Source organism: Kogia breviceps, chromosome 19 (genome assembly GCF_026419965.1).
Source record: "Kogia breviceps isolate mKogBre1 chromosome 19, mKogBre1 haplotype 1, whole genome shotgun sequence".
NCBI classification, from domain to species: Eukaryota; Metazoa; Chordata; class Mammalia; order Artiodactyla; family Physeteridae; genus Kogia; species Kogia breviceps.
The window spans coordinates 41,784,189-42,013,513 of record NC_081328.1 but is presented as its reverse complement, the minus strand read 5'-3'; the positions used below and the strand labels follow the sequence as shown (position 1 = coordinate 42,013,513).

The 229,325-nt window shown below is 51.5% G+C and overlaps 3 protein-coding genes and 1 long non-coding RNA gene across 31 annotated transcripts; 1 reads left to right on the top strand and 3 right to left on the bottom strand.

The window, feature by feature from the left end:
• Positions 1–1,141: 1,141 nt before the first annotated feature.
• Positions 1,142–102,138, bottom strand: MAPT (microtubule associated protein tau). 25 transcript variants are annotated; one of them, XM_067020926.1, is made up of 15 exons: positions 101,809–102,014; positions 45,852–45,971; positions 41,659–41,745; positions 39,041–39,127; positions 35,136–35,201; positions 30,657–31,028; positions 29,916–30,221; positions 27,248–27,303; positions 25,761–25,958; positions 24,556–24,688; positions 21,572–21,837; positions 11,710–11,802; positions 8,211–8,292; positions 6,184–6,296; positions 1,142–1,609 (listed from the first exon to the last, which is right to left on the bottom strand). In XM_067020926.1, the coding sequence occupies exons 2-15, from the start codon at positions 45,952–45,954 to the stop codon at positions 1,394–1,396; spliced, it is 2,178 nt and encodes a 725-aa protein (XP_066877027.1). In that variant the 5' UTR covers positions 45,955–45,971; positions 101,809–102,014; the 3' UTR covers positions 1,142–1,393. The 25 variants fall into 25 exon arrangements, with proteins under 25 accessions (XP_066877027.1, XP_058904715.1, XP_058904721.1 ...); XM_059048732.2 differs by having other exon boundaries at positions 29,916–31,028; positions 101,809–102,138; XM_059048738.2 differs by lacking the exon at positions 30,657–31,028 and having other exon boundaries at positions 101,809–102,022.
• LOC136793180 (uncharacterized) lies at positions 90,131–99,849 on the top strand. Its single transcript, XR_010838125.1, has 3 exons — positions 90,131–90,235; positions 92,412–92,575; positions 98,670–99,849. It is a non-coding gene; the product is annotated as an uncharacterized lncRNA (long non-coding RNA).
• A 20,371-nt stretch (positions 102,139–122,509) lies between the features above and the next one.
• SPPL2C (signal peptide peptidase like 2C) lies at positions 122,510–128,697 on the bottom strand. The gene is given in 4 exon segments (XM_059048989.2): positions 122,510–124,018; positions 124,020–124,120; positions 127,105–127,172; positions 128,679–128,697. Coding segments are annotated over 4 exon segments (1,320 nt in total). The 3' UTR covers positions 122,510–122,886.
• A 181-nt stretch (positions 128,698–128,878) lies between these two features.
• CRHR1 (corticotropin releasing hormone receptor 1) lies at positions 128,879–181,425 on the bottom strand. Of its 4 annotated transcripts, none has more exons than XM_059048775.2 (13): positions 181,135–181,425; positions 157,934–158,021; positions 147,766–147,885; positions 142,656–142,741; positions 135,418–135,524; positions 134,534–134,654; positions 134,157–134,310; positions 133,803–133,863; positions 131,603–131,675; positions 131,253–131,338; positions 130,878–131,013; positions 130,649–130,690; positions 128,879–130,176 (listed from the first exon to the last, which is right to left on the bottom strand). In XM_059048775.2, exons 1-13 carry the CDS (start codon positions 181,165–181,167, stop codon positions 130,036–130,038), a joined length of 1,248 nt encoding a protein of 415 aa, XP_058904758.1. In that variant the 5' UTR covers positions 181,168–181,425; the 3' UTR covers positions 128,879–130,035. The 4 variants fall into 4 exon arrangements, with proteins under 4 accessions (XP_058904758.1, XP_066877124.1, XP_066877125.1 ...); XM_067021023.1 differs by having other exon boundaries at positions 135,418–135,521; positions 181,135–181,324; XM_067021024.1 differs by lacking the exon at positions 157,934–158,021 and having other exon boundaries at positions 181,135–181,420.
• Positions 181,426–229,325: the final 47,900 nt, after the last annotated feature.

Below are 229,325 nucleotides of genomic sequence, written 5' to 3'. Positions count from 1 at the left end.
GCAAACCCCACCCTGGCTCCCATCTGGGATGGGGGCACGGGCAGGGAACCGAGTAAGGTCATCAGGTTCACTGTGAGGGACATGCCAGCTGGATGAGTCCAACTTAGACTGAGAGGCTGAGGTCTGCGCCCGTGTCGTGTCCGGACTTCACCCTCCTTGACTTTCCCCCTTGGTTTAGAGGAGGTGCCTCCCCATCTAAACAATGTCCCTTACTGAGAAAGGGGGGTGGGGTGAGGCTGGGAACTCGGCACAGCGTGATGTGATGAGGGGTACAGGCAGTGACTGGGCCCCGCACGGCAGACACAGGCATGGTGGGGCAGACAGGTGGCTGCGGTGGCCGTGGGAGGGATGAGAGGTGCAGGAGCCACCCCCAGGTCCCCGTACACCCCAGAGATGCCAGAGGCCCAGGCTTGGGAACAGGCGATGTCCCCCAAGAGGCACAAGTCCTTACAAAGAACCGGTTAGCCCTAAAGTCCCAGGTCTGTGAGGTGCCAAAATCGTGGCTGCAGTTCCGACCTTCAGAACTCAGTAAAACAGTGTTTCCGCGGGGCGGAGGGAAGCCCCTCAGCTCGGGCCCCCCACCCTGCGGGGAGGGAGAGAGAGGCCGGCGCTCGGTCTTCTCCGAGGAAGTAACCCACAGGATGCCGCTCCCGCGACCTTCCCTCTCCTCCCGCCCCCGCCCCTTCGCGCTGGAAGCCCTCCTCGCTCCGGAGGGTGGCACGCCGGCCCGCAGCAGACCCCGGCCACCCAGAACCGGAGGCCCCTTGGTCCGAGCTTGCTGTGGCTGCGCCTCAGGCCGTCCTCAGCATCTCCTCCCTGAGCTCCTCCTCCGGCATCCTCACGCCCCACACCCCCCTCTCACCTCGCCCTCCCCCCTGCCCAGCCCCCCGCCCCCCGCCCCACCCCCGTCCTGCTCCAAAGGTGGCCCTACGCCTGTGGTTCCACCAGCGCACCAAGTGTCGAGTCCCTTGTTGCCGCTGCTGCCTCTGTGACACCCCCGGAGTGGGGCGCCCCCCCCCCAGGCCCTTGAGAGTCCCCAGAAGCAGCTTTCAGAGCCTCTCCTCCTCCCTCTTGCACTCAGAGGGGGGAAAAAAAAAGAATCGAAAGGAACTGCCCAAGGAAATTCTGGGTAGGGCCATCCTTTTAAAGGTTTTTAAAAATATTTTATTATGATTGGCCCGCCCATCAATTTGGAAAGATGAACTTGGCTCTCGTTCCCGTGACCGATTTGGAAGTCCCGAGCCAGAGGTGAGCGACAAGCAGGTTACGTGATTCACCGATCTGGGAGGAGCAGCTGGGGGAGGGCAGAGGACGAAGGGCCAGATCACTATTCTTTTTTTTTCCACACTCTCTCACTCTCGTCTCCACGATTACTGCCCGCCCGGGGGCCTGATCACAAACCCTGCTTGGCCAGGGAGGCGGACACCTCGTCGGCGAGCGTGGCCAGCTGCGGTGAGTCCACCATGTCGATGCTGCCGGTGGAGGAGACGTTGCTGAGGTGCCGTGGGGACGTGTCCCCCGACACCACGGGCGACTTGTACACAATCTCCGCCCCGTGGTCGGTCTTGGCTTTGGCGTTCTCGCGGAAGGTCAGCTTGTGGGTTTCGATCTGCAAGAGAGGAGAGGGCAGGGTGAGGCGGAGAGGCCCTGCCAACTGCTGGCCTTGGGTGGGAGGGAGGCGTGGTGGGGACCACAGTTTCATCGTTTCCCAACGGCTAAGCTTCTGCAGGGTCCTGGTCACCTGCCAGCCAGCCAGCCTCCCAGGCCCCCTCTCCAGAGGCAGCGACCACTGAGTTTCTTGCGTACCCTTCCAGAGACAGGCCACCACACACACAAACAAACATGTGTATGTGTGAGTAGAGAAAAAAAAATACCATACATAAGGCAACGATATCCACAAGCTTCGCACTTCGGTGTTTAGACTTAATACCTTGCATTGTCATCAGTACGTAGCTCCCTCACTGCTCGCTGAGGGCTGTGTGGTTTCCCGTCACAGCAGATGGACCAAAATGTATCCACGCCCCTGTGGGTGGATATTTAGGTTGTTCCAGTGTTTTGCTCTCACAGACAATGCTGTGTTTGAATAGCCTCGCAGGCATATCCTTTCACACGTGTACTGTAAGTGTATCCCCGAAGTGGAATGGCTAGTAGGTCAAAAGGCGTGCGCATTTTATTTTGACACACACACATTGCCAAATTGCAAATGAAAGTGTGGAAGGAGAGGCTGGAGGAGATTCAGGGATGGGGCCGCAGCCCCTGCCGTCCAGCTGTGAGCCACACACGTGCCTCCCCTTTGCCAGTGACTGATGAGGATGCTGGAGGTGGCAGCAGCTGTGGGCAGCACTGGCAGGTATTCTAGAAAACACGATGCAACAAAGCCCTTCTGAAAGTAGGGCGTCGTTCCAAAACATACAAACGGCTCATACAACTCCATCAGAAAAACAACCCAATAAAAAATAGCCAGAAGACGTAAATAGACATCTCTCCAAAGACGACGTACAGATGGCCAACAGGCACATGAAAAAATGATCACGCTGATTATTAGAGAAATGCAAGTCGAAACCGCACGAGGTAACACTCACTCCAGTCAGAACAGCCATCATCAGAAAGTCTACAAGTAAAATAGAGTTGCCATATGATCCAGCAATCCCACTCCTGGGCACATACCCAGACAAAACTGTAATTCAAAAAGATGCACGCACCCCTGTGTCCACAGCCGCACTATTCACAGTAGCCAAGACGTGGAAACGACCTAAATGTCCATCGACAGACGACTGGATAAAAAGGATGTGGTATATATATATATATATATATATATATATACACAATGGAATACTATTCAGCCATAAAAAACAAAATAATGCCATTGTGCAGCAACATGGATGCAACTGGAGATGATCATACTAAGTGAAGTAAGTCAGAAAGAGAAAGACAAATACCATATGATATCACTTATGTGTGATAAGTGGAATCTAGAATACGGCACACATGAACCTATCTACAAAACAGAAACAGACTCACAGACATAGAAAACAGACTTGTGGTTGCCAAGGGGGAGGGCGGTCGGGGAGGGAAGGACTGGGAGTCTGGGATCAGCAGATGTAAACTATTATCTATAGGATGGATAAACAACAAGGTCCTACTGTACAGCACAGGGAACTATATTCAATATCCTGTGATAAACCATCATGGAAAAGAATATAAAGAAAGAGTGTCTACATGTGTATAACTGAGTCACTGCTATACGGCAGAGATTGGCACAATGCTGAAAATCAACTATACTTCAATTTAAAAAATTAAATTAAAGAAAAGCATACAAATGAACTTATTTCAAAAACAGAAAGAGACTCCTCACAGACATAGATAACAAACTTATGGTTACCAAAGGGGAAAGGGGAGGAGAGGATAAATTAGGAGGTTGGGAATAACATGTACAAACTACTATATATAAAATAGATAACCATCAAGGACCTATTATATAGAACAGGGAACTATACTCAATATTTTACAATAACCTGTAATAGAAAATAATCTGAGGAACAATATATATATGTATGTATGTATAACTGAATCATTGTACGGTACACCTGAAACTAACACAACATTGTAAATCAACTATACTTCAGTTTAAAAATAAAAAATAAAGTACAGCATCCTTGACCCAGAAGTCTCAGCTCCAAAGGATACCTGGGAAGCTCAGAAGCAGAAAGCATTAGCTGGAGATGCCAGTAGTACATAATAATTCTCTCCTGATGAGTCCTGAAGTGGTGAACACAGTAATTCTCAGCCTTTTTTGGGTCCTAAGACCTCCTTGAGCATCTGGTGAGACCAGGAAAATGTGTACACACGCATGTCTGCTCTCATACACACATGACGACTTCTCCCTACAATTTCAGGAGTCCCTGGACCTCAGGTAAAGAGGGCCTATTGGGCTTCCCTGGTGGTGCAGTGGTTGAGAGTCCGCCTGCCGATGCAGGGGACGCGGGTTCGTGCCCCGGTCCGGGAAGATCCCACGTGCCGCGGAGCGGCTGGGCCCGTGAGCCATGGCTGCTGAGCCTGCGCGTCCGGAGCCTGTGCTCCGCAACGGGAGAGGCCACAGCGGTGAGAGGCCCGCGTACCGCAAAAAAAAAAAAAAAAAAAAGAGGGCCTATTGCAGGGGAATTTGAGTGCAGAGAAAAACCAGGCTCCCATTTAAGCCATATGCTTGTTTTGTTCACGTTGGGTTACTACTTTGAAAAAAGGACTCTTCCTTATTACTACAACTGAAAGGCCATTTTGACATAAGATTTGATAAGAACACTTATGTTCTTAAGAAAAATGGGACAGCATCCTGAGAATGTCTCCAAATACCCCAAACTGAAAGGAACTCAGGTGGCGGGGCTCCTATGCTCCACTGCTTGTCAGCAGTTTTGCTCATCACAGAGAGAAATAGGGGACTGAACACAAGAGGACCCTCTGGGACCAGGTCAGTGACTCCTGGGCAGTGGGCAGGGCAGGGCCCACCCTTTCTGAGGCATCACAGAGATGAGTTAAAACAGGAGAAGTTCTGACTCGGATTTGGCTCTAACTCATGTTCTTTGGTGACTACAGAGCCCCAGGAATCCTCCTGAACATCGCCTCATCCGGGTCCCTCGACCACCCTGGGACGGGAATGTCTCCATCCGCTTTGCTGAAGGCGAACCTGACGCTGAGATGGCTTGCACATCTTGCCTGGGTCACGCCTCCAAACAGAGTCAAGCCCAGAGCTTTTCCCAGGACACAGAAGCTTCCAGAGTCAGGGGTAGAGGCCTTCCTTCAACTGGGAATCACCAATGCCCAGGCCTACCCAGACTCATTCCATATACAATATATTCAGTCAGACTCTCTGGGGGTGGGACGTGGTCTCTTTAAAGCTCCCCGGGGCAGGGAGGCCCTGCATTAAACAGGCTGGGGGCGGCGATGGAAACAAGCTGGCCTTTTGCAGAAAACGTTCTCATTTCCCTGGGTCTCACTTTTAATAGAGACCCAGGCAGCGCTGAGACGTATTCCTGCACCTGGAGAAGCCCAGTATGTGGAAGCCTGATGGTCAGGGAGCACTGTGGGGAGCCAGGACCCCTTCCTCCACCCCCACCCCCCGCCTTCCGGTGCCTCCATCACGGGTCAGGTCGTTTTGCGACCTGATTTAAGAACACGCCAGCAAAGGCTTCTCCAAAACTATGCTGTCAGGCTTTCACCGCAAAGGTGGGGTGGGCGTGTCTGTTCAGAACCAGAGGAGGAGGTGGTGAGCGGGATGGGGGGAGGGGTGGTGACTGCTCTGGGGACCCTGGCGGCCTCCAAGCGAGGCCCGGCTGCCACTTCTGACCAGCGGGGCCCCCTTGGGCTGCACCGCTGCTCACTGCTGCATTGGGTCCCACACCCATTCTGGAACATCCCTTCTCCCTTCACCACTCCTCAGTCAGCTGCTGGGAGGAACTGAAGACTTGAAAGTGAGCCACTTGCAGAACTTCAGGGCCAGCGTGGGCAGGAAACCCCAGAGGGCACTTCGCTGTATTTATGCAGAAGAGAAAAAGTGCGGCCACAAGACGGCATTCTGCAATGGGCCCAGAGGGAGACGCTGGTGTCCCCCAGCCCCCACTGCACACAGACACCCAGAGCCAGACCCAGGGCCTCTAGAAACTGCAGGGAATAATGAGGTCCTTGGTCTAGCAGCCTCCCCGTGGACACTTACAGAAGAGGCTTTGCTGAAATCTGGATTCCAGCATCACTGTTTTGCTCTAAACTGCCTAGTGACCCATTTAGAAAGTTAGGTTACATTCCCGTGACTGGCTCTTGGTGACTAGGGCTGGCTTTGGTGATGGCTACTTCCTTTTGGGGATGCTTGCCCACCACAGGGCCTAGGGCAGTGGCTCTCACCTTTAACTGCACTAAAGAGTCACCTGGGGGCTTTCAAAGCTCCACTCCAGGTGCCCAGATGGCACCTGAGACCAATTAGTCAGGATCTCCAGGGTGGGGCCTGGCATCAAGTGTGTTAAAGCTCCCAGGGGACATCAAAGGGCAGCCCAGGTAGAGCCCCGCAGGCCTGGCGGTAGCTGAGAATCCACGTCAAGCCAGTCAATACAGGACCCTCAGCTCTCCTGCCGTGGGAAACTGGACCAGCCTTGTCCGCCTGACTGTTACAGCCTCCTCCCCGCCCTGCCCCTTTACCTTTTTATGCCCTCCACCAGGGACGTGGGTGATGTTATCCAGGGACCCGATCTTGGACTGGACTCTCTCCTTGAAGTCCAGCTTCTCAGACTTTACTTCCACCTGGCCACCTCCTGGAACACAATACACACAGGGCACCAAGCCTTGAGTGAGGGCTAAGCAAGTGAGTGATTCCATGCAGACACCAACCTTGAGGGGAAGCTAAGACCAGCTTTTATTTAGAGCATGGTTTGGAGCAAGTAGGTCCTTCCAAAGGGCTTGAAAACAGTTTGCTTTCTCTCTCTAATCAGGGTGCACATCAAATATTTACTCAGCAAACTCTTCCTCCTTAGATGATGCAAAGGTAGATGACAGCTCAGTTCATGAGAAATTATTCTAAATTAGTTGGCTTCCAAAGAGTCAAGTCTTTCTATGCCAACATATAACCTACAGCCCTATAAGACCTCAGAATTAAACTAAATGGCAAAATGCACCCTTAATAAGGAAGGGCCCTGACCCTTTCTCCCCTCTCAGACACTTGATGCCATGCCCAAGTGTGGGAGATATGGCCTGAGGAAGAGATGAACTACATTACTTTCTTTAGAAGGATAAAGCCACTTAAGAAAGCGCCTCCCTTGGAACTTCCCTGGTGGCACAGAAGTTAAGAATCTGCCTGCCAAGGCAGGGGACATGGGTTCTAGCCCTGGTCCAGGAAGATCCCACATGCCGTGGAGCAACTAAGCCCGTGTGCCACAACTGCTGAATGAAGCCTGCTCACCTAGAGCCCGTGCTCTGCAACAAGAGAAGCCACCGCAATGAGAAGCCCGCGCACCACAACGAAGAGTAGCCCCTGCTCACCGCAACTAGAGAAAGCCCGTGTGCAGCAACGAAGACCCAACACAGCCAAAAATAAATAAATAAACAAATAAATAATTTCTAAAAAGATATCCATACTTTATTTTTTTTAAAAAAGAAAGTTGCTCCCAGTGTGGTAGGATGGTGGCCTCAGGAGAGGCATAGTTCTCACTGGAAGAGACTGAACTCCCACAAAATGTCCAAGGGAGGCAGGAAGGAATGACACACCTTCTAGACTACGTTTCTGAGAACCTTCTCTTCCTGCAGTCACGGTTCAAGTAAAGACCTCAGCCCTGAACAGGGCCTAAAGCAGAAGGCCCTGCTCTGGCCTTCCAGGTGGAAGTTTGCTCCCCAAGATGGTAGCCACTAGCCACCTGTAGCTACTTAAATTGTATTTATTTATTTTTAAATTTTAATTGAATCTTATCTTTTTGGCCACACCGTGTGGCTTGTGGGATCTTAGTTCCCTGACCAGGCATCCAACCCAGGCCCGGCAGTGAACATGCCGAGGCCTAACCACTGGACTGACAGGGAATTCCCCAAATTTAATTAAATAACCTTCGTTCAGTTCCTCAACTGCACCAGCCACATTTCAAATGCTCAATAGTCGCATGTCATTAGTGGCTACCATACTGAACAGCACAGGTATAGAACATTTCCACTGTCTCAGAAAGATCTATAGATAGCACTGATTTCTATACGGCATGAGATGAAGAAGGAAAGGGTTATAGCATGGGGAGTTCCAACAGTATCATTTTCTGTTGAAATGAAGTGACAGTGGGAACATGGCAACAGCCCAGGGTCCCATGTTGTAGCTGGGGCAGTTGGTGAAATTCCCCTCATGCTGGCTGAGGACCAAACTGGGACATCCACATTAGCCAGGCTTTGGCGGCCAGATCAGGCCCTTTCCCAGCTCTACATACCCCGTGTGCAGCCTGCCCGGAGAACTGCAGGTTAGGATTTAGACCAGCATCTGCGCTCCCTCCTTATCTTGTCTTGGCCAGCCTGGCCCTGCTCGGTAACAACACGCGGAGCCACACCTCCCAGGCTGCAGGAAGTTCCACCCTTAACTCTCTCCCTGATGGCCCACCCCATCAGTCCTTCCCAACCACTTCCGGAGAAGGCACCACCCCATCCTGTCCCACCCCTCAGGCCTCCCCGCCCCGCCCCTGCCTTCTACAAGGGCTGGCTACCTGGCTTATGATGGATGTTGCCTAATGAGCCACACTTGGAGGTCACCTTGCTCAGATCCACTGGTTTGTAGACTATTTGCACCTGGAGGAGAGAATGAGAGGGACAGTAAAATAGGATTATTTTCTTGGGGTGGAACGCAATGAAAAGCAGCTGTGTTAAGTCCAGGCCCTGCTCAGAGAGTGTTTTCCTGTCTGCCACGAGGAAAACACCCTATAGTCATGGTGGGAAAACGTGTTGGAATTCTGCCAACCTTGCCCCAGGGGAGCTGGGTCTTCACAAAGCAAATGGAGTGCCTTCAATTCCACAGGACAAGGACCCTCAGGGAAAAACAGGGCTACTTCCCCATTGTGCAGGGCCTACAATTTAGCAAACACTTAAGCTCGAAAAAGTTATTCTCTTTCCTGACATGAAATCGACAGATCACGTTCAGTGACAACAGAAGGAAAGACGGGATCAATATGATTTGTTTGCGCAGCATTTGAAAAATCTTGGAAAAGCAAGAGAGCCGTATCTGCTGCGCCTCTGAGAGCAGAGGGCCGTGTGGGGTTGTTAGGAGCTTTCCTCCCAGGAGAAGCTTCACAAACCCCCGCAGCCCACGACAGAGCAGTGATGGCCAACGAGAGGGCCCCAGAGCAGTCCCACAACCCAGTAAGAGTTAAGCACCAGCTGCCCCCGCCACCCACCCGGGGCACACGGTGTCCTGGACATTTTGGTTCTTTACAGAAAGGAGCAAAGCAACACCAGCAGGATGGGCCGGCGGCACAGCAGAAATCACAGGTTTAGTGTCTCCGGGAGGTTCAGCAGACACACGTAGGGGAGGCCTAAGGGCCTCAGGGCTCAGAGTCAGCCTGAGGGTCCAGCATGTGGCCAGGCCACACAGCCACCACCCCAGCCCCTGCCTGCTGATCTCAGCCCCCCGGGGGAGAACCCCACGGGGACCCAGCATTAGCAGAGGGGTCTCCTAGAGGAAGTCTCTACAAAGCCATGGCTGTGAGGGGTCCCCGATGGTCACTGGGTGACACTTCCCTCGTGTGGGGTCACCTGAGGATACAGGAGGCCTATCACCATGGAGGGGAGAGAGACGGCCTCGTGCCTGAGAATGGGGTTAATCCACAAGGACATCAGAAGAAAAAGGAGTTTTTACTTAGGTCTAAATCACCTGGAACAATCCCAAATTACGTTAGTTAACCAAAATCGTACTGGCATCTGCCGATTACGGATGGAGTTGATTCAGGCTGACAGGTGGACATGGCCTGTGTGCGTGGGTGCGCGGAGGGAGGTGTGGAGAGCCCGCACCTGTGGGCGTCGTGAGTTAACGACAGATTCTGAGCGGGGCACGGCTATGGGAACACCCCCCTCCTTCCCTTTACAAGCGAGATGAAAGGGAAGGCGGGTGTGTACAGACTTCCTTGTCTTCCCTTCAGCCTGGATGCGGTAACCAGTGGGGGAGAAGGGAGGGTGGAGCTGTGAAGACGGGAGAGCCTGGATTGGCAGGGAGGGGGAGGAATGGGGGAGGGGGAGGAATGGGGGAGGGGAAAGGAATGGGGGAGGGGGAGGAATGGGGGAGGGGGAGGAATGAGGGAGGGGTGTCAGGCAGACTGGAGGCCGGGGAGGGGAGGGAGCCTGCCAGGAGGCAGGGAGAATCCCTAGGAGAAGGAACAGAGCCTGCCTGTTGGGGAGTCACCTCCCAGCCGAGGAGAAGAGGGCCAGGGAGCACACAGAGGCAGAGCCCAGGCCGAAGGTACACTGTCCCCAAAATGCCTGAGGCCGACACTGAGCTGGGGCTCGTCAGCCCCCAGCCACCTTTCACCAGAAGAGCTCTCTGTGGCGGCTCGTACTGCAGTGGCCACGGGCCAAGGACAGCGCTCGGGGCCAGCCCGGGACATCCTGTGGCACTCTGCCGGGCTCACAGGCTAGCCCACCAGCTGGCAGAGAGTGCAGGGGGGAGGGGAGGTGCCCCTGAGGAAGTCCCTTGATGTCCTGGGCACCGCCAGCCGCAGAGGGAATGTACCCCCTGCCCCTACCTTCCGCCTGAAGGAGCGGGGCGCTGACTGCAGCCACTGGACCCCACCCCTCGGCCCCAGCAGCACAAGCTCCCACCAGCTGACCAGACGCACCAGACGCGAGTTAAACCGGAAAGCACGTGTCTTTCCTTCTCTGGCCAGAGCCTGCCATCTGCAGGGAAGCCAGAGAGCCGGAGTCAAAGCTAAAACAGCTATGTCACCTGGAGCCCACGATCACAGCCTGGGGTGGTCCCCACCCCTCCTCTTGGCGGAAGACGAGGTGGCAGTGGGACAGGAGAGCAGGGACCAGGGGCACAGCGGAGATACTGAGCAGACACTGGTGAGGAAGCGTGAGTGAAGCGCCATGCAGCAGCCTCGTCAGTGGCAGAGCCAGGCCCCGGGCGCTCGGGGCAGGAGGCAGCAGCGCATTGCAAGAATAAACCCCCAGGTCTGGACGCAGATGATATGTGGGCCCAGACTGGGCACTTTCTGGAGAGAGAGCCCCGCCGGGGGGTTCCCACTGTCACCCCTGCACTGCCAGCCAGAGGCCAGATGCCTGCTCTCAGAAACCATCCTCCTCCCCAGGCGTGGGCCTCAAAGGGTCTCGAACCTCCTGCTCCCAACGTGTTTAAACGTTTGCCTACAGCTGAGCAAGAAGGCTGGGGGAGCGAGGGAGGCTGCGGAGAAGGGGGGGCCGAGCCTCAGGATGCGAGTTTGCACCCATTTGTCTGTGAACTTGGAGGATAACAGCAGAGCCGGTCAAGTGGGCAGGCGAGAATGAGGATGCCAGCCCCAAATCTCGGGGACACATCCACTGGGGACGCAGGGAGTCCGCAGGGGCCGCTGGAGGAGGCCAAATTTAGAGGGGCTCAAAGCAGCGTTTCTGTCCGCCCTCGGTTGCGGGCAGGTCCCTGGTGCATTTTTGTTGGGCTCTTTCGCATCTGGAGCTTCTGCCGGCGGGTGGAGCTGTTTTCAAACATGAGCCGAGAGGCTTCAGAATCAGCTCATCCCTTGCAAATGCAGAAGTCAAAGGCGAGCGGAGCGGCATGGCCTCTGCTTGCTCTGAGGTAGGGTGGTAAAGACCTTTGCGTCAGAGCAAGCGGGCCAGCTGTCCCCAGTGGAGCCCCTTACAGCGAACCTGCTCAGGTGACGGAGGAGTCTTAGGTGCTGCCGCCTTCAGCCCAAACTCAAACGGGCTGTGGGGCTCCCAGTGAGCGGGGGCGAAGATGGGGCTTATGCTGTGAGGACCCAGCCGCCAGGAACAGGTTGCAGAGAGGACCAGTCACCTTCCCCGTTCCGCCCATGCAGCTCTGGGGCGCCCCTCCTGGGACGGTAGGCACGGGTGTGGGGAGCCTGAGCTGCATTTACCTGGGGACCCGGATAGACCCCGAGCCTGAGAACGGTTTATTCTATGCAATACGCAAGTACAAACGCTCATGCCGCTTTTCAAACCGGGCACCGCAGCTCGGCGCAGGGATAGCGTGACAGTACTCACACTGCCGCCTCCGGGCACGTGTTTGATATTATCCTTTGAGCCACACTTGGACTGGACGTTGCTAAGATCCAGCTTCTTATTAATTATCTGCACCTTTGATAGCCAGAAAAAAGGATGAGTGACATACCACACGCAGATGCATCTGCCCCGCACAAACGCGTCCGGCTGCGGGCCAGGGAGAGCAGGGCAGGGCTCAGTCACGCCTCCCCGGGAAGCACTCCAGGACTGTGAGTGGCTGGAGGCGGACCCCACCTTACAGCACTGGGTTTACAAAACGGATCCATCAGGAGGCAGTTCTTCCCTTTACAAGAGGATCGCGTTATGGAGGCCCCCTCAGAGAGCACCTCGGAGGCCAAAACATCGGAGGCGAGTGACCACCAGGTTGGGATGGAGCAAAACGTGCTCAGTTACATTATTAAATGAATAAATACAAGTCCCAACTGTAGCCTCATCCATACACCTACCAGACCCCTCTGAACATCCACCGAGACCTTTAGGTGGCTGTTCTCGAGTCCGTTATGAGTCTGTTAAGTCTGTTATATCTGCAGGAATCACCTGCAGATATATTTTTAAAATCCCAGACCTCACTCCTGACCTTAGAATCTCAGTCTTTGTGCTTATGAAAAGCACCCCTGGTGCTTGATTCAAGATGCATGGCTAGGTTAAAGAATCACAGACTTCATGGGGAGGACACAGGTGGTTTTATGGAGAAGATAAATCTGGACTCCCTTCTTCCATGGGAGGCCTTGGCCTCCTGGAAGGCAGGGTAAGTGCCTGCCCTTCACCATTGGCTCCGCCTCATCCACAAACCACCAGGCGCTCAGAGGGAACGGGGCGATGTTCCCAGGTGACCTTCCCTAAGTTTCCCCGGGAAGGTGTGGTCCAGGTGGTAGAGATCCCATTGTATTTCTGAGAGGCTCCTCCTTCTTCTCCAGGCACCAGGGAAAGGGTGTGGGGCTATCAACCTTACAGGGAGGAATGATTTTTACCCAATTTGTCTGTGTATTTCACAGACAAACAACCATGGTGCAGAGAAGAGGAGCTGAAAAACTCTGCCTTTTGTCTGCTAGAGCAGGGATCACATCCTCAGCAGGTGTCCTCCAACAGGAGTGCTGTATTGGGAACCAGTGGGCCTTAGTTTCTATTAATCACAGGTATAAATAACTGCCAACTGAAGTTTCCAATGAAGAACCAGCACTGTCCTCTGAAATTTTGGAAATGGCCCCAAGATCTCAGTTGCTGCCAGGTGGGGGCCACTGCCCCTGAGGCCCAGGGGTGGCTTTTAGGGCAGCTGTGGCTGGAGGGTCAGAGCCGGGGCCTGGTTCATCTAGGGTGAAGGGCCCCAAATCTGACCCAAGAGCCAGAGGCGGCCATCAAGGGGTCCACAGGTCCTCAGCCAAAGGAGGAAATAAGGACATGATAGCAAAATTTGTCCGTCCTACTTTTTGGTTTGAAAAATGGCCTTTCCTCCAATAAAATTTTAAAAAATAAAAATGAAAATAAAATGGCCTTTCCTTTATTACATTATTAATTATTAAATTACATTGATAGGAGATATTATTTTTAGATGTCCTTAACCTGGCAAAATTAAAATACAGTCATCTTCTCTTGGACCCCCTTCCCTGTTTTCTTCCTTAATTTCACTGCTCTGAATGGAAAAACCTGGGGAGAACACATCTAACCCATTGCTTTGTTTTCTTTTATGTTCCTTTAAAGTAAAAAAGCTATGCCTTTTTTCATCATAAAATAGTAACAGGACATTACGATTTTGAAAAACAGAGGTTCCAGAAAGAGGAGAAAATGTTTTCTTGCTAACCCAGCACAGCCCCTCTTGCATTTTCTTGAATTCTCTTCAATTCTCCTATATAAAAATAAAACTACCATCTCAGACATATAAATGGTAGTAATTATTGTGTACATACTATTTTATATCTTCCTTTACCAAATGTTTGCCACGTTCTACAGTCATCAGAAGCATTAATTTAAAAATTATGTCATATTCCATTTCATGTTATCTGTGCTATCAGATATTTATACTGATTCCATTTTAAAGAATACAATCTCACCGTGAACATCGTTCTGCAAGGAGTTTTTCCCATTTTGTGGATTATTTTCATAGCACAGAGCGCCAGAAGTACAATTTCTGGGCCAAAGTTACAAACACTCTAAAAACTCTCCCCATAACTCTCCAAATGGCTTTCTAAAAGGGTCAGATTAATTTCTCCTGTGAGCACTGTTGAGAAGGTCAGTTTTACCGTGTTGCTGCCAGCATTGTGCATTAAAAGAAATTGTTTTTCTTATTTCTTTGATTAAAATAAGTAGATCTGCGTTGTTGGCTTATTATGCATTTCTTTGATTATTACTAAAATTGTTCCTTTGTCCTTTTTTATTTTTGCTAGTAGTTTTTTTTTTTCTAACATACAAACGTTGACATTTTTATATACTTCCTTTGTAACATTTCTTCCTTTGTAACTTCCCTGGTTTTTAAATGTAAAAACCATCCCTCATTTAGAGGCTGGATAAATACCTAATTCCACGTCACCCTTCTCACCTGCCATCCCCCGCGGCCCCGCCCCCAACCTTCCTGATGAAGAGGCCATTTAAAGCCCCGAGAAGTTCAGTGACTTTCTCAAGTCAGTGGCAGAATCCACACAGGAATCTAGATCTGGGCGTTCTGCGGCCACGGCTACCTACGTAACAACAAAAACAGCCTGAGCTGTTCTCAAGCCTGTCATCTCATAAACCAAATAAAAACAACACTCTCTCAAGGTGAACGGTGACGTCTGTCCTGCCATATAGGAGACAGCATGGCAACGCCTCAGCCCAGGCTTGAGATGGGACAAAGAGGTAGAACAGGTTTTCTCACCCTGCTTTGTAGGCAGTTGCTGTCAACCTCTGCACAATGTCCTTGAATCATTTCATCCCACCCTCAAATTTTAAGGAGTCCCACATGAACTCCTGCTTTGGGGGTCATTTTTTATTGATAACTTTCCATTGGATAAGTCCCAGAAGCAGACTCTCCAGCTTTCATAAGAGAATCGGAGCAGTTTAGAATTAGAAAATACACACCAACACACAAAATAATAAAACAAGAAGATTGAAAAGACAATGGTAAAAGAACGGGAGGTCATCAGGACTGACAATTATAAGACTGATCATTACATTTAACTCTGAGCTTCCTGGAAGCCAAGGCAAAAAGTGAAAACATGTTGGGTCACGTAACTCTCTTATCTGACAAAGAAAACTTACCCGTTTTTCAAGGAGGATTGTCTTATTTTCTGTATTAATCCTTACAAGAACATTATCAAAAAACTCAAGAGCCATTAAGCAATAACAAGATGTGCAACATACACAGAAATGTTTTCTCTGTGAAGCGTTTTCTTGTTCCAATCCCACAAAAAAGGCAACGAGCTTTTGTGGGATTTGGCAGGGACATAAGGATATTTACAAAGCAGACCTGAATCACTGTTAGTTGTCAAATTAAGTCAACACCCTTTTCAGAATGGTAGATTTACAGAAAGGAGAGAAAAGGGCAATGGTTTGTATTATGAAATTGGAATCCTGAAACTTAATTTCTCAACCAGATTAAATGTATGATATTGAGCCTCAGCTTTGGGCAGACACTGAAAATAGCCAAAGGAAAAGAACAATGTTTTGGAAGCTCCAGATTTTGATCCCGGGGACTCCTAGTCAAGGGATAAATTCCTGTGGTCAGGGTTCAACCCCGGAGGAGAGGCTGGGGTGGTGTGAGCCTGGGATCGGGTCCACTTTGGTTTAATCCATTTCCTGGAGAACCCAAAATGGTTCCAAACCCTCATCAGACCTTGTTCTGGTTCTGTTTGGGCTCAGCTTTCTTGAGGTGCTCCAGATCACCCAGCCCTCGCCACTCCTACCCCAGCAGCTTCCAGGCAGGCCCAGCGTCCTTGGGTCACCCCTGCTGAGGCCTGTCTCGAGCACTGCCTGGCACTGGGCCCGGCTTGGCCTCACTAGGGTCAACAGGCCCAGTGCTGAGGACTGGCGGCTGGGATGCTCTGGTGGGAATTTAACCTGGGGTGGGCACTGGACGCCCACAGCAAGCCTTCTCTTCAAGTCCAAGGTGGTCAGCCTGAGAACTGACACAGGAGATCAAGTAATAGGGGAGTCACCTTTAGAACTATTTATACTGTTCCTTTAAACAGTGACTGTCCCAAGATTCTTTATAATGATGGGATTTACACAAGATGTTTTTCCAGAAACACAGATGCTGTGTATAGGGAGATGCCCAGAGGGGGCTCCCAACCTGGCTCTGCACAGCCTGACACTTCAGCGCAAGTGCAGCTGAGTGCCTGGCCCTGACCCAGGACAAGCAAACTATCCTCGGTACAGACTCACTTTATTTACTCCACATAAATGTTCTACACGTGTACTTTTAAAAATGAGACAAAGTTTCAACAGATGCAACCAATTTTTTTTTTTTTTTTTTTTGCGGTACGCGGGCCTCTCACTGCTGAGGTCTCTCCCGTTGCGGCGCACAGGCTCCAGACGCGCAGGCTCGGCGGCCATGGCTCACTGGCCCAGCCGCTCCGCGTCATGTGGGATCCTCCCGGACCGGGGCACGAACCCGTGTCCCCTGCATCGGCAGGCGGACTCTCAACCACTGCGTCACCAGGGAAGTCCACAACCAGTTTTTGAAACACTTCAGTTCCCCAGAATGGAGACAGACACAGCGTGCTATCGCCATCTCGTGGCCACCTGGAATATTGCAGCCCAAGGCTCCCCAAGCCCGGCAGCTTTGCTAGGTTTCTGTCCTGCCTGGGGCCTTCGCATCCCAGCTACTGCCTTGGGCGTCCCGGAGGAAGTGACTTTAGCTCCGTCTGCTCAAAGCCAGCCAGACCACCCCCCATGCTCTGGTCATGACTCTGCATGTCCCTTCTCACCTCGGTAGCCACAGGGATGCCCCCAGTTCTCCTTACCTGGCAGCCTCAGCCCCATAAGAGCTCCTTCTGTCTCACGATGGAAGGTACCTGGGACCTCTGTGCTCTCCGCCGACCACACAGAGACGCTGCTGAGGTTGGTGCTGCCTTCACCTGGGCTGCGCCCAGACCTGCCCCCTTATTCACCTCCCCCTCCGTGACTCCCTGACAGTCAAGGCAGAGGCTCCGCGGCGGCGGGTGCTCTCCACTACCCTCTTTCTTCTCCATCCTATCCTGCCCTGTCGGGGCAAACACAGAGCTGGTTCACAGCCGACCCAGCAGGGACCTCCCTCTATCAGCTGTTAACTCTCCAAAGCTCTCGCGTAAACGAACAAAACTCCACCCTAACCCACGCCCTTCGGCTACCCCAGCTGTTGCCAGTTTTAGCTTTATTTTGCTTTTGCTCTGAGTATCTCCAGGTGCAGTTTCCCACTATTCTCTCTTCTGTGTGTCCAGCACTCTATGTGGGGGACTGTCCTTTCAAAGACCCAATGACGGTCCCAAACAAGGGTCTGTCCTATCTTCTCTGACTTGGTAACAACTGATATTGTGGGTGACACTCCACAACACACGTGACTCTCAGTACGGTGACCCTTGATGGGGCAGGCTGCTCCCTCCTGCGTATGCTTCCCTGGCCAACCTCTCCTCTTGCCCTTTTTTATCTGCTCATGTGTCTCTCTCTCCTGCCTGGGCCTGGGGGCAGAAACTCTCACAGCACAGGGCCTGGCACTCAGAGGCGCCCCAGGAATGCTGGATCAATGAAGAAAGGAAAGAGAGAAGGAATCAGCTTTTGGTGCTATTGTATGTTCTGTTTTCTAATTTATTTCTGCTCTTATCTTTGTTTCTGTATTCTTATTCTTTTTTCCCTCCAATAAGAACATAATTTATATGCTGCAGTCATTAATTTTTTAAAATAATAAAAGCATTTAAAATTATGAATTCCTTCTAAGTACAATTTGGGGGCATCACCACATAATTTATGGCAGTTGTTTTCAAGGCACTTGAAAGTCATTTTCTTTTTTTAAAATTTTTAATTAATTAATTAATTTATTTTTGGCTGTGTTGGGTCTTCGTTTCTGTGCGAGGGCTTTCTCTAGTTGTGGCGAGTGGGGGCCACTCTTCATTGCGGTGTGCGGGGCTCTCACTATCGCGGCCTCTCTTGTTGCAGAGCACAAGCTCCACACGCGCAGGCTCAGCAGTTGTGGCTCACGGGCCTAGTTGCTCCACGGCATGTGGGATCTTCCCAGACCAGGGCTCGAACCCGTGTCCCCTGCGTTGGCAGGCAGATGCTCAACCACTGCGCCACCAGGGAAGCCCCGGAAAAGTCATTTTCATTTCCAAACTGAATGAGCAGTGACAAAGGAAAAGTTTTAAATTCCCAGGCATTTGTGGTCATATTGGTGATATGCACACAATGAAGTTCCGGTGTATTACACTGAGGTTAGAGATTAGAAGCAATTTCCGCTTCTCTATATTTATAGGTATTTTTCTTTATGGACTAAATAGATTACTGACATAATATCTGAACTCTTAACAACAGATAAACCCTTTGCCCTACAGTTTAATTCCTGATATTTGTTAATTTTCCCCTTTCAATTACATGGACTTTCTTTGTCCTTTTATCTTTTACTTTACTAATATCTACTGTGACACCTCCAGTCACAACTGTATTTCTATCCATTTTTTTCTTTTTTAAAATATTGATTGATTGATGTGGACCATTTTTAAAGTCTTTAAGGATTTGTTACAATTTTTATGCTTTGGCCGTGAGGCACGTGGGATCTTAGCTCCCCATGGGGTCTCAGCCTGGACTGCACACTGGGAACCCCTAGGGAGGCCCTCTCAAGATTCTCACCGGCCAGGGAGAGGCTCTGGCACTAGGATTTTTAAAAGTATCTGCCCCCTTCCCTGACCCAGGTGATTCTCCTCTGTAGTCACAGGAGAACTGCTACTCCTTCCTTCCCTCCCCACCTTTGGTGGATCCAGCTGGTTCTGTTAAAGTGGCCAAGTGATCACCTGAATTTTCCTTTAAAAGTAATTTCGTTTTGGACTCTTCACGCAATATATGTTCACTGTAGCAAATCATGAAAACAGAGAAATGTACGAAGCAGAAAACAGATGTTTTACATTTTTTTCCAACCAGTGATCTGCTGCCGTTTTCAGTCTCTGCAGGTTTACAAACATGACCGTCTTCCTGCTCCTCCTCCTTCAGCGTGTGGTCTGTTCAGGGAGCTGAGTTATCCTTCACGCTTGGAGCCTTTGTTGTCCCTTTTGTAGCCGAATAAACAGTGATTGAACACTTACTGTATGGCATGTTGGGCTGAACGAGAGGCCTCAGGGACCCAAAGATCTCACGGGGACCTTGAGGGACCTTCAGTCTAGTCATTTTATTTTATTGTTTATTTATTTATTTCGTTGCACTGAGTCTTAGTTGCAGCAGGCAGGCTCCTTAGTTGCAGCCTGTGGGCTCCTTAGTTGTGGCTTGCCAGATCCTTAGTTGCAGCACGTGGGCTCCTTAGTTGTGGCATGCGAACTCAGTTGCGGCATGCGTGTCAGATCTAGTTCCCTGACCAGGGATCGAACCCGGGCCCCCTGCATTGGGAGCGTGGAGTCTTATCCACTGTGCCACCAGGGAAGTCCCAGTCTAGTCATTTTAAAAGACCTTCTGTGTGGATCCCAGGTGCCTTCTTTTTTCCTTTCCTTGTCGTTTTTCCTGGAGATTAATGTGTTGAACTTTGTTATGGGTCACGTTTTCTTCGTTTCACACAATTTTCTAGGTTTTCAATGGAATTTAAGGGGAAGCTGTTACTTCCCCTCTGCCACACCTCCTCCCCCAAAAGCCCCAAGGAAAGTCACTTTTCTTCTTTAACCTTCAGTTGCCATGGACACACGTCTGCACCCAGCGTGGAGCGGCCATAACCTGGGGGCACCATCCCCATTTCCGCCCCGAGCATCAAGTCACCGGCCCTCGGGGCCGGCCGGGCAGCTCAGGTGCGAGGGGTGGGTTCCTCCCTGTCAGCCTGTCACTGCTGCTCTCAGCAGAGTTACGAGAACGGGGCCAAATGGGCTGGGGCAGCCGGCGGGTGTTTGCGGGTGTGTGACAGAGCCCCGCAGGCTGGGAGACACTGATGGTCATGGCTTCCCTCTCGCCGTGATGAACACACACCGGTCACAGCCCCACAATCTTCTCAATGGTGCAGGATTGGCCGTGTGGGGCTTTGTTTTTCATTTTTTAAAACAGAGGCAAATGCTCTATGCTATGAAAACGGCACACACAGGGCATCCACAGCGTTGAGGGAGGGGTGCGAACGCCAGTGGGAAACATCCCATCACCTTGGAAACCCTCTCCCTGGGGGTCCCTCTCCCCCCAGAGCCTCGCAGAGGTGTCAACTTCAAGCCAGCGCCCCAGCTAGCTGCGCCAGAGCCCCCTCTGGAAGGAGACGGGCATCTTTACGAAGCACAGCAAACACTGCAGGAAGGTAATAAACACGGCTCAGGCCCAGCACTGTGGCCCAAAGACAAGTGCGATGAGACCCCGAGAGGCACCCAGACCTCCCCACTGGGCAGGACGGTTCGGGTCCCAAGGATGGGAGAGGCCAGCAGGGGTCCCTGAGGCTCCACGGGAAGCAAAGCGCAGGGTTGCAGGCAATGGCACCAACGTGGACCAAAGGTGCTCCGAGACACCCTCCCTCCGCGGTGACCCAGGCCCCAGACAAGAGTGATCAATAAAATCAAGAGCGCGGAGGCCCCAGCTGGGGGTCGCGACCGAAAGGGAAACTTTGGCCCCTGCCCACCAGCAGGCTCGCTGCCCCCAAACAGCCCAGCCTGGAAGGCCCAACACAAGAGCTGGGTCTTGGTCCTCCAATCCCTTTCCTGCCTGCCTACTTCCTTCTCTGCTCCCCACCCTGGTGCTGGTGGGGGAGGACTGCTATTGTCTGAATTGTGTCCCCCCAAATCCACATGCTGAAGTCCTAACTCCCAGCACCTCCGAATGGGGCTGTATTTGGAACAGGGTCTCTAAAGAGCTCATTAAGTTCAAATGAGCTCATTAGGGTGGGCCCTAATCCAATATGACTGGTGTCCTTATAGGAGGGGGAGACTGGGACATAGCAACACCCAGAGAAGGACCACGTGAGGACATGAGGAGAAGGCGGCACCTACAAGCCAAGGAGAGAGGCCCCAGAAGACACCAACCCTGCCGACACCTTGATCTTGGACTTCTGGCCTCCAGAACCCTGAGGCATTATTACATTTCTGTTGGATAAGCCGCCCCGTGGTATTTTGTATGTCAACCCTAGGAAACTCATACAACGGGGGATGGGGTCAAGAAGAGGAGGAAGAGAGTCCAGGCCGTCCCCATTTCTCTCCACCTCTGGTCCTTGGAAGCTCATTTTCTCCAACTTTGGGAGACCCAGAAATGTCATAAGCACCCATTTATCCCTGGAAGAATCAGTTGTTCAAAACAGAATCACGAATTTCCCCAGAATTGGGACCTAAACAAATGTCCAACCAACACCAGAGACACACCCAACTATGGACTGGTGGTCTCATTTTCGAAACACAAGGCAGCCAGGGAACCCCTGTGGCGCCCACTTTGAGAACCGCCAGGTCATGGAGCTACAAGCCTGTCACCTCAGATCCGTCCAATCAGCAAGGGCTGAAGTGAGGAAGGCAAGAACCGGTACTTTCTCTCCCCTGAGCAGAGCACTCATGGCCCGGTGGTGACCCCAATAAAGAACTGAACAGTAACCTACTGTCTTTCCTTGAAGAGGCCGGGGAGGTGCTTGTGCTATGGGGGGCAGGAGGGCACCCAGGCTGGTGGTGGGAGGAGAGCCACTCGCCCGCCTCCAGCCCAGCTGCGGGGGACCCACCCGCCTGCTCCTGCACAGCCGGCCTCTGCACGCCCTTACCTTCCCGCCTCCTGGCTGGTGCTTCAGGTTTTCCGTGGAGCCGATCTTGGACTTGACGTTCTTCAGGTCTGGCATGGGCCCCGGGGCGGCCTGCAGGCGGCTCTTAGCTGCAGACGGCGACTTGGGTGGAGTGCGGACCACTGCCACCTTCTTGGGCTCCCGGGTGGGTGGGGTCGGCAGGGAAGGGGTGCGGGAGCGGCTGCCCGGAGTGCCTGGGGACCCGGGGCTGCTGTAGCCACTGCGGTCCCCAGATTTCCCAGATTCGCCTGGAAAGGAAGGACGGCATGAGGCCGGTTAGCAAAGGGCTATCTGTCCTGGGGTCCATTCCCAGACTCAGGGCTGGATCAGGCACGTGGGAACAAGGTCAGAAGCTCAGTCAAACCAGCAGGAGGCTGCCCTTGGTCCCATTTCTAGAGAAACGTCTCCACTTCCCAGCCTTGCTGCTTTGCGACAGAGATATCCTGCTTCCTAGAGAAGCAAAAGAGTGGTCGCCAAGGACCACCCAGTACCCCCTAGAGGGGGACCAACTCTGCCCTGTGGCCCTGGGGTCAGGAGAGGCTCCAGCTAGCTGTGTGGTCTCAGACAAGTCATCTACCCACTCTGAGCTCAGAGGAAAAAACTGTAATGCCTGCAGTGAGTGAGGCCGGGCAGGGATGCATGGCCTGTGCCCTGAATAAGGGCAATGCAATGGTGGGCCAGGGGCCCATCTGGATCCACTGGACTCTTTAACCACAGGGTGAATTTTAAGCTGTTCGCCAAGTTCAAGGCCCCTTTTCCGTCAGACCCCATCCAAACTCCCAGCTCCTCTGTGGTACCTGGGCTCCACAATGGTATACCTGCTTCGTGTCCATCTGTCCCTGGCTCTCCAAACAAGCCATGCTGCTTCCTGCCGCCCTGCCCTCCCGAGAACCCCCTCCCCACCAAAGCTATGTGCAGCAAATAGCAGTGCACTTTTCCGGGCACAATGCGGGCGCCAGGCCCTCCAGGAAAGCTGCTGGGCCCGTCCCTCTCCCGGCAGAACCGCCCTGGGCTCCCTAACATGCGTCTCTTCCTGCACTTCTCATCCCCCATCACACTTTAATAGCTGGCTATTCCGTCTGCCTCTTGGACTCGTGTTTCACCAAGTGTGGCCCAGGCAGACCTGCATCAGAATCTCCAGAGCCACCACGGAGGAGTGGGACCTGTAAGATGCAGATTTCCAGGCCCCATCTAGACCTGATAGGGCAGAATCTCTAGGGGTGGGGCCTGCAAAATTGGTGCCCCCCACCTCTGCCCCCAGGCACGCAGGCTGGCTGGTGGACCTGGTGGTGGCTTCAATTTCTTTCTGCACCACTGAATTGCAGAGTGACCTTAGGTAAGTCACTCGACCTCCCCAGGACCAGCACAGTGACCGTCACCCACGGGACGCCAGCGCGATCTCACATGCAACCTGCTTAGGGCCAGTGCAGACCTCCCGCCCCCGTATCAGCTCGAGGCACGTCCTCCCCTGGGCCCACCACAGCCCTCGGCTGAAGTGAGAGCACGCGGGATTAGAAAGGCCCGTCGGACAGACATATCTGCACAAACCACACGAAGAAAGAATCAGGAATTCGGACCGTTCCAACTTCAGGATCAACGTGGGAAACCTATGTTTCAGAAGCACGTCCTCCCGGCTCTAAAAACCTAAGCCAACCGAGAGCCACATGCGCAAAAGGCATGAGCCCACTGGGCGAGGCAGGCTCAGAATTACCTCTCTCAGACTTTGCCCCTCCAGGGGGTGGTTTTTTCTGCACTTGCTTGGTAGCTTAAAAATAAAAATCCACAGAAAGCCTCGTTATCATCCAGCTTAAAGAGGCCTTAATGAGTGTTTTCTTACAGGCGCCCAGTCACGCCCAGTGAGGCCATCCGCAGAGGCGAGAAAGGCGGGGAACGGGGTCAGGGAGCAGGGGCCCCATCTGGCAGGAAACAAGGCCAACTTGGGGGAGATCTGTCCACCCAAGAGCAGGTCAGATCCAAAGAGAAACACACGTTCTTGTTTCCAGTTATGACTCTAGCTGCGTGAATCAACTGGCATAATGTCCAGTGCAAAATAGCAGGGTCAAAATCATGTAAAAATTCCAGTCACAAGTCTGTAAATTACCCCGTATCATATGTATTGTATACATGAGGAAAAACCCTGTGGGAGAAAACCAACGTACGGGCGTCAACGAGCGGGTGTCCATGCAGGCCCCACTCTACGGCCACCTCGAGAAACATCACGGCCAAGACACACAGCAGACAAGGGCTCTGAGTGGCCACCCCGGGGCCAAGGAGCAGCCCAGGCCCCGTGCACAGCCCACATAAGATCCACAGGGCCCCTGAGCCAGCGCAGGCCAGACGGCCCCCGAGTCATGCACAATCTAAACCCAGTTTCCTGGGACAGTCCCCAGGGCAGTGAGACAGGGGCACTCAGCCTGGCTGTCCCCAGTGGAAGCAAAATGGCTCAACTGAAGCCTTGCCTGGTACTCAAAACCAAGTGGGTTTTACTCACAGGAGCCCAGGGGAACGGCCCAGCGTGTGACTGCATAGCTAAGATTCTTAGGTTCTGTCAGAGGGTCCCTAACATCCCAGCAAGTTAGCAGGGGCTGTGCCCTGTGTGAGGTCACCTATAGTGACCTAACCCTCATTTGGGGACTGAAAAACACCTCCCAGGGGCCCTGGATGTGGGCTCCAAGGATCTCAGAGAAGCCCCTTTTCCATCAGTTATTAGTCTTACGGCTGCATTTTCCTCGTGCTTAAAAGTCTGGTTAGACTTAGTCGAGCCTCGATTTCTTCATGGTAAAAAGTGGGGATTCAATATCTAGCTCAGAAAATTAAAAGAATTAGAAAATGAACATTCGGTGTTTAGTAGGCTGCAGGCGTAGACCAGCTACCAGAGCTTAACTGTCAGGGCCTCCACAGCGAGCTTTCCCCCCACCGCCCCCGCCACCCCCCGCCACTTGGATTCCAGAGAATCTCCCTCTTACCAGTGCCTGGCGGGGTCTTCGGGCTGGGCGTGGTTTTCGCTGGAATCCGGGTGGCGTTGGCCAGGCCCTTCTGGCCTGGAGGGGCCGCTCCCCGGGGTGTGGCAATCTTCGTTCCAGGTTTACCGTCTGCCCCCTGTAAACCGAAGCATGGTAGAGTGGTTTTTACGACTGGGAAAGGTTCCTGCCACCCGGTGTCAATGCCAGCCCCATTCAACCACCGTGACTCCAAATGAGGCTAAGGTCGGGGTGACACTTTGCCAGCCAGATACAACAAATGTCCTCTACAATGACGAGGGTTTGCTGGGCACACAAATCCACAGCCCCTCCCAAATGCCTACCTTTTCCTCCTGGAGGGACATTTTTCATGAGTTATCTGCAACAGCTGAGCTAATGTATTTAATAAAAAGTCAGCAGAGCTTATAGCAATGATCGAGTTCGTCATCCAACCAGTGTCGGCAGGCAGGACATCTGTAGACTCTTCCTACGTGGACACCATTCTCTGACTCCCTTAGGGATTTATCTGACTGGTGGTGGTTAGTTTCAGAGGGACGCCGAGACAGTTTGTTGAAACGGACCGAGAGTGCTAACAGAGCTCGGCCCTATCCTCCTGTTCTCTCCCAAACAAGCTTCAGGCCTCAGTACCACCTCAGGTGTGCTGAGAGCCCTCGGCGGGAGAACACCAGCATCAGTTAGCAAACTGGCCACTGGTGGAGCACAGGTGCCCAAGCACAGTCAGCTGACTGGGGACAGTGACTGGGTCTGGGGACCCAGTTGATGACCTTGACATATAACACAAACTCAAAGAAGAAACTGACGTGTACTGAGGACCACGGGCTGCTTCAGGAGGGAGTAAACTGGTGGGACAGGCATGGCTGCAGAGTGATGCTGTCCGACCCCAAATGAGGGCGACCTGGAAGCACCCCCGGTTACCCAAGTCAGAAATGGACAAAGGAAGCCAAACAGAGTGGTGCTTTCCAAGCCAGGGTCTCCTCCGGTGCCTTAGGGGCTGCTGCCACGAGAGCTGAAAGGGCGCCAAGAAGGATGGCGCTGTGCCTCCCTTTCCTTGTTTCAACCAGAATTTTAACTGTTCTACGTGGCGCTTCTAGGTAAGAGCTTATCCAAAGAAAGGTCTTTGCAGCTAGAAAAGCATACGCTTGAAAACCACAGGAGAGCAGCCTGATTCTTTCCAAAGGTGGTTTCCTTACCTTGACTTTCATCTCCTTTGCTCCAGAACTGCCAGTTCGGGGTGTGACAGAAGAGACGTGTTTAGGAGAGGAAGATGGCTCTGGGCACACGGCGGGGCTGGAGGGTTTGATCAAAGGGTCTGAGCTACCAGGAGTGGGGCGTTTGGAGCTAAGGCAAGGCCTACTGCTCAGGGTTTTAGCAGAGGAAGGTGTGGATGTCTTAAACATAAACATGAATAAAATCAAAATAAAAGTCAGCACATGGGAGAAATGAACAAACTGAAAAAAGGACAGTGACTACAGATAAATATGACAGGAAATGGTTTAAAGCCCTGATCTCCAAACTGTTTGGATCACGTACCCTTATCAGTCCTTCTTATCAGGAAGAACAGAAAGTGACCATGCATCCCAGGTACTTCTAGTTATGCATCAGCTAATACATATACTACGATGCTAACATATGATGAACATTATGAAACTTTCATATGGCAGAACTTGGAAAATGGATAGACTTTCTGGTACGTTCTTTCTCCAGCCCATTGGATCTACTTCAGCTCTGCCCTTTGGATACCACTGGTTTAAAGGTGTCTTGCACCCAAAGAGTTGACGGAGGTCGCCAAAAGTATGTGACTCTTAGGATGTTTCTCAAGAAAACATCTCCAGTGTGTCGGGGGTCAGAAGTGCCCCAGGTTCTGCTTAATTCCAGGTGGTTTTCTGGTCCTCGGGGGGTTTCTGAAGACCGGCTGGCAGGATTTCAGGACGGCGTCCACGGCATCATGGCCCACGTGTCCACTCAGCACGGAGGGTGTGTGTCAGGCTTCCCCCCTCCAGCTTGTGTCAGCCCCACTCTGAGCTCGGCAGCAACCTAGACGATCTGCTCAGAGCTCCCAAAACAGTCTCCTCCTGCCCCCGGGCCTTTGCTTGTGCTGGTCCTACCCCTTAGAATGCCTCTTCTCACTGCTACGTCACCAGCCCCATTCATATTTCCTTCTCGGCCCGCCTCACAGGTCCTCTCTTCTAGGGCTTTTCCAGGACCCTGCGCCTCAGGCTGGAGATCCGTTTCTTGCTCAGTACTCCCTCAGCCCCCTAAGTAAATGGTATTTTCTAGATATATCTTAACTATATCTGTGTGCGTGTATGTATATAGATACATATCTGCTGAGCCTAGACCTGTAGCCGGAAGTGTAAAATGTGCAAAATTCAAACTTCGTTGCAAAAAATTCAAACACACCTTCATTTACTGTGAACGTCTTAATTCAAACTGTGCTGATGCAACTACAATTAGTTGATCCATAACCTGCTGCCTGCCCTTCCCTGGCCCAAGCGTCCATGGATAAATGCCAGAAGTTTAAGAGTTTGCATAAAAACACAAAGCACTTTGAGTGACAGTTTGTACTTCAGGGACAAACGCTCTCCACATGTTATATATAAAGATAATTCAGATACAAAGCATGGCTTCTTGATCAACTCGATGGCAGCAGAGAGGTTTCATGGTTTTGTCAGCTTACCTTGGTTTTTTTGTCATCGGCTCCAGCCCCATCTTTGCCTTTACTGCCCATGCGAGCTGATAAAATATAAAATGAGAATGTATGTTACACCCATTAGCACAGCCCACAAAGAGCCCGATGCAGTGGAGCTGATTTCTCGGGATCCATACAACATGTCTTGTTCAGTTGGGCCAGTGGAAATCCAGTTGATTTTCTTTCCCCTTGAATCTGTTAGGTTCTCGTTGTTAGTATCAACACAGCACACCGGAGTCATTGCTTGTAGCACCCTGACAAGAGGAGGCAGCAGGCTGGCCGAGGGCAGGGACATGCAGAGGAGAAACTGTTCGGGCATATGTTGGCACAGGGCAACCAGGGAAGGTAGACAGTGCAGGACCACTTCTCACAGGCTCCCTCCCCGTCTCTGTCAGGGTCAGCCTCCCCCAGCTGGGGCCAACCCCACTCCAAGGAGGGGCATTTGGAAAACCCAGGGCCACGGATGGGGCAGCTCAGCCAGGCTCCGGTCCCTGCAGGACCCTCTGCTCATTCAAGGGCCGAGGGGCGTAGGCTGTTTTCCCAGAGCCTGCCCCTCACTAATGGGGGCTTCGGTGACCAGCCCCAGCTGGCTCTCTGAGAAGCCCATCCCACCCTTGACCCAACCCTGGAGGGTCTTCTCACCACTTGCAGGCTCTCCCAAGAGGACTAATGCTTGCATTTCTCCAAGTTGGCAACAATCTAGCTACCGTCAAACATCCTATAGATAACCTCTTTTAGGACCAAACCGTTGACGGCTTTTGTGTTTGGGAAGCCACACCCCTTGATGAAACCAATCCACTTGTCTACCAGTGTCACCTCTAACTCACTCCTGCTACTGGCGTTCATTATTGAAAACTAATTATAGGTTTCTGTCTTCGGCTTTGATATTGTATTTCCCCTGCTCCAAGGACAATGGGCCTGCTTGGAGCATCTCACTGGTTACTGGAGACCAGATTTCTAGAGTGACCAGCACTGATGACCTAGCCCAGAGGTTTTCAAACTTTACTATGCAGCAGAACCCCATTGGGAGAGATTCCTAAAATACAGAATCCCGGGCTCACTCTGAGACAGTAAGCCTAAGGTGGGACCCAGGAATCTGCATTTTAATAAGAGCCCCAGGTGGACCTGGTCCACGTCTTTTGCCCCAGTGACCATCATCACCTATGTCACAACAAAAGCATCTGCTAGATCAGCATTTCCCAGTGCTGGCTGGAGAATTGGGGAAATGCATGCCATGTATCCTTCTCAGAGGGTCATAATGTACATTAGAATATGAAAGGCTCCGACAAGTCCTGCTGCAGCAAACCCTGTTTAACTTTGTTTTACCTGTTTTTTTTTTCACAAACTAATTGGACCATGGAACTCTTTTTTCCCTGGACACACCTATCAACATCCAGTGGACCAGTATTCAATAAAATGCCACTTCAGGAAACAGCTGTAATCTGTCAAGTCACAGTATTTTGTCCCATACTATTTTGGAGTTTAGGATATTTTAAAGGAGGACTCTTTCTCTGACTTAAATTTTAAATACAGGTTCCTTTATCTATAACATTTCAAAGTTTTCACGACGAGTAGACTCTAATCCACATTTAACAGATGTCTGCAACGGACAGCTGAAGTAGCCTCAATTTCTGGGCCCCGCAAATAATTCTAAAATGCTACAGGACCTAAATATATGAATGCACCCGACTTGTGGCCACGAGGCCCCCTCTGGAGTATAAACTGTCCTCTCACTGACAGGACACAGACCCTGACCCTTGGGAACCTCCCCTCCCATCTCTCCGGCTCCTGAAGGGCTGCTGCAGAGACGCCTCCCAGAGCTCAAGACTGGGCCAGGGCTGAGACCCCTGCGATCCCAGCACAGGGACTGCCTGGGCTCTGCTGAGGGAGGAGGAGGTGTTTTCTTCCACAGGGAGTTTTTGTTTCTGCTCACTGTCTATCCTGCAGGGTGGGGTGGAGTGGGGGTGGGGACTCTGGGCCACCTCCAAATGCTGGTGTGTGTCGCCCGCTACACGTGATGTGTTGTCCACTGACAGAGCCGAAGAAGACAGGCATGTGCCCTCTGAGTCTCCGGGCTAGGAGGACACACTTCAGGACCTTCTGGAAGGCACTGTGGTATATAGGGAAGGAAAGGCCTTTCGGAGCAGACGTACCTGGATTCCGAACCTAATACTCAATGACCTTCAGCAAAAGGTACTTTACCTCTCCGAGCTTCAGTTTCCTCATCTGCAAAGTGGGGCTAATTATGCCCACTTGGGAGGGTTGGGAGGGTTCTAGACAATGAATTTGAAACACATAACAAGCCCCCCAAAGTGGGAGGAGCTGCTGTGCTCTCTGTGGAGTGCGGCCCACCAGCCTCCATTGGGCCGATGGAACCTTGTGGATAAATCAAGTGGCCAGAGAAGCGAACGGGGCAGAAAGCACGGCGCGGGGGCTGTTGGTGACATGCAAGACGGCGGGCAAGCGTGAGAGGAGCCTGAGGGCAGGAGGAGGCGGGAGGGTGAGCTGAGGCCCAGGTGGCCGGTTTGGTGGCTGTCCCCCAGGGGCCTTGGAAGCGGCAGGAGCCAAGGAGGGGCCGGAAGCTCAGTGGCAGTGCCCGCAGCCTGGGTGGCACACAAGGTCGCCGGGCAGGAGCGAAGGAGCTCAAGACACAGACCTTTGAGTTGAGGAACCCGGCTGACGGGCTTCCCTGGCAGACCAGCTGCAGGCTGCTTTTCAGATGGTTCTGGAAGGTCAGTCTTTTTTGTGTCCTTGCCCTCAGAGGGGCCCCAGGGCTCTTGCTCTGCTCCAGAGGCCCCAGGAAGTGCAGCCCCTTCCAAATCCACCTCCGAAGGTCCCTGTTCCTTCTGCACATCGGTTTTGATTTCCACGTGGAACATGAACTCCGGGGGCCCGTCGTGCCCTTCCACTGGGGGCCCCTCCCCGGGCCCATCGGGCTCTGAGACCCGGGTCTCTGCAGAAGCTTTAGAGAGGAAATCGACAGGGAGGGGGATGGCACCCTTGGCTGGGAAACCAGGGATCGCAGGGGCCTCTCCGGAAACTGCCTCGGGGGTTGGCCCGCCTCGGGTGGTGGGGCTCTGCAGATGTGGGGAGACCTGGGAGGGAAAGGAGTCCTGGGGAGAGGACTCATCAGTGTCCCGGTCTTCATCCACCTCCTCGCCCCCCAGCCTCTCTTTGCCCTGCTCCCTCTTCAGAGGCGGCCCCTCCTGGGTCAGGTCTCCCAGAAGCTGGCGCTCCGGCAGCTCAGAGCCGCAGCGGCTGCCGTCTGCATCCTCAGGTCCTGGCCCCGAATGCTGGTGTGTGGCCTCTCCGGGGCCTTCGGGCAGGATGGGAGCCCCAGGCATGTCAGACACATGCTGGCAGGTCAGAGCTGGGGTCCCGGGGTCCATGGCCTCACCTCCACAGTGCCCTGGTTCCCTGAGGAAGCTTTCCTGGACAACCTTGACACTCCCAGGCTCCGTCTGGAGACATCCAGGGTAGGTGGGCTTCGGAAGGGCCAGCCCCTCCTCGGCCTGCTCCCCTCGCTTTGGTCCCCACTCCTGGTGGGGCTCCTGAGGGCCTCCTGGTGGAAGAGGTGGCTGGCAGACAGGAGGATGCTGGGAAAAGTGAGAGATTGCCAGGACGGGAGCTTCTGGCTGTTTCTCCCCCAGATGCAGCTCGGAGACCCCAGAAGCTTCTTGGCCGTGTGCAGGCTGGACCTGAGAGCTAAGCCCATTAGCAGGGGGCCTCTCAGACACTTCCCTCTGCTGGCCCGGAACTCTCCTCTCCTCTGGGTTTGAAGAGCCGGAGGTGGCAAAAGGTTAGCAAGAGCACATTAAGTGTTTAAGAGAGGGGACACACTTTTGAAAGAAGAAAAGGACATTTAAACGGCATCTCAAGCCCACCTAACCAAGAAAAAGGAGCCCACGCTCTGGGCTCACCCTCGTTGCTTTTCTTTGCTCAGAATGAAAGGTCTCTCGGTCTGTCTGCCGCCCACTTGCTGGGTGAGCACCTCCCCTCTCTGGGCCTCAGTTTTCTCATCTTTGGACCAAAGCCCCATCTCATGCCAGCATCATCTCCTCTGCCCCTTGTGGGTTTGGTTGGGCTCCGAGCATCCTGTCATTCACTGGGGCTGCCTCGCGCTAACTCCACCAGCCACGAAGCTTGTCCTCCTCTCCAGGGACAGCTAGCCTCCCGAAGACTCTGGCCCCTAGCTGGGACCTGGCTGGGGCGCAGTAAGGATCTCTTTTCCTCTCCTCTCTCTGTTCCCCCTTTTCGCTGAATGAAACCAGCAGATGCCTACAAACCCACCCTGACAGATCTGAAAAACCCCAAACGTATCACCATCAGGGCTCAAGTCTTTACTAAGGGACCTGCCATGAGACCCCAGGAGACAGAAACACAGTTCAGGTGTATCCAGATCGTGGATTATGGACAGCCTTCTGCAAGAGGTGAGGCGACCACCGTGGCAGTAAAGGTGGTCTGCACGGCAAAGACATGCGCGGCCCACGGGGACCACTGCTTCACCCCTATCACACCACTTGCCATGCGCCAACCCAGTGGATGGAGGGCACACTTCCCTTTTTTCTGCTTCATTCGTGCGACATTCACGTGAATCCCTCCTTAAAGTATCTGTGTATTGGGGCGTCCCCGGTGGCGCAGTGGTTAAGAATCCACCTGCCAATGCAGGGGACACGGGTTTGATCCCTGCTCTGGGAAGATCCCACAGGCAGCGGAGCAGCTAAGCCCATGCGCTACAAGTACTGAGCCTGTGCTCGAGAGCCCGTGAGTCACAACTACTGAGCCTGTGTGCCACAACTACTGAAGCCCACGTGCCTAGAGTCCGTGCTCCGCAGCAAGAGAAGCCACCGCAGTGAGAAGCCCACGCACCGCAACGAAGACCCAACACAGCCAAAATAAATTTTAAAAAAATGTATCTGTGTACTAAGGACAGGAGACGTATGCTCATTGGTTCTCCTAATAAACATCCTGTATTTGTTTTAACTCCCAACTCTTCAAGCATCCTACCTAGTTCCAGAACAACTTCACGGCTCTCCTCTAAACAAAATCTGGAACCCCAAAGGATTGGGGGTCTTGGAAGAGAAAGAGATTGGATGAGGGGAGGGGAAGGAGGTGGGAGAACACAGGTGTCCACACACATGGGTGACACGTCCCTCTCGCCCCAACCCAGTCGGAGTCCTTGCAGCTGCCCACTGGACCCTTATCAAGAGGCCCGACTCACCCTTACCTCCCACCGCTACACCGGGGCCTTGAGCTCACCATCTCATTCATCTCGTGTTCCTAGCATCGCCACAGAGCCTGCCACAAGGCCAGGGATCAGTACATGAAGGCGTGTCAGGAAAATGTGCTGATTTCCGCCTTCCGCGGGGTCTACAGGCACCTCGCGGGGGCCCTTGGTCAGTCGCGGGGAAGAACCGCCCGAACGACAGAGACGGAGGAAACGAGCTGGGCAGCGGGCAGCCTGAGCAGCTGCCTCGGTGCCTCTTCTTCCCAACCCACCGCTCGACAGACCGGAAGCGGCAGCAGCCGCCGGTCCTTACACCCACTGACGGGCCAGGTCTCCAGCGCCTTCTGGAAAAAGCTTTCCTCCAGAGCTTCCTAGAAATTGCTCGTGATGTGGATGTTACTGTACTCTGACATGCTGCAGGACTTTAAAAGCCCCTCATTAAATAGAAACAAGGGCACCAAACATACAGAGTAAACACAGCCTGAAAAGTTACCAATAGATGATAGTACAGCATATGTGTGCATGTGTGCGTGTGCATGTGTGTGTAAGGAACCTTAGCTCATGCCATTGCACTCCTGGAGGAAGGAGTCAGGCTGGGAGAACATTCTATTCAGCTCCCAGAAGACTGTAAAGTGCTCAGTAAATATTAAAAGTAGCAATCAGGGCTTCCCTGGTGGCGCAGTGGTTGGGAGTCCGCCTGCCGATGCAGGGGACGCGGGTTCGTGCCCCGATCCGGGAGGATCCCACATGCCGTGGAGCGGCCGGGCCCGTGAGCCATGGCCGCTGAGCCTGTGCGTCCGGAGCCTGTGCTCCGCGACGGGAGAGGCCACAACAGTGAGAGGCCCGCGTATTGCAAAATAAATAAATAAATAAATAAATAAAATAAAATAAAAGTAGCAATCACAGGTGGTGGGTCCAAGGTGAAAAATATTTGGGAAAACACAGTTTGATGTGATAAATTTGTGTCCCCACACTCCCTTGGGAGATCTGGTCCTGGAGACACTCACAGAAGAAAGGTCTACCCTGGTGTGAGCAGGGGTGAGATGGGTAGGGTCTCCCCACAACTAATACTCAGCCAATTGCAGCTCCATCCTGAAACATCTTTTCTGTCTTAGTACTTCATGAACACAGGCTGCCAGAGGTTTTCCTTCTGCAGCAGGAAAGTAAGAAAGAGATAATAGCTGTGCTTTTGTATACATGGCTCTCCCTAAATCTGCCTGTTTTTGTACAAAACAGACTGCAGGCCTGTGTCAAATAAAATGTTTGTGGATCACCAGTGTGCCTGAATTTCACAAGGTTCCACTAGAGGGAGCTTGGGCTTGGCCATCTGGATCAGCAGCTCCAGTCAAGACATTAAATATTGGCCTTGGGAGTAGAGGTAGAAACCTCCACGCGTTCACAGATTTGGTGCCAATTTTCCACTGCAGATGTTACCTGGTGTTCATCTTTATATCTATATGACTCTAGGCAAGTGCTGGGAAAGTCAAAAATTCAGTTAGCACAAAAGTAAAGTTTCCAGGAAAGCTGATGGCCTGAACTTTTTGTTGCATGGAATATGTTTTAGGGGCATGGAGACATAGCCTGCAGTAAAACTTGGTAGAAAAAACTCATTCATTTCTTTTTATGGAAATAGATCATCATTTCCAGAGGTTATAAAAACCTCTAATTTTACCTAAGAGCTGCAAATCGTAACCTAAAAGAAACAGGAGGCAGGATTCTAGTTATTTAACGCATAGACTGAGGTTTCCCCTCTTAATGATTATCCCTTCCAATATTTTCTGAAGCTCTTTGTAAGCCTAAGAATGAAAACATGCCTTTCCGTGACATGTGAGAGGAGAAACCCTAGCCCACTAGGGCAGGGACCCCTGGGGAGCAGAAATGTGTAGTTAGGCTTCAAAACACCTTCAAGGAGACATTTCTTCAGGGCTCAGAGTCTTCCTAAAGTCGGATGGCCCCAGTGGTGGCGCTATACAAATCCCAAATCACTTTCTGGAGAAAAGAACAGTGTTTTCCCTGCTTTCTTACAATCTAGAAGCCTCCACATTACACAGTAGACTGTCAAATTCATTCATGCAGCAAATGACGGAAAACAAACCCAGCTAGGTTGTATTGGCGGTCTCCGTTTCCTAAGATCAGGCATCTCTAGGATTTAAAAAATTGAGTTCTTAAAACATTTACGCTCAGTGATAATACAAAGTTGCTTTTCTTAAGCACAGCAGTTTTGGTCCCTGAGAAGAAAATCATAATAAGGTTTGAAGGCTGCACAGAAGCAAGTTGAAAGGAAATAGCTCAGTGGTGATTTGGTTGAAGCTTTGCTCCCGGGACGGGCCAGAGGGCCGCCTACAGGGGAAATCACTCATCGTACATATCTGTGTTTCTGCTGGTCATTGATTCTCGACTCTCCATACTGGGCAGGGCCAGCTTCTTTCAGAACACTAAACACCTCAGGAAAGACTCAGAAATGGCTAGAAAGAGCCAGAGCTCTTTCTCTATCTGAATAGCCCACCTGCGATAAAAAACCAACTCCTAAAGATCAGGCATTAAGGCCCAGGTCCAAATTCTCTTTTCAGGGTAGGGTCCATCTGTGTCGCCGTCCCCCTCTTCCCAACCCCCCACGTCATGCGTGGCAGGCAATTCTAGCCCACTGACCTTGGGTCACATGTCCAGCAGCTTGGTCTTCCAGGTTGGGGGTGTCTCCAATGCCTGCTTCTTCAGCTGGTTTGTGTGTCAGCAAATGAAGAAGATAAAAGCAAAGACGGTTACTGTTTGCTAGAGACAGAGCTCCCCGCCTCTTCCGCTATGTTTCTGAAAGCATTCAGGAAAGGCACACCTCAGCAGCCCCAAGGCGCTGCATCTCTGGCTCTTTGCAAATGTGACTGCCGGGGACGTGGATGAAAACAGTTCACTAAACAAAACCCACACAACCACGCACCTTATGGGCGACACAGTCCGGTAGGAAAGACCTTCTCCACAATGGACCCAGGGTCCTCAGTACTCCACTCAATAAAGACACAGGACAGGGGAGGTCAGAGAAGCAATTTGCTGCTTGGCCACTGCTGTGGGAGCTGTGTCCGGGCGGAGGCTGCCCTCCCAGCCCCAGCCAGCGCTCCCGGGGCGGCGGGTGGCAAAGGTGCAGGAAGGACTAGGCGCGGGCTGCGGAGTCCGGCTGGGGTTCAAACCCAGGTGCCACCGTTACTCAGCCTCTCTGGGCCTCTGTCTCCAACTCTAGAATAGCCAGGTGATGACACTCGCTCACCTTGCAGGAGAGTGGTGAGGATTTATACAAAATGGTGTGAATGTATTTAGCAAAGTGCCTGGGACACAGCAGGGGCCCCCCGGCGGTTCAGTTTCTTTCCTCCAAACGACTGGGCAAGCCCTTTCACCTCATGCTCAGAATAGGGGCTACCTGGCCAGCAGTGTCAGTGAGCAGCTTTGGGGGTGTCTTGGGCTCCTGCTTAGGGAGCCGCAGTCCATCCCAAACAAAAAAAGACTGAGAAAAGCTACTGACCATCAGTGGTACCCAAATCAATAAGCTTTCACACAACACCAATTTCTGCGCCGTGAAAAACACTGGGCTGCTGCGGCAGGACGATGGGTGCGACTGTCCAGAAGAAAGAGCCCCTAAAAGGCAAGTTGATCACGCCGCACCCCCATGATCCCAGGAGAGCCAACATGCCCTGATGGACAGTGACAGAGAGGCCACCGCCCTGAGACATGCCCACCAGTTGCTGGCTGGGCCACCAGTCTTCTCTGCCAGACCTGCAATGACTCAGTCTCTACACCTAAACCAGAAATGCCAGGTTACCACCACCTGCCATACGGGTCCACCACAGAGAACACGGCGGAGGCAGAAGAGCCCCTGGGTCGCTGGACAGACGCCTGATGGCCTTATAAACAGCCAGCCCGCTGGCTGGCCCAGGGCAGCCGTGGCGAGGGGCAGGGGGCCAGCAGTGGGCTCGGGCAGCTCCCCCACGGGCAGTTCCTAGGCAGGAACACCTCTGGGTCCCCTGCACGCTGACACCGTACGGCCTGTGAGGTCTAACGGTGACAGCTCCGCGTCACTTGACGACAGCCGACTGTCTTGGAAGCACAGCTCCGAGCATAGGTTTGATCTGAGTTTCTGACAAGGTGATGGAAGAGAGGCTCAGAGGGACAGCAAGTCGAGCTAAATGGCACGGAGTCCTGGAGACGGACGACACGAGGAGGCATGCAGATGACATCACCGCCGTGGCACCAGGAAGCCCACCGCTTTTGCTTACCCACGCGGTGTCTTGATATCCTGGTCCTGATGCAAATCAGAAACTGCGGGCTGCTGCTCACATCTCTGACATCCCCTGATCCCAGCAAGGGAGATGCTCAGAGAAGCCAAAGAGAGGGAGGGTGTGTGACAGTGGCTGGACCGTCACATCCCTGTATGGCTTCTCCATATCCCTGGAGCCCCAAGAGGGCTCCATGCTCACCCTGCAAGGCAGGGATTCCTGCAAAGGGATGGCCACACTGTACCCCCAAATGGACCTCAAATGCGAAGTTTCATAGGAGAACCAAGATACAGCACAGGGGACATGCCCAAGTGAGGTGCTAAATTAAGGTACATATTGTTAAAGCCACCAGCTGAGAAAATGTCCCCCCAACTCTAAAACCTCCCGCTTCATTGAGGATGTAAAGGGTGGTGGGGGAGAGAATTTTTGAGGAGGATTTCTTTAGAGACAGCAGCTTGGGGGGTGGGGGGTGGCTGCCTGGTGACCTCCCATCTCATCCCATCGAGAGGGTTTCAAGGCACCAGGGGGAGACACGTGGTGTGAGTTCTCTATGGTTAGGGACAAGGTGGACGGCTGTCAGAAGCCCACCGGGGAAAACCAGAGGAGGAGAGACACGCTGGCCCTGCCTTGGTGGCAGAGCAAAGCCTACGGGCAGTCTGCATAGCCACAGTCTGTTGGGGCAGAGAACACCCACGTTCCCCATGGACCTGTTGTGGGCACAGGGCAGCTATAGTGGAGGGGGCACCTCGGGCCACATGCAGCAGGGCCGCTGATGTGAACAAGCCGACCTCAGCGGGCGAGAGGCTGGAGGTGGTTCTTTAGACCCCAAGGGGCCGAAGAGAGAAGAAATGTCTGCTGGCATCAAATGCAGAGGGAGGGATGATGGGGATGGCGGGGTGTCTGGAAGAATCCCAGAAAGGTCCCCACAGAGGAAGAGTCAGCTTTAAACACCTGCAGACCTCATGCAGCTGGCTCACAGCAGCGCCAACGCACTAAGAACCTTCCTGCCCCTGCCCCGTCCTCGGCCCCTCCCTAGTCCCAGAGAGGAAGGGCTGCAGCTTTGGCTGTTATGCAGGACTGGACATTCTAATCAGCATTTGCAGACTGGGTTTTGTGATTGTGGAAACTTAAAACACTTTCGATAACTCAGAAGTGATCAAAAGTCAAGAGGTGGCTCGAGTTTTCACCCCAGGCAGGGCAAGAGCTTCGCCCACTGACACAATTGTAAAGGGACAACGGGAGACAAAAGCCAAGTTACCATGAGTCGTTCGTTCCACGGCCTTCAAACGACCTTCACTGTCAGGGACGAGGCCTGCCAGCTTCCAGAACATCCCCCTCCACCCATCTTAGAAGACCAACTTGCAAACAGAAACTACTTGGAGGGAGCCGTGGTGCTGCTTGGCCCCTGCCCGGTGTTCCCAGCACACAGGCCCGGGAGAGGGCTGCAGGCTTCCTAAACGGCTGCCTGAGCCCTGTCTTCAGGAAGGAAAGAAAACTCCTGCCGGGGGACATTTCCCCCGCTGTCCATCGCTGGTGACATACGGTCCAGAACTCTTCTGCATTTCGTGCTGAGCACCCTCCAAATCACCAAGCCGACGGCTGGAGTCGTGCGTAAGCCCAGGGAAGGGGATGTGAAGGAAGTGACAGCCAGGGCTCTGGGCTGTGCTCACTGTTCCCTAAGGGCCTGGGCAGCTCACAGGTGACTCTGGCGGCCCCGAATCCAGTGGCATTTCTGGTCAGTGCCCTGTCTGGGCTACTCCCCATCATCTGTGTTGACAGGACAGTCTCGTCATGTCTGTTCGACACTGATGCTCTTGAAAAGATAGTCCTAAAACTGGATGCTAGATTACGTCGCTGAGTTCCTTGGGGACTGTCCAATTACAGCCCTCCCAAGGTGTGGGTGGACCATCTTGATGCTGCTGTACACTCAGCTGCCCCCCAGGGAGCCGTTTACCTCCGAGGAAGTAACCCTGCTGCTGGCAGAGTCGCAGCAGGAGGGTGGACTGACCTTGGGGGTGAAGGCAGGATCTGCCGCCAGCCTGTCTCAGAGAACCCTCTGGAGCTAAGACAAGGAGGGGAGGAGCTAGAAGGAATCCAGAAGGTCCTCTATTCTCTGGGAGGCAGGCAGGCAGGCAGCCAGCCATGGAAGGAAAAGGGCATCAGGCTCAACAACCAGAGATTCCCAGAGGCTGGTGTCCACCCACATTCCTGCTGCACTTGGAGACAGGCATAACCCCACGTGCACCCATCCTCCAGCAGGGGAGCTGGGCACCCCGACCTGGGAGTCACCCTCACCTGTGGTTCCTTCTGGGATCTCCGTGGGGGGCTGAGCGGCCGCCTGCTCACCGGGGGCTCCCTCATCCACTAAGGGTGCTGTCACGTCTGGAAACCACGGAGAGTCACCTTAGGGGGCCGGGCTGAGCTGTGCCACACCCCTCACCTTTGCTCTTTGGGGATGCAAAGATGCAGGGATGGCGATGGGGAGGGGACTCAGCCACATGCAAAAAAAGCAGCCCCGCAGAGCAGGGCCCAGAGCCGTGCTCCAGCTTGACATTTCTCCAGGGAGCACTTCAATACTCTGTCTGAGTGGCACCCATGCATGAGACACCCAGGCCCTCTGCCAGGAAAGCCAGGACAGCCCCCCTGTAAACACTGCAGTGAGAGGGACGGCTGGGGACGGTCGCAAGTGTTTTTAAGGAAGAAGTGTTGAAAATCAGATGACTGGTCACAGGTGTTTGATCCTTAGGGCAGTGCAGAACAGGAGAATGGGATTGGGACCAAGGCAGTGCAGGAACCCTGCAGTCAGGGCTGGAGTCTATGGCTCTGCTGGGAGGCAGGCTTTGGGCAAGTCCTTTGTCCTCTTAGGGTCTCAGTTTCCTCATCTGCAAAATGGGAGTATCACTACCACGTGACCTCCGAGGTCTCTTCCAGTTCTAATCCCCCTGTCTCCCGGAGCCCATGACCCATGGTTTAAAACCACAGACTCCCCTGGGTGGCAGTGAACAGGCCGGCCCTGTCTGGAGTCAGGTGCTTGACAACAGGCCCACAGACGGATCCACCTTCAGAGCAGAGGCTGGAGGAGAAGATCCACTGCCAGGAGTTGCTGTTGGGTCTCTCACCGAGGTGAACACTTCCAAATCGGCATTCTTCCCTGAGCAATGCCCTGGCATACTCCCAGGCCATTCTGGGCAAACATAAGGAGTTGTCAGCTTTGAAAGCTTCCCAAGAGCCTGACTCAGGTTCATCAAAAGGAGTCCATTTTGTTATGTTTGTCTGGGGAGCAGCCTGGCAGAGTCCAGGCCCAGCAGGCTCCCCCATTCCCTGCGGGGCCAGAGCTCAAGCTCTTGGGATGCACACATGGACAGGGTCCAGAATGCAGCAAGACTTGGTTGGTAGATTCTTCCAGAATAAAGCCGATTTGGAAGGCTGGCATAAAATCTGGCATTAGTGTTTCAGGACCTTCTCAGGGCGGTGGGCAACTTGCAAAACTGTCCTAACAAGATCAGCAGGCTATGTCTTAACATCACTGGCTCTAAGAAGAAGAGCAAACAGCATTTGGTCTGGTATTCTCTTCACTAGGCTGAGAACCTCAGAGGTGAGGGGGTGGCAAAGGCGGGGAAGGGCCACATCCACTATAACCTCCACGGATGCACCATCAATTGGCAGGCACTTGACAGCCACTTTCTGAATTCATCCAAAGGTGGACGCTTGGGGAGATGCTGGGGCCAGGTTCTCATCAATGTCATGGGCAGGGCCCAGGGAAGTGCTGAGAATAGAACCTTGGAGAGGATGGAGAGATGGAGGGGCAGATACTACCGACTGGTTACTCAAAAGCCATTCTCAATGCCCTTATCCCTTGATTTTTCCTGTTAAAGAGCCTGGAAGGCAAAATGCTCAATGTCCCAGCCTCCCTTATAGCCAGGGGTGGCTGTGAGACCCAGTTCTGGCCAATGATACATAAACAGAAGTTGGTTAGGTGGGGCCTGCAGAAAAACTGTTGCTTTCCTAATAAAAAGGGAACACATTTGGTTTCAGGGTTCTTTTGGCTTTGCCACTTTCTTTCTACTTTGAAGGCAGATGTGATGCCTGGAGGTACAGCAGCCATTCTGTAACCATAAGGCAACAATCCAGCCATTAATGATGGCAGAAGAGTTGACACTGAGAAGCTGCTGCCCAAGCCCAGACATTTTATTACGTGAGACAAATAAACCTCTTCATATGTATGTCACAGTTAGTTGGGTTTTCCATTACCTGCGATCAACACAGTCTTGACTGATATAGATGGGAAGCAAGAGAAGATGGTCAAAATCAGGACCAAGGAACACTTCAGGAAATACATTAGCAGCTTTGTAATAACTTAGACACCAAATGTCTACAGAGGACAGGTTAGAAGATGGGCTGGAACTAACACCATGGCCAAGGTCCAGACACCCAGGTCAAGCTCAAGAAAGGAAGGATACTAAACCAAGACCAGTCCCAAAGTGTGAGCTTGGAGATGTGCACTGACCTGCCCTTTGCTCAGCCAAATAGCTGCTTTAGGACCTGGTGGCTCATGAAAGAAGTTTGGGGAGGACAATGGGTGAGGAGCAGGGGTTTTGTGGAGCTGAGGTCAGGCCCTGCTTTGCCACAGATCCCAGCCTGTTCAAGTGTGGATGCCTCAAAACTCACACACGATGAAGCTGCCCATACCTGACCCTAGCGAGCAAGGCATCAAAACAGCGTGGTTCCCACAACATCCGGGGCCTGAGCCCCGTCCTGCAAAGCACTGAGCGAGCTATCTCTCAGCCAGAGGGAGAGGCAGCAGCAAATGCAGCCAGGAAGGGTGGCACGTATGAGCTCAAAGCGTGGCTAAGCGCAGGCTGGAGCATGGAAGGAGCTGCTTGAATAAAGCCATGAGAAGAGGGAGGCCCCACCTTCCGCCGTTGGAGTGCTCTTAGCATCAGAGGTTTCAGAGCCTGGTTCCTCAGATCCATCATCGGCCGGGGTCTGCAGGGGAGATTCTGGAACATATACAATGAGCCCCTCAGAATGGCTGCCTCTCTCCACCCCTGCTTTCGACCTCAGAGGACCTTGGGGACAGTGTCTTTTGGAGCTGAAATCACCCAGCATGGAACCCAGATGGATGGACTGTGGCCACATGATAAAACCACAAAGGGGACCAATCCCACCCCCACCCCAAAACAGCTGGGCCCCCAAACCAGGGTCACCAGGCAAAGAGGCACACAATGTTTACCTGTTCTGGGACGAGAGGAGAAATTGTCTTTTAATTAGCTTGTGGTTCCAATTGAGACAAAGGCTCTTATATTGACAAACGGGCAGCAGACACCAGAAAGCTAAGCCACAAGTAAACTTGGGGCTTTGTGTTTCCCTACTGAAGAGATTCATGGGAGATCACTGCCATGAATTAATGACAATTAATGACCTGGGAAAACACTCAGAGATCCAACTCCTTCCTCTGCAAAGGAATTAGCTCAGGGCAGACACAGTACCTACTTCTAACTGTACACTTGGCTGTGTCTCCAAGTACCGCCCAACAAGCCTTGCGTTACACCTGAAATGTCAGCCATCACTACTTATGAGAAAACTGTCCTTTCAGAATCCAAAGCCAAGGGACCTCGGATGGACTCTGCAAAAGCCACTCCACCTGGGGTGGGGGCGGCCTTGGAGATAGAGGACAGGGAGCTGGTTCTGCATGAAGCAGACTCACGAGACGAAAAAAGGCAAGCGGTGTTCTAGTACACTTCGAGATCAGACAAGTCGCACCCTCTGCTAGAACACCACCCCTGGACACTCAGCCCTGGCTGCACCCATCCAGCCAAAGAAGGGCTGATTCTAAAGAAGCTTCCGGTCCTGGAGCTTGCAAAAACCTGCCAACTCCCTCAAGTAGGCTCTGGACACATGGTGAGGGAGCATCACACAGACTGTCTGCCGGGTCTTATTACAGACCAGCCTCGACTGTCGGAGCACAGAAGCCTATGGGCCTGACGGTGTCTCAAACACTTGTCCCCCAAACACCCCTCCCCCAATCCAGCCCCAGCCTGTCATCATCTGCTTTATCCTTGTTAAATTTCTTGGAGGGAAGGAAGGAAGGAGGAAGAAGCCTCTTCTGAGGGTCTTCTGGAAGGTCTAACAAGTTAACTCACTAACACTTTTTAATTCATGTGGGTGCATTATTTTATCAGTTAACCAGCTTTTACCCACTTTGCTGCTCCCTTTGGCTCTATCTAATCCTATTCCAACTTTTAGCATCAATGCAGATGCTCTTTGTTTAGTATTTTACATGTGGTTTCTTGTCATTATTCAAAAAAGTCTGTCACTTATCTAAAATGTTGCTTGTAAAGTGACACCTTCTGTCAAGTCACACTGTTCACTCCCATAGAAAAATAACTCATTCTAAACCCTTAGTAGCAAGAACACATTTGATGAGAACTATGAAAATCTCTTAGGTATCAACTTGCTTTCCTGGCAAGTACATTCTTTGGGTAAGTTTGTTTAAACTGTCTTCAAACACTTTCAAAGCAGCGACAAAAAGGTTATTAGCATCAGAAAATTTGCATATATATATTATACATATTCATACATACATCTGTTTCAGGATAGAACTTCCAATCACGTTTTATGTTAAAAGAATTGAGGAGTTTCAGTCAACATACTTTAAGCACCTCTGAGACACAAAATAACTTGGTAAATTTGTTCATACTTTACAAACTGAATTTAGTTTCTCTTTCAAAAAATAAAAGTGGTAAAACCCACTTTTTTCCCCGGACTTTAAAAAAATGAACTTTTTATTTGAGAACAGTTTTAGACTTACAGAAAAACTGCAAAGATAGACCAGAGAGGATACCCCACGCCCAGTTTCCCAAATTGTTAACATCCTAAATTATTATGGTACATTTGTGACAACACAATATATATATTTTAACTTCATTTTTAAACCTGGCTACCCTAAACAGAGCATCATTTTTCTTTTTTCTTTTGGCTGGTGGGATCTTAGTTCCCCGACCAGGGATCGAACCTGGGCCACAGCAATGAAAGCGCCGAGTCCTAAGCACTGGACTGCCAGAGAATTCCCAAGAGCATCATTTTTTCATTGGCACAATTCATCTCGGGCAGAGTTCAGCATGTTGGGTTTCTAAGTTGGATTCCACCCACAAGAGTTTAATAACTGGAGCTTCAGGGAGACTTGGCTAAGGGTGACCAGAGGCAAAAACAGCTCACATGGAGCTAAAGGCTATACTAGCCCCATAATCTCAGACACGAAACTCTGTCATCTGTAAACTGGGGAAGGCAACCTCCGCCTTCACCGGTTATTGAGAGCGCTACCTGAGATGTCGGTTGCCAAAGCCCTTTGCCAACTTTTGTAGAGTTCTACAAAAATGTCTGAATTATCTTTTTTTTTTTAAGATTTCTTTTGATGTGGACCATTTTCACAGTCTTTATTGAATTTGTTACAATATTACTTCTGTTGTTTTTATGTTTTGTTTTTCTGGCCACATGGCACGTGGGATCTTAGCCCCCCAAGCAGGGATCAAACCCACACCCCCTGCATTGGAAGGCAAAGTCTCAACCACTGGACCACCAGGGAAGTCACCTGAAACATCATTTTAAGGAAGTCCCATTATAAGTAGGGTAGCCATATACTTTATCACCCACATAGGGACACTTGAAAGTGAGAGCAGCGTTACTGATAATGAGGCAGGACACTCAAGTGGAGGGATGGTGGGCTCAGGTCCTCAGATGAGGGAGCTCTCAGCGTCCAGCTGCCCTTCCAACCCCTTGAGGAGTTGAAAATTAGCAGCTCTGGCTGGAGCCAGGCTGTGGCCTGGGAGAGGTCAGAATGCCCGTTTCTTGCCACCATTGGTGCCTGACACCAGGAAGGGAGGGTTGAGCCGGATGGGAGCAGGCATTTCCCCTCACCCAAAGCTACGGGCTGGGTGAGCTCCCAAGAAGGCCAGAGGGTGGCCTCTGAGCTCCGGGGACAGCCCATTTCTTCCCTCACCTCCCCCAACTTGGAGCCCACTTGTCTGATTCCCAAGCTCCGCCCCCTGATGTGTTCTCTGCTTAAACAGGTCCAGAGAAGTCAGCCCTTGAAACAAGGCCCCCCAACGAGTCCTGAAGCGTCTCCAAGGTAGGGATGTTTTCTCCATGTGCTTCCCCAACCCAGGGCTCCTTCTGGTAACCCCGTCTCTTCCGGGGAACCTTCCCAGATAGATGTACCCAGAAGAGTTCCCTTCCCACCTTGGAGCTCTACCACTGCCATCGACACCACACACCCCAGGCTTGTTATTTTTAGCATTAAAAGAGAAAAGTAGACTGCCATTTCATCTCCTTAGAAATGGGTCTAGAAGACAGGGACCCAGTCTTTCTTATCCCGGGGCTGCACGGTGGGCTGCTCCCTGGCCACCAGTGACACTGTGGGGAGAGGGTTCCTTATAGTACAACCCAGTGCCCTACGGGTCATCTTGGCGCTCCTGTCAGCGATGCAGAGACTAGCGTTCAGAGCCAGAGAGAGGGTTCTGTGTGCTCCACGGGGCTCCCCGATCTCGGTCAGACAGTGCAGTGAAGGAGAGAGAGGAGGCCAAGCCAACTGGGCCAAAAGACTGTACTACAGAACATTTAGAGGTTGATGTGGTTTATTAAGGTATAATAGGGACAGTAAGAAACGCAGAGCTAACCAACTCTGGCCAGATAGGGGCCAGACAGGCCTATTAAGGAAGAGAAAAAAAATAATGTATAAAGTCATGTATTTTGCATGCTCATAAATCCTGCTGATTTACAGGTTAATGGGTATGGTTAAAGACTCCACAGAGCACCCTTGTATTAATTAGACCAACAAGCCTCCAGCAATCTTTATCATACTGTATCCACGTATGTGGCAAACTGTCCCTTGCAAAAGGCAGATTGTCAAACAGCCTCACATTGTGAGTTCTGTTGGCTCACTCAAATTAACGAAGTTTCAAGTCTATCGACAATCTAACACAATAAAGTATTGAAAACTCCTTTAAAACTCAGGATGCGAACCTTGCCTGCCAGCCCTTTCCAGAGCAATCGGGTTGGCCGGGGTCCCCGCAGCGCCTGGGCCCGTTACGCGGGGCTGTGCACTAACCTTTCAGGCCGTGCTCCACGTCGCCCTCGTGGTCTTGCAGCAGGGTGTAGTCCCCCTGAGCATGATCTTCCATCACGTTGAACTCCTGGCGGGGTTCAGCCATCCTGGTTCAAAGCCCACCTGGGGAATGAAGATGGGAGGTGAGGCCTGGGATGCTGTGTGGAGGCTAAGTGCTTGGGGGTGGGGTAGGGGCAGGGAGAGAGAGGTGCCACCTCCCCAGTTCGCAGCAGGCAGATCTGCACCTCCCCTCTCTCCTCGCCAACAACCAGATGCCCAACCTCACCCACGGGGTGTGTCGCTGCCAAAGTGTTATTTACTCGTATGTGCACTTTTCATTCACCAGCATCACATCAGCTCATGTCCAAAACCATCAGGTGGGCAGGTTCAGGAGGCCTGACTCGTTACTATGCTCACTGCTCTTTCCACTTCATTAAAAAGTAAATGCTGCTGACTGGTAGTTTGATGGGTCTAAAATTTTTTTTTTATTTTATAAATTTATTTATTTTTATTTTTGGCTGCATTGGGTCTTCGTTGCTGCTCACGGGCTTTCTCTCGTTGCGGCGAGCGGGGGCTACTCTTTGCTGCAGTGCCCGGGCTTCTCGTTGCGGTAGCCTCTCCCGTTACGGAGCACGGGCTCTAGGCGCGTGGGCTTCAGTGGCTGTGGCACTTGGGCTCAGTAGTTGTGGCTCGCGGGCTCTAGAGAGCAGGCTCAGTAGTTGTGGCACACGGGCTTCGTTGCTCCGCGGCATGTGGGATCTTCCCAGACCAGGGCTCAAACCCATGTCCCCTGCATTGGCAGACAGACTCTTAACCTCTGTGCCAACAGGGAAGTCCCTGATGGTTTTTTTTTTTTTTTTTTAACTGAGAGGGAAGGCATCAGCTGGGCACTGCTGGTGAGGAAAAGGAGGCACAGAGAAGCAACGTGATCGTTCAGTCACACGCTGCTGTGCCATGGAGCCAACTTGACCTGGGTGTCCCGACTCCCCAGCTCTGAGTCGGGTGGCCCCCCGGGGTCAGGGACGGGCTTTCACTCACCTCACTGGTTCCTGCCAGGACCCTCGGGTGTGCATTCTGAGGGCCAGGCTAAGTCCTTAACAGGGCACAGTGCGGGGGCATGAATTTGGGGCTGAAGAGCAGCATGCACTCCCCTCCCCCAGAAGCCCCCAGCTGAGAGGTGGCTTCAGCTCAACAAAGCCCACTAGAAACGATCATTTAATCATACTCTGCTCTCTTCCTTACTGAGAATATTTAATTCTTTATCTTAAAAATAACTCATACCTTTGAATTTCTGAACTTTTGAGTATGTCATTTTGCTGTGGTTCATTCATGTTACTTTGGATTATTCCATGTTTTACATTTTTATCTCTGTAATTTGAGTCTCTTGTATTTTACTTTGATATCTTCCTCTTAAATGATCTAGTTATCTCATATTATTTATTTTCTACTTTATATTTTTTCTTATCTTTGAAACTCCCCTATTCTAGCTGCTTCTACTTCCTCCCTTTAAACTTTTATAATTTTTGATCTTGGTTTTTATTTCTTACCCTTTTAAAATCTCAGTTATGTTCTGATTTATTTTACCTATATTTATTTGATTTATTACATATATTTATATAAAGATATGTAATAAATACATATATATTGCTATATATGTAATAAAACATATCTAAGTAAACATATTTATTTACAATATTTATTGGTTTATTTTACATATATCCTTATTTTTTCATTATTTTTACTTTGAATTTTCACTCCAGATTCATGTTAGCATTTCACTTAATATTTTAAATTTTTTGAGATAATTTTAGACTTACAGAAAGATTGTAAAATTTGCCCAGAGGGTCATTAACCTTTTGAAATCCCTTTAAAATATATTTACCTGTTATCTTCTATCTTTCTAAACTTTTAGGTTGCTTTTTCTTTTAATCTCTCTTTTTTATAATTGTAACTTTTATCATTTTTTATAATTCTGACATAAATTTAGTCTTCATTTTTAGAATTTGGGCGGCCATTACCCTTTCTTTACCACCTTTCATTTATGTTCTTACTATTCTAATTTTGTTTGCTTTCTTTATTTTTTTTATTTTTTATTTTTTCTTTACTTTAAATCTCTTGTTTTCCTTTATAATTTGTTAATAGTTATCCTCTTATGTTTCTGTTCTCATTTCACAAGCTGTTTTTCAGTAGCTGTAGGCGAGTTGTCAGGGGAAGAACTGGTAACACAAACTGGAGAGGACAGGCCTTTCTCCTCCAAGCTTCCACTGTGCTAGCTCTCTGGCTTCTGTGATCAATGAGTAATGTCTGCCACGGGCCAGGTGTGGAGGGCGTACCTGATGCCATGCATTGTCAAAATGCATATGAGTTGCCAAATGTTCTAAAATCCATAGTCTTACCTCTGACAGGTATTGGGCAAGTCCTATAAATGGTGGGCTACAGGGTGGGAGGGTCCACCGGGGGCAGACACTCCATCTAATACTTCCCAGACTGACATAGGTGTGGGGAGACAGCCAGCCTCTGGCACTGTGTTTATACCAGCTGGCCACTGGCATACTCAGGTCCAGCTCCATCTCTCTCCTTTCTAGGCAGGACACGCTGGTGTGGGTGTCTGAGTTCTCTTCTCCACCCATGATGTAGGGTAAGAAGCTGGGAGGGCTTAGGATGGTTCTAAGAATGAGGTCAGTGAGACCTCCTCTTGGTGAGGCAGAGGGTGGGTAGTCTGGCCCCTCCTAGGCAGCTACTTTCCATTCTGACCGAGGCCCTTGTCTCTCAGAGAGCTCTAGGGAGGGGCATCTGAGGCTGAACATCTCCAAACCTTTGATATCTCCCCAAGGATGAGCAGGACTTTATCCTGGGAAGATCAAAGCCCCATTCATCCTTTAAGACTTAGGATTTGGTGGTGATATTCTCTACCCTGAGATATACTGAGGATTTGGTGGTGATATTCTCTACGGTGATATTCTCTACCCTGAGATATACTGATGGTCTGTTTCCCTTAGAAAGCCCCAAAACAAGAACCCCTGTGCTAAGAGGAACAAGTTTCATTATCAAAGGAGTCAACCACTGCTCCCCACCCAACTCTAGGAAGTAACGCCTCCCTCGCTGATTCCTGGTGAAACCTCTCTCAGGACGTCCCTGGTCACTGCCCAGATGCTTGTACCAGGGAATGGTCCACGAGTCACCTCACCTGCTGACTCACCAGGAGCCCCACTCGGGAGCGGTGGACTCCGCCCAGAAGCCTCAAGGCCTCCCAAACTGGCTGGAGACACTACACCTGGCCCAGGTGAGCCAGGTCAGCCAAATCAGGTCGTCCTGTTCAACCTGCAGCTAAGGTTTTAGTGAACGCTAAGAAGTGTAATGAGCCCCGTGGTTTTGTTTTGTAGATTTGATCAATTCCTTTCAAGGACTAAGTTTTCCCATTTGGAACATGGTGGATGGAAGTGTAAAAGTAAAAATCTGATGCACTGGCTTCTTTTATAAAATTCCCACCTACATCCTTTGCTTCTCTGTCATGCCTCAGTGATCACTATAATGATTTGAATGCGTTCTTAATCTATGAGTGACATGAACCCTTTATCATATTTGTGGCTAATAGCTTCTCCTTTTACTTTGGTTCCTTTCTTTTTTTTTTTTTTTCTTTTGGCCACACTGCACAGCTTGTGGGATCTCAGTTCCCCAGCCAGGGATTGAACCTGGGCTATGGCAGGGAAAGCCCGAACCCTAACCGCTAGACCACCAGGGAACTCCTTATTTTGGTTTCTGATGGCTTCTACCGACGGGTTTTACTTTTCATACAGTCAAGTCTATTTTTCTTTGTGACTTATTCCATTGCTCTATAGTACGTAAAGATCATAAATATTTTCTACTTTTTTTTTAGTGATCTAATTCTTTGTATTAAATTTATTAATTCATCTAGAATTTATTTAAGTGTATGATATGAGGTGGGAATCTAAGAAATTTTCTCCCAAATACAATAGCTAAACCAATGGGCCCAGCCCCATTCACAGAACAGTCTGCCCTCTTTCCCCAGGTGAGTGCACCATCTATTCTTTTCCATTCACCTGTCAGTTCTGGTGCTAGAGCCTCCCGATTTAATCGTTGGATCTCCAGTCTTATTCTCTAAGTGGGCTTAGACACTCTCATCTTCTTTCTTCAAAATTGTTTGACCCTCTTGCACATTTTCTCCACCAGGTGCTCTTTAGAACATTTTTTCCTCAAATTCTCAAAATTCCATTGGGATTTTGGCTAGAACTGCATGACGAGCCAAAACAATAAAAGTTGCTATCTTCACAATATTTAGTGTCCCCACCCAAGAGCAAGGTATGTTTTCCCATTTATTCTTTTTTTTTTTTTTTTTTTTTTTTTTGCGTTACTCGGGCCTCTCACTGCTGTGGCCTCTCCCGTTGCGGAGCACAGGCTCCGGACGTGCAGGTTCAGCGGCCACGGCTCACGGGCCCAGCCGCTCCGCGGCACGTGGGATCTTCCCGGACCGGGGCACGAACCCGCGTCCCCTGCATCGGCAGGCGGACTCTCAACCACTGCGCCACCAGGGAAGCCCATCCCATCCCATTTATTCTTGTTTCTAAATCTCTTGCAGTGGAAGGAAGGATGTAGTCCTGCATCTTGCTGAGGCCACTCTTTTTTTCTTTTTAATTTTTATTTGTTTGATTTTTTTGGTCTCTTTTTTTTCTTATCTTTTCTAATCTTGCTGCAGGCACTCTTGATGTCTCCTCATCCTTGGCGTTGCCTTTGTGAGTGGGACCCTCCCCTTCATCGCGTTGATGATATAATAATAAGGGCTCTGGGTTTCCACAATTGAGATGATTATGGCTGGAGCTCTAACACTGGTACTGGCACAGTGGCAACAGGTTTCCCTCAAGGTCTCTGGGGAATGAATGGGAGAACCATTTTCTAGCCTTCTGTTTATCAGAGATGAGATCCCTTAGCAGAAAATCTCTCACTCAGTGACTTGTGAGGACCCAGGTTCTATCCCTGGTCAGGGAACTAGATCCCACATGCATGCGGCAACTAAAGATCCCGCGTGGCACAACTAAAAATATACCGCATGCCCTGGTCTCTTCCCGGCCCATCTGCATGGCCACCATGTTGGGGGTGGATGGGGTGAACCACGTGACACGGTGGCTGCTTCTCACTCAAAGTCTGGAGGTGGGCAAGGTGGCCAGTTTGGACTTTGCTCACAGGCATGAGCAGGGCGGCATCAAAGAAGTGTTCTAAGGTCACTTTAGCGGCAGTCGGCAATTGGATGGGTAAGAAAGGACTGCTGGTAGGGAGGTGACTGCACCGATCCAGGCATACAGCAAAAAAGCCGGAGCCAGAGCGGGGGCAGAGGCCACGGAAAGGAAGGGACAGATCTAAGAAGTGTACTTTAGATAACATTAGACTGGGCTTTAAAACGGGGCTGGGGTCAGAGAGAGACATCAGAATCCAGAATTACACTAGAGGTGAGGGCTTGGAAGGCTGGGAAAATGGGAGGGGGTAGCACAGTCAAAGGGAACAGCATCAGGGTCCTAGGCAGCTGGTCAACAAGGGTGGGTTCTGTCTTTAAAAGATCCCTGCTCGGGCTTCCCTGGTGGCGCAGTGGTTGAGAGTCCACCTGCCGATGCAGGGTACGTGGGTTCGTGCCCCGGTCTGGGAAGATCCCACATGCCATGGAGCTGCTGGGCCCGTGAGCCATGGACACTGAGCCTGTGCGTCCGGAGCCTGTGCTCCGCAACGGGAGAGGCCACAACAGTGAGAGGCCCGCGTAGCACACACACACACACACAAAAGATCCCTGCTCAAAAGAAGAATCTCCCCCACTGCATTTTACCAACTGGTGATTGATTTGACTTAGTAAGTTCTAGGAAATAGATTCTGCTATCCCTCTTGATCTCCATTACAATTTTAAATTTTTCATGAATCTTTTTTTAAAAACAGATCTACGATGAAACAGTGTTCCACTTTAATTTCAGGTCAAGGGTCAGCAATTTGTTTCTGTAAAGGGCCAGATAGTAAATATTATAGGCTCTGGGGGCTGTACCTTCTGTTACAACTACACACCTCTGCTGCTGCAGCAGGGAAGCAAGCATTGATGATAGATCCGTAAATGAATGAGTACGGCTGGGTCCCAGTTAAACTTTATTTACAGACACTGAAATTTGAGTTGCATATAATCTTATGTGTCATGAAATATTTTTCTTTTGTTTTTTTCCACCATTTGAAAATGTAAAAACCATTCTGAGCTAACACCAGATTTGGCCCATGGGCCATAGTTTACAGACTCCTCCTTTTGGCTTTTCCAGTATTTCTTCTCCTCTCTCAATAGTGAAAAAAAAAAAAAAAAGAATCTGTAATTAAGTCTTAGCAAGAATCATTGTACATTTTGGTCTCCTTCCAGAAGTTTCCAGAAGTTTCAAGTCAGGAGCAGGAGAACTAAGGGTCATTCTGGGGCTTGGGGCAGTGCCACACTGTTCTAGGGACTGGAGACAGCAACCGTGGCATAAGCCCTTCGGCTGCCAGGCCGCCTCGCTCAGCGCAACAGAGCAAAACACAAGGCAAAGGGTCTCACTGTCCCAGATTCTAATGATCCCCCCACTTCCCTACCACCAGCACCACCCCTGCATGGCTGGAGAAAGTCAGAAGCACTAATAAGAAGCTGAACAAATTACAGGGGCCTCTGGAGAAATTAAATCATCCTTTAAAACATAGGCTACTATTCACTGTGCAAAATGAATAAACCGTGTGCATCTCAGGTGCCACTATTTTCCTTTAGGGTAAAAAGAGGAATGCATGGGAAGAACTCTCTAAACAGGGAGGCACCCCCCCGCCCCTCCCACTGACCCAGCAAATGGCCTTAGGTTCATGGACCTCCTGATTCAATGAGGCCACCAGTGCTGTCTCTCCAACTCATCTGGGTTGGGCCACTTGCCCCGTGCTAATGTTTTGGTACCTACAGGTCATCTCTGGAGCATCTCTGAGAGGCTACTCGACATAAGCAGAAAATAGAAGCCAGAGGAGGATGCCCTCAGAGAGTAAAATGAAGTAGTTTTTCTTCTCAGTCTTAGGACAAATACTGAGGACGAGAATGCAAGTCCCGTCGGGTTGGACCTGTCTGGGTCACTTACGGGCAGATGAGGAATCTGGGAGGTACTCTGCCCAGGTCACATAGCCAGGAAGAGGCGATGCCAGGATGCAAAGCTTGTGTCCTCACGGAGCACTCAGCTGCCCTGACGGTTCTTCCATCCAGGACCATCAACTGTTCCCCAATTTTCCACTGGGGCACAGATCTGGGGTGTGGAAGCAGCAGTGTCCAGGACTCACACCCCAAAGCTGTGACCAAGTCACTTCTCTCAACCTCCTTCATGTCACCCAGTGATCCCTGAGCTCCCTTTCTGCTCCAACGTTTTACTTTAAGCGGATCGATTAGGCCTGTGTCCTCCAGCTCGGAGCCCTGGGAAGACTGGTCACAAGGCAGAAGGAGTCTCTAGCCCAGGCCTGGCTGAGAGGCAGGGGGCCCTGGCATCCCAGCCAAGGGTCTGAATGCTCAGCCCTGCCTCCTTCTTTTTCCACCGTCTCTGACCCCTGTGGTCTTCCTCTATAAGAGCCAAGGGCAGGATGATTTCTCTGGAAGAACTGGACAAAGAACATGTAAAGCAACTGACAAATGACACAGCCGTTATGTCCCAGCCCTAGGACTTTCATGCAAAGACAGCAGACTGAAAACACAAAAATAAGCGTAGCCCTGAGGTGGGTACACAGTCCAGACTAGACGTGCTTATATCACCCCACGGATCCCTGTAGCCTAAGAGAGACGCACAGACAGGAAAATAAACACGCCAGGAGCTATTGTCCTAAGGCCATGCTTTGCCTCCTTGTTCTTCTAAATCAACCAATCTCTTTTTCAATCTCTCTGATTTCCTACCTCCCATTTTCCCAGGCAGTGACCTACAGGCAGTGGGGTGTGAGGTAAGGAAGAAATTTCAGGAGCAGCACAAAAGTTGAGTTAAACCTGCAAACGAAAACGGGTCGCTTTTTAGGGACCCTTGGAAAAGCACTGCCTCCTGACAAGAGAAAATGAGAACCAGAGGGTCCTGGAGTCTGTCCTTGTCATTTGGTGGCTGGTAAATTGAGGGGAAGGGGCTTGTTCAGTTGCTCACAGTGCCTGGTCCTACAAGATCACACTCCCAGACCCAATGCTGCCTTGCCAATGGCTTTGTGGGGGGGCAAGCCAGGAAAAGGGAGAAAAGTGTCTGCAGGGCTGAGAGGTAGAGACAGAGGAAAAAAGAGGACCGTGCAGGTGATGAGAGGATAAAAGAGAAGGCAGGAGAGGGGAAGGGGGTGAAGGCACAGGGAGGGAGGAACCCCCTGAATCAAACCGTGGCTTCTGCAACCCAGTCTTTTCTATTTACTTTCCTGATTGAGGTAAAATCCACACAACACACAAGTGACCATTTTAAAGTGAAGAACCATCACCTCTGTCTAGTTCCAAAACATTTTCATCACCCCAGAAAGAAACCCTGTGCCCATGAAGCAGTTTCTCCCCATCCTCCTCCCCCCGTGCCCTGCCAACCACTAATCTACTTTCTGTCTCTATGGATTTACCAATTTCAGAGATTTCAAATAAATGGAATTATCTAACACTGGGCTTTTGTGTCTTGCCTCTTTCGCTTAGTGTAATGTTTTCAAGATTAACCCACGTTGTAGCACGTGTCAGGACTTCACTCCTGGAATGATATACACCACATTTTGTTTATCCGTGTATCCATTGATGATTACCCACAGTCTTTTAAGTTTGGAAACAAGATAGTATGGAATTTTTTACTGTGATGCTTGTCTGATAATGCTGAAATCGGGGTGGAGGGGGAGGAAAGGTGAGGGCAGGAAGGGGTAAGATGATGGAAGAGAAGAACGGCAGAGGGACCCTCAGACAACCTTCAACTTCTTCCTCATTTTGCCAAGGCTGGGCGTCCCGGCCCCTCCAGACCCTTAGGAGCAGAGGGATGTGCAAGTGAGACCCCGGGTCCCTTTTGCTCCCAAAGAAGAGGGTCTTCCCAGGCTGCAAGGTGGATAAATTTTCTGCCTAGTAGAGTTCACATGCTCTGTGTGTCTTACTTGAAGAGGCAGCTTTGTTTCTGATCATCTCAGGCTGCCCTCTGAGGCATCCAGAGGTGAATGAGGGAAGCCCAGGTACCTAGCCCAGCTCAGAGGTGACTTCTGGAGCATGATCAGGGAACCCTGCTCGCTATTTGAAGCACATCTGCCATTTTCCTGGACACTTTCCCATGACAGAACATGTAGGCTCACCACAAACCTATGACGTGGGCAGGATGCAAATCCCAGCCAGGTAAAGGGCTCCAAGAGCCTAAATGACTTGCCCAAGGCCAGCAAGGCAGCCTGGGACCTGACTCCCCTCTGAGGCCTCTGTCTGCTTCCCCACCCAGGCTTTTTGCTCCTGCCCAGTTCTCCAGGGTGTCTGCAGGTTTCAGCTGACCTGGGGCAGTCTCTACCTGAAGGAGATGAAGACCAAATAGGCTTCCTACACCTACTGTCATCCTTCCTGTTCCTTTTAATTTTCTACAGCAATGCGTTTTGATTCTAGAAAGCTCCTCGGGTAAGCCAGGACAACAGTGGACACCATTTTTGGCAGTTTTGGAATATTAACATCATCTGTTTATTTGAGTCGTGACTATTAGCCAGTTTCAGGGGCTTCAGAGAGAGAAAGCGAATCTCTGTAATACAACAGCCCCAAGAGAGGAATTAGCCTCACTTTCTAGATGAGGAAACAGGCTCAGAGAGGTTCAGGAACCTGCTGAGGGTCACACAGCTAGTAAGAGGCAGAGCAGGATGTGAACTCTGATCTTTTGATGCTAAAACCCATCTTTCGGATATTGTATCATATCAGTGCCTTCCCAACAGAGAGTTTAAAAACATAGCCAGCCCTTTTCTCCCCTCCAGGAACCAGAGAAATGACCCTGTCCCTGCTGGATGGAATTAGAGTCGAGGAGGTAAGAAGAAAGCCCGTGTCAGGGGCTGGTCCCGCACCCTGGCTCACCAGGCTCCAAGCAGGACGTGCTGCCTGTGCAGTCCAATCCCGGGAGGAGCTTTTTGTATTCTAGAGCCCCCTCCCTGAAGGCGCCGGGTGGGCTGTTTCGGGCGGAGCTGCAGCACTCGCTAGGGGGCAGCACATGCCGGGGCGCAGTGCCCGCTCGCTGCAGCCCAGCCACCGGCCAGCTTCTCCCACAGGCAGCACTGCTGGCTCCCGGGCCGCTGCCGTGACTCAGCGGAATAACCGCCACCAGAACAGGTGGCTCCATCCAAAAAAAGGACGCTGGCCCTTAAAACGCCCTCAGGTTAAAAACCCAACTGGAATTAGAGAGTGGTGATATTGCACAACTTTGTGACTATACTTAAGTCACTGAATTGTACACTTCAAAGGGTGGATTTTATGGCATGTGACATATCTCAATAAAGCTGTTATTAAAAAAAAAAACAACACCCTAAACGGATCTCTCAGATAGTTGAAGATCAAGTAGAGAGAAATCTAAAAATAACCTTAAAATGAACTTTGACCTCCAAGGTTATTTTTGGCTCCCGCATCCCATCTTTCCTTTGCTCTGGTCCTTTTTCTGCACCATCATGAATTTGCCAGTGCGTTCAGGTGGAAAACAGGATTCCTCATGACAGGAGCCATGTTTCAAGCATTTCCAGGTATTGACTCATTTAATCAACACAACTGCCCCTATTATTATGTCTACTTCTACAGAGTGGGAAACCGAAGCACAGAGAGGTTGAGTAACTTGCCCAAGGTCACACAGTAAACATGTAATGGAGTCAGGGCTCAAAGCCCAAGCAGCCTGGCACCAGAATCTGACCTTGTGAGGCCGACTGACACAGTGATTAAATCAAGCGGTGACTGAGATCACCCATTTCAGGAACATAAGGACCCACTCAACTGAGTGAAAGCTTTCGTTTCCTCTGAAAACTTTCTCTTTGTATTTACCGTCTATTCTTTAATGCTTACGGTTCAACTGTTTTACTTTAAGATATAAAGATTAGTGAAAGGGCAGGCATAGTAGTCTCCTTGGCGGAGATGAAGTCTGGGCCCAAGATCATTAGGAAATCCCTATACTTATGAAGTGGGGAGCCAACTGCACCTAAAGAAAGAGAAAGAGCCTCCAGGTTTCAGGAAAACACTGGGCTGGCTTGTGGCAACTCTGCTGCTTCAGATGCTCTTCCCTCACAGCTAGTCCCAACTGGGAGCTGCATCTCCTTTTGTGTCGCCCCTCTTCTCTCCCGCCCCCGACAGGCAGGTGGCACCCAGCACCCAGGCACCACGGGGAAGTTCTCAGGAAGACCTGCTGGAGGGAAGACGGCCTGGCAAACCTCAGAGGAACTCTAAAGTGTGAGCTTGTGCTCACATCCTATCACAGGGTACCAGAGAACGTTCTAGAACCAAATCTGAACAATAATAATGATAATACCCGGATTTCAAGCAGAACTGCCAAATTAAGTGCAGAGAAGATAAAGGAGCCCACAGAGAGGAAAGACTTAGGTTGGTGAGAAGAAACTGGAATAATCCCGGGCCTCAATCCAAAGAGAACAATCAACAGTTGTATGAAAGCATGAATGAAGGCCGCTTTCTGGGGGGAGGTGGTGTTGCTGTGCACACACCATGTGTCATGGCTGATGTCAGCCGGCTGACGTCCACCACTAAGAAAATCCACAGACTGTGTCGGAGAGGACAATTCTGGTTTTAAGCTCAAGGATTCTGTTTTATGTTTTTTACCTCCTTTGTAACTGCTGGTATAGTCAAACAGTGCTGTAGCATCTGTTAGGATGATATGGCGTGCTTGGGTGGCCTTTGTTTTCAGAACCGCAGTAGTTTTCCCTCCACCCCCCTGTCTGATCAATTAGCCTTCAACGAGGACAGCACTGCCATGTGACACCCCTACGGGGGGTGGTGGCAGGCTGCTGAGCCTCTGTCCCGTTCAGAGACTGCCAATGGCCCTGGTCACCACTTAACTGTATCTGAGATGAATCCCCTGAACTCAGAGCACCAAATGGATAAAAAGCAGTCTCTTGTGATGTCAAAGCTGGGAAAACCACAGCAAAAAAGTGCTTTTTTTTTCTAGGGCAAGCCACTCTTAATCCTGAGAGAGAGAGAGAGAGAGAATTTATTGTTTTATAAAAGTGATTCATAGTCATTATTAAAAAGTTAAATACAAAAATGTGAAAAGAGGAAAGCAAAATAACCACTGTTAACATTCTAGGGAACTTCTTTGCAAACACCTCGCCTATGCACACATATAATTTTCCCCAAATGAGACCATATCATACCAGTTGTTCTGTAGCCTACTTTATTTGTGTAATAAATATACTGATATTAATAAGCTTTATATTAATTTCTGGTTGATCATTGATGGCTACAATTTCTAGATTTGCTGTTATATCTCTGCCCTCTAGCTCTAACAGGCAGCAAATAGTTCACAACCCAACACAAGATTGCACTTAAAAAGTTCTGGAGGGGGACTTTTAAAGTCCCCCCCCCGCCCCCTTTTTTTTTAGCCATCCATGATCTTCCCTGGATAAATATTTCTGTAGCCAGGCACTATTTACACATTTCTTCTCATTTAGTCCTCACAACGACCTATGTGAAGGAGGAAATGTTATTACCTCATTATCCCCATTTTTGCATTTATGCTCAGTAGCCCCGGCTGAGGGAGGACGCACGCATGTCTTTGAATCTGCAGTCCTAGCCTCCAGCTGGACACAGGGTGGGTCTTTGGAGACCTTCACCGACAAATCATGAAGCCCCACTCTGAAGCCCTGATATAGGAGGAGCCATTCCAACTGCACCTCTGTGAGATGCACGGGTCATCTTAGTTCCATTTTGCAGCTGGGGAGACTGAGGCACAGAGAGGCTCCAGTGGACCTAGAGACGGTGCCAGAGCTGGGGGCAGAGTGTGGTGTGTAGTGATTTCCTGGAAAGCTCAGCTTAGGGCTAGGACGTCGCTGGGAGTGAACGCGGGGCGGAATGATGTCAGGGGTGCGAGGACGCGGCTGTACCCGATGTTGAATGGGGCCCCCACAGTCAGGGTCTTGCCTCAGCAGCAAGTCAGGTGCTGGGAGGCCTCTCAGAGGCACCTAGGGCCATTTGCCAAAGACCATTATGGGTTCCAGGGAGCACCTGCTCCTCCATTAGCCATTCCTGGGACTGATGAATAGCACTTAGGCTGCCCCCTCTCAAGGCCCTCTGAGAACACCGCACGGCTTCCCCCTCACAGCAGGGGCTGGGGAGGCGCCCTCCATCCTGCCCCCAAAGGTGAGCCTGGAGGGTCCCTTGCTTCGCTTCCCCTTGGACCTGGGTCTCTCCCATGAAGCAGGGAGGGTCTCATGATCCAGAGATGCCACGTTTGCATCTACCCTGAGAGGCCACTCAGCCCTAACGCCTCTCGTGGAATGCACCAAGTCCAGCCTTGTTAGTTGCGTGAATGGCTGGACTCCTTGTGCCCTTGGTTTCCGAGGTGGAGGCACTGGCTCCAAATCTTCCTGAGGACCTATTGCCGGTTCAGACCTCTCCATGGATTTGGGTAGAAAGGACACGTGGTGTGAAGTCCAGAACCCTGGGTTCTAGGCTTAGGAGGGACCACTCACTGGCTGGTCGACGCTGGGCCAGTTACTTGCCCTCTCTGAATCACAGACTCTTCATTTGTAACACGGGCACGAGGACACCTGTGTCACAGGGTGGCTGTGAGGATGACTGGAAAAATGCGTGTGAGAGAGAGTGCTTCAGTGAACTGTGATGTTCTAGACTGATGCTCGGTACTGCTGTTATGACACGTGGGTTCTGGGCAAGGAGAAGATATCTGAGGATGGGGAAGAGGAGGCCTAACCTGAAGGGTTAAAGTCAGGGGCCAGTGCCCTGAAGGAGGGGGTGTTAGAGCATGAAGGCGTGAGAGGCAGCTCTGGGTCGGCCCAGGGAGAGGAGGAGAAACGAGGGGTCCTTCCAGGAAGGTCTCGGAAGTGACAGGGCCAAGGTAAGCATCGGGGAAGAACTGGGGTGTCTCTGCTCCCCACCCCTCCCAGCACTGGCACCCGGCGCACAGAGGAGACAGGGGAGGTGGGAAGAGACGAATCGTCCACACCAGTCTTGGCAGTGAAGGAGGCGGGGGTCTGAGAGGCCACATGCAATGACCAGAAATTGGCTCTTTTTGCCACAACATTTCATTAGATGGAACAACAAGGAAGAAGTGGAGGGGAGAGGAAACGAGGAAGGGAAGGTGGTAGTTTTGAGGATGCTTTCATTTCTATTTTTTGAGTCTGAGGACACACCCTGAGGGACACGGGGCACAGGAGGACGGCGTCGTCTGTCTCTAATCAGCAATGTCCCTCGGTAATGAGCAACCTGAGCTCAGCACGGCTGGAAGGACGGGAAACAAATAGTGTCCTTTGAACCCACGGGAGAAATGCCACCCAGGTCAAGCACACCGTGCCTGAATTACCCCCTTGACAGAGGTGCCCACACAGCATCAGGGGCGGAGTTGACAGTGCATTTCGGGGGCGTGGAGCACACACTGGGGTCAGGCTGTCTGGGTTCCACTCCAGATCCGCCACTTACTAGCTGGGTGACCTTGAGTAAGTCACTCAACCTCTCAGAGCCTCCGTCCCCTCGTCTGTAAGGTGTGGGCATTAAACGAGTTAACATGGTAAATGCTGTGGTTGTTATCATGACCACCTTATCACCCGTTATTTGAGCCAAACCTTTCCGTATGCTGTTTGTATTTTCAGACTAAACAGCTTCTCAGGGCCCAGAGCCCCACCCCACATTGGATCCAACGACCCATGGTGCCCCCTTGGCCCTCCCGATGCAGCCTCTGTCCAGGCAGGGCAGATGGTGTACCCGGTGAGGTCATCCCCTGGTCCCGTGACTCCTGGAGACGGGGCCAAAACCGTGTCCCGGCGCATGCTGTGTGAAGCTGACCCCTTTGTGTAGGAGGACAGGGGAGAAGTGAACACACTGGCATGGAGAGAGCTCCATCCTGTATCACCAAGGGAAAAAAGCAGTTTTAGAAATGTGCATGCACAGAACGTTTATAAACAAGACAGTAGCATATGTATGCATATGTGCAGAGAAGAAATCGCAAAGGGGGCTTCCCTGGTGGCACAGCGGTTGGGAATCTGCCTGCCGATGCAGGGCACACAGGTTTGAGCCCTGGTCCGGGAAGATCCCACATGCCGCAGAGCAACTAAGCCCATGCGCCAAAGCTACTGAGCCTGCGCTCTACAATCCACGAGCTACAACTACTGAAGCCCGCACGCCTAGAGCCCGTGCTCCGCAACAAGAGAAGCCACCGCAATGAGAAGCCCGCGCACCGCAACGAAGAGCAGCCCCTGCTCGCCAAAACTAGAGAAAGCGCACACGCAGCAACGAAGACCCAACACAGCCAAAAATAAATAAATTAAAAAAAAAAAAAAAAAAGGATATGTGATCTGGGAAGGGAAGTGGAATTAGGGAGACTTTCTCTTGTTGTGTACATTTTTGTTTTATTATACTGTTTTCTAAACATGTGTTTATAATCTGACAAAAAGTAATAAACACATTCCGCTTTTGGCAAAACAAAGCACCCTGTGACAAAGTCAAGGATTTGTCCCACAGTGTGAGGCCCCTTTTATTCACAAATCACGGACTGCCTGAAGGCACCGGCATGGCTGACGGGTCAAGGTGACCAAGAGGCTTAATACTGATTCTAGGCGTCAGTGTGATGTGTTCAGCTACATCTGTGATCAACCATGAAGACAGAGGCCGCTTCGGGGGGACGATGTGTGCGGGGTGTTCTTAACCTGGGGCCGGAGGAACACCACCAGAGGTGCCTGATGGGGGCAGCAGGGGAAGCCCTATGGAGCCAGTGATGGCTCCTGGATGGGGAAGCTTCACACACTGGGAGGAGTCATGACGCAAAGAGATGGGGTTCACTAACAGCTGACATGCAGCCTTTCAGGTACACATTTAATGCAGAGAGCCAGGGACACCTGGACATAGCCCTCTGATGTCACAAACCCTTGCCGATCACAAGTGTGATTCTCTAAGATCCAGTGAAATGTCTAAACACATCGGGGGGCTGTAATTGTTTATGTATTTATATCTACCTTGTTCCGAAAAAGGATTTAGAGAGAAGCAGGGAGGTGAGGAGCCCCACCAGAGCTGAAGACACAGCCTTACGAGCCCTAGAAAAGGTAACTTCCCAATGCAATGTGCGCAGTAAGGGTCCATGGCCATGTCACAGTATACAAATACAGGTTCTTGGGCTTCCCTGGTGGCGCCGTGGTTGGGAGTCCGCCTGCCGATGCCGGGGACGCGGGTTCGTGTCCCGGTCCGGGAGGATCCCACATGCCGCGGAGCGGCCGGGCCCGTGAGCCATGGCCGCTGAGCCTGTGCGTCCGGAGCCTGTGCTCCGCAACGGGAGAGGCCACAACAGTGAGAGGCCCGCGTACAGCAAATACAGGTTCTTTTTATTTAGATAAAGGGGAAACCAGACAATTTTTTTTTAAAAAAAAAGGTTGTATGCGTTTTTGTTTTTTTAAGAAGATGTTGGGGGTAGGAATTAATTAATTAATTTTTGCTGTGTTGGGTCTTCGTTTCTGTGCGAGGGCTTTCTCTAGTTGCGGCGAGCGGGGGCCACTCTTCATCGCGGTGCGCGGGCCTCTCATTGTCGTGGCCTCTCTTGTTGCGGAGCACAGGCTCCAGACGCGCAGGCTCAGTAGTTGTGGCTCACGGGCCTGGTTGCTCTGCGGCACGTGGGATCCTCCCAGACCAGGGCTCGAACCCGTGTCCCCTGCATTAGCAGGCAGATTCTCAACCACTGCTCCACCAGGGAAGCCCCCAAACCAGGCAATTTTGCTGCATCTATTGAGGTTGGGAAAGTAGTTTCAATATTTATCAATAAAACTTCTCATTAAAATTAAAATAAGAAAATGCAAATATTATCCAGCATGGGACCCTGGGTCATGCTCCCTTATTTGGATAAACTAATTATGCTTGGCAAAGTGGAGTACAGTGGAAAACAGAAAATTTATGGAGTGAGGAAATGATCTTGAAAGAAAGAATTTCAACACAGCTTTGGAATGAGATCCAATCCAGGCGTACAAATATCTGGATCAATTAAAACGGACACAGCAGAAATTCAGATCAGGGAGAAACAGGAAGTCAAAGCCAGGGGCGTATGTTTAGGCTATGGGCCCCCAAGTATGTATTTCAGAAAAAGCCCAGGCAGCCTCTGTTGGTTGCAAAATATTCATTATCCAGCAGAAAGGCCTGGACATTACGTTCAGAAACAGAAATTACAGTCAAGGAGGGAAGGAAGACAGAATGAGCAGATGAGAGAGAAAAAGCTGGCGAGAAAGAAGTACAAAGAACTTAGAAACATGATAGGAAATGAAATTCTTTTTGGAAAAGGAGAAAACACTACACCTGGAGTCACGCGTCCGGAGAACAGAGAGGAGCCACTGCCTCGGGGCCGTCGCCCTGCCCCCATCTGAGCTGCTTCTGGGTCTTCCTAGTGTCTTAGGAATTACCATCGAAGTTGAAATTGTACAGGAATACTAAAACACACTGAATTGTAACTTTAAAGGGATGGTTTTTATGGTACATGAACCATAATCTCAATAAAGATATTTTTAAACATTGCAAAAGAGGCTCAAAGTCAAATTTATGTTCTTTTGCTAAATCTAAAAATACAGATGCCCTCCAACCTTCCTGTGGGGAGGTGGAGCCCTCTGCCCGGGCGGGTAGAAAGCGGTTCTCTCTGAGGAACAGCGGAGATGAAGCAGCTTGTACACAAACCTTCTCTCTGCTGGGCCATCCAGCTTTGGCTCAAATCTAACCCCTGGGGGAGTCTGTGACAAACAAACCACGAAGGTGGCTTTGCATTGTTTGTATGATCTGAGCTTTTCCTTCAGGTAGGCAACGACCCCACCCCATTCAACAGTCCTGGCCTTTGTTGAACAGGGGGTTGTGGCCCACCAGGGTGCAGAGGGGCACCAGGAGAAGCGCTGGGCCGAAGGGCACCTTCCCAGGTGGACCGGGCTGTCGGGGGTGGGGGGGGTGGCAGGTCAAAACATCTTTGCAGGGGAGGTGCAGCGTCCTCCCTGTTAAAACCAGGAGTTGGATAAGCACAGCAAAAAGAGGGAAAATGAACAAATGAACTGCTTGCTTGGGAAGGCTGCTGTACTGCAGAGATGGAGTATGGGTGTCTTAGCGGCCCCTCCAGGCCAATGAGCCCAGGCAGCATTCACCATCCTGTCCCCACATAGCTCAGGGCAGGCAGAGGCTGAGAGAGGCAGGGCTTGCTGGGGAGGTGCCTTGGGGAAACAGAAACATCACAACTCCCTCACTTCCAAAGAATTCACCACATCTCCCTGACTCTACTTCCAGGATGAGGCTGGAAACTCATGTATTCCCGAGACATGGGTAAGAATCTATTTCCTCCCTGGCCTCCTTCCACTCAACACTTGGGCTGGTCTTTCCTGTTGCACCTGTCACATCATACTCTAATTGTACCCATGAGTCCCTCCATTAGAATGCAAGCTCCTCGAGGGTGGAGACTCTCCTGTACTTGTTTTTTTTAAACCACTGTAAACAACTCAGTACTTAGTGCAGTGCTCGGTAGGGGGTCTGTGCTCAGGATGAAAGAAAGAATGACTGTGAACTGAAAGTCGCCTCTCACACTTCTTCGACCCTAACTTCTACACCTGCGCAGTCGCGCGACCTTAACTGCTATACTTGTGCAGTTGTGCGATGCTAACTGCTACACTTTCTCCACCCCAGGCCTTTGCCAGGGCTGGTCTCCCTGCCAGGGAAGCCCTCTCCTCCACATCCCCTCCCCTTTGTCTGGCTAACTCCTACTCAAGCTTCAGGCTCTATCAAAGCAGTCACTGCTTCTAGAAGCCCTTCCTGACTGCCAAACTCCCTCGACTGTGCCCCTCACAAACACTTGCCGGGTGCTGTAATCCTCTGGGACGCTGACGCCCTGAGGATGGGAGGGCCACAGCCACCTCCTTCACCATCATGTCTTCAGCACCTGGTCCCTCACCTGGCAGGAGGAAGGCCCCAATAATGCTGCTGAACCAAGGAGTTGGGGGGCAGGGAGATGGGTTCCCGTGGGATGGCAGAGGAGAGGTGGCAACATTAATCGATGACACTTTCCAAGCTCATTGTCAGTTGCAAATCTGACAGCAGACCTGTTCTCTTGTGTGGGCTACCCCAGCTCCCTGGATAACTACCTCTCACACCCCATTGGAGAGAATATTCCTCCGTGGTAGGGGAGGGAACTCAAATTGTCTCCCCACTTTGCAAACCTCAAGTGACCAAAATAAATGAGATATAACTGCTGAGTCATCTGGGCTTTGGGTTAACCAGGGATGACCTTGAATTTGTCATCAAGGTCTCTCCCACTGTGGTTCCTTCTCCTCCCCCCAAAACAGACTTGTTGTCCAGGCATCTGTCTGGGTGCCCCAGCTTGACTAGGTCAGAATCATAGAATCCTGGGTTCTAAGCTTAGAATGGACCTTAAAGAAAGAGGCCCTCGACAGCACAGAGAGGTGAAGTAACTCGCCCAAAGTCACACAGCTAGTCGACAGTGAAGCCAGGATTCAAACCTAAGTCAGGAGCACATTTCACTGAACACACCCCAAGTAAAGCAGAAACCATTGTTTTCTAAGCATCAGATCCATTTGACCTTGATACTGAAGGTCAAATGCAGTTCTGTTTACTTAGAAAATACCACAGTGTTTTTGCCATAAAATTAGAAACTTGTAGTATAGAGACCGTCATTGCCCCTTTTCATAGATTTTACTACTCTCTGTTCTCTTAGAGTCTCCACCACAATCTTAGGACATTGCATCTCTGCTTCCTGTCAAGGAGAAGGAAAACATCTGATTCCTTAAGGTTACACAAACAATGAACAAAAATACGAGAAAGTGAGTTCATTGAGAACAGAGTAAAGATCACTGAATGCCTCTTTCCACTGAAGGAAAAAAAGGACATCAGAATCTGAAACATACTCTGAGGGAACCCTCGCCAATGCAGGCCCTGCAGGAACTCCAGGGTCCTTCTCAGATGTGGTCCCAGGGACATTTTGGGAGTGGGTATGCCTGCTTTGTGACTGGGTCCTCGGAGGCTCAGGATGAAGCCACATCGTATGATTCTCTGTCACCCACACTTCAATGCCTCAGCTCAAGAGAAAGAGCAAAGTAATTAGAAACCTCCTTGTAAAAGACCATTTGCAATTAAAGAGCACTGTCCTTTCCTTTGCATCCTGGGGCTTATTGTTTAGAAAGTATTTTCCAGGGAGCCATGAAATATTGATTTATAAGCAATATCCAAGGGACAAAGAATGTCTAAACACCTTAAGCCTGTGATTTAAAGGCTTGTTCTATGTGAAAGAATGCAAGATGAGATAAGATACTGCAAAAGGGCTGCAAAGAAGCTGATTTTATTTAGTAAAATCTGGTTAAAAATGTGCAATGAAACTAAGGATATTACAAATATGATTCAGATTACTTGCATCTTAATTTACACATTTATACCACCTCTTCCAGATCTTGTTGGAAAAGATTAGTTATTAAATCTTCTTTGATTAAGTAAAAATATGTATTTGCATTTAGTTAATGTGGTAGACAGAAGAACAGCATCTTAAAGATATCCATGTCCTAATCCTCAGAACCTATGAATACTTTGTTACTTTATGTGACAAAGGAGGGTTAAGGCTGCAGATGCAATTAAGGTTGCTAGTCAGCTGACTTTAAGATTATTCTGGATTATCCAGGTGGGCCCAGTGTAATCACAAGGGTCCTTACACGTGGAAGATGGTGGCAGGGGAGTCAGTGTCCAGAGTGACGTGATTTGAGAAAGACTCAACCAGTCAAACTGGCTTTGAAGATGGAAGGGTCCATGAGCCGAGGAAGCTGGAAAAGGCAAGAAAACAGATTCTCCCCCAGACCCTCCAGAAAGGAATGCAGCCCTGCCATCACCTTGATTTTAGCCCAGTGAGACCTGTATTGGACTGCTGCTACCTCCACAACTGTCAGATAAAACAGTTGTGCTGGTTTAAGCCACTACATTTGTGGTAGTTTGTTACAGAAGCAAATAGAAAACGACCAGTTAATTTCTGTAAGTCTGCTCATTAAGGTGGACCAGCACATTAATAATGACAACTCGATTTTGGGAAAAGAAAGGAAAGAAATGGACGTGGACGGTGCACCTGCCATGTGGCAGGCATTGTGTGAGGCCTCGTAGTACAGACCACACAGTCTCCTCCACCCTCTGGCCAGGTAGGCATTGACAGCACCGGTGTGCAGCCGACAGCTCTGAATCTCCAAGAGGTCAAGGTGCTAACGCTTCGGCTGGTACAGTGGCCGAGCCAGGGTGTGAATCAGGTTTGTTTGCCTCCAGAGTGCTTTCTATTTGACGGTGTCGCCTTCCTTTCCACTCAAGCTAAATGGTACAAAAAGCCCACAGGGCCTGGTCTGTCTCCCTGTGCACATGGACAGCCCCAGAGTGGTGGCTACACCCTCTCCACATGCCCTGCTGGACCCCCCTCCTCCCTTCTTCCCCGTGTCAGCACCCACCGGCTTCCCGGAGGGAATGGGGCTGGAGACCAGGGCAGTGGCTGGAGGGGGCTTCTCCCCACAGTTCTGGCCCTTCCACAGTCCCACCTTCTGCACTGTCCACTGGAGGGGCACAAAGACAGAAGCACAACGCACCTGAGCCTGTGCAGGAAAGAGAAAGTGACGTGGGGGTGGGGGGTTGGGTGTCTGACCCATGACTCACGCTTAAGGACAGCTGACTGACATGCTCTCATACCACATTATGTATTTGCAGACCAGGAGTGGGCATGTGCGGCTCAGGGAAGACTCCTTTTCCACTTTGAATGGTGAACTGGATGGAAGAAAGCTCCTCTCCCAGGTGGGGAGAGATGGGATGGGAGTCATCTCTCTGGGCGTCTCACGCTGCTAGACAGCCCCAGGCTGCTAGACAGCCCCAGGCATGCACACCCTGTGTATCTAGGTGGTTCTCGATGCCTCCCGAGAGTTCGGGGAACACACCTGAGATTTGCTCTGAGCGCTGTCCAGATGTCGGTAGTTAATGATGCGATGAGGAGAGCGCCTTTTCCAACCAATGGACAAAATCCAGTTAATTAAGAAGAGCAATGTTTTGTGCTTAAAAGGCACAAATTCAGACCCATCCATTAGTCTCTTCAGTTTAAGACCACTTTTAAGTCAAAGCTGTCACGCTGAGGCTGTAAGAAGCATCTATTATTAACAAACAGAGAGAAAAGTGGGCTCCTAAGTAACGGGCTCACCAATCACCACACGCTTGGTGGTGGATTTGGGAGCTAATTCAGACATGTCAGTTGTGTAATAAATAACGTTTACAGCAGCTTTCAGTGTATAAAATGCATTACTAACGCTGAGCTTAGGGGCTGTGTCTATGTGCACCGTGCCCATGCATGTGCATATATGCCCTCCAGTCTCAAAGGCATACCTTTGGGCAGGAGGGTAAGTCAGGCAGGGAGAGATGATATAAACAGGACAGAGCAAACCCACTGGCCCAGCCCTTGCTGAGCAGCTGGGGAGACCTCAGGGACCAGGGCAGTGAGCTGACTATGAGAAAGTCATGTACCAGCCCCCAGCGGGAGCAGATGTGGCCCCTGCCCTTGGATATAGTCAGTCTGGACGGGGAGATTCATATGCAAATACTGAACGACACAGGGATAATTTCAGGGCAACCCCATGGTCAATTCCATTTTCGGAATGCTGCCTCCCATGGGTGGGGGTCTCCAGGCTGGACAAAGGGATGGAAGACTTCTTGGGATCTGGCTTGGGACAGGAGACAAAGAGATAAATACAGTTCAAGGCCACAGGTCAGAAGAGAGAAGGCAGATTGGCTTGTGCCCCAAGAGTCTGTGATTCTGTGAGCTAAGTGTGGAATAGGTGCTAGAGACAAAGGTGTAGCAGCCGGAAAGAGATGGGGGTCAAGAAGGCTGGAGAAGGCTCTAGAAGGAAGATGAGCTTGAGCTAAGACTTGAAGGGAAGGCAGGCCTGGAGGGACAAACTCCTTCCTCTGGGCTGGAGAGGGGGTAAAGACAGGGTCATTATCAGGCAAGGGAGGGGGGGTGTCATCACCGGACGAAGGGACAGCATTGGTCAAAGGGGTGATGGTTGAGAGACTAGGCATTTTGGTGGAACCCAGTTCTGAGAGACTTAAGGCCAAGCGCCAGCTAGGAGCCCTGAGCCAACATCAGGGGAACAGCTCTCAATAGGCTTCTATGTGACAGTCCTGTTTGCTGGAATTTAACAAAGAACAAAGAGCATGCACCTCACACTTTTGGCTCTGGGGCTGGTGTTGGAGCTGTTAATTCCTGCAGAGCCCAAATTCCTGCACCGCCTCCAAGTTCAAAGGAGGTGCGGACGGTAAATAAACTGGCCCTGGCTGTGTGCTCACCTCTGACACCCTTTTCAGGGTGCTCCCTGGACCACGTGATCAAGCTGCAGAGAGGCCCTGGCCAGAACCTCCTCATTAGAAAAGGCCGCAGCAGCATAAAGGCTTGTGAGAAAGTTGAGGGCGTTGGGGAGGGAAGGAGAGGGAACAGTTGGGGCGGGGGGTTGAGGGAGGAGATAGCATCACGGTGCCTAGGAAGGGATGCCCAGAGACTCCTGACCGAGTGGAAAGGCCTCTTTGGAGGGACACTTCTCAGCACACTATTAGCTGTCAAGGTCAGCAGACCCCACGACCGTCAATTTTCAAATTCTGGTGACGGGCTCTGGGCACAGCAACCTTCCCCAGAGAGGTCCGCCCCGGAAGGCTGCAACTGCACGCGGTTACCTCCCCAGTCACGCTTACATCTTTCCAACCAGAAAAGGACAAAAGCATGATTATCTAAATAGAAATGTTACCTTTGCTTTTCCCAATTATTAACTTGTGGTTGTTAAATAGCTGATAGGATCAAAGGTCCTTCTAAGAGGGGGAAATTACACAGCCTCAGGTTCAGGGTCCACCTTCTGTCTGGTAAGGAGATGACTCCACTTTGCAGAGAAGGTAACAGAGGAGCTAAGCAAGTTGCCCAAAGTCACCCAGCTAGTCAACAGCCAAGCAAGGCAAGAAATTAGCTTCTGCCTCTGACACTGCTTTAATTTAATAGAGCGCTCCTTTGGCTGTACCACAGGCTCAGAAAACTGGTATCCATTTTTCAGAGGACTGTTGACTTTACATCAGCGTTGTTTTGTGCTCCAGCCCATGCCTGTTCACGTGCGGTCTCTAGACAGTGGCCGTCAGAAAGCAAAACGCTAGGAGGCGCCTGCAGAACACACATTCTCAACCGTATGGCTGATAATATCATTTGGGCAATTGTCCAAGAAAAGGTTAGTATTTTTTTAAATTTATTTACTTATTTTTGGCTGCATTGGGTCTTCGTTGCTGCACGTGGGCTTTCTCTAGTTGCGGTGAGCGGGGGCTACTCATCGTTGCGGTGCGCAGGCTTCTCATTGCAGTGGCTTCTCTTGTTGCGGAGCACGGGCTCTAGGTGCGTGGGCCTCAGTAGTTGTGGCTTGTGGGCTGTAGAGCGCAGGTTCAGTAGTTGTGGCGCACGGGCTTAGTTGCTCCGCGACCTGTGGGATCTTCCCAGACCGGGGCTCGAACCTATGTCCCCCGCATTGGCAGGCAGATTCTTAACCACTGCACCACCAGGGAAGCCCTATTATTTTTAAGTTAAATTAAAACCCACAATATAAACTACTCTGCCAAAAAGAACAAATGTATGCATCGTTTAGATCCAACACACTGCACTGAAATATCCTAAGGACTAAGGATCATAATTTAAAGAAACACACCAATAACACAAAGTATAAGCAACGAATGAAGCCTCTTTCTGAATTCAGAATAAATCTACTGCGAGTGGCTGGAGATGATATTATTCCTAAGAGAAACCTGCTAGAATTTACTGCAAGCTCACTTTCTAGCTCAACTGCTCACATCAACCTTCTCAAACCTAACATTTAATTGCTTGTCTGTTTTCTTTTATAAAGGAAGTCAATATAACAGAGCAAAAGTTCCATCGGAAACCATGTTAAGATGCAGAGATTCTTGGGTGCACGGGGAGAGCTGGTCCTGTCCAGGAAGAAGGTCAAGGGACCTGGGATCTAGCAAGTTGCCTCGGTTTCCTCAGTCCTAGGCGGATTGCCAGAGATCTTTTTTTTTCTTCTTCTTCTTTTTCTGGCTGCACTACATGGCTTGTGGGATCTTAGTTCCCCAACCGGGAATCGAATCTGGGCCCTTGGCAGTGAAAACATGGAGTCCTAACCACTTGACCACCAGGGAATTCCCGCCAGAGATGTTCTACCATCTCCCTTCACTACCAGGACCCAGGGCTGGATATAATACTGGGACCAAGTGAAGGGTAGAGGAAGGGCTGCACATGGCAAGCTAGCAAAGGGTGGACTGTCTGTAGAGAATCCAAAAACAGTAACAAACGGACGAAAAGTCCGCCTGATTTTTATGAGCGTCACGTGTTGGAAATCCTCAACAACGCCAGTGATAACATTCTCCTCCCTGAAAAACGTCTTTTTGGTCCAAGTTACAAACAATCGGTACTGATGTTGTTGACTGTCAATAATACATATTTAAGTTTCAATTCGCACGTGTAAAAACGAGTTCTTTACTAAACCTTGTCTTCTCCATGGGAGTCATTTGGGGAACTCCTAGTTACACAGTTGGCCCCAACATATGCAGAGTCGGCTACACACAGCTGTTTGGAGAGAAATCCTCAACTGTTCAGAATTTCAAGCCTGCTTCAGGTGACCTTTGCATTTCCAACCTCTGTGAGACCACATACTCCTGCATTTAAGCAGTAGATTCTAAGCTTGAACAGTGGTAGTGCCGTGATCGCAAAGAAGCTGAATTACTTCAATTCTGGCATTCCACATGGCTACTTGGAGATTTTATTTGTTTTTAAAATTGAAAACAGTGACACCGGATGTGAACTGCAAAGTCTATTACTTTTGCTCGGTAAGTACAATGTTTACTCCATACGTGACATATTTTACTGAGTTTGAATAGTATTTTTTTAAACGGAAATCTGTTCTTTAAAATTGTGAGTTTTAGCTTTTAAAACTAAAAATTAAGCAAGAAAGAGTACATCAGCGGTACGATTTAGTAGTTGCTAAATTATAGGCAACTTTTGTAGATGTCTCACTTTTATTAAAGTTCACCTAGTAGTAACAAATAATAATTTATGTAATCATTATATAAGGCTGCAACCAAAGGATCAAAACTCAGTAAAGAAAAAAAATTTTTAATAGTTGTGCTTTTTTTCCTTTTTTGTACTAATAATATTTACTTTTATTTTAAAAATCCTGGCATAATTACATGTACAGAGTTCAATAAGAGAAATATTATCTGTGTTTCTTTTCTGGCAATTATTATTATTGTTTCATTTCATGATTATTTCTTTTTTTTTAATAACTTTATTTATTTATTATTTATTTTTGGCTGCATTTTTGGGTCTTCGTTGCTGCACACGGGCTTTCTCTAGTTGCAGTGAGCGGGGGCTACTCTTCGTTGCAGTGCGCGGGCTTCTCATTGCAGTGGCTTCTCTTGTTGCGGAGCACGGGCTCTAGGCGCGCGGGCTTCAGTAGTTGTGGTGCCAGGGCTCAGCAGTTGTGGCGCACGGGCTTAGTCACTCTGCAGCATGTGGGATCTTCCCCGACCACGGCTTGAACCTGTGTTCCCTGCATCGGCAGGCAGATTCTTAACCACTGCGCACCAGGGAAGCCCTTCACGATTATTTCTGAAGATAATTTTGTCACATAAAGGAGGGGACAGTTAAATGGCTGGGTGTCAAGTGGCTCGGTACCTCTGTTCTGTAAAGTGGCATGTGATATGGCAGGGCAAACCCCTTCAACAATCAGTGAGTCTCAATCACCCACAGATCTACAACAGAATGAAGATTATTTTTTTTCCCCAGACCATCAATTTCCCTGTTAATCCCCTGTGTTCCTTTCTCTAAACACCACCTCACACAGCAGCCACAGTGACAGTGAATTCTACAATGTAAACTTCCATGATGTGAAGGTTTGTGATGACTTCACAGGGTCAGGGATGAGAAATCCAAGCAGGGCCCTCAGAGGGTGATGCTCCCAGCAAAGTCTGGCCCCTGCCCAGCCCTGAAACCAGAGGTTGGCCCTCTCAGCAGCCACAATGTGTGGTCCCTGCAGCTATGACCTACTTCCCAGTTACCGGCAGGGAACTGGGCAGCCGTGACGAAGCAAAATTAAGCGGATCTGAAGTGAGCTCATGCTAGAAGAAGTTTGAGCAGTGCGCAACTTTTTCTGGGGATGGGAGGCAGGCAACATGGATAGAGGAAGAGTTCAATCTTGGAAATTAAAAAATTAATCAGGGGGTCGTAGAAAGAACAGACTTTGGAGCCGAAAGATCTGGGCTCAAATTCTGGTTCTGCAATTTACTGTCTGTGTGATCTCGAGCAAGTGACAATCGTTCTGAGCCTCAGCTTCCTTATTTGTAATGTAGGGATATAACCCCACCTCTAGAGGCTGTCCTGAGATGAAGGAGAACTGTGTCTGTTCTCTGAGTAACTGGCAGTCGGTATCTTAGTTCTCTCTCTTTTAGTTTTCAACAATGACACAAAATATTCTACAGGGACAGAACCAAAGCCTGGTAGGGCCTAGGCAACCCATCTCAGGGCTGCATTGGTGGTCAGGCAGAGAAACACCTCTAAGAATGATGAGTATACCAAACTTTATCCAGGTAGGAACTTTGTTTGCCAAAAGGTGGATAGCTTGCCAGCAGGGGCTGGGTACCTATTACCAATTCCCCTTGGAGCCTGGCCTTCAGAGATCTGTTAGCTTTTTAAAAAAATATTTATTTATCTTGGCTGCGCTGGGTCTTACTTGCGGCATGTGGACTTCTTAGCTGCGACATGCATGTGGGATCTAGTTCCCCGACCATGGATCATAACCGGACCCCCTGCATTGGGAGCGCAGAGTCTTACCCACTGGACTACCAGGGAAGTCCCATAATGAAGGGTTTGTTTTTGTTCTGTGGTAGAACATTTATCGAGATCTTTCTATATATCCCTACTAAATAAGACACAAGTCTAGAGGTATGGGTGGCCATTTTTACCATCGCCTGGGGAAGACTATCTGAATAGTAGAAAGTAGAGCCAAGAGAGGGTGCATTCCAGATTCTTGGTGACATCATTTGGGTGACTGGATCCAGCTGTACCTGAACTGAGATCTATTCCTGAATTTTTAAAATCTGGAAACCAATAAATTATCTTTTGTGTTTATGCCAGTTTCTTTGGGCTTCTGTCAGTTGCAATTGAAAAACAAATACACCCTGGCTGAACCTTGAAATCCTGTATTCCCTATATGTGCCTCCCTCACCTAAAGTAACTTCTCCTTGTCTGTACAGTGGGTATAAATTATACCCTTCCCAGTCATTGGGCCTGCCCCATGTAAGGTGCATAATAAAGCTTGGTTGAAATTAAATATGAAATTTCACAAAATATGAAATTAACATATTATTACCTAAGCTGAATATCCTTAGCCTCCTGTCTTTTGGAGAGGTTTGGGGAGATTAAATTTTCAGAGATTGATTTATTCATTCAAGAAAAGTTGAGTGTTAAGCACAATACAGGTCACTGGTTCTCAAGCTTGTGCATTAAAATTCCCTACAGTGGGAATTCCCTGACTGTCCAGTGGTTAGGACTCAGTGCTTTCACTGCTGGGGCCTGGGTTCAATCCCTGGTTGGGGAACTAAGATCCTGCGAGCCGTGCGGCGTGGCCAAAAATAAAATAAAATTCCCTACAGTGCTTTAAAAAGATACCTATTGCTAGCTGGGCCCACCTCAAATTAGAATTCATTTGGCCTGGGATGGGCCTGGATATGATGAGTTTTAAAGGCTCCTCTGGTGGTTCTAATGTGTAGTTAAGGTTGGCAACCAGGGTGCAGCGGCTGGGACCACAGCAGTGACACAGACATGTCCTTGCCCTTGTGAAGGCACCTCATGAGGAAGATAGTCGACAATCAAGTGAGACAAGTTTCACAAGGAAAGGACAGCAGGTCATTGGAGTCTAAGATGGACACTTGCTAGTCTTGGGGGGTTGGAGAAAACGTCCCTTAAAAAGTGATGCTTAGGGCTTCCCTGGTGGCACAGTGGTTGAGAGTCCGCCTGCCGATGCAGGGGACACGGGTTCGTGCCCCGGTCTGGAAAGATCCCACATGCCGCGGAGCGGCTGGGCCCGTGAGCCATGGCCGCTGGGCCTGTGCGAGCGGCGCCTGTGCTCCGCAACGGGAGAGGCCGCACAGTGAGAGGCCCGCATACCGCAAAAAAAAAAAAAAAAAAAAAAAAAGTGATGCTTATACTGAGACCTGAAGGATGAGTACAAGTGAGCAAGGTGAAGGGAGAGGGTAGGAAGGAACATTCCACGCAGAGGGAACAGTGCATGCAAAGGCCCTGAGTCAGGAAACTGCAGAGAGTTTTCAAGGAACTAAAAGATGACCCATGAGGCTGGAAGATGAGGAAAGTGGTGGTGCCAGAGGTGTGAAGCCACTGGAATTCAGGACTTGTTTATTACTGCAGCATAAACCTGGCCTCGTTGACTAATACAAGTGGTTTTAGTAGAAAGATAGGGGGTGGAGTCCAGCTTGGATTCAGCTGAGGAGGGCAGGCATGTGGGGAGAAAATGGAGTTTGCAGAAGTGTTGATGATGCTTTAAAAAGAAATCTGGGGCTTCCGTGGTGGCACAGTGGTTGAGAGTCCTCCTGCCGATGCAGGGGACACGGGTTCGTGCCCCGATCCGGGAAGATCCCACATGCCACGGAGCCGCTGAGCCTGAGTGTCCAGAGCCTGTGCTCCGCAATGGGAGAGGCCACAACAGTGAGAGAGGTCCGCGTACCAAAAAAAAAAAAAAAAAAAAAAAATCTGTCTGGGAAGAGGAGGACAGAGCTAGTGTGGGGACTGAATGGGGGCATTTGTTTTGTTTTAAAGAAAAACAGCAAGGAGTCAGGAGAGAAGGAGAGAACAGAAACAGGAGAAGGTGGGAAATAAAAGCTAAGCAAGCTTCCTGAATGGTGGAAGAGGTGGAGGGATGGAATCCAGGGCATGGGGTGGGGGAGGGTCTGGCTTTAGCAGTCACCCAAGAGCTGCTGGAGAGGTACACACAGCGAACTCTGGCCAAGTACAGAACAGTGCTGAATTAGCATGTGAGGTGCTCTGGGCCGCCCACATAGGTCAACCCTGCAAAACACCTTGATCCCTGGGGGTACTTCCTAAGACTACCAAATCCCAGTATCCCCACAACATTTAAGGACCATTTGCCCACACAGAAAACAAATTAAATTGTCAAATCACACTGGTTGGGCTCCCCTGGTGGCGCAATGGTTAAGAATCTGCCTGCCAATGCAGGGGACACGGGTTCGAGAGCTGGTCTGGGAAGATCCCACATGCTGTGGAGCAACTAAGATCATGTTCCACAACTACTGAGCCTGCGCTGTAAAGCCTGCGAGCCACAACTACTGAAGCCCGTGAGCCTAGAGCCCGTGCTCCACAACAAGAGAAGCCACCGCAATGAGAAGCCTGTGCACTGCAACAAAGAGTAGCCCCCACTTGCCGCAACTAGAGGAAGCCCGCGCACAGCAACAAAGATCCAATGCAGCCAAAAATACATAAAATAAAATAAATAAATTTTTTAAAAAATAAATAAAGACTATGTGGTTAAAAAAAGAAAAAAATCACATTGTTTATGTTTCCAGCATTCCAAAAGAGAGCTCAGGGGTAGCCTGGTCCTCTCCCCTCCCCCAATCTTTTACTTTGAAATTTTCAAACTTATAGAAAAGTTACACAAATAATACAACCAGCACCTCTATATCCCTCTCCTAGACTCACCAACTGTTAATATTTGCAACATTTGCTTTCTCTCTGTCAGTCTCTGCATGTGTATGTATAATTATATACAAAACTTAATTTTAAACAATATTTTTCTTACTATAAAAGCAACACATGGGGACTTCCCTGGTTAGGGGAAGTCCAGTGGTTAGGACTCCGTGCACTGGCAAAGTATAAAGAAGTATGTACCTATAATCCTACCACAAGAAACATCATTATCATATATTTTTTGGGGTTTTTCCCATGCATTTTCTTTTTTCTTTCTTCTTTTTTTTTTTGGCTGCACCATGCAGCATATGGGATAGCCACAGGGATCGACCAGAGATCAACTCCCAACACCCCCTGCATTGGAAGCACAGAGTCTTAACCACTGGGCTGCCAGGGAAGCCCTCCCATGCATTTTCAAACACAGTCAAGATTATTTTGAGTATGCAATTTGTACCATACTCTTTTTTTTTTTTTTTACCATACTCTTTTATTATGTCAAGTATTTTCTCGATAATTTAAAATTCCATAGACATCATTTTCTAATGGCTACCTATATTCTACATAACCACTTCCCAGAGATTGGACATGTAGCTAGCTGGCTTTTGAAATTTCCTACTGTAAACACTGATGAACATCTTAGTATTTTCATCCTTTTCATGTTTCTAATTATTTCTTTAGGACAGATTCCTAGAAGCGAAATTCCAGGTCAAAGGGCAGCAAACATTTTAAAGCCTCTGTTTACATCCTGCCAAAGTGCTTCTTGGTAAGTGGTCCAAATTTTACTCCCACTAGCATTGTACGGGAGCAGACTTGAGTAAATGCTATTGTTGAATCGGGGAAGGACTGAGGGGCACAGATGGAGACAGGGGGTGACCCCCAAGGGGAGAACGCGTCACAAATCACATTCCACAGTGGAAACCAGGAGGGGGGGCCTGGAGAAACCCCAACCTCCCAAGGCCTCCCATTATTCCTGGCCCACTGCAGACACTCGAGACACGGTTCCTCCATGAATAAACAAATCCACAAACATGAATTTCTGCATTCCCATCACATGTCCTACACAAGATACAAAGAAAAGAAAATAGCGAGGGTTCATGGGGTGAACCGTGCCAGTGGGCACACAGGAGTCAAAACAAAATCCACCCCACGGGCAACACGGCAGGTTTTCTTAGGAAAGTCTGGCCTCTGCTTAGGCTGATCATTTACAGACTTTCCACCCCCACAAGACAAGCCCCGATCTAATTCAGCTCCCAAATCCAAGCAGCTACGAAGAGGCAGGAGGGAAGAGTCAGGGGTGAATTAAGTGCTACTCCCCCAGCATCGCCCAGGAAAGGGCAGTGACATTACCTAAGGAAACAGCGGGGGGTCTCTCTCGCAGCTGCTTCTCTGCCAGGAGCCGGTTGACAAAGAGTGGCTACAGGGACGCAAGGCAGTTTCCCGGTGCAGAGGTTTGCCGCGGACGTGCTGTCGCTCCATTGGGACGGTTTTCCATAAGCGACTCCTGGTTGTCTACGTGTGCAGGAGCAACCCCTACTGGGTGAGATGGGCTGAGCAGGGCCTGCAGGGAGGCTATGGGCACACACAGGCGCACACGTGTGATGGAATTGACGCGTTGTGCCCCCAGGGGCTGCATGGTCAGGGAGGGCGGACATGGCATCACAGTCACCCTGGGAGAAAAGCCAGGTCTGTGACGTCATGGAGTTCTGGGGCCTTTCTCCTCCTACTTTGCACACTGTTTTTTGGCCAAAGAGGAAGTGATGGAAGAACAGGCAAAGAAGAGTGGTGTGGAGGAGGCTGGGAAGCCAGCCCATCGCTCTCCAGTAAGCACCCCTCTACTCCCTAGGCCCTGATAATGGTGATGCACTGAGCGAAGGAGGCTTCAGAGGCCCAGGTGACTTGCACTCATGAGCTCTACACCTGCATCTGAAGTGGGCTTTGGAGAGTCCAGACTTTGAGCCCCTGATGGAGTGGTGAGGACGCTATATCCTGGTTTCACCATCTTGGACGAGGGGCTGCTTTCTCTCCTCTTTGTGTAGACCTGCCAGGCCTGTCTCACAGCTCTGAAGCAGAACTAGGGCTGGATCCCAAGGGAGAGCGGGCTTGGGTGTGAAGTGCAAAATAAAGGGCTTGTGAAATCCACAGAGAGTGTACTTAAGGATCTTTTAAATCTAAACCCTTAGCTAGTACTTGCTACATGCAAGGCTCTTTTCTATGCACTTTACAAATCTTAATTCATTTAATTCTCTTCCCAGCGCTATGAGGTAGGTACTGTCATTATTCCAATTTTATATGTGAGGAAACTGAGGCAGAGAGGCTGAATGACCTGGCCAAGTTCACACCACTAGGACACAGCAGGGCTGGGATTTGAGTCCAGGACACCTGGCTCCACAGTGTGTGCCTAGATCAGGGTCTCATGCAACATGATACTGGCTGAGTCAATGACGGCTGCAGTCCCATCATGTGCTGCGGAGTGAGGAAGACTCTGATGAGAAAGACTTTGGTTACCTTCTATGGGAGCAACTCAGAACCACACAGAACCTAAAACGAAGGCTGGCTGGCTCTGGGCATTCACCCAAGTGCCCACAAGTAAACCCAGGATGGCCAGACCATGTCCAGGCTGCCCTTTCCCGGGCATGTCTTGTGCTCTTGAATCAGGAGTAAACCCTATGGGGCTTCTGAGCTAAACCAGCCGTGGAAGGGCTGCTGTTTCCTGATGGTTCCGGGGATCTGCCCTAACCTGGCCTGACTTCCTGGTGGGGACCCAGTCCCAACGTCAGCCCCATCTTTGGACCACATTCCGACCACATTCCGATCCCACCTGAATCATGATAGAAGGCAACCAATGCTGGAAGAAGGCTGGATGGCACCAGAATACCCCAAAGACACACCATACCCCCTTTTCCCCAAGGTCTCAAAATCCCACCCCAGGAAGTGCTGTCTGGCTTGAATTCCTCCAGATAGAGTTTAAACCAGACCAACAGCCCAGGAATATATTACAGAGTTTAAAGCTGCTAAATTAGTAAGCCACACTTGAAAATAGGGATATTTGATTGAAGGACAACTTCTGATGTATCTTGAAAAGCTGGAATGATCTGGCTACGATGGGCCCGCAAGACACTATCATTGTGTGGAGGCCTCCCCAGGCACCCCCAGCGTTGGCATTTGGTGACAGACAGGATGCTTGTCTGGGTTCTTTGCTCTTTGTCCCTTGGTAACACGTGATTCATTGTCACCCATTTAACTAAGCAACGCATGAACCCCCTCAGCTTTTCCTCCACGCCTGGCGACCCCAGGCCGGGCACCAAGCTTCCTCCAGGGCAAGTTGTCCTGATGGGGTCGTTAAGGCAGAGAGGGGCTGCGGCATCCTGGGCTGAGAGGTGCTCTGACCCACGTTGTCTTGCAGGACACACCCCCAAGATGGCTGCCAGGCCACGGGATCTGGGTCTGGAGAAGAGAATTCTTCTGCAAGGGATGTCGACTGCCCATTTCAGAAAACTTCCCACAGCCTGCTCTGCAACGGCCCTCACCAGTGAGAAACACTCCAAATTTCTGCCCGCATCTACACGGAGAAGCACGTAAAGGTTTTAGTCCCAATTCTCTTCATGATAAATCCTACTACAAGAACAACTGAAGAGCAATTATCCCAAAACTTTCATTTAAAAGTCTGGGGAGGGGAGGAAAGAGTACAAATCTTGGCGATCAGATTTTTCCCACATTCATTTTTATTCCTGATGAACTGTTAATGGCCTGTTCATCGTGCTGTAAAACAATTGTGCGAAGATGCATACATTTACCACATGCTGGCCTTTCTGAGTTTATTCTGAATTTAATTATCATTAAGTACCCGGGGTGTGCCAGGTGCTAAATGCCAGATGAGGGGCGGGATGTGATGCAGGCCCTGAGTCGCCAGTCAGCTGTTGATAGAACTGCTCAGCTCTGCCGCTAGCGCTCCTGCAGAGCCACCCCCCGCTGCCTCGGAGACTTCAGACGTGTGTGTCTGTGGGGTTCCCAGGCACTGGGCAGCCACGCCCTGCTTTGCCAGGGTGCTGCAGTCTGGTATCCCTGGGGGACAGGGGCGGGTCCAGGGCCAGATCTGAGCCACTGAAAGAGGGCAGGATGATGGAGCCGCCAGGCAGGCAGGAGGTCCACAGCTTGGGGAGAGGAGGCCCCTTGGGGAAGCAATGCTCGGGCTGGAGGGTCCTCCAGGCTGTGCTGCTGAGTGTGGCCCCTGAGAGCTGAGGGACCGTGTGGGAAGGTTACCTAGCCGCTCTGAGCCTCGGTTTCCCCAGGTGAAAAAATGGAGGTAGAATCTGAAAACTCAACAGGCGATAGAGTGATGAAAGATGAAGCAGGAGCACTCCAGCCATCACTGTTCTGTTCCCATGGTCACTGCCAATTCTGGCCAGGCAGCTGGTCAACAGCTTCAAGTACCAGACAGGTGACAGGGGAGCAGAGAAAAGCCAAATCCATCCCTCCATATTAAAAAAAAAAAAAAAAAAAAAAAAGGAACGCGAGGCCTAGGATCTGTACAAAGCAAGTGTGGCGCCCAGAGCATCACAGGTGCACACGGAGCCCAGGAAAACATTCCTGGCTCCTGTGTTCTCTGCCTACAGCTCATCTGGAAGGTTCTTCCGTCTAAGGCAACCAGGTGCCCAGGCCAGCCCACCAAAGCCTAGTAACACAGCGTGTGTCTGAGATAGACCTTAGGGGCTCTGAGCTGCCGGGCCCATCTTGAGCCCCTTCGAACTCCTCTGAGCTTTAAGCCCCACCTGCCTCCAGTTGAGCCCAGCCGTGGTGGAAGGTGGGGAGGGGGAGGAAAGAAGTGTGAACCAGGCAGAGTAATGAGAGCCAGCTCCGGGGACGAGCCCACTGGTCCCACAAGGTCGTTTGTGGGTGCAGCCACGGGAACTAACTGTAAGCAGAGCTCTCTGCACCGGGTCTGAGGAAAGCTCAGGATCCTTCACAGGTAGTGGCAGGTGAGGGGCTGGGATGAGCCTTCTGGCCTCGGCAGGGGTGAGGGTGCCCTGGGAGGAGGGCACCCTTTCCTTCCTCCTGTTCTGTGAGTCCTGGCATACTGGATGTAAGAGGAGACACAATCTACCTGGGAAGAAACATCTCCTGGGGAGGCACCCCCGGGCCGGGTGGAAGGAGGAGTAAAGACTTATAACATCACAAGGGTTGAAAGTGGAGTTGATGAGATGAATTTTCTCCAAACGTTATTTGTTTCTTTTTTCCTGATTATAAAAGTAATTCATGGTACTTCTCTGGTGGTCCAGTGGGTAAGACTTCACGCTCCCAATGCAGGGGGCCCAGGTTCGATCCCTGGTCAGGGAACTCGATCCCACATGCACGCTGCAACTAAGAAGTCCGCATGCCGCAACTGAAGATCCCGTGTGCTGCAACTAAGACCCGGCACAGCCAAAATAAATAAATATTTTTTTTTAAGAAAATAAATAAAATTCATGCTGCTGTCTGAACTTCTGATGAGAATCTATTCACGTATTACTTACGTAATATTTTAAAAATTCCATGCACACACACAAAAGAAATACAGACCTACCAAATTTAAGAAAAAGTGCAAGTGCGGAAAGTAGAAAGTGAGAGACTTCTGTAACCCCCATTCAGTTCTACAACTGCCTTCTAAAAGCTTATCAAAGCAGGGGCATGGGGCTTCCCTGGTGGCGCAGTGGTTGAGAATCCGCCTGCCGATGCAGGGGACACGGGTTCGTGCCCCGGTCCGGGAAGATCCCACATGCCACAGAACGGCTGGGCTCGTGAGCCACGGCCATTGAGCCTGCGCGTCCGGAGCCTGTGCTCCGCAACGGGAGAGGCCACAACAGTGAGAGGCCCGCGTACCACAAAAAAAAAAAAAAAAAAAAGCAGGGGCATGTTTCCAGGTCGCGACCTACGGGTCCACCGTGATGACTGGTTACCATGGTGGGTGTTCAGTAGTGTAACTAAGGGCCAGTCACTCACTGTGCTCTGTGCTTTACAGACATCCCCACCACTCCTTACAGCAGCCCTGAAACAGAGGTGCTACTATTCCCATTTTTCAGATGAGGAACCGGGCTCAGAGAGGTCAAGCTACTTACCCAAGGTCACACAGCTAGGAGGGGCAGCCAAGAGTCAACCCCTGTCAGCCCTCCTCCAAGGCCTGGGCCCTTCCCACTATATCTCATCCACAATCCAGGATGGCAGGGAGAGGTGGGTAAATTGCATCTCATGTCCATTACTTAAGTATGACATGGTAACAATATAATGATTAAAACAACACTTGGGGAAAATTGTTTGAGTGGCTAAGAATAGGCCAGGCAGGTGCAGGGAGAGATGACCATTGAGGAGCCCCCTTAGCAGCTTTTGTGCTAATAGTGGGATGGGCTGACTTCGGAAAGAAAGATGGTTCCAGGAGACAGCAAGGGGGGAAATAACCAAAGGGGACAGAAAAATGAAGGGCTTTGGGGCTCACCCCGTGGGTGGGCCAAATGGCTTGGCAGTTCTGCCCTTCCTTCCCATACAGCGTGTCCATTGTGGGGAACTGCTTCATTTCTCTGGGCAAGAAAAACCTCATTAACCTAATTGATATTTTCCAGCAACAAATGTTGCATCTGTTATTTAAGCAGCCAGAGGGGAAGGCTATTCCACTAGGGACACCCATGCATCCTCCAGGAATGGTGGATGTTCTCTAGGAAAATCAGCCTTTCTTTTTAAGCAGGGTGTATCCTTGTCCTTTCGAAAGGAGTGAAGACAATTCAGCCGGGCTGCTTTAGTGAAAGGTCTCAGAGCCAATCTTTGAGAGATGTCTTTTCGTTGTTGTTTTTGTTTTGTTTTATTTTTCTCCTTGAGGGCACATCCAGGCATAATACCCACTCCAGCTCCCGCTCCTCTGAGGGGTGACTACTTGTCTTCGGAGCTGATTACTCAACACAGGCTCATGTGATCCCTCTGAGGCAGGTCTCACACTTGCTGTGAAGTGAAATGATTTGTCAAAATCAGTGAAACAAGGGATCCTTGGGAGGAGACCAGCAGGACACTGCAAGAGAAGAGGTCTTTTCAGTATGGAAGAAAGTGGGAATGTTCTGGAAAGCTGCTGCCCAAGGGACGCATCCATAAATCAGATCGTTTGTCCCAAAGACTGGCCTCCATCATCTGAGAGGCTTCACCTTCACTTGCTGGGATCTCAGATATTGGTGCTTCCTGGTCAGGCCTCCACCATGGGTCGGCTCCACTGGCCAGGTGGGCCTGAGGGTCCCTCTCTGGGGAAGGAGGCGAGACGGGGCATCGGAAGGCATCTGTGTGGGGAGGAAGGAGACCTGGGCTAGCCCAGCTTTGCCATGAACTCACTGTGTGACTCTGGGGAGGTCACTTTACCTCTCTGGGCTGTGTCCTCATTTCTCAAGTGGCTCTGGCATCTGTTAAAATGCCAAATTTGTGGTCCTTATCACCTTGTGCTGGCACCTCTGTGGATTTTTCTCAGTATAACTTTAGAAAGCGGGGAGGCGTGGGGGAAGGGAGGTCCCGAGAGGAGAAGAAAGAGTTGAAGGGAAGGTGGTGATTCATTCTAAGGATGTCACCTGTTTGGGGGCTGCTCTCAACACTTTTATCTTCCTCTCTGGCCCCTTCCTTCTCCTCCCTCCCAGCCCCCTTGTCAGGCCGTGAGCTGACGTCACAGGGAAGCTGGGGTGACTCTGTCAGGAAGGCAGAGGAGGAGGTCTGCAGGGCGGCTGGGAGGTGGGACTGGGTGGGCTCTGGGGGCTCCTCCCCCTCCATGGTACTGGGAGGTCTGGGTCCCACAGGCCAGGCAGAGTGACCCTTCACTAACAAACAGTAGGAGATGCTCAGGCCTTGGGCTCAGGAAACTTACATTCTAGCCGTGGCCATGCCCGTCGGCCTCTCTGGAGAGAGCCGATGGGACAACATGACAATTTAAACTGAAACGAGGCCCTCAGAGGATTGGCTGGAATGTCCCTGAGGACTGCAGCTCTGTGTCTGAAAGTGAAGACCAGCAGTGCATTTTTGCTTCTCTGGGCGTGGCAGGCATCACCAAATAGCAGGGCCTGTGGCCTACATCCTTTAGGGAATGAGGAGGTTCTGGGGGGACTCTGGAACCTGCACCACGGAAGTTACTCCAGAAGAGACAGTCTCCTGCCCCACAGCAGGGCTGGGACCAGGAACCCCTCACCCTGTCCCATTGCTGAGGTTCTGAGATGGCAGCTTCCGTTACTTCCCTTTCCCAACAGGAAGTGCCACCAGCCTGGAGTGGTGGGGGGGATGAAATGAGATCATCTGTATGAAGCACTAAGAGAAAAAATAACAGTGAGGTTGTTTTTTGATACGAAAGGATTGGGCATTAACATTTTAAAGGGGCACATCATGCAGCCTGGCCTCGGAACTCGTCCACAGGGGTCTCACTTGCAACACAGGTCACCAGGCACTCTGGGGACCAGGGTGGCTCATGGGGCTCGTCTGGGTTGTCACAAACCACGACAAGGATTAGACACTTACGTAACTCAGTAGCCCACCTTCCCCTGTTTTCCTCTACTCCCAAGGGAGCATTCTAGGAGGTGCTCTCTTGTGTTCCATTACACATTTTATATACACTGCACACACATGCTGTGCATGTGCTCCTGCTAAGTCCTACTCCTCCAGCTTATCTGGAAGGCGCCCCTGTCTGAGGCATGCAGTGCTCAGGCTAGCAGGCCAGGTAACAGAGCTTCTGCCCCTCTGGGAAATGAGGGTGAGGCCAGATCAGAGCTTCTCCACCAGGGGTTGTCATGCAACACCTGGGGAGGCTCTCAAAGAACCTTCTTCCAGATATGCTTATCCTTTTGAAGTGAGCTAGGGCCTGAGTGTATATATAAAGTTACCTTTAAAAAAGGTAATATGGGGGCTTTCCTGGTGGCACAGTGGTTAAGAATCCGCCTGCCAATGCAGGGGACACAGGTTCGAGCCCTGGTCCGGGAAGATCCCACGTGCCGCGGAGCAGCTAAGCCTGTGCGCCACAACTGTTGAGCCCACGTGCCACAACTACTGAAGCCCGCGTGCCTAGAGCCCGTGCTCCGCAACAAGAGAAGCCACCGCGATGAGAAGCCTGTGCGCCACAACGAAGAGTAGCCCCTGCTCGCCGCAACTAGAGAAAGCCCGCGCACAGCAATGAAGACACAACGCAGCCAAAAAAATAAAAATAAATAAACTTAGTTTTTTTAAAAAAGGTAATATGTACACAAGATAAAAGAGTACAGAGTGAAAATGGTGTCTCCTGCCCCCACCCACAATTTCTCCCCCCAGAGGCTGCCACCAAAACCTGATTTTCGCCTTTCCTTCCAGTATCAGGCTCCATATGCGTGACTCATTCACATGTACTCTCCCGCCTTTTACACAGATGGTAACACATGATGCCTTCCTTGCTCCCCACTTAACAAGGTATCTGAGGGAGCAGCCAGAGCCGCGACTATGGACCTAGTGCATTTCTCCAGGGATCACAGTTTATTTAACCAGTTCCATACCGACTCTTTCCAGACTTTTGCATAACAGATAATTCCCCAATGAACCCCCATATATAAGCCTTTGCTCGCACAGAAACAGCAAATTATCAGAAGCAGTGATGCTCTGCCAAAGGGCATGTGGTCAATCTTCTCTCCAGAAGTGGTGGTTTTCCACTCCCACTGACAGCACACCCCGGCCAGCCAAGGGTTACCACCCCTCCAGATCTTGGCCATCTCATCCATGTAACAGTGGCATCTTACTGTGGTTTTATCAGCAGTCCCTTAATTGTGGACCAGGTCAAGCATCTTTTTCATGTTTAGTACACCCCCCACTTTTTTTTTCTCCTGTAAACTACTTGCTTTTCTCTTTTCCGAGGCATGGTAAAGCATCTGGGGGCAATTCTGGGGTGTCCTAGGACCCCCTGCCAGTTCTGGATGACCCAAGGTCCCTTGAAGCTCTAACACCGTGAATTCTGGGAGCATCATTAAAAGCCCGAGGGTCCGGGGACTGTCCAGGTTTCAGAGAGCCCAATGGTAAGCGAGAGAAGCCCTCAGTAGCCCAGCAGGGAAAGTTGTGACTTTCAGCCCCGCCTTGAGCCTGAGTCTGAGCTTCTGAAGATAGATGTCCCGGCCTGGGCGTGGCAGCCCTCTCTGCATGGGAGAACGGGCCAATTTGTCTTTAACTCATGTTAGGGTGTGATGTCACTAGACACAATGGAGACATTTTGCATCTACTTCCATTGAGAGCTCCTCCTGGGAATCCAGAGCTAGCTCAATCCTGCAACATCTGCCCCCTCCCTCCATTTCATGTCTGCCATGAAGTCCTCTCCTTCAGCAACTGGGATTTACCCAGCTGTTCTGCTTGGGCCCCACCATCCAACAGTGAAAGGGTACAAGATTCCCAGGGGCAGCTCAAGTATCAGCAATGCACTGCGGCATCACTCAGGCTCTGCTAATGGCCATTTTTCATGTGATGTAGCTGGAATGGTTTGTAACTTAGCCTAGATGTACCGGATTAATGGCTAACTCCTCCAACCCTTACACAGAGCTTCTGTTTTATGGGAAGTGCTCAAATGACTGCTGAAAAAATAAATCATTAACACCTGTCTAATTGTCCCCCTCTTTTGTCCAGAGGGTAGTTAGTAAAGTTCAAATTGGTTCAGTTGGACTGCGTTTACAAAGACCTCTAGCATAAGGAGGTACATTTCCTGACAGGCTCAATCAGCTTTCTTGCAAATTCAAAAGCCCCTTTCTTTGGTCCTGGGAATTAGGATTGCCACATCAAATACAGGATGCCTAGTTCACTTTTAATTTCAGATAAGCAACAAATAATTTTTTAAGTGTGTGTCCCAAATATTGCATGAGATGTATTTAATTGTATTGGTTTCCCATGGCTACTGTTAACAAATTATCACGAACTGAGTGGCTTAAAATAACAGATATTTATTCACTCGTAGGTCTGGAGGTCAGAAGTCCAAACTCAGTGTCACCGGGCTGAAAGCAAGGTGTTGGCAGGGCCATGCTCCCTCCAGAAGCTCTAGGAGGAAATCCTTTGCTTGCTTCTTGTAGCTTCTGGCAGCTGCAGGCATACATATCGCTCTCATCTCCGCCTCCATCATTACATCATCTTCTCTCCCATGTTTCTCATCTCTCTCTGTCTGGCTCTTATAAGACACATGTGGTTGCATTTAGGACCCAGATAATACAGGAATCTCATTTCAAGATCCTTAACTTAACCATATCTGCAAAGATCCTTTTCCCAAATAAGGTCATATTCACAGGTTCTGGAGACTACGATCTGATATCTCAGGGTGGGGGGGAGCATTATGTAGCCTACTACACTTAAAAAAAAATTATTGTTTATCTGAAATCCAAATTTAACTAGGCATCCTGTGTATTAATTTGCTAATTCTGACAGCCCTTCCTGGGCCTGAGTCACTCCTGAAATGGCTGGGATTTAAATGGTTTGCCTGAAAAGAATCTAAAAAAAGAGTGGATATATGCATATGTATAACTGATTCACTTTGCTGAACACCTGCAACTAACACAACATTGTAAATCAACTATACTTCAATAAAATTAAAAAAAAAATTTTTTCTTTGTCCCTGTCGGGGCGGGGGGAGGGAAGCAGTGTACAGCAAAGTGATTCAGTTATGCATACACATATATATCTATTCTTCTTCAGATTCTTTTCCATTATAGGTTATTACAAAGTATTGAGTAGAGTTCCCTGTGCTGTACAGTAGGTCCTTGTTGGTTACCTATTTTATACATAGCAGTGTGTATATGTCAACCCCAAACTCCCAATTTACCCCTCCCCCTCCTAACTTTGCATCCAGGTCTGTGTGCAAAGGGGCCCACACCCCTCAGCTCCCGCCCAGAACCACGTAGCTAACCAGGTCTGTGCCCAGCGCCAAGTACCACCAGGCACTCCAACTTTCTGTTTGCGGTGCTTTCAAGAATTTTCTTGAAGAAACACTTACTACTCACCCTGAAGGCAATTTATAGACTGAAATGATTGCTGTGCCTGCCCCCGCCATAAAACACAAAAAACAAAAAACCCCAACAGATCAGAAACTAGGTAAGGATCTCACAGGTGGTATCTTGGCTTTATAGCCAGTGATTTTTTTTTTTTTTTTTTAATTTGTGGGAGAAAGTAGGAGGCAAAAACAGAACTGAGACCAGACTCTTGTTTTAGTTAGATGAAAGGGCGGCTATGGGAAGTGTATTTCAACATCAAAATGCCTGGTGACGTTGCGGCTTTAAGTAACGCAGTACGTGCAACCTCAGCCTCATGGCTGTCTGTCCCTCCCTTCCCTGATCCCCGTCACTTTTCCTGGTCCTAGAGCATGAACTGCAGTGGTGTAGACCTGCGGGATATAAAGTGGACTGCTGGGTAAGGGGGATGGGGCAGTACCCAGGGGGCTTGGTGCTGCAGGTTTGGCCCCACCCCCTCCCCCCCTCCCCTCCCACTGTAACCTGTTTTCCTAATGGCTGGTCGGCCGCCCAGGGAAACCACTCACGTTGAATTAAATTTCTCCCTGCAGACATTGCCTGGGAACCTGAATGTCATCTTCTCTGAGTCTACACCCCAGGGCCACATTTTCCAGCCTTTTGGTCCCATGTACCCCTCCATGGAAGTGCGGCAGCATTTTTCACGCTGGCAGAAAAATGAGCTTCACTATTTGGTAAGTGTAGACCTTCCCACAACACTAAATTTGGTTCTGCCGTCACCGGTGATATGAAGCAGCAGCCCAGTTTAGAGGCTAGCTTTCAGTTTAAAATATTTTCTCCCGTCTCATATTACATATGACCCGATCACCGAGGCCGGAGGGCACGGCTTCTCCAGTCATTAGCACTAAAGACATGTCCCTTGACATGAAGGGTGAGACCATGGTGGGGGGGGGCTCTGAGGGCATGGAGGTGGCAAGACAAGGTCCTGGACTGAGGCACCATCTGGCTCCCTCCCCAGCTGTGAAACCTCTGAACCTCCGTTTGCTCCTCTGCAAAATGAGGGTGATAATCCCTGCCTCGCAGGGGCGTGAGGGTTAAATGCAGCAATGTTTTTAGGAAAATAAAAGCAACCTGTTACTACCATTATTATCAGCATCTTCATATAGCAAAACTAATAAGGACTAACTGTCAAGTTGGTCTGATGTAAGGCAAAGCAACAATTACAGAAGCTATTAAAGGAAATGTGACTTTTGTTATTTTAAGTATATAGAACAATAGAACCATGTACTAGGAGGTGGAGAATGTACTCTATTTAAAAGGATAAAACTCTTTTGACATCAGCCTGTTTGATTTATTAGTATCCAGCTTCATGATTCAAGAGTAATTATTTTGAGCTATGTATGTGCTCAGCTCTGTGACCCAGGGGAGCAGGAAAGCCACACAAGCCCTCAGAGAACATATAACCTGTGAGAAGATGAGACGGGCACACACAGAAAGACAAGAGGTAAAACAATTAAGCCTTAACCACTGCAGTGCTGATGACTGCTGAGAGATGAAATGAGTAGATCTATGGATCTTGTTGAGTGCAGTAGCTGGAGAAGGCTTTCAAAAAATATAGAGATTAGGGAAGGTTGGGAGAGGGGAAGGAGGAGGGGACATTCTCAGCAAAGGTACCATGGGTGATCTGGGGTAGAAAGAGCATGATGTTTATGAAGGAGCCAAGAGGCAGGCTGGCCAGCAGTGGGACCGGACCCATAGGACTAGAAAGGGAGGCCAGGCCGAGGCATGTGGACTTGGGCAGGCAGCGAGAGGTGGGACATGACTTAGCAAGGGACAGAAAAGGCAATCTTGGACTCATGCTTGGATAGGACAGGGCTACTCTGGGAAGAAGCGTTTGGCAATGGTCTGCAAAATGGATTGGATGTCAATTTCAGAACCGAACTTGGGAACAATCCATTATTGTTTCCACAATGATCCGAGGGTGAAGAGATAAGACCTACATTCCTTTTAGTGCTGGTGAGGAAGCACTGGAAAGGGAAGGGCAGGTCCAGGTGACATCTGGGAGGAAGAAAATGATGGTTAAGTCTGTTCCAGGAAAAGGGGGGGTGGGCTGGGGAGAAGCATGTAAGACTCCAAGGTTTGCCACATGGGGACTTGAGGATGGCAGGTTCCAATGACCAAAGCGGACAGGACCATGGCGTAACAAGGACAGCTTTGGGGAGAGCAGGGTAAACAAAGGTTGATGATGTGGGGACACCAGGTACCCAGGACTGATGCTCAAGGCCAGCCACTCAGTAGAACAGCTGGGCTGTTGTCAGGGCGGGATGACACACAGCCCCTGAAATACTCCCATTGTCCACTTGCATGAGAAACCCTCCATTCCCAGGGCAAAGGCAAATAGACTGCAGCCCAGCCCCAGCTCAATTCAAATTCCAAGTGCAAGTGTTCAATTAATGAGCCTTCACTAGGCCTCTTGCTGCCAAACAGCCATCAGAATATTATACCATCAAAGTCAACTCCAGACTTTAATCGCTCTTGACCTAATTGATTCCTGGCACATGCTAAACACAGTGGAGGGAAGAGGCTGCCTCTGGGCATAATTAGAATATGAGATTCTGCACCAAGTCCCTGTTTGATTAGGAGGAAACTGAAACCCCCTGAGAAAACAGAAAGGCTCCCAGGAAATTAATTCCCTCTGAGGGTCACAGCATGAGCCAAGGAAGTCCCACTGGCAGGATGGGATATCATCTGAGGTCATGCTAAAGGCACCCCACCCACTGTCCTGCACCTGGCTATCGGCTTCCCCTCCAAAGAAGGGGCAGATAAGACCAGTACAGGCTGGACTGCGGCCATCTGTCTATCCATCCAGGGCTCAGGCCCAGCTGACTGGGTGCGCACTCCTGGGAAGCAGTGTGCACCGTCTGGCTGGTGCTAAAGGAGAGAGGTAGCAGCAGCGGCTATACTATTCCAGGCTCAGCCCAGAGAGACTTCAGATCAGGTGCATGACTGTGGCTCCCAGGAGGCAGCCCCCACCCCTGTGGCACTTGTTTTCTGAAAAGCCCAAAGGAATTCTCCTAGATTGTTTCATTTCAGTTCTGTGATTACCCAGTGAGAAGAAAGACCACGTTACTGTCCATTTTGAGAAGGAAGATTGAATAATTCCCATTTTACAGATGGAAAAATGAAGGTTCAGGAAATCTTTTTTTTTTTTTTTTTTGGCCGAACCTCATGGCTTGTGGGACCTTGGTTCTCCAACCAGGGACTGAACCTGGGCCCTTGGCAGTGAAAGCTCGGAGTCCTAAACACTGGTCCGCAAGGGAATTCCAGGAAATCTTAATTATTGCCGCAACTGGTAGGTAAACAGGAAGATTGCAATTAAATTCAGGGCTGGGTAAGCCCAAGCAGTGAGTGATAACAGAGGTCCCACAAAATAAGAGGATGGCTAACTTCAGGAATTCATTCCTGCTGGCAAGATTTATTGTTCAGATCAGGAGATGTTTTAAAAAGATTTTCACTTGGCCCAGATTGTCAACTTATAACATGAATCCTGTCGGTTAAAAAAATTTTTTTCCTGCATTTCCCCTGAGACATCAAACACTGGTTCATAATTATTTATAGCACGTTAGTGACACTGAAAGGGATTTATTTCAATGTATTCAGTCTGTATTAATACTCTGCAGGGAACAGAGTGCAGCCATCACTCACTGCACAGGCTGCTAAGAAAGGAGGGACTTCAGAACTAAAGGGGGAAGAAATGCACCCAGTGGAGAGACAGCCAGGAGGCACATTATCCCCACAAGATTAACCCCGGGGAAAAGATTAAACAGGTTTAAAGAAAGTTCAGGTGAGTCTCTGAATGATCAGTCCTTTATTCAAGCAGGTTTAGGGATGTTCTGCAAAATCCTTCGTTTCTAAGGCGGTCTCGTGGCTACAGCAGAGGCAGAAGCTGAACTGCTGTGCCATGGAGTGGGGTCAGTGTAGAATTTCCCTGTTCTTAGGAAAAACACAAGGCAGAAAATGGATGGCAGAAGAGTTAGTGACTCTTCCAAACAGCTATTCCCAATGATTCTTGGCAAGTGGCAACTTTGAAAGGGACAGGTTTCATATGAATCAAACCATTATTACCAAGTAATACCAATAACCAAACGATTATTACCTTGCCCCAAAGTAGCAGGTTACGTACAACTATTTTATTTGTACTTAGAACTTTTGCTTGGCTTATCAACATAAATTGATTTAAATTCTGATGCATTACCAATACCAAAGTTGAAAGCTGTTCCCGTTTTCAGCAAACCCAATATAAAAAGCCCAGACATAAAATAAATAAGGTAGTGAATATTCATATTCAAATATTAAACCAAAGAGACTCTGTAAATTGTAACCTTCTTTTGGGCACTTAAGCCTTTATTTTTTATCTATTTTTTAATTTTTAAAATTTTCATGAGCTCCAATTTGTCTATGTTTTCTTTTGTTGCCTGTGCCTTTGGTATCATATTTAAGAAATCACTGCCAAATGTAATGTTTTGAAGCTTTTATCCTACATTTTCTAAGAGTTTTATAGTGGTTTTTTTTTTTTTTTTTTTTTTTTGGTTGTGCTACATGGCATGCAGAACTTCCCTGAACAGGAATCAAACGCGTGCCCCCTATGCTAGAAGTGCAGAGTCTTAACCACTGGACCACTAGGGGAGTCCTTAAGCCTTTAGATTATTAATTATCCAATAAGCCTCTTTTTGAGATCATGGGAGAGGGAATGAGGGAAGACAGTGGTTTGATATCACTGTCCAATCAAGAACAACTGAAAATAAGCACCTCTGAAATGATCTGTAAATCAATGGCAGAACTGGATTTGATCCAGGACAATTCTGTTGACACATAATTTAGATTTCTGGTTCTACTTCTGGAGGAAGGGCTGTCCTTTATCCTGGGTGAGGGGCACAGTTCTAGGATTCCATGAATTGGTCCTTTCTGCCACTTCCTTATTGGTATTAGGCTGTGGATCGCATCAGGCTGTGGATCGCATCACAGGCGATTATGGATCCAGGGGTCTTCTAATATCCTTAATGTCCTGAAGAGGAGGACACAAGGATGAAAGTGCCTCCTGAGGTTTTTTGTAGACCTACAAGCTTAGGTCCCAAGACAACATCACCCAGCCTTCCCGGGAAACCAGAAAACTGGGCGATAGGCTAGAAGGAAAACCAGCAGCTGGGACCAGAGATAACTGATGTCCCTCTTCTCCCTGATGCCTGACTTAGCAGTGACGCAGACAGGACCAAAGCGGGGCCCACAAATGAAACATCATTATCAATGGCTTCAGATTTAATTCTAACTTGCTGATTTAAAAATAGCTTTTTAATTGTTGGATCTTGACCTAAAACTCCTTCACGAAGGGGCGTTAACATGGTAAAGAGAATTTAAATTTATGTTGAGTTTTATGGGGAGAATTTTGCAATGCCCCCTTTAGTTGGGGTTCTGTGTGAATGAATTCCAAGTGCCGCGCTAGAGTCCTGGAAGACAGGCAAGCGATGCGGGGAAGATGATGCCTATGATTTACTTAACACAAAAGTCTCCACAGCAGGCCCTCTCCTGCCTGACACCACGTAAGAGGCAGAAATGAAGGAGTGTAAATATTCAAGGCTGGTTCCACAAGGCCTGGTGTCCACAGCCAGGGCCTCCTCCTACCACCGCCAACCTTCTAGGTCCATCATATTTGTTACAATAGTCACACAACTTAAATACAGTGCAAGCTGATGACATGCAAGTGTTAAATGTAAGATGAATTCTGAAAATCATTCACTGACTCTAAGAAAATCAAGTTGAATACTTGGAGAGACTTCATAAAGGTGAGTAAATTTTTAACCGTCAAATAGGATGTTAAAGATGGTGAAAAAAATAGTAAAACTCTAGAGAGACTCTGTATTCAGATTATACACAGGGTAAGCCCTTGTTCCAAACAGCTGGAAATCCTAGACAATGCATTATGGGTGTTGCTTAGGCCAAAAAGACAAGGAATTCCAACCAGCTGACCCAAACACCAAAAGAAGGCCTGGACCCTACAGCAAAAGATGGAGGAATAAAGGCACAACTATCTGGTTAATTTAAATGTTTAAAATATATATATGTATCATTTTTCTATGATTTTCTTTTAAAAAATATTTTTTTTATTTATTTATTTTTTGCTGCATTGGGTCTTAGTTGCAGCAGGCGGGCTTCTCTCCAGTTGTGGAGCACAGGCTCCAGCATGTGGGCTCTGTAGTTGTGGCGCATGGGCTCAGTTGCCCCGTGGCATGTGGGATCTTAGTTCCCCAACCAGGGATCGAACCTGTGTCCCCTGCATTGGAAGGTGGATTCTTAACTGCTGGACCACCAGGGAAGTTCCTTTGATTTTCTGATTTAATGACTTTTTTAAAGAAGCATGTATTATGACTCAGTATTCACTCCATGGATAAGAAAGCTTCTTCAACCGGATTTATTAATTCAGATATAACTATGGTTATCGAATGCTTGGCGTTCCCTGGATTCAGAGCATGTTGAGTTTGCTTTATTTAACATTTTTTCTTCTTGACTCTCAGCTGCCACCATGAAGCCTACTTCTGAGTTTACCAAGTTCAGCACTGCTTCATTATTTCATTTGTAGAATCTCTCCTCCGTCGTCTTCCATTAGTTCTGTTACTTTCTCAGTCTCATCAGCGTTCCTTTTTTATTCAATCAGTAAACTAGTAAGATCTCGGAACCGACCTGCTAAGCCAGGTCACCAGTCCCAGGCTGATGGGAGGGAGGGTGGTTCAGCTCAGGCTGGCGTGGACAGTACACAGGCTATTCCTGGCATGCAGCAGATTTCAGGAAGGAAGAGGGCAGAAGCAGGGGCAACAAATGACAAGTCACTCTGCTTGCCTGTGGCAAGAGTTCTGTTGTGTGTATTTAAACATGGGTGTGTGTGATTTTCGGGGGCTCCACTACCACCCAGACAACAGCGCCTGCTTCCAGGAAGAACTGCCTACTTCTATCTTGATCCCTACTCAGTGTAACAATGTATCTGTTCCAACTAACTCCATCACCACGGTCAGTAGTTTGCACATTCATCCAATCACAAGGGTCTGCTCACAGGCTGCTGCCCACGAAGCCATTTAATGAGCAATTATTACGTGCTGAGCCCTGGGCTAAGCACTACCCCATTTAAACCCCAAAGCAACTGTGAGATAGGTACCCCAAGTTACAAACAATAAAAAAAAACTCTCCAAGAGGCTAAACACCACAGCTTAGGCCCTGCAGTGAGTGGGGGAGCTGAGATTTGCACCCAGGAGTTCTGATCCAAGGCCCCACCCTTAACCATTAGGCCAAACCTACGGTGTCTACATGCAGGACACTGCCCTGCACTGGGGAACCTGTCCAGGGAAAACCAGCATCTGCCCTCCAGGCATTCACAAACTTTCCTTGAATAGTTGAGGCACAAAATGCATTTCTTGGAGGTTAATTCTTAGTCTTCCTGATCGGGGCAAACACAGAAATATCGACAGAGAAAACACAATTTCAGATAATCCACCTGGAGGTCATTCAAGCTAGCATTTTGTGGAAGCCGATTCCTACACCTACAGAAAGTTTCCTAATCAAAGAACCCCCAAAGCTGAAAAACCACCCTGAGCTGGCCTCAAGCTCCCTCCCCACACTCAGGTGGGGGCCATCTGTGCAAGAAAGGAACCTGGCAGAGATGGCAGCAGCATGGCACCTGAGGCAGGGAAAGAGGTCTTGGACAGCAACCCCTTTGGCAAGGGAACAGAAGTGAGTCTGGTGTGTGTGGTGTGTGTCCAATCGCCCATACAGGCGCTTGTGGGAAGCAGCAGAATCGTAGCTGGGTGGAGTGGCAGTGAGTCCTGTGGGTGGAGGATTCCAGGCTGTCCCTCTACACCACAGTCTAACGGAATATTTACTGCAGAACCCGGGCCCCAGGAAGTGAGAAAAGCTCCCAGGCCCACCTTTGCCAAGGGAGACTGAGATTCTGGCTTGAGGTCCTTCCTATGCCCGCCCAACTCCTCTCACACCCACAGGCTCCGAGCTGGGTCCCAGTGGCAGTTGCCAAAGCTTCAGCCTCTGAGGTGCAGAACCTAAGATGGAGATCTAATGTCCCTAAAACTTCAGTGATTTGATTTTGACCATAGCTGAGTCTATGTCATGATCCCCCGATCTTGATTTCCAGCCTTCTTTAAGCCAGTCAGACCTGGCTGCTCCTGAAATCCTGGATTGGGGGGAAGAGGTTTAAGGTCCCCAGGATATCTTCCCTGTTTTTTGTTTTTTTTTGCCGCGCGTGGGCCTCTTACTGTCGTGGCCTCTCCCGTTGCGGAGCACAGGCTCTGGACGCGCAGGCTCAGCGGCCATGGCTCACGGGCCCAGCCGCTCCGCGGCATGTGGGATCTTCCCAGACCGGGGCACGAACCCGTGTCCCCTGCATCGGCAGGCGGATTCGCCACCACTGCGCCACCAGGGAAGCCCTCTTCCCTGTTTTATAAACAGAGGCACAGAGGTTGAGTAAAATCTCTTGTTCCATGTGTCAAGGCCGAAATTCCGAGCTTTAGGCTGTGCTCCAATTACAGACTCTTAAAAAAGTTCACATGCGAGTCACTGGTTTTGGAATTAGTATATTCTACTGGGTCAATGTTATAGATCGCGCTTTGGTTCCTGCTAGTCCACAAAGGCCTATTAAGCCCACGTGTAGCTGAGAAGGGGCAGGGGCTCCTGTCAGACACCCAGCTCCACCACTCACTGGCTGTGTGACCTTTAGTGAGTTACTAAACCTCTCTGTACTTCAGTTTCCCCATATGTAATATGGAAATAATACAAACTGCTACTTAAAGGGGTTGTTGTGAGGATTGAATGAGATAATCTCTGGGGAACACTTAGAACAGTGCCTCCAAGAAGATACTCAATGAACATAAGATTCCACTAAGATGATGGTTCCGGGGTAACAATGTTTCTACAGCAGGGCTTCTCAACCCTGGCACTAGTGACATTTGGGGCCAGATCATTTAGGCACCGTGGGCCTTGTAGGATGTTTAGCAGCATCCCTGGCCTCTCTCCACTAGATGCCAGTAGCACCCCTGCCCAGTTGTGAAAACAAAACAAAAAATGTCTCTAGACATTAAAGTGGCCCCAGGGCTTGAGAACCACTGTTTTACAGGAAAACAGCTGAGAGTCCCAGCTGGAACATCAAAGTCCTCTCCCTACTGTAGCCCAGTTGGTGAGGCTGGGGTTTTCTCTTCCTCTCACTTGCTGAGGTGGCCCTCCCATGCCGGCTCCAAGTCACTAGTGGAAGCATCTAGGCTGGCAAGTTAGGAATGGTCGGGCAGGTGGGTGTTTCTGGGGATGTGGAGGGGTTGAGGGGGTCCTCTAAGATCTTCCCGGACGGGGGCACGAACCCACGTCCCCTGCATCGGCAGGCGGACTCTCAACCACTGCGCCACCAGGGAAGCCCAATCTGACCCTTCTTGAATCAAACTGATTGTAAGTTTTCTTCTTGTAATTTGTGGGAATAATCCTTTTCTTTTGTTCCTGTTGGGGAATCTGTGCCTGATGTTAGAAACCACTCAAAGAGGGGCGTGTGCAGAGGAGGTCGGACAGTCACAGACTGTCATTCATCCAAAACCAGCATAACCAACAAATACCTCCCCCAAATTGTCCAACGTTGAACGCCAAGAGTCAAGCCAGGTTACTGCAGTAAACACAACCTGTTACAGAAGCAAAGGTTGGTCAAGAAATTGATTCGCTTCAAGAGCCACTCTGAAGCGGGCTCCGGGAGAAGCGTGCTATTGATGTATTTAGGGGAAGGTTTGGAGAGGGAGGAATGGATAAGCAATTCTTATGTGGTAAACATAAGCCACGTCATAAAACACAAGAAATACCTTAATTAATTATGGTGGGAAAGGCATTCATTTCTCTTTCTGTCGTAGGATCGGTCAGTTGGAGGGACGGGGATCAGATAAAACTCAGAGCTGTCCTGTTGAGCCTGAGCGCGCGGTGGCCCAGAGGAGCAGGCTGGCATTCGCTGTCCCAGGTCCCACCAGCCATCCCAACCCGGACCAGCTGGAGACTCGCGCATGGAGTTACGGGGTCCGGACCGCCTGACGCCAAGCGGGGTCTCCCGAGACTTAAAACAGCCCCCACCTGCTGGAGATTCGGGGACAGGAGACGATGGCCCTCGAATCGGTGCCCGGGAAACCCAGGCGCGGCGGCTGGTCCCAGCTTCAGCGTCGGAGCGTGGGTGCAAACGGGGCACCTCTCGCGTTCCCGGGTAGGAAGCCGTTGAGTTAAGCGCGCCCAGAGCCAGGGATGGAATTTCCCGATACGCGTACGAAGGACCGTCCCCCGGCCCCCGGGATTCCTCCGTTAACAGCCCCCCAACCCCAGCCTTGCCGACCAGACAGCCCTACCAAACCGCCAACACATTTTCAGAGAGTAAAATCGCGGATGCCCGTACTGCGCTTTGTTCCCGGCACTGAGCTAAACGCATTCGCCTCTGCCGCGCTCCTTTTCCCCCAACCAACAGATGACCTCTCTGCCCCCGGTCCATCCCGAGCAGCGGTGGCCGCGGATTCCCCGTTCCCAGGGCCGCTCTGAGACCCTCGCTCTCTCTGGTACCAGAATCTCCTGTCCAGCTGTATTGGGGGGAGGGGCGGGGAAGATGCTCGAATTGATCTTTGAACCTCTCCAACCCACCCGTGCCGAGCCCAGCTCTGCAGGGAGGCTCTGGTCCTGAAGCCACGAGAAGGTTCGGCTTGGCCCCGGGCAGCCTCTAGACGCCCCCGCCGAGTCATTCCCGAATATTCAGCTCAATCTGCGCGGCTCGAGAGGACGATGTGGCCCCTAAAATGCTCATCCTTTTCAGAACTGCGCCCCCGCACCAGTTTCCAGCGATAGAATTAACCAGAAAGCCGGCCAGGCTCCGGCTAATGGAAGGAGGGCGAGGCTCGGATTTGTTCGCCGGGGTCCGTACCCGCCTCTCTATCCCTCCCTCCCCACCCGCGCCTCCCGGTTTCAAGGCGGCGGCGAACTCGGGATCTTAAGTGAAAATCCCGCACAGTTCTAAAATAATATTCGGCTATAATAATAAAAACACATGAGAGATGCCTATCCGGGTGGTTGTGGTCGCCGGAGTCCAATTAGGAACAGGAGCTGGTTCAGGGTTGGGGGTGCGGGTCTCCCTCCAGCGTCCTCCAGGAGCCAGAAGGGGCGGCCCTGCTTGTCCCAGGGCTCTCCATCTCTGCTGGGAAGGGGCGGGGCACGTGTGGTCTCCATGACAACCTTCCCTCGGCGCCCCCCATCCCAGTCCTCCCGATAAAAATGGGTGTGGTCCGCAGCTCCGGAGGAAACCTCACGGCCCCTCCTCACAATCTCCTGCCTGGCGAAGCAACAGGACTTGAAGCGAAGCGGGGCCCCGCCTGCGAGCTCCCACCGGGAGTCACTAGTACTCCTTGCTGGGCAGCCTGGTGGGGCATGGCCACCGGGACGTTCCGGGTGTGGGGAGGGGCATCGTACCTTCGCGGCGACCCGCAAGGCGCGCGGAGGCCTCGAACCCCACCCCTTCAGCCCCGCGGATGCTTTCTGGCTCGTGGCCCGGCTCTGGGAGGGGGCTGCGCGGGGCGACGCCCTTTCCATGCGTGCCCCGAGGCTAACTCGAGTTCCTCGACCCCGGCGAGCTCTGAGAGCTAACAAAGGGCTCGGAAATGAGGGGCAAAAAGCGGGAGGAGGGCTGGGAACCTTGGTTAAACACCGTCGTAGAATAAAAGCCAAAAACCAGTGCTGGCAATGCAGATCACGTAAGCCCTACAAACAAAGCATCGGGCCCCCGAGGAAGATTGCGGGTGAACGCCCCCGGTGCTCAAGACCGCAGCAGCAAAACGCCAAGATTTCAGCGCTAATTGCGCTCCCCCCTTTAATGACAGTCCCCGCCCTGTCCTCCTAAGCCCAGCCACCCGGCTTGGCATGGTACTGTCAAGACGTGACACACCGCAAAAAGATGGCACCTCGCGTTCGGAGGGGAAAAAAGCAGGGGTGGAAGTGGGAGGAGGCAAAGCCTTCCCTCCCCCTCCTCGCCCACCCGGGTCCACACCCACTGCCGCAGTGAGGGGCGAGCCCTGCACGCCAGCCCCTCGCCTCCGGCAGGGAGCGCACAAGCCGGACGCCCGGCGCGGAGCGCAGAGAATGGGGCCCGCCCCGAAATGCACCTGCAGCCCTTGAGCGGGTCAGTGCCGGGCTGCGGCTGTGCGCGCCCTCGAGCCAGGATCGGCAGCTAACGAATCTTTCCACACAGCAAGGACAGGTGACCCCTGCCTTTTCGAGCCTCCACCTTGGGATCTGCGCGCTGTCTTCTCTCGGGCACGGCGCTGCTTGCGTCTCGCTGCCAGGCGCGCGCAGGGGGAAGGGCGACTAAAGTGACAGCGCCGGGACCCCCCCCCATTTCTCCGATTCCATTCCCAGCCCTCAAATGTCCCCTGCGGGTTTCTGAAGGAGGAAATCGAGGAGAGGGTGGGCCACCGCCTTAAACCAAAGGCAGCGAAAGCCCCACTGGAATCGCTGCCGGGGAGGGGCAGGCAGGGAGTCATCTTTTCTAGAACCCGATCAATACCTTCCTTAGAGCTGACGGCAAAACGAGGCAGAGAAATTGGATTACAGGTTCGGTTTCGGGGGTCGTCACCAGACTCCCCTCCACCCCCCCACACACAGTCATACGCCCATTGCGGCAAAAGGCGGTGTTCGAGAGTGCATAACAGCCCCCTCCCCCAGATCACCGCCATCCGCGCCCCACCCTGTGGGAACAACATCTGACGGGTCAGCGAGAAGCGGGTCGTGTAGACAACCCCCCACCCCAGGACACACACACACACGAGCGCGAGCGCGCGCATCCCTTGCATGGGTCCCTTTCCAAGTCGCCCCAGTCCAGGCGCCAGAGCGCTGAGGGAGTAAGGAGGGGCCGCTGCCTTTGCCCCCGACCAATGCCCACCTCACGAAACCCATCTCTGAGGCGAGGGGAGGCGGCATGGGGGTGCAGGAGGGAGGACGGTGAGGCAGATTTCGGAGCCTCGCACTTACCTGATAGTCGACAGAGGGCGAGGACAGTAGAGGGAAGCAGAGGAGAAGGTGGCTGTGGTGTCGGTGGCAGAAGGTGGGCGGCGGCGGCGGCGGCGCTGCTGCTGGTGCCTGAGCTGGTGGGTGGTGGAGACTGCGAGCGCGCGCACGAGCGAAGAGGGCGCACGCACGAGACCGGCGGGCAGCGCAGGCGCGAGCAGCGGGAGCGCGAGACTCCCGAGGGGAGGAGCGGGCCGTGAGGCCTCCGCGGGCGTGTTCTCCTCCGGCCACCAGTAGGCGCGCGAGAGAGCTCCAAGGATCGGCCCATCCTTGCCTCTCGGCTCTCTCCTCTCTGAGCTTCGCTTCCCGGGTCTCGCCTCCCTCCCACGCCTTGGGCCGCGGCGCTGACCGCAACGCGCACGCGCACTCTGGCCCTCCTCCTGATAGGGGCGCCTTTGTCTTGTCTGAGGGGTCTCCTACCTTGGGAGGGAGGCTTGGATGCTCTCTGGGTCGAGAAGAGGCTGGGTGCGCCCCCAGGTCCGCTGCCCCTTTTTCTTCCTGTCGTCCTGGGGTGATGTCCTGTCTGGGAAAGGTTCTAGGCAGGTTTCCACATGGCCAGCCCTCCAGTCCGTCCACCCTGGACCTCAAACCTCCCTCGGGCTTGCCTCCTTATCGCTGGCACCCTGACCCTCTCCTGAATTTCCCGAAATGATTCATTCCCCTTGTTGGAGATCAGTTCCCCGGATCTGCTTCCTTTCAATCTGTTCACCTTTTTTTGTTACTGATCAAGGTGAATTCTTTCCTTAGCAGATATGCTGAAAACAGGCTAACTCAATTGTAATACGGTAGTGCAAGGTTTTGGGGGGTTTTGGTTTTTTGTTTTAACAAGGAGCATTCGAATCTATTATTCATCTATGACCCAAGAATAAAATCTTAAATTAGATGAAGATTCAAATGGTACTTATGACACAGAGCATTTTCACGTATACAGTTATTTTTACCTTGTTTGTGAAACACTGTTAAACTGTAAACAGCTTGAGATCTGAATTTCTAAATGCCTGCTGGAGATTCTCACCTGGATAACACTGCCTCAGACTGAAACTGACCAGAGGCTTTCATGCTCTCAGTCAGCCAGCATCTAGGTTTTGTCCTTAGCTTGGTCTCCCCAACATCTAATTTAAGCCCTGGCAGTGGGAGGGTTTAAGTGTATGAGGGCTTGGAAACAGCCATCTTGTCCTGAGATGGGAATTTGTCTTAAAGGTTTAATTTGCATAGCTCATATATTTTTTTTCATAGCAGTATTGTATGTTACAGATTAATACAAAAAGCAGGTAATTAAAGATGCTTTATTCACAGGGGTTTAATTAATGTATTATTGGGAGCACTCAGTGGATGATGGAGATGGGGGCCAATTTCTTAAGCTCTGAGTCTCTAGAATTGACCTGTTTGTTGTTCCAACTGCCACCATCCTAGAGACCCTTATCCTGGTTCTCGATATGTAGTGACCTTACTGGTGTCCCTTCTCTGTTTCTTTCTATATCAGCTCATCCTGCCTAAAGGCTTCTAACTTCTCCCTAAGTGAAATTAAACTCCTTAGCCTTAAACTTCTCTTCATCTGCACCTCCCCCTACTCTGGGGTTTTCCTTTGCCTACAAAGTCCTTGCTCTTTCTTCACCAATATCCTACCTAACTTTCGAAACCTAGCTCAAATTTTACCAAAGCCTCCCCTAATCATTCCAACTGGAAGGCATATTTACAACCTGGCAGAGTATTTGGACAGCCTGAAGTGTATTTGTTCTGCCTAATTGTCTGCTAGGCAAGGTGCTTTGATGAGACACCTACAGTCCTCTCTCAAAGCCAACATAGGGGAATATCAATATAATACAGCTAGGGGGCTTCCCTGGTGGCGCAGTGGTTGAGAGTCCGCCTGCCGATGCAGGGGACACGGGTTCGTGCCCCAGTCCGGGAAGATCCCACATGCCACAGAGCGGCTGGGCCCGTGAGCCATGGCCGCTGAGCCTGCGCGTCCGGAGCCTGTGCTCCACAACGGGAGAGGCCACAGCAGTGAGAGGCCCGCATACCGAAAAAAAAAAAAAAAAATTATATATATATATATATATATATAATACAGCTAGATTAGAAAGTGAGTATTAACATTACAGACAAATGCTTTACTATGCAAGAGGAACCATATCCGGATTCCCCTAAATGTCAGTTCTCCTGATGCGTTTGAAATGTAAGTTGATTTACAGGCAAATTTGTAAACACCTCAATTATATAAAAGGAGGCAGATCCTTGCCTTAGTTTCTCTGGACTTACCTCTTGCTAATTATCGCTTAGGCCCAAATTTTCCTTTCTGTCTTTATATTTCCTGAATGCCTCTTACCCACCTCTCCTTCCCTCCATTATCCTGCTGAGAACATTGCCCCTTGTCTAGGTTTTCAGGATTCCAGCAAGAAGCAGGACGAACTGAGGGTTTCAGTTACACATGACTCAGCAGTGTAGCTCTATTGTCAAAAAAGCAAAGATCATCCTGGGGCCCAGAAATAGGGACAAGGCATAACAGATCCATGAGATCAGCCTCTCCTTATATTTGGCTTTGCTCAGACACTCTGGATCTGCCTGCCTAGGGGAGTGTCAGGTAATTTGGGGAGTTCTCAAAGGGGAGCCCCAAATACAGAACTTGAAATCAAGTTAAATATTAACTTTCACTTAAACTATACCATCACTGGCAAAATCCCACTCTATGGAAGATGTAGTCAGAATTCTAAAAGTGGGATGTAATGTACAACACGATGAATAAATCCTAAAAGTTCTCATTACAAGGAAAAGAATTTTTTGTAACTATATGAGGTGATGGATGTTAACTGAACTTATTGTTGCAGCTATTTCACAATATATATCTGTCAAGCCATTATGCTGTACACCTTAAACTTATACAGTGCTGTATGTCAATTATATCTTAATAAAACTGAAAAAAGTAAGAATTCTAAAAGTTACCAAAATATTGAGACCTGAGTCACATCTCATGAGCTATAGTCTGGCGTTTGTACTTTATTTTTTACAAGCTGTTCTTTTTTTTTTAAAGCATTTTTTAAAATTTTATTTTATTTATTTATTTGTGGCTGAGTTGGGTCTTTATTGCTGCACACAAACTTCGGCGAGCAGGGCTTCTCCTGTTGCGGAGCGCAGGCTCTAGGTGCACGGGCTCAGTAGTGTGGCTCCCGGGCTTAGTTGCTCCACAGCATATGGAATCTTCCTGGACTAGGGCTTGAACCCATGTCCCCTGCATTGGCAGGCGAATTCTTAACCACTACACCACCACAAGCTGGGAAGGCCAGGGAAGGCCACAAACTGTTCTTTATTCAGAGTAAATATCATTATCATTTCTTTTTCTAAGTAATACCAAGTTCTAAGTACTATTACTGACTGTTATTAGTGTCCTGATTTTTTTTTTTTTTTTTTTTTTTTTTTTTTGTGATATGCGGGCCTCTCACTGTTGCGGCCTCTCCCGTTGCGGAGCACAGGCTCCGGACGCGCAGGCTCAGCGGCCATGGCTCACGGGCCCAGCCGCTCCGCGGCATGTGGGATCTTCCCGGACCGGGGCATGAACCCGCGTCCCCTGCACCGGCAGGCGGATTCTCAACCACTGCGCCACCAGGGAAGCCCCTGATTTTTTTTAATCAGAGAAGAAGGTTGTTTATCCTTTCAACAAACTGTGTGGGGTGAAAACAATGATAACCAAGGCTGTAAGTTGCTCTCAGTATAGTGATTTGCACTTATTGATTAATAAGTGATTTACTTACTAATTGATATTGATCTTACACATTCAGGGTTAGCTAATCTGGAAAGGATACATATGATCCCACTATATGACATTCTGGAAAAGGCAAAATGATGGAGACAGTAAAAAGGTCAGTAGTTGTTCAGGGGTTAAGGGGGAAGAGGTGGAGCGATTTTTAGGGCAAAATTATTCTGTATGATGCTATAATGGTAGACACACGTCATACGTTTGTCAAAACTCAGAATGCACAGCAGCAAGAGTAAACTCTAAACTGTGGACTTTGGGTGCTAATGATGTGTCAGTGTAGGTTCATGGATTGTAACAAAGTCACCACTCTGATGCAGGATGTGGATCCTGGGTGAGGCTGTGCCTGGGAGCGGGCAAGAGGTGTGTGGAAACTGTATCTGTATTTTCTACTCAGTTTTGCTTGAGCCTAAAACTACTCTAAAAATAAAATCCACCTTTTACAAATTCAAACAAAATTGGGGAAATGCAAAAAAAAAAAACAACAAAAAACCAAAACTCTGGCGTTAGGTACCACCCAGGCAGTTTGTGGCACGCATTCTTTAAAAATAAAATTCTAAGCATTATAGTGATACTTTTTTCAAGGAAAGTCCCGATGAAGTCAGTGGGACAGCTACGAGATGAGACTCTGAGGGAACTGTGTTGTATAACTTTATTTTTTTCCTATATAAGAGACTACCTATACTTTTAAATATTAAATAAAACCTCTCAGTCCCATGTCTAGCATTTCAAATAAATAATTGCCCCAGAGGGTCCCTGGGATTTAGCAGCTTAAGGAACTTATTTATCACTGTTCTGGAAAATTCTGAAGCACTGACTACCGAGGCTGTTCTCGTAACACGTTGTTGGGCAAAGCCTGCTGCATTTCTGTCAGCAAGTGGCAGCTCAAGACCCATGATTTCTTGACGCTCCTGCACAGGCGAATACAGACAGTGTGGATGTTGACAGCTGACAGAACAGAGAGCCCTCTGGGGCTCTGAGGCACTTTGCTTTGCTCCAGTCGGAAATGAGTCTGCTAGTTCAGTAGTCTGGCTTCCCTAGCATCAGGGCATGAGCTGTAAGTCACCCTCTGACAGGCTGTCTTTCTAGAATGATGCAGGATGGTCTGTTTTAAACACTGCTTCAGTGTAAGGTAGCTTTCCATGAGTCCCAGATCTTTAATCTTCTTTCAAAAATTGAAATCTAGTTGATGTACAATATTATGTTAATTTCAGGTGTACCACATAGTGATTTGATATTTGCATATGTTATGAAATAATCACCATGATAAGACCAAAGTCTTATAACACTCTGTCCCCATACAGATCATTACAATACTATAGACCATATTCCTTATGCTGTATATTACATCCTCATGGCTTATTTACTTTATAACTGGAGGTTTGTACCTCTTAATCCCCTTCACCTATTTCACCAACCTCACTCCCCTCCCCTATGACAATCACCCACTTTTTCTCTGTATCTGAATCTGGTTTTGGTTTATGTTTGTTTGTTTTGTTTTTGAGATTCCACATACAAGTGAGATCATACAGTATTTGTCTTTCTCTGTCTGACTTATTTCATTCAGCTTAATACCCTCTAGATTCATGTATGTTGTCGCATATAGCAAGATATTCTTTAAATTTTTATGGATGAGTAATATTCCTATATATATATATTACAGCTTCTTTATCCATTCATCTATCAATGGACACTTAGGTTGCTTCCATATCTTGGCTATTGTAAATAATGCTGCAGTGAACATTGGTGTGCATATATCTTTTCAAATTAGCGTTTTTGTTTTCTTCTGGTAAATACGCAGAAGTGAAATTGTCAAATCATATGGCAGTTCTATTTTTAATTTTTCAAGGAACCTCCATACTGTTTTGCATAGTGGCTGCACCAATTTACATCCCCACCAACAGTACACAAATGTCCCCAGATCTTTAGTCTTAAATTCCTAGATACCTCTAAACTCACTCATGACTTTCTCTTGGATTCTAGGAGAAATAAAAATATTTTACTGAATACAGTGGTCATTGGCAGTACCGAGAATTTAGGGGTTCACATTTATGTGTTTGAAATACGATGATACTCATTGTTCGCGACTCCATATCTGTGAATTTGCCCGCTCCCTAAATGTATTTGTACCCCCCCAAATCAATACTTGTGGCACTTTTGTGGTCATTCGTGGATATGTGCAGGGGGCAAAAAATGTGATTGGTCCAACTTCGCATGTTCCCAGCCTAGGTCTAGCAAGGCATTACTCTCTTCTGCTTTCAGCTCTCACCCTGTAAGCAAGTGTCCTTTCCTCCATCTATTTAGCACCACGCTTTGCCATGCTTTCTGTAGTTTCGTGGGTTTTGCTGGTGATTTCGCTTTTATCTTTTATTGTTGAAAAATCTATCATTTATTTAATTTATTTATTTGGCCATACCACATGGCTTACACGATCTTATTTCCCCCACCAGAGATTGAACCTGTGCCCTCGGCAGTGAAAGCGTGGGGTCCTAACCACTGGGCCGCCAGTGAATTCCCTGATTTTGCTGTTTAAAATGGCTCTAATGTTTCTAAGCACAAGAAGGCTGTGATGTACCTCATGGAGAAAATATGTACATTAGGGAAGCATCATGCAGGCATGAGTTATGGGGCTGTTGGCTGTGAGCTCAATGTTAATAAGCCAACACCATATATTCAATAAGGTGGTTTGAAATAGACACGCACTGCCTTGGCTTGGCAAATGCAGCCTGGGTCCTCGCTGAACACTACTATCCAATCACATTGTATTCTTTACAGGTCATTGAATCACCAAATTCTCTCTTGCTTTCAAACCTTTCATAAGCCTAGACATTCTCTCATCTCTGCCTGAACAGCTCCTATTTGTCCTTTAAGACTTAGCTCCGATACCCCCTCCTCAGAAGGCCTCCCCTGAGACCTGCCTTTTAGGGCCGGGTGTCACTTCCAGGCTGGAGCATTTGCTTGCTTGAGTGAGTCCCTCCGGAGTTCTCTCCGTCCACTGCGGTGAGTGTAAAGCACAGGTAAGATGGAGCCTCCTTCAGGTAGGGCCCCTGAGTGATTACCATAAACTGCAAGCTCCCTCCTGATCCTCATGGGACCGTGTAACGTGAGAGGAAAGCAAACTTCTGTCAAACCACTGAGATTCGGGTATCCTTTGTTACTGCACCATAATCTAGCTTATCCTGACTGTTACAAGGGCATACACAGAAATCAACCCATATTCAAAGAAACTGTCCCATTCAAACCAGCCAGTGAGTGGAGTCCATTCAAACGCCAAGATGATCTGGGGTTAAAAAAAAAAAAGTTCATGAAGTTAATTAACAAACATTTTATTGAGTTAAAAACACCAGCAAGCTAAAAAAAAGAAACGGCTTGTTTGTGTTATGTTTCAGTTGTTTACAAATTCAAGAGGGTGAAACAGAGCATGAGCACAGTGCGTGCCCTTTTTCTTGCTTGGTGTGATGTGGGGGACCGGCTATTACAAAGCCACAGAGGGGCTTTTGTGTCCAGCAACAGGATCTCAGAGCCCATGTGCTTTGCATATTCATCCACAATAACTACTTTCTTCTTGTAAGTTCAGGCCAATGACTTTGGGTTTGGGATGTGGAATCAAAATTATGAACAGGCTAGAGAAGAAAAATTGTACCAAACATGATCACGATAGGGGTGCATGTCTCTTTAAGGAAGACAAATGTGAATATTCAAACTAGATAAACCAGGAAGAGTGACCAATGACTAAAGCAACTCTTTTACAAAGAAGTCTTCTGTCCTAATTCCCTTGGTGCCCTGAAGTGTTTGCTTCTAGATCCCGAGATTCCAGAGGTGGAGGTAAACAGCAAAGAAATGTGCAGCTAAGATTCACTACCATTTGACAAAAAAGGTAAAACATTTTGTAGATAAATGCACAAAAGAGAAAAATTCAATTTAATATTCATGTATTTTTAAAAAAACCCTAGGGCTTCCCTGGTGGCGCAGTGGTTGAGAATCCGCCTGCCGATGCAGGGGACACGGGTTCGTGCCCCGGTCCGGGAAGATCCCACATGCCGCGGAGCGGCTGGGCCCGTGAGCCATGGCCGCTGATCCTGCGCGTCCGGAGCCTGTGCTCCGCAACGGGAGAGGCCACAGCAGTGAGAGGCCCGCGTACCGCAAAAAAAAAAAAAAAAAAGAAAAAAGAGAAATTCAGAGCTGGAAGCAACCTCGGAGGGGCCCTAACTCAACCTCTTCAATTTATTTATTATTTTTATGTATTTATATTTTAATTGAAGTATAGTTGATTTACAATATTATTTTAGTTTCAGGTGTACAGCGTAGTGATTCAGTATTTTTACAGATTATACTCCATTAAAAGTTATTATAAGATAATGGCTATAATTCCCTGTGCTATACAATATATCTGTTGTTTTTCTATTTTATACATACATAATTGACATATAACATTGTATTACTAACTACTCTTTTATTTTAAAGACCAGGAAACTGCAGGTCAGAGAAGGTTAAATTACTTGTGCAGGTTTTAAAAATAATTATTTTAAAGACCTGCAGAAGTAATACATGAGTTTTCATGTTAAAAATTCAGAGAGGGCTTCCCTGGTGGCGCAGTGGTTGAGAATCCGCCTGCCGATGCAGGGGACACGGGTTTGTGCCCCGGTCCGGGAAGATCCCACATGCCGCGGAGCGGCTGGGCCTGTGAGCCATGGCCGCTGGGCCTGTGCGTCCGGAGCCTGTGCTCCGCAACGGGAGAGGCCACAACAGTGAGAGGCCCGCGTACCGGAAAAAAAAAAAAAAAAAAAAAAAAAAAAAAAAAAATTCAGAGAATACAGAAAAAGAAAAAGCCCCCTTTGACACAGCCCCACGCACCCGTGCCTGTCCCTATCTCTGCCCCACCGTCCTCTCCAGAGGGAACTTTGACCAGTCAAGAGGGTGCTGTTCCTGACTTTTGGGTCGGCCTATACCTTTGTATATGTAAGTTTAGAAATGTACGGCTTTATTTGGGCTTTTCCTTCACATCGGTGGAATTACACTTTCTGGCTTTGGAAACCTTTTCACTTTTGTTCACGTGGCCGGATTGCGTTCTTTTTACCCGCTGCATAGTATTTCATGGTTAGATGCACTATATCATTTAACCTTTCCTCTCTTGGGCATTTGGGTTGCCCCTGGTTATTAGAAACAGGGCTGTGGCGAATACCATTGGACATGCCTCTTTGAACACAAGTGCAAGGATTTGGGTAAATACCAAGCCGTGGAATTCCCAGGTCGAGGGGTACTCATAATGAAGTTGTAATCAATGCTGCCAAAGTGCTCTCCAAAAAGGATGTATCAAATCTCCTTCCCACCAACGGTATGTATGACAGCCTGCTTCTCAGCACCACCCCCTCCAATGCTGGGTCTTATTAATCTTTATAATTCTTGCCTCTGTGTTGGGAAGACAGTGATACCTCTCTTACTGTTTTATAGTAGTTGTTATTTACCTTTTTATTTTGAAATACGTTTAGGATAACAGAAAAGTTCTGACAATACAGAATTCTTATAGTCCCTTCCCCCAACTTCTCCTCATGTCAGCATCTCACATAACCTCATATAGTGATCAAAACTAAGACATTAATTAACATTGGTACAAAGCTATTTAATAAACAGCAGACTTTACTCAGATATCACCAATTCTCTCACTTGTGTTCTGGTTGTTTTAAGTTTTGTTTCCCTGATTACCAGAAAGATCGAACATCTTTTCGTATTTGTTTTTTTTTTTTTTTGGCCATCTGTGTTTCTTCTGTACAATGCCAGTTCAAAATTCTTTGCCCATTTTTTCCCTTCTTGGATTGATGGTCTTTTTATAATGATTTGCAGAGGCTCTTTATTTAAGAACTCTTCTGGGCTTCCCTGGTGGCGCAGTGGTTGAGAATCCGCCTGCCAATGCAGGAGACACGGGTTCGTGCCCTGGTCCGGGAAGATCCCACATGCCGCGGAGCAACTAAGCCCGTGAGCCATGGCCGCTGAGCCTGTGCGTCCGGAGCCTGTGCTCCGCAACGGGAGAGGCCACAACAGTGAGAGGCCCGCATACCGAAAAAAAAAAAAAAAAAAAAAAAGAACTCTTCTAAGCTCACACAGCTAATTAGTGAAATGAAAGCCCAGGTCTATTGATTGCCTATTTCCACTACAAACACCCTGTCCTCAGTTCTCCTGCCTCTCAATTGCTTCCGTTCTCTCCGGGTCCACGCTCTGTGGTCCCCAGCTGGGAGACCATGTTCTTATCAGCATCCCTCAGAGAATCAAGTGGGGCCAGGGCTGCTCGTTTGTACCTCATTTCACTCATCATTGCCGGGCTCATGACATTAGAGGCCATCTGGGATGGGCCTTCTCTGGACACCAGCTCGCTTTCTGGAAATTCTCATCTCCCTCTGAGGCAGACTGCAGAGAACGCTGGCTGCCGAGGCCCAAGGATGTGCCATTGGCTGATTGTCCCTTCTTTAATTGCCGTCCTGGCAATCATAAAACCTCCTGCCCTGGCAGAATGGAAACTGCAGAAGGAAGGAGTGTGCGTCTTGGTATCTCTGGGGCCCCTGCAATTCCCAGAACACCACCCAGGGCGCTCCGAGCCCCCTCCAGGCCACTCTCTCATCCTCCAGCCACAGCTCCGGACATTGACAGGAGATGGCAGGCCCGGGTGGGCACTGCCGTGGGCTGGGGTGCAAAGGTGGCGCCCTTCTGGGCTGCTCTGCTTCCACCCAACCATCAGTTCCTTGAGGAGAGGGGCTGTGTCTCGATACTCTTCTCCCTCTGGCTCTAAAATGGGGGCTAAACAGAAATCTTGTCACTTGTAGTTACTCTAGATAAGGAAGGAGGTGGGGTGGGGACACACTTTGTCTCCCAGTCTGGTCCCAAATGTTTGGCGGGGACAGTGGTGTAGTGTGTTGAACGGTGCCCCCCTCCCCAAATATATGTCCACCCAGAATGTGTGATTGTGGCCTAATTAGGAAAAAGGGTCTTTGAGGATGCAATTTTTAAAAAACTTTTCATTTTATATTGGAGTATAGTTGATTAACGATGTTGTGATAGTTTCAGGTGTACAGCAAAGTGATTCAGTGATACATATACATGTATCTAGTCTTTTGCAAATTCTTTTCCCGTTTAGGTTTCTGAGGATGTAATTATTAAGAACCTCAAGAAGAGGTCACCCTGGGTTACCAAGGTGGTCCCTAAATCCAATGACACATATTGTCATGCGATAAAGACAGAGGGAGGTTGGAGACACACAGAGAAGAGGAGAAGGCCGTGTGGGCGTGGAGGCAGAGACTGGAGTTGTTTAGCCGCAAGCCAAGGAACGCCTGGGGTCACCAGAAGCTGGAAGAAGGAAAGAAGTCTTCTCCCTTAGAACCTTCTGAGGGCGCGTGGCCCTGCTGACGCCTGAAGTGCAGACTTCCATCCTCCAGACTGTGAGAAAATAAACTTCTGTTGTTTTAAGCCACTTGGTTTGTGGTAATTTGTTATAACAGCCACAGGAAACTAATATAGGTGGGAACCAACCAGGCCATTAAAAGCCATAATCCTTGAAGGGACTACAGAAATCTTGCATTGTTGCCTTAGTAGGAAAATGAGGACAACAGGGAGAGATGCCCTGCCTCTGACCAGCATAAGCAAACATCAGCATGTTTCACTTAATACACAATAGCCTGTGTGGGAGTATCTCTTTGTCAGCCCCACAGGGGACAGGTGGAGAGCAAGGCACTGGCTCTTCACCATGGAAGGAAGGTTGGAATTTCCTCTGTGGAAAACAGAGGGCGGGGGTGGTGCTTGTTTTGAGAACCTGTGGGAAGCACCCAGCTGCTTCCCAAACCCCCTTCAGGCCCTGGGGAGGGACCTGAGCATTTGCATTTCTTTTGGTTGTTTCTTTGTTTGGTTAAGAAGACATTGGATGATTCTTTTTTAACTGAAATATAGTTGATTTACGGAATTTGCTTTTTTTTTTGCGGTACGCGGGCCTCTCACTGTTGTGGCCTCTCCCATTGCAGAGCACAGGCTCCGGACGCGCAGGCTCAGCGGCCATGGCTCACGGGCCCAGCCGCTCCGCGGCACGTGGGATCCTCCCGGACCGGGGCACGAACCCGCATCCCCCGCATCGGCAGGCGGACTCTCAACCACTGCGGCACCAGGGAAGCCCCAGAATTTGCATTTTTGACAAGTTCCCAGGCAAGCCTGCTGCTGCTGGATCAGGGATCACTCTTTGAGAACCCTTGCTCTAAAGCAGTGCTTCTTAGACCTTAATAAGCAGAGGCTTCACCTTGGGATCGTGTTATAATTCAGATTCTGACAACCCTTTGTACTATCTGACCCTGCTCTTCTCGCTGTCCTTTTGCAGCCGCAGCTGACTGGACCAGGAGTAGATGTTGAATCAAGGGCCCACGGGCTCACCAACAACCAATGGAAGACCCTGACCACATAGAGTAAATCTAAGCCCAGCCGAGTCCCTCTCTTGAGAATCAGAATGGTGTCTGAATAGAGACCATTGCCCAGCGGTGGTGGTCCCTGGGCAGAGACCACGATGCAGAGTTGGGACCAGTGCCACGATGAGCCAAGAGCAAAATGAGCATGCAGAGGCAGCTGGCTCGGGGGCGGAAGAGAGGAAGTGGATGCACAGAGACTGTACAGCCTGGAGAGGCAGAGGATGCCTTTGCTTTCTGACAGCTCTGTCATCCCCAATTCCCATGAGCCCCAACTGGGCTGTTTGCCCTGGTGCTCTGAGAAACGCCGTGTCCTTCCAATAAGCTCCTCTTTCTGCTTGAGATACTTTGAATGGGGTCCTGCTCCTTGAAGCCAAAGGGCCTGAATTAATCAGAATGTACGAATCTATGCCCTCTTCCACCCGCTCCTGACGGTGAAACCCTCTGAGGCAGGAACTACATCCCGGGTAATGTTTGTGTCCAGGACCTTGGACAGGGCCCTGCACAGGGGTGCTGGAGAGTGTGGCGTGAATCTCTGGAGACAACGTGCATAGGTATCAGGGGAAGGTGCAAGGGCACATTCCAGGTGAGCGGAAGGCGAGCAGAGGCACGGAGCTGGGCGAGCATGTGTGGAGGGCTGCACACACAGGGTGGCTGGGGGATAGAGCGGGCAAGCTTGGCTGTAGGGAAGGCTGATCACGGACTGCCTTAAACACCAAGCCGAGGAGCTGGGCTTGGTTTGACAGGCAGTAGGGAGGCATCCAAGGTCTTTCAGCCAGAAGGACACGACCAAGAATAGTTGTGCTATTTTTTCTCTTCAAGGATCCTAATGACCTCTCATCCCCAGGTGAGAGATGACATCTTGAAATAAGCCTGTAAAATTGGGAAGGAGAAAATAGATCCCAGAGGTTTTCCTAGCGTAGAATCAACCGGAAATTGCGACTGGTTAGACACCGTGCTAAGCCCGGGAATGGAGAGTATTCTGTTAATAAACCAGAGTGTGGAAATAAAAGTCCAACCTCACTGTTAAGTAGAGACATGCAAATTGAAAGTGATATTGTTTTTCATCATAGCAAATTAGAAAAGATCCTGGTGAAAGTGTGGTAAAATGGTTACTTCCATGTTTTACAGCACACGCAGAGGATAAATTGACACACACACACACAATTTGGAAAGTAATTTAGCAAAATGCATTACCATCTTTAAAGATTTTCATACCCCTAGTTTCCCAGAAGTAAAATTACGAGATCTATCTTACAGAAGTCTCCTAAAACATGTAAAAGTAATTTACTGCCAAAGATATTCCTCACGGTGCTGTAGGAAACAGATCAAACATCCAATAAAGAGAATGTGAAGTCTATGCAGTTATATCTGCTATGGAATACTACATAGCCCGTCCCAAATAAAGGTTCAAAGGGTACATAGAATATTCATAGCAGAATACCAATGTATATATCCATTTTGATAATAACTATGAAACACACAAATAAAAACTTATCAATGGGAAAAAAATGACTGCATGGAAATATACCGAAGTTTAACAGGAATTGTGCTTTTTTTCTACTTTTCTGTGCTCTCCACTTTTTCTCCAAAGCACAATAAAATCACAATAAAAAGAAATCCCCCTGGGCTTCCCTGGTGGCGCAGTGGTTGAGAGCCCGCCTGCCGATGCAGGGGACACGGGTTCGTGCCCCAGTCCGGGAAGATCCCACATGCCGCCGAGCAGCTGGGCCCGTGAGCCATGACCGTTGAGCCTGCGCATCTGAAACCTGTGCTCCGCAACGGGAGAGGCCACGACAGTGAGAGGCCCGCGTACCGCAAAAAAAAAAAAAAAAAAAAAAAGAAATCCCTGGAGCCTGATAAATCAGCTGGAACTAGGAAACACTCACTGGCTATTGCAACGGAGACCCCCAACTCCTGTCTCTCCTTCACTGACTCCGGGTGCCCGGCTCTCCCCAGCGGGAAGGACTAGGAGTGTGACTGTGGGGCTGTGTCTTTGTCTCGTCTGCTCTGTGAGACATTTAATTCTCAAGCACAGGGCTGGGCACTCAGGCAGTTTGTGTCAGGGTTACCAGCTGAGCAGTGTGCTAGTTTCCTGTGGCAGCTGTAGCAAATTACCACAATCTTGGTGGATTAAAACAACAGACATTCATGCTCTCACAGTTCTGGAGGCCAAAAGTCTGAAATCAGGACCACTGACCTGAAATCAAGAGGTCAGCAGGCCAGTGCTCCTTCTGGAGGCTCCCATGGAGAATCTGTGCTTTGCCCCTTCCAGTTCCTGGGGGCTGCCGGCAATCCTTGGCTGGTGGCCACATCACTCTCAGCTCTGCTTCCATCTTCACATTGCCTTCTCCTCCTCTGTGTGTGTAATCCTCCTCTTCTAAGAACCCTTGTGATTACATTTAGGACCTACTTGGATAATACAAGATAGATTCCCTACCTCAAGATCCTTAACTTGGGCTTCCCTGGTGGCGCAGTGGTTGAGAATCCGCCTGCCGATGCAGGAGACACGGGTTCGTGCCCCGGTCCGGGAAGATCCCACGTGCCGCGGAACGACTGGGCCCGTGAGCTATGGCCGCTGAGCCTGCGCGTCCGGAGCCTGCGCTCCGCAACGGGAGAGCCCACAGCAGTGAGAGGCCCGCGTACCACACACACACAAAAAAAGATCCTTAACTTAATGACCCCTGCCAAGTCGTCTTTTTTTTCTTCCATATAAGGTAACATTCACAGGTTCCAGGGATTAGGACATGACTATCCCTGCCAAGTCGTCTTTTTTTTCTTCCATATAAGGTAACATTCACAGGTTCCAGGGATTAGGACATGACTATCTTTTGGAGGGAACGCTTTTCAGTTTATCTCAAGCAGCTTTAAGAGTTAAGTGATGTGGGTTGAGACCAGACCCACCCTTGGCTCACACTCCTGGGACTATAGCAGGGGATGGCCCGGAAGACAATCTGGGCTGTGATGGGTGAGGGTCCGCAGGAGGGCTGCCTCTCTTGCCCAGGTTCACTTCATTGTCTGGGTCAGAACTGCAGGCAGTGGCCAGGCTTTGCCCAGGATGATTTATGAGGGGCTGAGGATTTTGCCCAGAGAGGTTCTCTGCTCTCTGGATCCAAGAGCCTCCTGCTTTAAGAAAACCAAGAATGTGGTGGGAAATTGGGACCTTGTGAAACAATCCCTGAAAGGCAAGCAGTTGCATTCTGGAAAGAGTTTCCTGTTTGTGAAGGGTTCTTGGGTTAGTTTCCAGGTTCTTAGTTACCTTCGCCTTGTCAGTGGCTTGCTGAGTGACCTCGGGCAGGCAGCTCTCGCTCTCTGTCCTCGTTCTGAAAGGTCCCTGGAGGCTCTGCCAACACCCTCACTCAGACCTCAGACACCGTCCTCCCCTTAGTCTTTTGCACCGTTCAAGTCCTTAAGAGGCTGGGGAAGCCACTTAAAGGCATTTCTCAGAGCTACTCCTCCCAGTGTCAGCAGCCCAGGGTTCTCTCAGTGGAGCCTCAGTTTCCCTTTCCAGCTTCCCCTTCCTGGGGTCTCTCTGAGACTGTGTTCCATAATTCTAGGTGGGCTCAGGGGTGAGATGTGAGACCTGGACTCAGACTTATGTGGCTGGAAGAACTCTAGCCAAGAGTCCTAGAGGCTGAAGAGTAGGTATTCCCAAAGATAAAACTAAGCATCTGGAAAGTAAACCAGTGATGGGCTGGGACGTGCTGGCAAACACAATGGATAATCGCTGTGCTGTGTGCGGGAAGGGGCACCTGTGGGCCTACACGAACAAGTACTGGGGAGACCGGAGGACAAAATGGGGAGTCCCCCTCACCTAGCAATGGTCCACGTCCTGGGGGTCTTGAAACACAGAATGCGTTATTCACAATAAGGTCACTTATTCAAGGTGACCTGATTCTGTGTGGGGTGGGGTGAGCACCAGGGCATGGACCCTTCAGGCGTTAAGGATGTTTAGCGATGCTGCATTGGGGCTACTTCATTTCATAAAATATCAAAATACTCTCAGGCCCTTCTCCAGGACACCTCCGCTTCCTCACAGACAGCTTCTAAAGAGCTAACCTTGGGCCCAGAAGGGATTCCAGAACTTTGCCGATGGGTAGTTTATTATATATTTTTTGAATATCACCCCTGACTATAATTATTCCAAAGTACCCTGATGGAACGCCCCAGGCCCTAGGAGGGTGAGCCCGCCTGCTCTTACATTACTGACCAGGAGATGGCAGGACAGGAGCGCACAAAGTTCAGCGTAGCAGGAAAAAAGGCACAAAACCTTCCGCGTTTCAGTCTAACTGAGGAGGGATTCCTCTTCTGGTTATGTGGTGGTGCCCTTGTTCACCGCCAGGCACCCACCCTCACACCGCACCTCACTGGGCATGGCCGGACATCCTAACCCTTGGAAGGGAAGAGGATGACACCCCCTCTGGGAGCTCAACCAGGAAAAATTGTAGGCTGATTTGGGAAAGACAGCATTTGGAGGTGTGACAAGTGCTGTCCTGGAAATTCTGCTCTGAAACCTGGGCATCAGGTAATGAGATAACGTGTATCTAGCCTATCATTGGTGCTTAGCATGTGTTAGCTGTGTGAACGCATACCTCACCTCATTTAATCCTTTCGACAAACCCACGGTGTAAACCTTTGCGGCCCATTTTACAGGTGAGGATATCAAGACACAGAGGGGTGGCTTCAGTTGTCCAGCAGCACACGGCAAGTGAATAGCAATACTGGACTTTGAATCCAAGTCCCAGTGACTCAGAGTGCAGCTGTGTCCTCCTGTGCTAGCTGAAGAGATGCTTGATGGTGAATCACAAACCTTCCCCACACAATTACTTCTCAAAGAGAATAGAGGGCTGAAACTCCAGAGGGGCACAAGGCAAAGGAATGGGTAGACCCTGGGTTGTCCTGGAGGAGGCATATTTTGCAGATCGGGGTGTGCAGAGAGGAGCGGTGTTGAGGATAGGAACTGACCCCAGCTGCTGGGCTGGGAGGCAGAAGACCAGAGCTGTGTTCTGCTTATGCTGTCCCGTTGCTGTGTGACGTTGGGGCAGCTCGTGACACTCTCTGGGCTTTCCTTTCCTCATCTGCGGGATAGAGCATCTCTTGGGTCCTTGCTGGTTCTCACTGTCACGGGAAGCCAAAAGCTCTGGTACCAAACTTCTCGTCAACTAGAAAAAAACTAGGCTGTGACTATTCAGCCCATGGGGTTCTTGCTGGGATTAAATGAGGCCACAGAGAAAAATGCCAGGCTGCCTGAACACAGCACAGCCCCGGAGCTGGGACTGGGCCACCTGGCGCCCTGGGCATGGCTCAGGAGTTCATTCCTGCCCTGGTCCCATCTTAGGTATTTTTTTTGGGGGGAGGGGGGTTTGGCCACGCTGCACAGCTTGTGGGATCTTAGGTCCCTGACCAGGGATTCCAGTGGACTGCCAGGGAATTCCCCACCTCCCCATCTTAGGTTTCACCTGTCACAGGTTGGGCTCTGCAGATGTTGAGATGGGGTTCAAAGAGCAAAAGCAGCAGAGGAGGGAACAGGTGAGGGCAGGGGAGCCATCAGACCAGGGTGCAGGCTTGCCCAGGGGGAGATGGTCAGGCCCTGGTCCTGCTGTCCTGCTCTGTCATTAGCTACCGGAGGGTGCAGTACGGATGTGTGTGCATGTCTACTTGCACGTACCCGTGTGTGTGTGTGTGTGTGTGTGTGTGTGTGTGTGTGTGTGTGTGTACATGCACGTGTGCAGTACTCTGTGTCCCTTTGGCACTCAGATGGGGGTTGCCAACTCCGGGCACCTCTGACAGGTGACAGCCACCTGGATTCGGCCCAATCCCTGGGAAGCAGACTGGCAAAGGGGAGCACAGCCCGCAGCTAGGAGAGGATCCTGGCTCTGGAGTCAGGGCAGGAGCAGGGGATGCTGGGCCATCAGAGAAGAGCAGCTACAGCAGCGCTAGCAGACGGCGGGAGCCCAGGCTCGGCTCCTTACCCGGGTGGTTTAATACGTGCCAGAACCCCCGAGGTAGCCAGTATCATTCCCCCCATTTTATAGACAGAATAGTCTCTGAATGTTCACCCCTGTTGGGTAGAAGAGTGAGGACAGAGTTGGATTCATTCTCCCCTGAATCTGTTTGGAGATGGCGGGGCGTGGGATGGGGAGGGGTTCCCTCCTCAGAGCGTCCCCCCTGAGCATCTTCTCCTTGGAGGCAGGCATCGCCCTGCCCAGGGGGCTCCAGTGCAGCATCCTCAGAGCCACACCAACTGCAAGTTCCTGGGAGAGCAGAGCTCCCTTGCCCCCCAGTCTAGGCAGTGAGGGGGACCGAGAGGCCTCAGCTCTGTTCAGCCCTCCCCCTTGGGCCTGGCAGAGGGGTATAGCCCACCCTTGGCGGGCCCAGTGACGCAGGTCAGCAGTGGGGAGGCCGCCCCGGCTGGAGGTGAGCCAGAGCCTGTGGAGGCCCCTCTGTCCAGGCCAGATGGTCGCTGGCTCCAGCAGAAGGGGCTGCCAACCCCTCCGCTCAGTGTCCTGGCCCGGGTCCCTTGCTCTGCCCTTGTCCAGATCCGGCCTTCAGATGCCGTTTGCCGAGGGGGCTGCGCTTCGTCCCCAGCGAGTGGGACTTTCTTTGAGATGTCTTTTACCTGGCGCCCTTCCTCCCCACCCCCAGGGACCAGCCAGAACCCTCAGAGTCTCATCTCCACACTGACCAAGGCCCTGCAGTTCCCCAGGGAGGCGGCCTGGGGTGTTCCCTCATGGTGTTCAGGCTGGAGCAACTCATTCATTACAACCAGCTTTAAGAATTAAGTGAGGTGGGTCGAGACCAGACCTCCCCTTGGCTCACACTCTTGTGGCTGTGGCAGGGGATGTTCTGGAAGGCTGTGGTGGGTGAGGATTCCCAGGAGGGCTGCCTCTCTTGCCCAGGTTCACTTCATTGTCTGGGTCAGAACTCCAGGCAGTGGCCAGGCTTTGCCCAGAATGCACTGATTCATTCATTCCATTCATTGATTCATTGATTCATTCATTCCTCCAACAAATATAACTCAAGCACCTGCTACATACCAGGCCCTGTTCTACACAGATGAACAAGACAGAGGGTTCCCTGCCCTCACCAAGCTGTCGTGACTGGGGGAGACGAGAAAACTAACGAACCGGGTATAGGGTGATGTGATTGAGGCCAGGGGCTGCTTTAGGAAGGGTCATCAAGGTAGGCTTCCATGAGGAGGGGGCATTTGAGCTGGGGCCGGGCGGACAAGAAACTGGCCGGACCCGATTCTGGGGGCAGGAGGAGTGGAAAGTTGCAGGTAGAGGGCCCAGCACGTGGGAAGGTCCTGGGGGGCAGTGGGAAAGATGTGTGTGATGGGGACTGGTGTGTGCTCGCTGCTGGTGGTAAGCGCAGGAATGCTGGGTGTGGAGGCGGGGAGGGGAGGAAGTTGGGGCCAGAACCCAAAGGCTTGTAGGAGTTGGATTTGATTCTTTCAGCTCCTTTCACAGAGGGGAGCAATATACACAGAGCTAACATTCATATCGATTTCCCTACATGCATTGCGTCAGTCCTTGAATATAAGCCAATGCGGTCAAACCTCCCCCAAACCCCCACAGTAGGTCCTATTATTATCCCATTCTACAGGTGAGAAAACCGAGGCACTAAGAGGTTAAACCACTTGCTCAGTGACTCAGGACGGGTCAGTGGTGGAGCTGGAATTTCCAGTAGGCTGCTGGTTCCACACTGCCCCTCCCACATAGCCTCCTCCGGAAAACTTCCCTCAGCCCAGAGTTCGTTTGCTCTGCTTAAGCAACACATAAACACACCATAAAACTAAAGAAACTGTGGGGTCCTCAAGAGGCCATTTTGTCCATGCCCCTGCCTCCAGGCGGACATGGCATAAGTCCCATTTTGAAGATGAGACTCCTGAACCTCGAAGGGTTAAGAGATTGGTCCATCATCCAGGGTCAGGGAAGGAAGCACGGGAACTAGAGCCGTGGTCTCCTAAATTCTTCCACTCCGGCTCCAACCTCTCCATCCCCGTTTTGAGATGATTCTCAAGTTGTTTCTTGTCTGTTCTCCATCCCCCACCCTTCCCCCAGCTGGACAGCAGTCTCCCTCTGTGCCCACCACAGGGTGGTGTACACAGTAGGCGCATACTTGATGTCTGTGGATGCAGCAGGTGGATGACAGCAGGCACATGCTGGGCGTGGGGTTGCTGTCCAGGAGGCCTAGACCAGGGATGCTCAGCAGGAAGGGTGGTAGTGAGCTGACACTTGAAGTCTGCTTAGAAATGCAGGGCTTCCCTGGTGGCGCAGTGGTTGAGAATCCGCCTGCCGATGCAGGAGACACGGGTTCGTGCCCTGGTCTGGGAAGATCCCACATGCCGCGGAGCAACTAAGCCCGTGAGCCATGGCCACTAGGCCTACGCGTCCGGAGCCTGTGCTCCGCAACGGGAGAGGCCACAACAGTGAGAGGCCCGCATACCACAAAAAAAAAAAAAAAAAAAAAAAGAAATGCTCTGATGAGTGAGGGAGCTGGGCTGTGGTATATCTGTCTGGGATGGGAAGGGTATCTCAGCCGGAGAGAAAAGCACGTGCAAAGAGAGAGCGAGAGAACGTGGTGTGATCAGGGAAGAGTAATTGTTCAACTGGACCTGAGCGTGATAAGAAGATGGGCATTGAGTCCGGGGCTGGGCTGCAGGGGGAGACAGGCCCCCTGTCCTAAGGACCCTCCAGTCTCTGCATGGACTTATTCCGTGGTTGCTGCTTTCTCACGGTCCTAACAAACCAAGTGGCTCCACTGGGTAGATATGGAATATCTTTAATGCCCCGATTTCTTTTTGCCACACATGGCTTTGCTCTGCAATAGTCTAGAGGCACGAGTCCCAGGGCCCCCGGTTCACAAGGGAGCCTGGGTCGACATGCTCCTCTTTACCTTCAGGCCCCTCTTCTTGTGGAGCCCCGTCCAGGGCAGGCCAGCATCGTGGGCCTGGGCTTGGGCGTGGGTGCGGCCCAGCTCCGAGGGCGGCGGCATCCGTGGTGTCAGCTCCTCTGAGGCCCCAGGGTAGGTACCGGGCAGCTCATCAGCCTCCAGGTTGGCGTCACTCCAGCCCTCAGAGCTGTCACCGTGGCCTTCAGGACTGGTAGCTTCATCCTCAGATATGGTGACAGTCTGAGCCGTGTCCTTCCCAAGCTCGCTGTCTAAGTCCCCTGCCAGGCGCTCAGTGGCCCCCTCGAGCTTGCTGGCTCTGTGGACATCTGTCGCGTGCCCCCGCTTCCGCCCAGAGCCAACTGAAGGGGCACTGCAGAGCCCTGGCACAGCCCGGGCGGGGGTCTTGGCTCTGCCCTGGCCTGTCCAGAAGAGGGTGAGCTCTTGGCGGCAGGCAGCCACGGCCAGGCTGGTGAGCAGGGTGCTGGACACCAGGTAGAGCAGGGTGGGCCGGCCCTTCTGCGTGAGCGCCACGGCAGCAAAGGTGACCAGCAGGCCCACAGCATAGGCCACGGTGCAGGCCACGAAGTAGACCTGCCGCGAGCGGATGTGCACGTCAAAGCGGTGACAGTAGGCCACCAAGAAGCCGGGGACCATGATGTCACCCAAGCCAAGGATGGAGAAGGACTGGCCACACAGGGTCAAGGCCGAGAAGCTCAGCCGGGTCACCCTGAGAGCCACGGGCAGCCTCTCGCGGCTCAAAGCGTCTGCCGGGCCCGAGGCTACCTCCACCCTGACGCTCTCGCCGGTCCTGGTGAGCAGGGGTGTGACAAAGCCGAAGACGACATCAAAGGCCACCAGCGCCAGCAGGAAGGAGGCACAGCTCCTGAGGGTGGGCAGGCGCACATGCCGCAGGGCGAAAAGGCAGTAGGCCACACCCAGCATGTCCTGCGGGAGCCACGCCCAGCGGTCCTCGTTGCGGTAGGCGACCCAGAGGACCAGGCACAGGCCGGCCAGCAGCAGCAGGGGCAGCTGCAGACAGGCCCGGCGGCCGGGCAGGAGCCACCGGTATCGCTGCAGGGGCGGGTGGTGCACCACGGGCGCCCAGGCCGAAGATGGCGACCATGACCCAGACAAAGCAGTCGTAGAAGAAGTAGAGCGACGGCGTGACGGAGGGGGACACGGAATGAAGTTCTGATGTACACTACAGTGTGGATGAACCTTGAAAACATTAAGCAACGGAAAGAAGCCAGACACAAAAGGACAAATATCACATGACTCTACGTTTGTGAAATATCCAGAATAGGCAAATCATAGAGACAGAAAGCAGGTTGGTGGTGGCTGGAGGCTGGGGGAAGGGGGGATGGGGAGTGATGAAAAAGTTCTGGAACTGGATAGAGGTGATGGGTGGCACAACATTGTGAGTGTATTTAATATGTTGAATCGGTTGAAATGGTAAGTTTTATATTGTGTGTATTTTTACCACGATTTTAAAAAGAACAAAACAAGGAGCAGCTCCGGTTCCCTCCAGGGGCACTGTGCCCAGGATAGGCCTCATTGTAATTCTTCTGGACCCAATCAGACCAGCATATGCCCCCATTTGGGGTTCAAAAACACGCGCCCCCCCCCGAGCCTGCTCCTGCCTCTCCCCCACCCCGATCTACCCTTAGGCTCCTGGTGACCTGGGCTCAACGAATTCTCTGGAGGCTCATTTCCTTTGAGGCTCTTCCTGGGACCCAGCTCACAGGAGGCTTTTGGGTGTCTGTCCAATTGCTGTTTCCCCAGATCCCCCCATCCTATCTGCCAGCACCAGCCCCCAGCCTCCAGCCATGGAATTGCTCCTCTCTGTGGCTGCTTGGTGCCCTGACTACGCCCTGCAGGATGCCCTGGTGGGCTCAGTCACACAAGTGGCCCATGCCCACTCCCCAGGCTGTGTTTCTGCTCTAAGACTCTGCATCACCCACTGTCCCCTATGCTCTCCCCAGATTCCACCCCTTTCCTTGAGGGCATCCCCCTGATCTCCAGCTTCTGTTCCTTCCCCACTGCCCCCCTTAGCTATGGCCTGTGCTCTCAGGGTCGCTGCCCAGGGCAGGCCAGGGGCAGTGTCTCTGCCTTCTGTTTGGGGATGTAGGTGGCACCTGGAACACTTACCTTTATCCACTCAGGGCAGAGAGGGCAGCAGGTCCCAGGCAATGGGTCTCAGCCTAGTGGGGTTGCTCAGGAAGTATGGGATGGTGCCCAGCTCACCGGGCCCATGCACTGCCCTTGTTTCCTGGCCCAGATCTGTCCTAGCTGCATGTTCTAGGGATGGTACCGACGCCGAGAAGGGACCAGATCACCATCTTCTCCTTCCCCCGGGACCCCAGTAATGAAAGCAAGAGAGGCAGGAGCACGCTGCTTCTGACCCCACCTGCCTTGGACCAGTGGGCAATGAGGCCGGGCAGCAGGCATCTGTCCTGGACCCCTTGGAGGGGCAGAGGGGGTGGGTGGCAGCCTGGTGGCCAAAAGTGGTCTCTGGAGTTATTTCCAAATGATGATCTCATTGGTGTTTTCAACACACTGAGAGCTTTGAAAACTATACTTGCTCCAGGCCTCTCTTGACCCAAGCCTGCCCAGCAGGATCTGCAGGGGTAGTGGGGCCGTGGAAGGTAGGAAAGAAGAGGTGATGTTCTGAAATGGAGCAGGGACAGGGCTGGGGATGCCGGGAGGCAGGCAGCCTGGGATTGGCCTGGAGGCTGGGCTGGCTGGTTAGGCAGTGAGCCCACCTGAGGCCACGCTTGGCGGGCACGGACTCCTGCGTCTAGCTTCGTCTCTGAACACCTTTCGTCCACAAAATTGGAGAAACTGAAGAATTTCCGTAGGAAGAGGATTGGAGGGAACAGTGGGTCAGGGAGGAGAACTCTACAAAGAAGTCCCACTGCACAGGGGTTAAACACCGTGGGGGCCAAGTGAGGCCAGACTGGGTTCACATCCAGCCATGCCACTGCTGGGCATGTCTCAACCTCCCAGGGCATCACTTTCCCCATATGTTAAATGGGGATAACAGCTCCTTCCTCGTAGGGTGGTATGAAGAGTAGATGAGATCAGTATGTAAGGGGCGTAGCAAGGGGGCTCCCGGTGAGTGCTCAGTGATAGTATTGCTGAAACGTAGGAAGCACCCCCTCTGTTTGAACCAAGGGTGGGCAGGTCAGTTTGAAGTCAGGGGGCTGGATGAGATGAGCCTGAGAGACCCCTGAGCTGGAGGCCAATGACATCCTCACATGGGCTGAGCAGGGAGACTCACAGAAGCTTCCGGTGACCTGGGCTGTACTGTTTGCAGTTAAGCATCATTTTAAGGCCTGGAGGGGTGCAGGATGTTGGGAAGGTGGGGAACGGGTTGCTGGATGTACAGAACCCTCATCGCTCCCACCCAGCTGGGCTCAGCAGCCAGACGCTGGCCAGGCCGTCTTTGGGCCGATTCCATCTTTGCCTGGGACGCGTCCCCGATCTGAAACCCCAAGGCCTCCTCTCGCTGTCTCCTCCCCCCAGAGCTGCTTTATCAGTCCTGGCCTCCCCGAACCCAAGCCCAGTGACTTCAGTCAACTGATGGGTAGAAAGAGGCCTGGATCTGGAGCCAGAGACCTTTGAGCTCAGGGGAGTCGCTTGGCCTCAGTTTTCTTGGCTGTAAAATGGGCGGGTTCTGTTCCCTACTTCCGTGAATGTTATAAAGGATTTTGTGGATTGCAAAGCAATCTACAAATGTCCTCATTTAATTGTTATCTGGATTCCAAAACCTCCCTCCCTCCTTGATCTGCACCCTCTGCTCTGGCTTCAGGTCCCAGGGTGTCTGTCAGGGTCCCAGTCTGGGTCCCATCAGCAGCAGGGGGACTGAGGACACCTTGCGGGGGAAGCCGAGGACCCCAAAGCAGAGGCTATACCTTCACACTCAGGGAGGGGGGAGCCAGAACTGGAAAACCCAAACCCCACAGGGTGGTTTTTCCTGTACTGGTGATCTGTGCCCGTGAGGGAGGGACCCAAGGAGAAAAGGGCTCAGGTGGGGGAACTTTCAGGGAACTGCAGCCTCTGAGTGTGGCATGGAGAAAAATTCTTCCCAGCTTGAGAGAGGGGCCTGTCTCACAGTGGGGTGACATGTGTGTCTGTTGGCCCATCACACAGCCCCATCCCCAAGGGACCTCCCTTCCCACCCACCCAGAAGTCGAAGCTCAGGGCAGAACGACCCTTAGAAATCCCATCGGGGGCCTGCCGTGACTCCAGCCCTGCAGCCCATGGAAGGGCTAAACTCAGCACACCTGCCCCTGGCAGGTGGGGCTGCAGTTCTTTGCAGCCCAGTTATTTCCAGCTGCGCTTCAGCAGTCCCTCTACCCTTACAGTCTCTGGACCAGAGGGATCCTGAGGTTCATCTGAAACAGCACCCATGGCCCAGGGACCCCTTGCAGCTTCTGTGATGACCACCAACCCCGCCTTGGATGTCCTCCCACGACCTTCCAGAGCCAGCAGCTCTGAGCTTTGCAGCCTGTTGCTGGCGTACGTCCTGGGCGTGCTGCTTGCCTCCCCCCGCCCACAGAGCTGAGCGCACAGTAGGTGTGCAAAGGGTGCCCGTCAGCTAAAACAGCCCGGAGGCACAAGCAGGAAAAGGGGCACCGCCCCAGCTCGGCCCCTTCAAGACCCCTTGCCTATAAAACCCCCAGCCCCTCTCAGACTCCTCTGTCCTTGCGATGTCCCCAGCCCCCCACATCCCAACATTGTCTGTGAAATGCCTTGCTTTCTCACTTCTCCTTCATTGGGTGGAAGGCAACCTTGAGAAAGGTGCCTCACTTGTGGCCATTTGAGACTCAAGTCACTTCTGGTCCCTCTTGTCAGCTAGGACCCTTTCTGCGGCTGTCCCACCCCAGCTGCTCTGGAAGCTGTCAGCATGTCTCCGTCTTGGTGCCCCTGGTCCTCTTCTCATGGCTTCCTCTGCTCAGCTGGTCCCCCCATCTCCCACCTTAAGGGGACAGCGCTTGGGGAGTTAGCAGAGCAGGGTACCCCACATGGCCTTCAGGGACACCCCCAGCTCCTCCCTCGGGGAGCTGCCAGATCCTCACCCACTGGACCTCTCCTCCCCCAGCAGAAGCTTCGGGGCTCCCGGCACCACGGTCATCCGTCTGTCCTGGTGTCCTGATAGCACACGCACCCATGTGCACACATGTGCGCATGCACTCGTGCATACACACACACCCCTGTGTGGCCCTCTTTCCGGGTCAGAGACTCAGAGGCAAGGCCCTGGCCTGAGTGTGCTGGGTGGAGCTTCTGTGTCCCAACCACCTCCTGGCCCGAGGACGTGGTCTATGCTGTGCCCGGCACTCTCCCGGCCTCCGCAGGAGGTGCAGGGAATTACCGTCCCCCAGGAGCTGGTGGACACACATCCCTCGCCCCTCGGGTGGGACGACGCAGGTGTGGGTCCCACCCGGCTCTCCCAGCTTCCAAAGCAGGACTGGCTGCAGCTGCCCACGGTGGTGGGCGGGTGCACCCCTACCCTGGAGTTGGTTCTCGAAGCTTTGTCTCTTGGTATGCTTCTGGGGTTTCCATGCTAAGACAGCATTCAAGCCTGTTCGGCCTCCCCTGCTTCCTAATTCCTTCCTGTTCCCAGCGTATCTCCTCCCCTGGGGCTGGGACACGCTTTGGCCTGGTCTCACTGACTCACTTGTGCTCAAGCTGTGCCCGGCCCGTGGTGTCCTCTACCTTCTCCCTACAACTCGCCCCCTTACAAAAGCTGCCCTTACCTGGTCCCCGCAGACCCATGCCCTTCTCCTACGTCCTCTCCTGGACCTCAGGGGCTCCCCTAGCGCCCCATCATTGGCGTGTGTCTGAGTGCCATTGGTTCCCCAACCACACGGTGGCCCTAAAGGCTGAAAGTGGCCTCCATTTCTTGTGGTGCCCTCCCTACCCAGCCCTAGCACATACCAGGCTTCACAAGTGCTGGTTGAAAGATAAATATTATTATTTACACTAGCCACCCCACTCTCCCAAAGCCCTGCTCTGGCTGTCCAGTATCTCTGGATGTGGCTGGGTACTTACCAGGGGTGTAAGCGGTCAGCTGGCTGGTTGCCACAAGAGCCACTTGTCCTGCTCTGGGGAACTTGAGGCAGAGGGGGGCTGAGTGCCCCACCCTCTTCTATCTTTGCTTAGCTAACGATGCTGCCCAATGAGGTCATCCAAGGGCCACAGGGTCCCTTTGACCAGTACAGGGGTTGCCCCAGAGGCCAGGTCACTGAAAACAGCAGGCTGGCGGCCCCAAGTATTCTCTGCCCCTCAAAGGGAGGCTGGCTTTGGCTGGGGCACACACTGGCTTTTGCTCAAGGACACTGTCACCCTCCCACCTCCCCATCATCTCACGAAGGGGGAGACACCCGGGGCAGGAGGTTAAGGAGGGGGAACCCATGTGGGCTGTGGGGTAGTAAAGGTCCAAGGGTGCAAGGCAGCAAGGCAGGGCATTTCTGGTGGCAGTGCCACAGGGTCACATGAATTTCTGGTGGCTGGGGAGGACTTCGGTGACGTGGCCTGATGTCTGATGACGCCACCTGATTTCTAACAATGTCTGCAGGGCTTCTGACAACATGGCCTTGGTTCCCAGTGGTGTTGGAAAGCATTGCTAAGGCCTGGAGGCATCATCACGGTGGCTTGAATGCTATCACAAGAGTTTCCCATGATGCTCCTGGAGGAGTGGATGGCCCCCTACAGTCGCTGAGGACATCCCAGGGTCTCCAATGGGCTGCCATCTTGTGCTTTGGAAAAAAACACCTCTTGGAGGGACCCACATGTTGCTTTGGATTCCTTGCTTTCCATCTCCACTCCATTTCTGTTCCATTCTTGGGGCAAAGGGGAGCCAGAGGCGCCGGGTCCAGCACAGGCGTGTAGGTTATCTTCCATTCATCCCGTGGCCCAGACTGCTCTCAGAGGCCTGGAACTCCTGCTCAGCTGGGGGTGTGGGAGGGGCCTCCCGGGCTCTCAGTGCCGGCTACTGGTGGGGGTACAGGGTGTGGGAGAGAGCTGGTCCCCTCCACAGACAGGGAAGCCAGCTGAGCCTGGCGATCATCTCCCCAGCCATGGATCCTGGGGGCCACTCCACGGCCCTCCAGCTCAGACTGCTGTGGACTGTTTGATGCTGTGAAAGCTGACACGGGTGGGGGAGGTGGGGATGGACATGGCGCGGGCCACGCGGGCACGGATCGAGTGCTTGTCCTGCCATCGGCGCCACCTCTTCCGGATGGCAGAGCGGACCTGTGGGCACAGAGCAGAGCATAAGGTCTGAGCCCGGGTTTCAGGACCCGCCTCCCCCCTCCCCCAGGGCTTCCACAAGCAGCTCTGCAGGGGAGCCGTGCACATCATCAGCATTGGTGATTTGCATATTTGTTAGGACAATTTTCTCAAGCGTTCTGAGCAAGGGGTACCTTTCTCAAATCCACCCAAAGGTGCCATATGGCCTTTGCCATGCAGAATCTCTACCCTCAACCCATACACATCTCCTGCCCTCAACCTACATACACCCCTTGTCCCAGGGCTCAGCTTCCTGGTTTTCAACAGCCCATTTCACAGACTCATTGATGAGACTGGAGCCCCGGCTTCTGGCTCCCACACCTACTGCCTATGAGAGCAAAGAAGTGGGCTTGCCACCCCAGGCAGGTGGCTACAGACAGTCTCTAGTCCCAGCAGGCCTCCTGCCGTCCCGAGTCCTGGGGCCCCAGGTCCTTACCTCGCTGTTGAGGAAGCAGTAGAACACAGACACGAAGAAGCCCTGGCGTGGAGGGAGGAGGTGGGTCAAGGGACGGGGGCAGGTGCGGCCCCATCCAGCTCCGGGGACGACCCCTTTCTGTCCCCAGCCTCCCCCTCCTCCAGGCCCCTGCCTGGAAGAATCCCCACCCGAAGAGGTGCAGGGGACAGTCAGGGCTGGAGTGAGGGGTCGGGGTGGGGGACGGCTGTACCTGGAAGGATTCCAGGAGGGAGTTGAAGTAGATGAAGACGACCCGGGAGACTTCGTCCTCCCCAGGGGTCACGAAGAACAGCATGTACGTGATGCCCAGGAGGGGAAGCAGCACCAGAGTAGCCTTCACAGCCTTCCTGGGGGGGGGGGGGGTAGGAGGGGAAGGCCCAGAGTCACAGCCCGCCCGGGAGGGGGCTGGGGCCTCTGGCTTGGTGAGAAGGACCGGGTCTGGGGGAAGGCTGTAGCGGATCCCCGGAATGTCTGAGACGAGGGGAGCTGGGGTTTCAGGAGGGACTCTCAGGCCTGGGGGGATACCCTGGGTCAGAGGCTGGGATCTCTGAAGCGCCCCACGGGTGGGGGAGGCAGGTCTGGTTACCTGTACTGAATGGTCTCAGACGTGGTGGATGCCCGGAGTTTGGTCATGAGGATGCGGACGATGTTGAAAAGGAAGATGAAATTGATCTGTAATTTGACACACGGTGGGATGGCCTGGGCATGGGTGTGTGCAAGATGCTGGAGGGAAGGTGGTGGACAGGGCAGGGATGCAGCTGTCCCAGGTCTGGTCTCCGCCCCCCTGCTGCTCTCCCTCCACCTTCACGAGCCCTTACATATTCCTGGCCCTCGCCCGCCACCTCTAGGCTGAGGGATCCTTTCAGTCCACTGTAAGCCCTGCTTGCCTCCTCCCTACTGAGCCCCTCTCTCCTGTCCCCCTACCCAAGTTCTTACCAGCAGGACCAAGATCATGGGGCCCTGGTAGATGTAGTCAGTGTACACCCCAGGCCTTTTGCCAAACCAGCACCTAGAAGGCCACAGAGGTAAGAGGAGGAGGGTCACCTGGGTCCAGTTCAGTGGCATGAGGGAGGGACAGAGCTTGGCCAGGCCACGACTGGAGCCAAAAGCCAGGATCTGGATGCTCCAATTCCAGCCCTGGCAGAAGGTCGAGGTAGCTTTCCCTCTGCAGAATGGATAGCATCCTTTGAGATGTAAAGCTGGAAGCAGTCACTGTGGCAGGGAGGGGGAACGGGGGAAAGACCACCGAATAGAACAGGCATGGCTCCAACACCCACGGCTCCCCTCAGTCCCTACTGTGTCTCTGGCGCATGCCCATGAGGGGGGGCCTTGCCCTGTACGTGTCATGCAGTGACACTCAGTAGCTAACAATCTCTGAGTTTGTTTAATGGCAGCCTGAACGACCTAGAGGCAGAGACTCTACAGGTTCCACCTGTCGTGAGAGGCAGAATTGCTTTTCGTTTTCTTGAGTTTCCCTCCAGCAAGACCTAGGGAGGTCTGGGGAGTGGGTTGGGATGAGGCACATAGGAAGTCCCATGTCCTTGTGCAGAGATGATGGACCCTCAGGCATGCAGATCCGCAGTACCAAGATCTCAGCATGCTTCCACAAACAGTAAACTGAGATTTTTATGTGAAACCTCTTGACTTTTTCAAAGTTTGGAAGCAATTCAAGTTTTCAAAAAACACGGTGCAGACCAAACGCAAGCTGTCCTGGGGCCAGGTCCAGTCCTTAGTCCCAGAGCCTGCAAGGTCTCTCTCAGGTCTCACACCTGGATCCCTTCTGCTGCAGTGTCAGCATCTTACCACAAGGTGGAGCTCCAGAGACGCTCAGACCAACTTGCCTCTGAGCTCAGCCATCCTTTTTGCTCCAAGATGCGCCCAGACACACACACTGGGCAGCTTTTTGAAACCTGTTCTTCCTTCCCTGTACTCACCTTCACGCCTGCAGGCATAGAGGCTCCATCGCCCAGGATTTACAATGCTTCTGTTCTGAGACGCAGGCCACCATTCTGGAATCACTGCCGAGCCCCCAGTCCTGCTTGTCAGCTGGCCCCCACTCCCAGTTCAGGCCCCCATACCACCGGCCGTGCAAATGCAGAGAGAGCCAGCCAGGCTGGGCCGGAGTCAGGAGGGATCACCTTGATCCTTCCTAAATGTGAATGTAATTTTCCAGGCTCCTTGTCAGGGGTGGAGAGGAATAGCCATGGTGATGGAGGCCACCTAGAACCCCAGTCAGACAGTGGGTTCCTGAGAACACTTTGGCAAAGAAGATCCTGGCACCTCCCCTGGCCATCTATGTCCACTTTTTCTGCCTCTCTTTTTCAGTGGTTCTCAATCTTAGCTTCATATTAGAATCACCTGGGCAGGTTTAAAAAATCCTGGTGCCCAGGCCACACTCCAGACCAATAACATCCAACTCTCTGGAGGTCAAACCTGGGCGTCGGTACTTTTTTAAAGCTTCCTGTGTGATTCTAACACAAGCCAAGGCTGAGAAGCACTGCAGTGGAAGTGCAGTTTTCAGGGGTGATTGGGAACACCTACTTCCATTTAAGTACAGCCCCTCAGGACTTTAGAGCTGGAAGGAGTCTCTGAGATTGTCTGGATCAGTTCCTATTAAATCAATGGAATCGTTCGTTAAGTCAAGTCTTTATTAATAGAAAACATTTATATGACATTTACTATGTGCCAGACTCTATTCTAAATGCTTAACATATATTAACTCATGTCATCCCCACAACACTTTGAGGGAGGCACTATTACGAGGATGCCCATTTTACAGATGAGGAAACCGAGGCACACTGTAGTAACTAGCCCAAGGTCATAAAGCTACTTAATGATGGGAGCCACAATTCAGAACCTGGGTGGTTGGGCTCCAGGGACTGCCAGTAACCTTTAAGGCTGTTCTGCCTGTGGTGAAAGCCCGAGACAGATAAAAGAGCCTGGACCTGCCCGTCCAGCCCCACCTCAGGCAGAAAGCTGTGACAGAGACTCGGTTTGAATCTGACCCCCAGCACCCTCCCTATGTGGATGGAGAAACTGTGGCCCTGACAGGGAAGGTGACATGGCTGAAGGTCCCTGGGAGCCTGGATTTCAGGGCTCAGGGGGCCCTGAGGGCAGTGAAGAGGAGGTGACTTACTTCTCATTGTCGTAGTACAGCTTCCCAATGGCCCAGGCCACGATGATGGGGAAAGGCACACCTGGGGGAGAGACCGGCTGTCACAGGACCTGTCGGTGGAGTCTGGGGGAGGCAGGCCTGGAAGACCCCAGCGCAGCCCAGGGCCTAGAGGCGGGCAGGGCCTCCCCAGGTACTCACTGGCCTATCATGCCTCCTTTAAGATGTTCCCGTCGTCCCTGCCCCGCAAGTAGGGGCCGAGGGCTGTGTGCACCCCCCGCCACCCTAACCTGGCCTCAGTCTCAGGCCCCCAGCCAGCCGCTCAGAGTCTGGGTGGGGAGAGGATGGCGGGTCAGGGCAGGGGGCTGGCCCGCTCACCCCAGCCGATGCAGATAAACATCCACTTGCGCAGCCGGTCGGTGGAGTACGTCAGCACGATGGCTGTGTGCAGGTAGCAGCCCTCGCCAAACATCCAGAAGAAGTTGGTCACGTGGAAGTAGTTGTAGGCGGCTGTCACCAACCTGCACCAGCCCTGCCACCCACCCCATCAGAGGTGACGATTAACCAGGGAGGGGGGATGGGACGGAGCAGCAGCCACCACCCCAGGCCTGGGGCCTCCTCCCGGCAGGATGGGGCACCCCCCAGGGTCCACTCCTGTGCTGTGGGCTCCAGGGCCTGGCTCCGGTCCCTGCTCTGCAAAGGCAGCCCCACCCAGACCCTTCCTCTGACCCTGGGCCTGCCCCTCCAGGACACACCACATTGCTCTGGTGGACTTCCGGGCTCATGGTGAGCTGGACCACGAACCACGTGGCATTCCGCAGGATGAAGGCCGAGATGAGGTTCCAGTGGATGACGTTTCTCAGGCACCGGATGCTCCTGTGGGCAGCAGGGGAGGGTGGGTGACAGGCGGAAGAGGAGGAGAGCAAAGATGAGGGCTGGGTCACCAGCATCACTCCAGCCCAGGTGTAGGAATGGGGAAACCGAGGCTCCGAGCAGGGCGGGCTGACTAAGTCACACTGGGAGGCGGCAGCAGCGGCTCTCCTGATGTCCCACAGGTCCCTTCCTAACTGTGGCCCACCCAGACCTAAGCTCCGGGGCAGAGCCTGCCACATGGCCAATGCTGCAGGGACCAGGGGCTGCTTGGCTACTAGGGATGCCCCTTCTCCCATGAGCACCCTTCCCTCCCTGTAGCTCCAAGTTTGAGGCTCAGAAAACATAAAAGGCCTCCGGCAATATGCCTCCCTCCCAGCTTTCAGCCCTGATGCTCAGCCCCTATTCCTGGCACAGACCTGGCTGGCACTGCCACCTGCATCCTTGGCAGTTGTGCTGGGCCCAGGCAGCTTCAAACCCAAAGTGGGCTCCACCTCCCTGGTCTCCCAAATGGGTGCAGCCCGGCCTGGGTGTGGGTGACACAGGTGAGCCTGGGCTTTGGCCATCCCCCTCCCCTCTGCAGTCACTGGGCAGGGTTGCAGAAGTGACCCTGCCAGAGGTTCCAAGAGAGCTGGGCCATCTATATCTGTCACCTGCTCCCACTGAGGTGAAGGAGCAGGACTCCCCCAGCCCACTACCTGTATCTTACTTCTCCCCCCTGCTCAAGGCCTGGGGGGTGTGGCGGGGGACAGTGCCGCGGCATCCTCACCTGAGCCGCAGAAAGAGGACAAAGGCCACCAGGAGGGCTACCAGGGAGATGCAGTGGCCCAGGTAGTTGATGACGATGGCGACATGGTAGTGTACCTTGCTCTTCTTCTGAGGCAGGAGAGAGGGGCAGAGGTGAGGCTCCTTCACAGCTGTGCCCCTGTGCCCACTGGATGTGCCAGGACAGCCCACCCCCACAGGTGCCTGGGACAAAGTGGACCATGATAACAATAGTTATCCCCCCCTGAGCCCCTGCTATGTGTGAGGTGTTGCCCTAGAGCAGTGCCGTCCAATTTGAGTCTATGTCTGTCTGTCTGTCCCCCAGTCCCATGCTCTGTGCACTGCTCCGTGCTGTGGGGAAAATATCAGTTAACTTGAATCTCCGTATCACATAGGGTTCCCCACTCCGTGTGCATGAACACACACGCACGGCTCACGGATGTTCTCTCATGTTCACGTTTCCATGCAATCCCAACACCAGGTGGCTCCTGTGGGTGCAGACCAACCCTCTAGCACTTCTCTCCTCCACCCGCTTCTGAGTTGAGCCACCATCTTCTCTATCACCCCTAAATCCCTCCCGCTGCAGTTGAGGCCCGCTCCTATCAGCGAGGAGGGGAGAGGGCAGTTGCTGTGGATTAGCATCCACAGAATCATTAGAAACCATAAAAAACCTCTCTAGGCTCTATAACTTGCTTCCCAGGTCCCACCCCTGGCCCAGGGGGTCTGCTTGAAGTCAATGGGGTCCTCTCCCAGGACTAAAACAAAGTTCTCAATGTTATGACTTATTCATTTCATACACTGATAGAAGCTGGGAAACGCGGCAGGCCCCTTTTCAATCAAAGTTCACTCCATGAGTGTGGAAGCCCTCCCGTTTACAGAGTATTTTCTTTCTCTTTTTTTTTCTGTTTGGCCGCGCTGCGCGGCTTGCAGGATCTTAGTTCCTCGACCAGGGATTGAACCCGGGCCCTCGGTAGTGATGAAAGCTCGGAGTCCTAACCACTGGACCGCCAGGGAATTCCCTACAGAGTATTTTCATATCTGCTATCTTCTCAAACCCTCGAGGCAACACTGGGGGAAGAGCCAGTAGGGGGTCTGTACCTTATTTTGCAGAATAACAGGCCCCAAAGTACACGGACTCGTTCAAGGTCACTCAGCTTCAAACGATCTCTCACCTTCATGTGCAGATTGACAAGATGCTGAGGCAGAAGATGGGTCCCCACCCCATGATGGTGGACTGGGGTCTCCAGGGCCCAGCTCTCTGCAGAGGCCTGACCCCGCGAGAGCAAAGGCCCCCTTCACCCTTTTGTAGGTCCCAAGAGGGCAGGGGCTAAAGAGCCAGAGTGTGGCACACGGTGGAGCGCTGGGAACTGTGTGTCGAGTGCAGGAAGGAAAAATGGATGTTGGAAAGGCACTGGCTTTTGCGAAGGGAGGGTCCCTGGTAACCCCTCCCTCCCTCACCCTTTCCAGGTTCTGGGGTGGGGCATGGGCACGGTGATGCCCGGAAACTGGCAAGTATTGAGAGAAAGACAAGCTCGCAGGAGACTTGTGCACCCTTTCAGAGCCACCAGAGCTCCTGGCTCTCCGTGGACCCTCCTGTCGGAATTACAGAATCCACGGGCGTCAGAACTGGTCCCAAGGGATCAAGTGCAGCCCTACCCATCTTCCAGATGAGGAAACTGAGGCCTAAACTCACCCACCCAAGGACAAGGGGTGCCCCTCTGAAGCAGGACACCTAACAGGCATCTGAGAAGGGGTGAAGCCCTCCCTCCCCTGCTCTCCCCAGCCCCCGCTCTCCCCCTTCTGAAGGGGCATCCTCACCGAAGAAGCTCTGGGGCCCAGAAGGCCCAGGCGCAGCTCTGTTCTAGGGGCTGGTCTTCCTGGAAGAAGCTTTCAGGAACATGACAGGAAATCACATTAGCAGCTCAGGCTCTGAAGCGCTGAGACCCCGCGAGGTGTAAATGGCAGTGGGGAGAGAGGGCGGGAGGTGCAGAGGGGAGTCTCTGCCATCAAATAAACGCGGGGGGGCGGCGGGGCAGCACCTCGGAGTGCCTGGTGGTAGATGCCGAGTCCGGAGACTCCAGCGGATATGCACACATCCAGCCTGTCTGGAACTGGTATTTAATTTCCTCTTATTAAATTTTCCACAAATCCATGTTACGAAGCCCCTGGGTAATGGCAGAGTCTGTGGAGCCCAGAACGGTGTGATGCCCCAGCTTCATGCACAGGCGCAGGTGGGCAGGGTGTGCAGGGAGGCCCTTCACTGCCCCCCACAGCAGGCCGAGAGGGGTCCTTTGGTTTGGGGTGGCATGGGTCATTTATTAAGCACCGACTGTATGCTGGGCACTGCGCCAGGGTTTTTACAGACATCACCGCTTTTCTTCCTCACAACTGCCCTCTGAGACTGTCCTTCTGGCCCCGTTTCTCCAGTTGAAGGGGCTGCATAATCGGCCCAGCATCGGCATCCAGGTCTGCGTGGCCTTAAAGACCCTCCTTCCTCTGTCCCCGCGGGACATTTCTTGGGGGATAAGCAGGGACTGAAAACAGAAGCACTCTCTTCGTCCTGGACCCAGAATTCTCAGGGAGCTTCTACAGGGAGGTTGGGGGCTCACGAGGGGTTTTCTCCACTGAGGCTGAGAGGGGAGAATTGGGCCGAACCATGCAGGGGACCACCTTTGCCTGACTCCTCGAGCTGGAGGGCCCAGGCTGGCTCCCAGCCCTGCTCTCACCTGCCACGGCAGCCTGATGCAAACAGAAATAGCAAGGCAGCTGGGGGGTTACGGTGCAGCGAGAGCCCGAGAAGACTGCTGGAGAGAGTGTCACCCCGAGGGATGACCTGCATCACCAGGAGAGACGGCCAGTCACCCCCAAGAGGTGAGCAGTGATACCCTGAGGGGTGTTCAATGATACCCAGAGAGAATAGCCAGCAACATCCTAAGAGACACCCAGTGACACTCCAAGAGATCCTGATGACACCCTGAGAGACAGTCAGTGACCTCCTGAGAGAAAGCCACCGTAAAGTGCAGACGCATCTGGGATGTCTGAAGGACACATGGACACAGCCAGTCCCTGGGGACCTGACCAGCATTCTGTCCTTGTCCAGTCTGGAGACCAGAGACTGGCAGCTAAGTACCCTGAAGAGGGTGGCACAGTGTGGCACTGGGCAGAAGCCACTCCTCTGCACCCTCACGACCAGAATCCAATAGGTAATTCTGACCAGACTCTCTGCAACGCACACCTGGTCCCAAGTGGTGGCAGTGTCAGACCTGTCCTGATGCCTTTTCAGGATGGCATGACGGGTTCTCCCCGCCTGGTCCCCACGGCCCCAGCCTCTTTCCCACCCCCGCCCACCCCATTTTGAGGCTCTCCCTCTCCACCTGGGTTTCCTGAGCTACTCCCTCAACCCACCCTGGGCACTCCAGCCCCTTGCTCCCCAAAGTGTGGTCCCCAGACTAGCAACGGTCAGCATCACCTAGGAGCTTGCAGGAATCTTAAGAAATGCAGAACCTCCAGCCCCACCCCAGATCCACCGAGTCAGAATCTTCATTTTAGCAAGAAGTCCAGATGATTCCTAAGCATTCCAGAAGCCCTGGTCGAACCAACCCCCTCTGCGAGCAGTGAACGCAGGCCCACGAGCCTACACCCCCAGAGCCCCTTTTACGTCCCATCAAAGTGTGTGCTCTCCCGGGATGTGCCGGAGGCCAGGGCTCCCCAGTGTAGGAGAGGGAAGCAGAGTGTGTGCAAGTGTCAAGGGAGCGGTGGGGGGGACGGGAGAGCTGTCTGGGGTAGTTTGGGGTGTCTCTGCAGTGGAGGGAGACAAGTGTGTGGGGGGGTGCAGGCTGGTGCCGGGGGGTCAGTGCAGGGGCTGGGCCATGCATGAAGCAAGCTCCCCGGCTGGGGGCCTGTCACCTGCTGGTGATGGCTGTGGGCAGGTCTCCTCCCTGGCCTGGCCTCTGGGCGCCCTCACAAGTCTCATTTCACAGGCAGTGCTTCTGCGAATCCATTATCTGCAGTTCCTGGGGCGCTGATGCTTAATTAGGGCTGAGTCGGGGCCCAGAGCTGAGAAAAATCGGCTGCTCGGTTAATTGGCGACTTTCCTCTTCCTCTTTCACAGTAGCTCCAGGAGGGGACGAGGAGTCTTGAGAATGGGGAGGGGTCTGGCGAGGCTGGGGTCTGGCAGGAGGGGATGGCATTTTCACTAATTAAATTAACTGATTACATTACCCAGAGTGCTAGGCAAAGCGGCCAGCGGGGGCTGCCGGGGAAAGTGTGGGCGGGGCAGCCCGGGTGGGGGTGAGTTCTGCAACCAGACGAACGGGGGTGCCCGTGACCCCATCGGGGGTGCCCGATGGTTGGTGACACCCCCCCCCCCAACCATCCCCCCTCCCTGGTGAACACAACAGCCTCCCCTGAGCTCAGGTGATGAGGCCGAGGGGTGGCGGATAGATGGAGCGCCCTCTACAGGCCATGACGCAGGCGGATACCGCCCTCCCTCCCCCAGGAGGCAGGCTGAACTGCTCTCCGGCCTTTTGCAGACGAGGAAGCTGAGACTTAGTGAGGCTGAGTTACCCGCCCAGGGTCACACAGCACATGTGTTGGAACCAGAATCCAAACCTCAAAGCTTCTGCCTCCAAAGCCGGTGCTGTTCCCGTTATACTGCCTAAGAGAGGCCTGATGAGAAGCTGGTGCCCCCTAAGCCTCCTTCTCCCCCCAACCCGCTGGTGGAGAGCGGGAGAGACCCCAGTCCAGGCAGAAGGGGTGGGGGCTGCAGAGTGGAGAAGGGCCCCTGCCCCTGATTCTTTGAAGGGTGTTGGGGGCAAGGGGGGCTGCTGAGTGTCCCCCATCAGCCAACTAGAAGGAAGGGGCTTAAATTAGAGCAGGAGACATTGGGGGACCGTGAATGTCCTCTGACATTCAGGAGGCTCCAATGCAGGGAGGGAGATTGAAGGCAGCTGTGACGTCTCTAGCTTGGTGATGTCCAAGAAGGGGACAGACGCCCGCTCCTCTGGGGTGGGGGAGGGGGGTCTGTCCCAAGGCAGGAGGCTGGTGATCTGACCTCCACTTGGAGACACATGGTCAGCCTCAGGCCCTGCAGGCCCAGCAGGACGATCAAAGCGCAGGGTGGGGTGCGACGGAGGGGCTGCAGGCTTTTTGCCTTAGCTGTGCTCCCTGACACCGTCCCTCTCTGGGCGTGAACTGCGGTCCTAAGAGCCGCAGACAACACTGACCTGCCTTTCCCATCCTCCTGCCTCCTCTACTGTGTGCTAGGTAAGGAGGGGGTTCCCCACTCCGCTGAGTGGTCTTCTTGTCCACCCGAGCCCCACCCGAGCCCATCTCTTCCGGTTCGACTACGTTTCCCAACATGGGAACCTTACTTTCCTCCCCCAGTCCAGGTGGATGGCTTCATCCCCAACCCTGGACTTCTGGGGTTGGCTCACCATGTGGATGCTTAGCAACCTGGGGGCTATCTTTGCTCAGGTCAGGTCATTGGGGAGCTGGGCCAACCCACCCGGCCTGCGGTGGACCATCTGGCCTGGCCTGTGTGACATTAGATGCCAGGAAGCCTCTCGCCCTGCATTCCAAGTAACTCTTTCGTCTGCCAAAGCAGCACTACTAAAGAGCGTGTCATTCTTTTGGGCTAAGCACTGCCCTACCTTTGCAGCTTCTACAAGGAGACAGCAGAGCCCCAGTATCTCAGTGATGTGAGGCCAGGCAGGCTGGGAGGGCGGCTAACCAAGGCATGCGCGGGGTGGGGGCAGAGTGCTAGGTGGGGAAAGCTGTTCTCCCACCATCAACCTCACTGCACACCAAGTACCCGGTTCTGGGCAAACGGAGCCACCTCCGAAGCCCCGGGGTCCAGGCTCCGACTCACTCTGGCTGTGTAAACTTGTGTGCGTCACTCCCCCTTTCTGGGCCTCAGTCTCCCTCGCTGTAAGGTGAACGGGTTACCCTAGATGAGAGTTTCTCACTTTTTCCCCATCACCCCCCCCCCACACACTACCCCCTGCACTTGTTCAAAATACAGATTCCCAGGTTGTCCTTGGAGAGTTTGATTTATCGGATGTTGGGTGTAGCCCTGTATTTGAACAAGTGCTCGGGATGATTCTTATCACCAGGCAGATCAAGATGGGATGGAGGGTCTCCAAGGTCCCGTCCAGTTTAGATCTTTTAGGCACTGGAATCCTTGGAACTGCCTAGACCAGCCCCTCTCTCCCACGCCCCAGCAGCCTGGGGCCCTTGGGGCCTCTCCCATCTGCCCTTTCCTTTCTGCTCACCCCTTCTTCCCTCTCCATGACCCCCACCTTCCTCAGCACCCACCAAAGAGCCGGGTGGAGACATAGGGGAGGAGACAAGGGCGACGGAGGTAGCAGCAACACAGAACGACAGATATACACGTGCGTCTGCCAAACATCACCCTTAAAAGATTATTCATTGCGGCACTATTTGTCATAAGCAAAGATGAGAATAAAGATTGGTTAACTAAGCTATGGGACATCTGTACAATGTGATATTATGCAAATGTTAAAAAAAAAAATGAAGATGCTCTTTACGTACTGATACGAAACAATCGCCAAGATGGATGATTATATGAAAAAAGCAAGGTGTCGAACGAAGTGTATAATATGCAACATTTGGGTGAAAAACAAAAAAGAATATATATACATAATTGCTTGCCTATGCAGAGACTGTCTCTGGAAGAACTCTTAAGAAACTGGCAAAATGGTTACCTCTGATGGGGGGAGCCCAGTGGCTGGGACAGGACTGGGAGGGACACTTTTTTGTTTTCCCATTTGTACCTTTTGAATTTTGTCTTGTGTTTAAGCAACGTCTTTCTCAAAAACATTTAAATATTTGAAAGCCTCTTCAAGGGCTTTTTCCAACTCCATTGCTTCTCCCACCCACATCCCGGATTCGAACGCAGGACCCTGGCTGGACCTGGAAGTGTCACTCCAGTGGGGGGGGGGGGGTGGAAAACGGATGAGAACTGTCCCAGTGAGCTAGGAAGGAGGGAGGGAGGGAGACTCAACTCCCGCTGTCAGAGCCTGCCCGCTGCCCTCTTGCCTCACCCTCCTTTGAGGATGCCCACTGATGGGCTGGCCTAGCTCTGGCTCCCCAGTTGGCTTTTCTCTGCAGGGCAGAGACACCAGCCTCTGGCTCTCCCATCCGACTGGCCGGTAGCAGGCGCAGAGCCATGCTGGGGGCCCAGGCCCAGCCCTCAACAGGGTATCTGGCTCGGAGCCTTACCTCCTCGCTAAGGATCTCCTGGCATTCCGAGTAGTTCACGCGGGCAGCCCAGGTGCCATTGGCCAGGCACTCCCGGTAGCCATTGTCTGGAAAAAGAAGAGAGTCAGAGTGACCCGTGGCTCCTCTCCCAAAGAGTAACTGAGCATCTGTCCGTCCATTCGACTGTCCATCTAACCGTCCATCTGGGCCAGCACAGGAGCCGGCTTGTTGGGGGGCTCTGGGGTGAAGCTGCGGGGAGGGGCTTCCTTACTACCTCCACCTTCCTGCCTCTTTCTGCCCACTGGCCCCCAACAGAGATACAGTGGTGACCCCAATGCCTGCCCACGGGGCCATGGCTCTGCCCACCCAGGCTGCCACAATCATGCCCGCGGGACTGGTCCACGGGCAGAGGCCTGACCAGCTCACTGGGCTGTTCCCTGCTTCCTTGCAAGCCCTTATGGGAGGCAGATTACACGGTGGGCACCCTTCTGAGAAATCTCTCATTTTGGGGTCTCACATGGTAGCAATAAAGAATGGTGAGTTCTGATGAGTCAGTTCTCACGAGGCCGGGCAAGATGTGGAAGGGAGTGTGGTGACAGCTGACGTGACACAATGCAATGACAGGTTTCACAAGGTGGGACTCCCCGTGGCGAGGTATCCCGTGGGGGTCTCACATGGCAGTGTCTCACGGGGGTGGGGATCACAGGGCAGCTGTTAGGGAAGGTCCCCAGGGTGGCATTTCCCTACAGAAGGCCTTATGTTGGAGGGTCACGTAGTGCGAGCATCCATGGTCGAGGTCTCTTGGGACAGAAAATGACAGGTGGCCGGAGACGGGAGATGTGCTGGGGGACGTCATGGGAGTGGGTCTCGTGTAGCAACTATTTCGTTATTAGGATCTGCTCCGACTGGCTCCCAGCCTGGCACGTGGCACTTGGGGAAAAAAGGCAGGAATGTGGCCCGGGAAGGGGTTGGGGGGTCCAAGCAGTCATCAGCCTGGAAGCCAGAACGTGTCACCTTCTAAGGAGATTGGGAGTTGCCTGTGGTCTGAACTGAGGCCTGGCTTCGGGGCTCTGGGACACCCTCCTTCCTGCCCAGCTCCCGGGGACACCAGGGCCCCGAAATCCAGTAGGGAGGGGTCCAAGGGAGATTCAAATCTGGAGTCTTTTCTTCTTTGCTGGCGGAGGTCACCCTCTTCCACCCTGTACCCCTCTCAGGCATCGGTAGCTCTAAATATGTTTCCCTGGGTAAATTCGGGTCCTTACTCCAGGGAGCACTGGCTGGAAGAGGCTTGAGCCATTTCCACCGGAGCCCCTCGCCTGCTGCAGGCCTTTCCATGGCTCACACTGACCTTCACCTCACATCACCCCCCCACCCCGCTAGCAGGGCCGAAGGAGGCTGCGGAAGCTGCTTGAGTCTCAGTCCCTGCAGTGGCAGAGCGCCACGAGAGACGCAGAACGGGGGCCCCCACTGCGTGAGTGCCATCGGCCAGCTGGCCTCTCAGGACCCTCTCCTAATGTGTAAGAGGAAGGGCTGGACCAGCTGATCCCCAAGAGGCCATCCAGCCTGGGACCTGCCTCTCTGCTGGCAGCACCACACAAGAGGGAGAGGATGGGGTGGGAGGTGGGTTTGCGGCTGCCTCCCCAGGAGAGGGAGCCCCGGCCTGGCCTCCGGGGCTGCCGGGCTGAGGCCTCCTCTCTAACGCTGCCCCTCGGCCCTTCTGCTGAGAGGCTGTTCTCGCACAGCACACCAGTGGGGAAATGAGGCTAAATGGATTTTTAAAGCTCTGCTCAGCTTCCCTGCCAGTGGACCTGAGTCTCGGCAGTTGAGCCCTTGGGCAGAGTTGAAGATGCTGCTGATTCCCTCCTAACTGCTAAATGAGGGATAAGCTACCAGAGGGCTGAGGGCTCAGTGGCTGGGGTTTGGGGGACCCCTCGGGGGAGGCATGGAAGCAGGGGAAACCAGTATGTCTGCCATGGACGGAAGGTGCCTGGGACTAGAGGCTGCTCCAAAGTGTCTTCAAAGAAAGGGACTTGGGGTCAGAGATCTGGTGGGAAGGGGCATGTGGGCAGGGGTGGGAGCTGCTGCCTTAAGAGAGGCAGTAAAGGGGCTTCCCTGGTGGCACAGTAGTTGAGGGTCCACCTGCTGATGCAGGGGACGCGGGTTCGTGCCCCGGTCCAGGAGGATCCCACATGCCATGGAGCGGCTGGGCCCGTGAGCCATGGCCGCTGAGCCTGCGCGTCCGGAGCCTGTGCTCCGCAACGGGAGAGGCCACAGCAGTGAGAGGCCCGCGTAATGCCAAAAAAAAAAAAAAAAAAGAGAGAGAGAGAGGCAGTATACTGTAGTGTTATGAGCTCTCCACCCAGACAGCCTGGGTTCAAATCCTGGCACCAGCTGCTACTAGCTTTGTGTGTGAACCTGGATGAGTCCCACGACTTCTCAGCTTCCTTATCTGCAAGATAGGAATGATCTTAACATGGGTTCCTACCTCAATGGTTGAAGGGGCATTTTTAGCTGACATGTGCAGGGTGCCTGGAGCTCTACCTGACATGTGGTGTGACCTGTTATTTTTATCATTATTGTCTTGGAGCTATATTTCTATAACCTTACATAAGATTCAGAACACGTCACTTGTCACTATCACAGGGGGTACTGGCGGGGATTCCGGGAGGCATCCCTTTGGCTCAAGCTCCCCTTTGAATCCCATAGGTGGGGCAGGAGCCTGGAGTCCTTCCCAGGCCGGGTCATCCAGAAGGAGCAGGCTTGCAGGAGATGATCCTGCAAGAAAACAGGCCCAACAAGCAGCTAGTCGTTGCCAGGGAGGATGCCAATTCCTTGCCTTTAATTGCTGAGCTGAGCAGTCCTCCTGGAGATTCATGGGAAAATGGATATTTTGGGAGATGCTTCCCATTCCTTTGAAGATCAGATGCAGTGAGTGGGAGGGAGGCCATTAAGGAGAAGGCCTAGAAGTCCTGGCAGCTCCTCATGGGTAAATGAATTAAATAGTGCCTAATGATTAGGTACAATTCTGGGTTCCCAGTCGCTACCGATTACACGGGTGTTCCTCATCATTCTGGCACTGGGGGCACCTGGAAAGGGCAGTGTTCCAGCCCTGCCCCCAGGTCAAGCGACCATCACCTCCTCCATCTCCTCTCCTGGGATCACAGAGGGAAGAGCAAGGGAGACGAGAGAGCACCTCACCCAAACCTCCCACCACCCATCCTGCAGGTGGAGAAACAGGCCCAGGGAGAGCCAGTGCACAGGGTCCCTTAACCAGGTACAGGTGGAGCTGGGACTAGAACCCAAGACTCCTGGCTTCCACTTACAGCAGGGCTGCCCAATTGAGTTATATGTGCCCAGGCACTAAAGGTTGATTCGGGTCATGTCAAGTCACCTTCGGGGACGAGAGTGGGGGTAGTTCATGGGGAGTGGCCAGGACCGGCTGCAAAGGTAGGCAGGACTGTGACAGAGGGTGGACTTGATCATGGGGGCAATGGGGACCCACAGAAGGGCTGACTCCAAGCAAGGGTGTGACAGGGTCAGATGAGAAACTAGGGTTGGAGATTGGGGTACCCTGGACAGGGGCAGTGGCATTGGGGATGGAGGGCAGGAAGGGTCAGACATGAGACTCACTTTGGAGGTGGAACTGACAGGACCTGGTGCTCTGGTGAGGGGACTTGGGGGGGTTCCTCCTGGAAGCAGCCCTCCCCATGCCCCACCAAGCACCAGCCCTAATGCTGCCTTTCTCTCCGGGGAGCTCCAGGGCAGGGCACCCAGCCGGGTGAGGGGAACAGCAGGAGGGCTCTGGTTCCCCAGTTCCAGTGCTGCCTCCAAGCCTTGTGACCTTGGGCATTTTTAGCCTCTTTGCCTGCATTTCCAACTAAAATGGGCCCGAGTTAGAGGCTGGCAGGACACGCAAACTCTCCTTTAGGTCTTCTGCCCTTCTTCCTACTTGCATTCTCCCCACACCTCCTCCAGGCTTTCTTCTCCTCCTGGGGTCCAGGGTGCGGTTGCAGACACACAAAGCTGCATGGTCTGGCTGTTCCAGCCTCCCGCTCAGTCCCAGCACCTCCCCAGGGCCCTCCCACCCCTCCTTGGCTGTGGCCCCCAACCCAAACCCCATTAATCCAGCTGATTAAAAAAAAAAGAGAGGGGGGCAGGAGAAGGAACTTGGGAGATCTGAGCTGGACAGAGTCTTAAGAAGCCATGTCATCGAGCCTTCTCCATCCTCATCTGAGGGGCCAGAGGGCCATAAGAGAGGAAAACTGTGTCAAAGGTCACAGTTGGTGTCTGTGGTCACCCTCTGTCACCTCTTGGGGGGGCTCTGAGCTCAGGTCCACCAGACCCCAAGGGTCCACCCAAGGGACCCCCCCCCCACCCTCCCCTCAGACAGCTCAGGGCCCCTGGCCTGCAGCTGTTGCTCTCTTGATAAGCAGGGGCCGTGAGGCATTGACAGGGGAGAGCAAATTAATTCTGAGGGTGACAGGTGACATAGCAAGAAGCTGCAAAGCCTGGAGGTGGAGGCTCAGGGCCCTAGGGGAGCAGGGTGTTTACATGGGGATCAAGTATCTGAACAAACCCTGCCCGGGTCAGTCGTCTCCCACCCCCACCCCACCTGTGGGCCTACATGCAAGGACAAGCCCCTGCCTACAGAGCTAAAACTCTGAGTCCCCCATCTCATGGCTGGAGGGCCCTGGATAGGCCTGGTATCCTCTCTGAGCAAAGTTAGGGCTTTCTGATGATTTCTGCCCTACCTCAGGGCTCATACCAACGTTAACCCAGTTTGTCCACTGCAGAAGAAAGTGTCAGACAGCCCCGGATGCAAATTCCAGCTTCACCTCTTACCGGCTGCTGAGCTTGGGCAACTTCCCTAACCTCTCTGAGCCTCGGAGGCCTTAGTTATATAACACAGTCACACGTAGCATCTTCCAGGGTATCGTGAGCATCAGCAGTAATGAGCAGAATACCCAGCAGAGCACAGAGCTGCCCGTTGGTCAATGGCGGTTGTACCCATGAATGGTATTATTGTTATTGTCATTGTCATTGTTATTTTCCCCACCTCCAACAAGTCCCAAGCTCTCCCCATCCTGTCCCACCTCCCAGGAGATGGTCTGCCCTCCACGGGCTCCCTTACTTGTGGTGTTGTAGCGGACACCGTAGAAATAGGCAGGGCAGGGTCGAACCACCAGCTGCCCTGCAGGGCTCTGGGGCCAGCAGGTGCCAATGAGGTCCACGGATGCATTGCACTGCAGTCCTGCGGGCAGAGACGGCTGGTGAGGCACAGCAACATCCCCCCTCCAGTGTCCCACCCCCCTCCTCACTGGGCCACATTCACAAGCCATCTGGGGACAGGACAGGAGCAATGACCCCAGGGCAGAGATGAGCTCCTTTTCTGCAGAGGAGACACCAGGGAAAGGAATCTGAATTTGATGCTATGGCACTAGGGAGACAATGTGGGTTCCAGAGCAGAGGAGAAACAGAGATGGCTGGAGGTGGTGTTAAAAGTTGAGATCCTGGGGCTTCCCTGATGGCGCAGTGGTTGAGAGTCCGCCTGCCGATGCAGGGGACACGGGTTCGTGCCCCTGTCCGGGAGGAGGATCCTGCATGCTGCGGAGCGGCTAAGCCCGTGAGCCGTGGCCGCTGAGCCTGCGCGTCTGGAGCCTGTGCTCCGCAACGGGAGAGGCCACAACAGTGAGAGGCCCGCGTACCGCAAAAAAAAAAAAAAAAAAAAAGTCGAGATCCTGGCTGGCATTTAGAGGCAGGCTGGATGTGCTCCAGGTCCCCTGCTCTGTAGCCTGAGGACACTTCTCTTGGCCCTTTACTTGGACCACAGCTCTTAGAATTCACAGCCTGGGACTTTCCCGGTGGCACAGTGGTTAAGAATTCGCCTGCCAATGCAGGGGACATGAGTTCAATCCCTGGTCCGGGAAGATCCCACATGCCATGGAGCAACTAAGCCCATGTGCCACAACTACTGAGCCTGCGCTCTAGAGCCTGCGAGCCACAACTACTGAGCCTGCATGCCACAACTACTGAAGCCCGCGTGTTCTAGGGCCTGAGTTCCGCAACTGCTGAAGCCTGCGTGCCTAGAGCCCGTGCTCTGCAGCAAGAGAAGCCACCGCAATGAGAAGCCCACGCACTGAAACAAAGAGTAGCCCCCACTCACCGCAACTAGAGAAAGCCTGCGTGCAGCAATGAAGACCCAACGCAGCCAAAATAATAGTTATTAAATAAATAAATAAGAAAAAGAAAATACCCACATTTAATATTTAAAAAAAAAAAAAAGAAAAAAGAATTCACAGCCTGGAATGGCTTGGAAGAGACCCAGCCAACCCCTGACTCAGTTCCCTCACATGTCTCTAGAACCAAACCACATCTGCTCTGGACCTGCAGGGAGCAACCAGCTAAAGGAAGTTGGCCCACCTTCCAGCTCACCTGATAACCACTTTTACTGAACATTTGTGCTCTGGTCTGTGCTGGGACCTTGGAGAGGACTGACTGAGAAGGGAACCATGGAGAAAAAAAGGGAGGGAGACACCACGTGGGGGAGTGGAAAGGAATCAGTAATCTGGAACCCTGGCTTCAGACTGGGCTCTGCTACTAATTTGCTGTGTGATCGTAGGCAAGTCTCTTGCCTTCTCTGGGCCTTAGTGTTTAATCGATAATGAAGTAGATGGATCTGATCAGAAATTCGTAATCTCAGTCCACTGGAAGCTTTACGCGTTCATAGAGACTTTGAAATTAATTGAAAAATTTGTTCTATACATGCAGTTGGGAAAGGCACCGTGGCTTTCATCAGGTTCTCAAAGGGGTCTGTGACTCAGAAAAGGATGTAAACAACTGGACTAGAGAGAGGATGTCAAAATCCCCTTCCAAATGTTTGTCCTTAATTAAGAGCTTTTTGGAGTGGAGCGTGCGTGTGCGCGTGCGTGTGTGTGTTGGAGCACAGCTGAAGCCACAGTAACACTTCTGGGAAGGTGGGGGGCTTTTGGTCTCCAATGGGTGGGGGCTGGGCTGAGGACAGTCCTGGCATCCCTCCTGATGCTGCCCCTTCTTTCTCTGCCTTTCCATGCCCCTCTCCTCTCAAGGTTGGCACACCAGTCCTGTGGAGACCCAGTGTGTCCATCACGATGGGCGAGGTTAATAACCTGAGACTGGCCATAGAGTGTACAGACAAGCCAGGGAGAGCCACGAGCCAATGAAGGGGTGGCATCTTCAGTCCAGGGCATCAGCAGCTGCCAAACCCTGGCTGAGGCCCGCCTGCCATCTCCCTCCCAGCTTAGCCTGTGCCCAGTCTCTCAGGAAACAGCACTGGGTTAAACTGGCATCCCTTACCTGCTGGATGCAGGGCAGTACCGAGCAACACTTGTACCAAATCCTGGTTTTTCTTTCTAATCAAAGCTATTCATAGGATGTGTGTGCAAATCTGGGCTCAAGGGGCAAAGGCTTCGAGCCTAAGTGGTTTAATTGAAAGAGAAAGAAATCTGGATTGGGGCTTAATGGACACGAGGAGATGGCCAGCTAGGCAGCAGGGGTGGGCCAAGCCCTGGCGCTGTGCCACAGTGAAGCCTCCACGAATGACATCACAGAGAAGTGATGGGGGTGGGGGAGTGAGGAAATCAGGTTGAGATTTTAATCTGCCATTGGGTCATGCCAATCGTGCTGAGCCTGGAGGAGGGGAGAAGTGGAGGCATGAGGCCGTCAGGAGGGAGGGATAGTATTATGGACCGTCCTCTGCTTCTCCAAAGGCCTTCTTCATGTATTTTGTTTGCTCCTCATTCACCCTGCAATGTCATTATTCCCCCTTTTTTTAAATTTACAGATTCATTATTCCCTTTTTACAGATGAGGAAACTGAGGGCCAGGGAAGTAAGTGACTTGCCCAGGGTCATGAGTCAATGAGTGAAAGAACCAAGACTCATAACGAGGTGTTTGGGACTCTAAATCGAGTGTCCTTTCTATTACAGCACACTGCTTGCCAATAAAGGGAGGAGAACAGTCAAAGAGGCAGCAGGGAAAGGAGCAGTATTTATTGAGGGCTGACTGTGTGCCAGGCACCTGCCAGGTGCTTTACATATACCATCTGACTTAATAACCTTCCTCAGCAGGTTGTTCATTCACTCACTCATTCACATTATCTCCTGAGCTAGACACTGGGAGCATTAAATGGAAGGTACCACAAGTGGTACCTGGAACTTGCCTAAGGCCCACTCTCAGTGTAGCATCTGCACTCCCTCCCTGCCCTCTCTCGCCTGCCCTGGAAAGTTCCCCAGAGTCCCTTCTGAAAAGAACAGAGGGCAGGGCAGGACTGGGCACCAACCACAGCCAAGACCAGGCCAGAGCCAAGGCAGGGACCCGCTGCTGAGCTAACGGCCCTCCTGGTCTCAAGGACCAGGTACCAGCCAATGCCCAGAGGCCTGACCCCACCCACAGCTGGTCGGGGATATGCAGGTGGGAATGGGCAGGGTAGAGCTTTCTGCCTCTAGTCCGTGGTACAGATTAGGATTCCATACCACCTACTATGGGTCTCACACCATCTGCCAATGTGGGTGCTAATTCTCCCTGTTTTACAGATAGGAAAACTGAGGCCGAGCAAATTGCCTATCCTTAGTTGCACAGACACTAAGAGGCAAAAGTGGGTTTTTTTTTTTTTTTTTTTTTTTTTTTTTTTTTTTTGCGGTATGCGGGCCTCTCACTGTTGTGGCCTCTCCCGTTGCGGAGCACAGGCTCCGGACGCACAGGCTCAGCGGCCATGGCTCACGGGCTTAGTTGCTCCACGGCATGTGGGATCTTCCCGGACCAGGGCACGAACCCGTGTCTCCTGCATCGGCAGGCGGATTCTCAACCACTGCGCCACCAGGGAAGCCCCAAAAGTGGGTTTTGACGCCTGCCCAGGGCTCTTCCCACTGCACCACATAGGTCCCCGGTCTGGGCAACTGGCCTTCTCAGCATTCGGGTGCACTGGTCTCTGTGCCCTGGGTTCCTCCGGTAGTGCCTCCCTCTCTCCCTCCCTCCCGTCCCTCGAAGCTCACAGAAGGCTGCGTGGAGGTGGTGCGGGGGAACACTGCATCAGACATGACCTTTACATGAAGAGCCCAGAAAATCCTGAAGGGAATGGAAGTCTTGGTGCTAGACGGGAAGGGAGAGAGAGTCTGCAGGAATGGAGAAGAGAAACTAAATGCAAGCGGTCAGGGGACGACGTTGCCCCTCTCTCCGAAAGAAAAGGCCTGCGCGCCCTGGCCTGGGCTCCAGAGACTGGGTGGGCGGGGTCCGAGGGAGGGAAGAGCCAAGCAGGGGTGTGGCCAGAGGCACAGGGCCAATCAGGAGCGGCGACCGGGCTACGACGCGCAAATACGGGCTAGAAAGTTCTAAGCGGAATTGGCCTCATGGTTTTAGGGTGTAGACAGATAGGAGAGAGATAGGGAGGGAAAAGAGGAGGAAAGGAAGGGTGGAGGAAGAGGAGCAGCGATCCAGAGGTCGAGGGAAGGGAGGGGGCTGCAGTCTCCGAAGGGAAGGGTGTACAGGATTTGGGGGGCCGGGGGAAACAGCCTTTGTTGAACACTGCTCTGTACCAGGCAATGTGAAGGGCACTTGATGAAATTCATGCCACCCATTCAATTCACTCCATCACTCTTTGAGAAGAAAAGCAGGGAGGGGACAAGGAGAGAAGGAGAGAGGGCGAGAGAGAGGAGACAGAAGACAAAAGACACTGAGAATAAAACAGGGAGAAGCAGACAGAAAGCGAGGAGAACAAGGTACAGAGAAAAATAATTTCAGAGGTACTGTGGGTGGGGAGGGACTGGATTTCCTAGTTGGGAAGGGGAGAAGGAAGGAAAGGAAGTCCTGGTGTCACTCAGCATGGGGGCTACAAGGACCTAGAGGTCAGGGCTGTTGGAATGTGATTCTCCAGGTCCCACTAATACAAATGTGCAGTCTCTCCTGCTCTCCTGGGGGATATGTTCCCCCTTGGGTAGCATCGTTCTGGGCTGAGGAGCAGCTTGGACCAGAGTAAACCCGCCTTGCAAATAACCAGGTAGACTTACCAGCCAGCAGCATGGAGCCTGAGTTACTATTAGGACCCAACTCCCCCCCATGCAGACCCATCACCAGGACCCCCTTCTGGTCAGTGAAGTAATAGGTGGGGAGAAATAAAGACTTTGCTCTTTATTCAACAAGTTTTACTAACCACCTAAGAAATGTTTTAGGAGCTGAGGATACAGTGCCTGTTCTAGGAGCTGGGGATACAGTAATGGATAAAATAAATGCCCTGCTGTCAGAAATAGAGACACAGATGTAGAGAACAAACGTATGGACACCAAGGGAGGAAAACGGGGGGTGGTGGTAGGAGGAATTGGGAGATTGGGATTGACATATATACACTAATATGTCTAAAATAGATAACTAATAGGAAGCTGCTGTATAAAAAAAATATGCCCTGCTGTCAGTCTACGGAGTTGGGGGTTGGGGTTGTGTGTGCAGACGGACAGACGTACCAGTTAACCAGTGAGAGGTGCTATGGAGAAAAAACAAGCAGGGTAAGGAGATAAAGACTGACAGGAGTGCTATTTTAATTTGGTCCCAATATTTAGGCAGAGACCCAATGGAAGTGAGAGAGGTAACTGTGTGCCTACCTGGGGGAAGAGGGTTCTAGAGGGAACAGCAGCTACAAAGGCCCCCAGGCAGCTGTGTGCTCAGTGTATCTGAGGTATTAACATTCCCGTCACTGGGTGGCTCATCCCCTTCACTCATGGGGCAGCTCGATCCCTTCAGAGTTTCTTCTGGGGCTGGGGTGGGTGGAGCCAAAAGTAACTCATAAAACTGGTCCTGTATCTTCCTCCTTCCCCACACATGCACAAAGCAGATGCATGGGGGCCAACACTCCAGTTGTTCATGGGAGCACTGGGGTCAGCCTGCCCCAGATCCCTGCGAATATGGATGGAAGAGGAGAGAGGAACAGTGTGAAGGGCTCCCACCTGCCTCTGAAAAGCACCTGCTGAGTCAGAGTCCTGGGGGGAACTGCTTTAATGAACAGAAAAGAACCCTCTGAAGGTGGGCTGTTTAAAACTTGTGCACAGTTGGGCACTGGTTTCTTCCCCCAGATAGATTATATAGTTCCCTTCCCATCAGGCTCAGGGTCCAGATGTACTCAGCAGATCTTTCCATAGTAGATAACTTCCAAGAAAGGTTGGAACCTGGTTCCTGTCCCCAGTTATGTTGGGTCTCCCATCAGGGGCTTCTGAATGAACTAGGGTAGGTGGGCATGTGGCAGCAGCCCTGCAGCTGGGAAGCCCATCCCCCTGTTTGGTTTAAGCCCAGGAGGGAGACTCAGCCAAGGCTGCCCAGAGGGGCAGCCACGTGGCCCACAGGCAGTCTCTGAAACACATACGCTTGCTCATTCCACGAAGGTGCTGCTGGGATGAATGGGCAGGGGCTCTGCCTGTGTCACCTGGCATGGAGAGGCCAGGCAGAGAGTCCTGCTCTTTGCTCAGCCACTTTGTCATTGGACTGTCTTCTCCTTGGCTGGGCAGAATAGAAAGATGCCTTTGTAGGGTGTGTGATTCATCAGGACATGTGTGTGATTCATCAGGACATGTGGGTGGGAGCCTCCTGTCCTGTGGGTCTATGGGCTCTTCAGTTTTGCACCTAGTACAGTGTCAGGCACATAGTAGGTTCTGAGGAATACTGGGAGCTGTGTGTAAACCCAGTATAGGTATGGGAAACTGCAGGGGCGTCTCTGCACCCCTGGAGGACTGACCATAGTGGGCCCTGGGTACTGCGACTTTCCAGGTGACCACATACATGGTGGTGCGAAAGTCCAGAATCAGGCCATTTGATTCAAATCTTGGGGCTACTGCTTAGTAACCATGTGTACTTGAGCAAATTACGTAACGTCTCTGAGCTGTAGGTTTCTCTTCTGTAAGATGATGATAAAAATAATTCCTGGGCTTCCCTGGTGGTGCAGTGGTTGGGAGTCCATCTGCCGATGCAGGGGACACGGGTTTGTGCCCCGGTCCGGGAGGATCCCACATGCCACGGAGCGGCTGGGCCCGTGGGCCATGGCCGCTGAGCCTGTGCGTCCGGAGCCTGTGCTCCGCAACGGGAGAGGCCACAACAGTGAGAGGCCCGCGTACCACAAAAAAAAATATAATAGTAATAATTCCTAACAGTATTGTTTGATGACTGAATGAGATTGAAGCACTTAGAATGGTGTCTAACATACAATAGGCACTACGTAAACATTAGTTGTTATTATTAGTTATTACATTAATTATTATTATCATTGATGACCTTAAGACAGGAGATGACCCTGGGTCCTTGTCAGTGCTATGATTCCATTTATCTCTGATGTCCTGGGTCAATAATTCTATTACTTTCTGGCATCGTCATATTCCTGCCATGATTTTATGAGTTGTCAAGTCTGTGATCTGCCACATGATGGAGCCTCAGCCCTGGGGACCCACCTTCTCCCTGCTCCTGGCATGTGAGAGGCCCCCCAAAGGCCCCAGCTCAGTGCCAGCCACCCCGGCCAGACGCCCATCCATCTGTCTCAGTCCCTCCACCCCACCCTCACCATCTGTCTCTACCAGTGCCCATCAGTCTGGGTAGGTCTTAGCATCGGAAGACAAATAGCCCATTTTCAGAGGCTTCTGTGGAAGGTGATGGATTGTGTGCCCTGAAGCCAGGCAGGCTGGACGGGGCTGGGGGTGGGGGCACAGAGTACAAATCATCGGGAAATGAACGACATTCATCACGGCCTGCTGCCTCCAAGGACAGGTGACACCTTCGTGGGCTCAGGGACGTCACTGCGCAGGAGCACAGAAAGCAAGTCACTGGAGACTGACCTGGCGGCCGTGCAAGGGGCTGGGATCGGGGGGAGCTTCTTCTCAGGCCAGGCCTCCGAGCAGGTCTCTTCCCTCCCAGTCTTTCTCCAGACTCTTGCTCAAGAACTTTCTGTTCCTCATGGCCCAGCTTAGCCAACTGTGCAGCCAGATGCTCTGGGCTCCCAGTACCTCCCCAGGCTTACTCCTCTTCCCTCCTGACCCCTCCCCTGTTCTTCCACCAAACCCACCTGCTAGTCCTCAGTCAACTCTAGCTTCGGCTCAGAGCATTGGCTCTTCTCTGCCAGTCCCTGCTCAGAGTCTCACCTTGAAACCTCTTCCTTCAGGAAGCCTTCCTGGATTCATACCACCCCAATCTAACCTCCCTGCCACCTCCATTGTAGTGAGCAATTCATGGCAAGTGCCTGCCCCTCATTCCAGCTACACAGTAAGCACTTTTAAAAGCCTGCTCTTACCAACAATAATAAATAATACTCAGTAGTGGTATGGCCCTCGACAGTTTGTGAAATATTGCCATTAAACATAGCGCATTTAATCATAACAGATCCTTGAGGCAGGTGTCAGCCCTCCCACCCTACTCTATAACTGCAAAGTGAGGCTCAAGGGAGTCAAAGGCATGCTCATCCCTGTGGCTATCGGGGGGCCCCTAGGGCAGACAGGCCGAGACTGAGCGCCACCCTGAGCATGGGAACCCAGTCGGTGCTCCAGGTCTGGTGCTTATTCTCTCGCTCCCCCAACCCCCACCCTACTGAGGGAACAGCAGGCCAGGGGGCAGCTGCCTGGAGCTGTGGAAGCCTCCTCTCCCCGCAGGCCCAGGTTCAGAAACTCCCTGCTTCCCTGCTAGCACGTGGAGGCCATTTCTCCAACAGCGCGGGCCTTGCGCCTCATAGCACACATGTGTTTATGAACTTGACTCCCATACCAGACTGTGAGCTCCTCTTTGTTCTCCCAGGGAACGTGGGGCCTGGCGCACAGTAGGTGCTCAGTTAATGAGCTTGATTGAATCAAGGAGAGAGACCTGCAGAGGAAAATGAATCACCAAAGAACAAGCCTCCCAAAGACCCTCAGGTGCACCTCTCCACCTTCACTGGGCAGCAGCATCCCCAGGACCCTGGTTAAAGGGACCAGGATGAGGGTTCAAGGACCACACCCCAAATTAGAAAAGGCATGGCCTCAGGAGCCCAAAAACCAAATTCTTACATGCCTCAGTTTCCTCATCTGTACAAATATCGCATCTTAAACTCTTGTGAGGATGAAATAAGATTATTATACAAAAGCACTTTGTCAATGGTGAAGTTATACAAGTATTAGTAATATTTGCAGTTAAGCAGTATTTTCTATCGAGGAGGGGTAGAGCACGGTGGTCAAGGATGTATCTGGGAACCAGGCTTCCTGGGCTCAAATCAGCTCCAGCACTTACAGTTCTGCTCTGTGCCTCAGTTTCCTTATGTGTAAAAGGAGGATAACAGCACCTGCCTCAGGAGGTCGTTGTAAAAACTGGGTGAATATACAGATGGTCGCCGACTTAACGATGGTTCGACTTTAATGATTTTTCGACTGTACGATGGCTTGACAGCAATATGCATTCTGTACAAACCACACTTCAGATTTTGAATTTCGACCTTTTCCCAGGCTAGTAACATGTGGCCCAGTCCTCTCTCGTGATGCTGGGCGGTGGCAGCCTCGCGATCGTGGGACTGAACAGCTGACACACTGACAGCCGCCCTGTACCCAGACGACCATTGCGTTTTTCGCTTTCAGTACACTCTTCAATAAATGACAAGAGATATTCAACGCTGTTATAAAATAGGCTTTGTGTTAGATGATTTTGCCCGACTGTAGCTGATATAAGTGTTCCGAGCATTTCAAAGTAGGCTCGTCTACGCTATGCTGATCGGTAGGTTAGGTGTATTCAGTGAATTTTTGACTTACGATATTTTCAATTTATGATAAGTTTATCTGGACGTTACCCCATTGCAAGTCAAGGAAGAGCTGTATCTCAAATACCTCGGACAGTGCCCCACACAGAGCGCCCTACATATTATGCTTCAGGCATTTTTAGCAGCAGCAAACAGCGGCCTTTCTTCCTCACTGACGCCTGAGTCACAGCCCAGCCCTGCTCTCTGTTGGTTCTCACAGCTGCAAGGGCTGGGGCGACTTCCCGTGTTGTCCACCCCAAAGCAGGGAGGATAACTGCTTGGCACCCTTGCCCCAAGCTCCTCTGTGCCCTTGGCTGATGCTGTCACCTAATTGCAGCTCTCTTTCCCACCACACTTACACCCAACTTCAGGATCCTGCTCAACACAGCACTCCGTGGATAGATGATGGATTGCTTGGAGCCCCAGAGGGGAAATCTCTCTGCTGTTCCTGCCCCAGGGCATGGCTCTGTGTGCAGGCTCTGGGAGCCCTGGGGTTGGGGCGGTGGGGACCTGGAATCTTGCAGGGGGCAGATGGGGGTGCTCACCAGAGATGTTGCCGGCCAGGGACAAGCTCTTGCAGTGCTGGTCCTGGAGGGAGGCGGAGATGGAGTGCAGCCCCAGGAGGAGAAGGGCCTGTGGGCGCAGGGAGGTGAGGGACACAGTTAGACTGTGTCGTGAGTAGTCTGGCCTGGAGCTTCCTGCTGCCTCCTCTTGTCCCCTTCCTACCCATCTTATCCCAGACACACACCCCTCCCCCACCGGCCCAGCCTCCCTGCCCTCCTCCTCCGTGTGCTCTCTGCCTATGAGGTCTGGGGCTGCCCTGCTCTCTGAGGGGCCTGAAAGGGAGGCAGGTGACAGCAGGAGCCCAGGTTCCCAGGACAGAGGGGAACTTTCTCCCTGGGGGCTGGGGGCCTCCAGAGAGGCTCTGCCTGAGCAAGCCACCTCCATCCTCACGGAGTCTCAAGGGTGGCCTAGGCGTGCCCCGACACACCCACACCCTCCCACCTGCCCCCACGAGCATCCCCCCCCCCGACATGGGCTCACAGAAGACCCCCATTAGTGAGCCTCCCTCCCTCCCTCCCCAGCTGCAGGAGCTCAGGACCTGTGGTTAATGAGCTGCCTCCTGGGCCCTCATCCCCGTCCAGCTAATTACTGGTCACTACAAATTGTGCCTCACCATTTACCAAGTCATTTTATATCCGCGATGGTACTTCATTCTCTGTGGGGCTGGCTGGCGTGGCTGTCCCTGATGAGGAAGCTGAGGCCCAGAGAGGTGAAGGGATAAATGTGTCTGGAAAGATGCCTGCCCTAATCCAGGGAGAATCTTTGCCTCTTACCCTCCCTGGGGACTCTGTGTCACTCTGATTCCAAAATTTCAGCCCACTTGGGGGGAATGGCATGGGTCTCACACTTAGAGGGCTGCCCCCTTCTTCAACTAACACCCGCACATAATCATTGTGTCCCCTCCCTTAAGGTCAACACCTTCCCTGTGGATTTAGAGTCAAAAGAGACCTGGCATCCAGCCCCAGTTTCACTGTGTTGCCATGGGCAGGTTACTTGACCTCTCTGTGCCTCGATTTCCTCACCTGTAAAGACGGGTGTAATAGCCACCCCACCACCACTCCGCCAGGCTTACAGGACGCAGTGTATGTAGAAGTCCTCTGTGAGCAGCACAGCTTGATCCAAGACAGGAGGGATTTTGTTTTGCTCATTGCATTCTAATTTGCTGAATATATTACATTGTGTTTCAGGTCTCCAGCAGGCACTCAATAGGTCACACTGATTGATTTGAACTTGGTGATTCTTATTTAGTCACGGGTTGGAGGCGAGGTGATTGTTCCCCTTGGGATTTGATTTGTGAAGGGCTAAGGAGCATGTGGGGGGTTGGGGTAGTGGAGGATTGTAACCAGCGCCCCCTCCAGTAGTCAGGACATGAGAGCCCAAGGACCAGCAGAGCCCTGTCTCCCTGACCTCATGGGAGGCTGCTCTCCACATCACCACCCCTGTTCCTCTGCTCTTCCTTCCTGGGGTCCCCTCCCCGGGACCGTCTCCTCTCCTCCCCACCGCCCCCCAACCTGCCATGGTGTCTCAGCACCAGCCCATTTCCAAACAGTGCTGCAAAATTCGCTGCTGAACTTCAGACAGGGACACTTTGATCTGGAAGCAGCCTTAGCCATTTCACAGGGGAAAATGAGCTCGTGAGAGAAGTAGGGACTTGCCCGAGTCCCAGGTGAGCAAGTTTCTAATTTAGAGTAGAGCCAGCGTGGTGGCCAACACGAGCAGCACAATTCGCAGCCCTCATTTGCAGACCTCACTCGCAGGGCCAGGACTAGGGTGAGGAGACCAAGGCGTTCACCTCCAGTGCAAAATTTAAGCGGGGGGCACCAGAAAACTTAGTAGTCAAGATACATAATATTTTAATGCAATATTTTTTTAAACTCTAAATTAATGCAAAAAATTCCATGATGAACAACATATCAAAAGCTTTTTTAAAAAAGCCAGGGGCTTCCTTGGTGGCGCAGTGGTTTAGAGTCCGCCTGCCGATGCAGGGGACACGGGTTCGTGCCCTGGTCCGGGAAGATCCCACATGCCGCGGAGCGGCTGGGCCCGTGAGCCATGGCCGCTGAGCCTGCGCGTCCGGAGCCTGTGCTCCGCAACGGGAGAGACCACATCAGTGAGAGGCCCGCGTACAGGAAACAAACAAACAAACAAAAAGCCAGGATCACTAACAGTGCTGGAGCCTCGGGTAAAAGGAAAAATCAGTAATAATATTAAAATATGATTTATCTTGATACTGCACTTGGGGGCAGCACTTTAAATTCCATGCTTGAGAAAAATGCCTCACTTGCCTCACCCAAGTCCTGGCCTTGTTGCTCCCGTACCTTCTTCCCAAATTGGCCCCCACCCTGCGCCCCAGACCCTCACGACCTGTGCCACCCACCTGCCCACTCCCACCGTCTGATGACAAAGACAGACCCTGCTCCCTGCTCTCCCACCCAAGATGGAATCGAATGCTCCCCACTCCTGGTCAGGACCTGGTCCACCCACACCTCCTGGAGGAAGCCCCCCTTGACCCTGATGATTCTCCCACGTTGTCCCCTCAGTGCTGTGCCTGAGTCTGCAGTGGGTTTGTCTATCCCCTCGCTGGCACACTCCTCCTGTCACATCATAGGGGTCTTTCTGCTCTTACTGGGCCAAGCTCCAGGCTCCGAGCCCCCCCGCCCCCCGGCACGCGGCCCTCTACCTCCATCCCGTGCCCAGTGCTTGGCCTCAGCCAACGGTGCTGGGGTCAGCTAACTCGCTCCTGGGACTCGGGAGTGATTAGAACAAACCCATTCATCTCTCTGGCCCCAAGGAACTTCCAACACTTTATAAATCACTAATTAAACTTCACTGTCCCCAGAGAGATGGCGAAATATCTTTACCCTCCTTTTCCACTTCAAAACGCAGAAGCGGAGAGAGGAGGAAGCCACCAGGCCCGCCAGTGGCTCTTGCACGCGGAGCAGAGAGCTGTGTCCTCGCCGACAGACCTGCTGCTCGGCTCAGCACAGTCAGCAGGGATCCAACTCTGAGATGTCCCCAGAGAGGGCCGCTCAGCTGGGATGGCCAGAGGCCTCTTCTAGAAGGGGACTAGAGACCCCCCACCCCGGGCTTGTCACCCACCCCTGCCTCTGCCACCTCCCAACACAGACACACGTGTACACACACAGCATGGAAACGGGGCTCCCAGAGGCAGCTCAGCCGCAGGCAAATTAAAGGAACTGGTAACACCCTGCATGAAGATGTCAGCCTTGCTGCCTGGCATTCCATCGCTATCTTTCTAAGCCTGAAGCTGTGCTTTGTGTTTCGGTCTTTCACATCCTCCTTGAAAGCACACCACGTTTATTCACGCTGAATTACTTACTGCTTCCCCAGCCCGGGGGGTCCTGCTGGTGTCTGCACACTTTTTGCCCCCTCCTCACCCTGGCCCACCTGCTGAAGTCTGCAGTCCTCAAACGCCAGGTCCAGAGCCCCTCCCCGTGGCAGCACCTTCACCCATCCTCCAAGGCAAAGCAACTCGGTCCCCCGTCAATGTGCCCAGGTCCCTCCGTACATGCACTAGATAGACCCTGGCAATCAGAGAACTCAGACTAGTCCCAATGCATGGAATTGCCTCAGTACAATGCACTTACACCCCAGGGTTTTAATTAGATGGCAAATATACCAGCCAGAAGGTCTTAGCCTCGCATCTGAACGTCCTGGGGTTCACAGAGGAGCAGGGCGAGTCCAGATTCATCATGAATCCAAAGCAAATGCCACGGGATGAAGCCTATCCTTGGCTGACTAACTGTAACCCTGACCTTTATCTCTCCTTGGATGTGCTGGTTCACAAAGTCATTTTCTCCCAATAGAGGGCTGGTTTTGCACTATGCAAAGAAAAATGTGTCTTAAAATTCCCAAACCAATCTCTCCTCTCAGGAAATGTTGGCTCTGTCCAGAATCTGGGCCTGTGCCACCTCTGGCTCTGCGGAAGGGTTTGTCAAGGCTCCTGGCTTATTCCTGAATCACAGTTTCATGAAAAGTCTAGAGTTTTTCTGTGTATTTCCTTCCACCATACGTTGATCTCCTCTTCAACTTTCACTAGTTTTCCAACTCCACCAACAGGAGAGTAGTGCACTGCAGGGACAGGCCCCTGAAGTTTCAAGGATGTTGTTTGTGTTCTGCGAAAGCTGTGAATTCTTAATCTGGTGTCTACAAACACACAAGGCGGGGGAGGGGATGGAACCCTGTAATTAAATGCGGAATGTTGCATGTAATGCTGACCATGTTCCTGAGGAGGGTGAAGAGCTTCCTTCACTCTGTGGTCAGGTCTAGCACTCCAAAAAATATGGCTGGAGCATGTGGTGAGTAGGGTCCCATCAGAGGCCTGGGCTTCACCAAACTGGACATGTCATCCTCTCTCAAAGTAAACCCGAAGCGGTTTTGACCTAAGACTCGCTACTTTCTTGGACCCCTCTGTCATCAGCCTTAGCCGCTGGCTCTCCTTTCAGAACCGTTTCTGACAAACCAAGCTCTCAGGACTTCGTGAGGTGGAGAGAAAACCAAAATGGGACTGAGGATCTGAAGCTGGCAGGCGCTAGGCCCACTCACGAGGTAGATCCTCACTTCTGTGTGCCAGCCTGGCAGCCCCGAGGCCCCCAAATAAAACCCGCACCTCAGCTGCAAATCTCTCCACTCGCCAAAGAGCCAAGGCCGGAATGTTAAATCTGAGAAGGCCAAGGGCGTGCTGTGGTTCGATCACAGCATCACATAAACTGACTGTCCTAGGACCCAGGGGTCGCTGACACGGAAGGGGCACTGTGCTGCCGAAAGCAGACAGGGCAAGTTCCATGCTCCCCATTTTACAGGGGTTTTACAGTTGAGGTGCCCAAGGTCACAGAACTGTTTTTAGCAGCTGAGTGGAGACTAGGGCCCAGTAAGCAGGCGATCAGGTCTGTCTTTCAAGTGGGTGAAGGATGGAGGGGGATAGATCAGGACAGAGCATGGGAAGAAGCAATGGGCAGAGGAGAGGGAAGGGCGCGGGAGCCATGGAGAGGGCAGGGTGGGCGGGCCGGAGTCTGACAGCTGCCTGCCTGCTCCAGGCTGTTGTACATGTCCCCACCCCCCGGCTAGCATACAGCATGGCTAGAATTGAAGCTGCCATCCTAATTCCCAGTGTGACTTTGGCATAAAGGTTAATCACACCCAGAAAATGCTTATTAGAGTCCATAAATAACTATGTTGCTGAAGCTCAGTTTGGTCTTTAAGGCACAAAAGTGCAATTTCCTTTGATGGGATGGTTTGGTAATTAACCTTTCAGCAAGAATCCTGAAGGGCCACTGGAGGCACCCCGGGCCGCGCTCACCTCCCCAAATTCATGAGGAGCAAGATGACGGGGGCCTGCCTTCCCTCCCCTACGCAACAATTTCTGATGTTCAGCCTGGGAGAGCCCTCAGAGGCCCCAAGAAAACCTTCCCTAGGAGCCAGAGACTGAGCTGGGCCTTGGGCAGAACCACAGCTGCAGCATTTGCGAGCGATCTTTCAGCAAGATTCCCCCCCCTTCTGCTGAGTTCCGAGCCCAATCCTGCTACTTCTAACTGTGTGACTTTGGGCGGGTCACCTGGCCCCTCTGGGCAATGTGATCTTTCTTTCCTGCATCACAGGGATGCAGGTCACCTGGGGAGGGGGGAGAAGAGGAAGATGCTTTCTGAAATTTAAAGTCTTCTAGAAGTGCCCATGGGGTCACTATCATAACTTGGTCACTCTGGGCCCTTGAATCTTCCTTGGTTACCGAGAGGGTTGGACTAGAGCAGGCTGGTCCTGGTGTTCCTTCCAGACCCCGGGAGTGGGGCTGCAGCAGGACCAGGGCCTTCTCCTTCATTCAGTCAGACTGTTCTGCCTTCTCTGTAAGCTTTCCTTTGAAAAGGGATTTTTCAGCTTAGAAGGAAAGTTGTTTTGATTTTTGTCTCGTTTTTTTAAACCACCAGATTAAGTGATCTCACTGAGTCCCTTGCTGAACTGGGATTCTACATTCAAGGAGTCCAGGACTCCTTGATTTGGAAAAAAAGAAAGGAATTTAGAAGAGGCAGGGAAGGACGCGCGCGCGCACACACACACTCTCTCTCTCTCTCTCTCTCTCTCTCAAAGGCAAGGCAAGGTGTTGGTGAGCACAGGGGGACCATGGGATTACAGGAGGGCTCAGCACAAGGTGATGGTGTGAGCAGGCTTCCTGGGGGAGGTGAGTTTGAGAATGACAGAGTGGGCACAGACGGTGAGAAGGAGAGAGAGGGCTTTCCAGGCAAGGGGAGGGTCCTGAGCTTGAGGAGACTGGACAGGCCATCTGTGGAAGGGCCCAGACACCGGGCTGCGATGGATCCTTCAGGCCTGGAGTGCCAAGGTGGATTCCTGAGCATCAGCTTGTCATAGTAGCTGGGCAGTTTCATCATTTGTAGGTATGGAAACAGGCCCAGTGAAGGGAAGTGAGACCTCAGAGGCACTGGCTCAGTGGAGGCACTTCAGTAGCTGGGGGTGCACCTGAGCCTGGCTGCCTTCCCTGGCCCAGGAGACTGTGGCAGATCCTGACTTGGAGCACAGAGAGGCCCCCCAACTCCCCAGTGAAGCCAAGATTGCAACCCTCCCTGGGAGGCAAGACCTCCAGTGGACACTGCCGTCTGCTGGCCGAAGAAGGCAGGCCCACTCCTCTTGGGTCCTGGGTTCCCCTGGCTCCACAACCCGAATATCTGACTATTCTGAGTCTGCTTTGCTCTGGGCTGTGGCTTTCTTTCCCAGCTTTATTGAGATGTAATTGACGTATAACATTGTGTAAGTTTAAGGTGCACAACATAATGATTCGATATATGTATATTTCGCAAAAAGATTTCCACAATAAGATTAATTAATACATCCATCATCTCACGTAATTACAATTGTGTGCGTGTGTGTGTTGGGAACTATTAAGATCTACTCTGTTTGTAACTTTCAAATATATAACACAGTATCGTTAACTATAGTCACCATGCTGTCCATTATACCGGCAGAATGTATTCATTCATAATTGCAAGTCTGTACCTTTGACCACCTTCACCCATTCCCACACCTCCGTTCCCCTCCTGGCGATCACCAGTCTGTTCCGTTTCTCTGAGTTCGACTTTTTTAGATTCCACATATATAAGTGAGATCACATGGTATTTGTCTTTCTCTGTCTCACTTATTTCACTCAGCATAATGCCCTCAGGGTCCATCCATGTTGTCACACATGGCAGGATAATATTCCATTGTATGGATTGACATGTATACACTATTGATACTATGTATAAACTAGATAACCAATGAGAACCTACTGTTTAGCACAGCAAACTCTACTCAGTGCTCTGTGGTGACCTAAATGGTAAGGAAACCCAAAAAAAGAGGGCATATATGTATACGTATAGCTGATTCACTTTGCTGCACAGTAGAAACTAACACAACATTGTAAAGCAACTATACTCCAATGAAAAATTTTTTAAAACCTCTATTGCATGTATATACCACATTTTCTTTATCTATTCATCCATTTACAGACACTTCTTGGCTATTGTATACAATGCTGCCATGGACATGGGGAGGCAGATATCTCTTCAAGGTAATGATCTCATTTCCTTCGGATACATACCCAGAAGTGGAATTGCTATATCATATGGCAGTCTATTTTTAACTTTTGGAGGAAACTCCATACTATTTTCCACAGTGGCTGCACCAATTTACATCCTCACCAACAGTGAACAAGGGTTTCCCTTTTCTCCACATCCTCCCTGGCACTTATCTCGGCTTTTTTATAATAACCATTCTAACAGATGTGAGGTGAAATCTTATTGTGTTTTTTATTTGCATTTCCCAGATTTAATTGGATTATTTGTGGGGCTTGTTTTTGTTTTTTGGGGTTTTGTTTACTACTGAGTTGTAAGAGTTCCTTATATATTTTGGATAGTGAGCCTTTATCAGAGATGTGGTTTTCAAGGTATAGCCTGTTTTAGGCAAAGCCAAGAGAAAAAAACCTAAATATGAAAAAGAAGAGGGATCATAAATCAAGATTTCTTTAGAAAGCTGGCTCCCCATTGGATTTAAAAATTAGGATCGGGCTTCCCTGGTGGCGCAGTGGTTGAGAGTCCGCCTGCCGATGCAGGGTACACGGGTTCCTGCCCCGGTCCGGGAAGATCCCACATGCCGCTGAGCGGCTGGGCCCGTGAGCCATGGCCGCTGAGCCTGTGCTCCAGATGGGAGAGGCCACAACAGTGAGAGGCCCGCGTACCGCAAAAAAAAAAAGGATCTGATTTGCAGAAATAAAACATGCGCAATCAACTCTTCTGAAACCTGTGTGCCTACAGGGGATACACCTGTAGTGACGGAATGACAATGCAGGGGAGGTACAGAGCCCACATGCAATTGTGCGATTTCTGCCCTGCACAGAGGTGCCAAGTGGAGAGGTCTCTGGGGGCTAGAAGTGCAGGCTGTGCATCAGCAGAGCCGGGCCCCTCGGGTGGGGGGTGCGTTTTCTAATCCACGCAGAGGTGCTCTAAAGACTAGCCAGGGTAAACCCAGACTTGGGACAGAGGGTGGTGATGCTTTCTCAGCCCTCTTGACTGCCCAGGACTTCTGCCCCCAACCACCCTTTTCTCCCCATCCTGCCCCAGGACAGCCTCTTTCTAGGTGACATATAGTCACCACCTGTCGCCACCTCAAAGCAAAGAGCCTGTGCTTTCCCCAAAGTGGGTGAGCAGTGAAAGATTATTCTGTTCTAGGCAGTTGAGAAAGAATTTATTGTTCCACTTAATTAACTTAAATTGCTGTTGTGCAGAGAGGGAAAAAATGGGAAGGAAGATCTCCTGCCTACATTTCAGGGAGTGGGGCACACCGGGGGCTCCCTCCTTCAGGTCTTCTCCCTGGGGCCCTGGGCTCAGGAGGCACCCTGCCTCCTTCGCTGCTACTTCACTCCTCCGCTCCCACAACGAGGCCCCACAGCAGAGCTGAAACCTGCTTCACCCACCCTAAGGGCAGTGAGGACCTGAGACAGACATCCCAGCTCTGGAGTTCACACATTCCCCTCCAAGGGTCCCAGATATGCTGTCCAGTTGGTTATAAGCTCCCTGAGGGCAGGGTCTGTGTTTGGCTAATTCTGTGCCCTAAGTGGGGCCTGGCACAGAGTGGGCCCCCATACATGTTTGTTGAATGAATAAATGATTGACTGACAGAGTGAATTAATGGATGGGTTTTCATTTTCTGGCCCCTCTGACCATGGGGTCCCACCTGGACATTGTGACAGGTTCACTTCCGGTTCCCCGTTTTCCTGCATCTTTTCCTCCTACCCACCAGGAGCTCTCTTTTGCTCTTGGTCTTCCTTCCTGCATGATCTCCACCTTGGACTCCAGGAGGCTGTGCTGAAGGAAAAAGTGTTTTGGGGTGGAAAGTGCAGGGCTGTGCTCCTGTTCCGAATCTGGCAGACTTGCTCTGTGACCATGGACAAGTCTCCTTCCCTTCCCCCCCGCCCCGCCTCAGTTTCCTCATCTGTGAAATGAGGAGGGCAGCGTTGCCTACACTCCTTTCCAGGTTTGAATATTCTCTGACTCCAGGTTTTACAGGAGAGTAGAAATTCAGACCTTTAACTTTGAGGCCAGAGATCCACATTGGAATCTTTTATTTGCCCCCTCCTACCCGTGTGACCTTGGGTAAATCACTTAACATCCCTGAGCCTCAGTTTCCCCATCTGTAAATGGCGCTAATAGGGATGAAGTATTTATATTCTAAAACTTTTGGAGAAATTCAACAATACGGTGCGTTTCAAACAGCACAGGTCCAAACACGCGGTAAGCCGTTAACCAACGATAGCGATTAGTATTACTCGACTATGTATAAGTTGCTTCCTTCCTGACTTGGCCTTTCTCTCCTGCCTGTCCACCCAGGGTGTGCACACCCACTTTCCACCACCACTCTATTCCCAGGAGCCAGCAGACACCTGCGAAAGTAGTTTGCATCACCGTCGCTGATGCAGATTTGCTGAGAGCAGGGAAGGGAGATGGCGGGCAGCGGGCAGTGCCCCGGAGCACCGGCTGACCTCCCATCCTGGTCTAGCCTTCTTTTTTTTTTTTTGCGGTACGCGGGCCTCTCACTGTTGTGGCCTCTCCCGCTGCCGAGCACAGGCTCCGGACGCGCAGGCTCAGCGGCCATGGCTCACGGGCCCAGCTGCTCCGCGGCATGTGGGATCTTCCCGGACCGGGACGCGAACCCGTGTCCCCTGCATCGGCAGCTGGATTCTCAACCACTGCGCCACCAGGGAAGCCCTCAAGCCTCCTTTTCTGCTGCTCGCACATTCTTTCTCTCCTCCTCTTGATATGATTCGCTCTCGATTCACTCATTAACATTTTCTCGATTCACTCATTAACATTTTCTCATAGCTCGTGCCTTCTCCGGGTGTCCCTCCTACTTAACTTCCTCTCTCTCCAGGTCTTAAGCTCTCCACCTGTCTCAGTCTTCCCTAGCCTCCATTTTTTCCTCCTCCTCCCCTTCCTTTCCCTTCCCTTCCTTTCTTTTTCCTTCCTCCCTTCTTCCCTCCCTCTCTCCTTCCTTCCTTCCTTTCTTCTTCTAAATTCCAGCTTTGACTGAAGACTTGCACAGTGCCAGACCCTGTGATTTTTCTCATTTAATCCTTCTCAACCCCAAGAATTGGAGCCTTTACTATCTACCCACCATACAGATGCTCCAATCCTGGGGTGGTACCCCTGGGCAGGTCAGCCTGTTTCCCTGCCTGTCCGGCCTCCCTTCTTAGGCCCCACCACCGCATGGATCCTCCAAAGGAGGAGGAACAGGTTTACTTTGCCTTTTGACCTCTAGCTCCGGGCCACAGCCTGGCTCCCCGAAAGCTGGCAGTGGGAAATGGGGGGCAGACACCAGTGGGGCCCTGTCAGTGGGGCGCTCAGGAAGGGTGGAGTTTGGTTCTCGCAAGGGAATGGAGCCCGACTGGGGCACTGATCCAGCCCCTGACCCTAGGAACTGCTCAGCCATGAGCTGTGAGCTTCTCCCAGACACTGGGAACTGGTCCCTGAGGGGATGGGAGAGGCATCTGCTATCGGAGGAGAGACAGAGCCGAGGTGTTGGGGACAGCACGGAGACACCAGCCACGCAGGTGCCACTATCAGCTGTGCTCTCCGCTCAGCCAGCTCTCTGACAAGTGTAAAGCGAGGAGGATTTCAGTGTCAGCAGCAAAGTGACGTCCTTTAAGAAGCTGCATTTTAAAAGGGATGTGAAGAGGGTCGGGAAGGCAGAGTGAAATCATCTGACAGCTGGAAATTAATTTCTGTTAGAAAACTGCGAAAGGTTTTGAGGCTGTTTTTCCCGGAGAAGTGACTGCCTTCCAAGGCCATGAGGGTGGTTTAGAGGGGGCCGCTGGACCACCCAACCCCAGCGAGGGGGGAGATTCAGGGCAGAGACTAGGAATAACCATATAATCATCCATAAGCTGGGAGATGGCCCTGCCTGTTTCTTTGTCTGTAAAAGAAGTGAATTAGACAAAATCAGAAGTTTCAGACAATGCCTGGCAGCCAAGAGACAGAAAATTCTGCTTCTCAGGCTCCACCTCAGAGATCTGGGCTTGGCAGGCCTGAGGGGAGACTTGGGAGTCTCTCTATCTTTTTAATGTTCTCCAAGTGATTCTGAAGTGTCACCAGAATTGAGGGGAACTGCACTAGCCCAGTAGTTCTCAGCTGGGGGCAATTTTGTCCCCCACGGGACACGAGGCAACATCTGGGGACATTTTTGGTTGCCACAGCCAGGAGGAGCTACTGGCATTCTGTGGCTAGAGACCAGGGATACAGCTCAGCACCCTCAGGTGCACAGGGCAGCCCCACAGCAAGGAATTACCTGGTCCCAAACGTCAACGCTGCTGAGCGGGGGAAACCCTGGGCTGGAGGGCTTTGCAGCTCCTTCCCAGCTCTGAAAACACTCACTTGCCTGCCCGTCATGGAAGTTGGGAGTGTGGGAGGAAGATGGTGGTGGGAAGGAGAATGCTGGAAAGAATGAGAGGACAAGAGAGAGGAGCCGGCAGGACAGGAAGAGGCCCTGATCTCACCCTGTGGCCTTGGACCCCTCATTCCCCCACCTCCTAGCCTCAGCCCAAAGGCAGGAGACTGCTGGGAATGACCCCTCCTGGCCATCTGGGGAGACGGGAGGTCCTTCCCCTCACTGCTGTCCTGGAGTCCCCAGGCCTCCTCCTGGGGGGTGTGCACAGGAGATGCAGGCGAAGCGGGAAGGTGGCCACCTGTGGGTACAGCCAACGCTGGGGTCAAGCAGCACAGGGAGGGCACGTACGCAGCCTTTTCCTGGAGCCAGCAACCGGGGCTTGCCCAGCTCGCCCCCCTGGGCAAGCTCCTCGGAGGCAGAAGGCAGAGCTGACCCTGGAGACGTCGTGCTCCCTCATCTTGGGTGAGCCCAGGGACGAGGGCTAGGAACCAGCGTGGGGCTGAGTCCTGTGAGCCTTGGGATGAGCCCATCACAGAGGAAGGGCTTCCCGTGTCTCACCAGAGCTCTGTGACTGTCCTGTGTCTCCCCGACCCCTGCCCCGACCTCGGTGGGTGATAAGGTGCGGGTTGATGAGTGAGAACGAAGCGGGGGAAGGGGCCCATCCACAACCTGCCTGCCAGGTGGTAAGGGCTCTGAATAAACCGAAGGTTTCCACCCTCCTGGACAGGGGTTTTTCCTGCTTCCGGCAGCCCAGCCCAGCTGCTACAGCACCGAGTCTTACAGCAGGAGGCGCGCAGGTACAGGGCTGGCCGGCAGCCAGACTCCCTTGAAAAGTGAACCAGAGATTCTGAGCTATGAATCCTGGCTCCAAAGGAGGGGTTTAGATTAGCGCTGCTGAAAGGTGGTGGGGACTGTGCGGGACTGCAGACTGTTCGTTACTGAGAGTGAGCGCCTGGAAACGTTGATTCGAAGTTGTCTTTGCTGTGATCTCATTGAACAGGGTGTAGACCACTTCAGATGTTGTCCAGCTCTCCAGAAGAGTCATGTGATGCAGGCTGCATCGTCGTCATGCACAACAGGACCCCATGCCAAGGATTGGAAAGACCTGACCCACGTGGGCCTTCCCTACAGCTAGTTGGAGAAGCCCTGCTTTAGCTGGAGGAGAGCACACGACGGCCGGCTCATCAGGGAAGGCCCCATGGAGGAAGAGGGTCTTGAGTACCAGTTGGGCTCAGTGTCAAGGGGAGGAGTCGGGGGCGTGGGGGACAGAGTGGAGGCTGGGGGAGGGACCTCACCAGGGAAAGCAGCAGGTCCCACTCATTGAGCTTCAGGGGGGACAGGCCCCTCAGCACACAGGCATTTCCTTCTTTATTCTCCATCATGGTCCAGAGGAAGACCAAGCCCAGAGAGGTTGTGTGACTTGCCCAAGGTCACCCAGCCAGGAAGTGGCGGAGCCGGCCCCAATCCCAGGCCTCCTGCTTCCTCAGCTCTAGGCACAGTGCTCCTCCCTCGGGGACGCTCTGCTTCTCAGGGATGTACATGTGCCACTGCATTGGCCTGGAGTTTCACAGTCTGGCAGTGGTGTTCACTGTGAGGTCACTGGGGCCCAGCAATCTGGAGAGGAAGACACCAAAGTCTGCCCCACACCCACCCTTAGGGAGCTAGAGGGTAGGGATGTAGACTGAGAGACAAGATCCCATGGAGGGAGCCATTCCCTTCCACCAGTGTCCTCTGCCTACCTCTGCCTTGTCTGGCTATTCCTGCCTCGTAATTAGCAGAACCAGGACAGCGGCAGGGAGGGAGCCCCAGGCTGCCACCAAGCCTCCTCCCCAGCCCCTGCCTGGGGACTAAAGTGCCCTGGACCTGCTCTCTGCGGACCCCAGGTTCTGAGAAAGTTCTTGCATCTCTGTCTTCAGCCCAGCTCCAAACCTGCTTCTGGCAATGTCTCCTAACAGCCCTGCCCGAACCCCTCATGAAACAAAATGCTGCCCTTGCTTTTACACGTGGACAAATGCCTCCAGTGCTACGGGGACCAGGGATGGAACGTGGGGCAGGACTGGAATCGCTAAATGTTACTAAATGGCGCCAACAGCGTAGCACTCGATAAGCCAATGAGTCATAAATCCACTTGCAGAGCCGGGGGAATCTGTCTGTCTAGCTTGTCATTACCATGTCTCCTGTCGCCATAGCACCTCCACACACAGAGATAAATGTTCAGCAGGGAGATGCCCTCCATTGAATTCAGCATCTACTGTGTGCCTACGGAGCTTGGAGTACTTACTGGGTTAGGCGCTTGGGACACAGTCCTGTTTATGTTTTCATTTTTAAGGGGATCCTCCTGACCCGGCAGAGCTCAGAATCTATGGTGGGACAAGGGCTTGGGTTAGGTGAGAGTGACCAGAGGTCCATGCGGGGTCTGGCTGGTAAATGTTTTGAGCATCCTGTAGGGGGACAGACCAAAGAGCTGCAGGGTCCCCTGTTGTTGGAGAGCCCAGGCTCCACCGTGAGCCAGAGGCTCACATGAGGGGGAGGAGGAGAAGCAAAGGAACGACCAGTGAGAGATGGACTTAGACTGGAGGGCTTCCTGGAGGAGAGGGTAGTGATGGTTCAGGGAGAATTTGGTCCACCTATTAGACAGGATTGATGTAGAGAGACTGGGGGAGCAGAAGCCCTAGAAGGAGGAACACTATGGCCAAAGGCAGGCAGCAGGCAGAAATGAGTATTCTGTGGAGGTAGGAAGGAGGGCTGGGGCAGAGGGCCAGAAGAGCCGATGGAGAGATGCGGGGAACATCTGGTTTTTTCACCCCTAGAGTGGGACAGGAGGACTCCATGGGGTCGCGTGTGTGGGCACAGAGGCTGCTCGGTGAATAGCCAGAGAAGCTGGGCGAAGTGGAGGGAAAGAGCAGGAGGAGGGGGACAGGCAGGGGCTCAGACCAAGCCCAGGACACAGGCGTCCCTCCAAGGACTAGCCTCTTGGGCTCCCAGCCAGGCACGTGTGGCCTGGGGCGTGGTCATGGAGGCTCTCCAACCTGCCATCCACCCCCACTACTGACCCCAGGGCCCTGGGGGCCCCGCTGCTACTCTGGGAGTCAGTCCTCAGGCCCTGGCCCCGGCAGGAGGGAGCTGCCCACCTGTCTCATCGGTCTGACTGTGCAGCAGCCTCTGAGTGGGTAGCAAGTGGGGGGATGCTATTAGAAACACTGCAGAGGACTCCCTGAGGTTCTCAGCATGTGTGTGTGTGTGTGTGTGTGTGTGTGTGTGTGTGTGTGTGTGTGTGTGTAAGAAAGAAAGAGACAGACTGCACACTGGGGGCCAGGCAGAACCTCAAAGGCAACAGGCTTTGTTCCTTCTGACTGGGTTGGAAGAGCCCAGCCCTGGGGGCGCTGGAGGGTGTGGGGCTTGAGGGGGCTCCTTCCCGTGGGCAGGCATCCGCAGCCTCCATACTGCATGCCTCAGAGCATCCCTGCTCTCCTGGGCTCTGTTGACCCTGATGGCTAAGGAAGGCTCCTGGCAGCAGATTAGGGAGAGTGGGAGGAATTCTTGTAAGAAATGGAGAGGGGGGATGGGACTTCCCTGGTGGTGCGGTGGTTAAGAATCCACCTGCCAATGCAGGGGACACGGGTTCGAGCCCTGGTCCAGGAAGATCCCACATGTCGCGGAGCAACGAAGCCCGTGCGCCAAAACTACTGAGCCTGCGCTCTAGAGCCCGTGAGTCACACATACTGAGTCCATGCGCTGCAACTACTGAAGCCCGTGCGCCTAGAGCCTGAGCTCCGCAACAAGAGAAGCCACCGCAAGGAGAAGCCCACACACCACAACGGAGGGTAGCCTCCACTCGCCGCAACTAGAGAAGGCAGCAACCAAGACCCAACGCAGCCAAAAAAACAAAAAAAAGCAATGGAGAGGGGCCTTTCCGGTAAAGGCCGTCTCTGGCCTCAGAACCAGAGGCACAGAGATTAGTGGTAGGATGGGAATAAAACACAGACTTACTAGAGCATGGACTTGAGGATATGGGGAGGGGGAAGGGTAAGCTGTGCCGATGTGAGAGAGTGGCAGGGACATATACACACTACCAAATGTAAATTAGATAGCTAATGGGAAGCTGCAGCATAGCACAGGGAGTTCACCTCTGTGCTTTGTGACCACCTAGAGGGGTGGGATAGGGAGGGTGGGAGGGAGGGTGACACAAGAGGGAAGAGTTATGGGAACATATGTATATGTATAACTGATTCACTTTGTTGTAAAGGAGAAAGTAACACACTATTGTAAAACAGTTATACTCAAATAAAGATGTTAAAAAAAAAAAAAAAAAAAAAGAACCAGAGGCACATGTTCACTTAGCTGCTAAAGAGAAAGTACTAAGCAAGAACAGCCAAAAAAGACACACAGGTCTTTTTCTTGGTATCACACCTTTCTCTCTCCCTTTTTTTCTCTCTCCCTCCCACCCTCCTCCCTTCACTTTCCTCCAGGCCCTTCTGTCCTCATCTCTCTCTCATGCCAACTTTAGCCAGTGGTCTCCATCTCTGCATCACCTTTGGTTTCTTTCTGTCTTTCTACATGTCCATATCTTATATAATAATAAAATCATCTATCCTGAGCAGGCCCATGGGCACCCAGCTGGGCCTTTGCTTCTGTCTGTGGGGTCGGGGCCCTCAGTGCAGGGGGGCCTTCTGCCCCTTAGACAGCCCGGGGCTTTCCCTCGACCCTTCCCCAGGGTAGCCAAAGCCCTCCTGGGCCTGGTTTCCATCTCCAGCCTACACAGCCCAGCCCCTCATCCCTGGTCATCCCTCCCTATCCCACCCAGCTCTGTCCGCACAGTGTCGGGGCTGCTCCAGGAACAGCTGGTAGCTCTGGAAATCACGGAGCCCTCCACACATCCTGCCAAGGAGGCTGGGGAGACACGGATGAAAGCAGGAGAAACCCTGTTGTAAGTGGAAATGTCGCAGCCATCGCTTGCCCATCACCCTGGGCAGCCTGCCCTCCAGCTCTTCGGCTCCGCGCACCTGCCAGGAGTACTGAGCAATACTTTGTCCCAAAGGCCTGATCTCCCAGCGCTGAAAGGTTCAACTAAGTCTCCCACTGTGTCTCCGGGTAGCCTCACTACCTCTTAAAACTCGCTATGGGTGGGCTCCAAATTGTAGTGGGTCAGCCTAGAACAAACCCCCGTCTCCCTGGTTCTTCAGGCACAGAAGCAGCTGGACCAGTCTGGCCAGTTTCTGTCCTGGGCTTTGACCTAGGCGTCCTGGCTCCCGGCCAGATTGGCTGGAGGATGGGAACAGATTGACAGGTGAAGGGGGGGCAGGTGTGCACCCCACAAACCTCATCTCTAAGCACCTCACTGGGGCTGCTCCCTGGGGACCAGCGGGGCCAGGGGAGGGATTGTGATATTGCTTGATTTGATAGGGAAGAAAGAGCACCCACAAATATCTTTATCTGTCCCTGAAATGCATTCATGGCTCCCAGGTGGAGAGTTGCCAAAAAACACATTCGGCTAAAGCATTGAGTCGGGGGTTCTGTGTACATGGGACCCATCTCCCAGAACTGCATCTCAGCACACCCATTTCACAGAAAAGGAAGTGCATGTCCATATTCCCCAAATCTTCCTCCTTCCCTTCCTCCCCTCCTGCCTTCTAGCTTCTCAGTTTTGTTGAAGTTGACGCCAACTACTCTGAAAACAAATGGTTAATAATCTGTTGCTTAATGGAATCCAGTTAGTTGTTTTAAAATAATTGTTTGTGTCAGTGACTTAATCATTTTGTATTATCCTCCTTACACGTCTCTACTTTTTTTGAAAAAAAGATTTCATTTTATTTATTTTTGGCTGCATTGGGTCTTCGTTGCTGCGTGCGGGCTTTCTCTAGTTGTATGTGGTGAGCAGGGGCTACTCTTTGTTGTGGTGCGCAGGCTTCTCGTTGCGGAGCGCGGGCTCTGGGCGTGCGGGTTTCAGTAGTTGTGGCACGCGGGCTCAGTAGTTGTGGCTCGCGGGCTCTAGAGCGCAGGCTCGGGAGTTGTGGCGCACGGGCTTAGTCGCTCCGTGGCATGTGGGATCTTCCCGGACCAGGGATCGAACCTGTGTCCCCCGTATTGGCAGGTGCATTCTTATCCACTACACCACCAGGGAAGTCTCCACATCTCTACTTTTAATGCCAAATGTTTTCACACGTCAGAGATGTTCAGAGGGCCAACAGCAGGCACCTCTGTCCTTTGCCCTTTGAGCTTGGCTGATGGCAGGTTGCCCCATCCCTTCTCCCCAGGGTCTACGAAAAGGACCCTGGGGCAGGAGGAGATTCTACATTGCTAAGTACTCCTTCCTCCACCCCCCTTTCCCTCACCACTCCTCCTTTTGCTGTTCTTCCTTGGATTGATACAATTCAGTAAAGATTTATTAAGTGACTACTATAGTTAATATTTATTAAGCACTTACCGTGTGCCAGACAATGCGCAGTTGTGCTTAATTTCACACTTGATATCTCATGAAGTCATTATGATTATCCCATAAAGTAGATACTATTTTTCCTCTTTTTTTAAAAAACAGATGAAGAAACTGAGGTTCCAAGTGATAACCTAGCTTCCTAGCAGAGTCAGGTTTCAAGCCCACATCTGCTTCACCTGATGTTCCCATCCACACAAGAAGACGCTGATTGCCGCATTGGGTGGAGTGAGGACTGGCTGGCCAAGAGCGACAAGTCGGAAGACAAGCATTTAAAAAGGACTTGATGATGTTATTTCCAAGGGACTCTGCTGACAGGGGCCCCCGGAGGATCTAAGTAGACAGGAGTCATTTGTAATTAACAAATTCATTCATTGAATATAAAACTGCAGCTAAGACTTGGCCTTAGCTCCAAAATGGGCTCACTCTTCCTTCTGTTGATGCCACGAATGCTTAGGTACAGTCAGAACTGGGAGAGATCACCCCACCCTCTCCTTTCACTGAGGAGGAAACAAGAAAGGCCCCAGGTCACCTGCTAACAACCTGCTCTCCTCCAGACCAGCCAAGGCCCCACTCTCAATGGATTCTCCAAATCACCAGGTGCTACATGGACTCTTTGTTGCTTTCTTTTCTTTTCTTTTTAACATAACCATAGTGGGCCTCAGGGGGGCAGTTACAGTCTTTTCTGCATCAGAGGTGGCTTTTCTGCCAGGATGGTTTTGGCATCTCTCAGTCTGTTTGGACATGACAGCTGCACCTCCTGGAAACAGCAACGGGTCCACTCTGATCATGCAATACTAAACTGAAGGAAGCAGCAATAACACCAGCCAGCCAGCCAACAAACATTTGTGAAACGCTTATTACATGCAGTTGATTATTAGGCTCAGTTCTATGACGGGTGAGAGATGCAAAAATGCTACATGTTGAATGTCCAAGAGCTTTTCCTAGCTGTTTTTTCCTGCATTATCTCATTTTCTCTGAAGAGCAGGCACCTTGCAACTTTTTCTGAAAGCAAACTCTGTGCCAGGTGCTGTTCCAGGCACTTTGTGTGTGTATTAACTCACTGCATCCTTACCTCAACCTTTCGAGTTAGGTATTGCCTCCATTTCATAGCTGGGAACACTCAAGCTCAGAGAGGGTACTTGGGTCCAAGTATTGAGGTCCTGCAGCTGGGAAGGGGCAGAGCTGTGAATTGAATCTGCTGCACCCCATTCTTCTCATATGAGGTTGTGGCCCTAAGGAGTGTTTTTGGAAACAGATCTTGCACAGAGACGTGAAAGGTAAAAGAGAATCTAGTCAAATACCCCTGTTTACGGAGAAACGGTGGCTCAGAGAGGGAAGGTAACCTACCTGAAGTCACACAGCTAATTAGAGGCATAGCTGTGACTGATGTCAGGTTTGCCAACTCGCAGGTTGATGGTCTTTCCACTCCAATAGCTTCTAAAATGATCAGCCCTATACCTAACGCCTTCCTTCTAGGTCACATCATGTCCGGGGCTCAGGCCCATGGGCTTGTAAGCACCACGGGCACTTGGGGGTGTCGCCAAGGGGCACCTTCGACCCTTCAAACCCCTTCTTCTGTGCAGCTGAACACCACTGGCTGCTGATGCTCTCCGAGGATGCAAATGTTAGAGAGGGTGAGAAATGGATTTTCCACTTGAGCTCGTCCTCAGTGGCCCTTGGTCTGTGTCCTGCTTTTCCACAAATCTATGCCCTCCTTAAGAACTGGACGGACCCAAGTCCTGCCCCTTCCCAGGGCTGGACATATCAAATCCTGACGGCTTGGCCTGGCTGTCGGCCCTCCCTCCTACTTTGCCCCTGGGCTGTGGCTATGCCAATAGTCCCCACTCCCCATGGCTCACTTTTTTGCCCTTGTTTGCCCTCCTGCCCATGCCCCCCTCAAAACCCGGCTCCATATCATTTGTCAGAGAAGCAGTTTGGAAATGGCCCAAATGTGCACAAGATATAGACGTGGCAAAAGAGCATCCCCTCACAGGGAATATGCAGATGTTGACGATCTCCCTCTGGAGGCTCCGGAATAACATGGGACAGACTTGGGTTGTGACAGTAAGTGAGGGGGCGTTCCCAGTGGCCACAGCTGTGCCCATACCTGCACTTGAAAAAAAGGCCTGCAGGGATTATTTTTTAAATGGCAACAATAGCTGTGTCAGGAGGGCGAGGGTGTAATAATTTCCCCCTCTGGTTTTCAATCTTTGTGTAATACTGCTAGATTGCTTTTATGACAAAAGCAGTAAAACCAGCTCTCTCTGCAGAACTCACTTTCCTTTAATAGCCCACCAGGACTTGCCTTCTCCACTCCTCGCGCTCAGCCGAACCCACCATTCTGAGCCACACTTGGGTCTCCCTGCGACGAGCTGTGGCTGGTGGGTAGGTGGCCCTCCCGTGAGGGCAGAGACAATATTTCACCCGTCTCCTTGGCGGCATCCACACACACACTCACACACACATCGTCTCCCCCTCACTGACATACGCAACCACCCTCCCATGCACACACACACTCTCACTCATACACATTCACACACACTCACACTCTCCCCCAGTTCTCTGTAACCAGTACAGTGTGAGGCCCATGGTAAGGGCCCCAGAGTGGATCCTTTCAGCGCCAGATTTTGGATGAACCCCACCTAGATTCAGCCTCTGATACCAACGAAACCACCTGCGCTCTCTCTCATCTGGCAGAAGTCTAGGATGAGATTTTAGTGGCTTAAAAGATTTTCTGACAAAAGCGAACAAAACAAAGCCTTTGAGCCACAGTACCTGAGTCTGAATTCTGGCTCCACCACTGACTGGCTGTATCAGTGAGGAACAAGTAAGGAACAAGTTCCTTAGCCTCTCTGTGCCTCAGTAATAATTCCTACTTCCCAGGACTGTTATGAGGACTAAATGACTTCATATTTGCAAAGCAGGTAGAACACTACCCAACAAGTTGTATATGCCACATAAATAAAAGAAAAAGCAATTGTTTAATTGAAACCACATTAGCTGCCCATTCATTCACTGCCTCTCACTCACTCAGTATGCATTTACCGAGCACCTACTGAGTTCATTAGGCAAGACATAAAGGGCACACATCTCACCACCTAGCAGGAAACACACACACAACAACAACAGAAATTTTTTTTTTTTCCTTTTAGAAGAGCATCATAATTCTAAGCAGAAGTTTGCACATGATTCTAAGAAAGGCCAGAGAAAGAACATTTACCTATTACCACGTAAACTCAAAACCAAAAGCCTACAGTTCAATCCTTTGCATCCATTTAAAACGCTGAATTTGGTCTAACTGATTTGTGAATTTAGACCCAGGTTTGCTACACTCCAGCCTTTCGGAAAATATTCCCACTCAGTGCCATCTAGTCAAGCTCTCTGGATGTTTTTCCTCCTCTCTCCTTCCCCGGGTCTCCTTCATCACCCAGAAAATAATCTCTGGGTTCACCCCCAGTCCTCAGTTAAGGAGTGGGGGAGGGGATATGGGTTCAATCAGACCAACCCTTAGTCATTTTTATAAACCAACTTATATATATTCGGGAGAGGGAGGGAGAGAATGGAGAAAGCCTCGGTAACTAGTAATGTCTCAACTGATGAGCCGGCAGCAGTTGCATTTTTAAATCTTGGTGGTTTAACTCAAACCACTTTGTGTGCTGATATACGTACAGTTGGTTTAATAACTGATGGAAAAATGAAATTCAGTCAATCCGCACCCCTCCCCCCAATCCATTCAGTTCTTTTGAAGTAAATAGCGTGTAAAAGCGCTGAATCCAGTCAAGCTGGTATCTGTGCTCTGGCGGTCCCCACTGACCCTGCGGAGTCCGGATCCTCAGGCAAGAGTCGCGCTGGGCTCCCCCGCGGCGGCGCCGAGGCCCACCCACCCCTCCCTCCGCTGCCGCCTCCTTGCCTACACCCCGCAAGCCGAACCGCTTTGGGAATCGCCCGGCACCAGGAAGTGGCAGCTGTCACTAGCGGCGGGCCCGGGTGTCGACGCCCCAGCCCTTCCCCGGGCCCCGGGGCAGCCCCCGCCGCCCCAGAACTTCAGCGGACAGACGCTGGACGTGCGGTCTGGCGCACGTCCTAAACTCCGGACGCAGGAATCGCGTCGCCAGAGCCCGGGCAGGAACGAGCGGGCGCGGGGACCGACCCGCGAGTGCAAAGGCTCGGGGAGCCAGCGTCGTGCTCCTGCGGGCGGGCAGGCGGCGGAGGAGGAACGGTAACTACCGCCGGATGCTCGGTCTGCTCCCCGGAGATTGCGATATTGATCCAGGGCTCGCAGGCACCCGGGACATTTATCTCCCCGGACTTGCAGGGGCAGGAAGGAGCTCCCAGGAACAGGGCGGAGTCGTGCGGAGTGGGGGACCTGATGAGACGGTTTGGGGGTGGATGGGGAACCCCTCTGCCGAGCCTCCTGTCTCGGGACCCCAGTCTACCCGGGAGGGTGGGAGGGGGAACCCTGCTTCGATTCCCACAGCCTACAGCGATTCCCCTCACAGAGCTGGCTACCCGGGGGGGCTGACACCCCCCAACCCCACGCCCACCTCCGCCAACATCCCGGCAGCTTCGCCACAAAGATTTCTTTTTTCACCAGTGTCGTCCCGCCCCCGCACCCCGCCCAATGCCGGCTCCAAAGGTCCAGAGACAGGGAGTTGGGCTGCTCCTCAAACCCCGGCCGCCCCCGGACCTGGGCACAGTTCTGGTCAGCGACACACAGTCTTCCGCATCACACCCATAGCCCACCTAGCCCTGTGCGCCCGGAGCTGCGGGCCCGCAGAGCTCGAGTGCTGACCGGCTCGCTCTTACCTTGACGAGCCGGAGCTGCAGGCGCCGTCCCATCCTCGGGCTCGCTCGGTCACCGTCCTGGATGCCTGGGTCCCTCGGACATCCCAGAGGGGCCGGCCGGCGGGTGAGGGCTCGGGCTGCGTGCGTGGGCGGCCAGGCTCCTGTGGCGCCGCGAGTGGCGGAGGCGCCCGGCTCCGGGCTCCCCGGCCCCGCAGCCCGGCCCGCCGGGCTCTCGCTCTCCCCTTCCCGGGCGAGTCCGGCCGCCGCTTTCTGACTCAGCCCGGCCCGCAGCTGCCTCTCGCCCGCCGGGAGCCCGCCCAGCCCCCGCCGCCTCCCCCGCGGTCCGCGCCGCTAGTCGCCTCGGCTCCCCGCCCCTTCGCCTGGGCGTCCCCTCAGCTCCTCTCCTCTCCTCTCCCCTCCCCTCCGGTCCCTCCTCCGCGCCTCGCCCCTCTGCTCCCTCCCCCGCCCCGCCTCCTCTGTCCCCTCTCCTTGCCGGGGCCGGCTCTCCGCGCCCTCGCGGCGCTGACCCCCTTTTCCCCGAGCCCGGGTTTGCGGCAGTCGGCTGGGCGCGCTGGCAGCGCTGGCGGCCGCCGCAGCCCGGGGAGAAGCTGAGGGGTGGGGGGCCAGGGGCGGGAGAGGAGGCAGCCTCCCGCCTCCCGCCGGATTTCAGGCTGGGGCCTGGAGAGTCCAAGGGAGTCTGAGGGGACTTGGGGGGCTCAGGTGAATCTCTAAGAGCGAGGCTCTTGGAGGCTGGGGAATAGGGCAGCCCGGACTGAGCAGAGGCGCCGCGGAAAGCTGGTGAAGCTTCGGGCAGTTCCCGCCCTGAGGCGGGCCGGAAGGTCCCCCCACCCCCACCTCAGCAGGGCCGGGGTGTTGGTCCAGGCCCCCCGCGCCTTTGGAACTGACACGCCAGGGGCGCGCTGAGGCGCGAAAGCTCTGAGGGAGGAACCCTTCTCATTCATTCATTCATTCATTTTCTTTCATTCGTTCGTTCATCCTTCATTCATTCTACAAACTAAGCGCCTGCCCAGCTTGGAGCTTAACCTGGGAACCCCAAGACCAGGGGAGATGGCGGTGCCCTTCAGGACTAGCCGGCCTCTGAACGCCGCGGAAGGGGAAAGTCGAGCGCGCATTGCGCTGCGAAAGGGACAGCAGCTGGGAATCCAACGGGCTGGGCGAGGAGGAGGTCACAGCGCCCCCTCTCGGCCGAGCCCTCAGGGTAGGGTCAGCCGCCCCGCCAGGCCTCCTGGCCTCCATCCAGCTCCTCATCCCTCCCCCAGCACTGGGAAGCAGCTCCCGCCTCCCCCAGCCCCTTAGACTTTCCCCTCCGACTTTCCCCTCCAGCTCTTCCAGGCGGACAGAACTTTTGACTTCCATTTCTTCCTTCCTCCTGCCAGAGCCGAAAGGGGAGGTAGAGAAGTGACTCCACGCCACAGAGCCTGGGCCTGCAGCGGCAACCGCAGACCCTCCCGAGGAAGCGGGGGCGCTCCAGGCGGAGCACGCTCCCTGCGTGGTGGTGAGCTGGCTTTGCAAGCCAGCTCTGAACCTAACCGCCCTGGATTCTGTGCCCTGCCACGCCCACCCTCCACCTTCCGCCTTCTTCCTTCCACCCACTTCTCAGCACCTGGAGCAAAAGCCAGCACATTCACGGGTGCAACTGATTCTTCATTTAGACAGGGAGTTTTTGTTAAGAGGTCTTGTGAGGAAGCTGAGGCGCACAGACAGGTGGTGACCTGCCCAAAGTGACATAGCTGGTAAGCCTAGACCTCAGCCTCCTGATTCTCAGCTCAAAGTGCCCGGAGGGCTGGGACCTGATTGGGGTTTGGGGCTCTGAAGTGGGGGAGGGGCGGTGCCCAGGAAACCAGCTGGTCACACTGGCTTAGCCACACTGGGTAGCACTTTCTAAATGAAGCACACAGTCCAAAGTCTTACAAAAAAACCCATTTGGTTAGTGCTCCAGAGCTGGCCATGCTGATTTTGGCACAGACTCACCCGAACCAATCCCCAAGAGATGGCTGTACCAAGCAGATTGCCAATTAATTGTTTTCAACAAAACTTAAATGCAGGGTAGTCCAGTATAGTGCAGGCTCTGGAGTCAGCCTGAGTTTGAGTCTAGGCTGTTCCGCTCACAAGCTGTATAAACCTGGAAAATTATTTAACACTGCCTCAAATTTCTCATCTATAAAATGGAGGTAGGACTACCTAACTCACAGGTTGGGTGGTTTAAGCAAGTTAATATTTGTAAATGGCTTGGAACAGTGCCTGGCACGTAGCAAGGGCTTAGTGAAGGTTAGCCATAATCATCACCACCACCACCACCACCATCATCATCATAACCATCACTGAATGGACCAGATGCTCAAATGGGCAGAGTGGTCCCTCCCTCTAGGCAGTTCTTTATGGAAAGCTGAATGCTCGATTAGAAGGTCACAGCAGTGAAGGGCTGTGGAATCAGAGGAGAAGAAGCTGGTGGGTCCTAAGGGAAGTTTGCCCAGGCCCTGCAGAGCCCTTTTTCCCCAGCCCTGCTTGACCTTGGAGCTGGCTCTCCAAGGACCAGACAGCTCCAGATTTCCAGATTCTGTTTCTCTCTGCTTAATAAACACCATTTCCCCTTTCTGAGCCCCTTTGTTCTCTCCTTGATGTGATCTTTAAATATGCTAATGCCATCGATCAGGCTGTAATCAAGTCTTGCTCTTCTGGCCTTTTTGGCCTGGGATTCAGACCTTCTCTCTCTAAAGGGGCATCTACAGATGGCACATTTCATCCCCCTTTCTCTCCCCATCCAGTTGATTGTGTTGATTTCACTGACTTAACCTCCACACTGCCCCCACCCCTGGGTGGGAGGAGGGGGCCTTCTGTATCACTCCATGACCTACTTATTTATAGTTTTGGCCTTGACCACCTCAGGGGGGTTATGAAAGCCTCGGGTTTAACACTCCTTCTGTAAAAGGATTCCACATCCCCTTTCATTAGTCCTGAAATTGCTTCCTTCCACCTTCAGGTGCCTTCGCTGCCCTTCCCCACCCCCATCAACCCCAGCCGCTTCCAGCCTTGATGGCTCAGGGTGGTCTCCTTAGCAGCCTCTCCAACCCACCTCAGGACCACCTTCTGCTCCATCCCAACATCCTCTTCCCAGCTAGACCCTTCCCAAACTCTCTTCGGACCCCTCCCTTGCCCTCTCCTTTTCCTGTGCAAGCCCAGACCAGAGTCAGCTTTCATCCATTGAACCTGCCAGATTTGGAAGAAAAGAGAAATAATGAGGAATCCAAACAGGATTAAGAGACAATTCCACATCCTTCCAAACAGTAGGAGAAACAGATAATGAGAATAAGTCGTGATGGATGGGACCCAGCGAGGGAGGGCTGACTATGTCTCCTCTGCCATTGGCTTAACCATGGGCATCCCAGTGAGGTCGATGGTCTGCAACTGTATTTCTCAGACCACTTGTGATGAAGAACCAGTTCTTGATTTTTAAATTTCTAATCTGTTGCAGAATGATATCATTGCAAAATATAGTGGGAATGAATTATTAGAAAATAAAAATAAAGACAAGCCTAATGTTCAGAACATAATAAGAGCTCAGTAACTGTAATCTATTACAATTTCTGATCTCATGACTTAAAAATTAAACCAAGCAAAAGCAAGAAAAAGAATAAAGACATACAAAAGAAAAGCCCAATTTTTAAAATTATTAGAGCCAATGAACCTAAAACTACTCTAAAATTGCTTAAAATTTTTGACATGCTTACTCTGAATTGCTGCACCTACCTTGTCACAACTAGCAACAAATAGTTTGCAGGCAGATCATGTTTGGATAGCACTAGAATGCTTCTGAAAATGGCCTCACGGGAGGGAGCAGCTTATAAAATCGCATGAACATCGTGGGAGATGGTGTTAATTACTCAATTCATTTGTGCCTTCATTCAACAAACATTTAATGAGCAGCAACTATATGCCAGTCACCACTGGATGCTGAAGCTAATAAAGATTAATATAACAGGGTCTTAGCCCTCAAGATGCTCAGACTGGAAGGGGAGACAGCCACTCTGATCAATAATTAAAAGGTAGTGAAATTAGGTCAGTAATAAACCAGGCATCATGGGCATGGAGGGAGACATATTAATTCTGCTCGGGGCCAACGGGGAAGGTCTACCAGGTAAGTGTGATCGTGCTCGGGTCTGGAAGCAGAGAGGCAGATAGATGTTCAATTCCATGTAGCCTGCTGGCACTCAATAAATGAGCTAATTCATGTAAAGTGCTTAGCGCAGTGCCTAGCACAGAGTGAGTGCTTCAAAAATGTTAGCTGTTTTTATTATTAAAATCTTATAAATTATCATCATCATCCTGATCATCATCCACCTAGATCTACCCAGCACTTGCCATACCGCAAGGCTTGTGGGATCTTAGTTCCCAGACCAGGGATCGAACTCACACTCCCTGCAGTGGAAGTTTGGAGTCCTAACCACTGGACTGCCAGGGAAGTCCCAGGAGTTGGATACTGAAGGAAGTGGATGTGGACAGATGAAGAGAGAAGGAGACCTTCAAGGCAGGAGGGTCCATTAGAGATACAGCCCTAGGCACAAGTATGGAACAGGGGAGGAGACTGGTCTGATGGGGACAAGTGATGGGGGTGCAGTGACTGGGTGATATTATTCATTCTCTCATTTAGAACAACAGATAATAACATACGAATTAGGATGTGTGGGACAGTTTGTGCCACACAGCTCTTTCACAAACATTTTCTCTTTTAATCCTTATAACAACCCTGCGGAGGAGGAGGTATTAATAGCCTCACTTTACAGATGAGTTCAGAGGTTCATAGCTTGCCCAGGGTCACACGGCAGGATTCCAGCCCCATGACCTCAGCTCCTGCTTCAGGTATTTCCCAGCGTACTGTGGAGGGGTGACCTGAGCCTAGACCCGCAGGGAGCTGTGATATCACCTAGAGGAGGCCCTGGCTCCAGAAAAATGATGTTCTAGGACCAGTCTTTCCCCAGCGGACAGACAAAAGGGAGGAGCAAAGGCAAGCTACACGACACAGCCTGACGGTTACCGCAGACCCTGTCTGCTAGGTGGGCCGCTAGGTCACAGAGGCTCATCAGGTGACCTACCCGCTCCTCCTCCCAAGACTGAGTCTGTATCAATCAAAGGCAAATGTGCTTACCTTGGGCACAATTACCATATTTTTGCATGCATTAAGTGTGGCCAAGAGGTCCATTGAAGTTGTTTGTTTTTAAAAGAACATTTTTTTTTTATGTGGACCACTTTTAAAGTCTTTATTGAATTTGTTACAATATCTCTTCTGTTTTATGTTTTGGTTTTTTGGCCCCGGGGCATGTGGGATCTTAGCTCCCTGACCAAGGATCAAACCCACACCCCTGCATTGGAAGGCGAAGTCTTAACCCCTGGACTGCCAGGGAAGTCCCTAAAAGAACTTTTGAAAGGTGCACTGAAATAAGAAGTGTTGATACCCTGGGAACATTCTGGAAGTGAAAACAGATCAGAGGCACCAATCAGAAGTGTGGAGTCGAAAGGAAGGGCACATACTCACATATCTTTACAGAGAAATAGCATCCCTTTAGCCCAGACCAGTGGTTCTTAGCTGGGAGTGCTTCTGTCTCCCAGAGGATGTTTGGCAAAGACTAGAGACATTTTTGGTTTCACAACTGAGGGAAAGCTACTGACATTTCGTGGGTAGAGGCCTGGTATGCCACTACACATCCTACAGAGTGCAAGACAGCCTCCACAGCATAGAATTATCTCTTTCAACACACCCACAGTGCTGAGGTTGAGGCACTGAAACCTAGACAAGAGTTTGGTACCATGGACAGCAGAAACCCTGGCTTTCCATGGGGCTATGATCCAAACCCAGACATTCTACTCTGTCTGAGAATCACCAGAGAGCAAGGGTTTCCCACTCTACACTTCCGGAATTCCATCATTTCCAAAACACTGAGGCCCCAGGAAAGACACTGGGGTAACACCAATGGTGGAGGCCTCCTGCTTAAGGCCACCCAGCTGGTAGTTGGTAAAGCCAGGACTTGAGGACTCTGGGGTCTTCATGAATGTTCCTCACTCCTCCACCAGGTTAGCACCCTGCCCTCCCTCCCCTCCACCTCTTTTATAGGTATAGTTTGTCCCTTTTTTCCTATTCATAAAATCACATTTATAACTAGGAGGGTTCTCATAGAAACCTGCTGGTCTAATAAGTAAGGTGCTATTATTTCCATTTTACAGATCACTAATTGAAGTCTAGAGGTTAAATACACAATGTTATCTGTTTCCCTGAAGAGCTATGAGCTCCTGGAGGGCAGACTTACCCCATTCATCTCAGGGGTCTCAGCCTCTGGCAAAGTCCTGTGTCTCAGGAGATGCTAAAGGAAATGTTTTCAGTTAATGGTCAGTTTTACAAGTGGATTAGACCCCAGGCTCCTGCCTCCAGGGCAGAAGACTCTGTAGGCATCCATATTCTTCTGGGTCCTTCACACCACTGGTGAGGCACCCCCTCTTCTGGGGTTTGACCTCACTGCCCCACCCCACCCCCCCAGCCCTGCAAACAGACAGTTAACAGCTTGTTGGTGGGAAACCACAGAACTGAACCTCAGTCTGGCCTTTTCACTCTTTCCCGCCTCTTCCCTTAGAGGCTCAGGACTGAACAAATTCTCTCTCAAGGTTCCTGGAAATGTCTTCACTGCCCCCAGAGAAGCCCACAAAAACTGACCGCCCTGACTTTCACTGGCTACTTACAATTCATAGAACAAGACAAAGAGAGATCTGTCAACCAACTGCAATATATGGACCTCATTTGGACCCTGATTCTAACAAACTATAAACAAACAAAAACCCTATAAATAAACAACTGGAAAGATGAATTCTTTTTTTTTTTTTTTTTTTTTTTCGGTACGCGGGCCTCTCACTGTTGTGGCCTCTCCCGTTGCGGAGCACAGGCTCAGAGGCCATGGCTCACGGCGGCATATGGGATCTTCCCAGACCCAGGCACGAAACCGTGTCTTTTGCATTGGCAGGTGGATTCTCAACCACTGCGCCACCAGGGAAGCCCGGAAAGATGAATTCTGATTAGATTTTTTTTTTTTTTCTTTTTTTTGCGGTACGCGGGCCTCTCACTGTTGTGGCCTCTCCCGTTGCGGAGCACAGGCTCCGGACGCGCAGGCTCAGCAGCCATGGCTCACGGGCCCAGCCGCTCCACGGCATGTGGGATCTTCCCGGACCGGGGCACGAACCCACGTCCCCTGCATTGGCAGGCGGATTCTCAACCACTGCGCCACCAGGGAAGCCCTCCTTGTCTATTTTTATGTATTTAAAGATTCACAGCACGTGAGAGCTGTCTGAGACCTCTCAGAGAGTATATTGGCCAGGGTTTCCAAATCATTTTCTGTGCAACCCCAAGATTTTAAAAAGATGCTCCAAGGACTGATGCTGGAGATGGGCTGGGGGGAGAAAGTGGTGGTAAGGAGACTGGCTGGGGGGCTCTGAAGCTGCTCTTTTGTTTGAACCAGTTTTATATGCTGGAGTTCTACGGGAGATCTCATTTTGGGAAAAGGTTCTGCCCAGGAGAGAAGAAATTTTTCCAAGACCAGCTGTGTTGGGGGAGAGCTGGACAGACCCCAGTCTCCTGCCTCTCAGCCTCCTGTGCTCTGCACTGTACCACACAGCCCTCCTCCGGCCCAGCTGATGCCCCACAGCCCCTGTAAGACTCAGGAAGACCTGAGGCTTAGGTTTAGTGAGCCACAGCGGAGCTGGGGGCCAGGCCATGCCATCCCTGACCTGAGGTGCCTATGGTATGCAGCCTCCATGGCCCACTCATTGCCTGATTTCCAAAGCCAGGCCTGTGGCCCAGAGCCAGCCTCAGCTTTGCTGGCTTCCATCTGGCCAAACCCCAGTGGCTCAGCTGGGTGGGAGCCAGCACCTCCAGTCATGCCTGAGCCAAAGAAGTGCTGACCAGGGCTCAGCCCACTGCACACATAGCAGCAGCTTGTTCCGGAAGAAGGTCTCACGCACGCTCCTTCCCGAGTCCCTACTGCATGAGAGGGCTGGCCTGAGGCTGGCCAGACGTTTCCATGCCGATGTGATCAGGGGAAAGGGGTGATAAAGGCTGAAGTTATGGGGTCCTACCGGCAGGCCACGTGGGAAAGAAGCACAGAGGGCTCCTGAGTCATGAGGCAGAAGAGCAGAGAAAGAGGGGAAATTGCCTGTGAGACAGGTAGGCGATCCATTCACAGGAAACAGAGCCTGGTAGGACTCGGGAGAGCACAAAGGAAGAGCAGGAGTGTCAGAGATGAAGGAGGCCACGGTGGCTGTGCAAGGGATCTCCCAATTTCCCCTCTACACCCACCCTCCAGCTTTCCCTACCTGCTGTGCACTCCAGGGCTGACTGGTGTAAAGTGCACCAACGGGTTTCCTCACGCTCCCACTACCAGTTGGATTTAGCCAATAGGAAGCCCCGGCTGAAGATGAGAGGAAGGGAGGAGTGTGAGTTGGGGTATTTAACCCACCAGCTTTCTCCCTGCGGGGAGGCCATGGGCTAGCTATGTCCCTTGACTGAGTGTCCCCAAGGTCTCATGGCAGCCTCTCTCCATGACTCTCCTTCAGGGTTCTGGTAACCTTCCCCTGTCCCGCAAGATACTGCATGTGGTTAACTACAGGTAACCCTGTGGTTTCCCCATTTTGTGCAAATTTTTGTAAACAGTTCCTTTAATAAACCCTTCTCATTTATCTAGATCCAGGTGGGCCATTTGTTTTCCCGCTAAGTCCTTGATCGCTGAGGCTGCTCAGAGGCTGAGTTTGCAAATGTGATTGCACAATGAGTCTTCTTCTGCATGTAACCCTAGTGAACTGGAGGAATGGTGAGGCCTCCCCAGGGGGCCTGACTGGACCGAGAGGGCAAAGGGGGAAGGAGGGTTGTGAGACAACCCCAAACAAACGAGCAGAGACCCCAGCAGAGGGCATCCAACTGGAGGTGTGGTTGGTAGAGGTGTCAGGAGGAGAGCTCAGGGTCTCCCCAAACCTCACTGGAAGGATATTGTCATGGGGCAGGGGAGGGCAAGAGGTGGAGGGGTCCAGAACAAAGAGCAGCAAGGCCAGGCTTTGCCCATTCCTCCCCAGCTGTGCTGAGGAAGACAGCTATGCACTACACAACTGCAGAGGTGCCCTAGGGGTCTGGACCCATGGCTGCTGAATTCCCAAGGATGAGCCCCTCTCGCTGGACGAGGAACTCCTGCCCAACCTACCTTCCCCGCCTTGTTCTGGGTCCTCCCCTGGAAACATCCTGAGGGAGCCGGAATGAATCCTGGACACTGCCCAGCTCCCTGCTTTGACACTTTCCCTCAAGCTCTGCTGGCTGCCTGGAGTGCCCTGACCCTCTCTGGGACAGCTAGACTCTCTCCTGGACTGCTGCTCCAGGCCCACTTCTCTCCTCCATCAGTTCCCATCTTACATAGGGTTGTGTCCTCAGACTTGCCTCTCAGCATTGGCCCAGCCATTTACTTGCTGTGTGATTCTGGGCAAGTCACATTTCTTCTCTGGATCTTAGCTTCCTTGTTTATGAAAGGGTAGTGGTGGCAGGTGGTATATTAAGGTACCACTCCTGTCCCTTTCAGACTTGTAGAAGTCCATGGATCTATGTCTTTTGTCCCACTGATGATGCAAGAGAGGAGAGCATACTTCACTCATTCATCCTTGTATTCCCCACAGCACCTAGCAGAGGCCCCAGCTGGTAAGGGTTGGATGGATGGATGGGTAGGTAGGTGAGTTGGCGGGTGGGTGGATGATAAATCTCCCTGGAGTGGAGAAAGGCAATTCATTCCACGGCCCTAAATTGACAGAAACGTCTCCTGAGAACTTCCTACCACCTCTGCCCACCTCCTGGCTAATCCAGCACGTTCTCATTTGTAACCTCTCCTGTGCAGACCCTCCCTTGAAAGGTGCATAGGGAACAAGCAATAATTGTTATCCTTTAAAGGAACACAAGACGATCGACCATAGTTACTTCTGGGACGTGAGCTTGGGAGAAAGAAAAAGCATTCAGTGTATTCCCTTGTGTTCTCTCTGGATTATTTTTAAATCCATGAGTTATACTTTTATAATATAACAAAAATCTTTTTGAAAAAAAGTCATAATTTTTTTGACTTAAAAAAAATTTTTTTAAGTCATGTTAATTATTTGTTTTGCTTCCAATGAGGGGAACTGGGTAGCTGAGGATTGAGAGCAGGGAGGAGACTCATTTGTCACTTTAAATCCATTGGTACCTTTGGACTTTTGTACCTTGTGCGTTCACCGTCTATTAAAAGATAAATACAAATTTAAGAAGTCACTAACCCATGTATAGATATTCTTACAGAGAAACGAAGCACTTTTACATGCATTAGCTCACTTAATCCTCACCACAACCCTAAGTAGCCATGATTATCCCTATTTTCAGATGAGGAAACCAAGACTCACAGAGGATTAAAGGTTTTTGCCCTAGTCCCTTAGTTGGTGTGATGTAGCATTGAGACTCACACTATGGGTCTCTAGTCCTAAAGTAGGCTGCCAGTGAGGCTTAGTTTGCCAAATATACTTCCATTACAGAAAAACAAACTGGCATTTTGATGTATGACTCAGTCTCTGGAAGGTTTGTTTATTGTGAGTCAGTCCCACTGAGCTCTGTCCCATTGGAGGCAGCTAAAATAACAAAGTTCCCAGTGCTGCAGAGTTGAGGCTGAGACAGCGGGCTGAGGTGACCCCACCAAACCGCAGACATGAGGCACACCCCAGGCCACCTGTCCCATGTCAACTCCTCATCTGGACTCTGGAAATTTTACCTTAAACCTTACCCCCTCTAGGAAGCCTGCACCAGTACCCCAGGCCAGCTCTTTGGTCTTCCCTGGCCACTCAAAACACCCCTGTCCAGAGTCTGCTTTCCCTGCGCCACCCTCGGCTCTATGCCTTGTTGACAAGTCCACTCCAGCGCACCTAGCCCTGGACCCAGCACACAGCAGGAGCTCTAGATACTTGTCAAATGAATGAATAAACCAGTGGCCAGGCCCCTGCTCCTGCCAGGTCACCCTACTTGTCTCCTTTTCTATCCTGTGCTGATCACAGGTACACAGGGGTGTAGGTACACAGGAGGGGGGCCCAGGTGACTCCTGGGGACTCTGCTCGCAGACTCCAAGTCTATCTCAGGCCGAGAAACGTGGCTCATGTGGTCAGTGAATGAGTGTCTGTCCCTCCCAGGCTGCCCAGCCCCCAGCTCTGATTTCCCACAAGGCCCACGGACTTGGACTTGGGGAGGAGGGCGCTCCGGTGGGTGGATGAGCCGCTGGCACCTCCGTTCCCAGGGTGGCTGAGCTCTGGGGGGGGGGGGCGGGGTGGAGTGGGGGTGGCAGTGGAGGGGGAAGGGGCTGTGGGAAGCCTCAAGTGACTCCATGAGCACCGTCGCCTCTGATATTAACTGTGCCCAAATTGCTCATTTCTGCATCTTCGCCTTCTCTCATCTCTCCCTCTCCACATCCCTGCCTCGCCTCTCCGACCTCCTGAGCTGAGCCACTTCTCCCAGAATAACAGGAGGAGACGAGGCAGGAGACTGAGTTCCATTCTCTCTGGAGCTTGTTCAGATTTTCAATGAGCCGCAGCCCCGCTCGCTCGAGCCCTGACACCGCGGCCCCGCCCACCGTCCCTCCAACATCCCCTCCCCATGGAGCGCCGCCCCTCTTCCATCCTTCCCTCCTGGCTTCCCCGCCCCCACCCCAACTCAGCAGCGGGACTTCTGCTCCCCCAGCGAATTTCAGCATTCCGAAACCCTGGGAAAGCCCAGCCCCACTAATGAGCTAAAGCTGACCTGGTCTCCAAGCCGAGGCTGCTGCATTTATTATCCCCTCGCTCCAGCAGGGCCGTCGTTGACTTCCCAAACACTTTCTCATCATTATTCTAGTGCAGCCCTTTATTAGTCACCTGCTATGGACGAGACCTTTACAGGGGCAGGGGCTGGGGGCGGTGCTGGGGACACCGCCCTCTTTCTCCTGGATTTATAATCTTGCAGGAACAGGTGCCACCTGTGAAGAGGAGAGGTCGCCCCTGTGAAGCCAACAGAACTGCAGTCTGGTCTGGGTCTTGTCGCCAGCCAGCTCTGTGACCTCGAGCTAGTCCCTTCCTCTCTCTGGACTTTGGTAATTCTATTTGTAAAATAAGGAGTTCAACTAGGTTGGCATTTTCTAAACTGTAGTTTTGCAGTCCATCACAAGATGGTGAAATAAATTTAGTGAGTCAGAACCAGAATTAAAAAAAAAAAAAAGGAAAGCAACTATATCAGAATCAGAGCATTGCACATAGAAGAGATAAGTAGTACATAAAGAAATGAGGGGACTTCCCTGGTGGCGCAGTGGTTAAGAATCTGCCTGCCAATGCAGAGGACACGGGTTCGAGCCCTGGTCCGGGAAGATCCCACATGCCGCAGAGCAACTAAGCCCACACGCCACAACTACTGACCCTGCGCTCTAGAGCCTGCAAGCCGCAACTACCGAAGCCAGTGCGCCCTAGAGCCCACGCTCCGAAAGAAGAGAAGCCACTGCAATGAGAAGCCCGTGCACTGCAACAAAGAGTATCTCCCGCTTGCCACGATTAGAGAGAGTCTGCATGCAGCAAAGAATACCCAATGCAACCAAAAAAAAGAAAGAAAAAAAAGACATGGGTATGTGTACATGTGTGTATTTTGTATCTGTGTGTGTTTACATGTGTCTATAGTTGAGTGTATACATGTATTCATTGTGTACATATGTGCACGTATGTATGTTTTATGTGTGTGTTGGGTCACAACATGGAGCGGATTTCTTATAATGGGTCATAGTCGAAGTACTTTGGGAAATGCTGGTGTAGATGGTCCCTAAGGCTCCTCTGTCTCTGATAGTGCACGGTTCCAAATGCCGGTAGAAGAGGGACCCTGAGGGGCTCATTTTCGCCATGGGACAGGGAATGCCTTCACAAAAGGCATTTGTACTTTCAAAAATGGGTAGGGTTTCCACCAACCGAGAAATGTGGTGTGGGGACAGAGGGGAGAAGGGGAAATAGCATTCCAGGCAGAGGCACCATTGTGAACAAAGGCCCAGTGGTGGGACTGTGCTTGGTCTACTCCAGGGAGTCCTGTGACCCTGGAGCAGAGCGTGACTGGGAGGTCCTGAGGTTAGACAGGTGGGCTGGGGCCACAGCTGGTGGAGGCCCCTGGCTTCCACATGGGGGCTTCGCATATGGGGTGGTGGGGAGCCAGGTGAGGCTTTCAGTACACTAACAGCCCAATGAGGGACCCCAAGACTCCATGCTCCTCCTCCTCTTCCAGGAAAGGACTTTATAGACTGATTTATACTAAGATGTGACTGACTGATAAGACTTCATGAACAAGCTGTTTTATGGGGATAGTTGGTGTTTTACTTTTGGCAAGTGGGTCTAAGACAGAGGGATTTTAGAATTTTTAGCTCTGGACAGGACTTTAAAGGTAATGTTAAAGTTGTTTTATTTTTCTCCCTCCAGGGGAATAATTAGTACAATCTGCCTGATGGTTCCAGAGGGAGTTTGCACACTGAGGTGTTGGCATTTCAGGAACCTTGATGTTTGTGAGGACATTTGGGACAAAATACTGGACACCGTGAGTCCACGCTATCTGAAAATCCAATACATAAACAGATGGATTCATTTAACCCCTCCTTCTGCAAATGAGGAAACAGCAAACCAGAGAGAAGGGACCAGACCAAAGTGACACAGTGGGTTAGAACCCATTCTTGTTCCACTGAATGATGGTGTCTGCTGCGGGGTGTGTGGGAGTGTGGGGGTGGAGGAAGTGGTGGTATTTCAGAAGGCCAACTAACGAGTCCTCTGGGAAGGTAGCTGCCTGCTCAAAAAGCCTGCACACTTAAAACAGCTCAGCCTGGCTCCCCTCCCTCAAAGAAGGCGGCCCCGCCCCTGCCCTGCTGGCTAATTCCTTGGCAGTCACATTATTTAAACCTGGGTTAACCCTTGACACCCCGCCCAGCTCCAGGGAAGGACCCAGACCCCAGTCTCACTCCCTCCATGGCCCCAGCAGAGATAGGATGTTAAACAAGGAAAGGTGAACCCACAAGCTAACTATTTTTAGTCCAAGAATCGGTTGCCAGGGACATTAAGCTCATTCCCTGCCATAATATCAGGGAAGCGACAGTGAAGATGTTTGCAAGGGTCTAATTGCAGAGATTTATTGTAAAATGCAACTCATCAGCTCCATGCCCGGGTTCAGTCTCCTGGCTCTGAGAATCTGAGCTATTTGCTGATTGCTTGGGTGGAGGGGAAGGGAGTGGGGTGCAGAAGGGGCAGGCGCTGTGCCCTGGGACCCTGGGCAGTCCTCAGCTCACCTTGCGCGAAGAGTCCTTGAGCCCAGGAGGAAGTAGAGAAGTTAAAATGACGGGCCAAGCAGGAGGGGCTGGGGCTGCTGTGCCCACAGACAACAAGACTCAACCTTGACTTTCTCTGTGCCTTCAGATCTGGAAAAGCCTCCTGTAGGGACCAGGCTGACAGCTTTCCGTCTTGCCCACGGACCACAGTACAGGAGGCTGCAGACTTGGGTTATAGTAGGATGGGTCAGTTAGACAGAAGGAGGACCCCCTTGACATGAGAGTGATTGATGCAGGCAGAGGCAACAATGTCTGGTCTTGGTGCTGGTTTTGTTCTTCTGCCGAAACGAGGTGGGGGCAGGGAGAGCAAACACCTAGCAGAGCCCACTCTGTGCCAGGCACACAGGGGCACCTGGACAGAATCTTATTTAATCCTCTGCAGAGGAGGTCTCTGTGTCCACTGCACATTGCATAGATAAGGAAACTGAGGCTCAGGTGAAGAGACTAACCTAAAGTCACATGGCAGCCAGAGGAGCAAAACTGGAATTTTAAGCAGAATGTTTTCAACTCCAGAGCTCTGCTTACTGACCTAGGATCCTAGGAGCTGGAAGGAGGGGGTTCTTTTCCCCTTTGTTCCTCCATACCTGGAATTCTGGAGCAAAAAGACATCCATCCATCCATCCACTCAACAAATGTGCCAAGTGCTGCACCAAGCCTCTGGAATATAGAAATTGAACATGGCATCTGCCCACAAGGAGCCCATGTGGAGAGGTCGTTTCATCTAGCTCCCTGCCTCTCCTCATCCTCTCCAAAGAGGGCACTCTGCATTTCAAATAGCTCAATAAAGGAAGGGCTGCAAACTTCCCTGTGTCAGGAAGATTTAGGAAGCTTCTGTCATCCCAGGTAAGGGGTAGGGAAGGACAGCTTGGACTCTCAGCATCTTGGGGGAAGACTGGACTCAGGCCTACTTTCCTTATTTAGAAACGTGGACTAATGATGCAGAACCACCTTATGGGAAAGCTAAATGAGAAAAGGAAGGTTGAACGCTGCTGGCCATGGGTTCAACTTTCCTGAGACGAGCTAAAATTGGGTTGATCATTACAGCAAAACTCTGTGATCAAGCATCCAGGTATATGGTTATTCTTTACAATTATTTAAAAGTTGTATGTGTATGTATATATATATATATATATATATATTTTTTTTTTTTTTTAATAGCTACAACAGAACTTGCACATGATGCAGAAAGCAAAAGGTGCACAGGATATAGCCTGAAAATTTCCCTCCCTTCCCTGCTCTCAGCCTCCTAATTCCTTTCCAGAGGCTCTACGGTTATCAGTTTCCTGACAGAGATCGCCTGTCTATCTACATAAACAAGCAATTATGGGTGTATATTCTTTTTGTTTCAAACATGATTTTGTTTCATACAAACATGATTTTCTGTACCTTGCTTTCTTCCACTTAATTTATCTTGGAGATTGTTCCAAATCAGCCCATAAAGAATGTCCCCATTCATTCCTTTTTATGGCTGCATAATATTCCATGTGTTAGATGAACCATGATCTACTTATCTTGTCCCCAATGATGGACATTTAGATGTTTCTCCTCTTTGGCTCTTATCAGCAATGCTGCCAAAAAAATTACCTTGTTCATAAATCTTTGGGCATTTATAAGAGTATATCTACAGGATAAATTTCATGTCCATGGCCCATGAACATGTGCATTTATAATTTTGATACTTGCCAAATGTATAATTTTTATTATTGCCAAATCATCCTCCAGATAGATTGCAAAATTTACTCTGTCTTAGGGTGGGTTTTCTCAGAGGCAGACCCTGGGCTAAGGATTTAGAGCAGGTAGTTTATTTGGGGGGTGATCCCAGGAAGCTCTAATAGGGGAGTGGGGAAGTGAGATGGAAGGGAAGGAAGCTGAGCGAGTAACCCCTGTGGTGACTGGAGCTTAATCCCACTGAGGGAACTGGGGAGCCTTTGTGGGATGCGTGCCTCAGAATTATCCTAGTGGGGTGTGAGGGTAAGATTCCCCCAGAGACATGGGTGTCCTGTTGCCGTACTCCTTCACCAACGGCACATGGCTCTTCCGGAAGCCCAGTCCTCTTTCCTTTAATACCCCTCCCCTCACCCCATCCTGCTGCCCTACCCCAGGCTGACACCTGATCATCTGCCCTTGCAGGATCCCTCCCAGCTGCTGAGCCCTAGAAAAGGTCCAAAGGCATGTCTGGGGTAACTTGATGCTAAGCTCCCTAAAAGGAAACTACCTCTGGCACTTCCGTTGTGCCCCACTCCTACCTCCAGGCATCAGTACAAAAAGTACCCGCTCCATAATTATTTAATTGGTCCAAGATAAGATTCTGCCTTCATCTCCTGGAACCTACACCCTGCTTGTGAACCCCGTGGAGGGACAAGGCCATATGCTGAGGACACAAACATAAAGGCCAGAAGTCAGCCCGCTGCAGTAGGTGGGCAGGGCTGGACCTAGGAGGTGGCTTCAGCTCTCAGGGCACCAGGACCCTTTTCCCTTCTATCCCTGCTCCCTAGCCCTGCTCTCCCAACCCTGTCCCCACCAGGCTGGAACAGAGCTCCAGCCCCCCGCCACCCCACCTGAGGCCCCTGTAGAATATGGTGGAGAAGGGGACACGACAGAGGCCAGGCCCTGCCACCTGCCCAGTGAGGTGCTGATGATCTGCTCTGCGGCGACCTCTCACCTGCTTTCAGGATGCTGTGCCCTCGCTCAGCTTATTTAACTGAAGGCTAGCTACTCTCCCTGCCAGGACATCAAGTCAGCCTCAAACACAAAAGGATAAGAGGAAGCACAATCCTCTACCCACCAGGCTCAGGCCAGGGCCATGGTCAGGGATGTTAGCCCTTAAACCAAACCTACAGTCACCGGTGACGTTAATGGGGTGTTAAGGTGGGAACAGAAATGAGCACCCTGACATTTGCTGAATCAAGTGGATGTATTAGCTACGGCTTCTCCTACCTGAGTCCTTTTCCTGCTTGACTGTGAACAGAAATGCAGTAGAGAAAACCCAGCACTCATGACAACTGACTCAGTGTCAAGGATGGACAGGCAGATTCAGGAGAACCTGGAAGCCGGGTCAGCACCCCGATACCCTGCCAAGTCCAGCTGGTGAAGACAGGCCAAGCCCTGGCTCCTCCTTAGATCTCGGCTTACTTCTTTGTAAAACAAGGGTGCTGGACTAAATTCTATTGAGAAATGTGCATTGAGCACCTATGACCTGCCAGGTAGGAGGGAACCAAAATCGAGCAACACGTGGTTCCTGCCCTCAAGGAGCTTTCTGTCCAGCAAGATTGAAAACCAACCAACTCCAAGCAACTCCACACAAAAGGAACAGAGTAAAGTGGTATGTGAGCATCGTGGGGCACACGCTGGTTAATTCTCCCTGAGCGGGGAGTAGAGAAACACCACAGAGAAGCTGAGGGCATCTGAAGTGGGTTTCAATGGATAGGTAGGAGTTTTCCAGAGGGACCTCAATGATCCTTTCAGTAAGTCCAGTGCCAAAATTCTATTCCCCAGGCCACCTCAGCATTTCCAAACTGCATCCTACAAACTCTAGTATCTTCAAGATGTAAATTAAGTGCCCGCGGGGGGGGGGGAAATGTTTCCATGATGGAAAAGGTTTGGGAAGCAAAGAGTTCAAATTAAACAGTTTCCCTTGCTATGGGACTCCTCAGACCCTTTACTGTACTCACTTCATTGTGAATGTCTAGGGAGGGGCTAGAGACTAAGGATTTCCCTTCCTCCCTCTCCTCCTCTCGAAGAGTTCCATGGAATCCAGTAGGGAAAGGGTTCTCCTGGAGATTTCCAGGTGAGCGCGGACTCTGGCAGCTCCACGGAGGCCTGGGCTGCCTCCCAGCCCCTGCCTGCCGTGCAGATGCTGCAGCTGACTCTCCATCCATCCAGACAGGCCTTTACAAGCCCAGTAACCTCCAGGGGGCTCTTGTCCTGCTTCCCTCCCCACCTACAGCCAGGCAGGAGGCCCCATGCCTGCTAAACAGGCCTGCCCCTCAGTAGGGCCCCAGGATAGAGAGCCGCGGGCTAGTTGGAAAGCCGAGGAGGAAGGCGAAAGCGTCTCTCACCAGGCAGGTGCCCATATCCAGCCTGCCTGTGTCTGGCAGCTGCTTCTGCTGTCCCTGGCCCCTTGCTGCACCTGGCCGTGGGGCATTTCTGATGCTACTGGGCAGCACAGGGCCTCTGGAACGAAGGTCTCTTACCTGGAAGCCCCATCTTGCCTCAAGGGAGAGCAGAGCTGGACAGGAAGGGGGCGTCCAGACCAGGAGAACACAGACTAACGCCACATTCTCTCCTTCCCTCCTTCCCTCCTACCTCCCTCCTTCTCTTCTCTCCCTCCCTCTAACCATATCCATACCCATCCAATTCAAAGTGCCTCAAGCCCCTGTTCTCTACTACTGTGGGATTCACCAGACGTCTATTGCTGATAAAGGATTCCTTCCTTTCCTCCCTGCTCCCAGGGAGGAAAGGAAGGAATCCTTTCTTTCTCCTCCCTCTGTTCCTTTCTTTTCCCTTTTCCCCTTCCTTCTCCCTCCTTTCCTTGCTCTGCCTCTCTGGTCCCATCTCCCTAGGCCATGCACTGAGTGCTCATGACAGAGAGAATTCCAGCTCTGACCATCTAGCGGGGAGCTCGATGCCCACCACCGTGGATGTACCAAACCGAGGGGAAAAGGGTAGGATGCTTGTTCCCAGGATAAACTCTGGCATTTAAGTGCCCAGAGAGGTGGGATGAAGGAGCAGGGTGCAGATAGGCCCAGGGAAAGGAATCAAGCGTTACTGAGAGCTTACTAGTGCTGAGCACGTGTTAAGGGCTGTTACATACCCTAGGTAATTTTCTTAGCTCAAAAATGCCATGAAAGAGGTGCCGGTATCCACATTTTTACCCTTGAGGTAACTGAGGTCCTGAGGTTCAGGGAGGTTATTCTTTGGACCCAAGATCACACAGGAGTGAGAGGAGACCAGAGGCTGTCGACTCCGAAGTGCCTGCTTCTTGGAGGCGGTGACGCGGCAGCAGGTGTTGAAGGAAGTGACAGGCGGGACTGCTGGAGAGGCTGGTGAACTGAGGCTGAGGGGTCTCAGTTGTTCTGTAGGAGTTGTTCTGTAGAGTCTGTAGGAGGCTGGCCTGCCTGGGGCTGGGGGGAATCAGCCAGGTTGGAGAACAGAGGTATAACGAGAGGAGAGAAAAGCTTGCTGAGCAAAGCCGCTGGCAAGACCGGAGGGTGGGGCTGGCTTCATCGGAGACCCCATGGCAGAAAGGTTTCTGGCCAAGGGAGTGGAAGGGACACTAGGGAATCCTTGCAAAAGGCACTCAGACTGTGAAACGTAAGCTTCTCTGATTTATCTGCCATGGGTTATGTCATGGGTATTGACTTTTTTAAAATAAAATTTCATTCTGATATTTTTAAAAAGAAACATGAGAACGATACATGTGGAGACAGGGAGCTTGGTTGCAAATGGTATGATATAACGGTTTTGCGTGGGCAGTCGGGAGGGGGGGTGGAGGAAGGGGGTGGTCTGTCCACTGGGTGCAGGAGGGTACCCAGGGCAGGTGAAGGGCATGAGAAAGACACTGGGATGAGGAAGCTCCCCCAGACTTCAGGCCCTGCCTGATCCCTTCCCTCCCGCAGTCCAGATGGGCTTGGATCAGATACCACTTCAGTCAGTCATGAGTCCTCTGCTCAGACACCTGCACCCGCAGCCCTCCTGCACCACCTGGAGAAACCACATCACTTCTCTGGGATTCGCGTTATCTGCAAAACGAGGGTAATGCCACTTTGTGGATGCTCTTCCTACTCCACAAGAAAACTGTGATCACAGAAAAGAAAAGCACTTTGCAGAACCTAAAGTTTCTCCCACTGGAGGGGTGGGGGGGAGGGGCTGTTGATTCCCACCCATCTGCAGGGCAGGCTTCTCCCCAGTCGGAAGCCTCCCTCACTCAAACTCTCCTCCCCCACCCCCCATCCTACCCATTTTCTCTTCCTGATATGGGCTTGGCATTGGCAAGGCGCGACTGTGCCCTGGAGGGGCTGGTTAATTTCCCTTTGGCCACCATTGCCCAAATCAAGTAGACACCCCCAAAGAGCATAAGTCAGAAGGGTGGCTTATTCCTCAGGGGCTACCACAACTCACACATTTCTGTTTGTAATTAGATTGTTTTTCATAAAGCAGCAACATTAAAACAATGATACATGTGCTTATCAAACTCCTTTCTTTTGCCCCTTAAATTTAAAATAAAATCTCATTTGGAACAAGATTTAAAGTACCCCCAACCCCTGAGTACAGATGGGTGCCTTCTGTCAAACAAACTAGATCAATCTCTGCTTAAATGAATTCTGGCCCCTCCCTTAGCCTCTCTGGAAATACTTTAGTTTTCAGAATCCATGGTCTGGAACTCTCCATGGACATTTGTAAGCAGTTTTCAATTCTTCTTTCAAAAAAGCCTTTCCCGGTTCCTCTGCCTGCCACGCGAATCAAGCCATCGAGTACTAATTATCCAGACAGGAATTCACGTGCTTTACTCCCCGTCGCACCTTTCCAGTTCTTTCTTCTCAAGAAAAATTAGGCTTTTAAAAATTATTTATTTATTTATTTGGCTCACCGGGTCTTAGCTGCAGCATGTGGGCACTTAGTTGTGGTATGCGGGATCTAGTTCCCAGGCCAGGGATCGAACCTGGGTCCCCTGCACTGGGAGTGTGGAGTCTTAACCACTGGACCACCAGGGAAGTCCCAAATTTGTTTTTTAAAAAATAATCATGGGAAGACCCATCATCCCAGGTCCAAGTCTTCTATGATTCAAGCCTTTCTGCTGGGAATAGTCTCAGGCCCATGAGATGGCTTCCTTCCGACCCTTTGTGTGGAGTTGGAGCCCTTTTCCCGCCTCGTCTCCCACTGCACCCCTCTTGGATCAGCCTCACCAGCTCCCTGCCACACCACCACCTCTGCTGTGTCCACAGTCTAGAGTGACCCTCCCCACCATCCCCGTTCAAGGCTCAGAAAAAAAGTCACCACCTGCATAGAGCTTTCCAAATCCCTACGAATGACCTGAATCTTCCTTCTGTTGAGTTCCTTTATACTCTGCCTAGTTAAGTGGTTAAGGATCAAACTGCCTGGGTCACCATCTCCACTCTTCCTCTGCTCCGTACAAGCTTCGTGAGCTGCCTGACCTTCACCAGCTGTTTCCCTCTGAAAAAACGGAGATAATAATAACAGTACTGCCACCATAGGACTGTTGTGAAGATTAAATATAAAAGTTCATGCATGTGACCTGACACATGGCAAGTGTTCCTCGAATGTCAGCTGATTGCAGTGGCCCTCACTATAGATAAGGTATAAATGTCCGTTCCCTCCACTACTCAGGGAGCTCCTTGAGGACATGGACCAGGCCTTACTCATCTTGCAGCCCGTTCGTTATCCATCAGGAAAGCTCAGGTCCAACCTCACCCATACAGCCCTCCTTGAATGTTCTAACCCTCATGATCTTTTCTGTTCCCACCATCTTTCATTCTACCCTTCTCTTTATTAGGATGAAGTTTGAGTACAAATGACAAGGAAAAAAAAATAGCAGTGGCTTGAAGGAGATGAAAGTCTATTTCTCATGCAGAAGTCAGTGCCGATAGATCCGGGTTGATATGCTGTTTCCATTCCAGGGCCTCACACCCTATTGCTCTACCGGGTGTGACCTCCATGATCTCATGACTCCCAACTTCATGCTCCAATATGGCAGCCCCCATGCTCCTGGCAGCCAGCGGAGGAAGGGACAAAGAGGAGGGGTAAAGGGTGCACTGGTGCAATCTCTTAAAGAAGTCCAAGAGGCTCCCAAAGTACCCTTCCACTTATATCCATTGGTCAGAACTTAGTCACATGGCCACACCTGCCTGCAAAGGATGTTGGGAAATGTAGTATTTATTCTGGGTGACCTTGCACCCAGCTAAAATTTCTTTTCTCTTTAAATTAATTAATTAATTTTTATTTTTGGCTGCATTGGGTCTGTTGCTGCGCGTGGGCTTTCTCTAGTTGTGGCGAGCAGGGGCTACTCTTTGTTGCAGTGCGCAGGCTTCTCATTGCGGTGGCTTCTCGTTGTGGAGCACAGGCTCTAGGTGCACGGGCTTCAGTAGTTGTGGCACGTGGGCTCAGTAGTTGTGGCTCACGGGCTTAGTTGCTCCCCGCCATGTGGGATCTTCCCAGACCAGGGCTCGAATTGGTGTCCCCTGCATTGGCAGGCAGATTCTCAACCACTGTGCCACCAGGGAAGTCCCTAAAATTTCTTTCCATTAGGAACTGGGAGCATGGGGAATTCCTTGGCTGTCCAGCAGTTAGGACTTGGTTCTTTCACTGCTGGGGTCTGGGTTCAATCCTTGGTCGGGGAACTAAGACCCGCAAGCTGCGTGGTACGGCCAAAGAGAAAAAGAAAAGGGGTGAATGGATATTGGAGGGAAACTAACAATCTCTACCATCACCACACACAATGTAACACAACTATTTTTATACAAAAGTTTTTGAAAATTGTTTTAATTGGGGTAGAATACACATAACATGAAATTTACCACCTTAACCATGTTTAAGTGTACAGTTTAGTAGTGTTAAGTACATTCACATTGTTATACGATCAACCTCCAGAACTTTTTTCATCTTGCAGAACTGGTACTCTGTACCCATTAAACAACTCTCCATTCTCCCTCCCCCACCCCAGCACCTGGTAACCACCGTTCTACTTTCTGTCTCTGAATTTGACTGCTCTAAGTGCCTTGTAAGTGTGAATCATACAGTATTTGTCTTTGCGACTGGCTTATTTCACTTAGCATAGTGTCCCCAAGGTCCATCCATGCTGTCACATGTGTTAACACTTAATTTTATTTGGTCCCAATAGTCATTTCTGCTATTCCTGATGTTGCACTTGCCCTCCCACTAGAATTGAAGATCTTTACTCTTGTGACAAAATTGTCTAGGAAGATTCATATGGGCCACAAGGAATGCTAGGTGCTGGGATGGAGGCTTGGGGCAAGGACAGTGTTTATGCTCCTCTCTGCCCTACGACACCTTTCCAGGGCAGTATCGGTTCATACTGCTGCTTAATAAAAATTTATTCAGGGACTGCCCTGGAGGTCCAGTGGTTAAGACTCTGCGCTTCTGCCGCAGGGGGCGTGGGTTGGCTCCCTGGTTGGGGAACCAAGATCCCGTGTGCCGTGCACACGCGCCAAAAACAAAAAAAAAATTTAAAAAATGTGTTCAGTGATTGAAAAGTCATGCTGGTCTACCATCACTATGGTAGACCAGTGACCCCACAGATCACCTCACCACCTTCTCTCATGCCTTTTACCTGCCTGGCTCCCAGCTTTAGATACCCTTCCCCAAGTCCCTCCTGTGTTCCCTGAAAGCCCTTCTATTCTGTCTGTTCTCAGCAGGGTTTTCCCTACTGTTCCTCACTGTGGGAGAAAGAGGTGAGCTTGAGAAGGGTTTGGTTTCTGGCTCTTGACTGGAGAAAGGACAGCTGGGGGCCTCGGAGTCAGATGTGCCCCTCAGGGACACCCCCCCTCCTCCAACCCACTTCCTCTCTCTGCCTTCTACTCATGAAGATTAAGATTAAGTGGACACCTACAGGAGGTGTACCTGTATACACCTGGCCTTGTATCTGAATCTCCTGAGGGAACCTGCTAAAAAAAAAAAAAAAAAAAAACCACCAACGAATAAAACCAGATTCCTGAGCCCTACTCCGAACCTACAGAAGCAGAATTTCTGAGGATGAGGGACTAGAAATCTTAAGTTCCAACAAGCTCCCCTGATGATTCTGATGCAGCCAGCTTGGAGCTGGGAACCAATAGGAAGTGTTTGTGGAACTGGACCTCCCTAGGTCTAACGTCAATTCCAGCTCTTGTTTGCTGTGCAACCTGATCAAGTTACTTAACCTCTCTGAGCCTCATACCAACACCTGCCTTATAAGGTGGTGGTGAGAATTACATGAAATGATGCATGTGAAGTATTTAGCAGAGTGCTTGGCATGCCCAGAACCTAATAAGTGGGCAGCTGGTGATACAGTTTTTATTACATCATTTATTATTATTATTATTATCATTACTCAAGCACCTGGCATACCCTACTCTGAGGACGGTAGTTCCAAAGAGTGCTGTTGCCAAGCAAGTCCCCTGGAGAGGGTGTCTCGAGTTGAAAGCCAGCCAGATAAAAGGAGCTATTTGCTAGATGCTAGGCTCAATGATAGTAAAACCTCCAGGGAGACCAGGGAGATGAAAGGAAGAGACTCGCCATGCTGGCGATATCACCCCACACAGTACATCTGCCAAACTCGCTCGCCCCAGGTAAGTCCAGCAGTTTTCTGCAGCAGTGGAAGAGACTGGGAGAAGCTCCAGCGCAGGGAAATCATTCAGAGGAGGTTCCGCTGGGCTGGAGCAGCGTGCAGCTGACACCACTCCAGAGCACCCTGCTCCTGGCCAGCAAAGGGAAGGATGTGGAGCAAGGTCCATGATGACAGAAGGATGGAAGGCCACGCTGGACTGGAGAGAGATTTGGGGGGTGAAGTCTCAAGACTTGGTGCCAATGTTGTCTCCTCCGGGCTGAGTTCAGGGCTACTCTTTACATTCCCCCCTCCATTGCTACATTTACCGTTCTGTTCTGAGTGTTTGCTTGTCTGCCTCTCCCGCTGGAGAGCAACGACTTGTCCGACCTCATTTTGCCCTGCTGTCCCCTCAGTCCTGCACTCCTACTGTGCTGACCTCCTTTCTGTTCCTCAAACCCACTGAGCTGTTTCCAGCCCAGGGCCTTTGCACGTGCTATGCTCTTTCCTGGCTCTTTCTCCTCAGTCTTCAGGTCCTAGAGAGCCCGTCCCTAGATTGCTCCTGTCCAGCTGCCCTCCAACACAACACTTACAGATTTCCTTTACAGCACCTACACAATCTAGAATCATCTTGCTTATTAATTATGTACTTACTTATTGTCTGTCTCCTGTGGAGGGGAACATTTGAGCTCCGTGGAGGTGGGGATAGCTGTCCTGCTCACCTCTCTATGTCCAGAAGCCCGCACAGGGCTTGGTGCAGAATGGGAGCTTTTACTGCTATTGTTGAATGGTTTATTGTCTGGTTATCCCAGTCCTCAACACCTGGCACAGTGTCAGGAACCTGGAGCTGCCTAACAAATACTCATTGAATGAATAGATGATGCCGTCAGCCGCTTCTGAATTGGTTTATGACCAAGAAATCTCAGTGTAATCCTAGGGCTAGAAATCCATTTATTCAATGATATTTATTGAACATCTATGACATGTCAGGCACTGCACTAGGCTCAGGGGACACAGCAGAAATCAGAGCCCCTTCATGGTCTAAATTACAGAAGAGAGGAGGTTAGCTGGGGGGAGATATTTTTCTGGGAGGTGAGTATGGATACTCTCAACATCCGCTTTTCCTCCCATCTTTTTTTTCTGAATTCGGGTTGTTCCAACATGCCATCATCGTTGTGGTTTTGGTTTAGGGGTTTTCTGACAGGTTTTGAATGTTGGAGGAGGAGCCCGGGGAAATTGCTCTTTGCAGGCCGGATCACAGCAGGCAAAGCTCAGCGACAAATCTCCCGTCTCCCCGTCCTTGTGCCTCTGCTTCGGCCCTCCTAAAACCCAGCCTGCAATCAGGCACCTTCATTAGGAAGACTGATGGGACGCAGACGGGGATCTGAGAAAGCTTCTGCTTTGTCTGACTTTCGCGGTGGAAATTTAGCGCCCTCAGTAACCAGATCAGCACATCTCCGTTAATCTGCACCAATCAGCCAGGCTGAGGCAAAGCATTCCTAGGAGGGCTTGGAATGGGTCCTGGGAGCCGGGGTCAGCCAGCTGGACGAGATGCCTCAGAGCGCCAGGGCTGGGCTTTCCGGCCAACATGTGGAGCCCTGAGAAGCAGACCCTGAAACCAAACCAGCCCAGGGTGGAAGGGAAGCAGGGAACACAGGGCAGGAAATGGTGAAAACTTATTTGGTGCAAGAAAGGGGAGCCTTGGAATTGCCCAAAGACACAGGCTGCCTGCGGAAGTGGTTAGGAACCAGAAAGGGCTTCCAGCAACCCTACGTGCTCCAGGGGCTAAGGCACGTTACAAGACAAGCCACGGTCTCCAAAATACTAATGCCAGGGTCTGCTTGCTCTAGACTGAATGTATGAGTCCTCCCCGGCAAAATTCACGTGTTGAAACCGAATCCCCAGTGTGGTGGTATTAGGAGGTGGGGCTTCTGGGAGGTGATTAGGTCATGAGGGTGGAACCCTCCTGAATGAGATTAGTGCCCCTATCAAAGAGACTTCAGAGAGCTCCCTCACTCCTTCCACCAAGTGAGGACACAGCAAGAAGACCATCGTCTGTGACACAGAATTTTCTGGTAACTTGATCCTGGACTTCCCAGCCTCCAAAACTGAGAAATAAATGTTTGTTGTTTAAGTCACCCAGAAGGTAGTATCTTGGTTATAGCAGCCCAGACAGACTAAGCCACTGCTACTCTGCCTGGTGCCTGCGAACCTCTGAGGTACAACAACCAAACACATAAATACCCCCTTGAGCTAAACCCTCTATATTTCCGGGTCCCCCCATTCTTGTAAATCAGGCTTTCAGCCTGTGGGGGTTAGTGATGCCCATGACCCTGGCATCCTTCTGTGTCCCCCTCATCCCATTATAGTGTCAACACGGCCCCTGGGCTCTAGGAGAGGACCTCTACCTGGAAGTGAGAAATCTCTGCCCAGAAAATCGGCCCTGAGCCCTGACGTGCCAGAGCTGGAAGGCACCTTGAGATCTTTAGTCCAACCCCCTCATTTTACAAAGGAGAACTGAGGCTTAAAGAGCAGAGAGACCTACCCAAGGGCTGGTGTTGGAATCTGGTTTTCCAGACTCTTACCTCACAGTTCTTTATATTTTACACATTGCCCACTACACAGTGGGTGCTCCATATGTATTGGCTGAATAACTGAATGACTCAGAGGGTGAATGGATTGGTGGATAAATGGATGATGGAGGGTGGGGTTGTTTCATATCTTTAGAAAAGGAACAAGGACATCCTCCTGGTTTCCTACGGTGTGGTGAGCGCCACAAGCTGTACCTTGGAAATTTATCTGTAAACCAAATGATCAATTAGACACCACCCAGAAGTGCATAACGCACTACACAGCAATGACCAAATTGGCTTTGGGAACAGCAAACTGTGCCAGATCAATTTAATTCCCTCTCCAGTGATAGAGTGACGGGCTTCATTGGCGAGGGGTGAGAAGGAGCTGTCATCTATCTTGATTTCAGGGCGCCTGCTGGTTCTCTCGTACATGACATCCTCATCAGCTTGCCAAGGAAATGCTGTCTGTTCCAGCATCCCCCGGGGGTGGACAAGCAGCCGGAGGCTTCACGCCCAAGGCCCTGTCCCCATATCACCTCCCCACGGGCACTGAGCTCCCATCCAGACACTGACCTGAGAAAGCCTTCATGCAGGGGGCCCTCCCGGGTGTTTACACACTGAAAACGTGGAGAGGTCTGGATGCACACATACACACACATACATGTGGGTAGGGACACATGTGCACACAACCTCACGAATGCACGCATGTTCTTTGCAAACGTGTGTGTCCTACTGAGATCAGCATGCCAGGTATGGGCCATCCATAAACCCAAGGGCGCTGGCATTTGAGCCTGAGGTTGTAGGGGAGGATAAGAGTGGGAGGGGCTGAACTGTCAATCAAGTGCTAGATCAGCGGCTTACAGAAGTGCTGCCGGACAGAAATAGACTTCAAGCCACATAAATAATTTTAAGTTTTCTAGTAGCCACAGTTTAAAAGTTAAAAAAAAAGATGAAACCAAAGACTTTGTTCTCTTTGCTCTCTGTATCCACTCAGTATACCCTAAATATGATCATCTCATTTGGAATCAATTTTAAACATTGAGATAGTTTATACTTTTAAAATTTTGTACAAAGTCTTCAAAGTCCAACGTGTATATTACACTTACAGCACATCTCATTGTAGATGCTCAATTCAGACACAAGTGTATTTCACTGGATATATTAGATCTGCGTTTGGATTTCGTTAAATATACAGTTAAAAAAGCAGGTTCACATACCCAAATTGTTCCAAACATACTTACAAGTTTTCCAATAACTGAATCCACTATCCGTTTTTAAACCTTAAACTGATGTAAATGAAATTAAAAATTTAGTTCCTTAATCGCACTAGCCAGCTCCAAGTGTTCAACAGCCATGGGGGTGCAGGGAACCTGGGTACCAGACCGGACCGCAGGCCTGAAGACCCGGCAGGCTTAGGGTCTGCAAAGGCAGGGGGCTACCGCACAGAGGGGGTCAGGGGCCCCAGAGGGAGGCCAGAGCAGCAGAAGCCAGGAGCTCATGCTGGGGACCCTTTGAAGGACAGGCAGGGGTCAAGGCTCTGAGACCACTGGGCCACCGAGGGGCTTCAGGCCACAGGCAGTCAGAAGCGACTGGAGGTCTTTGGCAGAGGGGTGCTGTGAGGAGATGGAGCTTCAGAAGAGTGACTTGGAGGGGGGGGATGGCTGGGCTGGAGGGGGAGTGGGGAGGGCAGGGGACCAGAGGGAGACCAGAGCGAGGGATGAGGCAATGACAAGCTGAACCAGGGTCTGACAGGGGGGTGGAAAGGACAGGAGGGCTGTGAGGAACCCTGAAAGTAGGAAACCACGGCGTTTCCTGATGGCTGCTCCAGAAGCAGAGTGGGAGGGAAGGAGACCGAAGAGACAGATGGATTCTAAGACTGGAGACGGCCTTGTTAGCTTCCTGTGGGCATCTCCCAGCCCCCAGGACACAGCCTCAGGACCCCTTTCCTCTCCAGGAGGAACCCTATGACCTTGGCTTGACTTCTGCCCAGTTCCTTAGCCACAGGTCTTCCCACTCTGGCCCATAGCCAGAAGCCTCCCCCTCCACCCCTGCCTTGGGGTCCCTAGAACCAACTTCCAGCCATTTGAGAAAACTCTTGCTGGCCTCAGCTCTCACTGGGCAGGTCCTGTCCCTGGAGATCTGGCTGCCCACACCTGGATGGGTCCAGTGACGTGTGCTCCCCTCCAGAAATGGGGCAGGGCGGGAAATAGCCTTAAGGGTGCGTTTAGAGAAAGCTCTGGTTTGGGATGTGCTGGATCTGAGGGACTTGAAGGAGGTGCTGAGGAGAGTCCAGCTGAGGGCTGGAAACACTGGACAGGAGTTCTGGAGGGGAGGCAAGAGCGAGCTTTCATCTGAGGAATAATTTCCATCGAGGAATCACATAGCCACTGTGCACACAAGACTCACATTGTTTCTCCTCCCACCGGCCAGGGCATCAGGACTACCCTCGAGACAGACCACACGGAATCTTTGCCATTCCCCCAGTGTTTCCTACCTCTTCCCCAAGCAGCAAATTAATTCTCAGACTGGGCTTCTAGAAGGAAATTTGGTAGGAATCAGGATTGGTCCTGGGGATGGGAGTTCCAAGGCTTATGAGGGCCATGGCGGTGGAGGTCTGGGGGAGCAGAGGAGATGGGTACTGTCTTTTTTTTTTTTTTTTTTAATTTTAAAACTATTTTATTTATTTATTTACTTGGCTGCACCGGGTCTTAGTTGTGGCGCACAGGATCTTTTTTTAGTTGTGGCACGTGGGATCTAGTTCCCTGACCAGGGATGGAACCTGGGCCCCTGCATTGGGAATGCAGAGTCTTAGCCACTGGAGCACTAGGGAAGTCCTGGGTACTGTCTTAAAGAGGGATGGTTGGGTCGACAGACATACTTGGCACTTACACATACCCCCTGCCCAGGTTCTTATTTATTGATGCATGACACACAATCCCAAAATTCAGGGGCTTGAAGAAACAATTTATTGTTATCATGTCTCGCAATTCTGTGGGTCAGGAATTTAGACAGTTGGACAGGGCACAGAGGGAGTGGTTCATCGCTGCTCCAGGGTGTTCATGGCTGCAGTGCAGGTGACCCCGATGGCTAGGAGCTGGAACCTATCTCCCTCTCCCTGCTCAGTCTCTCCACGTGGCACCTTGGACTTCCTCACCGCATGGCAGCCTCAGGGAAACTGGTCCAACACAGAGGCTTAAGGCTCCAAGTCCCTAGAGGCTCAGGCAGGAGCTGCAAGATTCTTGGTATCTTGGTTAGAAATCCTGAGTGTCGTTTCTGCCACCTTTTTACAGGTCAAGCAAATCACTAAGGAAAGCTCAGATTCAAGAGGCACAGATGGGAGAATGGCCTACATCCATAGAAAAGGAGGGTGTAGACGCCAGCCACCTAGGGGACGAGCTACCCACTACTGGACCCACCCACCGCGGCAGGGCAGCTGTGTGTTTTACCAGCTCGCCCAACAAGAGCCCAACTCTTACTGTCACTGCCTTCTGCACGGAGGCCACAGCCTCGGTGACACACGGAAAAGCTCGTCTTACCTACTTAGCTAGAACATAAGCCCTCAAAGAGTTGAGATGCCTCTTTTATGCCTTGCAGCCCTGGCCTTGACTATCTGGGTACTTCCCTTTCCAAATTGGTGATCCTCAACTGGTCCCATTAGCCTTATGCCACCTGCCACCCAGCGCTCCTAGAAACATCCTTATCAAGTATCCTGCCCCCCCCGCCCCCTCCCCCCGGCATGGAAAGAGGTCTCCTTGACTCACCACCATAGCCCTGGTGCTGAGACAGACAGAGGAGGAGGACAGAGGGTAAGTGTGGACAGAGTGGGAGGAGAACGACCGGGGAGGGGGCGGGCCGTGCTGGTGGCCACCTGGATTTATGCTCTTGTCAGGCACGCATGCCATCTCTGCCTACCAGGCCTCCACTGCTGCATTTCAATCCAATGTTGTTGTGGCTTTATAATGCAAATTGTGGTGGAGAATTATACACTTCCCTGGAGGAGAAAAAAAAAAAAAAAAAGATAAACAGTACCTTTAAAGAAATTATTTGTCAAAATATTTCTAAATAATATTTAGATGGCTGGAATAGATCTACATTCAGGTCCTTGTGTAGAAATACCTGCACTTGCACTGAGAAAGCAATGTATCCAACTGTATTCTTCTTGCCTCTGGCGGAATGCAGGGGAACAATGAGGTTGGGCCTGGGCCGTGCAAAGCAGAAACTGGTGATGGAAAAAATGATTTCTGCTCGGGAGGGCAGGGGCTTGCCTCTATCTGGATCCCTTTCATTGCTCCACAAAGAGCCCTTTCTTCCTCCCAGGCTGTACTGAGTAATAACAACCAGGGAGTTTTTCTCACCTTGATTTCTGAGCCTCTACGAGGGCCACCTGCTTAACAATCAAATTCATACCTGGAATAGTGTCTTTGACCTTGGGCGAGTCTGCCAAGTGCCGGGCCATTTTGTGGGATTCTGGGAGAAATAGCTTTGTTTGGAAACACGAAGAGATTGGGGGCTCCCTGAAACATTGGTCGGTCATATCTATACACTGGGCTTTTGTAGATTAAATAGTTTTTCCTGCTGGCCACTGTCAGATTGGACAAATGTGTTGTCTAGAAGGAATCGCATAAGCTCCCCGCCCTGAGCACCCGCTGACCACCACAGCCCACCATGGAGGCCTCTCCATGCTCCTCTGCTCCCACAGTCAAGGCTGTGTACCCAGGTGTTGTTTTGCTTGCGTTTCTGTCTGCCTGTTTTCTGATCCAGTCCAGGATCTGATCTTGGGTCCCGAGGGCCCTTTGCCCTGCTCCTGGTCTCTGCTCACCTGAGCATTCCTCACAGCCCTGGCCTTGACATTGGGGTACTTTGCTTCTAGCGGTGGTGTTCCTCACCTGGTCCTATCAGCCTTCAGCCACCCATGGCTTGAGTGACACTGTCTCACAGAGTGAGGTGACTGGAGAGAGCTCAGCCAGCTTGCAAATGTGGGATGGATTCGAATTCAGGCTCCACCTCTCACTAGCCCTGGGACCTGGGCAGGGTATTTAAGAAGATAGAACTTCTGTTTCCTCATCTCTAAAGCAGAGATAATAAAACCCTCCTTGAGAGGTTGATATGAGGATTACAGTTTTGCAGGGCATGGGTCTGGCTGTCTACAGCAGTCAATAAGTGACAGCTCCTGGCACGCCCTCACCCTTATTGCTGAGAGTGGCAGCGGGGAACTTCTCCGTGCACCTTAGCTGTGTGCTGCCTGGCCAGGCCTTTGTAAACAAGCCCATTTAGCCTCATAACCCAAGGAGCTGATCTGGAGAGGTGAGGGAGAGGAACTCCTACCATGTCTGGGCATTTTGCTGTGGGACCTCTGGTTTTCTCATTTAATCGTCCAAGAGCCCTAGGAGGGAGGCATAATTATTATGATCATTTTACAAAAGAGGGAGATGGGACTCAGGGCAGAAGGTAGTTGTAGACCTAAAGGCTGTAGAGCTGGGATCCAAACCCATGCCTGGAACCAGGCCCAGGATGAAGGTCAGATTTCAATGGAAAAAAGAAGGTAAGAGGTGACTTGATTTTGAATCTATGGACCCTCTAACCCTCAATCTGGGAATAGGGTCAGAAGCAAAGCCTGGGGAGGGGGCAACCCTGCAGATGGAGGTTGAGTAGCCCCCCTTGTGGGGTGGGGGAGGGCTGGAGGGACAGGGAGATGGGCAGGATTTTGGAGGTCTGTGGGGTCCATTTCACAGTGGTTGGCACAAGTCCTATACTCAACCCGTCTGCCAACTCAGCACGGCAGCCCCCAGGCTACAAGGAAGAAGCAGGAATAGAGGAGGAGGCCAGTGGAAGGGGGCCCTCCAGTCTCTGCGAACAGCACACTTGAGCCTGTCCTGTCTCTCCTGCCACCTACCTCCCTGTCCCCCTTCTTTCATCCCTCCAACCTGCAGCTACCTCCCCAGTCACTCTTATGTCTCTCACCAACACTCGGTACCCTCATCTTCCGAAATCACTCCCTCCTTCCTCCCTCTGGGATCTGAGGCCCAGGGAAGTGCCTCACCGGCCTGGAGACACACAGCCATTCCACTGCCAGGACCCATCTCCAAGCATCTCTGAGACCCTGTTCCCTACCCCAACAGCTGCCTCATTCGGAGGTGGGAGGTTAGGTCTGTCTTCTTTTCCCTCCCCCACAGGGGAGATGATTCAGCCCCATAAAATGACAATGTCTGTCCTCCATTTATAGGCAAGAGCACTGCCTGGCTTTTATAGAGCCTTCACAGCCAGCCTGCTCAAGGGAATGCACTCTATCTCCAATCTCCCCAAGCTGTGAAACCAAAATACAGAAACAAAGGCCTTTCCTCAGGGGCCCCTAATCTCTGGCCAATCGTGGTCACGGAGCCCTCTCTCCCTGATCACACTTGCCCGGCTCGGGTTTAAAGCTGAGGGCACAGCAGACAAAGAGGGCAGCGGAGCAGGTGAAGACAGAGCGATTGTGTTGCCTGTTTAGTCTTATGGTCCCAGCCAGCTGGGAGGGGCAGGAGGTTCTGTTTCACCGTGGCTGGGCACAAGTTCTACATATCAAGCCTTGTTAATCCACCTGCCGGCTCAGCACAGGGCTCCCGGGCCACAGGCATCCATGCTAGGAGGAAGGAGTGAAAGACGGTGCTGGTGGGAGGGGAATATAATGAAATAACAACTTTAGCATCAATATGGTACTCACCCCCCCCCCATATCCTCTGATGGCAGTGGGGCTTGGGGATGGAGGGTAGAGACACTGCAGTCTCAGCCCCCCTCTATGAGAGCAGAACACAAGCCCTGGCTTCCCCCACCCTGCTGCCCTGTGACTGAGCAAGCTTCCCTGGAGTCCCCTGGGAGTTCCCGAATGCGTACCTGGGCCTCCTGGTTTGGGTTAGGCGGTCTGCTCTAATACGTGCTATTAATGAGGCTGTCACAATTGGAGATCCATCTCTGATGCTGAGTAACCCCCAGGCTTGATGACATTCATTTGTCACTCTCATAAACAAGTGCACCCCCCGTCTGGTGCAGATGCATGTGACAAACATGGCGGATACAGCCGCCCATAGCCCTGGGCAAGCAGTTGCCTGTGGGGCTGGAGGAGAGGGAGAGGCAAGACCTTCAGCTCGATGAGTTCCCACCCAGCCCTGCTGTCCCTCTTGGCCAGCACCTGCTCTCAGAAGAGCATGTAGGGAGGAAATATGGCCGAGGGGTTAACACTGGGCCTTGGTATTGGATGACTTTAGGTTCACATCTTGGCTCTGCCACTTCCTGTGGGTAACCTGATCTCTTTGAGCTGCCACATCCCTATCTGGAGGAAGGTAAGAATAAGAACAGTTTCACAGAGCTTCTAGCAGATCAAATGAGGTCAAGCTGTAAAGCCCCTGGTACACAGGGCTACCTGCACACAGAAGTGGGTATTACCAAGGTGTCGCATAAGGCAGAGCACAGAGGGTATCGGACAAACGTTGCCTCGTGAGGATGAGAAAATTCTGGCCTGATGGCACTGCTTCTGACAACCAGGGCAGCCTCTCCCTCCATCACTATTCTTGGAAAGACACTCAGAGCATCTCTGGAATTCCAAGGCACCTTACCTCCCTGAAGAGAAAGGGAGAAAGGAAAGGGACCGGCTTTGTGCGCTCAGGAACCCAGGCTCGCAGCAGAGCCGCCGCAGCAGCAGGGGCAGTCTGCGGATGTGCCCCAGGCAGGACACGCATGTTCCCTTGGAGGAGCTGGAAACGGCCGGATTCCTCTCACACAGACTCTGTAATGATGTCTGGAGCAGATGGCAGGGGTGGGTGTTCCCAGCTAGGGTGACAGAGCCTCATTTGCCTGGAAATTCCCTCCAGTTACAGGGAATCCCTTCCAGATGTTCTCACCCACAGCCTGGCTGAACAAGAGCAAGTGCGGAGCTAAAGAGCCAGAGCTGGAAAGCTGAGCCAGTCTTTTATACAGGCAAAGAAAGCAGCCACCCATAAGGTCAGGCCAATGGCCGCCATATGTCCTCAGGTACCTGCCTACCACCACTTACACAAATCCAGGGATCCACAATTCGATAGCCATTCCTTTGGATAAGGGAATTCTCTTCCAGGGAGAACGCCATCATTTCATCTCAGGGAGTTCTCTTCCAGATTTTAATCCCCCTGCAAGGGATAACACATAAACCCTTGCCACTCAAATTGTGGTCCACTCTCAGGCCCCACCCCAGAGCTACTGAATGAGACCGAATTTTAACAAGATGCTGCACTAAATCATTATTATCCCTTAACGTTTTAGAATGCAAGCTCCCAGAGGGCAGGGGTTTTGTTTATTTTGTTCACTACTATGTTATCAGTGCCCAAAGAGTTCTTGGCACAAAACTCATGGAAAGATTTTTGAATAAGTGAATGAACACTATTTAGAGCCTAGTTCCCCATAGCCCCGAGGGAGAGGTACACAGGATGGGTAAGTTTTGATGTGCGGGGAAGGAGGAGGAATTAGAAGGGGACAGTACCAGGGAATGAGGCAGTCCGAGGAGAGGGGGGCTGGAAAGGAGGAGAGGGCATGCCCAAAGTATGGGAGCCCCCAAATAAGCTTGATAAGTACTCCCAGAACCAGAAGGGAAAACAGGACTTGGGAAGAAATGAGACAAGTCCCTTCTCCCCCTTGAGGTCCTCCTCCTCAATCTGACCCCCCTGGCTACCTCCCCAGGTGGCTTTCTCCTTCGGGAGCCTCCCTCGAAATTCCCGACACCGTCAATGCTGCTGAACATGCCCTATATGCCCTATTCCTCTGAAGGTATGTTTGGACCCTCTGCCCCCTGCACAGGCTGCTCCCTCCACGTCCCCATGAGGGCCCTTGGCCAACGTGGTGGGTCCTTGGAGGTGGCACTGACTACCTACTGATTGCCAAGTGGATCCCTCCATCAACAGTCGGGGAAACTAAGGCCCAATGAGACAAAGCAACGTGGCCAAGTTCATTCGGGTAGGAATGGCAGCCTAGAGCCCAGGGCTCTGCCTCTTGGATGGATGTTCCCTCTGTTCCAACCTTTGGACAGCTCAGGTGTCTCTCTTCTGGGTACCCTAGGATCTAGTACCTGGCAACTAGTAGGTGGGAGAATTGGGGAATGAATGAGTGAGAAGAGCCTCATTGGGAGCCAAGAGAATGCTAAGCGCTTTACACAGGTTAGTTCTCTGAACAAGCACCCCTGTGGTGGGGGGGGGGCACTATTGTTGGCCCCATTCACAGATGAAGAAATCGAGGCACAGGGTGACTAAGACCTGAAACTTAATCTTGTTGGAGCTGGGATTTCAACATGTTTCTGCTTAAAACTCTAAAGCCCCCGGTCCTCATCGGGATGCCATGCCGCCCTCCTTTTAGGTAAACTCTTTTCTTTGAAAGAGGCCACTGCTGCCTGGATGACTCTGGCACAGGCTCTGAGGAGGATGAGTTTCTAATTCACTTTGATGGCAAAGCAGAGTGTGTCCCCACTGGCTCATCCAGGAGCCTGAGACTTCAAGGAATTCTTTTTGAATCCTGCTGGCCACCTGGGATGCTCCAACTCCCCTGATTCACTCTCAGTGGCAGCTTTCATTCAAATACCGGCTCTTCTGCAGGGATTCATGGACCCTTCGGTCTAAAATAGGACCCCATCCACCCCACCTCTCTCCTGTCTCCTTTCCCAGTTTTCTTTTTCTCCATAGCATAAAGCATTGCCCAACCCTATTGTGTAGCCGTGAGTGGTGTTTGCTTTTGAAAAGTCTCCCCACTAGGATGTGACCTCCATGTGGTCCGGGACATTGGCTAGTTTCCTGCTCTCTCCCCGGGGCCCTGGCTCACAGTAGGTGCTCAGTACGTATTGACCGAATGAATGTATCATCACAACGTGATACAGAAACAGCGCTTTTCTAAACTGGCACGAGGGCGTAGTGATCCTGTCAGAGCTGTGCCTCTAGGAATTTGTAAGAGTAAAAAGCCAACATTTACCGGAAGTTTACTTTAAAGAAATTACAGTGGATCGTTTGCTCACCCGCGGAACACTTACTGAGCACTTCCACGTGCCAGGCAGCGTGGCAGGCATCTGTGAACGAGCCAAGCCCCCCGACCCAATACAACCAAGAGTTGTATTTTAGGGGGAGATGTACATTAAATAATCCCCACAAATAAATATTCACACTGCATTGTAATAGTGCTGGAGCTGATGAGGGCCCTGACCTGGTTTGTGGAGAGAAGCCCGGATTTGAGGATTGCCCCCGACAAGGTCCCTCACAGGTGTCTGCATTCTCGTGGGTCTTCCTGCGTGGCAGCGAGGGGGCCGCAGCTGCAGCCGGCATGCCCAGAGCTGCGCATGCCCAAAGGGTGGGTTTAGCAGGGACAACTTCCATCATGACTGCTGAGGGCAAGACTTTCTCCAGGGGAGGATGGGCCCCACAGGACGGGGGCTCAGCCTCACAGCATTAGGGGGTCTTAGAAGTCATCCACAAAGGACCCTCTCAGTCCAGGCTCCAGGAGCCTGCTTCTCTAGCTGTCAACATGAGAACAAGATCTGCTTCCTTACAGATGAGGGACTGAACAGGAAGACGCAGGGAGGGATGTAGCTCGGTGCCTGGCTCACAGGAGCGACCTGTGTGCATCTCTAAATGTGGGACGAGGTGGAGGTTCCTGGGGAGGGGATACAGTGAAGGGCCAATGAAAGGAGAAATCAATGACAGGGACTGGGATTATTCCATCTGGAGAGCAGATGGCTCATGTGCCTCAGTTTCTTAGTCTATAAAATGGGTCACTGGCCAGTTGTTTTCACACGAAGGGCAGAACAAGGAGAAATGGACTTTAACCAAAGCAGAAAGATGTGCAGTCAGAGAAGAGGAAGAACTTCTTAAATCTAGGAGAAAAATAAATAACTGAATAAGCCAATGAGAGGGAGGGGTAGGCTCCCTTGGAAACAGAATGATAACGCTGGAAGGGACACGTCACCCCCCGCCCACACACACACACCCTTTGGATTTTACTGAGACTCAGAAGGGAGGGTGGCCTGCCTTTGGTCAGCAGTGGTCAGTAGTAGAGCTGAGGGCGGAACCCAGGGCTCCTCACTCCAGATCCAGGGCTCCCTCTGTCTTTGCTCACCCCACCCCCAATTCTGTTTTTCTAGGAAAGAATACCTAACACTGACTAAGCACTCACCACATGCCGGGCACTCTTCTAAGGCTCTCCATAGAGTTTTAGGATTAAGCCTCAAAGCAATCCTGCCTAATAGACACCATATCACAGATAGAGAAACTGAGGCACAGAGAAGCTGAGCAACAAACCCACAGTCATTCAGCGCAACAGGGATGGAGGGAGGATCTGTGCCCAGACCTTCTGACTTACCAGCTGGCTCGGCCCCCTCTCTGCTCCCCAGCCTCCATCCCAGGGATGGAGGCCTCTTTTTTGTTGAGGCGTCTATTTGTTCCGGCAAATCAGAGCTTCTTCCCTACCTGTTCGGAGCAGTGACCTCCATGGTTCAGTGTGATCCTGCTCAAAGTCCTCGAGCACTTCAGAAATGACAGTAATTTCCCTCTTCCCAACACCCCGGGGGACGGTTTCAGGCAGCACTTTCATAGGGTCACACAGGGCTCCACACTTAGAGGGAGGCTGCCTTTGGCTCAATGCAATCTTCATACTTTTTAAACAGGTGTCCTGCATTTTTATTTTGCACTGGGCCTTGCAAAGTATGTCCCCTGCCCTGATTCCGGACAAAGGTCCCTGACCTTCGTCTGAAGGGGTAGGGGGCAGTGCTGTTGCCACGAGAGGATGGCCACCCAAGGTGTTCTCTGGCAGCAGGGGCCTCAGCTCTATTTCCCTCCCTCTCTCTTCCTCTCTCTCTCTCTCTCTCTCTCTCTCTCTCTCTCTCTCTCTCTCTCTCTCTCGGGCTCACTCTCTTTCTCCTTTCCCGCTGGCTGTGGTGAACCAGCAGGGTCAGGCACAGAGGACGCTCTCTCCAGGCTTGGAGGTGACGACTCACCCTCAGGCTTCCTCGACAGCCTCCGGCTTCTTACTGACCCTGCTTGGGCTTGGCTAAAGGCAGCCCATCTGGCTGCCCTGAGACAAGAAAAGGCACAAGAAAGCTCTGAGATCAGGCCAAACAGCATGTGGGAGAGAAACGCAGTGAAATGCTACACGTCGGATAAAAGGATGACCTAATTAGATCTCAGACATAAAATTTTGAGTTAAAAGAAGCATTTTGCTGAATGATACGACATTGTGACACTCTTTATGTGAAATGAACCACACACATACACACACACTCACAAAATACTGTGTATTTTCCTTGGGCCCAAATCTTTTTAAGTGTGGAAGCATCCCACCAAATTCATATAGTAATTGTTACCCCTGAAAGTGGAGCATCAAAGGGGAGGTGATCTGTAACTGTATAACAACTTACAAGGAGTTGGCCTGTGTGATTTTATTTTAAACACGGACATTCCAACGATGGGGCAGACGAGTGAGGCCAGTCCTTTCCTTCCCGGGCTTCCAACAGTGCCCTCTCCATGCTGCCGGTCCCACAGCACTGCTACCTCCCTCATCATAGATGATGCCCGCAGTAATGCCATGATGGATAGGGCAGTTCTAATTATTATCCTCATTTTACATGAGGCAACAGAGTCGGAAAGCTTGAGGGACTTGCCCATAGTCACAAAGCCAGGAAGCAGCAAACCAGGACTCTTGGGTCCTCCAAACCAAGTCAGGTACAGAGGGGGTGGACTGGCCAGGGTCCAAGCAGCCATTTATGCCCCAGGAGCTATTCGGGGTTTGCAGGGTTTATAATGTCCTTCCAGGCAGAGGCAGCTTCTCCTAGACTTGCTCAGAGTCTCCAAGCAGACAAGGAAGGTGCCCCCTTGTCCCCCTTCCCTGTCCTTCTCCTCCTGAAACCCAAAGGTGGTCCCCTTCTTACTGTCTCCTGATGCGAGAAGCCACACCCAGACAGTAACAGCCAAACTACTTTGGCTTCTCTTCTCAGAAACTTCTCTTCCTGGGCTCCCAGCCCAGCAGTCTCTCTATCCAGACTAAATCTTCCTTCCCCATCAAAACCCAGTCCTGAAGCATCTGCTTCTCCTGACTGGCTCCGCCTCTGGCTCCTCTTCCATCCTGGTCTCTGATTGGCTCCCCTTCTCTGGCTCCTCCTCCTTCCTGGTCTCTGATTGGCTCCCCTTCTCTGGCTCTTCTTTCTCTCTCTCTGGACCGGCCTCCCTAACTTCTTTTTTTTTTTTTTTTTTTTAAACGTCTTTATTGGAGTATAATTGCTTTACAATGGTGTGTTAGTTTCCACTTTATAACAAAGTGAACCAGCTATACGTATACGTATATCCCCATATCCCCTCCCTCTTGCGTCTCCCTCCCACCCTCCCTATCCCACCCCTCTAGGTGGTCACAAAGCACCGAGCTGATCTCCCTGTGCTATGTGGCTGCTTCCCACTAGCTATCTATTTTACGTTTGGTAGTGTATGTATGTCCATGCCACTCTCTCACTTCGTCCCAGCTTACCCTTCCCCCTCCCCGTGTCCTCAAGTCCATTCTCTAGTAGGTCTGCATCTTTATTCCCGTCCTGCCCCTAGGTTCTTCATGACCATTTTCTTTCTTTCTTTCTTTTTTTTCTGACAGAGGCTGCCCAAGGCTGAACTTACTGGACTACTGGGTTGTGCTTCTAGAGATATCAGTGCCTCGCTGGCCACAGAAAAACCCACCTGAGGAACCTGTTAAACACCCAGAGATGCAGAGTCAGTCAGTCTGTGGTGGGGCCCAGAAACCTGTAGTTTATTTTTTAAATCCCCGGTGACGGTGATATTCAGTGAAATTTGAAAATCACCAAACCTTTGAGTCAAAAGTTAGGGAAACCTAGACCCAAAGAGGTTAAGTTGCTTGTCCAAGGTCACACAGCTAATAAACTGAAAGCAAATATTTGGAGGCTACTCATCCCCCGCACGACACTCTCTGCATGCTGCAGACACATGTGGCACAGATGCACGTATACACCCCACATATCCCCTCCAGAGCGGAGTCTCTAGGCTCATGTCCTGGGACCTGACTTAAATCTGGTCTCTTTACTTCTAGGCCACAGGACCCAAGGTCGGGGCCTGAGTAGTCCCTGTGGAGCGTGCAAGGACGGCAGTTTCTTGGTGAAAGGTATCACCCCTCAGGGGCCAGGACCTGGCATTATTCTGTTGCCCAGTCAGGGCCCAGGTAACACACCAAGCAGTGATGAAACTTGAGCTGCCCCTCCCTGTCCCCAGCTGTCCTGGGAGGCTCCAGTGGCCTGGCCCCTCAGCCACCTTCCCCAAGATTCAGGTGTCACACAACTGGGCCCCAAGCCAGGCTTCTGGTTCCCAGGCTCCCTCCATCTCCCTCTCAAGCCGGTTGGGATCCCAGGAGATTTCAGTTCTCTCTGTAGGAAATGGCTGGGAGGCTTGGAGGGAAGTGGGAGGGTGCTGAGACCGCGGGGCCCACCCTGGGCCCCAGGAGACCCTTTCCCTCTACCAGCAAGCCCTGAGTGGACAGGCTAGGTCTTCCAGGTCCTGCCACTCTGTACTGATGCCCCCAGGCCCTTCACTGCCAGCCTTGTGCCCTAGTGCCCCTCCCACCTTAGCCCTTGTCCTGATTCTCCTTGACATACTTGCTGATAGTCATGCCTTCCTAAAAACTGCAGTCCTGAACTTTCTAGTGTCCAGGGGAATTCTGAGAGCCAGTCCTCTGTTTCTCTGGCTCTGGGAACTGTTTATATTATCCTTGCAACTTTTCTGTAAATCTAAAATTCTTCCAAAATAATTGCATTCTCTGGATTGTGACCACACCCCCTCCTCTCTGGCACCCATGGCAGGGAGAGGGGGGCAGCAGAGACAGAAAGAAGGACTATAAAATTCTTGACTCACACCAAAAAGAATGGCTAAAATAACAACAACAACAATAATAATAACCTGACAATACAAAAGCCTGGCTGAGTGAAGCAACTGGAACTCACATGCATTGCTTTTTGGAAATGCAAAATGGTACAGCCACTTTTGAAAACAATTTGTCAGTTTCTTATGAAGCTAAACATACGCTCACCGTACAACCCAGCGATCCAACTCATAGGTATATACCCAAGGGAAATGAAAATTATATACATACAAAAACCTGTGCATGAATGTTTATAGAGACGTTATTCATAATCATCAAAAAGCCCCCCAAACATCTTTCAACTGGTAAATGGATAAACAAACTGGCATATCCATGCAATGGGATACCTATACTCAGCAGTAAAAAGAAATGAAGTCTTTTTTTTAAAAAAGATTTTTTTGGATGTGGACCAGTTTTAAAGTCTTTATTGAATTTGTTACAATATTGCTTCTCTTTTATGTTTTTGGTTTTTTGGCGGCGAGGCGTGTGGGATCTTAGCTCCCCGACCAGGGATCGAACCCGCACCCCTTGTGTTGGAAGGTGAAGTCTTCACCACTGGACCGCCAGGGAAGTCCTAAAATGAAGTTTTGATTCATGCAACAACATGAATGAATCTCAAGTGCATCTTACTAAGTGAAAGAAGACAGACCCCCAAAATACTACATGTTGTGTGAGTCTATTTATGTGACTTTCTGGAAAAGGCAAAATTGTAGGGATAGATCAGTGATTGTCTGGGCTGAAGATGGGGGAACGGTTGCCTAGGAAGGGGCAGGTGGGGATTTTGGGGGGTGATGGAAATGTTCTGTGTCATGATTGTGGTGATGATTACATGATCGTGTGCATTTATCAAGACTCAAAGACGTGTACACCATAAAGCCTGAATTTTACCGGATGTAAATTATACCATAGTTTTTTCTGAAGCCTCTCTCACCTCCCCACCTCACCTCCACAGTAGCTTTCTGCCACATCCCTGAGGCCTTAGTGCAAAAACCATAAAACTAAACCATGACTAAATGCAGTATGGGATCCAAGATTGGCTCCTGAAACAGAAAGAAGGATATTAGGGGAAAACCTGGTGAAATCCAAATAAAGTCTGGAGTTTAATTAATAGTAGTGTACCAATGTCATTTCTTTGTTGTGACAATGTATCATGGTAATGGAAGGTGTTACTATTAGGGGAAATTGAATGAGGGGTATAAGGGAACTGTTTATATTATCCTTGCAACTTTCCTTGTAAATCTAAAATTCTTCCAAAATAATTGCATAATATAAATAATATATCCAATGTAAATAATGTATATTGTATACATGTAATTTAAAAAATCATTTTGGAAGAATTAGTCCCAGCTTCTTTGCATAGAGAAATGAAGACATATTCACACAAAAACGTATACACCAATGTTCATAGCAACTTTCATTATAATAGCCCCAAACTGGAAACCACCTAGTTGTTCTTCAAAGGGAAATGGTTAAACTGTGGCATATCCTACCATGAAATACTAGGCAATCGAAAGGAATGAACTACTGATACACACAACAGCCTAGATGAATCTCCAGAGAATTATGCTCAGTGAAAAAAAGCCAATCCCCAAAGGTTACACACTGTATGACTCCATTTATATAACATTCTTGAAATGACAAAATTATAGAGATGAATACAGAATAGTGGTTGACACCCATTAAAGAGAGAGTAAGGTGGAAAGGGAAGTCGATGTGGCTATGAAATAACAACATGAAGATCCTCGGGGTGATGGAGATGTTCAGTGTCTTGCCCGTAGCAATGTCCGTATCCTGGTTGTGATATTCCTGTACGGTTTTGCAAGATGTTACCGTTGGGGAGAACTGAGCAAAGGGCACATGGGATTTCTCTGTACGAATCCTTACAATTGCATGTGAAGGTACAATTATCTCAAGACTGAAAGGTGTAAATAAATACATTTGAACTTGGGAGAGAGGGGAAAAGAGGAAAAATAGCTGCTGTTTCTCCGAGATGAAATAAGAATGGCCCAGGCTTCCAGACAGGCACCTGGACTCACCTAGGATAGACTCGTTGAATCAGGAGAGTGGTGAGCTTGTTTATTCTGCAGCCCATATCTTCCCTTCTCCAGCCTCAGGCAAGTCCTCTCACGCTCTCTCTCTCTCCTTTCCCCTGCCCAAATGGGGAAAAGCGGAAAACACCTCTAGTACTAAATCAGAGATAATTGTTCAGACAGCGAGTGCCTGCTCACAAGAGGATGTGTTTTTTTGTTTGTTTGTTTTGGTTTTTTTTTTTTTGCGGTACTCGGGCCTCTCTCACTGTCGTGGCCTCTCCCGTTGCGGAGCACAGGCTCCGGACGCGCAGGCGCAGCGGCCATGGCTCACGGGCCCAGCCGCTCCGCGGCATGTGGGATCTTCCCGGACCGGGGCACGAACCCGCGTCCCCTGCATCGGCAGGCGGACTCTCAACCACTGCGCCACCAGGGAAGCCCGAGGACGTGCATTTTAATGGGAACAAACCGTATTAAGCTAAAAAGTGAATCTCCAATAGTGAAATTGCTAAAGCAGCAGAGGAGGGAAGGCATTGAAGACAGTTGAAAGGAAGGGAGGACTTCCTTGAACTCAGGAAAACCTGTCAGGTTTTTCAGCCAGGCTGATTCAGGCTAGCTGTGCCCAGCAAGCGGAAAGCAGAGAGACCTAAGCACCAGGGTAGGGGACAGGAGGTGGCAGGATGTAAATTTCAGTAGTGGCACTTCAGTATTGGATGGAAATGGTTAGAAGCAGAGAGAACTGGGATTTGAAAAATACAAGACATGTGTTAATTTGTCCAGAACCTTTCATCCCCTTCTTTTTCTGAACAAAGAACTGTCCATTCCTGCTCTAGTCAGGGGATCTGCATGGGAGTGGCCATCTTGCTAAAAATGATTGGTCTGGGTGTGATCACCTGATCAAAGCCTGGCCATTCATGGTACTTTTCTGCTTCTGGGTCTCAATGATTGGTCGAGAAGGTGATGGGTAACCCAGGTCTGGCCAGTTGGAGTCTTTCCTTGTTTGTGTGTTTGTAACTGGAATTGGAGAGAAGAGTTTTTGTCCTCAGTGGAGTATTAGGCCTTGGAACAGCAGCATGGGAGGAGGTGTCTGAGCAGGAGGGGACACCCAGGGGATCAGAGATAAGACAGTAGGAGTGAGGCCTGGTGGCCCCAGAAGCACTGGTTCTAGTCACTGCTGAGGCCGGCTGCATTCCTGCCCAGCCAGTGGTTTGGCTACGTGAGCCATTAAGTCCCTCCCTCCCCTTTTCTAGAAGCTGGAGCAAAGATGGGTCTGTACCAGGGGGAGGGGGTGGCTTGTGTGTGTGTGCAGTTGGCTCCCCACCAGAAAGTTCTGCGAAAACGGCATCGGGGCTGTACTGAGGCTCTGAAACCCTGCACTCTGGAGAAGAAGGTGCTGAGGAAGCCATAATGTAGGGCCAGATAGCACACCCTACAGAGTAGCTATTATTAGTCCATTCACAGATGAGAAAACTGAGGCTCACAAAAGTCAAGTAAGTTGCTCAAGGTAATACGATAGTAAGAGGCAGAGCCAGGGTGGACACTCAGTTATTTCTGACTTCCACGCTAGTTTCTTTCCAGTTTGCCACCCGATTCTCCAGGAGCACAGGGATGCTAAGCAAGTCTCACCTGCTTAGGTTAAGCTTCTTACTATCTCAGACATCTCAGTTACTCGGAACCTCAAAACCAGAGGGGTCCTGGTAGCCCAGCAAGCCTTGGTGGCTACGATTTGGTGTCAGATGGATGTCAGACAGTGTCCAGGCTGGATGGGGGACCCTGGGAAAGTTCCTTTACCTCCCTGAGCCTCAGTTTCCCCATCATCCACTGAATGGATAATAGTAACGCCCTCCTAGGGTCGTCATGTGGATTAAATGTGACAATGAATGGAAGCTTCAGCAAGCGCTCTGGCAGAGCTCAGGGAGCAATCTCTGATCATCATGAAAGAGGAATCCAGGGCCAGACAGCTCCTGTCACCCTGTCAGCCGTCTGACGCCCCCATTCCCCCAGGCTCTCACCTTCCTCCTCTCAAGCTCAGCCCTGCCCAGGCCATTCTTATCTAAACTTTCCCAAATGTCGCTCTTTGGTCTTTTTCTTCTTTATGCTCTGTGTCTTTATCTAGGTGACATTTTTCTTTCCTTCCACAGGGACTGTTATGAGAACAGGAGCGAAAATAACAACAGGGCCTCTGACCAGGCTCCCTCCAAGGGCAGGAGGATATTTTGGCCTGGAGGCACCCAGAGGGAGTCCCCAGGGAGAGATGGGGCAGTGGGGGGAGAGACTCAGCTGAGGGAACACTGTGGACAGCTCCACAGCTGAGTCAAAGGGCAGGCCTCCGTCTCCAGGAAAAACTCCACTGATGGAATCTCTCTTTTTTTTTTGGCCTCACTGCGCAGCTTGCGGGATCTTAGTTCCCTGACCAGGGATTGAACCTGGGCCCCAGCAGTGAAAGCACCGAGTTCTAGCCACTGGACCGCCAGGGAATTCCCTCCACTGACAGAATCTTAATATGATGAGTCCATGAAAATCAGCTCTGGAATTTTTGACAAACCTGAAGCCTTCCATGTAGGAACCTGGGGAGTGGATGAAGGAAACTTCTAGCACTTTCTGTCCACGTGCAACTGTGCCGATTAGCTCAGTCAGATCAGTGCTATGGTTGGTGGACTCCCTTGTCTTAACAAGGGGTGTGAGGATTGTCTCCATGGCACCCGGTGCCCGGGACACATCAATTAGAACCTCAGCGAGGGTCGAATTCAGTGACAGAGACCCCTGCTCTCTGGAAAAATGAAGAGCAAGACCTTCGGAGAGGAGGTGTGATTCGATGGCAGACTCACACCTCCCCATCCTCCAGGAACTGGCCACCCTCGGGCCTGGCCCCAGCGTGCTCCCAGCTCCTTCCCCACTCCTGGACTTAGCTAATTGGAGCAAAGGAGGACATCTGACTGGAGCTAGCCAGCCAGATGCTTCCTGCCAGGAATTTGAACTTTTTACCCGAGAGACTAGCAGGTGAGAGGCACAAAGGTGGCCCCTGGGTTTCTTACTCCTGAAGCCTGTCCACGGTCAGTCCACTGGGGGCTCTGCTTCTAGTTATCTGCACCCCAAGGCCTGGGAAGACAAAGCAGCCACTCCCTCCTTGTCCACGGGGTTGTCATGACAGCAGGAAAGAGGAACATGGCCTTCCAGAAACAGATCCAGAGACAAAGATGTGCATACAAAGAGTTTATTTGGGAGGTGCACGGAACACTGGTGTGGAGTGGGAAAATGCAACAGGGAAAGGAAGGCAGCTAATAATGGATGCATATTAAACCAGCTACCACTGTGGTTGAATGAACTTAATCCCAAGCATGTGGTGAGGAGCCTGCCTGCTAAGGGTGAGCCCACCTGAGGGGTGAGAGAGCTGGGGTATTTACATCTCAATTCCCCAATCACTGATGGGGGCTGATGGGGGTGGTGGTTTGTAACTTCCAGGCGCTCGGGCCTGTTGAGAATGCAGGCAGACTGTCTTTTGGGGTCTGGAGAAAGTGCTCAGAGATGCAGACACTGCAGGTAAAAGTCAGAAAGATCCAAGGGATATGGGTGGGGCGCTGATGGAGTCCACCTGCCTCCGTGGTGAGTCATACTTGGCTCTTCAAGCTTCCACCTGGAAGTGATGCTATCATTTCCACACACTTGTCATTGGCCAAAGCCAGTCACATGGTCACGCAGAGCTTCAAAGGCATGGAGGACGCAGTCCTACCATGGACCTAGATGGTGGGACACCAGAGTGTTGGTGCACAGCCTACTGACAGCCACAGGGACCCAGTCTGCACTCTCACTGCTTCCACAGAAAGCGGCTGGACTGACTCTGTCATGTGACACCAGAAATCTCGTCCACTGGCCACATCTGGTCGCCTGCTGGGACTGCTTCCAGCTCCTCTCCTCCCCCCTTCCCCCCTGTGCAAGGAGGCTGAGGAAGGCTGCAGCTCCGCGTGTAGGACCAAGGGGAGGACGGAGGCTTCAGTGAGCATGAGGAGCCTCTGCTGTGGGCCCTGGTGAAACACTTGGATTT

What these genes read in the sequence shown, in the direction of transcription:
- MAPT (XM_059048732.2), bottom strand. Translation starts at nt 45,954, where the DNA reads ATGGCTGAACCCCGCCAGGAGTTCAACGTGATGGAAGATCATGCTCAG. An exon ending in TGCTGGACATGTGACCCAAG is followed by an intron (nt 31,029 to 35,135) that starts GTCAGTGGGCTA and finishes CTTCAAACCCAG; the next exon opens with AGGAGAGGAGAGTTCCGGGC. An exon ending in CTGGTGGAGGGCATAAAAAG is followed by an intron (nt 1,610 to 6,183) that starts GTAAAGGGGCAG and finishes CCTCTCTTGCAG; the next exon opens with ATCGAAACCCACAAGCTGAC.
- CRHR1 (XM_059048775.2), bottom strand. Translation starts at nt 181,167, where the DNA reads ATGGGACGGCGCCTGCAGCTCCGGCTCGTCAAG. An exon ending in GTTTATCTGCATCGGCTGGG is followed by an intron (nt 133,864 to 134,156) that starts GTGAGCGGGCCA and finishes TCTCTCCCCCAG; the next exon opens with GTGTGCCTTTCCCCATCATC. An exon ending in CCATGATCTTGGTCCTGCTG is followed by an intron (nt 131,339 to 131,602) that starts GTAAGAACTTGG and finishes GTCAAATTACAG; the next exon opens with ATCAATTTCATCTTCCTTTT.